Below are 249,590 nucleotides of genomic sequence, written 5' to 3'. Positions count from 1 at the left end.
CAAAGCTGGAGGGATTATGCTCCCTGACTTCAAGCTCTACTATAAAGCCATAGTAATCAAAATAATTTGGTACTGGCACAAGAACAGATCTATAGATCAATGAACAGAACAGAGAGCCAAGATATAAAAACATGCACATGTGGTCAATTAATAGATGATAAAGGAACCATGAATATACAGTGGGAAAAAGATGGCTGTTCAACAACTGTTGTTGGCAGAAACTGGACAGCTGCATGCAAGACAATGAAACTGGATTATTGTCTAACTCCATACACAAAAGTAAACTCAAAATGGGACTAAGGGGCACAATAATTCTCAATCACAATATAGGTTGGTCACGGGCATGGTAATACAGCACAGAGAATACAGCTAGTGATTCTGTAACATCTTACTACGTTTCTGGACAGTGACCACACTGGAGGGAGTGAGGACTTGATAGTATGAGTAAATACTGAATCACTGTGTTGTGTATTTGAAATCAATGTAAGATTTTATATCAGTGATACTTTAATTAAAATATACATATATATATATGATACTGCATGTTACCCAACTCAACTGTTTTCTTTGAAGAATAGGATAATGTATCATTGATCCAAATTGAAGGCAAAAATCACACACACACACACACACACACACACACACACACACACACACACACAGAGGTAATGCACCATGCAACGTCATCCAAGGATGCACAAACACAACTTGCTTCAGTGATATAGTTGCTCAATAAAGTTTTAGAAAATAGTGTGAGTGTTTGGAAATTCCGCAGCTCCTAAGATGTGAGAAGAACAGGCTGCAATTGGTCATGCTCTAATCATCAGTTTTTCCTACGTCATTAATAGTAGCAGCTCTCTAACTATTTTCCTAGAAGACTTGAGAATTGCAACCTTTCTTACTTTTCGCATAAATTGTGTGTCAGTGCCTTGCCTTGGCTTTATGCTGTTTTGCAAATTAGCACGATCATTACTGAGTACATTACTGAGTACATTTTATTCCATGCAGCAAGCACGCACCAGGGAATGCCATACACACGCATGTGCACGCACAGGGTCCCCCTCATGATCTCCATCCCATTTTTCCCTTCCAGGGCTGGAGCATTTGCTTGGAGCTTCCCTCTTGCTATTAATCTTATTGTTCCTCTGGCAGAACTACGCAGACTTCCACCCACAGAGCGTGGCACTAGGCAGACAAAACATCCCCTGTATTTTATTTCATGTTTGGTGTTCAGTCAGGAAGAAGGAGCCATGAGCCACTCTGAAATGTCAGCTTGAACACGTTTTACACTCCCAGAGACACAGTGCACCGGGGAGAAATCACAGCCCCGTGGTGCTGACGTGTGGTCGTAGACTCTAACACTCACATATTTCTTTTTCTCAAAATGAAATTGTGCATTTTGGAGTGAATTTCTGGTGGCTTGTTATTTGTTCACTATCACATGATTGTGAGGAAGTTTCAGGTCATTGGCTCCGGGCTCATCGGCTCTGACAGCAAATGGGAAACAGAGCCCGGCTTGTCCTAGCTCCCAGTGCTGTTATTCCTTCAACTGTATTACAACCACAGAAGGCTTACAGGAATCACTCCAAAATAGGAAAACATGGACTCTAGCTCTGATATGGGAGGTTACGGCCATGTGGGTGGCCCATGCGCACTCCCGCCTCGGTCTGCATGCCCGCCTACCAGTGTGAGCAAGATGAGGCCTTACAGCCCTGCAGGGCTTCCCCTGGTCCCTTTGCCACAGGGGAATTTCGTGCTTGCCATGTTTACGCAAAGGATTTCATTCTCTGGTTTCAGTTCACGACTGAGCCAGTCTATCTCTGCCACCACAGAACACACACTAACCCAGTTGCAGGACCTGAAATGCCACCTGCTTCAGTGGGAACCCACCACCACCTGCCCTCCCTGAATTCCTGCAGGCCCCTCAGCTCTGCTGGTCCAGAGCCTGTCCTCTGCATCCCGCACCCTCCTGGTCTCTCCCTCAGCTCCCAGGAGCATCAGGGAGTTGGGCTTCTGATGAATTTACCTGAGGGAGGCTGCCTCCGCCTCTCAGCCACAGTCATGTCATCCTTCACCATCTTCCCCCTGGGCCTTCTCCATAGCTCACGTTTATACACACACACAATTTAAATCCATTGCAATTTTATGATTATCTTAAGAGTAGAAGCCAATAATATTCAGAGCATTACCTTACGACATGCCAACTGCTGAGTACCCTAAGCTTATAAATGAGAAAACATTCCATTGAAGCTGAACATGAGAAATCTGAGGGCACAGAGAGCTGGTAACTGTCTTGAAATATATAAAGGTGGAGAATTGTTCTGGGGCCTCAGGTGGAGGCAGATTTCAGCTGAGTGAGGTGAACTTCTTGCCAAGCAGCCCTGAGAGAGCCTCTGGGTGCCTATGATCTGGAGCAGGCTGGACAAGCTCCTGGCGAGGACTGAGTCGCCCTACGAGGCTGCACAGGGTGCTCTGCAGGACCTCTTCCAGCCCTGGGGAGCACTAACTCTACAAGTTACACAAAATGAGATGTTTCGTTATGTAAAATAGAAAAAAAATCCATTACCATAACTTGAATTGCTTAAAGTGAAAAGCCAAGTTCTTTTATAATGATCTGCATTCATTCAATAAATATGCATTGTGCATATATCATGATTCATGCTTTGTTGAGATATAAATATGAATAAAACAGGTAAAAATGTGTGCCTTCGTGGAGCTTATAGATACCTGGCAGAGTTTTCAAAATGTCTTTGCCTGTATTCTCTTACTTGACCTCATGAAGACTGGATGAGGTGAATGGAGCAAGGATTCTCCCTGCTTTTGCACAAGAAAGCTAAGGATGTGCCCCACTGCACACATGGACTGATGTGGGAAAGAATGGCCCAGCACTCTAAGCGCTGCCAGGTCGCGCCTGCTTGTGGAGAGGAGCCAGGGTCCTAGAGTCCCACCTTACACTTCGAGAGTCAGCAACATGTACTGAAGTCCCTAAAAATTACAGCATTTTAAATGTAGCAAAGGGATTAAACCTCAGAAGCAGTGCTCATTACAACCTAATATATTTTAATTTCTGAGCTATGAGTTCTCAGAGAACAATGTTATACTTTATTCATTTTTTAAAACTCCATGCCTGGCACATAGCGTGTGCATTATCAGTGTCTGTTAATGGACATCTGTACCTCATAAGTATCAAATGCTATTCTTATATTCTGTTTCTTAAAGTGCGCTGTTTTTGTGAATTTATGGTACCTCAGAAATGGAAAGTAGGACATTTCATATGACTTGGGAGAAACTAGAAGGGTAAGATAAGGATCTGTGCCTATAAAATATGTGGGACGGATGCCTTGGAAAAACAGGGGTGACTTAATCTCTATTTTAAAGCATTGGTTATTTTGAGAGTTGCATGATTTTCAATGCATTTCAGTATGTTCTGCTTAATTAAATTCTGGCCTTTAGTTTTCCAGTATTTTAAGTGCATTCTTCATTACAATCATTAGATTGCATTTACCCAGAAATAGACTCTTGCAACATCACAGGCATTCTCTGCTGCTGGAAATTGGGAAAAGTAAATACATCTTTCCATGGCAGGTTTCTAGCAGGTCTTTGTTTGGAGGGAGAAGTGGATGAGAAGTTAGCAGCATGCTCCCATTTCAAGTTCCCATTAATTGAGAACAAAGCCATATTCCATCTAAAGTAGAAGAGGCTATGTACATATAGATATGTACACACACATACATAACATACATATATTACAATTATTTATGAATATATATGCAGTCATACTTGGATATATGCATGTGGTTTTAGGCTGCAATAAAACGAGTCAATTGAAATTTTTACTCCCAGTACTATAAAAGTTATCTTAACACTGTACTGTAGTCTATTAAATGTACAATTATGTATATTTATAAATTAATACACATTTACACATTAAAAATGTAGATTATATCTAAAAATAAGTACATACCCAAAAAATACCAAAATACTTCAGTGCTAAAAACTGCTAACCACCATCTGAGCTTTCAGCAAGTCATAATCTTTTTGCTGGTGGAGGGTGTTGCCTCAGTCTTGATGGCTGCTGACTGATAAGTTGGTGGGTGCTGAGGGTGGGGGGGGGGTAATTTCTTAAGATCAGACAACAATGAAACTTGCTGCATCGATTAATAATTTCTCTGTAGCCTGTGATGATGTTCAATAGCGTTTCACCGACAGCAGACTTCTTTCAAAACTGGAGACAATCCTCTCAAAGCCTGACCTTATCAGCTTAGTTCATGTACTATTCTAGTATTGGTCTATGTAATATTAGCTTAGTCCATGTAATATTTACTTAGTCTATGTAATATTCTAAATCCTGCTGTCATTTCAATAATCTTCACAGCATCTTTGTTAGAAGTAGATTCCATCTCAAGAAACCACTCTCTGCTTATCCATACTAAGCAACGTCTCATCAGTTCAAGTTTTATCATGAGTTTGAAGCAATTCAGTCTCATCTTCAGACTCCACTTCTAATTCTAGTTTTCTTGCTCTTTACAGCACATCGGCAATGATATCCTCTACTGAAGCTTGAACCCCTCAAAAATCATCCATGAGGGTTGGACTCAACTTCCTCCAGACTCCTGTGAATATTGATACTCCTCCCATGAATCATGAATGTTATTAATGGCATCTGTAGTTATGAATCCTTTCCAGAGGTTTTCAATTGACTTTGCTCAGATCCATCAGAGGAATCACTATCTTTGGCACCTGCAGCCCCTGGAAATATGTTTCTTAAATAATAAGGCTTTAAACTCAAAATGATTCCTTGATCCATTGCTCTATTAGCAGGCATGAAAACAATATTAGTCACATTGTACACCTTCAGCAGAGCTTTTGGGTGGCTGGGTGCATTGTGAATGAGCAGTCATATTCTGAAAGGAATCTTTTTTTTATTTCTGAGCAGGTCTCAACAATGGGCTTTATAAACAGATGTGCTGTCATCCAGCCTTTGCTGTTTAATTTATAGAGCTAGGAAAACTAGATTTAGCATAAGTTTCAAGGGCCCTAGGATTTTCAGAATGGTAAACAGCATTGATTTCAACTTAAATTGACCAGTTGCTTTAGCCCCTAACAAGAGAGTCAGCCTGTCCTTTGAGGCTTTGAAGCCAGGCATTGACTTCTCCTCTCCAGCTATGAAAGTGCTGGGTGGCATCTTCTTCCACTAGAAGGCTGTTTCATTCACATTGAAAAGCTCCTGTTTAGCTTCATGAAGCATCTTAGCCAGATCTTCTGGACAGCTTGCTGCTTCACCTTGCACTCAATGTTTTAGTTTCTTTCCTTACACCTCATGAACCAACCTCTGCTAGCTTCAAACTTTTCTTCTGCAGCTTCCTCACCTCTCTCAGCTTTTGTAGAATTGCAGTTAGGGCCGTGATCTGGGTGAGGCTTTTGTCTAAGGGAATACTGTGACTGGTTTGATCTTCTGTCCGGACTCCATAAGAGTAATAAGGCTGTTTCACTTCCTTATTTGTGTGTTCACTGGAGAAGTACTTTTCATTTCCTTCAAGAAATTGTCCTTTACATTCACAGCTTGGCTAACACTTGGCACAAGAGGTCCAGCTTTCTGCTTATCTCAGCTTTCAACATGCCTTCCTCGCTATGCTTAAGTATTTCAAGCTTTGATTTAAAGTGAGAGACATGGGACTCTTCCGTTCACGTGAACACCTAGAGGGCGCTATAGGTTTGTTAATTGGCCTAATTTCAGTATTGTGTCTTAAGCAAAAGGGAGTCTGAGGTGAGGGAGAGAGTCAGGGAGACAGACAGCCGGTGGAATGGCCAGAGAGCACGCATTCACCAGGCAGGTCTGCCTTCTCATGTGGGTGTAGGCTGTGGCACCCCAAGGCTATTACAGCAGTAGCATCAAAGATAACTGATCAAAGATCACCTTAACAAATGTAACAATAAAAGATTAGAAAAGATTTGAAATATTTCAAGGATTACCAAATTTGACACAGAGACACTGTGTGAGCAAATGTTGTTGGATAAATGGTGCTGATACACTTGCTCAACACAGGGTAGCCACAAACCTTCAGTTTGTAAACAATGCAATATCTGTGAAGTGCAATAAAGAGAAGTGCAGTAAACGAGGTGTGCCTGCAATACATTTATATATTACATGTAACATAGAGGGACTATTGAGTGGAAGGGAAAGGGAATCCTGTGGAGATAATTTAAAACTCACATCTATTTATATAGATGGAAAACCTGCAGTTCAATCCTGAAGAGAGCTTTAAAGTCATGCATCTGCCCTGGCAAAGCAATTGTTTACCCTGTTCATTTGTAAAAAAAAAAAAAAAATTAAATCAATTAATGGAATGAAATTGCTCTGTGAGATGCAAGCAGGGAAGGAGACGCGTTGGAAGGGAGTGGGAGTGCAGAGTGAGCGTTGCAGAGACCCAGGTTTCCGTCTGCTCTGCCACTAGCTGGTTCCCTGCCTCAGGCTCCCCAGGTGGGAGTAGGGTAAACGCTGTCTCCAGGGTTGTCACAACTAGAATGAGATCACCAACAGGAAGTGCTCAGGATGGGGGCTGTTACACAGTAAATATTCACAGCAGAGCAGCCCCTGGAGCTCTTGGTTATGCATGATAAGATAAATCACATGGCCACAGTCTTCCCTTGGGGAGAAAGACAAGATTTGGAGTCTAGACTTTTGTGTTTGAATGTAAAAGTCAATAGTTTTCTACTCTGGGCAAGGTAGTGAATTTGTTTACGCTCCTTTCATGACAAAGCATCAGTCATCCAAACCTCACAGGTAACAACTAATTTTGCTTCAACTGCTGAGTCACATATAAAGGGGAATCAAGGATGGTCTGCTTCAAACCAGCATCAGTGCAAGATTGGAGTAGGTCTGGCCTCAGTGAGGCTTTCCATGCAACCAGACCTCCTCCCAGGAGGCAGAGTGCCTGCTCCCTGGGGCTCACGCTGGGGGTCTTCTCTGTGGCTGATGGCATTTTCTAGAGCGTGGCTGCTTCCTTCTCACAGGCAGTGCTACCGGCTTAGGAATTCAAACTTAGGAGCGCCAGCAAAACGATGAGGGAAAGAAACCTCTGGCAAGTGCTCCCACTCAAACAGCACCATGCTTCACTCTGTACTGTTCTGGTAGATGTTATAACAAGGCTCTTCCCTTTGATGAGAAGAGTGAATTGCTTTCCAGGTAGATTCCCTAGAGTGGGACTCCGCTGGGCTTTTCAAGTGAACAGCCACATTATCTCTGGGAGGACAAGATAAGCAGCAAGTCTGCAATCCAGTGTCTGCAGGGGCACCCCCAGGAAATAAAGGAAACAAAGAAGGTGGCTCTGTCTCCTCTTGAAAGGATGCTAATGACAGGTGTCTGCCTAGCAAGTGATGGAATTGCTAGTGGGAGAGTCCTCCTCCAAGGAAAGGGGGAGCTGTGTGGGCCAGGCACCTGGGGTTGCTTGTTTCTGCTAAAGGAACCTGGGGTCTGTTCTGGGTCAGGGCTTCCTGAAAAGTCATGTAGGCTGTGTAATGAGTTCAATATAAAATGGAGAGGTTTCTGGACTAAAATGGTCCTCTTCTGTGTAAGTGGTTTGACCAGCACAACAGCTTACAGGCATTCACATATTTACTCAGGCCAGAATCAATCCAGTACGTTCTTTGAGAAAGGACCTGGGGACCTGTGCTGACAGTCCTTGATGGGCCCCTGCTTACCCTATGTCTCTAGATCACTGGCTTCTTGAAATTATTAGTAAAGCTTGCTCTGGATAAGAGCTCTGATTTGTGTGAGTCTGGTTAGACAGCCCCATCCTTACGATCACTCAGAGGTCTGGTAAAGGGAGACAGAGGGCTGCACTCAGGTTCCAAGCAGCAGGCACCAGGCTGCTGGGTGAACTTCCTGCCTTCTTGGGAAGGTCCATAAACTGAAGACAGGTGCCCATTTTGAATTCCCTGTGGGATATGCAGTATGCTTAGGACCTGGGATTTGGTTCTCAAAGAAGAGATAATCTAGATGAGTATAACAGGATAAAGGGATAGAATTTAGAAATCCAACCAGAGATGTCATTCCCATCCAACAGATTTCTCTCAAATTCAAAATGAGGGGCTTCCATTATCAACTGTTCTTTGCTGAATTCAGCTAAGCCCAGACCATCAGAATGGTGATGACAATACCAAACGTTCGCCAGATTGATGGAATGTTTGAGTAAAAGTGGTCAATCAAGCAAGACAACCATGCCAAGCAGGAAAACAGATATTTTCCAGGAAGCATGTGGGTCAGTGGCTCCCTGGGCACACATCCTTCCGTCCTTCACTGCCTCTCGCCAACCCACCTCTTGAGTTTATGTAGTCTGCCTTTGTCCCTGGACTTCCCCGTCATTTTAATTTCCCACCCACCCCCTCTTCCTTTCACTGCATCCCTCTGGGCTTAGCCTTGGTAAGATACCCACCTCACAAGAAAATAGAAAGTTCACAAGCACTTCTTCGTCTTGATGCAGGGAGAATTAATTTCCTTTGGTCCTCCTGAGAGCATCCTTTTGTACAACCCAAACGAATCACTAAGCAGGTATGTCTTTAGATGGCAATTAAATTGTTTGAAAACTATTTCTTCACTCCAGCTTTTGAGGAAAACTCTGGGCTTCCAGTCCTGATCAGGAAGCAGAATTTCTGCCAAATGCTAATGATGTTCTCCCAGATTTTGGAAGAGAGCTGAATCAATAACTCATGATCCTTGACTCTCACGTGGAGACCACAGGTCTCGGCACACTCTGGAGAGGACCTGGAATTGGAACCCCTGCAACTGCGTAAGAGACTCCAGAGGCTGACAGGCGTGGTGGCGTCCTCAGCTTCCTTCTCCCAAAGACAACTGTTTATCACAGACATTTGCATATGATTTACTGTGGTAAGTACTTATAAGATTTATAAAGATTAGCTCATTGCATCCCCATAACAATGACACAAAGTAGGATAAGCATTACTGTTGTCTTCATTCCAGATGAGGAAACTGAGGCACAGACAGATCCAATAGATTGCCCAAAGGCACACAACTTGACTCATTAAAATCTAGAGTCTGCTCCTGAATCCCTGCTCTTATCCACTCTGCCATGCTGTCTTATCAAATATTTTAACCACAACATTTAAAAACATCCAATTTATTCTCTGTCTTAACTATTCCTTCTTCACCTAAAAAGATACTTGCCTAGAAACCTTGGCATGTGGGTTGGGGGGCCTCCAGCAGAAAGTGGGCAGGGATCACTCACATGATAGTAGACAAAGCTGACAGTGGCTGCTTTGACTCAGCCATCCAGCCAGGGTCTGGCAAGTTCCCTCTTGTCCCAGTTCTGCCTTCATCAGCTGGGTCTGAAGTGGGGGATCCCATGTGGTTCTCTACGCCCAGGCTCCCGAATCGCTGCTACCCATTAGATGCCAGATGACTGTCCTGAGATCACTACTCATCCATTCATTCTATAAACTCCTTCCATGTGCCAAGCCTGTACTTGGCATGAAGAACAATTGAGAGCATCTTATAGATAAGTTAACATATAGAATGCAACCAGAAACATAATGACAGTAGGACAGGAACCCTGTGAGGCTAATGCATGTTAATCCAGAATATATCAGACTGACTGAAGGACAGAGGTGCATCCCACTTCTACTGAGCACCAGGGCCAGACGCAGTGATATACAGGCCTTGGAGAGGCAGCCAATAAAATGGTAATCCCAAGGACAAGTTATAAAAATTACAGATTGTGTTTCTGGTTTTGACGTTGTCAAATGCTGACATCAACTGTGTGACATCTGTCAGAGACATTCTCAGGACTCCTTATCCAGTCTGACAATTCCTCATTTTAGAACTTTTAGAAAATACTTGGTCTTGCACACTAAGCAATGGAATTCTAATTTCTGGAGTTGGTGTATCTGGGTGGGAACAGAGATTTGATAGTTACACAGGCAGGAGCGTGGTGGGGAGGTGGGATGGGGGGTGCAGTGAGAGTTCCCAGTGGGGAGGGGTTCTTCCTGCCAAAGGTTTTAAGAGAAACATAAAATGATAAGGGAGTGGAGCAATCTCCCCCTTAGGAGTCAGCTGACAAAGATGCAGTGCTTAAGCTCTGTAATGGGAGATTTAAAATAAAAATTTCAAAACACAAAGACTTAGTAAAAAGTACCCTGAACAAAAGGCAGAAATTGACTCAGCACCAATGGTGAGGATGACAGCCAGGGCGACACGTGTGAACCCAGACTGTCCTGCGATCCAGAGCACTTCCTGTAAATGATTCCCTTAAGAATGAGAGGGGTGCTGGTTCAAGGACCCACCTTGCAGTCTTTGCTGATCATGTTACTTAAGAGTGATGAACCTACATATTCTTCTTAGAGAGAACAGATTGTCATTTCTTTCTTTAATCTCCATGAATTTCTATTTATGTTCCTAGAGGAGGGGGCCATTGCAAACCTGAATGAAACAAACTGGGTGAGCAGAGCCCCTAAGAGATAGGTACACGTTCTTTGTCAGGGCCGTGTTCTCTGTTCTTGGCTTCACCCAGCAGCAGGCGGCAAGTGTTTTGGAGAGAGACTGTCTCATCAGAGAAGCATCTTCCTCTTCACTCTAAGCTCCGTCGTTTCCTCTCTGAGGGGCACCTTGGCTCCAAGCAAAATGGTTAATATGACAGCCATAAGCCTTGCGTATGGTTAGCATTGCATTTTCTAATATCTCTTAGAAGACTTCTTTCATTTAGTAGATAGTTACTGAAATGTGTATAGATCTGTACAGTCAGTGATGGATGACTGTGCCAACCAGTGTGACGGGGCACATCTCACTAAAGGATCTCTGCTACGGAGGATCTCTGTGCTCTGCACAGTGTGGAAAGAAGCCTGTGGCACAGCTACGACTGATGGCGGTGGTGTCAGTCTGTTTAAGAACAAGCTCCAGGGACTGTGTGCTCAGGGGCCCTGGCAGGCTTTCAGAGCTGCTTAAACAAGTCCCAGGGCAGGGAGAGCCATTATATCTGCCTCTCAGGGGCCATAGCAGGAGTTGGGTAAGGGGGGCAGGAAGGGAGAGCTGAGCACCCACAGAGCCTGTGCCAGAGCCGCGGGCCAAGAACAAAGTTCTGAGTCCCTCCTCGGGCTGTGCAGTAAGGCTGGTCAGACCCAGCTCTGCAGGACAGTGAAGGGTATAGAGCGAGCCCCAGGCTTCCTGCTGATGGAGCCGGCAGATTTACTTCCTAAATAAGCCAGCTTTCCCCCACCCTAGGCAAAAATCAGTTATCCATAGTGAGATCCGGTTAAATTATTATTCTTGCATGACCTGTCTGGGAATGCAGAACTACACATAGGCAAAATGTGTTCGTAAATGGGATGTGTTAAGAAACCACACAGGACCTTGAAAGAAAAGGCAATTATGGGTTCAGAAATTGCTTTTATATAATTTCCATTTGAGAAGGGAAACCTTAGGAAGAGACAGTAGGGAAAAATCTCCATTCCAATGGACACATGAGGACCTTAATTCATAGTATGTAAGAAAGAAATATGTGTGAGGAACAGATGTTCAATCAATACTTCCTTTCCAACCCTGGTGGATATACATCTAAGTTCTGGGAAGCAGAACCTACAACCATGCAGTCAGTTACAGAACCTTCAAGTAGGTTAGACTCCGGGATTCAGAAGACCACTCAGTTTACCTGCCTCCAGCTACAGAGCCTCCGAGGGTCCCCAGTGTCCCCTAATGTAGTGGTTCCACCAGGCTTCTCTGCAGCTGTTAACACCAGCACTTCCATATCCCAGCAGAGAAGTAAATTTTGAACTCACACTTGTTTTTACCCCTAACAATTCCTAAGCAGCCAGCTCAGTACCCTAGGGCTCCAAGCATCTTTTTAGACCTGAATCTGAGGCCTCTCAAGCAAAGAGAAAGTGAAAATTCAATCATGGTTTTTGATGCTATGATTCAAAGTGCTGCTGTCCTCTGGGACGGCTACAGGAAAAGAAGAAGGGCAGCCAAGGAGAGCTGTCTCCCAGCGATTGTGAAAGCTTGAGGAAACATTACCTTAAAGCTCTTTGTCAGGTCCTGTCCAGCTTTTATTACTGCTCAGGATGACTTTGCTCATCCTGGGCCCCACCCTGGGCAATACTGGGGCTATACAAATGATTTCCTGCTGGCCAGTGAGTGACTGTGTTTAACTTGATTAACAGAAAATGACCCTCAAGTCTGGGAAGGTTTAAAGTCACTACCTCATTTATTGATGCCTAGAACTACATGTTCTCTGAACAAATAAAGGAAAAGGAAAACTGCAATAGAAGTTTTCCTCTTTACTTTGATCCATTTGCCAATTTTAAGTATTTTACAATGAAAATTACAAGTAAAGGAAAATATGCCCACAATTCTAAATGATTAAAAACTCAATCTCACTTTTTATTTATAAAGAGAAAAGTGATATTAAAGCTTTATGTGTATTTGTGTTCCCTTTATAAGTCCAAGAATGGGAAAATATGAGTTTAGTTAGTAAATTCAGGGCAAAGGTAGGGAAAAAAATCTATTTCAAATATAAGTCTGAATCAGACTTGTATTTTGTTTGGCTTTTTAGACAATTATTTTCCCCATCAGAACTTCTTTTGGAGAAAGACTCTTAGCAGGAAGAGTACAAATTTTACAAATGGGTTATAAGCCTCCTGTGAGCAAAACCAAAATCTGACCCAGGATGCCTTGCTGGAGTCCCCACCTAAATGTGATCTGCACATTAGTTCCTGCTTCTACTGGTGAATATTCAGCTGTATTTTTATTATACAGTCCTAAATTAAGTTGAAATCACCCTCAGTGGCATGGTGTGGCTTTAAGAAATAAAGAAAGTCATGGTGAGATTGTAGAAAACAAGAAAGGTTATTTATGGTCATATTGACCTTTGAAGTTATGTCTATAGGACTCCTTACTTTGGCCATTGTATTTCCCGGGGCTGCTGTAACAAAGTCCTACAAACCTGGTGGCTTAAACAATAGAAATTTGTTCTCTCACAGCTCTGGAAATTAGAAATCTGAAATCAAGATCCTGGCAAGGTTGGTTCCTTCTGGAGGCTCTGAGGACGAGTCTGTTCTGCGCCTCTCTCCTGGCCTCTGGTGGCTGCCAGTGATCTTGGTGCTCGTCGGCTTAGAGATGCGTTTATTCTGATCCCTGCCTCCATCATCCCATGGTGTTGCTCCCTGCATATCTGTGTCTGTTTCTCTTCTTATAAGGATCTAGTCATATTGAAGAAGGGGCCCCCACCCGACTGCAGTATGGCTTCATCTGAACTTGTATGTTAATTACATCTGCAAAGACTCTTTTTGTAAAAAAGGCCACAGTCACAGGTACCTGGGTTAGGCCTTGATCATATGTTTTTGTGGGTTACAGCTCAACTCACAACAGTCACAAATTTTGTCTTTTACGATTTTGACAAAATGACAAAAGGGTAAGAAGCCATTTTGTGTAAATGATTTTGTGGTCCCATTCACCCTTAAAAATGTAAAGCTTAAAAAAAATTTAGCTTAGCCTGTGAGATTCAGATGTCAGCAAGTTATATGCTATACATACAGCCACACCTGAACAAGTGGCTTTTAAAAGACACCCATCAGGTCAGTGTCCTTTGACCTCCTAAAAATAATCCATGTGAGTTGCTGCACTGGGCAGTCTCTAGAAATATCCTGTTTGAAGTTGATTTCCAGTATCCAAATTTATCATGTATGACAAAAAATCAAAATTTAGGTATTGGAATTTCTGCAATTCACATTTTGGATGCCCAAGTAGGGGACTCAATGCTGGGTACCCACTTGGGAAGTTCCTTACATGACCCACCAAACTTGGACTGCTCCCAGTGGAATTCCAGGACAACACTGCTTGGAAAGTAGTTTTTCTGATTTCAAAATAGTAATAGGACAATGGCCTTAGCAGCAGTTCCACTGAAATTGGTTCCATTAGGTCTGTTCCCGCCATCTTGAAGCAGTCTTGGCCAGGAGTACCTTACCTGGGACATTCATTTTAGGACAACCCAACCTCGCAACTTAGCAAACCAATCAGGTTTGAGAAAAAAGTGAGTAGAGAGAAATCATCAAGCCGTTGTGACTGTTTTTACCTGTTGGAATTAAATGCCATGAAATCAACAACTACATCATAGTTACATTCACTTCCATAGCTTTTCCCAATGTTTTCAATTAAAATTTTCAAGCATACAGCAAAAATGAAAGAATTTTACAGTGCACATCACCTAGATTCTATCATTAACATTTCACTACACTCACTTTCTTACGCATCTGTCACTGGCTCCACCCTCTACTCACCTATCAAACATTCTCATTTTTATGCATTTCAGAGTAAATGATGGACATTAGTGCTTATCCCACTAAATGTTTCAGGTTGCATGCTATTAAGTAGGGATTGCCATAGCTTCCTAAGGTGTGAAATAGACCACATAAACCATGATATATTCAGAGAGGGACACAAAACACCTCCATAAGGATATTTCATTTCATGTTGAGTGTCCAGGTAGCATATTCCTCTTCCCGAGCATTTTCTGTGAATATCTAAAATATAAGACAAGCATAGCTATAAAGTTGATATAAAGATATTTCATTAATGAAATATAAAAAATACAGTGAGCTACCTTACACAAGTATTGGCACTACATCCATTCCTGGCCATATGTACAAGAACTTGGGTTTGGGTTGCTTCAGAATTCACTTCTCACGGTTCCCTGTCCTATAACTACACTGAATGCGCTGACTTAAGTTCTCTCCAAAGACCACAGTCATTATATCTCTCTAGGGCATCTGCTTTCCTTTACTACAATCCTCTTTCAAAGACAAGTTTAAGTTCTAGATCTTGCCAATAAAAAGTCCATAAAGCATGACTTTATATTTTATTAATATGTATCAAACACTATCTTCCCATTAAAAAGGAAGCACTCATGACCCATCTATTTTTGTGACTGCTGTACATTGCAGGGATTGCCTAACATAAGCTTTGTGTGACAGGAAAAAGTTCAAGGAAAGCATAGAATTTTATTGATAGAGTGGAGAGAAATAATAAGGATAGGAAGCCATTCATGAACTTAAACAAATGAATGAAGCAATTACCTCTCTGTAAGAAGACCAGAAACAAAGTAAGAACTCAGGGAAGAGTTGGCAAAGCAATGGGAAGAGGTGAAACATGAGATGGTGGAAACCAGCAGAGAATTGGAAGGGAAAAATCACAGAAATAGGGCAAAATTGAAGGGAGCACAAATCAAATCAAATAGATACCATAATCAAATCAAGAAAGAAATTAATTTCTTTAAAATTTGAAAAGAATTAGGGAGAAAATGATATAAAAAAACAGGTAAAGGAAATCCAACAGAATGCTGGACTTACCAAATAAGGAAAGAAAAAAAGACAAAAAATATGGGGATTAGAGGGACAGAAACAAAATTGTAAACACTACACAATCCCTGAAATGAATTATAAATATATGTCAAGCCATATAAAAGTGATTTAACTATCACAGATTGAAGTGGGAAGATGGGGAAAGGTGGGAGAGAGTAAGTACAATGGTCTGTAATATAACTGAGTGAAAGGTATTATTTAAACCTGTAAAATTAAGTAATGTAAATATGAGCATATATAAATGGTACAAATAAAAACTTTTAAATATACTGTTGACCAAAATGGGGGGCAAGGAAGGGAGAGTTGAGGGAAAGATGCAAAAAATAAGTTTATTTTGTCATTTGCACATAGTAGGGAAAAATAGATACTATCACTAAAGAATTAAAGGGCTTAAGGTATTTACATACCTATGATTACAAAGTAACCGCAAAACACTAGGCTTTCTAAATATCAAGTGAATCATCCACAGCATGAAATAAAGAAAATAGATCACAGAGTGAAATACTTTTTAAAACTATAAAAACACTAAATATGAACAACAGAATAGAATTAAGAACACATGTATCTTTCAAAGTAATAAATATAAATGGACTTATCTGTTAAAAGAAAAAGAATTGTAGACTAGATAAAAAAATAAAACACAATTCCAAGCAAAAACAAGTGATTCAGAAAAATTGAAGATAAAGTGTGAGAAAAGCCATATCAGGTAAACCTAAGCCAAAAGAAAGCAGAGTTCTCAATAAAATAATGCCAACTCTGTTGGAGGCAAACTCAAGCATAACATCAACAATGTCCACAATGATGTCCTCAATGTCCAAAGTTCATAACAGTGTCCCAAGATATCTATAGATGAATAAAAAGAAAATAAGAGACCCTTTGTTTTAGGTGAAATTAAGGAAAGTTTGGGAGAAAGGTTGTAATGAGTGTTTGCAATCTGATTCTAGGTATTTAATTCTCTGATGAACTACTCTGAGAGTGCAGTAATGCTGGTTCTGAACAGGACTAGAAATACACAATAATCCTCAATCCCTCCCCCTTCTAATTCCTCTTCACACTCAAATGTTTCATCAATTAAGATTAATTTAATTAGCAAGATCATCTTTCAACATGAAAAATACCACTGTGGGCTGGGAAAAGAGTAAGTAAAACAATCATTTAAATGCTATGTCAAACACTAAATTAAAATTAGAACCACGCCTTGCTGATTGAGTCTGGAGGCAATCTTACATCCAGAGAAGGGAAAATATCTGAGCCTAAGAGGTTCAGACTCACTTCACTCTGTGCTTTTGGTGTAGAGCATTATAACCAGATTGTGTCATTGTAGGACTCTGGAGATATGCTCTATTTTGAAAGCCAAGAAACCTGGTTTTCAAACCAAACACATGCAGAAACCTAAAAGAAATCATTTTAACATAAACAAGTAAACAAGAAAAAAAGTTTTTTTTTAAATTTATAAGTATGCTCTGTGGTCTAAGGAGGAAGGATTCTGGTAAATGAAGGATTTTGTTGGGGAGCACAAAACACCAAGGGGATGATCTCTGGCTTCCTTAAAAAATAGTTTTCAGAGATGGGTGTGAGGAGGCCCAGCAGGAGGAGTGTGCACTGGGCCCTGTTGGTCTGCCAGAGAGCGGAGCTGTAGGGGCAGCTGCAGAGGCCCAGAGGGGGGAAGGGGCAGGGAGGCGAGAGGGAGAGGGAAGGGGAGGCCCTGCAGCGGGCCGCAGCAAGAGGTGCGGGAGAACTGTGTGGTGAGCGGAGGTGCGAGGCTCCAGGCTCCATGAGGCCGACTAGCTTCCACCAAGCCTTCACTGAGATGCCCATTTCTCACCCGAGCTTGAGGGAGAGGCTTTTACTTGGCAAGTGAGGAGGCCCCCTGGGTTCTGTGGCAAGACTGTCATGGGGTGGGGACAGAAGCTGTCCACAGGGCCCAGCCACATCTGTCTCAAACAATTATTTTAGTCTTTTGGTTTGTTTAATTTCCAAAGGGATTAACTAATTTCATCATTGATAAAGCTAAAAGAAAAAGATAAACTAGCTCCAGCCAACATGCACTATAATCTGTGGGTAAAACTGCAGTATGTCCAGAACCTTCATCTGACCTTAGTTGCATCTCCATATCAATAGATGATTACAAGGGGTGGGTGGAGAGTGAGGGTGCACCTGGACCACAATGGTTTGGGGGGGGCCTTTTTCAGCTGGGTCACAAGAGACACGGGAGAGCAGGAGCAGATGACTGCTTATAAGCAATAAATGCGTTTCTCCCACTTTATTTCTCCCTTTAACTGATTTCACCTTCAAAGGTTTATTTGCCCCGGGCTGGGAAAATGTTTTCCCGCTGAAGTTACAACATCCTATAGGAGTTGCTCTTGGTAACTGGTCAAAAAAAGTGATATTACTTGGAATCAATATGGATAAACTCTTTAGAAATTATTAAAGTCGAGTTTAATGGGATACGCAGTCATTCAGCTGGAGCAGCTACACCAACAGAGCTGCAAATATTTCCCTTTGAAATCACAACAGTCCAATGCAGGGCGTCCCTGTAGTAAAATCTTCCCTCCTGGCTGATGAAATTGGTTGTCATGGTAACAGAGTTAAAGCAGCAAGTGGTGGAAAATCATTTTTTATCTCCAAAATGAGTCCTCCCCTTTCACAAAAATAACATCAACACTCAGGTAAAATAAAAAAGAAAAGTCGTAATTGTGGCCATTGTAGAATTCACAGATGGAATCTCTTGCTCCACTAACCATCTCCTCATACCACCTGATCCCTAGCAAAAACATTGTTTTATTTGTAGGGAAAATGAAAGTTCCTATGGCCAGGATCCTCACCAGACCCTAAACTATTTGATGATGTAATTGGCCTACTGCATAGGCACAGGCTTACACACCCACCGGCAATGGCCATTATTGTCCATGTTACTACATAAAGAGCTCTGCCTAGTGCTCTGCCTGGGGGCAGAGATAGAGATGGACTGGGAATGCTCCGGAGGAGGACTTGATTCTAGCACTCAGCCTGCCACCATGAGAATAAAGCTTGGTATAAACCCTTTTACCTTTAACCTTCCGTTGTTATTTGGTCTCACCGAATCCAGAGTGAACTCGCCTGGGGGCAATGCCCCTCAGGCAAGACATACTCATCCCACCCCTTACTACAAATCTCCTTTCTCTTTGGACTGATTTCATAGTGACCTTGTCATTCCACAGTTCTTCACAAATGCTCACAGGCAGCCAGGAGCCAGGACAGACCCGGTGACATTCCCATTGCCCCATTCGTCCACACTTGGAGTACATTTACAATTTCCGCAGGATCCTCACCTGCGCAGGGAAATGCATCACCTTCACCTCCAACCTGCCCTCCCTTCCCATGTTCATTTCATCTCAAGATGAGGCCTCTTTCCTAGTCCCAGCGTCTTAATTATGGTGTTATTTTCATTTCTCTACCTCTTCTGTTCTTCAGGTCCCGCGAGCTGCTAACTTTATTCAGATACTTCTTTGTCTTGCTGCACGTCGTCTGCCCTCCCGAGCAACGTCTCAAATGCAGGAACTTCATGACAGACACTTCATGTTGACGTGCTCACATCTCTCCTGGCTTCACATTCTTTCCACTCTCATTTTCCCTCTGACCTATTTCCTCACCCCCTCATTTTAATGTAGAAGTTCAAAAAACATTTTTCATTTCTCAGCCCTGAAAAACAGAGAAATCCCTGTAGGGCAAGACCTGCCCTCGTTAAGGCAGCAGTGTGAATCAGAATGAGCTGCTTCGGGGCAGCAGCTCAGCCTGAGGGGCCTGCGAGTGGGCGGAAGTGTGTGTGAGGCGTGGGGAGGAATTTGTTGCTTCGGAAGAGAAAGGACCTGGGGCCAGTAAGATGGCAGAAAGCTTTGCACCCTGGTCCCCAAAACTCAACGAAGTGACCAAAGTCACAAAATGCCTCATGAGAGTAAATTTTAGTTTGGGTTTCATTTACGTTGTGGGGTTTGTGTGTGTGTGTGATGACTGTTGGAAGGGCTGTGCTCCTCGTCCAGACTGACAGGGCAGGACGCAAGCCGCCAGTTGCCTCTATTAGACAGACACACAGCTGCACAAAAATTATGAATAAGCAAGTAATCAGAAATTCTCAAACCTTAAAATGGCTCTGGTTTCTCATTTGTCATGTGTTTGAGTGTTGGATGTATGTTTGTGTAAATGTCTGGAGAATAGAAGGCCTTAGCTGATGTCTAGCTTTCATGTTTCTAGATGTATATAATTTTATAACCTGTTTTTAATCCTTTCTGGCCCAAGGGAGAGCAAATAAATAACTAAATAAATAAATTCAAAGAATGTGGAAAAAAGATACCAAGTTTATACATACTGATTATATGCTTCTAAAAATTATTCATAGGAAATAATTAAGGAAATATACCAAAATATCAATCAGCTATGTTTCATAGTGGGATCATTGGTAACTTTCTCTTTTCTCTTTGTGGACAAAGTAAAGGTTCTTATGGTCACGATTCTCACCTGGACCTGGTCGGCTTGCTCACTACACATGTGTGGGTAATGTATTGTTATGGACTCTATATAAAGAGCTCTGCCCAGTGCTCTGGGCTGCAGGGCTGCAGGAGCGCAGAGGCTGGAGGGGTGGCAGCATCAAGGACAGAGGCTGAGATGGCTGCAGGGGCGAAGAGGCCCGGGGGCAGAGACGGGCTTGCTGCGTGCTGACCCGCTCTGAGTGGATGGGATTCCAGTGATTGACCTGCCACCGTGGGAATAAAGTTGGGTATAAACTGTTTCACCCCAAGAATGTTCCATTGTCATTTTTTGGTCTCAATCCATCGTGAACTTGTCCAGGGCTGAAACCCACTGACAAGACAGGTTTTAAAATATTCTGTATTATTGTTATATTACTTTTATAATTTAAATAGGTGATTATGAAGGCTATGTAATAATGTAGGGACTGTACATGATAGAATGTTAAGTTTAAAGATTAGAATGAAAGTAGTACTTTGGTATGTCTGAAATAATGTAAAATAAAAATACAATAAATAGGTAGACAAGAGGGGGTAGGGATATTCAAAACTGGCACAGTTTGATTTTTCTAGGAAGCTGGCTCTGAAACTGAGCTGAGTTCCAGGTGTTTATCCCAGAGCCCTTAGGATCAGCCTGTGCGAAGGAGGGAGCAGAGGCAGGACGGGCAGAGGGTGTGGTCTAGCCTAGCCAGGCCATTAGAACTGCCCCGCACTGAGCCCCAGTGCCTGTCCTGCACACTCCCAGCCCCCCAGGTCACTGGCAACGGGGCCACTCCAGGGAGGGGTGACCTGGGAGAAGCAGTTCTCTGCCTGAAGGGCCTCCAGCCGTTTCTTGGTGTATACTGGTGTGGCCATTCGAAAACAAACAAAAAGCCCTTCACTTGGTACATTGAGATCCCTAGAACTTTTGTAAGAGGACCAACATTCTGACAACATCCAATATTACCTATGATTCTAAATGCAAACTATTTTTCCTACTTATTATTCAGCAGGTACGATCCCTGTGGAGCTGTGGCAAGACCCTTTAATCTCACTCTCAGGAGAGCTCTTAGTTTTTTCAATGTATTGATGCCTGCCCAAATCTTCAATCATTGGTTCTTATACGAAAAGCATCACAGGCTTATTATCCTCTCATCATGCCATTTTCCTGCTGGAAAACATTCACAGGGTCTCCACTGCCCTTAAAGTCATGTAGAAACTCCTTATTCTGACACATAAGACCTTCCGTGACTTGGCCACAGACTTCACCTGCCATCACTCACCTGCCCACATGCGGCCAAACTGCACAGCTGACCCTTATAAGCTCTTGTATTTGCTGCCAAGTCTGCCCCTGGGCCCTGCCCATCAAACCCTATGCTTGACAAAGGCCAGCTCCCATGCTAAATCCATCAAAAAATACTCTTTGATATTCATAATCTAAAATATCTCCTTCTGTGTTTTTTAAAACATAGGTTTATTAAACTTTGTTTTTAACATTCTACCTTATTCAGAAACCTTTATAGTCATTGTCTCCCTTCTCGATAGCACCTTGAGGACAAGGGCCATTTCTACGTCCTCACAGAACACAACTAGGGAAGTAGAAAAGCTGGAGTTAGAGAAATAGGGAAGTGGAACAATTTTCTCAAGGTCATTGAGCAGTGTCTTGCAAGGGGTTTCAGCCCCGGCTGGACAAGTTCACTATGGATTCAGTGAGACCGGAGTGACAGTGGAACCGTCTTGGGGTGAAAGAGTTTATATCCAACTTTATTCCCACGGGGGCGGATCAACTAGAATCTCATCCACTCAGAGCGAGTCTGCACACAGGGAGCCCGTCTCAGCCTCCAGGCCTCTCTGCCCCTCTGCCCCGCAGCCGTCTCAGCCTCTGTCCTCCGTGCTGCCGCCCCTCCAGCCTCGGCTCTCCTACAGCCCAGAGCACCGGGTGGAGCTTTTTATAGGGAGTCCATAACAGCGTATTGCCCACATGTACGTAGTGAGCAAGTGGATGAGGGCCAGGTGAGAATCCTGACCATGGGCACCTTCCACAGGAACCCTTTATCCATGGCATGGAAACTTTTCTCCATTAGTTCCCTCCCATATACTTGCTTCCCCAAAGTTTTCTGCCCTTTGGAAACCTAAAATTTCTTTCCTTTGTCCTGTTATTTCTGTACAAATGTATTGTTTTTTGTTGTTGTTGTTGATGATGCTAGATAAGCTGGACTCCTAAGCCGCCATTTCGAGTTACTTTCCATTTCGGTTTCTCCGGTGTACGATGTGCTCTTCATGCATTAAGCAGCTGTTTTTCTCTTGTTAATCTGTCTCTTTGTTAAAGAGTCCCAGCTGAAAACCCAAGACGGGTAGAGGTGAAGTCTTGCCTCCCTCTGGGGAAGTTGGGGTTCCTATGGCCAGGATCCTCACGGAAGCTAAACCACCTGATGATGTACCTGGCCTGTTGCCAGGCTGCCGCTTCCACACCTTTAGGCAATAAGCTATTACTGCAGTCTACAGAGAGCTCGGCCGGTGCTGGGCAGAGGCGGAGACGCTGGTCCTCGACCTGCAGCAGGAGAACAAACCGGGTAATAAACCCTTTCACCGCAAAGAACGTTTTGCTGTGAATTTCTTTGGTCACATCGAATCCATAGCGAACTTGCCCGGAGCTGAGACCCATTGGCAAGACGCTCCCTAATACCGGAAGCTTGGTGCTGTCAAAAACCAGACTCCACTCTTAGTGAAACAAAGCAGAAAGATGAATTTATTGCAAGGGTTTCAGTTTGCAAGCGGGAAATTCAAGGCTATGGGAGCAGTAAGTTCTGAGGTGCTCCTGGAGGAGGCAGTTTTACCAGGTAAACGCAGAAGTGACCTAGCTTTCTCAGCTTTTGGTCCCTCCTGCCCCTCCCCATCCGGATCAGGGCGGCTGAGTCACGGAGCAAAGGCGCCCAGCGGGGGCGTCGAGAGATTTGGCATGTGGTGATCGGAGGGCATTTGCTGCCGACTTCTGGGAAAGGCTGTAAATTCCAGCAACTTCTGTGAGGTACGGCGAAGTTTTGTTTTCTTCAGTGTGCCTTCATTGGCCAACTCCATTTTGTTTCTGGTATGTGACTTCGTTTTAAGTTTGGTTCTACAGTGTGAATAAACTTTCAGAGTTAAAAACTCCAGGGGAAACCAGTCATGGGGTGGGATTGGAGGCACACTTTTGTGAATTCTACCTCTAAGAGCTTGACCAGATTCCCACAGAAAGTATAGGAGAAAAATCCCCTCTGTTCTGGCAGGGAGTGGGGTAGAAGGAACCATTCTGAAATACAGGTTTCCTCCTCAGTCCAATCACAGAGCTTTCTTATGAAAACTTTTGCAAGCTGAAATGGCATAAAACAAGGAAGGAATTACTGTTAATTTATATGAAAAAATTTTTCAGCATTCCCAGTTCCCAGAAAAACCTCTTTTATGCTTTTCTGATACCTTAGGACATAGCTTGCTAACAGATGCACAAAATAAATCAGAATAAAGCACAGATGCTCAGACACAGTTCAAAGATATGGTAGCTTAATGCTGAGATGTTGAGTGTAGTTTCCAGAGAAAGAGTTCGGAAGGGCCACGCTCACTGCTTGGGGTGCATGCTGCCTCTATAATGGCTTCCTGCAAAACAAACGCTGAATTCCATTTTTGCTTTCTGCCTCTTTTTTTAAAAAGCCAAAATCCTCTTGGTATTTCTTGGTATTTCTTAAAAACTGCCTCCTCTAGGAGCACCTCAGAACTCAGTGCTCCCACAGCCTTGAATTTCCCGCTTGCAAACTGAAACCCTTGCAATAAATTCATCTTCCTGCTTTGTTTCACTTTGAGTGAGGTTTGGTTTTTGACGGCACCAAGCTTCCGGTATTAGGGAGCGTCTTGCCAATGGGTTTCAGCTCCGGGCAAGTTCGCTATGGATTCCATGTGACCAAAGAAATTCACAGCAAAACGTTCTTTGCGGTGAAAGGGTTTATTAACTGGCTTGTTCTCTGGCGGCTGGTCGAGCACTTGGTTAGTGAATATAGGTACTAATGTAGGTCTTTCATAAAAGCAAAGTGACGTGGCTTAGCACAGACTTGAAAAGTGGGGGATGCCTGCATCCAGAGCACTCAGTTGTTAACAAGGCCTGGCCTCAGGGGAAACCAGTTAAATAGAGCTTAGCTGACCTGGGAGATGGAAAACCCAACTCCAGCCCCTCTAACATCATGTCCTCCCAAGATGAGAGAAACAGAAACACTTCTAAAGTTCACAGACCAGAGGCACAGGTTTACACACAGAAGCCTGAAGCGATATACACCAAATTTTAACTATGGTTTCCTCTGGGGAGGAAAGTATAAGGAATGGAGATGTGTTTCTTGAAGGACCATGTATTTGTTTCATGTTTATGTAATTTTCAAAAGTCATTTAGTAAATTATAAACTCTTAATTATCAAAATTCTGAGACAGGGACTGTGGGTGTAGTCAGAGTAGGGTGAGGGCCTCTGGAAAAAGACCCCTACCAAAACTCCATACTAAACAATTAAGCAAAGACAGAGTCACATTAATTCTCTAAAGTAAAATATCAAACTAGGAATATAAGCATTCTTCAGTGAAGATTAGTTAAAACTAAAAAGCCAGGAGTAATTTAGCCTGGAATGTTTGAACATCTCCCAGATAAGAAAATACCTCAGCATAGCCCATGTTTTGTTTGTGTCAATTAAGTGAGGGTATTGTAAAATTTACTTTAGCCTGCTAAATCTTTAACTTAACCCAGATGCTGCTTTTCCTCCTCCAGCCCCTAATCAAGTAATATATAACCTGGGCAATTAATATAACAGGAAGGTCCAGCCATAACCAACATAGTGAAGGGCAGGAAGGATTCCATCTTAAAGATAAGACTGCATTTTTACACCCAAGAGGTTGAGAAGATTCTTAACTTACTATTTAACAAACAGACAATAACTCAGCTCACCTTGAAAACAAGACAAGCAGCCTTGATTGATATGCTCCCAAATGAAGAAATTGCTATGCTGAGAAAGAATCAAAGCAGTAAATTTCTTATGTTAACTCTGCAAAATAGTCTGGAAAACTGATAAGAAACTTAGTGTCTCTTTAAAATTAAACATTTAGAGACCATTTGGTGGATCTGCCTCCCTAGTTCTTTGTCTCTCAACTGCCTATAAATCCCCTAGACAACGCACCGCCTACGGACTCCCTTGTCCTACCAGGAGCTCTATTCTCTTAGTGTATCTCTGAAAAGGCCTCTTCCTGGCTCTCCTACCTTGACTCTTTGCCAAGTTCATTTTTCCACTCCGCAAACAAGCCCGCCATCCTTACTATCTCATTATGAAGGCATCATTATGAGAAGCTTACCTTGCAGAGTATGGTGTTAAGATACTTGTAGATTTTCAAACCAGTTTCCAAACAATGTGAAGGAAAATTGCAGTCCATTTATTACACTTAAATGATGACCTGGACATTGTTCAGAGAAAGACAAACTTGTGGGTAAAAGAGATACACTGTGAGTTTACATTCTGGGGAACTTTTCCTCCTTAGCTATTCTGAAAAAGCTCTTCTTTGTGAAAGGAGCGCTTGACAATCATTTGAAGATATACCCTTCCAAATATCCTAAAAAGCTCCATGAGAGGCTGTGAAAAAAATACCACCTCTGTTTATAGTCAGTATGTGTGGCAATGTGAGGCAATTCTATAGTAGTAGCCAACAAGGATTAAGCCTTTTCAAAACTCCACTTTTTCACACATTAATAGAGAGAAAGAAAAGATTTGGGGGAAAGAAACAATGCCAGGCCCCAGATTGAATGTCAGTCAAGGACTTAACCTTTCATGAGGGAACATTACATAGTTTGTTGGCAATTAGGGGAAGATCAGATTTTGTTTTCTGCACCCTAACTCTGGTGTTTTTATCTTTCCTATGATCACAGTAGGTTTTAGTTTTTAAATAGGAAGACAGGTAACTGATTTTAATTATTGTAAAATATTCAAAACACTTTTGTCTTGCAAATAGATTTCAGCCCCAGACATGTTCACTATGAATTCAGTGAGACAGAATGTGGGTAAAATTGCAATATTTCCATGATCTCTCACCTGGCCTTAGGGCATCTCCATATCAATAGGTGTTTCCCAGGGGTGAAGAGAAGTAGTTCATCTCCATATCAATAGGGGACCTCACAGGCTGGAGAGCAAGGGCTTCTCTGGACCTGGAGAGGCTGGGTGGGGTCTCTTCTTTGCAGCCAGGTCAGGAGAGACATGGGAGAGTGGAAGTGGACTGTTTGTAAGAAATGGACTGGTTTCTCCCACTTTATTTCTCCCTTTGACTGATTTTGGTTTCAAAGGTATTTGCCCCGGGATACTCCCCCAAGAGTTACATAGGAAAAAATGACAGTGGGAACTTCTTCGGGTGAAAGGGCTTATACTCGACTTTATTCTCACAGTGGCGGGTCAATCACTAGAATCCCATCCACTCAGAGCGAGTCTGCACGCAGCAAGCGGGTCTCTGCCTCCAGGCCTCTCTGCCCCGCAACCATCTCAGCCTCTGTCCTTGGCGCTGCTGCCCCTCCAGCCTCTACTCTCCTGCAGCCCTGCAGCCCTGCAGCTGTGCAGCAGCCCAGAGCACTGGGCAGGGCTCTTTGATACAGAGTCAGTAACAAATGTATTGTCCACACGTGTGTAGTCAGCAAGCAGGCCGGGGCCAGGTGAGAATCCTGGCCATAGGAACCTTCACTTTTTCCACAACTTGGTTATTTAATAATTCGATTACCAGGCATTGCCTAATAGCATCTCTACTGGAATGAGCTATAAAATTATCAGAAATATATTTTATCAGTGTTTATAATTTATAGATTTTTATAATTTAGATACAGCTATTAGCTATGTATTGGTTTCATGGTGAAAGAGATTTATAAATTTAATAAATTATCTCAAAGCTTAGATCCAAAAATATAAGAGATGAAACTCATGGTAAAAGTTGCCCACTAAAGTGACATCTATCCAATAGAACACGATAATGTCAAAGCACTTTTCTCCCGTTTAATGACATCATAGTACCTGAACTTTTCCTTCATAAGATTTATTAGGACTAAAATACATTATGTGATGGTTTCATTAACATTTTCTCCAAACTATAAGGTCTTTGAGGCTGAACTATGTTCTCCATGCATTTGATTTAGTAGATTATTAATAAGTATTTGTGAGACAAGTAAATGAATGGCTCTGGGAGTATATATAGCAATAAAAATCAGAAGTCTATTGTATTTATAGGATAGATAAGAATAACAATTATAATAAGAAACAGTATCAAAAAGAACAAAATAGTGATGCTGGGGTTCTTGTTTGTGGAGTCAAAGAATGAACTTAGCAAACACACAAGGTAGGAGAGCCAGGGAGAGGCTTTTATTGAGAGATACAGTGAGACGACAGAGCTCCTGGCTTGTGCCAGGAGGGGACAAGAGAGCTCAGAGTGGTGTTGTCCAGGGGATTTACAGGCAGTTGAGGATTTGGGGGAACTGATAAAGGGCTTAGGGGTGTGGACTTGTTTAAAGTGGTTTTAGGATGTTTGTCCTCAATGAAACATTAAGTCCATTTAGCATGCTAAAGTGAATCTTACACATGATTACAAATGATTAGTATAATAAAAACATGGGCTACTTTCCTTTATCTGGGGAATATCAACTGATCTCACTGAAGAAAGACTCTAGAGCTTAATGTTTAACACGGAGTTTTGGTGGGGGTTTCCTGGCATGTAGTTACACTGCTCTGACTGTAATTATCCTGCCTTGCTTTTTCCGGACGCCCTCACTCTGACTACATCCATGGTCCCTGTCTCAATAGGATATGTGGGATGTTTGTTTTTAAGATTAATTACCAAAAATGCCATGGTAGGAAGACCACATCTTAACTTGGTCAGAGCACAATGGCCCTATTCATTCAACAAATAATTATTGAGCACCTACTGGTGCTGCATGTTCAAAAGTGAATGAGCAAGCATCATGGACTTCACATTGACAGAAATCATGTTTATCCCTGTTTTCATCTGCTTTTTATTACAAAGTCACAAGGCAAGGACATATTAAAAATAGGCAGAGCAAAGGTTCAAGTAAGGATGAGCCAGCTGCAACATCTTTGTGTACAAAGAACATTTCCCTCTGCAAAAGATGCTGAGACTTTAGTGTCACTATTATTTCTAGAGCGTCCTCAGAGGATTCTAACAAGACAAGGCAACCAGAGGGGTACCGATCTAAATAGAAAGCAGTTCTATTATAAAATTTTCATTTCAAGAGGTGCTAAATATGAAAATGTGTGTGCTTAAATTCCAGGCTTCTATTATACAATCTGAAGCACTGCCCTTGATTGGCTTCCCAGCCTCACCTAAAGCTGCTCAGTCGGCCGCTGGCAGGGCTCTGACTCTGGCGTGTGCGGAGCTGTAGTTATGAAGACTCCGAACTGTTTCTGCATCACAATGGAGGGAGGAGAGCAGGGCTCCGATGGTTCTTCCTGTGTCTTCGACAGAGGGAGGGGAGTCAGATGAGAAGCAGGGTGGAACCAGAAAATGGTTGTTGTTTTTTTATGAGAATGAATGGTTAAGGTAGTAATTGATACAGTCAAAGCTATTTTTTGAGGAATTTTGTTTCCTCTTCAAAGAAAAATTTAAGCTCTGTGAACTTCATTTCTAACACTGAAAAAGTTGGTTATACTGGAAAAAAATTATTTCTAGTTTGCATTAAATTAATTTCAGGAGAGAGACATGTACATTACTTATCTTTTCTTAGTACCGCTTAGTGAAAAATATTTAAATGGCTTCCAAACATCTCTCAGACTATTAGATTGGCAAAAGGGAGTATGTGAATATTTACATTTATTTTCATTAATAAAAACTGAGACAAACTTTCTTTAAATGAAAATTCTGCTTGCTCTATAATAGAATGGTAATACTTTTTCATGGGAGTGTATTCTTTTTTTTTGCTGGCACTAAGGAGTTAAGTGTAAGAACAATGAACAGTTCAGGCTAAAACTGCAAGAACATGAAGGTGGAAAGTGTGAACTTTGCTGTCTCCTGAGTTCCTATTACCAAGTTTCTTTCTCTCTCACTTTATCACCTTTAGGGTTTCACTTTGAGGACTGTAGAAAGATAAAAGAGAAAATTTTGAACATACACTGATACTACATTTTTGATAATCAAAATAGTTCCATACACCCTATGTTGCCCAACAGTAGGAAATATGAATAAAAGTATGAAAAGAATTTTAGATGATATTCCATTTAAAGTATAAAGAAACCCTACAAAAAGCATCCTATTTATGATACTATTTCAGTAATTATAGTCATATATATATATATATATATATATACTTATTCACTTACTCAATTCTTAATAAGAATTTCTGGTAAGAAAAATGGAATAAAAAATCAACCTATAAGATCTAGGTGCTATGCCACAAAAGATATCAATAAAAATGTGCTAAAAATATATACATTTAAAGTATGTTAGTCAATATTTAAAAAATAATATAAAATCATTTTATATTTAATTTTCTTCCAATAGGTAGAATGAACTTCAGTTCTCTGCCTAATAGATACAGCTTCTTTTATAATCTATGGTAGCCAATTTTAACTTGATCTTTCCTGTATAGTTAGGCAAGAGGTCACATGCATATCGCAAGTGATAGAGCCTATAGGCCGGTCAACATTACAGAGAAAGGGTGGGCAGGAAAGGTACTGAAAGACGTGGACCTGTAGGACAAAGCCAGTGCACCTGCATTTCTCTGGTCTTTTTCTTGGTAAAGTTAGAAACAAGACAATTTATTGAATAAGGATGGACATGCTTGGATTAAGGACGCTTGCACATTGAACACTTTTGGCCCTTGGAGTAAAGGCACACACTGTACCTGACTGGAAGTCACGTCAGATTGGTGGCTGCCACGACCTGCCCCTGGAGGTACGGGAGGTCTCTGTGGGGCTGATGGATAAGGTGATTGTGAGAGAATGACAGGCAGGTATCTGGGCCAGGATGTTGGCAGCCGCGCTCAGAAAATAGCGCCCAATGCAGGGCAGCCGGAAGGCCCCGAACTTCCTAATGACAAATCATCCCACACCACTAAACTACATGCTAATTGCGCCTTGGCATAAGGACCAATGAGACCCACCAAATGGTTATGCTAATAAGGCATATGGAGCCGCACCAACCAGGTCAGAGCATGAGAACTATATAAGCAAGCCTCTCCTTCCCCTCTGGGTCCTGCCCAACTCATTTGTTTCACAAAGAGCTGAAGAATAAAGCTTTCTGCAGAAGAATCCTGCTGTTGTTGCATGCTGTTCTTGCCGGCGAGGACAGGGCACGCGACAAGTGGTGCCGAAACCCGGGAACCAGAACATCACCGGCACAGGGAGGACCCTTCAGACATCTGGAGAGGATTCAGAACTGCAGGTCAGAAGAAAGCCCGGAGGGGTAAGTTCCGAGAGGCCCCTGCTTTTTAGGATGATGGTTGATGGTTCTCTGTAAATAAGGAGGCACCATGGGGAATGCACCGTCATTAGTCACGGCGCTGCAGACAGCTCTCAAAGAGCGAAACTTGAAGGTCTCCAGCAAAGTCTTAGGATCTTTTGTGAAGGAGATAGACCGTGTGGCCCCCTGGTTCATTTGTTCAGGGTCCCTCTCAATCCCGAGCTGGGACAAACTGGGGAAAGATCTTGATAGAGAGGAGGAAGAGGGTAGCCTGAGGGGAGGCACCAGGCCCCTCTGGAAACTGATTAGAGCTTGTCTGCAAGATGAGAGATGTGAAAAGGTAATAAAAGAAGGTCAGAGAGCATTGACAGATATCCAAGAGAGCATGTCAGAAACGGAACGGGAAACAGAGAGCGCGCGCGGCCGAAAAAAGGCCACAAAAACGAAGGTAAAGAAACCTCAGAGTGAGGGAGAAAGCCCGCCTAGGGCAAAAGCGAAAGAGCCCCGAGAAGCGAGTGACGATCGCCTCGGAGAAAATAGTAAATACCCCTGGAAAGAGTTGAGGGACCTCCAACTCTCCAATAGGGAATCTGAGGAGGAATTAACGTCCGCAGAGGAAGGGGAAGAAAATAAAACCGCAGAGTGTAGAAGTAAGGGAACCAGCAAAGTTGAAAAGCGGACCAAGGAAAAAATGAAAGCAGGGTGTCCCCCGACGCCCATTGCCCCGCCACCTTACGTGAGTGGCGCACTCTCCTTTTGCCACCCAGATACTCTTCAGGCAATTAGACAAATGTTTCCTGTATTTGAGGATAACGGTGTACGCTCTCACCAGCCCCTGAGCCATAAACAAGTTAAAGACTTAGCGGAATCCGTCCGAGCGTATGGGGTCAGTGCCAACTATACCATAGCACAAGTTGAGAGATTAACAGAGACAGCCATGACACCCGCAGACTGGCAATATGTAACTAAGGCATGCCTTTCTAGTATGGGGCAATACATAGAATGGAAGGCATTGTGGCATGATATCAGCATGACCCAGGCACGCGCAAACGCGGCCGAAGGACAGCCTGCGTGGTCATATGATATGCTGACGGGCCAAGGACAGTGGGTAGCCAACCAGACCGCCTTCCCCTTACAGGTATACGCACAAATAAACACGTGCGCCGCCAAGGCATGGAAAGCCCTCACCAACAAAGGAGAAGTATCAGGCAATTTGACAAAAATTATTCAGGGGCTGAGCGAGCCATTTTCTGACTTTGTCGCTCGTATGATGGAGGCCGCAGGCAGAATATTTGGAGATCAGGAACAAGCAATGCCCCTAGTGGAGCAATTAGTATTTGAACAATGTACCAAGGAATGCAGACAGGCGATAACACCCTAGAAACAAAAAGGGATACATGCCTGGTTGAAAGCCTGTAGAGAAATAGGAGGGCCACTCACCAATGCGGGCCTAGCCGCGGCCATATTACAGAGCCACAAACAAGCCAGGATCACTAACAGAAGTATCAAATGCTTTCAATGCGGGAAATTAGGACATATAAAGAGAGAGTGTAGGAGCCCAGCTTCAGAACAAACAACCCAAAAGACCCCTGGGTTGTGCCCTAAGTGTAAGAAAGGCAGGCATTGGGCCAATGAGTGCCGGTCTATTAAAGATATAGAAGGGAAACCCTTAGAACTGCCAAAAAACGCCCAGAGGGGCCCCTGTCACCAGGGCCCGCAAATATATGGGGCAACCAGCACGCAAGTGTCATTCGGGAACAACCAGGCCCCCCAAGGAGAGCCACTTCAGGTTCCGCGGGATTGGACATCCGTGCCACCACCAGAATAGTGTTGACTCCACAGATGGGAGTTCAGCCTATCCCTTCAGACTTTAAAGGCCCCCTACCACCAAATACCATTGGGTTACTCCTAGGGCGCTCTTCTGCTGCATTGAAAGGCCTGGTAGTTCATCCCGGAGTCATAGATCAAGATTATGAAGAACAGGTAAAAATCATGTGTTCGGCTCCTAGAGGAATCTACCCTATATCTCCGGGAGACCGCATAGCCCAGCTCTTAGTTTTACCTAGTCTCCACGCCAATTATCCTGCTACCAACACGGAGAGGGGAGAAAGGGGCTTCGGCTCCTCTGACTGGGATTCAGCCTTCATAGTATTAGATTTAGCAGACAGACCAAAATTAACTCTTCAAATAGAGGGAAAGAGCTTTGAGGGAATCCTAGACACTGGAGCAGATAAAAGTATTATCTCTGCAACCTGGTGGCCCTCCAAGTGGCCTGTGACCCAATCCTCACATTCATTACAAGGTTTAGGATATGAGTCAAGCCCTTCAATTAGTGCCAAACCATTGAAATGGCGAGCCCCTGAAGGACAAGAGGGTACAGTCACCCCTTATGTACTCTCTCTACCGGTCAATTTATGGGGGAGGGATGTCATGAGAGACTTAGGCCTCAAACTCATTAATGAATACTCCACCCCCGCCCAAGGCATGATGATGGACATGGGATACATCCCTGGCAAGGGGCTGGGGAAACACCAACAGGGACACATAGAGCCCATCCTGCCCAAAGTAAAGAATGACCGTCACGGCCTGGGTTTTTCATAGGGGCCATTGAAGATGCCATGCCCATACCTTGGCTCACAGAGGAGGCCGTATGGGTTCCTCAGTGGCCCCTATCCTCTGAAAAATTAGAAGCAGCTCATTGTTTAGTGCAAGAGCAGCTCCAAGTGGGACACCTAGAACCCTCTGTGTCCCCATGGAACACACCCATATTTGTAATCAGGAAAAAGTCAAGATCATGGAGGTTGCTTCATGATCTGAGAGCAGTAAATGCTCAAATGAGAATGCTTAGACCCGTACAACGGGGACTGCCACTCCTCTCTGCCTTACCCAAAGAATGGAAAGTGCTCATAATAGATATTAAAGATTGTTTCTTTTCTATACCTCTAAGCTCCAAGGACAGGGAAAGATTTGCTTTTACTTTGCCAGCTATTAACCATAAACAACCCGATGCCAGATTTCAGTGGAAGGTCCTCCCTCAAGGAATAGCAAATAGCCCCACCATATGTCAACTGTACGTTCAGCGAGCGCTAGACCCAATTCGTAAGACCTATCCCACGCTAAAGATCATCCATTACATGGATGACATCCTTCTTTGCTCCCCACAACCAGCGGAAATAGAAGAAGCATATATAGATCTCACTAGATCCCTAGAAAATTGGAGACTGAATATAGCAAGCGAGAAGGTCCAAAAATCTAGTGTTAGCAAATTCCTAGGAGCAACCATTTACACAGATGTAATTTGCCCCCAAAAGCTTGAGATAAGACATAATCAATTGCGAAATTTGAATGACTTCCAAAAACTCCTAGGGGATATTAATTGGTTGCGCCCATACTTAAAGATACCCACCACTGAATTGACTCCACTATTTAAAACCCTAGAAGGAGACCCACAACTAACGTCACCGCGCTCCCTCACACCTGAAGCATTACAAGCCATTCGCAAAGTAGAACAGGCTTTGATGACAGCACAATTAAATAGAGTGCAATCGAATGAACCCTTTGAGTTGTGTGTGCTTCCCACCCCGGAGCTGCCAACAGCAGTTTTATGGCAGCACGGCCCACTGATCTGGATCCATCCCCAAGCCTCTCAGGCTAGGACAATAGAGTACTATCCGGCAGCCGTGGCCAAACTTGCTTTGAGAGGAGTAAAAACCTCCATGACACATTTCGGAGAGGCTCCAGCTAAAATTATAACCCCTTACAGCGTAGAACAGATACAAGTATTATGTGCTATGAACGATGATTGGGCCATACTTGCTTACAGTTTCTCAGGAACCTTTGATAATCATTTCCCTAAACATCCCCTCATCAACTTCGCCAAAAATCATCTCCTAGTATTTCCTCGGGTCACTAGCCTAACCCCGCTGCCTCATGGAAAAACAGTTTACACGGACGAGTCTAAGACAGGCACAGGTGCCTATGTCCATGATGGCAAAGTTGTGACAAAAGGCTACACGCCTGACACTCCACAAATAGTGGAATGTCGCATAGTCTTAGAGGTCCTACAAATCTTTCCTGAACCTTTAAATATTGTGTCTGACTCCTGTTATGTAGTTAATGCAGTCAAATCTCTAGAAGTGGCCGGGCTAATCAAAGCGTCCAGCCCAGTAGCCACTTTGTTCAAACAGATACAATCAGCACTACTTCATAGGCAATCTCCTTTGTATATAACTCATATCAGAGCACATTCAGGCCTTCCCGGGCCTATGACCCAAGGAAACCACCTGGCAGACCTCGCAACCAGAAATATAGCTTTTCCCCTGCTAGACCCTATCACCACAGCTTCAAAATTCCATACACAATTTCATGTCACTGCCGAAACACTGCGCAAGCGGTTTAGCATAACCAAGGCCGAAGCTAGGAACATTGTCCTTAGCTGCCAACATTGCTGCAGCTTCCTTCCCACACCTCATGTTGGGATCAACCCCAAAGGTATTAGGCCTTTACAAGTTTGGCAAATAGATGTGACGCATATTTTGTCTTTTGGGAAACTGAAATATGTACATGTATCCGTAGATACTTGTTCAGGAGTCATCTTTGCCTCCCCATTGTCAGGAGAGAAAGCTTCCCATGTCATCCAGCACTGCCTTGAGGCTTGGAGCGCATGGGGGTTACCACAGATTCTGAAAACAGACAATGGCCCAGCCTATACCTCTACAAAATTTGCTCAATTTTGTCATCACATGGGGATAAAACATATCACTGGCCTTCCCTACAACCCACAAGGTCAAAGGATTGTGGAACGCGCGAACCGCACGCTCAAATCCTATTTACTTAAACAAAAAGGGGGAATTGAAGATATACCCCCCACACCAAAAACTGCCATAGCCCTAGCACTTTTCACTATAAATTTTTTGAATCTGGATGCTCAAGGCCATACAGCAGCGGATCGCCATAATCAGTGGCCAAAAGACCCACAAGAACTAGTAAAATGGAAGGACGTGTTATCTAACCAATGGAAGGGCCCGGATCCAATCATAATCAGATCCGGGGGAGCTGTGTGTGTTTTCCCCCAGGGTGAAGAAAATCCCTTCTGGATCCCGGAGCGCCTAACGAGGAAAGTCCTAAACAAAGGAGATGACTTCGCTATACCTCCTGACCCTGCTCCTGACACTGGAGACCCCGACTCAGGGAGTATTGAGATGGGGAATCCTGTCTGCCTTTCCTAAGCCTATGCCTGTCCGTTTCAATGCAGCCGTTTTTCCGCGCTTTTTCACTACCAATGCTAGTATGAACTTGCCCTACTTAGTTAAAGACACCCTAGTAGCTCCCCTGGGAGAAAACTGATCCTTCGTAACTAATGGGTCATTATGCTTCACCACTCAGAATCTAGCTGGCTGTATCTCCCTGAAACGGAGGAAATACGGATGGTTCAGTGACATAATTCTAGAGGCCAGTAGCCTCCCCGTTGTGTCAGCTAAATTTGAAGGGCCTAATAAGGAAGGGAGCCCGCCCTATAAGAACATGACTATCCACCAGATGGTTCTCTGGATCAATGGCACATTTGTACACTCTCCCAGGAACAATTCCACCGACAGGCCTCGTCAACCCAAATATGCCTCCCATTGTGTGGGCGACTATGAGAGAGAGCTGTGGCCCTGGACTGACTGTCAGTCAACTGTAGTAACGTGAGCAACTGAGAGGCAGGAGTTTACCATCTCCCCAGATATGGAGGGACGGCCAGCCAATGAGGCTTGGTGGCCAGTAAAGGTGCTCGAAGGCGAGTTTCGTCAGCAGCTGAGCATGAACCCCTTCCATAAATGGATGCTGTGTGGAGTCAATGGCTCGTGTACCGACCTCTCCCCCTTTTCCGCCCTCCAGGGTGGGGGAATCGGTGTAAAAAATATCACCTTTTGGTGCGAGAATAACCACATGCGCGCACACTGGAACATGATCATGACCCATAACAACGAGAACTACACGTGTTCAGCAAAATCAGGTCCAGAGTCACCTAATTCCCTTTTTCCACCTTCTCCAGTATGCGTATACCCCCCATTTCTGTTTATCTTATCCAATAGTAGCTTTGACTCCTGCTCCAATGAAACCTGCTTTCTGTCTCAGTGTTGGGATGCGCGTAACTTTACCAATGCTTTGGTAGTCCGCATCCCCCGTTGGGTCCCTGTTCCCGTAGACGCCCCTAACACCATGACTCTGTTTCGAGAAAGGCGCGATTTCGGTGTTACAGCCGCCATAGTGCTCCTGATCTCCGCGACCGCGGTCGCAGCCACCGCCGCTGGTATAGCTTTAGACACCTCCATCAAATCGGCTACAGAGCTCAATAACCTTGCAGCCTCAGTAGCTTCTGCCCTGGACCAACAGTCCACACTTGATGGCAAACTGAAAGGAGGAATAATGATCCTCAATCAACGCATAGATCTCGTGGAGGAACAAATAGAGGTGCTCTGGCAAATGGCCCAATTGGGATGTGAGCGGAAATATCGTGCCCTCTGCATCACTAGCATTCAATATAAAAATTTTACACGGGCAGCTAATCTGTCACGAGACCTGTCCCAGTATCTTTCAGGAAACTGGTCCCAAGACTTCGATGGGACACTAGAAGAGCTGCGGCGAGAAATTATCCACATCAACTCCACCCGTCTAGATATCTCCGTAGCGGAAGGACTCTCTTCCTGGTTCCTCAGAGCTCTCTCCCACGTCAAGGAGTGGGCGGGCATGGCTGGGATGGGCGTGTTCCTGCTTGGAGGTCTCATGCTCTTACTCTGGTTGTTATGCAGACTCCGCAACCAACATAAGCAGGACAAGGTGATCCTTGCTCAAGCCCTAATGGCGATAGACGTTGGCGCCTCTCCCCAAGTGTGGCTCAACATGCTTAAGAAGGAAGCTCGGCTTTAGCTTGAGGTAGCTCTTGCACCCTGAGCCCATGTGGCACTGCACCAGGCCCGAGTACCTCAATGCTTAATCACAGCTTTCTTTAAGAAGCTCATGGTGCAAGAGGGTTGAGAAAAAGGGTCCAAACCCTTTGTACCAAGCGGTCCCAACGCCAGCCAGAGGATGCGAGGCAAAGCACTGCAAGAGGTCTTGGACCCCTCTGAGAGGCATGCCTGACTGCATAGGGGTAGATGCCCAGAACCCCTCTCCAAAAAGGGGGCATCAGGAAGTATGATGGAGGTCAGGCCTCTGTCTCCGCCTCTGCTGGCAAGTTCCGCCTTGAGCTTCTGTTAGACAAAAAAGGGGGAGATGTTGGCAGCCGCGCTCAGAAAATAGCGCCCAATGCAGGGCAGCCGGAAGGCCCCGAACTTCCTAATGACAAATCATCCCACACCACTAAACTACATGCTATTTGCGCCTTGGCATAAGGACCAATGAGACCCACCAAATGGTTATGCTAATAAGGCATATGGAGCCGCACCAACCAGGTCAGAGCATGAGAACTATATAAGCAAGCCTCTCCTTCCCCTCTGGGTCCTGCCCAACTCATTTGTTTCACAAAGAGCTGAAGAATAAAGCTTTCTGCAGAAGAATCCTGCTGTTGTTGCATGCTGTTCTTGCCGGCGAGGACAGGGCACGCGACACCAGGTGAGATACAAGGGGTTAGAAATGAGAGCGGGGAAAGTTGGAAAACCTGGGAACGCCACAGGAGTCTCTTACAGATGAGAAGCATTGCCAAGTGTTGGTGGAGACAAGGTTAGATGGCATTACTTTGTACTCAGCACAGTTTCCTGTTCGTCTCCAACCGTGTTTAGTGGTGAAAATGGGAGTTAAAAATTTGTGAATTATGAAGTCCCTTAGAATTTGATCTTGTTAGTAGAGGAATAATTGGGTTAGAGACCCAGAGGAACTGTAGCTTCTAAATTCTCCCTGTGTTTCCAGCCCCACTGACTGCAGTCTCTCGGAGTAACCCTGCTTCTCTGGGCCTGTGTGTGCGATCAGCGGTGGCTTACACGGAGTCCTCTGGACCGTGGGCACCCAGGGAGCCAACACCGTTTGTGAAGTGCCCCATAAGGCAGAGACCAGCTCAGAATCTAAGACAGAATGGGAATGATTGTGAGAGATTGTTCTGGGCCTAGCTGGGGGCCGAGGAGGGTATTCATCAGAAATGCAGCTGACAGAGAACTTTAGCCTTATAAGTATGTCATTGGGCATTCTAAAAATGCTGAAGGTAATGTCAGGATATATTTGGAGAAAGAAATTATAAATTGGCCGCCATTAAGGCAGTGGGAGAATATCCTTTTTAAGTTAATTGGAGGTAGAATGGGGACTCAGTGTCATAGGTCTTTGTACTTGAAAAAGGAAAGGTGATAAACAGTGACCTGTAAGTACATAATGTAAACTGTGTAGTACGTCTGTGGTTTCTTTGAAAGCCTTTGCAAACTGGGAAATGCAAAAGCTTCAACATAAGGGATTTGTAAGATGATGGATGTGATCAGTAGAATAGGATTGAGAAAGATAGGAATGTAATTTTAGGGGAAACGGAGGTCAAGGCCTGGTGTGTAGCAGGGCTGGCCCTACGGATATAAGGACCAGTACAGTCATTACAGGGCCTCCTGGTCTGAAGGGTCCTGCACTTGTCACATAATGCTCTTTGGTTAACATCTTGAAGTTCTTAATAATTTGGTTTTTGAACCTGTGTCTCATCAGTGAAGTCCATGGGACAATAGAACATGTGTCAAAGCTTGGAGTCTCAACTCATATGCATTCCTACCTCCAATTTACCCCCGTTCCCCACCTTCCACCTTTCCAGGAAAGATTCAGTGCTGCCTGTGCCTGCCCCAGCAATGGCAAGCAGCTGGGCCCTTCCTGGCCTCTTTCTCCCCACTGGTCCCCCAGTGACAGCTACCACCTCCTGCCCCTGGTGACCAGGGACCTGCGTGCCTCCCTCAACCTGTACCCATCCAGCCATAGTTGCTGACTCTCATCCGTGGTAGGGGGCTGGACATACATTTGAAGAGAGCCACAGTTGGATGTGCATGTCTCAAGGTACCTCACAGTGGGGCACGGCTGTGCCCATCCCTGCCCAGGGCTTGCAGCACCACAGCAAGTCTGGTGGGTAACTTGGTAGGAGTAAGCCTTAGCTATCGCTGATGCAGGTGCTCAGTGTGTCCTGTACAGAGGCTGTAATTCCTTGGGACTTGCCTGTCCACTATTGGTTGGAGCAGCCAGCCCATGGGAAATGGAGCTTGACTTCTTGGCCCTTGGCTGGAGTGAGCCATGTATCAGCATATCAGTGGCTGGTGGGAAGGGGCATCCAGCAGCCTGTGGGCTCTGAGCTAACCTATAGAGTGGCAGGGTGAGGCTGTCTAGCACCACTGAGCGTCTGTATTCTACAATATTCAATTGCAAATAAAAAACACCCTGACAGGTTGAGAGAGATGGTGGAAGAAATAAAAATGTTTTATATTTTAGTACCTTTAAGGACACTTTTTCTCTGTGTTTGCATTTTGCACTGGGGCCCAAAAATTATGTAGCCAATCCTGTTGCTCAGGGTGATAATGTGAATACTAGAGATAAAAGAAACTACAGAGTCATAATTATAGGAGTATATACTGGTAATGAGAGGACATAGTTTATTTGCGATGTGATTCCAAGAAACGTAAAACAGAGAGTTGGAAAGAGAAACAAAAAAGTTATAACTGCTTTCCTGTCCACCAAAAAAAAAAAGGTGCGATTATTGAATAGGAAAGCACTGTGGGAAACTGTGGTTAGACTTCTTATGGAACTTTGCAGAGTACACGGTGCCTCAGAGTTGTCCCAACCCCTGTGAAAGAGGTGAGGAAGCTGAGGGAACTTGAGTTCAACTTCCATTCATCACTGGACTGCTTATGGGGGCATTGACCCCTCAGCATTTCTGGGCGAGCCTATGTGTAAGCTGAGAATCAGTCTTGAGTCCTAGAGTCCCAGGGGCTGACAGGAGACACTAGGGGGCTATTCGGGGTAGGAATGCTGAGAGGATCAGGCCGGGGCACCAGACGGATCTGTGATGCTTCTTTAAACCATTGGATTTCCAGTGAGTTGACTGTAAGGGCGATGCTACCAAACTAGGCCACCGTGAACTAGGAGCACACTACATGGGTGCTACTTCCCAGTGTTTATTTGGATGAGAAACTAATAATAGCCAACTCCAGAGGCCTCAGAACTGTACTTGCCATTTAAAGTAATAAGAATTCACAGAAGCACAAATATGTGCAATGTGTTCTATGTAAAGTACCTGATTTCTTAATTTCCTCAATATGCTTCTCTGTGAACAGCAGTCTCTCAGCTCAGAATGTTCTAAATACAATTAGCTTTCTGGATTCAACTAAGTGCACTAGTTTTGCATAAAGCAAAGTTTTCATTTCTATAGTTTATAATCTACACACGTATAAACATATAGTATCTTGCTTTTCATATATATATTTACTATTAATTTTCTGTTAGTAATTGTTAATATTTGGAAAACATAATGGTACCTCATCTTACATTTATTAAGTATCAAAAGTTAGCCTTTAGGAAGTACTAACATCAGGGTCTGTTAGGGGAATACTGTACCTGGAAATTAGAGGGGAGGCACATCACCTGTGGAGATAAACAGGGGTTAAGGATACAGAATGCCTGAGTTTGAATCCTGTCTCTGTCACTAGCTGTATGACCTTTGGAAGTGTGGTTAAAATTGCAATATTTCCAGAATCTCTGGCCTGGCCTTAGTGCACCTCCATATCAATAGGTGATTCTAAGGCAGAGTAGGGCATACCTGGACCAGAGAAGTTGAGTGGGGTCCCTTTTTGCAGTCGGGTTGTGAGAGACATGGGCGGGCGAGCAGAAGTAGACAACTGCTTGTAAGTCACAAATGGGTTTCTCCCTCTTCATTTCTCTCTTTGAATGATTTCAGCTTCAAAGGTAATTTGCACCAGGCAGGGAACATATTCCTGCCATCCCCCCCACCTCCCTGTGGAGTTACAGGAAATTACTTCACCTATCTGTGTCTCAGTTTCTTTATCTAGCTTCACAAATTTTCTTCATATTTAAATGAAATAATATTTATCAAGTATTTAACATATGCCTGGTACATCAAATAAGTGAACACATTAAAATGGATTTATTATGTATTGTTTGAGTAAACATTCAGAAATGGTTTAGGTTGTTACTAGTGACTTGAAACTGGTATCAGAGATTAGCTCCAAATCAGTCAGGAGAAACCAGAAATGTATAAAATCTCACCTTAAAAATGGCAAAGGGAGTTTCACTGGGAAACCAACAGAATAACCCCTCTGGTTTGCTGGTAACATTAAGAGCAGGTTCCCTGGTTAGAAGGTGAGTGCTGATGAGTTTTAGGCTATAGGATTCATACATATATTTCATCCGTTATCTATATTACAGGCAAAATACCACCAATGTTAATTAAACATATAAACTCAGTCTTATACAAACTCATTCAGAGAATAAAAGTCTCCTAATCACTTTTATGTGAATAGTAAAAGCTGGGTACCAAAACTATGCATAAATACAAGAAGAATGGAAAACAGCAGGCCAATATCACATGTAAATATGGATGCAAAAATTACAAACAAAATATTAAAAAACTAAATGCAGAAATGTGTCTGTACACATTTATGTGCATGTAAGTACATATAAATGGAGACTTATACATATGTAAAGTTGTAATCAAGCTAAATCACACATACAGCAATTTAGAAAAGAGAAAATATATGATCATCCCGATAAGTGGAAGAGATATCAACAAATACAACAATAACTTTGAATTTTTAAAAATCCTCCTACCAACTAATAATAGATGGGATTACTTTCACTGGATAAAATTGATCTACTGTATCATTTTCAAAGAAGGATGAAGAACAGTTCCTTTAAAAATCAAGAATGAGGCAGGATGGCTAGCAGTACCATTTCTCTTTCATACTGTTTGCAATTCTAAATGACGCACTGAGAAAAAAAAAGGTATGCAACATTTGGAAAGGGAGAAAAGAAATTGCCATTATTGCATATAAAATGATAGCCCATGTAGTCCCACAGAACCACAAAGTACTAGAACCAATAGAAGAGATTAATAAGGTTTCATGATACAAAACTAATAATCAGTTGTAAAGTTTTATCTACAAATCAGCATGTAAGCATTAGAAATTTTAACTATAAATAGGTATCATATACTGGCCAACAGATACATGAAAAGATGCTTCACATCACTAATCATCGGGGAAATGCAAATTAAGACCACAATGAGGTATCACATCATGCCAGTAAAGATGGCCAGCATCAAAAAGTCTAAGAACAACAAATGCTGGCAAGGATGTGGAGAAAGAGGTACCCTCCTACACTGCTGGTGGGAATGTAAGCTAGTTCAACCATTGTGGAAAGCAATATGGAGGTTCCTCAAAAAACTACAAATAGAAATACCATAGGACCCAGGATTCCCACTCCTTGGAATTTAGCCAAAGAATACAACTTCTCATATTCAAAAAGACATATGCACCCCTATGTTTATCACAGCACTTTTTACAATAGCCTAGATATGGAAGCAACCTAAGTGTCCATCAGTAGATGACTATATAAAGAAGAGGTGGTGCATATACACAATGGTATACTATTCAGCCAAAGGAAAGAAACAAATCCTACCATTTGCAACAACATGAATGGAGCTGGAGGACATGATGGTCAGTGAAATAAGCCAGGCAGAGAAAGACAAGTGCCAAATGATTTCCATCATTTGTGGAGTTTAACAATGAAGCACAACTGAAGGAACAAAACAGCAGCAGACTCAGAGACTCCAAGAAGGAACTAGTGGTTACCAAAGGGGAGGGGTGTGGGAGGGTGGGTGAGGAGAGAGGGAGAAGGGAATTGAGGGGTATTATGTTTAGTACACATGGTGTGGGGGGTCACGGGGTAAACAGTGTAGCACAGAGAAGGGAAATAATGAATCTGCGGCATCTTACTACACTGCTGGACAGTGACTGCATTGGGGTAAGGGTGGGGACTTGATAACATGGGTAAATGTAATAACCACATTGTTTTATCATGTGAAACCTTCATAAGAGTGTATATCAATAATACCTTAATAAAAAAATTTTTAATAGATATCATATACAATAGCAACAGAGTGTTTTAAATTCTTAATAAAAATCTAATGTGTGTGTTTGTGAGCAAAAAACCGAGAATATCTTAAAGAATTCTGAAGAATGAGATGCAGATTTACTCTACCAAATATCAGAAATTGTCCTAATTGCTTTGATAATTAAGACAGTGTGGTCTAGAGAAATAGGCCAGTGGAAGAGCAACCATAGCCAAAAATCAGGCCTATGAACATACAGAATCCACGTACAAGACAGAGGCAGGATTGCAATTCATTGAGAAAAGACTGTACTTTAAATATTCAGTCAGTGGGGCTTGGACAGTTTTTATCTGCATGGGAAAAAAAACTTCTCATGTTTTCTTTTACCCTTAGTTGCACTACAGTTGAATTAAAGACTGAAAAATGTGAACTAAAATAAAAATCCTAAAGGAAAACCTAGAAGAATCTATTTATAACTACTCATGAATACAGGATTTTAAAACTATATACTAAAAGGACATATTACTTAAAGGAAAAGGATGATATATATGTGCATTAAGAATGCATTAAAATTAAATATTTTTATACTTAAAAAATCAAGTGAAAGGGTGAAAAGGTAAAAAAAGTTTAAAAATGGTGTATTCATGTACTTGCACACATGAAATGATATATGCACACAGTTATTCATTGTAGCATAGTTTCTAATAGCAGAGCCTAGGAAATCTCATTTTTCACCATTAGATGAACTCTGTTCTGTGTATACACCTACCAAAAGAAAGAAAAGGAATATTGTGGCCTGATACAGTGTCTTCCAACAGGACTGTAATAATGCCAACAGTGGTTGAGGCATTTTTCCTTGACATTTTCATGTTATTTAACACTTGGTGCCACCACCTCTGGGAACAATCATCTGTGTTCCCTCAATTCCATGGGGGGAAAAAATCAAAGTGTGCCAAAGACTCAGAGAAAATAGATGCGACTCACATGAATAGCTCGCAGTTAATATCTACAATGCATTTTTTTTTAATGCTGCAAGACAATAAGAACAAGATGATACATCCAATGGCAAAATGTGAAGGCCTTTCAAAGAGGAGAAAACATATAATGGCTTACATACAGTATAGTGAATACTTTTTCATACCCATTAGAATGTCAGAACACTAAGAAAAATTTAATATCAACATTAGTAAATAATGGAATAACATGTACGCGTATATACTTTTGAGTTTGGGTAAATATATTCAATAATTTTTATGAGTTATTTATCAAAATATGAGAGAATTTAGGAGGAATATATTCTGTGGATCGGCAACTTACTACCACATACACATCTTAGAGGAACTCTTACATTTTGTACAAGAATATACATGCAAGAATGTTTATTTCATAGATTATAATAATAAAATATTGGAAATAACCTGAATTATTAATATAAAAAATGAGAGTAGAGTAGAATAATCTAAAGGGGATAAAGTGAATGACCTATAGTAACAGGTATAATTAATACATGTCAAAACAAATGTTGAGCAAAAACAACAGCATAATATGTGCAGTAGTATGCCACCTATACTCGCCTTTAAAAACAGAAAATAATCATATGTAACTTATGCCCATTGGGGTGCATAGTAAATTAATAAAAATATGCAGAGGGAAGATATTTGCCAAATTAAGACAGGAGAAAGAAATTTGCAAGGGGTAAGCATGGAATTTATCTTTATTTGATTTTTAAAAAGAAAGCTAAGACTGAGGAAGCCAGGCAGTAACTATGTAGGCAGAGTTTTACATTATTCCTTATATATTTTTTCATGCTGAAAATTATTTTATAATAAAGGACTACTAATAGCAAAAGATAGGAGCCAGGTCTAGGCTGCGTGTGGGGGAGAAGACTGACCGCAAGGGGGTCTGAGGGAACGTGCTGCTTTGGTGGAAGTGTTCTACATCTTGAGAGTGGTGGTGGTCACATGATTCAGTATATTGTCAGCCATCGTAGAATTATACACATAATACTGCTGGCTTTTAGTATATGTAAATTATGTCTCTACAAAGTAAATAAAAATCAAAATCTTCTCAGGCCTTCCAACCTTAAAATAATGGCAGGTAGACACTCATTACTTTAAGTATCCCCAAAGGTGTCCCTCTCTGCCTCTCTTACTCAGTTTCTCTCCCAGATTTTCTTTCTCTTCACTGTTCTTTGTCTGTGCTTACACCCCTTTGTCTTTTTCTGTTTTTGCTGATTTCTCACAGTACCTGCCTGTCCTATTTTCTATCTGTCTGTCTTCCACTGTCTCTACTGCCAGATCACACTTCCTTCTCTGATGAAAGGAGGCTCTGCTTAAGCACAGCCACGGGAAACTTCAAATCATTTCCCAGACCCTTCCCCCCTTGTCTTCCCAATGCTCACACACACACACACTCTACCAGACCACAACCTGGAAACTGTGGGGAGAGGAGGAACCAGCTGGTACCTTCTTTAAGAGAGACAGATGCAATGGGAAGGGAGAGGATACTATTCTGGGTTATGGGACCAACTATAAAGCCTAACTTGACTAGGACATTTCACTGGGGCTGTATGGTGAGGAAAATGTAAAGAAACCATAACCTCATTACTAATTATATACAGCACAGACAGAGGTAGAATCAGAAGCTCTTCACTGAAACATCCCATGACTGCTTAGTCACAGCAATGCTGCTGTTTGAATTTCAAGATAAGAATTCTCTTCATTCATATTTTGCCCCAGTGCCAGTTCCTTCATACCATTCCAGCTTCTTAGTTTTATTAGCCCCACTTCAAACTTCTACAGTGTGGTCTGCTTGCTTGTTCAAGGTTTGCTCTACTACTTAACCTCCCAAGTAACAGTTTGAAGTCAGTGTATCAAACGGCCCCTGGTGCATTGTGGGTACTATGATAGAAGCTAGAAGGCTCAAGGGGATTGAGATACAGTTGATCTCATAGTTTAGAGAAGAAATACACTTTATCTCCTCAGCATGGCTTTGATATATTTAGCCCAGCAGTACAGTGTTTGCAATCTCTGTATTGACCTCAGTAGTATCTCTCAAGAAATATTCCCCAGTAAACTCAGCTTGGCATTCTCAGGAGACATTCCAGTTATGAAGAGTGAAATGTTGAAGAAAAATGACTGTGACACCACTGCTTTTATTTGTCTTGGATTTCTGAATAGCATAATTAAGGCAGCAATTGGTAAATTTGATGGGGGCTTAAGGATGGGCCTTAGATACGACAAGCACAAAGAAATGATGTCTAGATCACCTTTTTCTTCCAAAGCATATCATCACCATTTATTCCCTTATTGCTTCCTCCACTTCCTGTAATTCCTTTGATAACACCCTAAACATGTTAGCTGGAAAACAAAGATGAAAAACTTACTGGATTTTGGCACGACTTTCTCCACTACAGCTGAAAAGCAATTCACAAATATTTTTATATTCTTTAAAAATATCAAACTGATCATTGTTTCCTTTTAGAGAATACTTTTGTATATGCACTGTAATTTTGGATATGATTTTTAGTAAAAAGCAAAATGCTAATAATAAGCAAAGCAAAATCAAGTACATGAAAGTATACCTTGTCTTTATTTATAATGACCAGAAAGGCAGAAAGAACAAACACATTACTATGATGTAGTAGCAGTATTAGCTTATTTTCTCCAGTTTCAAACCCATCATCTTTTAGCTACTTGCATTCATTTTTGTTAACTTAAATTTTCCTTAAAAGTCACTAACATGAAAGTAAGTCTCCCATGATTATTATTAACTAACAACGATTATAGCTGAAAAGCCACAGAAATTTGTGGGGAGGAAAAAGAATGGTAAATTCTAGGTAATTTTCATTTTTATATCTTCCAAAATGTAACATGACTTGGAGACTTTGGTTAATGTTTATTGTAAGCTTATCTTCCAGAAAAACCCACAAACCTTGTTTCTTATGGATAAACGCTAACCATTAAATGCTGCCTAACATTATCTGCTACATTTTTATATTAAAATCCTAATTTTTCAGGAGCCTTTACTTGGGTTTAGTTTTGTACTAGCTGACATCAATTATTAACTATGGGAATAATAGTAAAGACAAATTATTATGAATTTCTAAAGAAAAAAAACCTTATATTATTCTTAAAAAACAATAGCATTATTGGAACTTGGTATTCCCCAATTTTATAAAAGCTAATTGGAAATGGCACATTATATCTCACTATAAAGAAACATTTATTAGTTGCCAAGCTTGAGTTTGAATAGATTGTGGAAATATTAGAATCTATGAATTTTAAAATAGTTCAAATCCTGGGCAAGAGTTCATAAAAATAACAAAATCTAAGGCAAGTGTTTCTATAAAATTATTTTACTTATTTAGACAATTTCTATCTCACAGCTATATTTGATTCAGTAGTTAAGCTGATAGTTCAATATTCTAGGTAAGTCTACCCTTGGCTTTTATGACATATACATGTAAAGCATTTTATTGGAAATCACATAACAGTTGTTTGTCCAGTTTGGTGTATGGCTACAGTTCTTAGTATTAATAAAATTAAATATTTATTATAGATCAGTTCCTAAGAGACCCATGGCCTATATTGAGGAGCCACAAAGTCTGATAAAATGCAAGGAAGTACATAGCATGACCAAAGGCTCTCAGGTGGCTACAAATCCAGCTCATTTTCTTTACAGCTTAGCTCTTAACTCCTGTAATATGTCCCCTATTTGAACACAGCACTGAAACAAGAGAAGTGTACCTGAAAACTCAACTACAAATCGATTCAATTTACCGTATGTCTTTAATCACTAAACTGCAGGATAAACCTCCCATTTATATAAAACACATACACATGAATCAGCAGTGTGCTTTTACTTTGACTTCAAATCAAATTATATGGGTGTTTAACTGAATATTCATTCCATTTTAGTAAGTTTTAAATTCAAGATACTTTTGATGAAAATAGATTGCTCTTATTGACATTTATTATTTGCAATTCTGAGTCATGTTAATATCATCCACCATGAGAAATTTCATTCCTATACATCTTTAATCGGCATAACACTGGTTGAAAAATGTATTTTTATAAAACTATATGTTCTATGCATATTTTTAAAGAGACAATGTTCTTACCTTTGAGTCAAGCATGGTTACTTTAGAAGAATATAATGTTCATTTAAGATTAGTCGGTTCTTTAATATTCAAACATATTATCATGGCAGTTAATGCCCAGGAAAATGCTCTGGATGAGGGGCGGCAATTTTCAGATTTCAGGAACTGCAAGAGGTAGAGGTAAAGCAGCCAGGATGAATAGATTTTTGATGAAATGCATCAGTCAGTGAGTTAGCAATGCTTCCTCAAACCACCTTACAATAGTTGGGAATATTGTACTTGCACAAGGATGTTTCCCAGGGTGCCTGAGATGATGTCTACAGTAGCTCCCTTTGAGGTACAGAATCTAAGCTCTGAAAATTGGGAACAAATACATGATATGAAAGAGTGGGCCAGCAAAGGGAGGAAATTTCAGAGAGGGCAATATGTTGCTCTCATAAATGTTGGGCTGCAAATACGATAGAATTATATTTTAAAAAATTTGTCCAAAGGATGTGGCGCTGAAAAAAATCAGACTCCAAATTATCTAGTCACTCAGTAAATGTATGTATTAGCTTTAACATTTCATATTTTAATTTAAATACAAAATAACTGGAAAGAGGACATACTCAAAATACCCATAATTGGTCAAATCATTCTACCTCTCTAAGATTCATTTTCCTCAAGACTAGGATATAAATAAAACCTACCTTACAGGGCCAGTGCAAAGATCAGCAACAATGTAGATAAAATCTCTTACTCAATAAATGCTAAAAAGTTTGTTTATGCGGAAATCCTCAAACGAATGAAATGAAAAGGTAATGAAAATGAAATGAAAAGGAAATGAAAAGGTAAAAGAGTATGAACACCTCTACCGTTGTGTATTTACTGGGCAATATTGCTTGTTCCATGATTGCTCTTTTTCTAGTTTATGTCACCAGAAATGTAGAAATATCAGTTCTTTCATAATCTCACCAATACTGAATGCTAAAATTATTTTAATTCATTCATTTAATGAGTACTTAACAATGCCAACTATGTGCCAGGTCTTGTACTAAGCAAACGAGTTACAAAGATGAGACTTCTATTCTTGTCACTGTAGTTTACCTGCTTACTCTGTGCAGCTAGGCATATAATGCAGTGATCATTGATGATACAGAATATCTAAACAACATTATCAGCCAGTTTGACCTATTTGACATTCACAGAATATTCCACCCAACAACAGGAGAATACACATTCAACCTAAAAGCCATAGGATAAGGTAGCCCAAAATTTGGGCCATAAATTGAGTGTCAGTACATTTAAAAAGATTCAACCCATACACAGTGTGTTCTCTGAATTAGGAATAAATAGCAAAAAGATCTCTAAAGATTTCTCCAAACATTTTAGGAACCAAAAACACAATTCTAACTAACCTATAGGTCAAAAGAAGAAGTCAACAGGAAATTGGGAAGTATTTTGTACTGAATGACAATGAAAATATAACCTAGCTCTCAGAGGGAAATTTAGAGCACTAAGTGCCTAGTCCTAGAAAGGGAGCAAGGTCACAAATTAATGACTTCAGCTTCCACTCTAATAACAGAAAAATAAAAGCAGATTCATCCCAAAGTAAACAATATAAAGAAAATTATAAAGGTCAGACAGAAAAAACAAATGAACAGAAAACAGAAAAGCAATAATGATAATGAATAAAACTAGAAGCTGTTTCTCTGAAATTAATAAAATTGATAAAAACTTAGCCAGACTGTTCAGGAAAAAAAAAGACAAAAATTATCAACATAAAAGGTTGATAAGGGAATAATATTATGAACCAATTTTATAATAATATGTTTATTAACTCAAAGTAGACAAATTGCTTAAAAGATACTAAATGCCAAAACTCACTCAGAAACAAATAGGTAAACTGAAATAGGCCAATATCCATTAAATAACTGAGTGGAAAATCTTCCCGTAAGGAAAATTCAAGGCCCACATGATTCAACGATTAATTCTACTAAACAAAAGGAAATAATACCAATTCTTCACAAACCCTTCCAGAAAATTCAAGAGTCAAAGTACCTCCCAGCTCACCTTAGGAGATCGTCATCACATCATCACTCTGACATCAAACCATATAAAGTATGACAAGAAAAACACAAACAATCAGGGTAAATTTTTTAAGAATAATAAAATTTTATTTGTATTAGTCATTATTATCTATATCAAGAAAAGCTTCTAGAATAAGTGAGTTTAGAAGTTTCGGGATAGGACATCAAATATATAAAAAGAAGTTCTGTTACATATTTGTTGTAGCAATGAACAGATTCATTTTATTCACAATAGAATAAAAATATGATTACTGTGGGATAAATCTAACAAAATACGTGTTAGGACTTACACATTTAAAACCATAAAATATTGCTGACATAATGTAAAGAAGACCCAAGTAAACACTGAGATTTTACTGTGTTGCTGATTCAGAGCACTCATTCCTTATGGTATAAAATTTTCCTGTCTATAGATTCAACACAACCTTAATAAAAATCCTAGGAGGATTTGTTTGTAGAATTTACACTTTTGTTTTAAATGCTTTTGTTTAAATGCTAAGAATCTTGAATAGCTAAAATAACTTTGGGAAAAAATCAAGGCTAGAATAAAAAATAGAAAAGGTATGGTTTGTGGCATATAGTCAAATAGATTAAAGAACAGAATAGAGTATCTACAATCGATGCACAGATATACGAACAACTAATTTTTGAAAATGTTGTAAAGGGAATTGAGGAGGAAAAAGGTAACTGTTCTCAACAAATGGTACTGGAACAATTGAAAATCTGTATGCATAAAAGAACAATTTGTGCTTTGCCCTATATGCAAAAGTTAACTCTAAATGTATCATTTATGTAAATGTCAAGTCTAAAACAATAACAATTTTAAAATAAAACAGGAGAATTTTTTACCTTGGTTTATGCTCAAGTTCCTTAAAAAAACAGCATCAAAAGATTAATTCATTATAGAAAATCTTTGGTGAAATTGACTTTCTAAAAATACAATTTTATGCTTTTAAAAGGGAAATAAAAAAATAAGCCAAAGGTTGAGGGAAAATAATAAGCATATTTCTTGTGTCCAGAATGTATGCAAAATCTCAAAATACAGTAAGAAGACAGTTGAATTTTTTTAATGGGCAGAGAATTTTGAAAGATAGTCAACAGTGAAGATTAAGGATAGCAAAACGCACATGAAAAATGCCCAGCACCGTTAGTCATTAGAAAAATGCAAATTAAAACTTCAATGAGATACTTCACAACTACAAGGATGGGTAAAATTTAAAACACTGATTGTATTGGCAGTGATTTGGAGCAACTGAAAGTCTCATATCCTTCTGGTGAGAATGTAAAATACTACAACCACTTTGGAAAACAGTTTGAAAGTTAGAAACTCTTTGAAAGTTAGACCTACACAAGCCATATGATTTGGCCATTCCATTCTTGGGCATTGACCTATGATGAAAGAAAGCATATGTCCATATCAACAATTTTACTATACATTAATTTTCATCATAGCATTTTTTGTGATAATGATAGCTAATCTGTAAAACAACACAAATACCCATCAATGCACAAATGGATAAACAAATAGTTCAGTCCTCATTATTGACTAATTCTGTACTAAAGATTTCTTCATTTATGAATTCTGCTACCAGCTGAGATTTGTTTGTAACCCCCAAATCAAAACGTGCAGCACTTTCATGGGCCCTGGGAGGGCATGAGAGAGCACAGAACAGTGTAAATTTTGAATCACTCAACACACATATTTTCCAGGCTGAGAAAGAACAAGGTGATATTCTGAGGTCTTGTTTCAGCTCTCAAACTAGTAAAGAAGTCTCCTTTTTTTTTACTGTACATTAAATGTCATGTTTTTGCATTTTTGTGATTTTTGTTGGTGACTTTTGTTTAAAATGACCCCAAACATACTGCTGAAGCATTTTCTGGTGCTTGCCTTATAGAGAAAATATGTGCCAGATAAGCTGCTTTGGGACATAAGTTATAGTGCTATTGACTGTAAATTCAATGTTAATGAATTAAAATGTATATTAAAGTGCCTTTAAGCAGAAACACACAAAAAACAGGGTTATGAATGGATTGATTGATGAAAATGTAACCGGAGACTGGCAGGAGCCTAATCCTGTACTTTCTTAGGGGCAATGACTCGGTATCTGCTAATTTAGTCTTTGCTCGGATTTATAGAGCATAACGACCTCAAATACTAAGAATTCAGTGTATATCCATACAATGGGATAGTACTAGCAATAAACCAGACTGATCTATTGGTACACAAAACAAGATAAATCTCATAGTGATTATATTGAGTGAAGAAAGTCAGGAAAAAATAAGCACATATTTTATGATTCTATTCATATAAAACTCTAGAAAATGCAAACTAACCTACAGTGACAAAGAAGGAAAGTAAGAGGGCTACTGGGGAAGGAGGTGAGGGTCGGGCAGGAGAGAACTGCAAGGAAGGTGTTGAACATGCTACTCTCTTGCTTTTGGTGGTCATTTCATGGATGTATAAACACATACAACATCAAAACATGCACTTAAAATATGTCAAATTTTGTGTATGTCAATTACATTTCAGTCTGTTTAAAAATAATTGGTGTAATTTTTTTGACAGTGGTCTAATGCATAAAGAAGAATCTGAATTATGTAAAGCCTCTAAGATACAAAGTTGGAGATATTTATATAAAATTTGAATTTAATATATTAAGAATATTCCTCCAGCTCCTGCTGGAATGTTACTTATTGCTTAAATTTTACCAGTTTTAAAATTTTGTTGCTCTCCTGTATTGTATCGGGTAATATTATCTATGCTTCTTTGTTTCTTAGATGTCCCCAGTGAAGGATAGCAAATTATTAAGCTTAAAATAATCTTCTTTGTAATAATTAGTCATCATGATATTCAGGCTAATTTGTTAATTTTCATGAAAACCACTGTAATGTAAGTTACTGTCTGTTAATTACATATAGAGGTAAAATTCCAATTTTAGTCAAATATTTACATGATATAGGCTTCTTTCCTGTATATTTCTGATTATAGTATATAGACATAATGACTTTGATTTTCTTAAAAACAGCACAAAGATTATATTTTACTTCAATGTATGTTTCCCTCCCTTAAATTTCATTCACTTGATAGCTAAATATCACATGATGTTTCCAAGTGAACAAAAAAATTATTAGATAATTTGCCAGTTTACATAAACCATTTTCCACAATAATCTTGTAATAAAAATAGATTTAGAGATTAACATGTCTATTGTTGTTACTATTATAGCTTTATTTTTATTATTATGTGGCTTATGTTTATTTAACTATATTTTTTATATGGAGGGGAAAAACCAAGTGAGAAAAGAGGATTAAAATATATTCAGTTTACAAATATCAGATGATAACTTCTCCTTTTCTAGATACTAAATAAACTACAATTACCGCCAACATGACTTTTACATTGTCATAAATACAACTTTTTTTTCTTGTTGAATAAATAAATTAGAAAAATGAAATGAGTGCTCAAAATATGCAATGCTGGTTTCTGGAAGAACAGATCAAATTGCCATTAACATCAATATGATTGATACTATTGAAGATTAAATTAAAACTATTTTATTATTGAATGTGTCAGAAACTGATGATTCAGATTTGGCTTTTATATGCATCACCATTTTAATTTCAGTTACTGAAGAAATGTTTCTAATTTGAATGCTTAACCTTTTTTCTGATATTCTACTTTTTTTAACTTTTGCTTCCCAAAATACAGTTCTATAATTTTATATAGTTGTATATAGTCTGGTGGAAAAAGTTGTGAAATTTTTCTAAGAGTAACAGAAATATGTTATTTCTGAGAAATGTGTGAATAACGGGGAGATAAATTCACAATTTTATATATCAAAATATGATCAATTTGTCAATATATTCATTCTAGCAAAGTCATATATAAAACTTCTTGACTTAATCTATTACATATAAATTAGTGAACAGATTGATTAACTTTGTTACAACAGTAATGATTTTTCTGATCTCTATTGGTCCATTTAATTCTTAGCTTAATAAACTACTTTCATTTTCATCTAATTTTTAAAAAATGTTTTTAATGTACCAAAGTACAATATAATTTTGATATAGTAAACATCAAGGATGACAACCATTTTTCAAAAAGCTCAGTTTAGCAAAAGGTGAAAAAGTATTATCAATATTATTTTTATTTCTATAAATACAAATAATACTATTGTGCTGATACTGTTTATTGGCTAACCAGACACAGATCCACGTTTCTTTTCTGCCACCTCTACTCTCTGGACTGGAAAGGTTACCTAGTCATTTTTTGCACCTCTGTTGCAGTGAGGTATGGCCATGGGCACAGATCTGATTTATGAACTGCAAGTAGAAGGTACTGAAAACTTTGAAGAAGGGTTTTGCATTTCCTAAAATAGGAACAGATGCAGCGGTGCCATTCATGTCTGTTCTCTTAAACTCATACATGAGGCTTAGAGCTGCTGCATAGTTCATGCCACCATGACAAAAAGGTAGAGAAACTCCAAGATTCCAAGACCAATATCATTGAGTTCCTTTTTTCTTCAGATATAGTTGATATATAACATTATATTAGTTTCAGGTGTACAACATAATGACTCAGATACTGTGATATTGAGTCTTGAGATATTGTGAAATGATCGCTGCAATAAGCCTAGGTAACGTCCATTACCACCCATAGATATACATTTGTGCTCAAACTAATGTCACAAGCTACCTATTTCCTTATTTCTTCATCTGTGAGAAATATTGACTCCTATTTGTTTAGGACACTGTAGGTCAAGTTGATTCTTATTGATATTATGTTGTTCTAGACAGCTAAATGTACTTTTAACCTCTACAATACTTTTTCTTTATTTTGTTTCAGGTTGGCTATTTCAATGAGCAAATTTTATTTTGTATAATGGTTATGGTTAGATTTACACTGTTCATGAAAGCAGGAAAAGTGGTGATTTGCTGGGGAAATTCATAACATCAAAACAGCAATCAGTTAATACAGGTCAGTAGAATAAGGGTTACCAAGACAATTCAACATTCTGTCAGAAATTTCTGAGCTAATTGATAAACTTCCATTTTACTTTGCTAGCACAGTTTTGGCTGTGTCTCATACATACAGAGAGAATACTTGGGCATGCTGCAAAATGTGTCGTTAAAACAGAAAGACAAGTATTTCATTGGTTTACGGTTAATATTTTGTAGGTTAATATATATCCTGTTTCCTATTCACATTATAATGACTGTAATAATATTAAGCCTAAATCTCTACATTAAACACTCCATTTCACAGAATTTTTATAAAACTAGGTTTGTTAAAGAGATGAAAACAAATACACAGAATAATAATCATAATTATAATAATGATAGCTGAAATTTATTGAGTACTTATTATGTTCTGGATGCTGGTATTAGTAATTTATACACACATCAATTACAGACTTATGAATCTGGTACTATTGCCAGTTTTATGTATGAGGAAACTAAGGTACAAAGTGATAAAGTAACTTGCTCAAGGTCACACAGTAGTAAATCCTAGAGTAAGTTTAAATGGATGCAGTTCTTCAGCTCAGCAGAGCTTATTTGCATGTCATATACAAAGTGTCTCATTTCTGTTTTGGCAAAGGTGGGATATTTGTGGGCAGAACAAGTATTCTAATTCATAGTCCTGGCTCAGTCTTGAAGGAAGGATTGTCTGGGATATTTTGAAAATGGAATCACAGTTTGGGATTCACAAGAACTTTCTTCTATGCTGGACCACTGGAATTGGTAACTGACCTTCTCTGTTACTGTACGAAAAGACTTGAAGCAGTTGCAAAAAATGAACAAATTGGTTTGTTAGTATTTATTTCTCCTAATGTAAGAAAGTTTAGTTTAGTTTCTCAGTGACTTCCTAAAGCCACAGTATTCCTTTGGAAATTAATCCTTTTCTCCCTTCCTTCCCTTTCTCTCTCCCTCCCTTTCTACCTTCCTTCCATTAAATAAGATTCTGGAAATTTGAAAATGAATTTTAATACATAGTACATGATTTTATTATTTTTAAAAAGAAGAGATTCAAATTGTTCTAAAAATATTAGATCTACTAAGATTTCACATACATTGGAAGAAAAATATTATTCTTTGCATTCTGATTCTATAGGAAAATTTTAAAACTTTATCACTTAAATTTTAGTTGAGAAAGCCTGAGGTGCTTGCTGGAAGAAGAAAAAATTAAGAAATCTTTGGGAGTGACAAAAGTAAGTAGTCTCAAAAGGTCAGATGGTAAAACTGAGAACCCATACAGAACCTCCCCTGGGCACTAATATTGAATGTTAGTGTTTGAGTGTAGGCTGGATCTACAAAGAAGAGAAATGCCATGCACAGCTGGGTGTAATAAAGAAATAATTTTACAGGTTTTGTCACCTACAGCACTGCCTTCTTTAAAGATGTCTAACACAAAAAAAAATCTCTCAAGTGTATTTATTGACTAAAACCAGTTCCACAGAACCAATTAGTATCTTACACAGGCTGCCCTGCAAGGCTTATGAGGCCATCCATCACCTGTCCATTTAACTAGTTAGTATTTGTTCCAGCAATTTGTCACCATGTCAGAATGCTAGCATTTCAGAATGGGAGTTTTTGATTGAAAGAAATCTAACTCAGAAACTGCAGATATTTCTCCTTTAATAAGACTTACATATTTATGTTTCTATTCTACTTAACCTCAAGTATATTGTCTGGAAGGTGAGGTTAATTCTTTGTACTTCAAAGATTTCAAATTTAAGTCAATTGGTTTACCTGAATTTTCAATATCATGCAAAATGAAATTATTTTATATTTTAGTAACAGTTCAGAGTACTAACATTGTTAAGTACCTTACCTCAACAGCTTCAGTAATTAGATTTTTATTACTTTTCCAATTCAGTCATTTGCTTTTATATTCATTTCTTGTCCCTTTTTAAATTTCACACTATTGAATGAATTACATTTTACTTATCACTGAATGAAGGAGAAAAATATCTTCATTGCTCATTACACTGTACAGCTCAGACTTGGAATTCTAGAAATATTTAATGGAGGAAGGACTACTGCAACAACTCAATTAAATTACAATTTGAAATAAAATGTGTACCCATTTCAAGCTCTGAGTATTAAATATAATTAAATATAAAGCTTGCTATTGATTACCAGTCAACAGCTTAATTTTTGTCTCTAAAATGCCACACAAATACTACAATAGTATAATTTGAAACATGTTGGCCACTTAATGTAGACTAAATTGAGCAGAATCCCAGAGCAGAGGACTGTAGCAAAATACATGATTTATAAAATGGGTCAATTTGTAAACTGTTCTACATCGTAGAACGATTGTAGTAAAATGTAAGTTCTACATGTTGTTTCAAAGAACCAGCCACTTTATTACCTTAGGCATGCCAATCAAATGAAAATTATTCCAGTGTCTAACGTTTAGATATGATTCAAAACTAAGATGCATCTTTTACTGGTGAAAACAGGTATGTAGACGGTCTCTTTTCTGACTACCCTATGAGTTCACCTGATTAAGATTTCTAATGCAAAAGAGGCAGGCCAGATGCTGGGGACTCAAATGCCATCTCCTCATCTGAGTGCTGTTAAGCAGTTCCCATGGCATTTCTCACAGACTTTCAATGTGTACTTGTCACTAAACTCAATCTCAGAGATAAAACAGAAAATGTAAACTCCTGAGGGAGAAGCATTGAGTAAAAAGCTTTCCTGAAGTCCTCAGAGTGCTGTGCTTTTATTGCCAAGGCGTCAGTCAGTAATCTCATTCCCCTCATTTTACACAACCAAGGGTTTGACATGGATGGATATTAGGCTGAAGTAAGGAATGCACAATAAAAATAGGACGTAGGTGTACACACATGCATACATATGAGTGTTCACAACTAACTCCATGTTTAAGACATTGCAAATTCTATCTTCCATATTCATTCCTAAAAATGTGTGTTGTTATTTAGAAAATATGCTTAGCAGGTAAAGCTGTGTTTGTAGGGTAGAGAAAAAGAGAAAAATATTTTTAAGGGTTATTGGTTCAATATTATATATATTTTTATTATACTGCATATAATATATATACATGCATAATACACACACATATTACAATTTCCGTGCTTTTACAATTCTTATTTTCAAAATAAAGCGGGAAAAGAAATAATTTTACAGATATATTCTTCTATTGTTATCTAAAATAATAGAACATCAAGATATTTTCTTAAGAATTTGTCAAGTAAATAAAAGATACCTGGCAAAATTATTTAGCTTAAGTCTTAATTAAAGAAGACTATCAAAAGCTGTAACTTATCAGAGGCTATAAAATAACTAGTTAGAGATGGGCAGACTGAAATATAACTCTTAGGGAAGAAAGAAGGCTCAAAAAAATCTTGAGAAATTGGCTCCTTAGGAGAGAGGAGAGAGAAAGAAGGGCAAGAGAGAACTGAGCTAATTATACACTGAAGCAGAGTAAGTTGGAATGTCCTGGGCACACATATGGGAATTCCAGAGGGTGCTGATGACTCCAAGAAGTGATGACTGTTTTTTCTGGTTTGGTTATGAAGTCATTTTTCTACCAGGAAAATTATTCCCCATGCATAATTACAAGATGGTTTGGTACTTTCATGAGCTTCCCAAGTTATAAGTACCAGAATTGAATAAAGGGAATTGATCAGGTTCAAATGTTGATTGATTTCTTAAACTTCTTTAGCTCAGGGATTGAAGAAATACTCTTTCCTTACATGTATCTCACCAAATTTGCAGACAGAGTAGCTACACATGGGTTAGCCCTGCGTGAGAGGGTTCCTTCTATTCCTTAAATATAATTGTAATAATAATACAGTAGTAAGAAAAGCTACTAACTATACTTCAGCCAGTGTTCTTTATATAGCATAACTCATTCAATCCTTTCACCATCTCTAAGAGTAAAGTGATGTGTAAATTAGGACACCAAAGTATCATAGTGGTGAGGATATGATTCGAGCCCTGAAAGGGCTCTGTTTCCATCCCCCTACACACTAGAATAAGTTCCTCTAAACTGCTTGCACTGTTTATAGAAGGAAGAGAGAAACTACCATTTATTGAGCTCTTTCATTTTGATGTTGTAGTAACTGTATATATGCTCTCTCAGTTAAATACCTCCCCACATTCTGTAAGGTGATTATTACTGCCCCAGATTACTTAAAACAAAGTAATTTGTCAGAAGTTATAGTACTAGTCATTGACAGGATATATTCAAACTTATATCTGTCTCACACCAGAGCGCATATCTGATTGCCTTTTCAGCCAGTGAGCGGAATACTATCGTCAGTCCAAAGCCTCTGTCCAAGTTTAATTTCATCTGTAGTCTTCCTAGTACCTTTAAGCTTTATGAAGGAGCTTAAGTTGAAATGATGATACCCAAATTTTCCTTATAGTGATAGGAAATCTTTGGGTTATATGGGCACACATCTTTCTAAATGAAAATGTGATTTATACTGTGTCTTCAAGTATTATTTTGGAAATTTGTATTAACCCTTGGAAAAGAGTAGACAATGTAAACATAGATTTTCTTTCTTTTCATGAATGAAAAGACCACCTTAAATTTTCTTTAAAACTCTTCAAGGAAGAAGAGAGAAATTTTCTTCATGAGCCAAATGCAACGCAAGGCTTAATTAAACAATGAATATACAGGCATGAATACAAAGCTGTTGTTCTAGATATCCCAGTGGCATTATTTTAGGGAAAGCTGAATGAGAGTTTCATGATGTCTCGGGTCCCCTCCTGTTGCGCGTGTTTCCAGGGCCAGTAATAGCACCCGGCGTAGGCATGCCCTCGGACTCACCTGTGCTGAAAGAAGGGGCTCAGCATGGTTGTGGCTGAAGCACGTGAGAGCAGCGGAACAACATTTATTAAGTATACCGATTAAAAGAATTGTGGAAGCTCCATTTGTCCGTGGGACCTTTTTAAAGTTTACTGGCTGGGGCAGAGGAGTGGTACAGACTTGTGAGAATTAAAACAATCAAGTCTACTGTCTAATCTCAGTAGCAATCATTAAACTCAATTCTAGAAATCCATAGTTTGGTCACACGACCAAAACTGTGGCACTTCACCACTACCTAGATGGTAGGATCTATATAGAATAACTTGCAAGGAATACCCTCAAAATATTATTTGAAGAGGAGGCAGGGAAGAAGGAACTGAATATGATCTAAACAGAAATAGAGAAAATGTGTGTGTGTGTGTGTGGTATATATAGGTGAGGATGCTTTAAATATCAATGGTTTTTCCTTCCCCTATAAATAGCATTTGACTTAAGCCAGAGCTAATATTGTCAAATGAGCAAATACGCACGCATAAACACCTAACATCTGGCAAAGTTTTGGAGTTAGCTGACATTTACTTCTTGCAAAGGAGCAGGGATTAAGTCAAACAGAATCTCATAGGATCTAATATTGGCATATATTTCTCTCAATTTTTTCATTGTTTTTGAAGAAAACCCGGGTAATTCATTTTATCAACTAAGAGATTAAAAGGAGAAATCATACATGATTTATCCTTTTTAATGCATATTTCTTTTTTTGTCAATAGATACATGCAAAAAAATGCAAAGCAAAGACATGAATTGTAGATGATTTAGAAAATGCAGAAACATGTAGATAAGAAAGAAAAATAGCTCATAACTCCTTAATTCAGGGAGAAATACTCTTAAATTTTTTATGTTTCTCCACTATGTTTTCTTTATAGGTACAAATAGGCAGATGATAGAGATGATGAAAGAAAGAAAAATACACCTAGTTAGAAGATAGATTGCAAGATACATTACTTGTGTGTTTTATAAACACTTTTTGAAGAACTAAAATCAAATTATAGAAACTCTTTGTGACATGCATTTGATTGCAAATATATGCTGAATATTTTCCAATATCATACAATTCAACTTCTTTGCTGGTAATAGGTCTATTCAGATTTTCTGTTTCTTCCACAGTCCGCATTGGAAGGTTGTATTTTTCTAGAAAGTTGTCTGTTTCTTGTAGGTTATGCAGGCTGTTAGCACATAATTTTTCATAGTATTCTCTCATAATTCTTTGTATTTCTGTGGTGTCCATAGTGATTTTTCCTTTCTCATTTCTGATTCTGTTTATGTGTGTGCACTCTCTTTTTTCCTTGTTACGTCTGCCTAGGGGTTTATCTATTTTGTTTATTTTCTCGAAGAACTAGCTCCTGCTTTCATTGATTCTTTCTGTTGTTTTATTCTTCTCAATTTTATTTATTTATCCTGTAATCTTTATTATGTCCCTCCTTCTACTGACATTGGGCCTCATTTGTTTCTCCTTTTCTAGTTTCATTAATTGTGAGTTAAGACTGTCATTTGGGATTGTTCTTCTTTCCTGAGGTAGGCCTATATTATAATATATTTCCCTCTTAGCACGGCCTTCACTGCATCCCACAGATTTTGTGGTATTGAATTCTGGTTGTCATTTGTCTCCATATATTGCTCCATATGTTTTTTTTTGGATCTCTGTTTTTATTTGGTCATTGATCCATTGATTATTTAGTAGCATGTTATTAAGCCTCCATGTGTTTGTGGGCTTTTTTGTTTTCTTTGTGTAATTTATTTCTAGTTTCACACCTTTGTGATCTGAGAAGCTGGTTGGTACAATTTCAGTCTTTCTGAATTTACTGAGGTACTTTTTGTGGCCTAGTATATGATCTATTCTTGAAAATGTTCCAAGTGCACTTGAGAAGAATGTGTATCCTGCTGCTTTTGGACAGAGTGTTCTGTAGATGTCCATTAAGTCTGTCTGTTCTAATATGTTGTTCAGCACTTCTGTCTCTACTTATTTTCTGTCTGGTTGATCTGTCCTTTGGAGTGAGTGATGTGTTAACATCTCCTAAAATGAATGCATTGCATTCTCTTTCCTCCTTTAATTCTGTTAGTATTTGTTTCACATATGTCGGTGCTCCGTGTTGGGTGCATAGATATTTATAATGGTTATATCCTCTTGTTGGACTGCCCCCATTATCATTATGTAATGTCCTTTGTGTCCTGTTAGTTTCTTTGTTTTGAAGTCTATTTTGTCTGATAAAGGTACTGCAACTCCTGCCTTTTTCTCCCCATTAGTTGCATTAAATATCTTTTTCCATCCCTTTACTTTCAGTCTGTGTAAGTATTTGGGTATGAAGTGAGTCTCTTGTAGGCAGCCTATAGATGGGTCTTGTTTTTCTATCCTTTCAGTGACTCTATATCTTTTGATTGGATATTTTAAAGGGACTGCTCTAGAAGGAAGCACTCCTAAGGCTTAATAGATGTCACCAGAGAAAATAAAATCACAGTAAAAAAAAAAGCACACCAACCAAATACTAACTAAAGGCAAAAAATAAAATCAACTATCCACAAACACAGACAAAAGAAACACAAATGAGTACATATTAAAATACCTAACATATAAAGAATGGAGCAGGAAGAATAAGAAGGGAGAGAAATAAAGAATAATTCAGACTGTGTTTATAATAGTGTACTAGGAGAGTTAAGTTAGACGATTAGATAGTAAAGAAGCTACCCTTGAACTTTTGGTAACCACGAATCCAAAGCCTGCAATGGTAATAATTATCTATCAATAATCATCCTAAATGTAAATGAACTAAATGCACCAATCAAAAGACACAGAGTAATAGAATGGATAAAAATGCAGGACCCATCTGTATGCTGCTTACAAGAGACTCACCTCAAACCCAAAGACATACACAGACTAAAAGTGAAGGGATGGAAAAAGATATTTCATGCAAACAATAGGGAGAAAAAAGCAGGTTTGCAGTACTTGTATCAGACAAAATAGACTTCAAAACAAAGAAGTAACAGGTCTCAAAGAAGGACATTACATAATGATAATGTGGGCAGTCCAACAAGAGGATATAACCATTATAAATATCTATGCACCCAACACAGGAGCAACGACATATGTGAAACAAATACTAACAGAATTAAAGGAGGAAAGAGAATGCAAGGCATTCATTTTAGGAGACTTCAACACACCACTCTCTCTAAAGGACATATCAACCAGACAGAAAATAAGGACAGAGAGGCACTGAACAACACACTAGAACAGATGAACCAACAGACATCTAAAGAACTCTACACCCAAAAGCAGCAGGTTACACATCATTCTCAAGAGCACATGGAACATTCTCCAGAATAGACCACATACTAGGCCACAAAAAGAGGCTCAGTAAATTCAGAAAGATTGAAATTCTACCAACCAACTTCTTAGATGACAAAGGTATAAAACTAGAAATAAATTTTACAAAGAAAACAAAAAGTCTTACAAACAGAGGCTTAACAACATGCTCCTAAATAATCAATGGATCAACAACCAAATAAAAACAGAGATCAAGCAATATAGGGGACAAATGACAACAACAGCACAATGCTGCAACTTCTGTGGGATGCAGCGAAGGCAATTCTAAGAGGAAAGTAATCAGCAATCCAGGCATATTTAAAGAAAGAAGAACAATCCCAAATGAATAAAGTCAAAATTATTGAAACTGGAAAAAGAAGAACAAATGAGACCTAAAGTCAGCAGAAGGAGGACATAATAAAGATCAGAGAAGACATAAATAAAATTGAGAAGAATAAAACAATAGGAAAAAAATCAATGAAATCAAGAGCTGGATCTTTGAGAAAACAAACAAAATAGATTAACCCCTAGCCAGACTTATTAAGAGAAAAAGAGAATCTACACACATAAACAGAATCAGAAATGAGAAAGGAAAAATCACAATGGAACCCACAGAAATACAAAGAATTATTAGAGAATACTATGAAAACATATATGCTAACAGCCTGGATAAACTAGAAGAAATGGACAACTTCCTAGAAAAATACAACCTTCCAAGACTGACCAAGGAAGAAACAGAAAATCTAAAAAGACCAATTACCAGCAACAAAATTGAATTGGTAATCAAAAAACTACCCAAGAACAAAACTCCCAGGCCAGAGGGATTCAACTCTGAATTTTATCAGACACATAGAGAAGACATAATACCCATTCTCCTTAAAGTTTTCCAAAAAATAGAAGAGGTGGGAATACTTTCAAACTCATTCTATGAAGCCAGCATAACTCTAATACTGAAACCAGGCAGAAACACCACAAAAAAAGAAAATTACAGACCAATATCCCTGATGAACATAGATGCAAAAATACTCAACAAAATAGTAGCAAACCGAATTCAAAAATATATCAAGAGGATCATACACAATGATCAAGTGGGATTCATCCCAGGGATGCAAGGATGGTACAACATTTGAAAATCCATCTACATCATCCACCACAGAAACAAAAAGAAGGACAAAAAAAAACATGTTCATCTCCATAAACACTGAAAAAGCATTAGACAAAACTCAACATCCATTCATGATAAAAACTCTCAACAAACGGGTAAAGAGGGCAAGTACCTCAACATCATAAATGCCATATATGACAAACCCACAGCCAACATCATACTTAACAGAGAGAAGCTGAAAGCTTTTCACCTAAGATTGGGAACAAGATAGGGATGCCCACTCTCCCCACTGTTATTCAATATAGTACTGGAGGTCCTAGTCGTAGCAATAAGACAAAACAAAGAAATACAAGAAACCAAGATTGGTAAAGAAGAAGTCAAACTGTCACTATATGCAGATATCATGATATTGTACATAAAAAGTGCTAAAGAATCCACTCCAAAACTACTAGAACTAATATCTGAATTCAGCAAAGTTGAAGGATACAAAATTAATACAGAGAAATCTGTTGCTTTTTTCTACACTAACAATGAACTAGCAGAAAGAGAAATCAGGAAAACAATTCCATTCACAATTGCATCAGAAAGAATAAAGTGCCTAAGAATAAACCTAACCAAGAAAGTGAAAGACTTATACTCTGAAAACTACAAGACATTCTTAAGAGAAATTAAAGAGGACACTAAGAAATGGAAACTAATCCCATGCTCTTGGATAGAAAGAATTAATATTGTCAAAATGGCCATCCTACCTAGCGCAATCTACAGATACAATGCAATCCCTATCAAAATACCAACAGCATTCTTCAGCGAACTGGAACAAATAGTTCTAAAATTCATATGGAACCAAAAAAACTCCAAATAGCCAAAGCAATCCTGAGAAGGAAGAGTTAAGCAGAGGGTATCTGGCTTCCCAATGTCAAGCTCTACTACAAAGCCACAGTAATCAAGACAATTTGGTACTGGCACAAGAACAGACCCACTAACCAGTGGAACAGAATAGAGAGTCCAGATATTACCCCAAACATATATGGTCAATTAATATATGATACAGGAGTTATGGATATACAATGTGGAAATGACAGCCTCTTCAACAGTTGGTGTTAGCAAAACCAGACTGCTACATGTAAGAGAATGAAACCGGATTATTGTCAAACCCCATAAACAAAAGTAAATTAAAAATGGATCAAAGACCTACATGTAAGTCATGAAACCATAAAACTCTTGGAAAAAAACATAGGCAAAAATCTGTTGGACATAAACATGAGCAACTTCTTCATGAACATATCTCCCCAGGCAAGGGAAACAAAAGCAAAAATGAACAAGTGGGACTATATCAAGCTGAAAAGCATCTGTACAGCAAAGGACACCATCAGTAGAACAGAAAGACATCCTACAGTATGGGAGAATATATTCATAAATGGCATATCGGATAAAGGGTGGACATCCAAAATATATAAATAACTCACACACCTCAACAAACAAAAAGCAAATAATCCTGTTAAAAAACGGGCAGAGGAGCTGAACAGACACTTCTCCAAAGAAGAAATTCAGATGGCCAACAGCCACATGAAAAGATGCTCCACATTGCTAATCATCAGAGAATGCAAATTAAAACCACCCTGAGATATCACCTCACACCAGTCAGGACGGCCACCATCCAGAAGACAAACAAGAACAAATGTTGGTGAGGATGTGGAGAAAGGGGAACCCTCTGACACTGCTGGTGGGAATGTGAAATAGTTCAACCATTGTGGAAAGCATTATGGAGGTTCCTCAAAAAACTCAAAATAGAAATACCATTTGACCCAGGAATTCCACTCCTTGGAACTCACCCTAAGAATGCACTAGACCAGTTTGAAAAAGACATATGCACCCTTTGTTTATAGCAGCACTATTTACAATAGCCAAGAAATGGAGGCAACCTAAGTGTCCATCAGTAGATGAATGGATAAAGAAGATGTGGTACATGCACACAATGGAATATTATTCAGCCATAAGAAGAAAACAAATCCTACCACTTGCAACAGCATGGAAGGAGCTAGAGGGTATTATGCTCAGTGAAATTAGCCAGGTGGAGATAGACAAGTACCAAATGATTTCACTCATATGTGGAGTATAAGAACAAAGCAAAAACTGAAGGAACAAAACAGGAGCAGAATCACAGAACCCAAGAATGGACTAACAGTTACCAAAGGGAAAGGGACTGTGGAGGATGGGTGGAAAGGGAGGGATAAGGGAGGGGAAGAAATGGGGCATTATGATTATCATGTATAATGTGGTGGTGGGGGCACTGGGAGGGCTGTGCAACACCAAGAAGACAAGTAGTGGTTCTACATCATCTTACTATGCTGATGGACAGTGACCCTAATGGGGTTTGTGGGGGGATTTGGTGATGGGGGGTATCGAGTAAACATAATGTTCCTCATGTAATTGTAGATTAATAACACCAAAATAAAATAAAAAAACAAACAACAAGAAAAAAAGAAAACAAATCCTACCATTTGCAACAATATGGATGGAGCTAGAGTGTATTATGCTCAGTGAAATAAGCAGGATGGAGAAAGACAAGCATCAAATAATTTCACTCATCTGTGGAGTGTAGGAACAAAGCAAAAACTGAAGGAACAAAACAGCAGCAGACTCACAGAACCCAAGAGTGGGTTCACAGTTACCAAAGGGAAAGGGAATGGGGAGGATGGGAGGAAAGGGAAGGATACGTGGGAAAAAGGGGCATTACGATTCACACACAAATTGTAGGGGGTGTGGCAGCAGGGGTGGCAGTGCACTGGGAAAGCAGTATAACACAGAGAAGACAAGTAGGGATTCTGTAGCATCTTACTATGCTGATGGATAGTGGCTGTAAATGGGGTATGGGGTGGGTACTCGATTATGGGAGGGGGAGTCTAGTAACCATAATGTTGCTCATGTAATTGTAGATTAATGATACCAAAATTAAAAAAATGATTTTTCAGATAAGACAAAAAAGTATGAACCATGAAATAAAATATTGATAAGCCAGAAAAAAACAAAACAGAACAGAGGGGCATTCCCTACTGATGGAAGTTTATAAATTAATGTTTGAAGAGATAGTTCAGGCTAAATAGGCATAGTTACCCAGGATGTATGTAGACGTGTAGTAAGCAGAGAGACATATACAGATTAATAACACAATTTAAGGACAGTTTACCATCATTCTCTCTGCATGTAAGATAGGCTTCTTGGAAAGCCTTTATCAAGTTCATTTGTTTTTCTCAGCATGAAGTATCATATATAGAAGAAAAACAAGTTTAATGAAATCTTTTATCTACTTAGGTTTGTTGAAAAATCAGAGGGAAAAAAATACCACTGCATTTTGCTTCATTTCAACTCCTCATTTGTACCCTGCAATCTGAACATTATAAAGGTAAGGTAAAGAGGATGTGATAACCTGGAACTACGGATACACTGGATAGGGACAGAGAACCTAGGCAAAACCTGTCACTCGTCACCTACTGTTCCGAACAGAACGGGCAATGGTGAGGGAGTCCTTCTATCACCCCCAAGTTGGAACCAACCCATTTCCATGCTTAATCTAGGTTTTATTACAAGTGGCCTAGCTTACTTTGTGCCTTAATCACATTCAGTACAAGCAATGCAAGGAATCCATAAGATGACACAAAATGAATCCCACATTGAGTCTTCCCTGCACTATGTTCTATTCTACCTGTATTTATATTTATAATGCCCAAATGAAGATGTGAATTAATAAAATGTGTAGGAGCCGCTGAACAGGGCATCAGACACTGAGCACATAATAGGTTGGGGCATAAAATTACTCACACAGATAAATCCTGGAAACAGCTGCTTATAATATTCTTTATATTGGAAAGGTCATTACTCAGGATTTTATAGGCCATTTCTAGGCTGAGGCCCAGATGGCTTATGGCTTTACAGAAAGGCGATGTTTAATTCTATGATTGACAGGTGGCTTTTATCACATCTTCGCATTTTCATTTGTGGGAACGGGACTGGCAGTCTCCTGTAGACGTGAGCACCTGAGTGGTGCATGCAGTCAGAGCCTGTACATCTGGTCTTGAGTGGGGCTCCCCATATGGTGGCCACAGAGGATCTGGGCTGCTTTGGTGACACCAGAAGTCCAGGAAGAAGCCCAGGGACAGAGCCGATCCAGTGCCTTCTGAGCAGGTCTCGCTGCATGAGGTGAGGAGCAGGGATGGGATGAGTCAAGGCCCAGCCCAGAAGCTCCAGTCTGCCCTCACCTGCTGTGGTGATGCTGGGTCCTAGCCTGAGGGGGGCACAGGCTGGGGGTGGGGGTCTTGGTGCCCAGGGCACTCTAAGGACTGGCTTCTTCCCTCAGGAGAGCCACTACCAGTGCTGCGGTGAAAGGAGGCTGTCCGGGGGGAGCAGCAGTCTATCTGGGCCAGGAAGAGCCCGTCAGCACTGGGGCCACCTTGGATTTCTCCAGGGCCCCACGGGTCCCACGTCACACTGACGCCCCAGCCCAGAGCCTCCCAAGCCAGCCTCCCCACCCCATGGCCAGGTGGTGTCTCTCACTCTGAGCAGAGTGTGCTCCAGGTCGCTGGGGTCCCTGCTCCCCACTGTTGCCGTGTCTTCACTGCCTCAGCAGAGCCAGGGAGGACTACCCCAAGCACATACACAGGCTGCAGGGACACTGAGTCCTTGCTAGCCCCAGACCTCAGGGGGCCCCATGGAGATGGCCCCAGGCTGCCTTTGACTTCCCCTGGAACATGCCCCTCCTTCTGTGGTCTGTTCCTGAGTCCCTGCCCTCACTTCTCTCTTCTTAGCTTGGCCCCTCAGGTGAGAACACGGGTGTGAAGATTTGGATATTTTCAGAGGTTTCAGCAATTTGGACTATAAATATGTCATAATGAGAAGTGGAGAAGCAGGAGTCAAAGGATGGAAATACACTGGGTGCCCACAGTGATGCCAAAGCAAGGGTAACTTTCTAGAACATTCCACTTTGGCTTCTAGGCCCTCCTCCTCCAGGGCTGCATTCCCGGCCCTGCCCATGTTCCTCTGTGTTCCAGGATGGCCCATGTCGCCCGTGGTGGGCATGGCCTGCCCAGACAGCTGCCCCTGGGCTCCAGAGTTGTCCTTGCTGTGGGCTCAGGGCCCACACAGGGCCAACACGACAGGGCACAGAGGCCAGGGCTGTTCTGGGGTGCGCAGATTCCCAAACTCCCGGGCAGGTCCTCTGGGTCCTGGAGCTTTCAAACCCAGGTACCCAAGGGGCGTTTGGACTCTAATGTTGCCCCTGACCATGGAGGCCCCAGAGGGGGCCAGGCAGGACAGCAGACCAGGGCCCAGGGAACAGCCCACTGGTGAGCCCAGTGCACGGGCGTTCTGGTGTTGCTGGACAGAGAACAAAGGGAGTGTGGGGTCATGGCTGATTTCAAACACCAGAGGCAGGGCGGTCTGAATAGCCAGTGTTCACTTCTCAGTTGGGAGGCTGGGCATCTGATATATGGCAGATCTGGTGTCTGGTTGGGGCCTGGGGCCTGGTCACTAGAGGGCTGTCTGCTCACCGTGTCCTCATATGGCCCAAGGGACAAAAGAGCTCTCTGGGCTCTCATGCAAGGGCACCGATTCCACTCACAGAGGCTCCACCCTCCTGACTCAGGCACTTATCAATGGCCCCCCCCGTCAGGCTTTAGGATCTGCTTTGGGGGACACGAGTCCTCAGTCTGTTGTAGAAGTGGTGCAGGAAATGTTCTGGGGTCAAATCTCATCCCAGGGCCCAAATCCACCATAAATTAGAAGGGGACTGGCCCTGCCTGACTGGCCGCATCCTGATCACCCACTATGTAAACAGGGTAAGGGACGGAAGCACCCAGACCTAGGACAGCAGGACAGGGTAACAGGGAGGCTGCAAGTCAGGGGGAGAACCCAGAGGGCACCCCAGAGGAGTCTCCTGCAGGATGAGAGCACTGCGGGCCACACCCCCACCCTGCCGCCCCATACCTCTGCCGATGCCCCACCCAGGAAAGGGACAGTCGCCCACCCTGCACCATCTGCAAGCCTCTGGCCACTCTTGCTGTGGTGAGGAGACCACCCTGGAACCCCCAGAGACCACCAAGGCCAAGGAGGGGGCCACCAGTGAAGCATGAGGCCCCTTGGGCCCAGGGTGCTGCATGTGTCAGCAGCAGTGGTTTTCCAGGTCAAACCCTGCTCACTCTGGGTCTCGTATCAAGAGCTGTGCCAGCTCCTCAGAAACCTAGGGCCTCGGCTGCTCAAGGGCGCCCACATGCAGGCATTGGAGCTGGGGCCTTCCCAGTGCTGCTGACTCAGGGCTCTGCGGGGTCTTGGCAGAGTAAAGAGGGACAGTGTGCTCAGGGGAGCTCTTTGGGCCATTTGGGTTTGTCCCTGACCTGGGGGTCTGTCCTACTTCTCTCCCTGACCCTTCCCTCCCTGGGGTGGGCTGGGGGTGGCATTTCCCATGTGGCTGGGCCCTCTCAGCACCACAGCCAGAATCTCCCTGTCCACACAGACAGGCCTGCTCTTTGGAGGACACTGATCTGGGACATGGGCTTTAAAGCACCATATTTCTGAAAGCCTAACAACCCTGTAGCTCTGGCCACTAGAAGTAGAAAAATCATAAAGGGTGAATTTGCTGAACTACTGGTGCAAGAGCTTCGGGAAAGCATCCTGGTAGGATGCCAAAGCAGACCCAGTCCTCTTGGGGACACACTGGCCCTCTTCCTGTGAACTCCTACACGTGCCTCAAGACCTCTCTAGTGTCCCTGCTCCTGGGACCCCTCCCTGCAGGGCCTGATTCTCCCTGCTCCTCCAGCTCCTGCCTCCCCACTTTCTCTGACTGTTCGGGTGGCCCACCATCTTCACTTGGGCGTGGTTTGGCCTGGCCTCTTCACAAGGGAGCTGAGACCAGCAGTGCTGGAGGAGGGCTCAAGCCTGGGAAAGGTGCTGGCAGAGGGACTGTGGGGGCCAGGGTCATGGAGGCCGGGGACTTGGGGACCCAGAAGTTAGTGCCACCGAGCACATGCTGAGTGTTGGTGCCAGTTCATCACCACGACACCCACAGGTGGGCCCCATCCCCAGCAGGAGGTGTGGAAGCAGAGACACCACAAGGTGGGTCCAGGCGATGAGGAGGGTGAGTGGCAGACCCTTCTTCATTGGCTGACCTTTGCGGAGGGGAAGAGCATTGGCCCCCCATCCTCAGAATCTTCACAGTTACAGTGAGGAGCAATGTGGGGGTTTCATCCCAACAAATCTGCCCGTTTCTAAAATCTGGGCATGATGCTGCTGCTGGGATTCACACCCAGGCGTGTGCCCATGTGCCCACTGCCCCTCTTCCAGGACTCTCCTCACATCCCTCTGCTGCCACCTCTGTGCCACCCTGTACTGGCCTGGTGCTGCAGGTTCCGCCATGGATGGATGGAGGGAACAGGTGCGTGGCCTGTGGGACAGCCAATCTTGGCGTTTCTCTGAGGCTACCTGGCGTCCTGGGCAGTAAGGTGACCCCAGACCCTACAGCCCAGCTCTGTGGCACAAAGCTTCAGTTTCCTCTTTAGGGCACAGGAGGAAATGACAAGCTAAGCAGGCCTGGAGAGCGGGTGTGTGAAGTGTGGCATGCCCAAAAGTGCTCAGAACAGGGTTCCTGCCCATGGGAGGCATGGCCACGTTAGAGGAACCCGTGAAGTGTGGCTGTGCTGTGCTCTGGAAGTGGAGAGGTTTTGAAAGTGAGGAAACCAGTGAAGGCAGCATAGCAGGGGTGTCTAGTAGCCGTAGGGCCTCAGGTGGGGCCTCCCTGTCCTGAGGAGGAAAGGCAGGAGCTAACGTGGTGACAGTGTCAGGCCCTGGACACTCCCGGGAGTACCCAGCCCATGCTGCTGGAGTCCACTCAGGTCCACCCTCCCCTGGACCACGTCTGCCTGTGAGCCCTCAGGGAGCGGCCCTCCCAGAGAGCCCAGTGGAGACAGAGCACTGGGCACTGCCCATGAGGCTGGCTGGGCCCAGGCGTGTGTGGTCGTGTGTGCTCTCGATGTGCTGTTCTGGCGTGGTGGTTGTGGAGTCAGACAGGAGGGTTGGCCGGGCACAAAGCACAGAGCAGTTTTCACTGGGGTCACGTCACAGACTCTCAGCCCCACAAGGACTGCAGGCTTTTGTCTTCCTCTGAACCCACCTGGCACCACCTTCCTGTCCATCTTGAGCGGCTGATGCTGGTTTCAAAGCAAGACCCCTGGGCCCTCTAACCTCCCCTTATCCCTCGAGCCCACTGGCAGCCAGGTCACCCACCCTCGGGCTCTGGGGGTGCATGCCATACCCTACCTGGGAAGCCGCTGAGCCTATGGCTGTGCATCATTTCCTGGAACATGGAGGAATTCACTGGCACAGGGTGTGTTTCCCTGGGCCTCTATCGGAGTCACAAGTTCTCTGAAAGCTGGCCAGTTAAATTGTGCTGTGAGGGCAGGCTTCCTGGGAGCAGCTGTATTGCTGAGTTGCTGTGTGACTTTGGGCTAGCCCTTTAATCTTCTGCGCTACTATTTTTACATTATTTTGAATGACATGAAAGATTATGCAAACGTTAGGCATCACTGTTGTATGAGGTTGTCTCGATGCTGTCATCTTCCTGGTGGACCAGAAGAAACCCTGGGAATCCCCAGTAGGCAGTTCAGCTCCTACTCATCTAGTATAAGAGCTACTCTGTCATAGCAGCAGGACGAGCCAGCCAAGGACGGGCTCACCAGGACTTACCAGCCAGCTGTCAACTGCAAGGCCCCAGGGAATTAGGGCAGAGTGTTACTGAGTGGCTGGGCAGATATACACACACACCTGCACATGCCTTTCCATACCTAGCATGTGCCTATGTGCACACACAGGAGATAGGTAGGTGCACACACGCATGTATGTCACACACGTGTGCATGTATGTTCACATATATGTGCATGCACTTGTTTGTGTACTCACATATATGTACAGCTCCACACCCACTCTTTGCACCAGCAGGAACTACACTGAGAACTGTGAATGGACACAAATGCAAGGCAGGTATGACAGCAGGCTGACATCCATGTCCATGTCCCAGCAGACACAGCAGATGGGCAGAAGCAACTGTTTAGGTAGCTCCTGTCATGGACCCCAAACCTCCCTTGGAAGTAAACTATAAAGGACAAAAGGCTAACCTGCCCCCTCTCCAAACACACTGGGGTGCTAACACGGGCCAGGCACCCCTGTGGACCAGGGACATACCTCTTGCTGCCCAGCTGTGCATGCATTCCCTGTAACTTCCAGGAGAGTCTTAGTCTGTCTCCTCCTGAGTCTCTCCTGGGTTAGCACTCTGAAGGCAGAAGGCACCATTGTTAGTGCTACCTGGAATTTAAAAATTGAAGCTGATATCAGTGCAGACCATGAGCCCAAGGCCAGGGGAGGCAGTGTTGCCCTCACTTCTGGGTGCCTTGGAGGTGGGTGCCAGCCTCTCTGATGACCTCCTCCACACTCTGAGGGTCCTGGGCGCTTGGGGTTCCTCTTGATCAGAAGAGCGACAGCACAGCACAGGGAGTGGCAGTGTGTGTGTGGGGAGTTAAAAGAGACACCAACACCTGAATCCTCCTGGATTCAGGAGGAGCCACCTGGGGCAGATGGTAAGGGCCTTTTAGGTGCGGAATTCTGCATCTTCAAGAGACACTGTACACACAGTAGCCAGAGGATGGGGGCCTGGAACACCATGTACCCTGCCCTGGCAGCTCCTCTGACACAGTCTCCCCGAGGGTGCTGAAAGCCCTGCCTCCTGGGCCCCTTTGCAGGGTGCCAGACACAACTGAAGGAGCAGGGGCATCACCCCAGCACATCCAGGTCTGCCAGACCATGCTGGCTTCTGGCAATGCCCCAGAGCAGAGGGAACAGGCTCCTCATGGCATTCCAGCAAAGAACACACAGAATAGAGCAGGTGAAGCTGTTAGGCTTTGAGAAACTTCCAGCTTTCTAAAAAAAAAAAAAATGCAGAAACTTCTCTCTGGGCCAAGGATAAATTAGCTAAGGGCAGACACAGTGCGATGATCATTTATCATCAGGAGCCAGAGAGGATACTGGGATCCTGTCCTTGCCTCATGACTCAAGGTCAGAAGTGGCTGTTTTCCCTCATTATTTCTATTTTTAACAACTGTGTTCAGGCCTCTTGCAAAAATAGCAGGATGTGAGAACACTTCAAGTGCTACATGCCCCCCACTGTCAGAAAACTGCAGGATGCAGGGAGAATTGGCCAGGACTGGGGCAATGCGGCATTAAGTCTTCCACCAGCAAGGCTACAGTAGCCCCTGGCGATGCTCTGATTCACCTGCTCACTGCACCAGTGGGTAAACTAAGGCAAGCCAGGGCAGGCACATACCAAGGTCACACATGGAGAGAGGCCTCAGAACAGTGGGCACTGGTCCTTCTGAAATGCAGGCCCAGAAGGGAGACCTGGCTGCAGAGAGTCTGATGGCAGGGGGAAGGAACAGGACTGCCCCGACGGGTGCCCCAGCTCCTTAAGGTGCCTTCTGGAGCATATTCCGAGAGCTCAGAACTTAGACATGACCCCTGCACAAAGAAGCTAGGATGAGCCCTGTGGGGGGAGAGCTGAGAGATGAGGGACACACCTGGGAGTCTCTTCTGTGCATATGTGTGTGTGTGTACGTGTGAACTCATATATGTATGTACATGCCATGTCCCCAGGCCCGGAGGAACAGGACTTCTCTGGATGGGTCTGGAGGCCCCAGCCAGAACCCGGCTCCTCCCACCGCATGAGGCTGGGCGTCAGCCCCCACCTGGAGCCGCTGCACGGAGATGAATAACGGAGAGGACAGAACTGCAGGGCTCTGCCTGCCTGGCTCAGAACCACCTGGGCGGGCCCCAGGTCACTGGAGTACGGCTCAGGAAAGGGCTGTCTCCACCAAGCACCTCTTCTCTTCCCCCTACTAGGTCTCAAAGCTATCGTTTGGCTCCAGGCAGAGCCAAGTTTCTGGACCCTTGGAAAGCAGATGGGAGGGGGACCGCAGCAGGATGTCCAGTGACCCACTGGGGGCAAGCCTGCCTGCAGATCCCAGACCCACCAGCTCCTGGTGGCCCATGGCAGCACTGTGGGCCCCTGAGAGTAATCCTCTGGGGCTCACGGTGGCCTTGCATCTGGTTCCCTGACCCTGAGCCCACTAAGCAGCCATCCTGGAAGGCCTTTGAGGAGCCTGGCCTGCCCTGAGTCTGGGACACAGAGAACTAGGAAGTCATGGGCCATGAGGAACAGGGATGTGCATCAGGCCCCAGATGGTAGATTCTCAGTGGGCTGCATGGTCAGAGGACTGAGGCAGGGAGGCTAGTGGCCGGTGCCAGCACTCTGAGACTCGCTGTCTGTCACACAGCCTGACAAAGGAGCTGCAGTGCCCCTGGAGCAGCAGAGGGTGGGAGAGAGACATGGAATGCCCCAGGAAGAGCCGTTGTCCTGTCACCCGCCTATTAGAACTCAGTCCCTAGGGGCTGGCCACGCACAAGGGAGGGAACCCTATCCGACACAGAGCCCTGCAAGTCACCTGTTGTGAGCCTGTCACCTGGCTCTGTCCAGCTCTGTCCTTGGGAAACCCACCCAGGTGCCACAGGTGTCACGGCAGATCTGCATGGCCTCCTTGGGAATCAAGACCCACAAAGCTATTCATCCCCATGGACCCCACGAGGAAATCAACTGTAGAAACAAAGGAAAGCTTAGTAACAACAACAAGAGGTAGGCTTGCGTTCCTGGAGACCCTGGTGGCTTTACCTGTGAGTGCTCACATGGGGGGAGAAGAACCATGTCTGCACCTCCGGGATGGAAGATGAATGATGGCTCCAAGGGTGCTGGGATATGATGCAGTTCATACAGTGGTCGTTTTCAGAGACCTAGATCTTGAGAAAATAGTGCCGAGTAGATGTAAAAACAATTTGATAAGTGCACTAGGGAGAGACCACGTAAAACGTCCACATTAGTAATGAAAATGGTAGTGGATGTGAGCACGAATTTGTACAGTAAAAGAATTATGGGTGTGTTTTCTTCTCAAATTTCTCTTTCACAAAAAGTCAGCATTTGCTAAAGTATAAGACATGAAAGGAGTTCAGGTCAGGGGATCCCTGCTGAGCTGGAACGGCCTTGGGGACTGGGGACCGCAGAGGGAAGCCCGACACAGGTGAGGCAGGCAGGAGCGGTCTGAGTAGAGGAGCGGAGGTGGGGAGGAGCCAGCCCCTAGGATCCTCGTATCAGGGCTTACCATAATTAAAGGATCAAAGATCAATGTTGTTAACATTCTCCCAAAATGATGATGGAGAAGTAATTACTGAGCTTTTTTTAAGGTAATGGAAAACAGTATGTGCATGTCAATATTTTTGCCTTTTAATCAGTTGTGCTTAGAAGAGCCAACGCTTTGAGCTACTGTCTGGTGCATCTTGCCCTTCTTCCAGTTCCTGGCCATTACTTCGCTGGGGGCTGGATGGGAAGAAACACATGGTCCCACTGGCTCATTTTACAACTCACTAAACAAGCATGGCAGACGCTCATTACTACTTTTTGTTATTAGGGAGATTTTGAGATGTATGTACGGCTAACGATGGAATCAGCGCAGGTCAGAGCAGATGTTAATGGGGTTCATACCACATGGTAGGTAGAAGGGCCTGTCTTCCTGCCTGGTAATGTGTGGTGTTATTTAGAGCAAGGCTGGAACCGCACAAGGAAATCGCAGCCCCTGAGTGCCTGATTCACAGGGCTCCCCAGGTCTCGGTGGGTCCCGGAAGGTAGGGAATAGACACACCCGTCTTCCAGCGCCGCGGCGTCTCGCGCTCATTGGTAGCAAGGGCCGTCAGTCGCGGGCGGGCAGTCATTGGGCGCAGGCGCGTAAGTCCTGCGGCTGCGTAGTAGCTGTAGGCTCCGCTACCGCTATATTCAAGTCAGTAGCGTCTGGAGCGCAGCGGGCGAGGCATCTTTGGCTGCTCTCTCCGTGCTTCGGTCTGCTGGCCCGGGCAGGTGCGGCCCGTGCCGTCCTGTCCGCGCAACGGGCCCTGCGAAGACCAGATATTGATGGACCCGCGCCGTGTTCGGCTGCGCCATCCTCCCGGCGCGCATGCGGGAGCGGCACTGACCTCGTGCCCCGGCCTCGGATCGCCGCCTCGCGCCCGCTGGGCTCCCGGTGCCGCACTCGCCTTTCTCGGGTCTCCCGCGGCGGGCGGAGGGCTGCGATCGACCCGGACTTGGAGCCGCTGCTCCGGACGGACTTCAGAGAGCTCGGCCGAGAAGCGGCTCCCTCTGTCGCAGATCTGCAGTGGAGGGTCCAGAGCGGGCCCTACTTCAGGGGTGAAGGCGACGGCGACAGCCCTGCGGGGTGGAAGGTACGTGGCCGCGGGGCGCGGCGGAACCCGGATGGGGCGCGGGGACCCCTGCCTCCACCTGAGGGCTTGGTGGAGCCGGACGAGGGGGCGGCCGTGCAGGTGGCTCGGCGGGCAGCGCGTGGCCCGCGGGGCCGGGAAGGGGCCGACGTGGGTGGTGGGCTCGTGGGGCCCGGCCGGGGCCGGGAGTTGATGCGCTCCGCCGGAGGGGCCGCCCGTGGAGGGAGGGTGCGGAGCAGGTGCGCCCAGGGCGGGCGTCCGAAGTTCGCCGTGGCAGGGGGGAGGGGCCCGCCGGAGCCGCCGCTCCTCCGTCCCGGCCCGGGTTGTGAGGGTGGCTGCTCCGCCCCGCGGCGCGCGTCCGCTCGGCCTGGGGTCGCGCCGCCGACCTGCTCCCGCCGCCCGGGCCGGGGCCGCGCAGACGGGGAGGCCGGCGGGCGTTTTGCCGTGTGTGGGTTTTTTCGGCGAGGGCCGGGCCGGCTGAAGTTCAAGTGTGACCCGCGGCGGGGGAGAGGCCGCCCGGAAGCAGCGCCTTTAAAATTAAAATCTTTTTCATTAGGTATCTCTCGTAATTTTTATTTGGTAATGAAGTTTCTTTACTTTGATCTGGGAACTGACAGTGCATTTTCTTGTATTTAGAAATTAGTATCTTTCTGTCATTTCGGTTTGAAATCTGCAGCTGAGTAACTAACTTATAACTAGCCACAGGGATTCTGAGACAGGGACCATGGGTGTAGTCAGAGTAGGGTGGGGGCCTCTGGAAAAAGACCCTTACCAAAACTCCGTATTAAACAATTCAGCAGAGTCAGAGTCACATTAATTCTCTAAAGTAAAATATCAAACTGGTCGTATAAGCATTCTTCCGTGAAGATGAGTTAAAACTAAAATGCCAGGAGTAACCTGGCCTGGAATGTTTGAACATCCCCCAGATAAGAAAATACCTCTGCCTAGCCCATGTCTGCATTGTGTCAATTAAATGAGCTTATTGTAAAATTTACTTTAGCCTGCTAAAAGTCCCAGTTTATCTTTAACTTTGCCTAGATGCTGCTTTTCCTCCTCCAGCCCCTAATCAAGTAATATATAACCTGGGCAATTAATATAGCAAGTAAGCCCAGCCACAAACAATATATAGTAAAAGGCAGAATGGATCCCATCTTAAAGATAAGATTGCATTTTAACACCCAGGAAGTTAAGAAGTAAGATTCTTAACTTACTGTTCAGCAAACAGACGTTTAAGACCTCAACCCACCTTGGGAGAACTGTCTGGAGAGGTGGAGGTGGAGGGGAGAGGTGGCAGTGGGGTGGGGCTGAGCAGCGTTCAGAGGGGTCGCGTGATCAGGGTTTGGAAGGCCGGATGCTGTGTTTACAGGTGCCTCCTGCTAGGGCAGCCCGCGTGTGTGTCAGTCCCTCAGTCCCGGGACTGAGTCGCCTCCTGTGTGCAAAACCAGTTTTCATACTAGAGTCTTCATTTTGTAAAAGAATTCCCTACAGGATCCCTGAGAATGGCGAGCTCCTCCCACCCCATTCCCCTCAGGAAGGGTAAAATAAGGTTGACAGGTTACACTCCCAAACACCCCGACTTAGGAAGCACCCACTGTGCGCCGGTGAGAAGCCCCAGGAGGGCGAAGTTTGCAGCTTATGTAAGGCATTGGGAGAATGGGGGCAGTGTACGTTGTGCGTGTCTACCTTCTGGTGTCTGAGCCCTGCTGGGTTCCTGACTGGCTGTGGGGCCTTAGCTCAGTCACTTTTCTTCTTTGTGCTAGTGAGTAAGTTTGATTAGATAGTCTCTGCAGCCCCTTCCTGCCCCTACTCTTTCAGAAATGTGTTTGATAGAAGTTTCACAGAAGTGGTGAGGGCTTGCAGAAATTGGAATTGACATGAGGAAAGAATTCATTCTTCCTCTGGGACCGTGGTCTAGAAAAGACCTAGACATCTCAAAGGGCATGTGTCTGTAAAGAAATGGGAGGCAGAATCTAAGGCTGGGGATCAGCGCCCACCTCTGAGAGCCAGACAGAAAGCAGGTGTGAATGTACTTGTAAGTTGTAGAGTGCTGTGCCAACATACTGAAGCATTGTTGCCAAATGTTGTGAAAGTCCCTCCCCCTCCCTACATTAATTTTACACCTTTCTTCCATCTGCCTCTCTGCTGTGCTGAGGCCCCCAGGAAGGAAACACGCACTGACCGGGGATGTGGAAGCTACAGGAGGGCTGGTGACAGGGATGAGCACATGAGCAGGATTTGGCATAAGCTTCCCTGCACTCCTAGTACAGGCAAAGCCAGGCGGCAGGAGTTCTGTAGGGAACCCCTGGCTTCCAGTCCAATATGTTGGCGACAACGTCCCCCCCTCCCCCCCCCCCCAATCCCAACAAAATACTGCAAACACCTCCTTCTTTCAGGGCCTGAAAGGGCAGGCAGGAAATGGATGGGGCTTCTTCTGTTTGGCTGTTCGGGTACTAAGACTGTGATCTGTCAAGCAGTTCTCATGTGTTAAGTGACTCCTGGACAAGTCTGCAAAGTGCATACACGCTCACTAGGGAAGAAAAACAGGAAGAGAAAGGAGGCACCTCTAATGTCCCTCAAACCTACTTTCCCACCTCCAACATCATACCGTACATCTAAGGCAAAGAGCACTGTCCCCAAGTCCATCACCTCCCTGAAAGTTGTCAAATACCACCCTGTCTGGTCCCCAGTATAAAAATTCATACCTAGCCTTCCCAGACTTGTGGAAACAATATCCTCCTTAGACAAATCAAGGGTGACAATAACTGAGCTTTAAAAGTGTAATAATTGACACCTCACTTCAGGAGGCTGCCTCCAGAGCATTCTCCTTAGGAATCTGGACTTCCCAGGAATCTGTTCATACTCAGAATGTTATAGGGCTCTTACCATCTCCCTTGCTGCTGCAGGCTTTCCTAGCATTCTTCCTTCACAGCTTTTGTCATGATGTGCCATAACTCTTAACAGTTAGTTATTGGACTGTGTGTTTGGTGTCCACCTGCCTGCCTGACTGTAAGCTAATGGAAGGCTGGGAATGGATCTGTGTGGTTGCTCTGCTGGCACATAGTAGAAGCTCACTAACAGTGGTTGGTTCAGTTAGTTAATTAGTAATATGAAACACACCTTATGGTTCCCCCCAAATTAATTAATTGCAATGTTGATTTTTCAAAAATGATAACTAAATCCTCACATCAGGACAGTTCTTTGTGACTTGCAAAGGCCTTCTTAAAATTTGAATGAAGTGGTCATGTGGGTGAGGTGTACAAGACCAAGTTATCTATCTAGATCATAAGTTGTCTACCTGATAAATAACGGCAAACATCTTACGAATTAAAGCAGACATGACTATATATGAATTAGAGTGCAAGATGCATATGTGTTTTTAAGATAAAACATGAGACCAAAAATCATTCCAGTAGACCTTTCTTGTCACGCCCCTGTCCCCAGGTGGGTGTGTGCACTGTCTCCTGTTGGACTGTTGTCAGGGAAGGAAGACTTAAGAAACACATCTCATTGCATCCCCATAACTACTGTGCGGGAAGTAGGACTGTCATGTCCAGGATACTGGAGAAGGAACTGTATTTCAGTATTAATAACATAACTGAAAATCATCAAGCTCTTACTGTGTACAAGGCACTACCTTCAGCTTTTTACATGGCCTTTCTTAGACCACAGGTGCAGACAGGGGCTATGAGTATGTATTATCATTAATCCCCACCTGGTAGGAAAGCAGACTTGGCAGGTGTGTTAATCATCTAGAGCTGCCATAACAAAATACCAGAGACTGGACAGTTCAAACAACAGATTTATCTTCTCACTGTTCAGGAGGCTGGAAGGCCAAGATCAAGGTGCCATTCAAGTTGATTATCAGTGAGGCCTGCCTCTCTTCTGGGCTTGTAGGTGGCTGCCTTCTCGCTGTGTCTTCACATGGCCTCTTCTCTGTGCATGTATGGAGAGAGAGATCTCTAATTTATCTTCCTCTTAGAAAGACATCAGTTATATTGGATGAGGCTCCACGCTTATGACCTCATTTAACCTTAAGGACCTCCCTGTAGGCCCAAACTCCAATTATAGTCACACTGGGGGTTAAGGCTTCAACATATGAATTGGGGGGATACACTCCAGCCCATAGCAGTGGGGTTGTGTTGCTGACATTAACTTGCACAGTCATTCACCATCTGTGAGACAGAACTGACCATGAACCAAAGTCCTGACCTAAGCTTGCTGCTGACTGTCTCCATGGTGGCAGGTGACCTGTCCAAGTTCTAGGGCAGGCCCTGTATGCCAAGTCTTCCTCCTCCAGGACCACTGTGCCTCAGCTGCACTGTTCAGATCCCCAGGAACAATTACAGCATAGAAGCTGAGCATCAAAGTCAACTGACTCAAGAGTGAGAACAAATCTGGAAAGCAGAATTTCTCTTCTAACAGGATATGTGTCTCACCATGAGTAAAGCAGGATCCATATGATGCAGTAACAGACACAGAAACCACCATAATGAAATCCCTTCCAGTAGGATTCCTGAATATCATTCAAAGAGAATCAGCCTTTGGTGAAGGTAACACTTTCACTTACAGTAATGACTGTAAACCACCTTCTACAGGACAAGTTAATCAACTCTTTATCGTCATATGAGGATAAAATATGGATATTAATAACACCTCGTTCTTGGGGTTATTGTAAATATTAAATGCATGGAAAATAGTTCAAACAATGCCTAGCATGTGGGATCCACTTAATAAATGATGGCTGTTGTAATACTGACAATATCTTTTTATCAGATTCAGCACAATAAAATCGATTTATAGAATTTCACTTGGTTCTTCCCCAAGCTGATCTGAACACTTTTTGTGTCCTTACTCTGTTTTAAGTACTGAGAGAGACACTTGTGTATACAACTCAGAGCTAGGAATCATGTCATAATCTTGCCTGTGTTCCAGAGCTCCCTCATGGTGCCTGTCCCTTGGAAATCCATCTCTGATCTTCAATAACTTGACCACTATACAACTGCCATTTCCGAGTGACTGAAAAACTACTAATACATATGCCAGCATGTCCATTTTCTCCTTATTCTACTTATTTCTGCCTATTGATTGTGGTTGTGTCTTCACAACTTTGCTTTTGTGAACTTTTTGGTCTCAAGCTATCCTCTCTTTACAGTCTCTGGCCTAAATCTTCTCTGCTTTTTAATATGCCTTCTTAACGTCCAGGTTTATGTATGATCTGCCTGGCTCATATGAAGTAACTCATTTCCCCAAAGTTCCTTTCCTTCCACTTCACAACTAGTTCTTTTTTAAGTAGCTGAATTCAGGTCAAGATGGGATTTTCTTTTGCTGCCGTCTGTATTCTTTGGGAGATCGAATTGTCTACTGAGAAACTCAAGAAATAATCTGAAGCTCTGCTTTATAGTATAGTACATGAGGTTTTTACTGCTCAGAAGATGGTAGAAGAAACTATTCTGTCTTGCCTCTATTAGACCAGCTTTGAGATCCATGTTAGGAAAGCCACATCTTCCCTATCCACAGTGTTCAAGGGCCAAGAACCTGTAACCTGTAGCTTCTCCTATGATGAGTTCCTGTCCAGTGACTCACCACCCAACCTCTGTCCCCAAGGGTATGAATCCCCACTCAGATATACCTCTTCCCAGACATCCCAAGTTCATTCTTTACTGCCTCTGTTGGTTACTGTCTTTCAGAAAGGAATTCTTATTGATATTCATCTTTTCCATCCAGATATGTTCCCTGAGGTCATCTCTGCCAGCCTGAAGACTCAGTAGGGCTGATGGTTCAGGAAATGGACAAACTTGGGTTTGAGTTTCGACTGCAACTTTCTGGTTATGCAAACTTGTATGAATTGAGTAAATTAACTTAATTTCCCTGAAACTTCAGTTTCATTTCATTTGAATGCCATGCAGAAAGGTAATACATGTAAGCTTGCACTTAGGAAACACTCAATAGTAATAGATGTTGTATTTATCAAATACAATTATTTGAATTTTGGCTATTCTCTGTGATAGCCATATTACAGAGTAATATGGAGCCATGAGATTTAATCCTATTCTTTCCTGTACAGGCTTCCAGGCTGCTACCCTGGCGGTGCTTCCATTTCCTTATCTACTCAGTCTCCACAGCATTTGGCTCCTCTTTTTCAGTCAAGGTTTTTCCTGCCTCTCCCTCAAATACCGGTTTCAAACCCGCCTTTCTCACTTGGGTGAGTGCCCTGCCAAGTAAGTTCCTCCCTCCTCACCCTCTGCCAGGAGCCTGTGATTATTCCATTCTGATCTTTGGTCAGGAAAACAATCCTGTTTTTGGATACTATCAATTTCTCATACCCTTCTTACTCTTCCAAAAAAACTTATAACTGAACAAAAAAGTAAAGCCCCCACACAAACCCACTACCCCTAAGCATTTTCCTCCTTCCTTTCCTGGCCACTCTTCTCAAACACATGATCGGTGCTTACAGCCTCTTGTTCCTTCCCACATATCCCCCACCTGGTCTCATTCCCATTCACATGGTCTGCAGAGAGCCCACCTTCAGGGTCACAGTGGCTCCATTCTGCCTGACTTTTTGCCTCTTCCAGGCCCCATCTCTTGGACTTCTTGTAGGTCTGCAGTTCTGCTGACCTCTTACTCCTTTCTAGATGTATTCTAATTTGTGGGGCTAGAGAAAGCATGGATTTGGGAATCAGGTAAGTCTAGGGTAGATAACCTCTGCTCCATCCCTCCAGGAAGCCTTTCTGCCTCTCCTTGGGCCCCACAGCCCCACTGTTACAGATATTCATAGCCTCTGGGCTTCTCTTGCCCTAAGACAAGTTACCAAGCGACCTAGGGAGCCTAGTCTTGTTCCCTCTGTCTGTAAAGCAGGAAGAATGGCACCCAGAAATGGGAGACAGGAATGTGGTAGTGGTCTCAGTAAGGCCTCTGGAGCCTTCCCAGAGAGGGAAGAGTTAATGGTGGACTGGGGGGCTGCCCACTGGCCTGAAGGGCCTCTTTGGAAACAGCCTGAGAGTCTGCAGGGCCGAGGCGAGAAGGCGGCACTGTTGTTTAGAATGGCTTGTGGACATTCCTGGGCTGCTACAGACTCCTGGGAGTCATACTGCCCCTAGACAGTGGGAAGGACACCAGTGGGACCTTGGTGACCCTCCATTCTGGCCTGCCCAGGGCCGCCGTCCTGCTCTTACTCTGTCCTGTTGTCCTCTGAAGGATGTGTCTTTGTGGCAGATCATATGCTTTGATTTTTGGAATCACAAGAGTCACTTATTTGACAATAACATATTGATGGCTGTGAACTAAGCTTTGAGGCTCTTGGTTGCTATAGTGAGGACAGGACTGTGAATTTGTGGTTGCACACAGTGGGGCCGGGACTGCCCAACTTGTCCCCTGGCCTCCTGTTAGGAGGAATTTCAGGCTCCGAGGGGGTAGGGAAGAGGATTCCTGACACTCATCTGGCTGATCAGCCAACCTTTCCAGCATGTACGTCCTCCTGTCACCTTGGCCCAGGAACCCCCTTGGCTGTCCTGGCCTCCCGGAACCTCTCACATACCTTACTTACGGTCTTCCGACCTGCATGCATACTGCTTGGCTCTGGAGTCCTCTCTGCAGGTCAGAAGCCTATCTGTCCGTCAGGGTCTGGTTCAAGTTCTTTCCAGGTATCCTTCTTTCATGGGAAAGGCTGTTTGCCTTGAGAAGACAACCATATAATGTTAGAACCAGATGGCCCTAGAAGAAGATCACTGCATAGCAGTTTTCAAACTGTGCTATTGAGGAACCCTGCTGCGAACATGCTCACTGGAGCAGTGACACTTTTCCTTAAGGTGGAAGGAAGGGCCAATCGGCTTTAAACCACATTTGAAACCCGCTGATCTAGTCCAAGCTCCCCATTTTATGGATGAGAAGACAGATGAGGTCTACGGGGTGGGGTGGGGTGGGGGGGGGGTGTCTTCCTTAAAATCACCAGTGGGTGGGTGATGGAAGCACAGTGGGTCATAGCTCTGGCCTGTGAGTTCAGTTGCTTAGTTCCAAGTGCGGTTCTGCTTTTTCCTAAGAGAGTTACTTTATCTTGTGTAGAGTAGTAATACACACCCCCAGTCCCTGTTCTGAAACCCTTGGGGCCAGATGTGTTTCTGAATGCAGAACTTTTCAGAATGTGGAACATATACTGGATTATATGGCGCTGCTGGTGGGGTTTAGGGGCAACACTGCGTAAAACATGTCACTATTTCTGATTCAAAACGTATGAGCAGTCATTGCAGAAGGGGTAGATAGGTCATAGTCTTGTGTTGGTTCAGTTGAAGCTCTGCTGCCCAATCAATTAACAACAAAATCAGCTTTTGGTTTTTAGAGAGTTCTGGATTTAAAAAATTATGGATAAGGGATCATGAACCTGTAATAATAGTGCCAAACTTCTAGGGTGATTGTAAAGGCCAGATGAGTGGGAAGGAAAAACCCCAACCAGCACCCCTGCCTGTAAGTGCCAGTCAGATGCCTGTGCGGGGTGAGCCTTCAGCCACTGTCTCTGGTGGATGTTGTCGTCCCCTCTCCTGTCTCCCAGTTCAGGGCTGTTTCTCCCCGACACTGGCTATCTCAGTGCGCGCCTTGTCTCCTCACGCAGGTGGTCGGTGTCGAGAGGACAGAGGGCTGTTCGTGTGGTCATGAGCTGTCAGGCTCACACTTGGTGTGCCATGCTGAACTGGCCCACAGGACTTTCTCTAGAGGCCTCAGCAGTCGGAACAGGCTTAGAGAAGTGAGGCCAAGGGCCTTCTGGAATGGAAGTGAGGGCCAAAGTACAGGTAGTGGCTGTCCCTGAGAAGTGGTGTCCTGCGAGGACTGGTATTTACTTCCGGGGCTGCTGTTGTCAGGTGGCCTGGGGACATCCAGAGGCCCCCTGGTTGTCAGTCCAACATTTTCCACTGCACTCACTGTTTTCCAGACTGAGCCCAGGTTTGCTCAGTTCTCAGCCTCTCCAGTTGCCTGCCTTCTGCTTCACTGTTGGTGGCTGTGGATAAAATGAGAGTTCCTGTGGCCAGGATTCTCACCTGGCCCTTGTTGACTAAGCTCACTGCACACCTGTGGGCAATACATGGCTGTTGACTCTATATAAAGAGCTCCGCCTAGTGCTCTGCGTGCGACACGGTGGCAGGGCTGCAGGGCTGCAGGAGAGCAGAGCAGAGGCTGGAGTGGTGGCAGTGCCGAGGACAGAGGCCCAGAGAACAGCTGTGTGGGACGACTGTGCAGAGAGGCTTGGGGGACGACTGTGCAGAGAGGCCCGGAGGATGGCTGTGCGGGATGGCTGTGTGGACAGAGGGGCCCTGAGGACGGCTGTGCAGGATGGCTGTGCGGACAGAGGGGCCCTGAGGATGGCTGTGAGGACAGAGGGGCCCAGTGGACAGCTGTGTGGACAGAGGGGCCCAGAGGCAGAGACCAGCTTGCTGCATGCAGACTCGCTCTGAGTGAACAGGATTTTAGTGACTGACTTGCCACCTGGAAATAAAGTTGGGTATAACCTTTTCACCCCAAGAACGTTTTGCTGTCATTTTCTTTGGTCACGCTGAATCCATAGCGAACTTGCCCGGGGTTGAAACCTATTGTCGAGACAGTGGCCCTGGGCTCTGGCTTCGTGGGTCCGCTCCCTTGCCTGGGATTGGCTGAGGTATGAGCATGTTGAGTGACTTAGTTCCTGCCAGTGAGACATTAGAGGCATTGGTGGTAGAAGTGGGCACCGTACATGCCTAAGAGGGAAGAAGGATGGTCTTTTTCCTCTGAGAATGTTGTTCACTTTTGAGGCCTGGAGCTGCAGCCATCTTGTGGCCATGAGGGCACCTGGCCTAGGAGTGATGCTGGCCAGTGGAGGGTGGTCTTCTGCTTTGGGAGGTCTTTGTGCGGCTGGAGTTCAGGAAGCAGGATTGTTAACTAGCTTCCAGGTGGTTGTGGCTCCGGGAGTTCCAGGACTAGACTGTGAACATGACTGTCCAAGTGGTCGGACAGAATGTCTCCTTGAGGAGAGCAATGACAGCATCGTTTCCAGGACTGCAGGGTGCAGCTGGGTTCCTGGGGGGCCTAAGGTTCTCTTGTTGAGACTTCTCTCCCTGTAGATCATACTTTCCGAGGGCAGGGACTGAACTGGGGCTTGAGGTCTCCAAGAGATGCTTGTTGATATGTGTGGGTGTCTGTGTGCCTTGTCTGAGTGGAGCTGGCTTCCTGAGAGAGCCATGTTTTGGGCATCAGTGTTGTCTGAAGCAGCCTGACTGATGGAAAGGTCCAGATACTCAGTCCTGTACAGGGGGAGGAAGCCGGCAGGGCAGCAGTGGCCGCAGGGGGGGTGGGGGTGGGGAGTGTGGATGCGGATGGGGCTTCTGGTGCACTGCATGCTGCTTACCGCCTGTGTCTGATGACAGTTGGTGTTAGCTGGGCTCAGAACTAGTCAGTGCAGAGCCAGGGCTTCAACCCAGTTCTGAGACACCCCACCTCCCACAGTCCATTCATTCTGCTTCAGTGAGCCTGGCATAGAGGGTGGGGATGCTCTGACATGTGATGTGATGTGGACACAAAGGTGAATGTGGCCACTGGGCTGTCAGCCCCAGGAGGGCAGGGCTCTTGTGCTCTTTTGCTCATGGTTATGTAGCAAGCACCAATAACATGTCCGGCACACAGTGGGTTCTCAATTAATTGTTAAAGGAACAACTCAGCCTCAGCCTTTAAGGAGTTAACTTGGGTTCATTTACTCATCAGATACCTGCTGAGCCCCCACTGTGTGTCAGCCCCTGTCCTGAGGACCTGGAATGCAGTGATCACGAAGACCATCCTTATGCTCAAGTCTAGGACACCGAGGCTGGGCATACATGTATGTGGTCAGGGCTTGCAGTGGTAGAGGACAAGGGCTGTGGGGTCACCCGAGATGCTAGGACTCTTGGTGTCATCCCTAGGGGGACTGTGTGGGGCCCTGCCCTCCTGGGGTTGAGTGGCTGATGGATTGCTATTTGGGCTGACTGAATGCCTGTGACCTTCTCTCCCCATGTCTTTTGTGCACTGTGGGGTGCACCCTTGCTGAGCAGCCTTTCTCAGGGGTGTTCTGGGCCTCCTATGTTCTGCTGACCATTCCTGCCCTGCTCTCCTCACATATGGGTGGCTCAGCCGCTTTGCTGTGAGGCCTTCTCCCTGAGACCTGCCCTCTCTGACCCTTGTCGGATCCAGCCTAACAAGGAAGCAGTGTTTTCTATCAAGGCAGCTGGGTGTAGGGGGGAGCGTCCAACTCAGTGAGGTGACTGCTGGTGGTGCCAAGCCAGGGGTGTGCAGTAAATACCACTCCCTTCCTGTTGTCCACTGGGCCAAGGGAGTCCGCTCTTGGGCTTGGAGGCCTCTGAAAGTGGGTCCCTCAGTCCCTTCACAGCTGCCCACGTCCTGTGGTAGCCTCTGCCCCTGCCCTACCACACACACACCACTTGTGTCCAGGCTCCCTTCTGCCTGGAGTCTCACTTGGAGAAATTCCTCAAGCCCGGCTCAGACCTCACTTCCTTCTGACACCCTTCTGAGTTTCCTGGTGGCCTGTCCACACCCCAGGTCAGGACTTGTTGAGACTTCTCCCTGTAGATCATACTTTCCGAGGGCAGGGACTGAACTGGGGCTTGAAGTCTCCGAGGGATGCTTGTTGACATGTGTGGGCGTCCGTGTGCCTTGTCTGAGTGGAGCTGGCTTCCTGAGAGAGCCATTCCCAAGCCTTCTGGGCTGGCCTGATAACATCCCCCTGCCCTATTAGAGCCATGTCCTGCCTTGCTGAGCTGTGGGGACGGGCCAAACCAACCCCAAGCTAATGGCCTTTAAGTTACCTTTCCTTTTTGTTGACTAGGTTTCTCTAGGGGAAGTGTGTGTGTGTGTGTGTGTGTGTGTGTGTCCGTCCGTCCGTCCGTCCCCAGTATACTTGTGTGTGTGTGTGTGTGTGTGTGTCCGTCCGTCCGTCCGTCCCCAGTATACTTGTCTATTCCGTCAGCTCAGTGCAAGTACTGTCTCCGGTTCCCATATTTTACCCTCCCACCCTGTCCTTCCAGCTTCTCCATATATATAGACATGGTGAGGAGGCTTTGGCATGAAGCTTGGACTCCGGCTACTAAGATTTTCCCAGAATATTGTTTCTGCTAACTTATTTTGAGCTCCTGAATTTTTGTTGTATGCCATCTTTGTTTTTTTAATTTCGGTGTCATTAATCTACAATGTACATGAGGAACATTGCTTACTAGACTCCCCCTATCACCAAGACCCCCCGCATACTCCATTACAGTCACTGTCCATCAGCGTAGTAAGATGCTATAGAATCACTCCTTGTCTTCTCTGTGTTGTACAACCCTCCCCGTGCCCCTTTCTACATTATGTCTGCTAATAGTAATGCCTCCTTTTCCCCCTTATCCCTCCCTTCCCACCCATCCTCCCCAGTCCCTTTCCCTTTGGCAACTGTAGTCCATTCTTGGGTTCTGTGAGTACCATCTTTTATTTTACATGGATGCTGCACAGAAAGGGGAGTGTGGGATTGATGTGCGTGCTCTGTCGTTGGGGTTTGGGGGCAGCGCCTGAGCGGGGCGGGGTCTGCCCGCAACCAAGGCTACGCACACAAGTCCCACCGACTAGCACCGCCCACTCCCAGTGCCTGCTGCTCACGCCTCTCCCGCCGGCCAGCGCCACCTACTTCCGGTGCCCGGCACGTGTCCTTCCAGCTGCGCCATCACCTGCTGCAGAGAAGGAAGCTTCCTGCCTGATCGCGCCTGCCGCTCGCCAGTGCTCCCCGCTCATACCGTCCCTGCCGGCCAAGGCCTCCTCCCGCTGATGTCACCGTCGCTCGCCAAAGCCCTGCACCGCCGGCCGGAGCCCTCCAACAGCGGCTGCCTACCGCCGGCTCCAGGGCCCCACCTTGCCAGGGTCCCTGCGCCCTTCTTACGCAGGCCTGGCCTCGCAGCGGCAGCTCACCGTAAGCAGCCATCCCCAGGGTCAGGCGGCTTCGGGTTGGGGAAGGATGGGGCGGGGAAGGAGTCCGCTGCGGCTAGCTGCAGGCTGTTGCTTCTCGGTGGCGGGGTCTGCGGCCGGGGGCGGAGTCCAGCCCACCGTCTGCAGGTGCGCCATGAGAGGTGGCAGAGGCGGTGGCGGGGAGCAGGGTCTCCAGTGGGCGGCAGCGTGGACAGGCTGCGCTCCATGGTGGGCCGTGGCGTCCGCTGCGCGGGTGTCTGTGCCCGAGGCGGACTTCCGAGACTGCCGTCGGCAGGTGCGCAGCCAGAGACGAGAGCAAGGCGACGGGGGCGTTGGCAGTGGGAGGGCAGCGTCCATGGCTGGCGATGGTGTCGGTTCTGGGGGCGGAGTCGGCCGCAGCCAACGCCCAGCATGCCCCCCCCCCCGCCCCCCACCGCGCCAGGCAAAGCCACTGGCCTCCATCGCCGCTTCTCTCCACCAAAGCGCAGCTACCCGTCCTGGAGCCCGCCTCTCTCCTGCCCTGCCTGCCGGCGCCTCCCGCTGACACCCGCCCTAGATGCCTGCCGCTACCACCGCCCTCCAATACCTTCTTCCGCTGATGCCGACGTTGCTGCCTTCGCCAGCGCTCATGGCCCTCCACTGCGAGATCCCTCAGACTCGTACCACCGCCAGCAGGGGCCCCCCTGCCAGGGACCCGGCTCCCTGGTTCCCATGCAGGCCTCACCGCCTTGCAGCAACCTCAGTTCATAGTAAGTAGCCACCCCCATGTTGGCTTTTCTATCAGGGAGTTTGGGGATGTTGCATGGTCCTTGGGAGGAAAGTGGAAAGCTGTGGGTGGGCATTGGAAAGCAATGGGCAGCGCATGCACCTACCCAGCCAGGAAGGTGACTGGGTCTCAGCCAGGAGCTCCCCAGGCCCGCCAGCTTCTCTGACTTCGGGTAATGGTTCGGATGTCTGGTCCGTGGATACGCGGGCATGGCTGCTGCGAGGGTGCATCCGCGGGGTTCGGGGGGGTCTCCTGTGCTCCCAAACGGGTCAGCGCGGGAGTAGGCCAGTAGTCCAGGGAGTGTGTCAAGGTACCTGCGGCTGCGTGGTGGCAGCTTGGCCCACTGGTGAGTGTGTCGCTCTGGTGTCTGTGCGCGCGCACGCATGTGTGTGTGTGTGTGCGCGCGCGGTAGCTCTTGCACGTGTGGTGTTGTGTGAGAGCACTGTGCGGCCTGGGACAGTGTTTGTGTCTCTGGGTGCCTGTGCACTAGGAGAGCTTGAGGAAGGCAGCTGGTTTTCCATAACTGCCTAGCAGAGAAGTCAGGTGGGGAGACGGGGGCGGGCTGCTGGGGAGATTGGCCTCAGCAGGGAGGCCCCTGGAGCATGCATAGTCATAGGCGAGAGCATCCTTCCCCACCCCCTTCCACCTGGCAGGTTGCCTGCAAATCAGGGCTTCCCCTGTGACCCACTGCCCCTGCCTCCGAAAAAGCCATCTGGTAGTGGACTGTCCCTTTTTAGTGGGGAAGCCCAGTGGGTGAGGTTCACCCTCTTAGTGACATTTTTGTTTTCCCTATAAGGTCTCCACAGGGAACAACTTCGTCTGTCTGAGGTCAACTCATGAAAGTTCTACTTGATCCATTTCTGCAAACATCTGCTGTTCCCTACCTTCAGGGTTACACGAGGCAGGTAGGTAAGTCCTTTTAGCATCCTTAGCAAGCCACCATTCAGTGTCCTTCCTCATCCCATAGCATTACAGAGAGCACAGCTGTTCTCTGAGAAACTTCCCTCCTGCTTTCTGTGGTGGCTGCATCAACTTGCAGCCGTTGTCCCACCAGCATTCCGTTGTCTCCACATCCTTGCCAACACCTGTAATTTTTTGTCTCTTGGATTTTGGATGGTCTGACTAATGCGACGTGGCATCTCATAGGATTTAATCTTGCATTTCCCTGATGATGAGTGATATTGAGCATCTTTTTATGTCTGTTGGCCATCTGTATGCCTCCATGGCAAAAATGTCTTTGAAGTAGGTGAGGGGTGAGAAAATGAGAACATTTGATAACTTGATCTAGGCGATGGTGATGTGTGTACATACATCAGACTTCATCGAGCTTTGTGATTTGTGCATTTTATTGTATGTATTTCGGTGTAAAGTTTTTTTAAGAACAAAAATTATGGTCCTTTGACAAGGGTCAGTGTTGGAGAGACACACCGTGTATTGTGGCACTCTGTGGAGGTGAACTTGGGCTGCTCTAATATACATGCATCCGTGGGTGTAGGAGTGGGTAGTTTCTGTCGTGCAGCTGTCTAGGCAGGCTACTTACTGAAGTGGTCATTCCTGCTTGCTGATGCAACCCAATCTGGTGCATGCTATTAGAAAATTAATAAATAATGAAGTACAGTATAGGAGTTAAAATTTTGTCCCATGGTGCTATCAAAAGAGAGGGTAGCTTTTGGACAGAGGAGGTGAGGAGGCCTGAAGCACACATAAACTCCTGGTCCCCCTCTCCTTGGCGTTACTTACAGACCCTGATGAGCACCGGGAAGCCCAGCCAGAGGGTCAGTTTCCTGGGGTAAATGTCAGGTAGCATCGAGTTCGTTCTCCCTCTAGGCTTGTGGCTCCCAAGGCCTTAGCCTGAGTTGAAAGGGGCATGCTATGGAAGTATGAAGGACTTAGACCTATAATTTAACATTGAAAAAGTTATGTAAATTTTACTAATACTTCAGTAGTTGAGAAAGAGGTTATGATATTGGCTTGAAAGCATTTTTTGGTGGTTTGATTCCTTGTTTGCTTAAGTTGACAAAGGCAGGCTCCTCAAATGTATGGTAAGGTGGGGAGCAGCTGTGTAATCATTCAAGATTGGTATTAGTTAGTTCTACTATGTGCACTTCTCAATTTAGAAGCTAAAGCTTCTCAGATTATAAAAACTTTAACGGCAGTTAGTGAAATAAAGGATCCTCTGGGCGACACAGTATTTCATGTTGTGTAAGCATCTGGGTAATCAGAATAATGTGGTATTCCTGAAAGTCTGAGAAAATGTTGAGGGGGGAAAAATTATATTAACACCTACAAATATAATTGCAAAGTGAATCTTTGCTCATGTAGGGTTGAAGGTATATCCTGAAAACAGAGGAAATCAATGTACAAATCCCCTCATAATAGCAAAAACCGCACCTATGGAGAGCACATAAATAAAATGTAGTACATAGTAAGTATCATAAAGAATAATATCTAATGGTGAATTAAGTAGTACAATACCAGTTAAGCCCCCTACTGTAAGCAAGAAAATAAAGCTCAGGGCCCATAATATGGCCGGGGATCACTTTACATTTCCACCATGCAGAGTTGCTAATCAACTGAATACTTTCACACCTGTTGGAATTGCAATAATTATAGTGGCGGATGTAAAACAGGCTTGTGTATCAACATCTATGCCTACTGTAAATGTATATGCTCATATAATGAAGCCTAGAAAACCAATGGACATATTGCCCAGACTATGCCCATATACGCAAAAGGTTATTTTTTCCCAGAATAGTAGGTTACAATATGAGAGATGATTCCAAAGCCAGGAAGGATTAAAATATATACTTCGGGGTGACCAAAAATCAGAATAAGTGTTGATATAAAATTGGATCCCCTCCCCCAGCAGGATCAAAAATGTGTTTAGGTTGAGATCTGTTAAAGCATAGTAATGCTGGTAGCTAGAACATGGTAGAGACAGTAGTAGGAGTACGGCTGTAACTAGAACTGATCACACAAGTAGTTGAGTTTGATATTGGCTTATAGTGGGAGGTTTTGTGTTAATAATAGTTGTGATGCAGTTACTAAAGCCCCTAGAATTGACACCTGGTAAGTGAAGAGAAAAGAAGGTTAAATCCACTGAGGCCCTTGGATGTGCTAAATTACCTGCGAAGGGGGGCATATGCGGTTCACCGGGTTCCAGCTCCTGTTTCGACTGTAGAGGATGCTAGGAGAAGAAGAAAGGAGGGAGGGAGGAGTCAAAAGCTTATGTTATTATTTATATGGGGAAATGCTATGTCTGGGACACTAATTATTCAAGGCACTAGTCAGTTTCCAAAGCCCCCTATTATAATAGGTATCACCATAAAGAAAATTATTAAAAAGGTGTGCACGGTTATGCTTACGTTATAGATGTGGTCACTACCTAAGAGGGTCCCAGGCTGGCCTAGTTCAGCATCTTAAGGAGGCTTAGAGAGGGTCCCACTATTCCAGGTCAAGTGCCAAAAAGAAGGTATAATGTGCCGACGTATTTGTGATTAGTTGAAAATAATCAACGATTGATGAACATGGGTAAGGTGGCTGAATAAGTATTAGACTGTAAATCTAAAGATAGAGGTAAAGTCCTCTTCTTGCCAAGTCCTGAGGTGTTTTACATACTGAATTGAAAATTGAGAGAAGCAGCTTCAATTCTGCCGGGACTTCTCTCGCCACCTTTTTTTTTTTTTTATGGCGGGAGAAGTAGATTGAAGCCAGCTGATTAGGGTTTTTAGCTGTTAACTAAAGTTCCATTGGTTTGTATCCCATCACTCTAGTGAGGATTTAGGATTTAGCTTAATCAAAGTGTTTGCTTTGCATTCAAGTGATGTAGGATAGAGTCTTACAGTCCTTAGGATCAGAAATTAAGTGCTTTATACTTGCTTAGAGCTTTGAAGGGTCTTGGTCTGTGTAATCTAAATTTCTAGTTTAGAATTGATATGGTTGGAATTGGTGGAAGTATTTATTGTGGATAGAATAATTAGGGGTGGGGCTAATTTTATGTGTTTCATAGTTTCAAATTGTCACTTTTATGCTGTTGGTTATTGGGAATATTGTTAGTGTTGTGGAGTAAGTCAGTGCATATAAAAATATAAGTTTAGTAGAGCTATTGCTGCTATTAGTGGCAATATCATGTTGTTGTTTCTGCTAAGTTCTTGAATGATCATGCACTTCAGTAAAAATCTGGATAATGGTGGAGGGCCTCCAAGTGATAGTTAGGATTGTGAGCATAATCGTTGTAGTTAGCAGTGTCTTACTTGATAAGTGAGACAAAGATAAGGTTGTTGTCGATGAGTTGTGTACTAGCATTACAAATATTGATAGGGTCATTATAATATACATTAGGAGATTTAGAATAGTAATAGTTGGGTTAATGTTGTTATTATTATTATTCAACCTGTGTGGGCAATTGAGGAGTAAGCTATAATTTTTTGTAATTGTGTTTCGTTTAGACCCACTCAGGCTCCAATTAAAATTGAGAGTGTTAAGTTTATGTTAACTGTGGGTGAAATTTGACACAGAACTGAGATGGGTGTGATTTTTTGTCGGGTTAATAGTAGTATGCCCTATGACAGCAGGGTTCCTTGTGCTTCTTCTGGAACTCAGATGTGGAATGGGGCTATTCCCAGTTTTATGGCTATGGCTGTGGTAATGATGATAGATACCATGGTATCATACATTTTTGTAATAGCCCATTGTCCATAGAATATGAAATTGGTAGTGATGGCTAGCATTAGTAATATAGATGCGGGCGGTAGCTCGTACTAGGAAATATTTCGTTGTTGCCTCTATAGATCGTGGATTGAATTTTTTCATTAAAATAGGAATTATAGCAAGTATTTTTATTTGGAGTCCTTGGGGGAGACCTGGAGAGAGCCAGATGGACTGCAGTGCTATAGAAGGTGCGGCAGTGGCAGACACTGTCCAGGGACGGACGGGAAAGGGGAATTGGAGAGAATTCAGGAGCCCAAGGCCCTGGGTTAGGAGTGGAAGCGTGGCCTCACCTGCTTTTCCAGGAACGTGGCTGTGGGTGTGGACTCAGCCCATGTGGGTCCCTCTCTTATACAGCAGCAGCTGAATGCTGGTGTTGCTGGGCAGGTCTCTCCCTGGGTACTAGGTGAAACCTCACCCCGAATCAGGGACAGTTCTTGACTCTGATAGGGCAAGAATTCTAGACCAGGTCAAATGTGCGCCGGGAAGAAAGGAATTCATTAAAGCAAGAGTAGAAAGCGAATGTCAGCAGCTGTGCAGGCTGTAGAGAGCAAGGCAGAGCAGAGGGAGAAAAAAAAGTTCACTGAATTGCTGCTTGGCACAGGGCATATTCCTTGGCAACTCCTGGCATCCCGGTGTCCACTTGATCTGCATGGCGTGAGAATTATATCCCTACAGTCCCAGAATTTGGGGAGCCATGGAGCACTGGATGGAGTGAGATTATGTCCTAAGAACTACTGCTTCCCCATTGGCCTTAAATAAAACAGGGAGAGAGAAAAGGATTATAAAACTAGAAAGCTGGATAAAGTAGCAAAGTGACAGAGACATTTACCTCTGGACGTGGAGGTCAGAGGGTTTTTGTCTTAGGGTAAATAGTTCAGAGACAAGTCCAGTTGGCTTGTGCAACAAGAAGGTTCATTTCTGTCAGACAATGTACACACCCAGATGGGAATGGAGGTGACCTGAGAGAGGAGGCGCAGTTAAGGGCCTTTTGGGTAGCTCTGGGCGTAAGGCATGCTGCATACAGCTGATTCCTAATTCCTTTGAAGTTTTGTCTTAAGAGTAGAGTTATTCAGGGGACTGTGTTGATCCATTTCTCAGCATTTTTTATCCCCCTAGGTTCATTTGCCGTTCTCAGGTCTCTCCCATCGTGGTTACAATGTTCCTTAATTGATAGAGGGGCTGGAAGAAGCAGAACAGCATGTAGATGAAGTTAAAGTATAAAGTGGGCTTTTTTTTGGCTGAGTGTATTTTACAGTGGCACGACCCTCATCCCATTTCCCTGCTCTGTGTCACTGCGAATGCAGAGAGTGGATTGAGAAGGTGTCTCAAAAACTTCTGCACTTTCTTTGACAGTCAAAACTTCCCAGTAACATCCAGTTAGTTCTCATCTTGGTCACCCGAGGCAGCTGCGAACGGGTGACGTGGGTGCTGTCACTCAGAAGTGGGACCTGCTGCTTAGATATTCTTTGTGCTCCATTGTAGTCAGAGCAGCATAAAGTCTGCTCATACTCAGGAAATTAAAATTCTAGGTTTGGGAAATTCCCCCCCTAACTACACCCTATCGTGCTGCCTTGCAAGTGCTCAGACAGCCAGGAAGCATCTCCAGCGGAAGTGGAACTTGCGCTGCCCCATTTGACATGGCGACGGGGAGTCGCTGGGCCACCTCCTCTTCCCTGTCGGGTTTTTCCAATCTTAACCCTGAGAGGAGCGGAGCCCCTTGCACTGCAAAGCTGAGCACACACGGCAGCTGTTCAGCTGCTCTGACTCCAAGATTTTGTTCTTCATAGGGTCCTGTGTGTAAGGCTGGGTCACGGTGAGGTGACAGGTGAGGCTGGGGGAGGGGAGAGCAGCTGACAGGAAAACAGACTCCTGAAGCCATTTCTCCCATCTCTCTGCTCATGTCCCTGGGGAGAAGGGCCTTGGCCTTGGCATATGCCGGAAGCCTTGACTTTATTTTCCTGAAAGGGATCGTCTTTGGTGCAGATCAATGACACAAGAAGGAAGGAAATAATAGTGGAAGTGGGGAGCTCTGTGCCTCCTCTCGGGGAGAGGGAGGTTCCTGCAGGCATTACCGGTATGTGGAGACACCTGTTGTGATGTAATGATTGATAAGAAGTAAATATTTGGTAATTCAGATGACCAAAATACATTTCCTAGGTATTTTTGCTCCTCATCCACAGTTCGTGAAAATCCTGCTGAGCCATAACTGTCCAATGGGTGTCTTGTTAGGTTAATGCAGAGGCTTTGGGGCCCTAGCCCAGGGTAGAGGCTGGTTGCCAGGGGCACCAGGCTTGTGGTTAGAGGGTGGGAACTTTCAGCCTCCAGCCCCCAGGGAAGAATAGGAAAGGGATGAGGGCTGGAGGCTGAATCAGCAATGGCCAGCGATTTAGTCAGTCATGACTGTGCAGTGAAGCCCTCAGAAAAACCCATGAGAAAAGCACATCTCTCTCTCAACTTTTGCTTCTCTATCAGAGCTTCCATGCTTGGGAAACCAGGTCGCCTGCACAGGCCACCATGCCAGGCCCCAAGCACCTGGAGGATAGAAGCTGCTTTATTTGGGACCTTGCCCTATGTGTGTGTTCATCTGGCTGTTGTGTGCCTATGGTATGTACTCTTTGTTGAACTGGTAAACGTGTTCCCTGAGCTTCTGAGGCACCCTAGCAACTTGGGCAGACCTAAGGGGGAGGTCGTTGGAACCTCCAGTCATAGTGTGTAGGTGGGAAGCACAGGCTAATTGCATGGGCCAGGCAACTGGGCTCTGGAGTTGGGGTGGAGGGCAATCTTGAGGATAGAAACCTTACCCTGGGGAATCTGGTGCTGCGTCCAGGCAGATTTCCTCAGAGTTGAGTTCTCAGACACCCTGCTGGTGTTCGAGAATTGCTTGGTGTTGTATGCATTCGAAACAGGTCCAGTATCCTGAAAGGAGTTCCAGTGCTGTGTATGAAAAAGAACGCTGGGTCATATGATACTGTTATGAATATTTTTAGGCACCTCCACACTGTATTCCACAGTAGCTGCACCAATTTACATGGTCACCAACAAAGCACGAGGGTTCCCTTTTCTCCACATCCTCATCAACGTTTGTTATTTCTTGTTTGTTGGTACAAGCCATTCCGACTGGTGTGAGGTGATAGTTTGTTGTGAATTTTTTTTTTTTGTTATCATTAATGTACAATTACATGAGCAACATTATGGTGACTAGACTCCCCCCCATTTCAAGTCGCCACCGCATACCCCATTACAGTCACTGTCCATGCGTACTCAGATGCTATAGAATCACAACTTGTCTTCTCTGTGTTGTAATGCCTTCCCTGTGTGCCAACACTCCCCCGCCCCCCCAACATTATGTGTGGTAATTGGAATGCCCCCTTTTCCCCCTTATTCCTCCCTTCCCACCTATCCTCCCCAGTGCTTTTCCAGTTGGTAACTGTCAGTCCACTCTTGGGTTCTGTGAGTCTGCTGCGGTTTTGTTCCTTCAGTTTTTCCTTTGTTCTTATACTCCACGTATGAGTGAAATCACTTTGTACTTGTCTTTCTCCGCCTGGCTTATTTCACTGAGCGTAATAATAATACTCTATAGCTCCATCCGTGTGGTTGCAAATGGTAGGATTTGTTTTCTTTTTATGGCTGAATAATATTCCATTGTGTATAATATGTACCTCATCTTCTTTATCCATTCATCTGCTGATAGACACTTAGGTTGCTTCCATTTCTTGGCTATTTTAAATAGTGCTGTGATAAACATAGGGGTGCATCTGTCTTTTTCAAACTGGGCTGCCTCATTCTTAGGGTAAATTCCTGGAAGGTGGAATTCCTGGGTCAAGTGGTATTTCTATTTTGAGCTTTCTGAGGAACCTCCATACTGCTTTCCACAATGGTTGAACTAATTTACATTCCCACCAGCAGTGTAGGAGGGTTCCCCTTTATCCGCAACCCCACCAACATTTGTTGTTGTTTGTCTTTTGGATGGTGGCGATACTTACTGGTGTGAGGTGATATCTCATTGTGGTTTTAATTTTCATTTCTCTGATGACTAGCAATGTGGAGCATCTTTTCATGTGTCTGTTGGCCATCTGAATTTCTTCTTTGGAGAACTGTTCCGCTCCTCTGCCCATTTTTTAATTGGATTATTTGCTTTTCTTGTTTGTTGAAGTGTGTGAGCTCTTTATGTATTTTGGATGTCAACCCTTTATCGGATTTGCCATTTATGTGAATATATTCCCGCATATACTGTAAGGTACCTTTTTGTTCTATTGATGGTGTCCTTTGCTGTAGAGAAACTTTTCAGCTTGATATAGTCCCACTTGTTCATTTTTGCTCTTGTTTCCCTTGCCCGGGGAGGTATGTTCCTGAAGAAGTCGGTCATATTTATGTCCAGGACATTTGTGCCTATGTTTTTTTCTGAGAGTTTTATGGTTTCATGACTTACATTCAGGTCTTGGATCCATTTTGAATTTACTTTATGGGGTTGGACAGTGATCCAGTTTCATTTCCTTATGTGTAGCTGTCCAGTTTTGCCAGCACCGTCTGTTGAAGAGACTGTCGTTTCCCCATTGTATGTCCACAGCTCCCTTATCATAAATTAATTGAGCATATATGTTTGGGTTAATGTCTGGAGTCTCTATTCTGTTCCACTGGTCTGTGCCAGTAGCAAACTGTCTTGATGAGTGTGGCTTTGTAGTAGAGCTTGATGTTGGGGAGCGAGATACCTCACCCACCCACACACACACAGACACACTTTTTTCTTCCTTCTCAGGATTGCTTTGGCTATTCGGGATCTTTGGTCTTTCCATATGAATTTTTGAACTATTTGCTCCAGTTCGTGGGAGAATGCTGTTGGTAATTTGATAGGGATTGCATCCAATCTGTAGATTGCTTTGGACAGGATGGCCATTTTGAGGATATTAATTCTTCCTAGCCAAGAGCGTGGGATGAGTTTCCATTTGTTAATGTCCTCTTTAATTTCATCTTAAGAATGTCTTACAGTTTTCAGGGTACAGGTCTTTCACTTCCTTGGTTAGGTTTATTCCTAGGTATTTTATTCTTTTTATGCAATTGTGAATGGAATTGTTTTCCTGATTTCCCTTTCTATTAGTTCATTGTTAGTGTATAGGAAAGCCACAGATTTCTGTGTTGATTTTGTTTCCTGCCACTTTGCTGTATTCCAATATGAGTTCTAGTAGTTTTAGAGTGGAGTCTTTAGAGTTTTATTATGTACGGTATCATGTAATCTGCAAATTGTGACCGTTTAACTTCTTCTTTACCAATTTGGATTCCTTGTATTTCTTTGTTTGGTCTAATTGCCGTGGCTATGACCTCCAGTACTATGTTGAATAACAGTGGGGAGAGTGAGCAGCCCTGTCTTGTTCCCGATCTCAGAGGAAAAGCTTTTAGCTTCTCACTGTTCAGTATGATGCTGGCTGTAGGTTTGTCATATACGGCCTTTATTATGTTGAGTTACTTGCCCTCTGTTCCCATTTTGTTGAGAGAGTTTTTATCATGAATGGATGTTGAATTTTGTTGAATGCTTTTTCTAGCATCTGTGGAGATGAATGTGTGGTTTTTGTCCTTCTGTTTGTTGATGTGGTGGATGATGATGATGGATTTTTGAACGTTGTACCATTCTTGCATCCCTGAGATGATTCCCAGTTGATCATGGTGTTTGATCCTCTTGATGTATTTTTTTTTTTGTTTTTTTGAGAGGGCATCTCTCATATTTATTGATCAAATGGTTGTTAACAACAATAAAATTCAGTATAGGGGGGGTCAATGCTCAATGTACAATCATGAATCCATCTCAAGCCTAACTGTCGTCAGTCTCCAATCTTTTGAAGCATAACGAACAAGTTCTTACATCGTGAACAAATTCTTACATAGTGAATAAATTCTTACATGGTGAACAGTACAAGGGCATTCATCACAGAAGCTTTCAGTTTTGATCACGCATTATGAACTATAAACAATCAGGTCAAATATGAATATTCGTTTGATTTTTATACTTGATTTATATGTTGATCCCACATTTCTCCCTTTATTATTATTATTATTTTTATTTTTAATAAAATGCTGAAGTGGTAGGTAGATGCAAGATAAAGGTAGAAAACATAGTTTAGTGTTGTAAGAGAGCAATTGTAGATGATCAGGTGTGTGCCTGTAGACTATGTGTTAATCCAAGCTAGACAAGGGCAATAAACCATCCACGGATGCAGAAGATTTCTCTCAAAGCAGGGGGGATGAGGTTCTGAGCCTCACCTCTGTTGATCCCCAATTTCTCACCTGATGGCCCCCCTGCGACTGTGCCTGTCTTAGGTTGTTCCTCCCTTGAGGAATCTTACCTGTCTCTGGCTAACCAGTCATCTTCCGGGGCCATACAGGGAAATGTAAAGTTGGTAAGTGAGAGAGAAGCCATATTGTTTGAACAGGTTAGCTTTTTACTTCTTTGCAGATTTATGCCCTGTGGCTTCTATGCCCAGCACTTGTCTCGAGGTATCTTTACCACCTGGAGGAATTATGATACTCGGTAACTTCGATATGAGGCACGAATTCTATTTAAGGGTTGTAATTAGGAAGGAAGAAGAAAAGCTATAGAGGTAGCATATGGAAGAAAACATGGGAGGATTGATTATTTCTTTGACATATCTTCTTGTAGAGTACCTTAAGTATGTATAGGTTTTAAACTACTAACTAATTTGCACACACATATTAACATAATAGGAATACGGTGACATAAACAAAGCGAATCTATAATTACCATCCATCTCCAGTGAAGCCAGGAAAACCATTTAGGCACCCTAGGCATTTGTGAAAATTTGTCTATGATATGATGGATATTGTCCAACTGTACTTGAACAGTCTGAGAAAAATCAGACAAATTAAAGGAGCCCATTTCTGGGATCTGTTCACCTCCCATATGTTCTTTTAACCGTAGATAATCTATAGTCCTAAGATTTTGGAGTGCTACAACTTGCACCCCTCCCAACTCCTGGTTGAGTTCCAACAGTACAGATCCGGTCAAATTCGTTGTCTCACTGTATGCACATGCCAGCCTAGACATCTCCTTCCTCATTCCAATGGCAAGTCCAGGAAACGGTGGGGTGGACGCAGCCACAACCGCAGCATCGCCCGGATCCCTGTGGAGGCTTTTTGATGATCATCCCCCGGCACAAGTCCTCCAGAGAGTGCTGATGCCGGGAGCTCCTCCTCATATTGTATCTTAGTTCATTTTCTGGGTATCCAAGCTAGGCCTTGATCTTCTGCATAGAAACAAACAGACCCTTTGCCCACACTTTGACATGCCCTGTATACCACTGTGCAGAACTCATTGGAGGTCAGCACACAGGGACTGCTTCTTTTTTTTTTTTTTCTTAAGAGAAAGGAATATTATCAGAAAAGAGTACCTCCATAGCTGATCATCTGACACCCTTTAAGTGATCAACATTAAGGATATTTAAAGCATGCGTTGATCTTTGATTTACCAATAGTTTTATCCTATCAAGGAGTAATCCCCCTTTTCTTTCTTTCTTTTTTTTTTAAATCTTTAATCTACACTTACATGAAGAGTACTATGTTTACTATGCTCTCCCTATATCAGGTCCCCCCTAACAACCACATTATGGTTACTGTCCATCAGCTTAGCAAAATGTTGTAGAATCCCTACTTGTCCTCTCTGTGTTGTGCAGCCCACCCTCCCCTTTCTCCCTCCCCCCCATGCATGCTAGTCTTAATACCCCCCTTCTTCTTCCCCCCCTTATCCCTCCCTGCCCACCCATCCTGCCCAGTTCCTTTCCCTTTGGTAACTGTTAGTCCATTCTTGGGTTCTGTAATTCCACTGCTGTTTTATTCCTTCAGTTTCTCCTTTGTTCTTATACTCCTCAGATGAGTGAAATCATTTGGTATTTCTTTTTCTCTGCTTGGCTTATTTCACTGAGCATAATATTCTCCAGCTCCATCCATGTTGCTGCAAATGGTTGGATTTTTCCACTTCTTACGGCTGAGTAGTATTCCATTGTGTATATGTACCACATCTTCTTTATCCATTCATCTACTGATGGACATTTAGGTTGCTTCCAATTCTTGGCTATTGTAAATAGTGCTGCGATAAACAGGGGTGCATCTGTCTTTCTCAAACTTGATTGCTGTGTTCTTAGGGTAAATTCCTAGGAGTGGAATTCCTGGGTCGAATGGTAGGTCTGTTTTGAGCATTTTGATGAACCTCCAAACTGCTTTCCACAATGGTTGAACTAATTTACATTCCCACCAGCAGTGTAGGAGGGTTCCCCTTTCTCCACAGCCTCGCCAACATTTGTTGTTTGTCTTTTGGATGGCAGCTATCCTTACTGGTGTGAGGTGATACCTCATTGTAGTTTTAATTTGCATTTCTCTGATAATTAGCGATGTGGAGCATCTTTTCATGTGTCTCTTGGCCATCTGTATTTCTTTTATAGAGAACTGTCTGTTCAGTTCCTCTGCCCATTTTTTAATTGGGTTATTTGTTTTTTGTTTGTTGAGGCGTGTGAGCTCTTTATATATTCTGGATGTCAAGCCTTTATCGGATCTGTCATTTTCAAATATATTCTCCCATACTGTAGGGTTCCTTTTTGTTCTATTGATGGTGTCTTTCGCTGTACAGAAGCTTTTCAGCTTAATGTAGTCCCACTTGCTCATTTTTGCTGTTGTTTTCCTTGCCCCGGGAGATATGTTCAAGAAGAGTCACTCATGTTTATGTCTAAGAGGTTTTTGCCTATGTTTTTTTCCAAGGATTTAACAGTTTCATGACTTACATTCAGGTCTTTGATCCATTTTGAGTTTACCTTTGTATATGGGGTTAGACAATGGTCCAGTTTCATTCTCCTACATGTAGCTGTCCAGTTTTGCCAACACCATCTGTTGAAGAGACTGTCATTTTGCCATTGTATGTCCATGGCTTCTTTATCAAATATTAATTGACCATATTTGTTTGGGTTAATGTCTAGAGTCTCTAATCTGTTCCACTGGTCTCTGGCTCTGTTCTTGTGCCAGTACCAAATTGTCTTGATTACTGTGGCTTTGTAGTAGAGCTTGAAGTTGGGGAGTGAGATCCCCCCTGCTTTATTCTTCTTTTTCAGGATTGCTTTGGCTATTCGGGGTCTTTGGTGTTTCCATATGAATTTTTGAATTATTTGTTCCAATTCATTGAAGAATGTTGCTGGTAATTTGAGAGGGATTGCATCAAATCTGTATATTGCTTTGGGCAGGATGGCCATTTTGACGATATTAATTCTTCCTAGCCATGAGCATGGGATGAGTTTCCATTTATTAGTGTCCCCTTTAATTTCTCTTAAGAGTGACTTGTAGTTTTCAGAGTGTAAGTCTTTCACTTCTTTGGTTAGGTTTATTCCTAGGTATTTTATTCTTTTTGATGCAATGGTGAATGGAATTGTTTTCCTGATTTCTCTTTCTATTGATTCATTGTTAGTGTATAGGAAAGCTACAGATTTCTGTGTGTTAATTTTGTATCCTGCAACTTTGCTGTATACCGATATCAGCTCTAGTAGTTTTGGAGTGGAGTCTTTAGGGTTTTTTATGTACAGTATCATATCATCTGCAAATAGTGACAGTTTAACTTCTTCTTTACCAATCTGGATTCCTTGTATTTCTTTGTTTTGTCTGATTGCCGTGGCTAGGACCTCCAGTACTATGTTAAATAACAGTGGGGAGAGTGGGCATCCCTGTCTGGTTCCCGATCTCAGAGGAAATGCTTTCAGCTTCTCGCTGTTCAGTATAATGCTGGCTGTGGGTTTATCATATATGGCCTTTATTATGTTGAGGTACTTGCCCTCTATTCCCATTTTGCTGAGAGTTTTTATCATGAATGGGTGTTGAATTTTGTCAAATGCTTTTTCAGCATCTGTGGAGATGATTATGTGGTTTTTGTCTTTTTGTTGATGTGGTGGATGATGTTGATGGATTTTCGAATGTTGTACCATCCTTGCATCCCTGGGATGAATCCCACTTGGTCATGGTGTATGATCCTTTTGATATACTGTTGAATTCTGTTTGCTAATATTGTATTGAGTATTTTTGCATCTACATTCATCAGGTATATTGGTCTGTAATTTTCTTTTTTGGTGGGGTCTTTGCCTGGTTTTGGTATTAGGGTGATGTTGACTTCATAGAATGAGTTTGGGAGTATTCCCTCTTCTTCTATTTTTTGGAACACTTTAAGGAGAATGGGTATTATGTCTTCTCTGTGTGTCTGATAAAAATCCGAGGTAAATCCGTCCGGCCCCGGAGTTTTGTGCTTGGGTAGTTTTTTGATTCCCGTTTCAATTTCTTTGCTTGTAATTGGTTTGTTTAACTTTTGTGTTTCTTCCTTGGTCAGTCTTGGGATGTTGTATTTTTCTAGGAAGTTGTCCATTTCTTCTGGATTTTCCAGCTTGTTGGCATATAGGTTTTCATAGTAGTCTTTAATAATTCTTTGTATTTCTGTGGAGTCTCTCGTGATTTTTCCATTCTCATTTCTGATTATGTTGATTTGTGTTGATTCTCTTTTTCTCTTAATAAGTTTGGCTAGAGGCTTATCTATGTTATTTTCTCAAAGAACCAGCTCTTGGTTTCATTGATTTTTGCTATTGTTTTATTCTTCTCAATTTTGTTTATTTCTTCTCTGATCTTTATTATGTCCCTCCTTCTGCTGACTTTAGGCCTCATTTGTTCTTCTTTTTCCAGTTTCGATAATTGTGATGTTAGACTATTCATTTGGGATTGTTCTTCCTTCTTCAAGTGTTGCTGGATTGCTATATACTTTCCTCTTAAGACTGCTTTTGCTGCGTCCCACAGAAGTTGGGGCTTAGTGTTGTTGTTGTCATTTGTTTCTATATATTCCTTGATCTCTATTTTGATTTGTTCATTGATCCATTGATTATTTAGTAGCATGTTGTTAAGCCTGCATGTGTTTGTGAGCCTTTTTGTTTTCTTTGTAGAATTTATTTCTACTTTTATACCTTTGTGGTCTGAAAAATTGGTTGGTAGAATTTCAATATTTTGGAGTTTACTGAGGCTCTTTTTGTGGGCTAGTATATGGTCTATTCTGGAGAATGTTCCATGTGCACTTGAGAAGAATGTGTATCCTGTTGCTTTTGGATGTAGAGTTCTATAGATGTCTATTAGGTCCATCTGTTCTAGGGTGTTGTTCAGTGCCTCTGTGTCCTTACTTATTTTCTGTCCGGTGGATCTATCCTTTGGGGTGAGTGGTGTGTTGAAGTCTCCTAAAATGAATGCATTGCAGTCTGTTTCCCTCTGTAGTTCTGTTAGTATTTGCTTCACATATGCTGGTGCTCCTGTATTGGGTGCATATATATTTAGAATGGTTATGTCCTCTTGTTGGACTGAGCTCTTTATCATTATGTAGTATCCTTCTTTATCTCTTGTTACTTTCTTTGTTTTGAAGTCTAGCTTGTGTGATACTAGTGCTGCAACACCTTCTTTTTCCTCATTGTTTGCCTGAAATATCTTTTTCCATCCCTTGACTTTTAGTCTCTGCATGTCTTTGGATTTGAGGTGAGTCTCTTGTAAGCAGCATATGGATGGGTCTTGCTTTTGTATCCATTCTATTACTCTGTGTCTTTTGATTGGTGCATTCAGTCCATTTACATTTAGGGTGATTATTGAAAGGTATGTACTAATTGCCATTGCAGGCTTTAGATTCGTGGTTACCAAAGGTTCAAGGTTAGCTTCTTTAGTATCTTACTGCCTAACTTAGCTGGCTTATTGAGCTGTTATATACACTGTCTGGATATTCTTTTCTTCTCTCCCTTATTCCTCCTCCTCCATTCTTCATATGTTGTGTGTTTTTTTCTGTGCTCTTTTTCGGAGTGCTCCCATCTAGAGCAGTCCCTGTAGGATGCCCTGTAGAGGTGGTTTGTGGGAAGCAAAATCCCTCAGCTTTTGCTTGTCTGGGAATTGTTTTATCCCGCCATCATATTTAAATGATAGTCATGCTGGATACAGTATCCTTGGTTCAAGGCCCTTCTGTTTCGTTGCATTAAGTATATCATGCCATTCTCTTCTGGCCTGTAGGGTTTCTGTCGAGAAGTCTGATGTTAGCCTGATGGGTTTTCCTTTATAGGTGACCTTTTTCTCTCTAGCTGCCTTTAAAACTCTTTCCTTGCCCTTGATCCTTGCCATTTTCATTACTATGTGTCTTGGTGTTGTCCTCCTTGGATCCTTTCTGTTGGGGGTTCTGTGTAATTCCATGGTCTGTTCGATTATTTCCTCCCCCAGTTTGGGGAAGTTTTCAGCAATTATTTCTTCAAAGAGACTTTCTATCCCTTTTCCTCTTTCTTCTTCTTCTGGTACCCCTCTAATACGAATATTATTCCTTTTGGCTTGGTCACATATTTCTCTTAGTGTTGTTTCATTCCTGGAGATCCTTTTATCTCTCTCTATGTCAGCTTCTATACGTTCCTGTTCTCTGGCTTCTATTCCTTCAATGGCCTCTTGCATCTTATCCATTCTGCTTATAAATCCTTCCAGGGATTGTTTCACTTCTGTGATCTCCTTCCTGACATCTGTGATCTCCCTCCGGACTTCATCCCATTGCTCTTGCATTTTTCTCTGCATCTCATCCCATTGCTCTTGCATTTTTCTCTGCATCTCTGTCAGCATGTTTATGATTTTTATTTTGAATTCTTTTTCAGGAAGACTGGTTAGGTCTGTCTCCTTCTCTGGTGTTGTCTCTGTGATCTTTGTCTGCCTGTAGTTTTGACTTTTTATGGTGACAGATAGTTTGGAGACCTGGTACGAGTGACCGCTGGAAGAGCTTCCCTTCTTGTTGGTTTGTGGCCTTCCTCTCCTGGGAGAATAGCGACCTCTAGTGGCTTATGCTTGTCAGCTGTGCGCAGAGAGGGCTTCTGCTACCTGCACATTTGCTATGGAGTTTATCTCTGCTGTTGCCGTGGGCGTGGCCTGGCTGGGGCTGCTCCTCCAAAGTGGTGGAGCCCCGTTGGAGGGGGAGCGGCTGGGAGGCTATTTATCTCCGTAAGGGGCGTCTGTGCTCCCTGTTGCCCAGGGGTTTAGAGTGCCCAGAGATCCCCAGATTCCCTGCCTCTTGTCTAAGTGTCCTGTCCTGCCCCTTTAAGACTTCCAAAAAGCACTCTCCAAACCAAAACAAGAACAGCAACAATGAGAGAGGGAACAGAAAAAAAAAAAAAAAAAAGGGGGAAAAAACACGTGATTTTTTTTTTTTTCCCCCTCAGGCACCGGTCCTAGGCACCTGCTCACTGGTCCTGCTGCCCTGCCTCCCTAGCACCGGGGTCCCTGTCCCTTCAAGGCTTCCAAAAAGCACCCGCCCACCGGTCCCGCAGGGAAAAACGCGCGATATTCTTTGTCTTCAGGTGCCAGTCCCAGGCACCCTCTCCCTGGTCCTGCTGCTCTGCCTCCCTATCACTGGGTTCCCTGTCCCTTTAAGGCTTCCAAAAAGCACTCGCCAAAAAGACAAAAAGAAAAAAGGAGAAAGACGCGCGATTTCCTCCGTCCTCACGCGCCAGTCTCAGGCACCCACCCACCGGTCCCGCAGGGAAAAACGCACAATATTGTTTGCCCTCAGGCGCCGGTCCCAGGTACCCGCTCACTGGTGCTGCTGCTCTGCCTCCCTTGCACCAGGGTCCCTGTCCCTTTAAGGCTTCCAAAAAGAACTCGCCAAAAAGAGGAAAAAGAAGGGGAAAATGCGTGATTTCCTCCGTCCTCAGGCGCCGGTCTCAGGCACCCGCCCACCGGGCCCCGTATGGAAAAACGCGTGATAATCTTTCTCCCCAGGCGCCGGTCCCAGGCACCCGCTCACCGGTCCCGCCGCCCTGCCTCCCTAGCAATGGGGTCCCTGTCCCTTTAAGTCTTCCAAAAAGCACTCACCAAAAAAAAAAAACCCGCTCCGGTTTCTTTCCACCCACCGGGAGCCGGGGGGAGGGGCGCTCGGGTCCTGCCGGGCCGGGGCTTATATTTTACCCCCTTGGCAAGGTGCTGGGTTCTTGAAGGTGTGGATGTGGTCTGGATGTTGTCCTGTGTCCTCTGGTCTCTATTTTAGGAAGACTTTTCTTTTGTTATATTTTCATAGCTCTATGTGTTTTTGGGAGGAGATTTCCACTGCTCTACTCACGCGGCCATCCTCCTCTTGATGTATTTTTGAATTTGGTTTGCTAATATTTTGTTGAGTATTCTGGCATTAACATTCATCAGGGATAGTCGTGTATAATTTCCTTTTTTTGTTGGTGTCTTAACCTGGTTTTGGTATTAGGGTGATGCTGGCTTCATAGAATGAGTTTGGGAGTATTCCCTCCTCTTCTGTTTTTTGGTAAACTTTAAGAAGAATGGGTATTATATCTTCTCTGTATGTCTGATAAAATTCCGAGGTAAATCCATGTGGTCCAGCGGTTTTGTTCTTGGGTAGTTTTTGGATTACTGATTCAATTTCTTTGCTGGTAATTGATTTGTTTAGATTTTCTGTTTCTTACATGGTCAGTCTTGGAAGGTTTTATTTTTCTAGGAAGTTGTCCATTTCTTCTAGGTTTTCCAGCTTGTTACTGTATTGGTATTCATGGTATTCTCTCATCTTTGTATTTCTGTGGGGTCTGTTGTGATTTTTCCTTTCTTGTTTCTGATTCTGTTGATGTGTTGATTCTCTTTTTCTTTTAATAAGTGGCTAGAATCCTATCTATTCTGTTTATTTTCCCAAAGAACCAGCTCTTGGCTTCATTAATTTTTTTCTATTGTTTTATTTTTCTCAATTTTATTTCTTCTCTGATCTTTATTATGTCCCTCCTTCTGCTGAGTTTAGGCCTCATTTATCCTTCTTTTTCCAATTTTGATACTTGTGACGTTATACTATGCATTTGTGATTGTTCTTCCTTCTTTAAATAGGCTTGGATTGCTGTATATTTTCCTCTTAAGACTGCTTTCGTTCCATCCCATGAAGTTGCGGCTTTGTGTTGTTGTTGTCATTTGTTTCCATATATTGCTTGATCTCTATTTTAATTTGGTCATTGACCGTTGATTATTTAGGAGCATGTTGTTAAGCCTTCATGTGGTTGTGAGCCTTTTTGCTTTCGTTGTACAGTTTATTTCTAGTTTTATACCTTTGTGGTCCAAGAAGTTGGTTGGTAGAATTTCAGTCTTTTTAAATTTACTAAGGCTCTTTTTGTGGCCCAGTATGTGATCTATTCTGGAGAATGTTCCATGTGCACTTGAGGGTGTATATCCTGTTGCTTTTGTATGTAGAGTTCTATAGATGTCTATTAGGTCCATTTGTTCTAGTGTGTTTGTTGTTCAGTGCCTCTGTGTCCTTACTTTCTGTCTGGTGGATCTATGCTTTGGCATGAGGGGTGTGGTTGAAGTCTCCTAAAATGAGGGCATTGCATTCTATTTCCTACTTTAGTTTTGTAAGTATTTGTTTCACATATGCTGGTGCTCCTGTGTTAGGTGCATTTATAATGGTTATATCCTCTTGTTGGACTGAGCCCTTTGTCGTTATGTAATGTCCTTTGTCTCTTGTTACTTTTCTTTGTTTTGATACGAGTTTTGATACTTCTTTGTTTTGATACTTTTCTTTGTCTGATACGAGTGCTGCAACACCTTCTTTTTCCTCATTGTTTGCCTGAAATATCTTTTTCCATCCCTTGACTTTTAGTCTGTGCATGTCTTTGGATTTGAGGTGAGTCTCTTTTAAGCAGCATATGGATGGGTCTTGCTTTTTTATTCATTCTATTACTCTGTGTCTTTTGATTGGTGCATTCAGTCCATTTACATTTAGGGTGATTATTGAAAGGTATGTACTTTTTGCCATTGCTGGCTTTAGATTCGTGGTTACCAAAGGTTCAAGGTTAGCTTCTTTAATATCTTCCTGTCTAACTTAACTTGCTTATTGACCTATTATAAACACTGTCTGATTATTCTTTATTTGTTTCCCTTCTTATTCCTCCTCCTCCATTCTTTATATGTTGGGTGTTTTATTCTGTGCTGTTTTGTGTTTTTCTTTTGACTGCCTTTGTGGGTAGTTGATTTTATTTTTTTGCCTTTAGTTAGTAGTTGGTTGGTCTGCTTTCTCTGCTGTGTTTTTATTTTCTCTCTGGTGACATCTATTTCGCCTTAGGAGTGCTTCCATCTGGAGCAGTCCCTCTAACATACCCTGTAGAGGTGGTTTGTGGGAGGCAAATTCCCTCAACTTTTGCTTGTCTGGGAATTGTTTAATCCCTCCTTCGTATTTAAATGATAATTGTGCTGAATACAGAGTTCTTGGTTTAAGGCCCTTCTGTATCATTGCATTAAATATATCATGCCATTCTCTTCTGGCCCATAAGGTTTCTGTTGGGAAGTCTGATGATAGCCTGATGGGTTTTCTTTGTAGGTGACCTTTTTCCTCTCTCTAGCTGCCTTTAAAATTCTGTCTTTGTCCTTGATCTTTGCCATTTTAATTATTATGTGTCTTGGTGTTGTCCTCTTTGTGTCCCTTCTGTTGGGGGTTCTGTGTATTTCTGTGGTCTGAGCGACTATTTCCTCCCCCAGTTTCAGGAAGTTTTCAGCAATTATTTCTTCAAATACACTTTGTATCCCTTTTTCTGTCTCTTCTTCTGGCACCCCTATAAAGCAGATATTGCTCCTTTTGATTTGGTCACACAGTTCTCTTAATGTTGTTCCAATTCTGAAGATCCTTTTATCTCTGTCTTCGTCAACTTCTATGCATTCCTGTTCTCTGGTTTCTAATCCATCAATGGCCTCTTGCATCTCATCCATTCTGCTTTTAAATCCATCCAAAGATTGTTTTATTTCTGTATTCTCCCTCCTTAGCTCTTGCGTATTTCTCTGCAAGTCTATCAGCATGGTTATGACCTTACTTTTAAATTCTTTTTCAGGAAGATTGGTTAGGTCTATCTCCCCAGATACCTTTTCAAGGGAGACTGTCGGGGTTAATCTGGTCTGTATCAAATTCTTCTGCCTTTTCATGGCGATAGAGATAGTCATGGGTTGTTGGCACGTGTCAGTGGGGAGAATGTCCCTTCTTGCTAGTTTGTGGCCTTCCTCTTCTGGGAGAACAGCCACCTCTAGCGGCTTGTCCTGGGCAGCTGTGCGCAAATGGGGTCTCTGATTCCTGCCCGGCCACTGTGCAGGAAGCTCTGCTTGTTCTTGCTGTGGTCTCTGCTATGGCGAGGTCGTGCCGGAGCGGGAACAGGTGGGAGGCTGTTTATCACCGTGAGGGGCCTCGGAGCTGTGCTGCCACCCAGGGGTTTAGGGTACCTGGAGTTCCTTGGGTTCCCAGCTGCTGAGCTGATTGTGCCAGGATGCCTCCGTCCTCCGTCCTGTAAGACTTTCAAAGGGCACTCTTTCTTCTTTGTCCCAGGGGCACTAGCTGCGGGGACCCGCTTGCAGATTTTGCTGCCCCCTTCCCATAATATCCAGCACCCCATGCACTGTGTGTCTGCGCTCTGGTGCAGATGGCTAGGGCTGGGTGTTTAATAGGCCTGGGCTCCCTTTCCCTCCCCGCTCCGACTCCTCTCCTCCGGCCAGGAGCTGGGGTAAGGGGGCGCTCAGGTCCCGCCAGGCTGCAGCTTGTATCTTACCCCCTTTGCGAGGTGCTGGGTTCTCGCAGGTGTAGATGTAGTCTGGCTCTTGTCCTGTATCTTCTGGTCTGTCTTTTTGGAATTTAGTTGTATTTGTTGTATCTTCAAATATATATATGTTTTTGGGAGGAGATTTCTGCTGCTCTACTCTTGCTGTCATCTTGGCTCCACCCCTATCCTCATAAAGAAATTTTAAGTGGGTATAATTTCGCGAGTAGCTGCACTATCTTGTAGCAGTGAGTCTTGTTTTGGCCTAGGAGTTTGTTCTTTTTACCCTTAAATGAGCTTCTAAGGCTTTAATCTCCAGTGGGGAAGACCCTTTTCTGAAAGTACAGCTGAGACATTCTACATCTACAATGCAATTCAGCAGGTAAATAAATAAATAAATAGTATAACATAGACACACTAGTCTTAGTGGGATACAAATCCTATTGCCCTCAAAATATTCTTTATTATTTTGTGAATAAACGTCTTAACAGTAGTGAGGCTTGCCTATCCATGAATACACTGCTACATAATTATAATTCATCTAGATTTCTCTTACGTTTCTAGTCAATTTTGTAATATTTACAATGGAAAAACTTCTTACTACTTTTAAAAATGTATTTCTATGTAGTTTATCATTTGTATTATTTCCATTATATTATATATTTACTATGTCATAAAATTTTTTGTTATAAAGAGTTTGCATATTTCAAGTCTACTGAATTTTTTTTTTTCTAATTTCGGTTACTTCACTTGGACATTCAGGGTACACCATTATATAATCATACTCATAAATTTTGAGATACTCATTTACTGCCCACAAAGCCATTTTTAGGCAAAAGCTTTTATGTAACCATAAATTAATAACCAGAGATGCATTTTCCTACGTGGGTCTTTCAAAGTTGGAAGACTCCTTGGACAGCTGACAAGGATGTTAAGACGATATTCCCAGGTATATATTAGGATTAGATCTTAATATGTCATGATGAGATGAGTTTTGACTTCTTATTATGTTCCTAGATTTCAGAGCTGCTATCATAACATATTATTTGAAATTAGTCCTTTAAATACAAATATGTTACAGTGTGATTTCCAGAAACAGTCTTTGGGAAGTTTGGAAATCTTTTTTAAGACCCAGAGAAACTAGCATTTTAAATATGCTATTGAAGTACTCCTTCTAAAGTATAATATAATGATATTTTATTTTCTTTTTCAGCAGATTCCAATCTTGTGACATTGGTAAACATTTTATATGAGATTGTAAAGGTGCTAAAGCTATCACATAAAACCATTTTGATTTCTCTTTAATATACTGATGAATTACATATGTCTGTTTCCTGATTTCTGTAATGCAGTGTACTTTGAATAGTTGAAAAAGTCCATAGTAATGCCAAAATTAACTTTGGCTGTTACTTTTCTTTTCAAAAGTAATTGCTGTTTATAAGTTATGCCCCGTCTATTAAAACTCAAAATGTGACTATAGTCCTACCCCTATAAGATTTTTTTCCCCTGTGTTATCTGAGTGTTATGATAGTATATATGGAAAAGTGTTTGTGTCTGCAGCCAGTGTCTTATGCCTACTTTACTTTAGAGTCTTCTCATTACTCTGCTTAATCTGAAACTCTTCTGTGTCTTTAGAAAACAATCTGTCAGTAAATTATAGTTTGGTGGCCCTGGTTGACTCACAAGACTAGTAATTACAAATAGAATTATGGTTTGTTTAAAACTGTAGTGAGTTAAAATGATTTTTTAAATGATTTTTAAAATTCCAAAAGTAAGTATTTATTAAAAATAATTAATGGAAGAGTTTTATGAATTTAAAAAAGATTTTTGGTCTTAGTTCGAAAATTAGCGACAGGGGAATACAAATTGTTCTAGTCATTTCTGTCCTTGAATAAAAAATTGCCATGATGACACTATTTTATTAACTCTTTTAAAGATGTGTGAGGAATAGTGAAGAAGCTGTTTGAGTCTAATGATTTAATACTTACCTTAATTTTTAGCTGAATTTATATGCACACTTTATGCTAGATTAGCAATTCTGAATCTATAAATATATCTTAGTCTCTGAAACCCCAATTTAAATTTCTATCTACCAACAATCTGTTAAAGATAGTAAAAATAATTATTCTGCATTTTAGCTACTAGATATCAAGAATTTACTAGTATAAAAAATTATTCAAGATACTCAATAGCACACAAATTTTCCTGTTCAGAAGTAATGTCAAAACTATCAGCAGCAAGCACTGATTGCATGGTATCAGAATTCTTTCACAGATGACAAGGAGGGTGAGAAAGAGGCAGTGGATCCAGATTGCTTTACAAGTGCCCAGATCCTTTCTAAACAGCTGCCCTTAATAGGAGGTGAATTTACTGAAGGACTGCGATGGGTGGGGATAAATAGGAAGAATTAGGCATAAAATTATGATGTGTACTGTAACAGATGTTGGGCACAGTCAAATATCCTGAGGTCTTGGCCCACCTCTGTCACTAGCAATGAATTTTAGACCAAAATGTAACCTACATCTCTCTCTTTTTAATATGCTTTAATATGCAAAATGAGAATATAATGTACCAAAAAAATGAAAATGCTTTGTAAATTATAAGGTACTATATAAATGCATAATTCTTTATTATAAGGTACTATATAAAGGCATAATAAATACATAACAAACCTCTTTACCCTGGGCAGTAACTGAACGGGGGCAAGAATCCAAAGCCAGTATCACTGTCTGGTTCAACATCCTGCTCTGTCTCTGCTGTCCAGGCTCTCACGTAATTTTTTTTTTTTTTTTCTTAGGGGGAGGCTGATTGGTTGGGGAGCCTAGGGGATGAGCTCCTGCAGGGAAGCTTAGGGATGCTTGAAGCTAGGGTGTATCTCACATACTTTTTTGAATGCTTATTTTACCTCTTGACCAATTCCCTTATAATTTAATTATCATTGGATTGATTTTCCTCCTTTTTATCATTTTGTAGCCAGTTCATTGAGGAGCCAAGCTTCCCACTCTTTCTTCTTCTCATCATGATTATGAACTTAATTATTATTTATATGTGTGCAGTATTCTGTGAATAATAGAATTGGTTTGTATTATTGTGGTCCTCTTTTCTCCTCATTCTTTAAAGTCTGTGTTGAAGACTATGGACCTTTCAGCCAATGTGTCATATCGCAGAGAGGACAGCTTGACACGGACGGTCATACTTGTGCCCTGGCCTTCGGTCTGCTGACTTCAGATGCATACAGTTGTGATGTTCTCAGTCAGTCTCACTGAAAGAAAACTACAGAATGAGGTAAGAATGGAACAACCAGAGAGGGAAGCAGCATCTACTGCAGAAAAAAAAAAGCAAAATCACGCGGAAACTATGGAGACAATCAATGGGAGAGACACCAAATGCTAATGCTTGCCTTTGCTTATGTGTTGTCCCCATAACATCTGACAGTGGCATTGTCTTAATCGTCTAGTATTTGCTAATCCACTATTACCTTAGCAATTACAAGTTTTGAAAAGCTAAATGCAATAGTTTTAAGTAGAATTCTGTCAAAATGCCAACTCTTCACTGAAAAAGAGAGTAAGCTGTGATATATATTAATTCGATCAATAGCCAGATAAAGGGATCTTTACCACTAAGAACAAAAGAGGCAGTGATAAATTGGAAGTTGTTTTAATCTATTAAAAAGTGTTATAAATTTGAATACATTGTATTGTTTATAATATATATGAACATAAAATGACATAAACTGCAATAGAAATAGTTTGAAAGAAGTATTATTTTTTTAATTCACTCTAAAATGAATTAAAAATGCTTATAATGACTTCTGGTTTCTGATTCTATATATAAGGAGCATGAAAGTTGCCACTATGTCCTAACAGCAAGTAGAAAGCTGAACAGATTGAAAAATAAAAACTCTACTTGGTACATAAAAGAGGAGGACACCAGTCAAACCACTGGCCCAAAGACTGGAGAGACAAGGCGCGGGGGCTCCCAGGGCAGAGACTCCAAAGCCGAAGCCCTGTGGGAACCACGAGGCAGATCCTCCAAAAGTGGCATGCTGTGCACTTTTAAGTAGTTCCTTGGTGGTCAGTTACTGCATATCCTCACATAGTACAAATAGACATTTGAAGATGCCAGAGGCAAGAGGAAACGATGCCTCTTTCTCTGCAAAAGTGTCAGTCTAGCACCTAGTCAGCAAAGCTTCCGAACTCTGAAAAAGAACAGGACAAAGGATGGCTCAGTCAGAGATTAATATTGGACTAAAGATTGAAGTTTGGGAAAACTAAAGATTCTGATCACTCTGGCATCTTTGCTTACTGCCAATACGCACCTCAAATTTTCCTTCATTCTAGTTCCCTACAGAGAATCAAACTCATGGAAGGAGTAATTACTGAGTCTTGGTTGATGCAGAGAAATAACACTGTCACAGTCTGTGAGGAGACTATATGCTAAAGATTAGTTCTTTCGCCCACAGCTCAAAAATAATTTTATTTTTAGGAATTGAAAAGTAGAAAAGGAAATGAAAAATATTCTGAGATAAGGAAACCTCATGATCAAACTTAAATGAAGGGGAATACTTACAGTCTCTCTTCAAGTATGCTGTAGGTTAGCATAGTTACTAGAAAAGTGTAGTGGTTGTAATAACACTGATCTGACTTAGGATGTGGTCTAGAAAGAGCACTGACAGAGCTCCCTGAGTCTAGAAATAGCTGAATCTTGGTCAATTTTGACTCTGAAGGAAGACCAGAAAATGATGAGAGATACAATGTTCTAGATTGCTATGCTGTATTGTGAAGAAAGAGAAATAAGGGTGGGAACAGATGAATAAGGCCATATGTTAACCAACTGCACTATATTGCGCAGATAAGCTCTATTGTATTGGCAGAAGGCTTATATTGTATAATCAACATGGCCAATCTTTAACTGGTGATTCCTTTTTCTTAAAGTGGTATCTACAGTATAAAAAGCAAGGTGAATGGGCTGGTAAGCACTTACTAAATATCTATCAGTAAGTGAAACCACTACTCACATTTGTTGCATTTCTTATTTGCAGAAAAAACTGACTACTGTTGCCACAAAAGGGGAAAGATTTAAGATACTAAATTTACTCATGTTTCTATACATGCATTCTCTACAGTATACTTGGGTCAGTCATTTGCAAGGCCTTTGTGGTACAGTTGATCTTAGGGAAAGTTTCCAAATGTATTTAAGTTCAATTTCCTTCATCTTTTTAATAAAGGGCTACATATGATCATATATAAGACTCTTCCTGCTCTAACATTCTATAATTCTTCTCAAATGTTAGCAAATAGTTTAGGTCCTGGCTCTGCTTGACTACAGCTTCTTTTAGCAAATTGATCGATAAGACCTCACTGACCTTTGCCATGTCACCTGTGTGTTACAGGAATTGGTCTCTATTGATTGAAGTCACAGATGGATATCTGCTTGCTGCTACTCCGTTCACTTGAAATTGTTAAAAAAAAAATTAAAAAGAACTCTTGATATTGGGGACAGTGTAACAGCCTGCCCTTTAATCTTGATTAGGGCTGTCAAATGTGTTTGCACAGTATTTGCCCTACACAGAAGTGCTTGGCCTAGGGAAAATAAGGGAACAGAATGCCAGCCACCTTGTTTGACTAATTTGTGAAGGTGACATTGATTTGACTTACTCATACTTACACAACTGACATGGCTTGACCAATAAACTATATTTTCTACATTAGGTAGAATTTTGGGGTCATATGCTCCAACTGCACCTCTATTAAGGACACCCTCATCTGGTAGTTGATCTGTCCCTAAGAGAAGTCTTAAGGAGACACCATCAGAAAAATAAATGTTTCTTTGACATTGTTCCCTTAACTACAGATGTCTTCCATAAACAGATAAAATTTTGTATGGCTCTTATATAATTTTCTGTGTTTATGCTTGATTTCATGTGGGTTTTCAGTATGTGTATATACGTATGCATTTCAAAGTATAGTAAGGGTTTCTCCAATGCTAGTTGACAGGATGGGTGAGAGCATAGTGCTGAGAGAAATATTCAAATTTCATCAGTTCAACCACATGATTTCATCATTGAATAAGTGAAGATCATCCAGATTCTTGTGCACTCCTATCTACTCATCCTTCTGGTTTCAAGAAAATAAACATGAAGTGCTTAACCGTTTGCTTGCAAGATAGTCTGCAAGGTCTGTATAGCATGACCTGCTCAAAAGAAACTTCAAACCAGCCACAATAAACAGAATCATCTACAAGTAAAAGAATAGCTGTTCAAGTCATCAATAGTGCTTCAGTCCAACATCACACTTTATAGGAAATGAACTCGACTGAGAGCAAGCACTTTGGTCTGAGATCACACTGATGTCAGTGGCAGAGAAAATGCATTTTACCTGCACTGGACTTCCTCCCAAGACTTGTCCTAAGTCAGTTTGGTGGATAGGATCATGAATTCTGATTCCAAATGCTTAGGTCTGACTCTTGGCTTCCCCACTGCCTGTGCTACAGTGAGCAATTAGATTCTCTGTGCCTCTGTCTTATCATCTGTAGACTAGGGGAAATAATAACAGTTCCTTTTGTATGGATTCAGGGAGTTAAAATTTCTGAAGTGCTTAGGCCAAGGCCTATAAGAAAATAATAATAGGAAACAAGCACATTTTTTGGTAATGGTGGTGGTGATACCTTCTGTTGATGGCTTTGAAACAATGAGGTATTCCCTTCCAGGGTGTCTGAATATGCCAAATATTCTCACACACACGGTAGTTGGTTGCCTCAAAATAAACAAATCAATAGGAACCGAAAATGGTTCTGAACTATGATGAATGCCAAAGTCAATAAATGAGTTAAAAATACTGTCCTTTTTGTAAATGAATTTCAAAACCATTGAAAGAATATTTCTAATGGTATCTACCATTAGATTCATCTATCAGATGAATTATTTGAACTAAAACCAGTCCTTGAGGTTTGTGGAAACCATTAAAGGACCTTTCCACAGATAGCAGGGGAGAATATTATCAGAGAAATGAGTATTTATAAAGAACTGTTCCTGATTTTTTCTTTAGAGTTTGATTTTAGTTAAAAGAATATAAAATATTGTGGAATTATAATAATGGAGAGCAAAAATAAAGTGTAGTCTATTGATATTTAAAATAACATCTTTTCTAACATTCTTCTAACTTTTGTTACAGTTTGTAGATTTGTAGTGGTACTGATGGTTTAAACCATGAAGGAAAAGAAAGCAATTTATAAAAAAGAATTTCATTAGCAGATTTGATAAAATTATTCTGAACTCATATTCTGCTGAAGTTGATTACAATAAATTAAACACATTTCACTGACCATGGTGCTTTGCTCAGTAAACGAACAAGAAATAATTATATCACTTTAATTGATAATCACATAAAATAAGTGTAAAAATGTGAGGAATATCATAGAAAAGTCAGTGAACATGCTATGGCAAAGGTAAGTAGCAATCTTATTTTATTTAGCAAGCTGCGTTACTTTTCATGTTTACTTTTACAGATTTATGTTCTTGCCACAATTTTGGAGATGTTTGAACATCCATGCCTACTTCTTGTCATATCAGTAACGATACGGAGCAAGCGTTTTTCTGTGCTTTCGTGAGTTGTCGCGTTTCTTTGTAAGCTTGGATTGGCTTCCATCCTTGTATTTGGTACTTATGGTGTATAAAATCTCTCTCAAGAGTTCACTTGATAGGAAGTTTCTTGCCAATATTACTTCCTCTGGGATGTCTTCATCTTTTTCACTATGTTCTTCTTTCTTTTGGTAAGTTTTGTTTTGAGTTCCCCCAGCTGCTTAGGTAGAGGCTCTCAAACGGTACTGTCAGCATTCTCCTTGGCTACTCCTGTAACTCCATTCATGCTTGAGTATAACTTCACCTCCAGCATGATCACTTTTTGATCCTTTGCTGCACTTTCCCTCTTTTGGGCACTCCGTCTTTTGATTATTTTTGTAAAATGTCATGTGGATTTGTCACGGGGAGACGAGATAAAACAACTATACATTTTGCTGAGTGTGAACTAAATAACAGATGCACAGGGACCAATCATGAACAGAGTTCGAAAGATGACATCATTGGTCGCTGATCATGCTGCAGATCTGTATTTACACAGTAATTTGTGAACTAAAGAAGTAGCAGTGAAGTTTATACTTTATGCAATTAGTCACTGTTGATATACTGTGGCAAATGAATCTGACAGTGTTTGGGGGTACTGGCATTATTAAACCAAGTCATGATACTTGAAATCTGTGCATAGTGAAGCCAAGCTAATTGACTGCCTGCTGGAGTAATTTTCAGCATCCAGATCCTTCACACTTGTTAGGTGTATAACAAAGTACAACATGTTTATTATTTTCTTTTTTTTAGCTATTAAAAATGACACTTGTTTTTAAATTTTTTGATTATTATTAGTGTTTAAAAATAGAATTTATTTTTATTCCTTGTATCCTGAAACCTTGCTATACTCACTTACTTGTTCTAGTCACTTTGTTTTGTTCTTTTCTATTGTAAATTTTTTTGGGTTATTCTACTTAGGGAATCATGTGGTCTGCAATAATAAATAAAAATAGAGGCATTTGTATCCATTATTTTCCTATCTTTATTTTTTAATTCCTTTTTATCACCTTATTGCATTGGCTGGGATCCCCGGTATAAGGCTGAATAAACATCCTTGCCTCGTTTCCAGTCTTAGAGGAAAGCACTATTAAGGACGACACTGGTTTTAAATACTACAGTAGGTGTAGGTTTTTTTGTAGATGTTCAGTGTCATGTTTAATAATTCCTTTCTAGTCAGTTTTCTCATAAGTGGGTATTAAATTATGTGACATGCTTTTTCTGCATCAACTAACATGATCATATGCTTTTTCTTCTTAGTCTTTCGATGTAATAAATTACATCGGTTAATTTTGTAATGTTGAATCAAACCGGCCTAGCTTCTTAAGGATAAGCAGCATTTTGCCACCATATTTTTATCCTTTTTTGTATATTACTGATTAGATTTGCTAATACTTTAAGGCATTCTGCATCTCTTCATGATGGCAATTGGTTTTTGGTTTTCAGTTTTTGTAATATTTTTGTCAAGTTTTGGAACCACAAGAAAAGAGCCTCATAAAATGAGTTGGAATGTGTTTCTGATTCTTCCCTTTTCTGGAAGAATTTATATAGAATTGTTATTTCCCCCTGAAGTGTTTGGCAGTGTATGCCAGTAACATAGCTGAGGCTAAGATTTGTTTTCTTGTTGTTACTGTTGCAAGGGTTTTAACTCTAAATTCAATTTTTTAAATTGAGTTAGAAATAATGAGGTTTTCTTTAAATAGCGAGCTTTGAGAGTTTGTGTCATTCAAGGTATTAGTCTAGCTCTTCTAAGTTGTCAAGTTTAAAGGCAAAAAGTTGTTTGTCATATCCCTTATTTTCCTTCTTGTGGCTTTAGAGTCTGTAGTTATATCCTCTCTCATTCCTGTATTTGTATTTATGGTCTTTCTTTTTTTTAATTGAGCAGTTTGACTAAAGTTTTATCGATGTTATTGATCTTTTTCAAAGGGTTTAGTTGTTTTTCTCTTTTGTTTTTCCATTTCAACTTTATTGGTACCTTATCACTTTTTATCCTTCCTCTGCTTCTTTTGATTTGCTTTTCTTTTTACAACTTGTTAGGCTGAACATCGAGATGATTTATATACATGTGCATTCTACTGTAGTTGGATAGAATGTTCTATAAATGTCAATTGCGTCAAGCTTATTAAGGTTTGTTCGGTTTTTCTCTTGTATTGCTGATTTTTTTTCTACTTGTTCTATTTATTGCTGAGAGAAGAAGAGAAAAGTTCCCAGTTATGATTGCAATCGTGTCTGTTTTCCCCTTTCAGTTCTATTAGCTTTTGCTTTGAAGATCTGCTCTTAGTTGTATACACATTTAGTGTGTTACGAGTATTTGGTAAATTGAATCTTTTGTTATCATGATGATTTGCCTCTAGAAATATTCCTTGTTCTGCAGTGTATATTGTCTGTTATCAGTATAGCCACTCCAACTTTTTTCTGATTTTGTTTGCAACTGATCATCATTTAATCTGTTTATTTATATTTGTGACAAGTTTCTTGTAGAGGGCATAACTGAGTATTGTGTTTTTTATGTAATGTGTCAACACCTGTGTTTTCTTTGTTATGCTTAGACTTAGGATAGTAACTACAGCCTGTGGGTCAAATCCAGCTTACTGCAGACCAACCTGATCACATCCATGCACTTCCATATTGTTTATGACTGCTGTGAACTTTAGTGGCAAAGTTGATCAGTTGCAACAGAGGCCACATGACCCACAAAGCTAAACATATATATTATACTACTGCTAACAGAAAATGTGTAGTTTACATTAAATGTATAATTAATATGTTGAATTGATACAGTTTTCAGACTTATTTTTTAAAACTGAAGAAAGAAGAATTAATTTTTTTATACACACTCAGATTTGTATACTTTCTACTGATCTTTATGCATTCCTGGAGTTCCAAGTTTCCCTTTGTTATAATTTCTTTTCATTCTCCAGTTATTGCCTTAGCATTTCTTTACCAGCAAGCGTGCTGGTGAGTAATTTCATTAGTTTTCCATCCTCTGCAAATGTATTTTGTAGCCTTAATTCTTGAATGTATTTTCATTAGACATAAAATTATGGGTAGATATTTTTTTTGATTGTTGCATGTATTTTATTCCAGAACATCAAAACTGTTGTTTTACAGTCTTCAGGTGCCATATTGGATTTTTAAAAAGTGTTCAGTCATTCAAATCACTGTATTCCTTTATATAAAGTGACATTTTCCTCTAGGAGCTCTCAAGATACATTCATGTACACAGATGTACATTTAGAATGATATAAAGAAATACATATTACATATAAATATTTTTTATCTAATCTAGATCTGTATGTCTGTCTATATATTTTACCTTTAGCTCTCAGGTCTTTGATTATGCTGTATCTAAACATGATTTTGAGTTTATTTTGTTTGACATTTGCTGGCTTTCTCGGTTTTATAAGTGGATCTTCCACCAAATTTGGGAAGTTTGCAGCCACTTTCCCTAATATTTATTCTGCAGCAATCTCTACTCTTCTTCTTCTTTTGGGACTCAAAATGACACAGGTGTTAGACCTTTTGTTACTTTCCCGTTTCTCTCTGATCTTCAGAATGAATCCTTTCAACTGGTTATTTGTTCAAGTTCACTGTCTCCTCTGTCATCTCCATTCTGCTAATGAGCCTAGCCAATAAGTTTTTTAATTCAGATATTGTATTTTTCAGTTCTAAAATTCCCATCTGATTATTTGCTATGGTTTTTATTTGGCTGCTGAGAAGTTTCCTCAATTTATTACTAATTTTTAAAATTTTAAACTCATGGAGCATAGTTGGTCCACTTATGGTGTTATAATTGCTCATTTCCTGATTTGATTTGTTTTGTTTTCAGACAATCAAAACACTAGCTTTTCAGACCATGAGTTCTCTCTCTCCCTTTTCGGAGTGGTGGTTTTAACCTTTCTCAAGTGCTGGCAGTGGCTCTGCTGCTTCGGTCTGTCACGCACACATGACATTCACAGAGAGGCTGAAATCTCCCAGTGCCTTTGTTGTGATACTTTGGGTCTCTCCCACATGCTCAGCTCAGGGCTGATCCCCAGACTCGTGAAGGTCCACATAAAAGATTACTGGCACTCTTTAGAGCTTTTTCCTCTCTGAAATTTTACTATCATTCTCAAGCCCGTGATGGTCATTTTTTGGTAGCTACTCTGGCCTGACAGTTGTAGTTTCTTTTAGAGTTTAGATGGGCATACCATTGCCATGAGGACCTCTGTTACTGGTGGCCCAGTAAAGGTGCAGAAGGAAAGGTGGAAAAACAACAAGATTCTGCCCTCAACATAAAAAGAGTTTTTTGCACAAAAAGAGGTCCTGCTCCCTGTTCTTTGGATAGAAAGAGAAAGTTTCTGTGGGTTTTTATTCTCTGGTACCACCACTGCTACTTAACTCCAAGATTAGGCCCACCCATGAGGGGAATGTTGCAAGAAAATGAGAGAAAAACATGGAACCCCCTCCCACCCCACATAAATTGCTCCTTCACCTTTTTCTGCTCCAAAATTCTGTGGTAGTTTTTCTGACCCAGACATTTGTAAATATAGACATCATTACTTAAAATGGCAAGTTTTAGAAACTGAAGAGAAAATGAAACACAAGATAAGGACTATGAGTTTGGCTCTGCTAATGAGCAACGTATTATTGTATAATCATTTGCAACTTGCTGATATTCCCAAATACTTTTCCTACTAGGAATTTTTAGTAAATGGAAATATCTATTCAGAAATCTAATACATTTAGAAATTTCATCAAAATGAGTAGTCCAGGCAAAAACAGATTCTTCTTGTCACTGTAAGATAAGCCACTAGATAAAGGAAATTTCTGAAGTGTGATTTCATTCTCATTGTACTCAAAATAAATAAAAAACTGAGGGTAGAGATAGGAAATAAATATAAATCTATTTGTATTAAGCAGGTTGAATTACATTACAATTGGAAATTAAAAACACAGTGATATCACTGAGAGTATCTAACAGACACACTAAACTAATGACCAGGGAAAAGAATAAAAAAAGGAAAGGAAGGAAACATTCTAGCTAAATTCACAATCAGAGATCAATCTGAGTTAAGCTTGAGCTGCAAGGGAATTGCATCCTGCCCTTTACAAGGATCTAGAAAGGCCGAGGGATCTGGAAGCCAGAGGGGCCTCCCGTGTCAGATCCTTCATAAGGCTCGCCTAGGCTTGCCCTTGGCCATTTTAAGTAATGATGCCTGTATTGATAAGCAAATATTTGATAAGTAAAACCACCGCACTCAAATAAATATAGGTATCTTTTTCAACAACAGGGTGATGATGAGGCCATAGGAAGTCTACCAGCATGAATCCCATACCATTTTTTTGTCTGAATGGCAGGCTGAAGATGATACCATCCCAAACCAGAGAATCTGGAGCCATGAGAGAAGTCCTCGGCAGAAGATCCAAGTGATGGGACAGGGTCAGAAACACGGGCTTGGCAGAGAGGAGGGGCTGAGGTTCTTACATCCCCACAATACCCTGCCAGTGAGGAGAGGTGGGGGCAAGGGAAGGATAACCAGAACATCAGTCAAATGGGAAGGAGCCAGAGATGAAGAATGAAGGAGTAAGTAAATTCCACTTAATCTTCCGGTACACATAACATGCTAAATGTATATCTGGTATATACATATACATACCAGATATTTTGTATATTTGTAGAGTCGATATGCATATTGAAGAAGCTTTAGAAAGGGAATTTGAGGATACTGAGGTTTGAGACTCAAGATGTTATACTTTTTCTCCATGTTTATTGATTGTTTTAAAGAAAAATAATGTAATTCTGTTAAAGTTATTCACGACACTTGTTAAAGACAGTAAGGTAATTTATTCAGGGGGACTGCTGGGATAGATTTAGGAACCACTGCAATGGGGCTTTGCAGGGGAGAGAGATTGGGCTTGGCACTGAATACAAGGAAAAGTAGGAATTTATATTTAAGGAGATTAGTAGTTGGAAATTACTAAGAGGAAACATCAGTGTTAAGGCAGGTGGGGTAAGCTTCTGACTGAGAGGATTTTTGCTGACGGCTATAAAAATATAGGTAACAATAGGAGGTACCTTATAGGCTTGCTAGGAGAATCCAATGAGTTTTTAAGTGTTTGTAACAGTGCCTGGCACATGGTGAGCGATGTGATAGCCACTGCTACGATTATTATTCTTATCATCATCACTATCACCATCTTCATCATCTCCAGCGTTGGGCAGATTGTGAACAGCGCACTCACAGTGAGTTACTGCTGGATTGAATTGAGTAAATGTGAGGGTGCTTATTTTGGCCCTCCACCAACCTCTTATGCTTGCTTTGTAATTCCTGGCAATGTCCCAGGTAGGTGAGATCACGGAAAGTTACCTGGGTGGGGCGTTGTGAACAGCATATCCTCTGAATGATTATCTTGGATAAGAAATGAGGTAACAGCAGCTGTAAAGGAGAGGAGAACATCCTTGCTCAGATTACCTGAGGGCGGAAGTTGCAGTAGAGTATGTTCTCTGTGGAAGGCCCACCATAGCCTGAAATGTCCAAGGGATCCCAATGTACAGATTTTTCCTTTTCCCAGTCCACTTCAGGCTTTGGTTTAACTCTCATATAAAGTTGCTGAAACATGCACGTCTATACTACAAATAAGGTGACCTAAGAGATACAGTAGGAACAAGTTACGTTCAGCATAACAGTATTTCCTGGTGCTTCTTACAGTAAATGATAGGCTCATTCATGAAATTTGTGTCTCTGTGGAAAAGAGTGATGTGAAGTCATTATGTGTAGCCCCCATTTTTCCTATTCAGGAACTGTATCTTCTGTTTTGTTGACACAAAAATCCTTCTTATGATTATGGATTTGATAACTAGTAGGGCTCTTAGAGGCCAACACCAAGGACAGTTTCCCTCTCCCTGACCCAGGCCATCAGGAGGCCATGTGGTGTAGAGGCAGGAATGGGGAGTGACCTGCAGCTTTACACGTAGTAGCTGGGGAGCCTCGTCCATATGCTGCCCAGCCTCTTAAGTAAGCACAGTAAGGCAGGCCTGTTTCCCAAACTTGCCAGAAAAGTTTAAGTCTGTAACATGTATAATAGTAAATGCTTAACAGTCTCTTAATTGGTTTTAGAGACGCCTTCCAATCCGTTTTCCAAATCGGTTTTATTAGCAGACTAACAAATTATCTTGTTTGTTAGTATTTCAGATCTTATGATTCAGAACTCTTATTTTTCAAGTGTGTCAGGGAAATCACCTACCTTTCCCCCTTTTTCTTAGTGAGAAGACAAATTGTGGAGTTGACTTAGCCCTTGCCTCAATTAGGCAAGGCCTACTTACCCGCACGCCTTTTCCTGTCACACCTGTGTGTCTGGCATGTGACTGCCTCTTGAACAATGCAGAAAACCCCTTAGTAAGTGATCCGAGGCTTTGCTTACGTTTCCCTCTTAGGCAGCATACCCCCTGACTATTTTATGGGAAAAAAAGCATCCTGCAGTATCTGCACAAGGATTTTATCTTGACTGTTTTCATTAGCCTGGTGGTCTTCTCACTCCTCCCTCAGTTATCTGTTTTATGCGGGTGGTAAGGACCTCTGTGCTTACTGAATAGAAAATGAAACAAAGCTATTTCAGAAGAGGCTTGTAGGTGCTATAATCAAAAATCAACTAATTAATTGTAAGCCATTTTCCCAGGAGGGTACCTAGGAATATGTTGATTTATCTGTACTGGGAGCTCCTCAAATAGCAGCCATGGTGCAGAGTTAGAATCTACTTGCTGACTAGCCTTGTTATGTGGGAACAAGTCACTTTAATTCCTTAGGCTTCAGTTTTTTTCATCTGTAAAGTGAGGAGGATAGATTAGGTAAGCCTGTGAGCCCTGCTGGCATGAAAATTCTGTGACTGGTGAATCTCATGAAGTTGTACCTTAGGTTCTATGATTCATGATTGTTTGGGTAATGCAAGACGAATGCTTGTTCCTCTTTTTTTAACAAAATAAAATGTGTCAGGCAAATTGTAGAAATAAGGTGTGGGGGACTGTTTATTAAGACTCATTAGTGGCTTTTAATACTTATTAGTACCAGGGTGTAAGAAATCTGCTAATTACAACAGTCTTTTTTTTGCTAATTTAGAACCACATGCTCTTACCTATTTGTTTTGGTTATTTGAAAGTAAATAATGCTTCTTTAATACAAAACTCTCCAGTTTACATTTTCACCAATTTAGCAGAGTTTTTCTACAAAAATTATCTGAACATATATATATAGTTTATGATTATGCTGTTATTGAGACTAACAGGCTCTAATATTAAGCAACAATAATAACAAAATCTACTTCTTTGTGAATAGTCTCAGAAACATTTAAATAGTCATTATGTTGGAATTTGTTATGTCTCCTAGGAATAAATTCATGTCAGATCTGAATTACATCAGTTGCCAGACTTTGAAGCAAGGCTTTCGATTTTCACTCCATCGGAGAAGTTTCCTGAGGTCTCTGGACAGGCCTCCCCATTCTGCGTACACCAGCTGAGCTAGGAATCAGCCCAGAAGCTCGTGAGGGCATTGAAACTCTAGAAGGAAATGAGCAGAATAGACTTTCTGGAAACATAGGACATGTCAGAATATATCCACTTGACAGACCAGCTGTAGTCTCTGGAAGTAACTATTCCCCTGAATATAATCTTCTTTGTGAAAGAGAACAAAGAAGTGAAAAAGAATAAGGATTGTTGGCAACACTGTACAGACTTTTGGAATAAAATCACTATACTTTATGGGTCTAACGATACTATGTACACAATGTTAATAAAATGCAAAGCCAAGTTCATAGGATTTGTAGCTCACCAATTGGATAATATCAGCTCAATTTATCTGAATTCCAGCAGCCATATTTTGAGCTTTAGATATTTGATATCCTTAAAATTCTTAATGTCCGGAAGGTTATTATCCAATCTATAAGAACTTCATGTTATTACCACTGTTTTCAATAATTGATTTTAAAGTTAAGGGGCATTTCATTTTCTTGTCTCTACCTTTAAGTTTTAAATAAGCATAATTAATAGCATTGATTAGAAGTACATTTTACATTATTTTTCTCAAAAGCTTATACTTCATGCATTAAAAATAACTAGCAAATTTCAATTTATTATAAACATATATTGCTGTTTGTCATAGAATCCTAAGCTGAAAGAAAATTCAAGAAATCATTTGACTCTTTTTTTATGAGCTTTTTACCTAAACACTACCTTGAAAAAAATGTTTTCTGTTTTGAAAGTTCTCTTGGGAAGTAGATTATATCAAAGTTTTAGCGTTTTCAGTACTTACTTTCAGTAGACCTGTGATTAAAATAATCTTCTGTTCTTAAAGATTTTATGTTTTTTCAAATCATCAGAAACAATTCTTTCTGCTATAAAGACACTTTGATCTTTGCAGTGGTTTGTGAATTAGGCACTTTCTTGCTCCTGATGTCTTATGTCGATAGTTATGGGATATGTTAAAACTTTTATACACTGTGATACAGGCTCAAGTTAAGTTTGAAATAACGCATTTTGTGCGAACGTGCGTCAAGTCTCCCAGATCTCTGTAAATTTTGATGCACTTTCATATCTCTGATCATGTATGAGATTTTGTCATTACTGTCTTTTGCACTGTATTGAGAATCTGTTGGCACTACATGCAAAATGTCACAAGACATAATCTTAGTAATGGAGAAGATCTAGGATCCTTTTTAGGCCTACCTCCCACTCTAAACAGGCACTTTTCTTTTCCTTCTTCCTCTTCTTTGTAAAAATTCAAATGTGACCTATAACTTCCTGCTTAAAATTCTGTAACACATCCCACCCACCTGTAGAACCACATGCCTGCCCCTTAGGTTGGCACATGTAGTACCCCACACTGTTTGCCAGCACCCAGGCTTCTTTACTGGCATTCTGCGTTGCCAGGGGAGGGAATATGTTCCAAATGAGAGTTTATAGTTTTGGAGCCAGAAACACCTGGGTTAAGATCCTGCCTTCACTCATCCCCTCTGGCTCTGTGAACTTGTGTAGATCATTTCACATTTCTGAGCCTACCTTTCTTCCTCTGTAACAGGGGAATGGAAACTCTTACCTCACACAGCTGTAGGGAGCATACATGGAATTGGGTGTGTGTGGTGCCCACCAGAGGTCTGCTTGAGCAACCAAAGGTACGGGTGTGTGACACAAGCACAGGTCGCATGTCTCGCCAGCTTGCCGGTCGGACAGCATCGGGAATTCCTCTTGGTAGGAGTCCTGTCTCACTTCCAGCCATGAGAGCTCACATGTTCGTCTGCAGACTCTTGTCTCCCTGTGTACACGGTTCCAGGTACACGGCTCCAGATCCGCATCAAGCTGGTGCAAGAGCTATGCTGAGAAGCAGTCCCGTGCCCTGACCAGCCAGTATCCTTGTGGTGATTCTTTGGCATAGTTCCTAGGGTTCTCCACATAGGCCTGCATGCAGGGAAGTCCCAAACATGGATCCTTATCAGGTATTTACAGCTTATTCATACTTCCTCCCGGTCCAGATGCAATTTACCTGTCAGGATCATTTTTACCATAAGCAATGTTGCCTAGCAATATAATTGACACCTGCCATCTACCTGGTTTCCAGGGTAACAGAGCTAGGTGGTTAAACCAGAGGTCACATTCTAAAGCAGCGGTGGAAAAGGCTTGCTAACTCTTTCATGTCAGTATGCAACAGACCCGACTAGGGGCCTTGTGTGTTACAGTTGTCAGAACATGCTTGTTCAGTCCTTTAACAAATATTTAAGAGCTTACATTATGAGTCCAGCTCTGTGCCAGACACAAGGAGTACAGTGGCAGCTTAGACAGATATGGTGCCCACTTCATATGGTTTCCTCCACCCAGGAGCCCTTTAGTTCGTTTCATTGCCTAGAGAGCTCCTCCAGAGGTCAGCTGAGATGTTACTGCCTCTCTGAAGTCCGTGAACACTTTACCCCCCAGCAATGTTTATATTGCTTCGAATTCATGGATTGGTATTGCTGATCCATGAATTCCTTTAAGTACTATGCAGAGTTTATGTGGGAATGCATGTTTGAAGAAAAGGGTTAAAGCTTTCATCAAATTTTCAAAGGGGTCTGAGCTGCCCACCCTGCTCCCTGAGAATTTATAACCACTACTCTGTCATGAGCATTTGTAATACGGTTCTTTTTATTTGTTTGTAGGTCTGTGTCTCCTACTGGAATGTGAGTATTTGAGAGAAGGAACTATATTAATATTTTGTGCCAGTGCAATGCCTGATTCATAGCAGACTTTTAGAAAATGTATGTTGAAAGAATCAGTTCTTAATATCCTTAACAGGCTCAGCACCTCAAATGATGCTAATCATACAGCATTTCTTTATTAGAAAGGGAAAGTCCTATCTTGTATTAAATAAAGTTGTTCTTGCTCCTAGCTTTAACCCCTGGAGTTATAAACTACTCTCTTCCATATTGTATTTGCCCTTTTATGAAACTCACAGTTGAGTTAGGGAATCAAAGAAAACAGGATATCATGGGGGGAATCATTAACAAGTGATATATTTGCATCTTAAATATTTTAATTTAAAGCATGAAGATGTACACTATGTTACTGGTATTTGAGTACGAAACCAACATCTTTTTTTTTAATTAAGGTATCATTGATACTGCAATCTTAATGAAGGTTTCACATGAGCAATATTGTGATTTCAGTATTCATCCATATTGTCAACTCCCCCGCAGATCCCATTGCATTCACTGTCCATCAACATAGTAAGATGCTATAGAGTCATTATTTGTCTTTGCCATGCTATATTGCCTTCCCTATGACCTAGGTATATTGTGTGTGCTGATGATAATGCCCTTTAATCCCCTTCTCCTTCCCTCCCCACCTACCCTTTCAACCCCCTTCCCTTTGTTAACTGCTAGTCCCTTCTTGGAGTCTGTGAGTCTGCTGCTGTTTTGTTCCTTCAGTTTTGCTTTGTTGTTATATTCCACAAATGAATGAAACCATTTGGTACTTTTTTTTTCCTCCTGGCTTATTTCATTGAGCATAATACCCCAAAGCTCCGTCCATGTTCTTACATATGGTAGGATTTTTCTTCTTATGGCTGAATAATATTCCATTGTATGTATGTATCACATTTTTATCCATTTATCTATTGATGAACACTTAGGTTGCTTCCATTTCTTGGCTATTGTAAATAGTGCTGTGATAACCATAGGGGTGCATATGTCTTTTTGAATCTGAGACGTTGTCTTCTTGGGTAAATTCCTAGGAGTGGAATTCCCAGGTCAAATGGTATTTCTATTTTGAGTTTTTTGAGGAACCTCCATATTGCTTTCCACAATGGTTGAACTAATTTACATTCCCACCAGCAGTGTAGGAGGGTTCCCCTTTTTCCACATCTTTGCCAGCATGTGTTGTTCTAGTCTTCTGGATGTTGGCTATCCTAACTGGTGTGAGGTGATATCCCATTGTGGTTTTAATTTACATTTCACTGATAATTAGCGATTTGAAGCATCTTTTCATGTGCCTTTTGGCCATTTGAACTTCTTCCTCGGAGAAGTGCCTGTTAAGATTCTCTGCTCATTTTTTTAATCGGGTTATTTGGTTTTTGGGTGTTGAGGATTGTGAGCTCTTTATATACTTTGGATGTTAAACCTGTATTGGATAAGCTGTTTACAAATATATTCTCCCATACTGTAGGAGGTCTTTTTGTTTTAATGATGGTGTCCTTTGCTGTACAGAAGCTTTTTAGTTTAATGTAGTTCCATTTGTTCATTTTTCCTTTTGTTTCCCTTGCCTGAGGAGATGTGTTCAGGAAAAGGTTGCTCGTGTTTATGTCTAAGAGATTTTTGCCTATGTTTTCATCTATGAGGTTTATGGTTTCAAGACTTTTCTTCAGGTCTTTGATACATTTCAAGTTTACTTTTGTGTGTGGAGTTAGCCAATAAATCAGTTTCATTCTCTTTCATGTATCTGTCCAGTTTTGCCAACACCAGCTGTTGAAGAGGCTGTCATTTCCCCATTGCATATCCATGGCTCCTTTATTGTATATTAATTGGCTATGTATGTGTGAGTTTGTATCTTGGCTATCTGTTCTCTTCCACTGATCTATGGGTCTTTTCTTGTGCCCGTACCAATTGTTTTGAATTCTGTGGCTTTGTAGTAGAGCTTAAAGTTAGGGAGCATAATCTCCCCAGCTTTGTTCTTCCTTCTGAGGATTGCTCTTTTGTCTTTCCATATGAATTTTAGAACTATTTGTTCTAGTTTGTTGCAGAATGCTGTTTGTATTTTGATAGGGCTTGCATTGAATCTATAGACTGCTTTAGGCAGTATGGCCATTTTGACAACATTAATTCCTCCTATTCATGAGCATGGGATGTATTTCTATTTATTAATGGTGTGTTGAATTTTTGTCATGAGTTTCTTATAATTTTCAGGGTATAGGTCTTTCTCCTTGATTAGGTTTATTCCTAGGTATTTTATTCTTTTGGTTGCAATTGTAAATGGAATTGTTTTCCTGATTTCTCTTTTTGCTAATTCATTAATAGTATATAGGAATGCAACAGATTTCTGTGTATTAATTTTGTATCATACAACTTTGCTTCGTTATTAGTTTTAGTAGTTTTGGGGTAGATTCTTTAATTTAGGGTTTTTTATGTATAATATCATGTCACCTGCAAGCAGTGACAGTTTAACTTCTTCCTTACCAATTTAGATGTCTTTTATTTCTTTGTGTCTTCTGATTGCCATGGCTAGGACCTCCAGTACTATGTTGAATAAAAGTTGGGAGAGTGGACATCCTTGTCTTGTTCCTGATACTGAAGGAAAAGCTTTCAACTTTTCACTGTTAAGTATGACGTTGGCCGTGGGTTTGTTGTAAATGGCCTCTATTGTGTTGAGGTACTTGCCCTGTATACCCATTTTGTTGAGAGTTTTTATCATGAATGAATGAATGTTAAATATTGTCAAATGCTTTTCCAGCATCTATAGAGATCATCATGTGATTTTCTTCCTCCTTTAATTTGATGCGATGTATGATGTTGATGGATATTGGAATTTTTACCATCCTTGCCTCCCAGGAGTAAATCCCACTTGGTCAGGATGAATGATCTTTTTTATGTATTTTTTAGTTCAGTTTGCTAATATTTCGTTGAGTATTTTTTCATCTCTGTTCATCAGGGATATTGGTCTGTAATTTTCTTTTTTTTTTCTGGTGTCTTTGCCTGGTTTGGGTATTAGAGTGAAGTTTGGAATTATTCCCTCCTCTTCTACTTTTTGGAAAACTTTAAGGAGCATTAGGTCTTCTCCGAATGTTTGATAAAATACAGCAGTAAAGCCATCTGGTCCATGAGTTTTGTTCTTAGGTAGTTTTTTGATTACCATTTCAATTTCATTGCTGGTAATTTATCTGTTGAGATTCTCCTGTTTCTTCCTGGGTCAGCCTTGGAAGGTTGTATATTTCTAGAAAGTTGTCCTTTTCTTCTAGGTTATCCAGTTTGTTAGCATATAATTTTTCATAGTATTGTCTAATAATTCTTGGTGTTTCTGTGGTGTCCATAGTGATTTTTCCTTTCTCATTTCTGATTCTGTTTATGTGTGTAGACTCTTTTTTTCTTGATAAGTCTACCTAGGGTTTTATCTATTTTGTTTATTTTCTCAAAGAACTAGCTCTTGGTTTCATTGATTTTTCTTCTCTTGTTTTATTCTTCTCAATTTTATTTATTTCTGTTCTGATGTTTATTATGTCCCCTCATCTACTTTGGGCCTCATTTGTTCTTTTTCTAGTTTCATTAACTGTGAGTTTAGACTGTTCTTTTGGGATTTTTTTTCTTTCTTGAGGGAAGCCTGTATTTGCAATATACTTTCCTTTTTGAAGTGCCTTCACTGCATCCCACAGGTTTGGGGCTGTGGAGTTGTTTTTATTTGTCCCCATATATTGCTTGATCTTGTTTTAATTTGGTCTCTGATCCACTGATTGTTTAGGAGCATGTTGTTAAGCCTCCCTGTGTTTGTGCTGTTTTTTCTTTCCTTTGTAGAATTCATTTCTAGTTTGATACCTTTGTGGTCTAGGAAGCTGGTTGGCACAATTTCAGTGTTTCTGAATTTACTGAGACTCATTTTGTGGACTAGTATATGATGTATTCTGGAGAACATTTAATGTACACTTGAGAATAATTTGTGTTCTGCAGCTTTTCGGTGGAGTGTTCCGTAGCTGTCTGTTAACAGCAATGAACAACACAGTAGAACCGATGGATCTGTCTCCTTACTTATTTTCTGTCCAGTTGATCTGTCTTTTGGCGTGAGTGGTGTGTTGAACTCTCCTAGAATGAATGTGTTGCATTCTATTTCCCCCTTGAATTCTGTTAGTATTTGTTGTACGTATTTGGGTGCACCTATATTGGGTGAATAGATACTTATAATGGTTGTATCCTCTTGTTGGACTGACCCCTTTATCATTATGTGTTGTCGTTCTTTGTCTCTTGCAGCTTTCTTTGTTTTGAAATCAATTTTGTCAGATACAAGTACTGCAACTCCTGTTTTTTCCCTCCGTTATTTGCATGAAATATGTGTTCCATCCCTTCACTTTTAGTTTGTGTCTATCTTTGGGGTTGAAGTGAGTCTCTTGTAGGCAGCATATAGAAAGGTCTTGTTTTTTTAATCCATTCTGTATGTCTTTTGGTTGGTGCATTCGGTCCATTTACATCTAGGGTGATTATTGATAGGTATGTACTTAGTGCCATTGCAGGCTTTAGATTCGTGGTTACCAAAGGTTCAAGGTCGGCTTCTTTACTGTCTAACAGTCGGACTTAACTCGTTTATTATGCTATTACAAACAGAATCTAATGGTCATTTTTTTTTTGGTCCCTTCTTTTTCTTCCTCTTCCACTCTTTATATATTAGATATCATTCTATACTCTTTGTGTATCCATTGAGTGAGTTTTTCGGTAGCTGATTTAATTTTGTATTTGCTTAGTAATTAATTGGTCTACCTCTTTTACTGTGGTTTCAGTTTCCCTCGTGACAGCTGCTTAGCCTTAGGAGCACTTCCATCTGCAGCAGTCTCTTTAAAATACTTTGTAGAGTTGGTTTCTAAGAGGTAAGTTCTCTCAACTTTTGCTTATTTGGAAATTGTTTAATCCCTGCTTCAAATTCAATGATGATCTTGCATTTTAATTATTACATGTCTTGGTGTTGTCTTCCTAGGGTTCCTTGTGTTGGGAGATTTGTGCACTTTCATGACGTGAGACACTATTTTCTTTCCCAGACTGGGGGATTTTTCAGCAATTATTTCCTCAAAGAGACTTTCTATCCCTTATTCTCTCTCTTCTTCTACTGGTAACCCTATAATGCGAATATTATTCTGCTTGGGTTGGCCATACAGTTCTCTCAGTATTCTTTGATTCCTAGAAATCCTTTCCTCTCTGTGCCTCAGCTTCTTTGTGTTCCTTTTCTCTTATTTCTATTTCATTTACCATGTCCTCTACCTTACCTAATCTACTTTTAAATCCCTCCATTGTATGTTTCATTTCATATACTGTATATTTCAAAGTTTCTATCTCTTTCCTGATGTCCTCCGTGAGATCGTGAATATATTTTTTGTATCTCCATGAGCATGTTTTTGATTTTTATTTTGAAATCTTTATCAAAAGATTGGAGATTTCAGTTTCATTTAGCCCTCTTTCTGGCTTCTTCTGATTCTTTCTTTGTACAAAATTATTTTGCCATTTCATTTTTCTAGTGCCCAGAAGCTCTACTCTCTGGAGCTGCCCTGCACCTACAGTGAGGGTGGGGGTCACAGGCACGTGGTACCGGTGCCTGCCGGGAGGAAAGAGCTCTTTCCTGCCTCCTGGCTGCTGTGCCTGCCTCCACTACCAGGGCCACTGGGCCAAGCGTGCTGGTAGGAACTTCTGTGTTACGCACCTGTATCTGCTGTAGGTGGGGCCACCCTCTGGGCGGCCTGGCGTGTTAGATGGGGTAGCAGCTGTGCGAATTGGTGTCTGCCTGGAGGAAGGAGCGGCTGGCTGCGTACCGCAGTTCGGGGGCCCTGGGACTGCATTGCCAGCCAGGGGGATGGAGCATCTGAGGCTCCTGAAAGTTTCCAACATGCTGGGCGGAGTGTGCCGGGATGATTTTGTCCCACCTGTCCTTTTCAGCAAATTCTGTGTATCCTTTGCCCCTTTAGCACCCCTCTCACTGTTGGGAAGTCATTCAAAATTCCCGCTCTTCTTTTGTCCTGGAGCTGCCGTTTGTGCACACCTGTTCTTCACAAGGGGCCGGAATCTCAGTCTCTCTGAGAACTCTGCCTGTATTTGCTTTCCAAATATTTATTGAAGATGGTAGACAAAGGACTAGTAATGTAGAATATTTCAGAATAATAAGAAAATACTAATGTCACCTCATTGGAAAATAGTTATTGATCATGATTCACAGAAGAAGCCCAGTGATTAATAAAAATATGAAAATCAGTTCAATCTCACCAGTAATTAAAAAATTACTTACAGAAAGTAGTATTGAGACAATTGTCCCCCATTTCATGGAAAAGTGATATTCAGTTCTGAAGAAGGTAAATGGAAGAATTATAGATTGGTTTAACCCTTCCAGAAAGCCGGTTGCCAATACGGGTGTTGGGTTTAAAAATATGGATATCATTTGTGCTTGTAATCTCACACAAAATTTTTTTCCCAAGGAAATAGATATGTTCGCAAGTTTTCTAGTAGGAGCGTTCATGTCTGGGTTCCTAATAATGAAAGACTCAAAACCCAAATAAATACCTAACCAGTGAGGGAGTGATCTGAAAAGTTTTGGCCTACTTACAGAATAGAATGGAGTTGTTGAATGAAATGATGAGAGCAAGAGGCAATTCGTGTATATCCTCTGATCCAGACTTATGAGCATGTGTACAACTGTGTCTCTTGAAAGGATGCCCAGGAAATACATTTGCAAAGTAGTTACTTGTCCCTTGGTAGTAAGGAAAGAAGGATTTCCGTTTTCTTCATATCGCTCTTCATTTTCAATCTGTGTGTACTAAGTGTATATTACTTTAGTAATCTGGGGGAAAACTTATATGCAAGTAATGCAGTTGAACAGTTTCTTTCATTTCTTCATTCTGATTTAATTTAAAAAATGCTACTTTTCCATTTTTTTCTGTAAGTAAACAGTAGATGTTCCTGTGTCCACTAGGAAGCTCCTCCGGGTGCTCCCGTTGCCGAGTGAGAACTGGGGAGCTCTAGTTGGAGAATGGTGTTGTCATCCTGACCCCTTTGCTAATAAGCCACTTCATCCGCAAGAGAATGACTGTTTTCTTGTTGACACTTTCTTCTTGGTGAATTTAAGAAGTGACTTGTGGCATCCAAGACCTGAACTAGCCCCAGCGGAGATGCACTGTCTTTCTTCTGAGAACCGTTTTAAATTGGTAAACTATGTTTTCAAAATAAATGCTAATTTAGAGGTTGGGTTAGAAACTGCCAAACTCCATTATTTTCAACTGCCTCTATTCCCCAGCTCTGCCCTACTGATAGAGGGAAAGCATGTGGCCTTTAAACCAGAACAGCTCACAGATGCTGAGGGAAGAGGAGGAAGAGGATTTCTTCATGCATAGAATAGGGAATATTACCATTTTACAAGTCAAAATGCCCTACTTGTTTTTAGGACAATATTCCATGATCCATGTATACTTTATCCTCATAGTCTTATTGAACTTAAAAGTGTTCTCTTGCTCCAGGATATCTACAATACAGTTAGGCCACGTTGTTTTCCTGTGTCTGGCTGTAGTCTAGACTTACGCTGTTGTCATAAAAGCAGATGCCATCAAGGAAAAAGAAGAAACGTAGGAGGCCAAGCGTGGAAATAAAGGTCATGCTGCCAGCCCTAAGTTGGTGGTTAGCAACAGGAGGTCATGTCGCTGTTACTGTCAAAGTTGCTTTAGGGAGAAGGCAATTTCCTCTCACTGCAGAGAACAAGCGGTTTACCTTACTTGAAAAGAAAATCAGTGGCACTGATTTGGCTCTTGTAAGAAACCATTCTCCTGATGGCAAGTCAGTAGAGATGTGATTTTTAAAAGTAAAGAAAATCGTTGCCAGAGAATTTTCATGTTAACATCTGATTATTGGTAGTAACAAAAGTATTGCTTGTTAAATTTCATTTAAAACTCATTTAATTTTTGTAATGAGAGCTAAGCTACTTCAGGAAATCCACGGCAGTTGGGTAGCTGTTTGGTTGTAAGTTAGTTTATATTATTATTTTCTGTTTTGAGGAAGATTAAGGAAGTTCATCAAATATTGACATTAAAGTTGTTATCAGAATTATTTAAGTGCCTTCTTTCTCACCATAAACACAAATCCCTTTATCTAAGTATGGTTCATTTAAAATAATATTTATATTTTTAAAGGATAAGTGGTAAAAAGTTAACATATTATATTTAATATAGTTATATAGGAAAATCATACTTTAATCTAAATATATATATACTAATACTTTACTGTTTTGTGTGTTTTAACTTTCATTCTTACCAGTAAGTTATACATTTTAAAAATATTTAGAAGGTATAAGTGGAAGAAGAGGGGAGAAAAATTAAAAAAGAACACGTATTTCCTTTTTTAGACAAACTTTGCACTCTGGAAATACATTCTTCATATTTCTGTCTTTATCAGTGATGTGATGCCATTTACAAGAAGTTTTCTTAATTGTGAACAATAGTCCAATGTGTTAAAGGAAGGCCCTTCATATTAAGACATTATGGTTTTTAATATCAAAGACACTATGGGAAATTACTGTTATGACGAGATGCTGTTGACAAGATTGTTTTCAGGTTAGCCTAGACGGAAGCTTCACTTTAATTGCATATTGCAGCAGGTGGGAAGAGTATGCCTGTGACCAAAATAGTAACATAAATTTGGAGGGACTGCTTAAACGGTGTTCTCAAGGCTCCTGTGGGAACAAGACTGCTCTGTGCTGTTTATTGAAAACCTGTTTCTCCTGTCACCCAGTCCAGCCACCTAGCAGGGTTTGAAATGTCACATGGTGACGCAGCATCCCAACGGTATCGCTTGGGAAACATTATTTTGTTGAGACAATATGAAGGGTCCACAGAAATTGAAACAACACAAAGGAAAATAAAAACAAGGACAGGAGGCTAATCTACCTCTCTGAGCAGCAGTGCCGTCTCTCAGATACATTGATTCAATTAGTCCACAGCAATGTCTTTCTTTGATAATTGCTCCACAGAGTTCCCACATTAAGCTGCTTCACTGCACTGCTTGCTCAGTTATTTCTTTCAGAGGTCAAGAGAAATGCATTACAAAGCAGTTTCTCTTTAAACAAAATCAGAAGTGTTATATATTAATTTTTAAAATACCTGATCTTAGGAACAGTGTACACAAGCAGAAAGCCCGACTCTCACTTCTTTCCTTCAGTCCCCTAGAGTGTACGGTATGTTCTTTGTGCCTTTGTTAGGGTGGCAGTATATACCTTTTGCTTTTGAAAGATATCTACTGAAGATTTCCCTGTTGCATTTGCCAGTTATCTCTTGTGCTATTTTTTTGTGCCTACCAACATTATAAAAATTGTTAATCTTATGATAGGATGACAATGGCACCTCAATCTTTTATAAGATTGATAATATTGTTCTAGACTTAGAAATGTAGCCATACTATGACTTCATCCTATTTTTTTAAGAACAAATGAAATTGAACTTTGATTATATTATACCTGGCAAGTATGACTATGTTTTTTTTCTTTCCTAGGGTACTTAGCAATAATTTTTATCTTAGTAATTTGTTTTGTTAAATTCTTAAGTATATCTTTTTTATTTTCTCAGAATAACGTGTTGAACTTTATAAATATTAACAAATATAAAAAGAATAGAGTTATGAACTTCAGTATGCCAACCATATTGATTCATAACGTATGCTTTATCTGTCCCTTTTACTCTTACTTTTTTGCTGAAGTGCTTTAAAGCAAATCCCAGATACTATGTCAGTTCATCCCTATGTAGATTTTTCTTTTTTAAATAACCACAGTGTCATTTTTATACCTGGGAAGTTTAACAATTTCTTGATGATAAAATACCAGGCCATATGCAGATTTTTGCCAGTTGTATTAGAAGTGCCTTCTACTGCCAGCTTGTTTGAATCAAAATTGACACATTTGGTTGTTGGAAGTAATTTGCTTTTATTGATCAGATTTCAAAGTCCTTATTACCCATGTCTTGAGAGGGTAGAATCTTACTTCAAAACCGAACCGACAAAAACCACTTTTCCTGCTTCATTGAAAGACAAAGCAAAATGTGCTGTAAGACCTATTAAAAATGAAATACATAACAGAGCACCTGATGAAAAACTTTCTGCTTCAAATAGAAAAATTCCTTCTCAAGCATTGCTACTCCAATACCCTATATTAGTTTTTGGTAAGATTTAATGAAGATGGTCTTATGTAACTTGTATAAAATGGGATCCTTTAAAAAGCGTCTTTAATACCAATTTAGAGCCATACAGATAGTTTTTATTGTAAGAAAGCATGAAGTGGCTAAAATGTCAAACATTGTAGTTGAACATCCCTGGTTTCTGAGCTGTCTTCCTAACCTTGCCTGGACCTAAAAAAATTGATACCTGTCGTGGTTTCTCTGTCTGTGGCTTTTGATATTTTTTTTCATCTCTAATTAAAGTAAGAAATATATTTTTTAATGAGGATCTGATAATACACACAAAAACACACCTCAACTGAAAGTTTCCTGAAGCTGTTTACCCTGTAAATAGCACTGTGATATTTTCTATTCTATTGTATTTATTTATTCTTTTTTAAGTATAGGCTAGTACTCACTGAGCTAATTTTATGAATTGTTTGGAAAACATGGACATAGTGGTTAGAAGCACATTTTCAGCATCTAAGGGACCTGGATTCAGATACCACGTCTGCCAGTTACTAGCAGCATCTCCATGGATCTCAGTTTAAATATGCTTCTCATGTAGGTTTCTGGAAATGTTATTTGTGCTAAGGGAAGTAGGATTATCCTCAAATTTATACCAGTATAATTAGTATAACTAATGAGTCACTCCTTAAATTGATACATACATCACCCCACGTCAGTGTTTTTCCTCTCTTAGACTAGCACTGCTCTGCCGTTGCTAGGAGAGGTTACCTGAGCTGTCCAGAGATGCAGAACTTCTCCGTGTCCACTATTTTTTTTTTTGTTATCATTAATCTACAATTACATGAGGAACATTATGTTTACTAGACTCCCCCCATCACCAAGTCCCCCCCACATACCCCTTCACAGCCACTGTCCATCAGCATAGTAAGATACTGTAGAATCACTACTTGTTTTCTCTGTGTGGCACAGCCTTCCCCTAACCCCCCCCCCCAACATTATACATGCTGATCGTAATGCCCCCTTTCCGTGTCCACTTTTATATGACTTCTGCCATGTTGCAGTGTATCTGGGTGAGAGGAATGTTGTGTGGCTTTAGCAATAGTGTTACTGTGGAACTAAAAAGAGCATTTTTAAATTTTTGGTAAATTCTAAGTATTCAGTGATTATCCATTAAAAGGCGAAAAATTGGTCTCTGTGAGAAGGTGTGAGTTTTCTGCCCATTTCTTGAATGATATGTGCCAAGTATGTATTTTATTTAATATCCACCTAGCAGTTACCATGCACCTGGGACAGTGCTTTATAATACTCCTTTTTAAGTCCTAATGAATAATTCTCTGGGTTAAACACTGCTTTTAACTCTATTTTACAGATGAGGAGACCAAAACAGGTTAATTAACTTGCCTAAGGTCACATGTCTGGTAAATAACAGAGCTGGGATTTGAGCTTAGGAAACCTGGCCCCAGACTCTGTGTTCTTAACCACTGTGCAATTGTTTTATAACCTACTTCTTATAACAAACTACAGATCAGTAAGATATTTAAAAATAGAGGTGTAATTGACATGTAACATTATATTAATTTCAAATTTACAACATAGTGATTGGATATTTGCATATATTGCAAAATGATCACAATAAGTCTAATTAACACCTGTCACTATACATAGTTACAAAAAATTTTTTCTTATAATGAGAACATTTCAGATATACTCTTTTGGCAGCTTTCAGATATGCAATACAGTATCATTAACTGTTGTCACCATGCTGCGGATCACGTCCTCATGGCTTCCTTACTCTATAACCGGAAGTCTGCACCTTTTGGCCACCTTCCTCACTTCGGCATCCCCATCCCGACCCCGCCTCTAATGACCATGATCTGTTTGCTGTATGTGAAATGATGTTCATTTGCTTTATGATTAAGTGAGTGCTATTTTAATCTATTTCAATGATGAATTTGGATTTTCAAAGTTTAGACTGTTTCAGCAATTTGTCCCAGAACACTGTCCATCTTTCCACTTACAATGCATATCTTAAATGGAAAAACAGAATTATGTGAATGTGTTAGATATATTTACTTCTAATGGGTAGTTATGTATTACAGATTGCTTTTACATAAGTTACACTGGACTAGGAGTCAGAATAATATGAATTCAAGTACTGATTCTTCTGTTTTCTACACGTATGAATTAGGTCAAGTCACCTACCCTTCTGCCTTTGTTGCCCACTGAATCTGCCGCTTCTAAATAATAGAGGGGTGAGGTGCTGTTTAGAAATGTAAAGTGCTTCTAGTTCAGATTATTTAGCGACACTTAGATTATCAAGAAGCAGCTAGGTTTGGAAAAATAAGTCTGTTGATTATTCTGTCTTTAGACCTGAAAAATGATCTCTGTGCATATGAATTATGCATAGAAGCTAAATGTATTCCCTGTATTTAGTAGAGGGCAAAATAAAATGTAAAGTTCAATGTATACTCTAGAGACTGTGTTAAAATTATGTATTCCTTTTAAGAAAGGCTGAGTGACATTTAAATGACATTTTTCTGTTCTACAGAAACCAAAGGCAAATACCAAAGTAATTTGTAAGCGTGGAGAGACCATGTCATCAGGTAAGCATTTCATAATAAAAAAGCCAAAATGATTGCCTTCTTGTTAAGAAACCAGCAGAAGGAGACTTTATGGGAAATACATATGAAAGACTGATGACAATATATTTATAGAATTGGTGCTTTTTAAAGTAAAAATCAGCTAACACATCATCCAATATGCCAAAAGTTTGTGTATTTTGACCTTTATAAGTACATAGTATTGAGTTTTAAGCATTAAGAAGTTGGCTCATTTTCAGTATTTCATTTCCTCTTTGTAAATATAAAGCAATAGTATAAAGTTTGCTTGGTCTGTCTTAAGGAAAATTGGAGACCTTTTCATAATACAAATCTTCATCAGAAGAGGTGATTGCCAGAGATGATGGAGCAGGCGCCTTTCCTGGCTGCCATCTGCCTCCAGGCAGTATTTTGGAGCTAGGGGTAAGACAAAACCTGTTGAAGTGGAAGAAAACACATTCTGAGTTTTGTACTCTGATCTTTGTTCTTTTTCCCTGTAGTTTAATTATATTTTATGCAAAGTCTATGTTATACACCACTTTAAAATATAATAATGAAAATCCTGATAATTAAAATACATCACTATTTAAAGATATGGCTTAAATATGTCTAGGGAGCTATAACATGCTGTGTTAACTTTGTGGGTAATGAATAAGTGTTTTTAATATAATTAACTAGAAGATGTGATTTAGTGAAGCTGTTGTACTTAAGGGAAGGCACGTGATGGAATGTTCTGTTTTTAAGAGTCATCAGTTACTTGCCCAGAGTGAACAGAAAAGGAAGAAGGCATAGTGCTGAAGGATGCCACACTCAGTGCCATTTTTGGAGAATGAAAATAAGCCCCATAAGCCACAAATTAGAACATTTTAAGGCTTCCATTTAAATAAGGTGAACTGATTTTTCAAAAATTCTTTTCTGTTCTTCCTGAAGCCCAGTTAAAGTGTCATTTAAGGGATAAAAGAAGGTATGCATCCACAGAGACAGTCAGGTAGAGAGAGGTGACAGTGATGTAAATAAGAGGTGTAAGCAAACTTATTCTTGGAAACTGTAAACCTGAGAGAGGCGTGGGAACACACTTAGCAGTGTGGAGGAGGCTTCAATCTCAGTGTCTACAGAACATCATTTGGATGAGGAATGATCTAATACTCAGAACCCCAGAACGGGTCAGAATTTGGAGGCAGCAGGTAACAGGTAAGGAAGTCTGAGATAAGGGGCTGGAAACAAGATTAATTCAGAGTTTACATATGGAGCTACAAGACTCTTCCTTCACTTGCAACTTGCTTATATTCTCAAGGTAGGAGATTGAAGGACCCTTCCTTGGAATAATGGAAGAAGAGTGCCAACCAGAAAAAAGGTTTAAAGACCTGATTGGTAGGGGTCATTCCATAACAACAACAACATGAGCTACATTCAGCCATCCTACAGTCAGTTAGCCTTGTACCTACACCCAAGTGCTTCCTCTCAGCATCTTATTACCTTACACTTAAATATGAATGGATTACTGAGAATCAATGAATATTAGAGGAAATTCAAACTACCAAAGTGACCAAAGTAAATAGTCAAGTAGAAAGAGTAAAGTTACTGAGAAGAAAGAAATAATGTACACAACATAAAATCTTTTCGTAAAAAAATATAATAAATGTCCTTCAAGAAATGAAAGAAAAGAAAATTAGAAAGGAAATTATATATATATATCCCCATGCAAGTTTCCTCAGGATAGGGATATTGTCTCTCTCACTTCTCACTATACTTCGCACTAAAACAGTGTCTGGTATATAATGGTACCCTGTAAATATTTGTTGAACGAATGAATAAATTGAGCCTTTTAAGACACCCAACATCGAGCTAACAGAAATTATGGAATAGAGACAACAGGATGCAGGAAATTATCAAACAAAATATCAAAGAAAAATACCAAAATACATTATAAAGCTATTTTCTAGGGCTTGAATTTCTCAAGTGAAGGGGCCTACCAAGTATCTAATATAATTAATGGAAGGATGGCTGGGAAGCTACTCAAAGCCACATCATTAAGTGATTTCAGAACACCAAGCATGAAGTATCTGGAGAGAAAAAAGCAGGTAATATATGAAGGACTAGGAATTAGGATGACATTGAACTTCTTAACAGCAGTGTGGAGAGCTAGAACACAGTGAAGCAATGCCTTTATAATTTTGAAAGAAACAGAATTTTAACTCAGAATTCTGTATGGTCAAACCATTAGTCAAATGTGAAGATAATACATTTTTAGAAATACAAGGTCTCAAAACAAACCTCAAAGATTTATTTCCTTAGAACTCTGACATAGGATATACTCACCAAAAGTAGGGATTTAACCTCAAAAGAAGGCATGTATTTGGGTAACAGATTATCAAACAGAGAAGAGCAAGATTAGGAAGTCCCAGGGTTGGGGATGTATAGCAGGCCCGGAGAAAACAACTGGATTGAAGTGAGGGGAGAGAAGATTGCAATACTTTGAGTTGTAAAGTGAAACTAAAAAATTATTTGATTTGTTTAACACATGTAACAAATAATCTTGAGGGAAGCCATTTCATCATATGGGAAGAATTAGCTAAAGTTGCTTGGGAAACTAAATAAATGACAAAGAAAGCAATTATGCACTACAGGAAAACAGAAGGCTGAACAAAAAAGGAAACATTTTTGTGGGATTATTATGGTCATAGTGATGTAAACACTGAATATTACTTTAACCAAGAATCTTTTGATGTAAAATGTAAGTAAATTAAGAGATCAGTATGTGTACGTGTGGAGAACTGTATCCACATCTACTCTAAAATAAATCAGTAGGTCTCAATTCCAAAAACCTTGGTATTAATAAAATGGGCAATTCCATTCTGTAGAAAACAAGTATAAAACTATACACGTCCAAAAAATTACTAAGAACAACTACTGGAAAATGACCAAACTGAAGCAGTGTTTTGAGAAGTGTTTAGTTATGAAAAACAGCTACTGCCTTAAGTTAGAATGACAAATTTTGACCGTTTTTGCTTGGGGGTATTGCCGTTCCCTTGCCCTCCCAACTTGGATAGAAAATCCTCCACACCTTTATCGTCTAGAGGAGTAGATTTGGTTCAGGATCGGCAAAGGAGAAACTAGAAATTCAGTAGGGAGATTTTAGAAGCAAGGCGCTATGGAAGGACTGAAGTGAGTTCTTCGTGCAACTCTGTCCAACTGCTAACCTATAATGCACAAATAGATGCCAGGGAGTCCAAAGAGAACTGAAAATTTAGAGAAACATGCAACCGTGTCTTTAAGTACATTGCTCGGTCCGCACCCAGCCAGGCAGCAGAAGGTGGAAGCCTTAATGGCTTGAGGTGTCTGGACAAGACCTCTCCTCAAATTTGCTGACAACACATGTCGGTATATTGAATACTGTCTAGGGAGCCGGGCTAAACAGAATGAGACTGAGCAGAGACAGTAGTGGCTATAGGTGTGGTCACTACACCAGTAAACCAGCAACCTGTAAGAACAAAACAAGATCCATCATGGCTACAGTGTACTGCAAACAGTGTTCTCCTTCCCTCCAAAGCTTGCTAGATATGCAACAAAAAAGAAAAGAGTGATTCATGCTCACGGTAAAAATAGGACTCAATAAACAGATGCTGAGTAAGCACAAATATTAGATTTAGCAGACAAAAATGTTGTAGCTGTTATAAATATGGCAAAGAATGAAAAGAGAAAAACCTTTTGAGTGAACACAGCAAATCACAAATTGGAAATGTCAAAAAAGAACTGTTCATATTTACAGAGCTGAAAGGTATAGTAACTAAAGAAAAATTTACTTTGTTCACTAAGCCACATATTTGAGAGAACTGAAGGGAAAAAAATCATTAAACTTGGAAATACATTAATAGAAACTAACCAACCCAAAGAACAGAGAGAAAAAAGTCTGAAACAAAATGAAAAGAACCTCAGAGATTTTTGGAACAACATTAAGTGTTCCGGTATATGTGTAAGTGTAGTCTCAGAAGGTGAGGAGAAAAAGAAAGGGTCAGGGAAAATAAATGTAGAAAAAAATGGCTGAAATCTTGGCAAATCTGATGAAAATGTGAACTTTCAGATTCAAGAATTACAATGAATCTCAAGTAACCTGAACACAATATTTCATTCAGGTACAGTGTGGTCAACCTGATAAAGCCAGAGATGAAGAGAGAATCTTGAAAGCTGCAGGAGGAAAAACAAAACATTATATACATGGATTTCATGACACAAGGCACACTTGTTAGAGAAACAGTGGCAGCCAGAAGACATTAAAATGAGATGATCGAAATGATGGGGGTAGGAGTCAGTGGCAGGCACCAGAAACACCTGTCAGCTAGGAGCTCTATGGCCCACAAAACTATCCTTCAAAAATGAAGGCAAAAACAAGGATATTTTCAGATAAGTAGGTGGATATAGTGCATTCCTAGAAGAACTTTTCTACAAAAAATGCTCAAGAGAATTCTTCAGGCTGAAAGAAAGGTACCAGATGGTAATTGGAATCCACAGGAAGGAATCAAGAGCAAAGTAAACGCAAAGTGTATGTAAATTACCACAAAAGGAAACCCAAATACAAAATTGAAGCCCCGTTTCCCTGCAGTTTGCTAATTCTCTAAAACTACAATTTTTATTTTCATTGCTTTAAGAAGTAAGGCCAGAAAGACTGTACAAAATGAGAACCTAAAGGGCCATACCTTTACAGTGAAGGTGAATCAGAAGCGAACAGACCTGTGGAATTACAGACAAGTATCAGCCCTTTGAGGCGTCAGGGAATTTCAAATCTTGAACTTGGTTATTAGCTTGTCTTGGATGAGACATAGCACCATTTCCTTGCACAATCAAATTCAAATCACTGTTTGAAGAAAATATCTTCATTGTAAAACTCATTCCCACAAATTAATTTGTCAACTACAGTGTTCACGATAAACCCAAAGATAAATAAGCACATAAATAAACTAGACCTCCATCAATAAGAACTAACAAAAACAGCAAACGATAGAAGCAGAGTTCTGTTATTGGGATTATCAAATTTTAACAGTAAAACAACCAAGTTTACTATACTTAACAATATAAAAGACTGGTTTGAAGATATCAAAAGGAAACTGTAATAGTAAGCATATTTGGACTAGATACACTATAGAAGTCACAAAAAATAAAATTGAAATTTAAAAATCGGGTAGTATTTTAAACAGCAGATTAGGTACAATTTGTAGGAAGAATTAATGAACAGAAGATAGAAGAAAAGGAAAATTATAATCCAGCACAGACAGACCAGAGGCAAAAAGTCTAGAAGAGAGAGTAAGAAACATAAAATATACACCGAGAAAATCTAACGTACTTTTAATCAGACTAGTGGAAGGCAAAGGGAGGGAGAATGGAGCATAGGCAATATCTGGATAGATAATCGCTGAGAATTTTACACAAGTGAAGAACAACACTCTACAGATTGAGGAGGTGCAATGAATTCCAATTAAAGGATATCCAAGTTGGATAAATTAAAAAAAATCTGTAACTATACACATCAGAATGATACTGCAGAAGAATAAAAACAGCAAATCTTAAAAGTGACGAAAGAAAAATTACGCATTACCTTCAAAGCAGTTTGAGGACAGAATGATAGTATAGATGTACTCAAAAGTTAAACATTGCTAACCTAGGATTTTATATCAGTTGAAAACGTGCAGATACGAAAGAAGACAGATAAATATATTTTTTGAAAAACAAAACTAAGATAATCCACCTCTAATGGTTTGATTTCTTATTAAAAGAAATTCTGAACTATTTGATATAGTGATAAAATTAATATTCAGTAAAACTTTCCTAAAAATGACTTACTTTAAGAAGAGAAAGCATTGATGATTGCAGGGAGACAGTCCTGAGACTTCAGAGAGTTTGGTGTCTATTCAGAAGAGTACACCCCAGGTGAATCTGCTGCAAGCCTCTGCTCACATATGAAAGGTTGCAAAAACTAGGCACATCGCAGCCATGGCCCACTTACCAAGAAACTAGCCATTTGTTTTCCTCATTTTTATAAAGAAGCCACAATCTAGGAGCCACTGAGAAAGGCTTTTTAATCATAGTATCCCAAAGTCTATGCACAGATGCCGTGCACTTCACATTAACATTTACCCAGATCCTCATGGAATCTATTATTGTACAATTCCCAACAAATCCAGTTATCTGGTTATTTAGTTTATAGAAGAATTTAAACAGTAAACTAAATGTCTACAGAAATGAGTATAAATACAAGCATTCTGGGTTTTTAAAAGATTCTGTGAAAAATGTTTACTCTCACTACTTTGGAATGTCATAAGTTGGGACCAACATGCCCACAATAAAAATATTAGTATATTGGGGAGATTTGTAATTTTCCTCTTCTTTTTTTTTGTTTCTAGAAACCACCAAGTTTTATATGACAGAGATAATTATTCAGCCATCTGAGAGAAATTTTCCTGTCATACCAAGGTACAAATAGCAAATTAAGTTTATTTTGTAATTTCACATGTAGGGAAACATCTGTACAGTTGATAATTTGGGAATTCACTTTATTTATACCTTTCTTTATTTGGGAAAGGAAAAATAAAAACCTTTGAGAAAGGTTTTTAGCTAGTTGAACCAAACCACACATAAAAGTCTTGAGGTTTTATTTATTGTTTGCTTACATAATGGTGTAGATAAACAGGCTCATATAAATCTTCTGATTCTGAAAGTTTTTTGTGTTTCTTTCTATGTGCCAAGTAGCCAAAGTCTTATAAGCTAATCATTAATAAGTTTTAAAATAATTATTTCTGGTTTAATTTGACTTATTTAACATTTGAAACATGGGTCTGTTTTCTACTGACTCCTGTTTGTTTTTCTAATGTTACTTGGCCACTGAATCCATTAGTGTTTTTTTTTTTTTCTCTGAATCTTTTTAGTTTGCTATCAGAAGTTAACTATAGCATGTCTTTTAGTTTATTCATTGATGTCTACAAATTATGGCAATCTGAATATAACCTTGAACTTTATCCCCCTGTAAATACTTTGATTCTGTACCTTGGATCCACCCCTTTGGGGGGATCCAAATGGAAAACATACTAATATTTGGAAGGAAACTTCTCAAGTTTTTTTTTTTTTTTAACTAAGTTTTTCACTGTTTAATGTATTACAGCATGGAATATTTTCTTGTCTAACAGTATTTTTATATTCAGCAGCGGGGAATAGTTAGGTCTGGGGTAGAAAATGTATTGAAGACTGGAGGATAGTTATACGGAGGCTGAAGCAAACAGAAGTGCTTTAAAATATAATAAAATTCACCTTAGCACAGGCTGGGGGAGAAGGGCAGCCAAGCCCCGCTTCCCAGGCTGCTTCCTCTGAGGTTCCCTCAGGTGCTTTTCCTCATCCGGCCGGTCAGTCAGTCATCATGGGACACATCGTGAACACCGACCTCTGTCCACACAGGTCTCGGTTTGTGCAGAGTGTCGTCGCCCAGTGTCTGGTGGAACTCTCCTCTGCCAGAAGCACTTTCAGATTCACCATTCAAGGTCATGACGGCAAAGTGTACATCTTGGTAAGAGGTTATTTCACCCAGTCTTTTGTAGTTTAGTAATCCAGAGTCATTTTGTCATTCTTTTTTCTTAATGCTCAGGTCTAGCAAGTAAATGATCCCAAAATTGAATTTTTTAATATCAGTTTGATTCACAGATCTAGATCCCTTAATTTAATAACAAATGGTCAAGTGCCTCTATGTGCTAGGTATTAGAGATACAATGAGAAATAAAGCCTGATTCCTGCTCACCACAAAATAAAGTTTTTCACTCTCAGTTTTTAGTGGTATTTCTTTGTCAGTATAACAAAATTCTATCTCTTAACTTCTTTACCCCCATTTGATACTCTTATGTTTAAATACATTCTATTGCTCCTGCTTTTGCTTGCTTTCTCTATCTTTTCTTCCTTTTTTCCCCTTCTTTCCTTCTCTTTCTTTCTTTCCTTTTTCTCTTTTTTTTGTGTAAGACACTTAATGTGGCATCTCCCCTCTTCACAACTTTTTCAGTGCACAGTCCAGTATTGTTAGTTACAAGCACGATGTTGTACAGCAGATCTCCAGATCTTCTAGGTCTCTTATTCATCTTGCATAACTGAAATTTTATATCCTTTGATTAGCAACGCCCCATTTCTCCCTCCCCCAGTCCCTGGCAACCTCCTTTCTAATCCCTGCTTCTAGGAATTAGGCTATTTTAGAGTCTTCATTTAAGCAGAATCATGTGGTGGTTATCCTTCTGTGTTGTCCTTGTTACACTTAGATGTCCTCAAGGATCATCTGTGTTGTCACATATCACATGATTTCCTCCTTTTTAAAGGCTGAATACTGTTCCATTTTATGTGTGTACCACATTTTCTTTATCCCTTTATCCACTGATGGACATTTAGATTGTTTGTACATCTTGGCTATTGTAAATAGTGCTGCAGTGAACATGGGGGTGTATATATCTCTTTGAGATACTGATTTCAACACTGATATTTGAGAAGATGTGGCAAGTTTTTGAAGAAGCTCTGAAGTTAGAACCATCCCCTATGTGTACCGCTGGCATCTATCTGTTTTTTTTAAAAATAATGCTTGGCAAAAAAGAACTGGGCACATTTATGTATGTAAAAATCCAAAAATCAGGGCCCAAGTCTCTTCTCTGCCTCCACATCTGTTTTATTCAACCAGTAAACATATATTGAGCATTTTTTATTTGAAAGACACTGTTTCGGTGCTCAAAGTAGTATAAAAATGCCTTCAAAAAACTCACAAGCTAATAGGGAAACCTGGTAGCTAAAAGGACCAAAGGGATTGAAGTTGTTTTAGGTGTGGCTTTTCTAGTTGGCCCCCCATTACAGGGGCTCCTGCTTCTCAAATCACAGATAAATCTATCCTAAGCTGAAATATTTTCTGAGGTTGATACTACGTACTCTTTCATAGTCATACCTGAAATCAGTTCTAATTTTCTTCTATTGCAAGGTTTTTAAGTTAAAAATTGGGAGTAGGAGTTTAAAATCTAATATGTATTTAAATTAAAACTTTTTTCTTTTTTATAAAAGTAGTACATTCTTGAAATACTGAATGTATTTCCATATGAATAACATAATGGAAGTGGTGGGTCCCCCATCCTGTCCCCTGCTGCCCTGCTCTGTTGTACTAAGTGCCGGTAAACATTATTAACAGTCTGATAAGCATAAATCAACATTTTTTTTCTATCTATGAACATCCACATGTATATACATCTACATTCTATTTCTCTGTAAAAAGCAGAATCATGTGACTAGCATTTTTTCCAACATTCTCTACTTCACACAGAAGTATTTCATGAGGGTTGTTTCTTGTTATTATAAATACAGATCAGGCTCCTTAATGACTACAATTCCATTGTCTAAGACAGGGTTGCAGTGACAGTAATCCTCACATGTGTGTTCTAGCACTTGAGAAACATTCTGCTGATCTGTTGCAGGATTAGAATTTGTGTATTTCAAACTATGATAATTATCACTCCAAAAAACTCTACTATTTATCCCCTTATAGTGAGACCCCCTTGGTGCCCCATCCAGATCCCCATTCCTCAGCCAGGGCACCCATTTCCCAGCTGCGGAGGGTGTGGGCTGCTCACGGCTCACAGTGTCTTGCTCATACCTGACATATGCCACCTTGCCCGGGAAGTTACTTGTTCCCCAACCCTGCCCTGTCAGCCCACTGCCGGTAATTTGATCCTGGGCTACGAAAAGCTGGGGCCTCCTGCCTCGAGGTGTCACAGACCGTAGGTGCAGTCCATGCCCCAGAGCCCCCGGGGGACCAGACCAAAGCCCGAGTCCAACCGAGGCCCTTGGTGAGTCCCGTGCATCCGGACCCAGGACGCGCGTTCCCGTTGCGGCCCCTCCTCTGAACTGGATGGTCTGCCAAGTGAAGAAGGTGGCACACAGACAGCACCTTTCCTTGTCAATAGTTCTGTCACCACTTTTAATATGCTTATTTTTCATTTACTGTGTTAATTCTGTTCATATTCTTTGCCTGTATTTTTGTCGGGCCGGCTTTTTCTCCCACTTTTTGGTTTCTAGGAACTCCATGTATTATAGGTAATAGCTTTATTATATATGTATTAAATATTTTCTCCTACTTGTCCTTTTTAAAAAATTTTTATGATGTCAGTGGCTCAATTAAATGTTATACTTCGAAAGCTTCCTTGCTTAAAAATTATATACATTATTCTGCTATTTTTTTTCTAGCATGTTTATGGTTTGGGTTTGGTTTTTTTAAGTGGTGGCATGAGATATGAGTCGGATGGCGATATCCTTATATCCTACGCTTTTTTCTCCATGTCTTTAGCTATGGCTTTTAAACTCAGACAGTTTGGTGATTGAATCTTTGGAAAATCCCAGATATCTCAAGAAATTCCCCCTGTTAGAAGACATATGGAATGTAGATTCCAGTTCTGCCTGGAATGCCGTCAAGGTCCTCTACCAGCCATGCATCAAAAGCAGGAACAAAAAGTAAGTTATGCTTTTGTTTTCTCATTCTTCATTGTTTTAGTTTCTGTTACCATGTTGTTGTTAAGAAATTAATGAATTAAATAGTTCTATACCACTTCCCTACTTGAAGCTTCTAAAAGTCATAATGCTAAATATTGTACTTCCAAAGTGGATTGAATTACTATGATGATTCATGCTAATGTGCAACAAGCTTGCTTTTACTGAAATAATTGATCTTTTTTTCTTGTCCTCTCAGCTGTCTGTACATATGGCTGCAGTACTAAATCAGGCTTCAAAAAACATGAATATTTACTGATAAGCACTTTCCAGGAATTCAGGCTGTAATAGTGAACAAAAACAGTCCCTGGCTCCGGTTTGTCATTCCTATAGGGGAAGACAAGTCATAAATGAAACAGACAAAAAAAAATCAAAAGACTAATACGGCTCTTCTGTGTGTCAGGCACTCATCTAAGGGCTTCTGACTCATTTCAGCCTAACAAAAACCCTGTGCGGTAGTTACTGTTATCACCCCCATTTTAGAGATAATGACACTAAGATATGGATGCTAAATTACTCTAATGAAATATAAAGCGAGGTAGGGTAGTTGGGGAGTAGGAGGGGGGAAGGAGGTTATCATTTTATATTGAAAAGTCAAGGGAGGTTCCTCAGGTAAGATGATGTTTAAGTGGAAAAGTTGAAGGAAGTGAGGGAGTGAGCCATATCTGAAAACATTCCTGGCAGGGGAGGCAGCAGGTATTCTTATTTGACCAGATTGGAGGTTTATACTTATCCTGTACTCTACAATGGGTTTGATCAAATTTGTCCTGAAAACAGAAAGATCCCAGTCATTTTCTGGGAAGTAAATAAGTTTTTACAAATTGCTTGTCTTTGCTTTTTTGATTTATACAAACATCACATCGTAAAATATTCAAACAGTAGAAGCATACAGAAAGTAAAATGTGAAAGTTCTCCATTGTGTCCCTTTCCAATAGTAAAAAGTGTGTTGTGTACACTTCAACTCCTTTCTCTATTATTTATTTTTTATCTTAACATAATTTAAATGATATGTGTGTATTTTTTACATTAAAAAAAACCCCCACAACATTGTCTTGGAGGTTCTTTCCATGTCAGTGCTTGGCATTTTATGAAGTGGATCTACTGTACATAATTTAAGTTTTTCTGTTATGTTGTGGTGTATCTATCTAGGTGGCCATTTCATTTACCCCATGCTTCTCACATCACCAATAACTCCATCTGTTGATAGATATCTATCTGTTGATAACTTTCTGTTAATAGATATTTGGGCTATTACTTTTTTGCTGCTGTAATTACTATTGCACTGTGCATTATTATACACTGGTTTTGTGAGTATGTGTACTTTTTCTTATAAAAGCAATTTCTGGAAGTAGAATTACTGAGTCAAGGCGTATGACATTTAAAATTTTGATATGTAATAGCAAATTATTTTGCAAAAAGGCCCTGCAAATTTATACTCCCACCTGAAGTTTCTGTAATGCCCATTTCCCTGCACCCTTAGTCAAAGTGCCATTTATATTTTTGCCCATCTGATGCCAGTCTAAATAAAACAGGTTCAGTTGACTATCCTTGAGCTTTATTAAGGCATGATGAGAGAACATGGCTTATGCATTTGATGCTTTGGAGGGGTGTGTGTGTGGCCTAACATACTCAGCTTTTAAGCTGTTCACTGTTTATATTTATTGATGTGTGGGGGCATGTGCCTTTATATATTGAGATTTATATAGTAAAGTTAATACTTTTTATATTTATTTGGAATGTGGAATTTTGAGAAGGGTTATGTTACGTCTCACACTGATTATGGAAAAGTCGTTTTCTTCTGGTTTTGATATCAGATTTTTGCATTATATATTTTAAAGCTATGTTATTAGGTACATACAAGTTTGTGCCATGACAACTTGACTAATAGCATGTTTTATCACCTAAGAGATGGTGCCTTCTTTCCATTTGATGCTATTTTCCTCTAATTCTAATTTGCCCATTGTTAATGTGGCTATATTTATTTCTCTTTTTTAAAAATTGTTGGTTTGAGTTTTTCCATTCCTTTATTTTCAGCCGTCATGTATTATTTTATCTTAGTTGTATGTCTTGTTAACATAATCTTGTGAACTGCATGTAGCTGGATATTTTAAAATTCCAATGTGATGCTATATTTTAATAATCAATTTAATTCACGTTTATTTAAAATGAAACTTTGCTGTCTTCTACACTGGTTGCCTTCTCTGTGTCCTTTCTTCCTCTGATGATTTAGAAGAAAAAATACCAATTTCTAAATGATTTTTAGTAGTTAATCTTAAATTTTTAACATACATAAACTTTTTTTACTGTGATATATCTAAATTTAACTAGTATCCATACACTTCACCACAATAAAGTACTTTTAATACATTGGGTTTCATATTTCTGCCTCCCTCGCATACTCTCTCTCCTATGTTGCAATTATTTGTAATTCTGATGAGGTGGTTGTTTCTTCTTAAGAAGTATCAATCCAAAGTTCCACCCCATTAGGTCATCTCTTTTTTGCATTATGACCATAAATGTTTTTGTATTTTTATTTTGTAAGTCTATTTCTGTAAATATACGTAGGATTGCTTGAGTTTTAAAAGTATTTACAAGTAGGAACTATATATCGTATGTAGCTCTCTGCAGTTTGTTTTTTCACCCGGTGTTATTTCATTGTTTGATTTGATGAAGTATGCTCTTTGACAGTTCTTTGAAACTTCGACTGTAGTCTGGCCTTGAATACCTTGAATTCTTGAATTCAATACCTATTTTCTGTCTTCTGAAAATCTTTAGCATTTTCTCTTTATCTTTGGTTTTCTAAGGTTTCATACAGATGTATCTAAATGTGGTTTATTCAAAATTTTCTCATCATTATCTTACAAAATTATTAACAAAAAAAGTCTCTTATGTTACAAGTGAAATTCTTTGAGTATCTGTGAGAATAATAATTATACGTAAAGTTATTCTGTTTCTCTATTAAGTATTTTTCCTTGGGTATTTAACTCATCTCCATCTGATAAGAGGTGTTCGGTCCTCTCTTTCACGGTGTTGCTTTTCACGCCCGTTTGACGATTTCAGCAGAACCCCTGCACTGAGGTGTGAACTCCCCGCGAACCTCCACCTTGTCTGTCCTGCTCATTCCTGTGTCTAGAGGAGTTCTTGCAGAAATGTGCAAAATACACACTTTACGCTTGCATTTGACAAAGATTTGTTAAATACATGGTACATAGTTTTCTGCTCATCTTTGCATTTGATAATAAGTGCTCATCTATTAATGACTGTGGGTTCTTGTTACCATTGTCTTGTCTTTTTGGGTTAGTGAACGAGAACTCGAAGGATATCCCAGTCTGGACGTGTCAGTTTGTCATTCAGTGACTTTTGGGTATGTGGAAAACAGAAGTGGGAGTAGATTCAGTTATGGTGGTGAACCTTAATTCATTATTACGAAGAATCTTTACCCTGTCCTTCTTGAGGAGTATTACAAGGATTCAGTGCACCTGTCTCATTATTTAATTCATTCCTAACACATCCCTGAGACACTGGAAATATAATGACTGTAGTCATTTGTGTACTGCTGTGTTTGATAGTGGGCTCTTTTTTTTTTTTTTTTTTTTAATTCCATATGTCTTGGGGATGAGCTGACATCTAATTGATGTCCTATAAGTCAGTTTGATTACTTGAGTTGCCTGTCATATATATTAACTCCTTCTGCTACTGTTTTACTCTGTATTCCCCAAAGGTAGGAAGGGGAACTTTCCAAGTTGGGAAGCATCCTGTGAGTTATTTACTTTTGTCTTTTAAGGACGTGAGTTTCTTTCTTTATGGGCATGACTGAGCAAACCATAGACTCCCCAGCATGTTTTTGGCACAAGGGGTGGTACATTAACTATTTTAGTCCAATTGGCTATGGAGTTTTTTTTTTTCTAGTGGAAGTGTGGATTGCCAGATGGCAGTCTAAAAGAGTAAAATAGCAAATGTAAGTATGGTTTTATTTCCTTGAGCACACATTAAAAAGTGGCAGGTAGTATTTTTAGAATGTTCTTTCTAGCAATAGACACACATGTCTCTTAACATTTTTAAATCTATTGTTTGTTTTATCCCCCTTCCCTCCACCCACAGTTGTCCTACAACTAATATTCTTCAGAATGCATATCAGAGTTTAGATCCTAAATGTTAACTTTTTAGCTAAGTTAACTTCAGTTTAATTCTGCAAATTCATCAGTTTTTCCTGTGGCATCATATTCTCTAGACTGAGTGATAATTTTACCCCTTACAAGATGTTGGGCAACAACTGGAGACATTTTTAGTTGTTACAGCCATCTAGTAGTGTGAGCCTGGGATGCTCGTGAACATCCTGCAATACACTGGAGGGCCCCTACAACAAAGAATTATCTGCCCCAGATACTAACAGTGCCAAAGTTGAGAAACCCTGTCGTAGATTATCTCCTGAAATCAAGCTGTGTCTATGGGACCTTTTCCCTCTGGGTGTCAGAGCCCACAATTTTCTTGAAATTGTGTTTAGGCCAACAAATAAGAATGAGCAAATATCTCTATAATCCCATGCATCAACTTGGTTAGAATAACCAGGTAAGTGGTAAAATACAAATGTTTGTTACACTTCTCTCTTTTTCTTTTTGAGAAATATGAAGAGTAGATTATTTTTATTAAGTGATGATGAAGAATTTTATAGGAATCAAGTCATTTTTTCTCATATTTTTAAGAGAAAAGAACTTAGGGGAATGTAATCATTAAGTGTAAATATTAAGTGTCTCATTTTTTTTAAGCTAAATTGAAGACTCTTTACTATGTAAGTTACATGAGTTCTAGTATTGGTAGTGAATCTTCCCACATTTTTGAAAGAGAAAATTTTCGATATAAGAATCTGGAGAATTTAAATAGAGAAGAAACTGGTCTGTATTCTATTACTAGCATCATTTTCTTGCAAAATATATTGAAGGAAGAAACAGCGATATGTGTATTCACCCCTAGTTTTAGAGGAATTGAGAGATTAAATTTTATAAACTAACTAGGTTTCTGTTTGTTGGCTATCATTGGTAAATACTGCCTTCTATAATAGAAGTGTTGTTGTTTCTTAAGATAGTCATCATTATTACTTTTTCTAATGAAATAAGAACATCCACATTCAAATATTTTCATATGCATAAAATAGTATTATTAGTACTCCTTTATTTCAGCAGGAAAATTGAAACTCTGTTTAATTTTTTATGTGGTAAAAATCACAAAGCATAAGATTGACCACCTTAACCATTTTTAAGTGTACAGCTCAGTAATGTTAAGTATATTTACATTGCTGTGACACATATCTCCAGAACTTTTGCATTTTGCAAATCTGGAACTCTATACCCATTAAACAATTCTCCTTTCCCTTCTTCTCCCCGCCCCCGGTTACCACCCTTTTATTTTCTGTTTTTTTGTCCTTGTCTGTGTTACTCATGTAAGGCTGCCATAACAAAATACCACAGACTGGGTGTCCTACACATCAGAACTTTGTTTTCTCACAGTTCTGGAGGCTGGACGTCCAAGAGCCAGGTGCCATCAGGACGGGTTTCTGGCGAGGCCTCTTCCTGGCTTGCGGACAGCAGCCCTCCCACTGTCCTCACGTGATCCCTTCTCTGTATGCACAGAGAGAAAATGCAGGGTATCTTAGTGTCTCTTCCTTTTCTGATAAGCACAGCAGTTCTATCTGAATAGAGCCCAGCCCATTCTTATAACCTTATCAACCCAGTTACTTCCTTTTAAAGGTCGTATCGCCAAATAGTCACACTGGGTGTTAGATCCTTAACTCGAATCATATTCACCATAGAATTTTGGAAAGAGTTATTTCAGTTAACAGCATTGACTACTTCAGATACTTCATTTAAGAAAAATCACACACTATTTGTCTTTTTGTGACTGGCTTCTTTCAGTTAGCGTACTGTCCTTCAGGCTCATCAGTGTTGCAGCATGTGACAAGACTGCCTTCCTGTTTAAGGCTGAGTGCTATCCCATTGCTTGAATATACCACATTTTGTTTATCCATGACCATGAATAAAATGGACATTTGGATTTCTTCCACCTCTTGTGGATTATGAATAGGGCTACTTTGAATGTGGGTACACAAATATCTCTTTGAGACGTTACTTTCAATTCTTTTGGATATATACATAGAAATGAAATAACTGGATCAAATGGTAGTTCTATTTTTAATTTTTTGAGGAACCTCCATACTGTTTTTCGTGGTAGTTGGCAACATATTACATTTCCACCAACAGTGCAACGGTTCTAATTTCTCAACATACTCACCAATGCTTGTTATTTTCTGTTCTTGATAGTAGCCATCTGTCTTGCCAGTGGGGTCTCAGCCCGGGCAAATTTGCTGTGGATTCAGTGAGACCCAGGAATGACAATGGAATGTTTTTGGGGGTAATACGGATTATTACTGGCTTGTTCTGGCCATAGGTCAGGCACTAGAATTACATCTGCATCCAACAGTATGCAGGTCTGTAATCCTGCTTTATCTCTGCCTCCTCCGAGAGCACTGGGCAGAGCTCTTCATGTAGTGACTCAGTCAGTAATAGCTTATTGCCTAGGGTGTGGAAGCAGTAGTCTAGCAGCAGGCCAGTTACATGATCAGGTAGTTTAGGTTCAGGTGAGGATCCTGGCTATAGGAAATTCAGTCCCCGCCCCCCCTCCCCCCCCCCCACGCCCCCCCCGCCCCCCCCCCCGCATCATCTTAATGAATGTCAGGTGGTATCTTTTTTTTAATTATTAAAATATCATTGATACACAGTCTTACGAAGGTTTCACATGAGCAGTGTTATGGTCACTAAATTCACTCACCTACATACCTCATTACAGTCACTGTCCATCAGTGTAGTAAGATGTTTATAGAGTCACTACTTGTCTTCTCTGTGCTATACTGCCTTCTGCGTGCCCTTCCTACATTACATGTGCCCATCAGAATACTCCTTTATCCCTTTCTCACTCCGTTCCCACTGACCCTCCCCATCCCCTTTCCCTTTGGAAACTGCTAGTCCCTTCTTGGAGTCTGTGAGTCTGCTGCTGTTTTGTTCTTTCAGTTTTTGCTTTGTTATTATACTCCACAAATGAGAGAAATCATTTGGTACTTGTCTTTCTCCTCCTGGCATATTTCACTGAGCATAATGCCCTCTAACTCCATCCATGTTGTTGCAAATGATATGTCTGCTTTTCTTCTAATGGTTGAATAATTCCATTCTGTGTGTGTACCACATCTTTTTTTATTATTATTATTAAGATACCATTGATATACAATCTTATGCTCAGTTTTCACATGAGCAACATTGTGGTTACTACATTCCCCCTATTATCAAGTTCCCACAACATACCCCATTATCGTCACTGTCCATCAGCATAGTAAGATGCTGTAGAGTCACTATGTGTCTTCTCTGTGCTATACTGCCTTCCCTGTGCCCCTGCATATTATGTGCACTAATCATAGTACCCCTTAATTCCTTTATCCCTTCCTTCCCACCCAACCTCCCCAATCACTTTGCCTTTGGCTAGTCCATTCTTGGGTTCAGTGAGTCTGCTGCTGTTTTGTTCCTTCAGTTTTTGCTTTGTTGTTATACTCCATAGATGAGTGAAATCATTTGGTACTTCTCTTTCTCTGCCAGGCTTATTTCAGTGAGCATAATGCCCTCTGGCTCCATCCATGTTGCAAATGGTAAGATTTATTTTCTTCTTTTGGATGAGTAATATGCCATTGTGTATATGTACCACAACTTCTTCATCCGTACATCTACTGATGGACGCTTAGGTTGTTTCCATTTCTTGGCTGTTGTAAATAGTGCTGTAATAAACAGGGGTGGAGATGTCTTTTTGAATCTGTGATCCTGTTTTCTTAGGGTAATTTCCTAGTAGTGGAATCCCTGGATCAAATGGTACTTTTATTTTTAGTTTTTTAAGGAACCCCATATATTTTAAGGAACCTCAATTGTTGAACTTAACTACATTCCCACCAGAAGTGTAGGAGGGTTCCCTTTTCTGTACATGCTTACCACCATTTGTTGTTGTTTGTCTTTTGGATGGTGGCCATCCTAACTGTTGTGAGGTGATATCTCATTGTGGTTTTAATTGGCATTTCCCTGATGATTAGTGATGGAGCATCTTTTCATGTGCCTGTTGGCTACCTGAATTTCTTCTTTGGAGAAGTGTCTGTTTATATCCACTGCCCATTTTTTAATCAGGTTATTTGCTTTTTGGGTGTTGAAGTGTGTGAGTTCTTTATATATTTTGGATGTTAACCCCTTGCTGGATACGTCATTTACAAATGCCTTTTGTTCTGCTGATGGTGTCCTTTGCTGTACAGAAGATTTTTAGTTTGATGTAGTTCCATTTGTTCATTTTTGCTTTTGTTTCCCTTGCCTGAGGAGATGTGCTCAGGAAAAAGTTGCTCATGTTTATATTCAAGAGATTTTTGCCTATGTTTTCTTCTAAGAGTTTTATGGTTTCATGACTTACATTCAGGTCTTTGATCCATTTCAAGTTTACGTTTGTATATGGAGTTAGACAGTAATCCGCTTTCATTCTCTTACATGTACCTGTCCAGATTTGCCAACACCAGTTGTTGAAGAGGCTGTTGTTTTCCACATTGTATATCCATGGCTCCTTTATCATATATCAATTGACCATGTATGCTTGTGTTCATATCTGGGCTCTCTGTTCTGTTCCATTGATCTATGGGTCTGTTCTTGTGCCAGTACCAAATTGTCTTGATTACTGTGGCTTTGTAGTAGAACTTGAAGTTGGGAAGCGAGATCCCCCCGACTTTATTCTTCCTTCTCAGGATTGCTTTGGCTATTCGGGGTCTTTTGTGGTTCCATATGAATTTTAGAACTATTTGTTCTAGTTCGTTGAAGAATGCTGTTGGTATTTTGATAGGGATTTGTATTGAATCTGTTTATTGCTTTGGGCAGGATGGCCATTTTGACAATATTAGTTCTTCCTACCCAGGAGCATGGGATGAATTTCCATTTGTTAGTGTCCTCTTTAATTTCTCTTAAGAGTGTCTTATAGTTTTCAGGGTATAGGTCTTTCACTTCCTTGGTTAGGTTTATTCCTAGGTATTTTGCTCTTTTAGATGCAATTGTAAATGGAATTGTTTTCCTGATTTCTCTTTCTGCTAGTTCATAGTTAGCATATAGGAATACAACAGATTTCTTTGTATTTTGTATCCTGCAACTTTGCTGAACTCAGATATTAGTTCTAGTAGTTTTGGGGTGGATTTTTTAGGGTTTTTTATGCACAATATCATGTCATCTGCAAACAGGGACAGTTAAACTTCTTCCTTACCAATCTGGATGCCTCATTTCTTTGTGTTGTCTGATTGCTGTGGCTAGGACCTCCAGAACTATGTTGAATAAAAGTGGGTAGAGTGGGCATCCTTGTCTTGTTCCCAATCTTAGGGGAAGAGCTTTCAGCTTCTTACTGTTAAGTATGAAGTTGGCTGTGGGTTTTTCACATATGGCCTTTATTATGTTGAGGTTCTTGCCCTCTATACCCATTTTTTGAGAGTTTTTACATGAACAGATGTTGAATTGTGTCGAATGCCTTTTCAGCATCTATGGAGATGATCAGGTGGTTTTTGTCCTTTTTGTTGATGTGGTGGGTGATGTTGATGGATTTTTGAATGTTGTACCATCCTTGCATCCCTGAAATAAATCCTACTTGAATCATGGTGGATGATGTTTTTGATGTATTTTTTAATTTGATTTGCTATTATTTTTTGATGAATATGTTTACATCTATGTTCATCAGGGATAGTGGTCTGTAATTTTCTTTTTTTATGGTATCTTTGCCTGGTTTTGGCATTAGAGTGATGCTGACCTCATAGAATGAGTTTGGAAATATTCCCTCCTCTACTTTGGAAAACTTTAAGGAGGATGGGTATTAGTTCTTCACTAAATGTTTGACAAAATTCAGTGGTGAAGCCATCTGGTGCAGGGATTTTGTTCTTAGGTAGTTTTTGATTGCCAATTTAAATTGGTTGCTAGTGATTTGTTCAGATTTTCTGTTTCTTCTTGGGTCAGTGTTGGAAGGTTGTGTATTTCTAGAAAGTTGTCCATTTCTTCTAGGTTATCCAGTTAGCATATACATTTTCATAATATTCTCTAATAATTCTTTGTGTTTCTGTGGTATGCAAAATGATTTTCCTTTCTCATTTCTGGTTCTGTTTATGTATTTAGACTTTCTTTTTTTCTCGGTAAGTCTGGCTAGGGGTTTATCTGTTTTGTTTTATTTTCTCAGAGAACCAGCTCCTGCTTTCCTTGATTCTTTCAATTGTTTTATTCTTCTCGATTTTATTTATTTCTGCTCTAATCTTTAATTATGTCCCTCCTTCTACTGACTTTGGGCCTCATTTGTTCTTCTTTTTCTAGTTTTGTTAATTGTGAGTTTAGATTGTTCATATGGGATTGTTCTTCTTTCCTGAGGTACGCCTGTATTGCAATATATTTCCCTCTTAGCACGGCCTTCACTGCATCCCACAGATTTTTTTGCATTGTTGAACTATTGTTTTCATTTGTCTCCATATATTGCTTGATCTCTGTTTTTATTTGGTCATTGATCCATTGGTTATTTAGGAGCATGTTGTTAAGCCTCCATGTGTTTGTGCACTTTTTCATTTTCTTTGCGTAATTTATTTCTAGTTTCATGCCTTGGTGGTCTGAAAAGCTTGTTGGTACAATTTCAATCTTTTTGAATTTACTGAGGCTCTTTGTGGCCTACTATATAATCTATTCTTGAAAATGTTTCATGGGTATTTGAGAACAATATGTATCCTGCTGCTTTTGGGTGGAGTGTTCTATAGATGTCTGTTAGGTGCATCTATTCTAATCTGTTGTTCAATGCCTGTGTCTCTGTACTTATTTTCTGTCTGATTGTTGTGTCCTTTGGAGTGAGTGATATGTTGAAGTCTCCTAAAATGAATGCATTGCTTTCTATTTCCCCCATTAATTCTGTTAATATTTGTTTCACGTATGTAGGTGCTCCTGTGTTGGGTGAGTAGATATTTATAATGATTATGTCCTCTTGGACTGACCCCTTTTTCCTTATGTAATGTCCTTCTTTGTCTCCTGTGACTTTTTTTGTTTTGAAGTCTATTTTGTCTGATACAAATACTGCAGCTCTTGCTTTTTTCTCCCTATTAGTTGAATGAAATATCTTTTTCCATCCCTTCACTTTTAGCCTGTGTATGTCTTTGGGTTTGAAGTGAGTTTCTTGTAGGCAGCAGGTAGATGGGTCTTGTTTTTTTTATCCATTCAGTGACTCTGTGTCTTTTGATTGGTACATTCAGTCCATTTACATTTAGGGTGATTATCAGTAGGTATGTACTTATTGCCATTGCAGGCTTTAGATTTGTGGTTACCAAAGGTTCAGGGACAACTTCCTTACTATCTAACAGTCTAATTTAACTCACTTAGTATGCTATCACAAACACAGTCTAAAGGTTTTTTTTTTCTCCTTTTTCTTCCACCTCCATTCTTTACATATTAGGTATCATATTTTGTACTCTTTTATCTATCCCTTGACTGACTTTGGGGGTAGTTGATTTGATTTTGCATCTGCTTAGTAATTAATTGTTCTACTTTCTTTACTGTGTTTTTATTTCCTCTTGTGACAGCTATTTAGCCTTAGGAGCATTTCCATATATAGCAGTCCCTCCGAAATACACTGTAGCGACTGTTTGTGGGAGGTAAATTCTCTCAGCTTTTGCTTATCTGGAAATTGTTTAATCCCTCCTTCGAATTTAAATGATAATCTTGCCAGGTAGAATATTCTTGGTTCAAGGCCCTTCTGTTTCATTGCATTAAATATATCATGGCATTCTCTTCTGGCCTGTAAAGTTTTGCTGAGAAGTCTGATGATAGCCTGATGGGTTTTCCTTTGTATGTGATCTTTTTTCTCTCTCTTGTTGCTTTTAAGACTCTCTCCTTGTCCTTGATCTTTGCCATTTTAATTATTATATGTTTTGGTACTGTCTTCCTTGGGTCCCTTGTGTTGGGAGATCTGTGCCACCTCCCTGGCCGGATAGACTGTCTCCTTCCCCAGACTGGGAATGTTTTCAGCAGTTAGCTCCTCAAAGAGACTTTCTATCCCTTTTCTCTCTCTTCTTCTTCTGGTACCCCTATAATGAGAATATTGTTCTGTTTGGATTGGTCACACAGTTCTGTCAATATTCTTTCATTCCTAGAGATCCTTTTTTCTCTCTGTGCCTCAGCTTCTTTGTATTCTACTTCTCTAATTTCTACCTCATTTACCATCTCTTTTATCTAATCTGCTTTTAAATCCCTCCATTGTATGTTTCATTTCAGATACTGTATTCTTTATTAATAGAATCTTCCTCCCAGAGTTCTTGAATATTTCTCTGTACCTCCTTAAGCATGTTTATGATTTCTATTTTGAAATCTCTTTCTTGATGAGTTCATTTTCACTCGGCCCTCCTTCTGGTGTTTGTGGGATTTTCCATTTGAACCAGGTTCCTTTGATGTTTCATTTTTGTGTGTGGTTCCCTCTAGTGCCCAGAAGCTCTCCTCTGTGGAGCTGCTCAGCTCCTGGAGGTATGGGGGTAGCAGGCAAGGGGCTGCTGCCCTGTTCCGTGAGGTATTTTCTTTTCGTCAGGTGAATGCCGTCTGGCGCAGACTTCTTTCCTGTTGCTCTTTTCAGGATTAGCTGTATTAACTATATTTTCATATTAAATGTGGTTTTGGGAGGAGGTTTCTGTCTCACGTCTCACGCCACCATCTTTAATTGGGACTCATGTGTATTTTATACCTTGGGTTATTATTCATCTCTGTGTTATTAGTTTTGTTATTTACAATTTGTTACTCATTTTCTTGCTCAAATTGTTCCTGCTTTTGGCCATTTGACATGCCCCCATACTTTTAATTTTTGATCACCTTCTTATTTCCTGATACTCCAAAGTTCTCCAGACACATTTTCCCTGCCCAAGCCCTAGAATCAGCCATAAAAGGAGCCCTGGTTCTTTTTCCTAGATAATGGGAATGGTCCTTACTGCTGATATTTTTGTATTTGAATAGATATTGTCCATTTGCTCTCCTAGGGGTTAGTCTAGTTGGCACTTTTACTATTTCCAGCACTTCATGATGTGAGGTTTACTAATTTTGACCAACCTAATAAAACTATGTGTTTTTTAAAAGTTTTTTCCTTAGTGTGGTTGAACATCTTTATTTATCTTTACAAGTCATTTGAGCTTCCTCTTCTGGGATTAGCTTGCTCATATCCCTTTGCCTACCTAAGCTTGTGGCTGAGTGTGTGTGTGCACAAGTGTGTGTTTTGGCTTTAAGAGTTCTTTCAAATTGTGAATAGTAATACTTAATCTGTTTGATATTTTTCCACCCTGTAGCTTATTTTAAAACTTGGTTTATGGTGCTTTATGGAATATAGACGTTTACAGTTTGATCCAATCAAAATTAAAATTGGAATTGGAAGGCTTTTGCTTCATGTATCATGTTTAAAGAGATCTTCCAGCATGTCGACTTACACTTTCACTCCAACCATTTAATGAAACTGCTGACCCATGATTTCAGGTGGTCCCCTGGTGAGCAAATCATTTGCATTTTCTCAGTCCATAGCACCCACTGTTCACCGTTTCTTTCTGAAAGTGTTGGCCTTGGCATTCTCCCGGTTTCCTCCTGGCCTCTCTGACCTCTTCCCTTTCTTCCTCGCCATTTACACTTTTTCTCTTGCCTGCTAACACAGTGTTCTCCCTGACTTCTTTTTCCCCTTTGCTTAGCTCCTCTGCTCTCATGGTAGAAACTCTATAATTTCTGTTGAGTAAAAAACTTCAAAGTCTACATTTCTAGATCTACCTTTCATTTAAGTTCTTTGCTTACATCTCCATCTTGTCTCTAAGTTGTCTCTGCCAGATATCCCACTGACTTCTCAAAGTCAGTGTGTTCAGAGTAGAAGAAACTCATTAACATTCCTGGTGGAAATGCCCTGCTTACTATTTGTACCTCTATCAGTGGTGTCATGGTTCAGCCAGTCACCCACCGTCAAATCTTAAAGTTGGCCTCTAATTGTTTCCCACTTATCGCACGTCCAACCAGTTAAAAGATTATGTCCAGTCTACCTTCAAAGTCTCCTTTATATCTATTCTTTCTGTTCTTTTTAGTACATCAGCCTAGGTCAGGTGTTCATCATTTTTCAGGAGGAGTTTATGTGCCTCTCTTCAGCTTGTTGAAACTCTCTAATCCATCCTACATCCAGCAGCCAGCCTGGTCATCCGAGTCCTCTCACTCCCTTGCTTTCTTTCACTTATCCAAAATCTTTGTCTCCTTGGATTAGTACATGAGGTTGTCTACAACCTGGCTCTGATTTACCCACCATAGCCCTGCCTTGTCCCATGCCTGTTATATCCTCTGTCATACGCAATCAGAATGGGATTCGGCAACTTCTCAAATATTCATCTGTGCAGATCATGTATAGTTCAGTGTGTTTATGAGTATATAATTACCTGTTATATACTCTAAGCTTTCTATTTCAACCAATATCTGTATTATTTTTGTAATATTTCTATAAGAAAGGGATTGATATGGAAATTGATATCTTTGTTTATAAGTAGTCTTGTGTTGGTAAGAATATTAGCACACCAATAAAATTTTTCTTCTGCTGTCCATAGTTGATGAACTATTCCTTACCTCTTGGGGAATTGTGTAAAAATAAATATATAGAAACTAATTTAAGGCCCAATGAGTTGTTAGGTTTTTGAACATGTACTTTCTTAGTGTCTCTTATCTCTATCATTTTATCCTTTTAGCAACATAAAACGTGATACCTTTACTGATGAAACGACTTAACATTACTAATTTTATCGCAGTTTGTTTCTGAATCAATAAGGCCGAAGGGTGGAAATTGAGAGGCACAGCTGACGTTTTATATGCTAGTTGTTCAAGTTAACTCTGAAAATTTATTCAGGCATAGTTGAGTTTTCTGAATAGAACTGTCTCTGGATTCAAATAGGTTTATGTAGATGCTATAGACTGCCATTCCCACTTTTTCTTAGGGGTCAGGTTTTTTTGTTTGTGCATCTGTGTATTCTTTTTTGTAAGCTTGGTATACTCACCCCCCCTTTAAAGTCTTCAAGGATAAATATTGTGGTTTTAATGATCTAATAATATTAACTATAATTGATTGAGCTTTTATTGTGCACCAGACTTGTGCTCAGCTTTTTAATACATTACATCATTGAATCCTTATAACACCTCTGTAGGGAGTGCTATGGTTACCATCATTTATAGAAATTAAGGTTCCTTGCCCAGTGAGGCACAGCAACAGTACAGTAAACTCAGGATTCAAAAACAGGTCTGTCTTGAAAACCTTTGGTTATGTCTGCTGTGTGTCCTACTTTTGCCAGTATTTAGAGACTAGCATCAAAACCCACTACCTATGAAGCAAAAACAGTGGCGGATATGGATTTATTTACTAAGTGTCACTTTTGGGCTCTTCAGATTTGTATCAAGTTTCCTATAAGCCCCCATGTAGGAGTAACTAATCCACTGTTTACTAATTAGTGAAGCCTAAATTTGCCTACTGCTTCTCCACCTAATTTCAATATCTATTCTTATTTCCCTGCTTGCAAACACCAGTCTTAATTGTCTGCCCCTAAGCTCATCTTAGTTTATTTCCATATTACCATGCACTCACAAAAAGCTTCAAACCATCTTGATGCTTTTTGGGCCAAAGCCCTTTGCTCTCTTCTCCACATTTGCCTCACATGCTGGGCTCCTTTGCAAATAATTTTATTTTTTCAGTGTTCTTCATATTGAGCTCTCACTTTAGTTGTCTACTCGATTTGCTTTCCCTGTGTTTCTTTGGACCTAATTCCAATAGCTGCTTATGTATTCACTCCACCCTTTTCCCAGTGGGGATAGCTGATTAAGTCATTGTAAAACCTCCAGATCCGTTTGGCTGGCCAGCCGCTTTTTACCTCTTTGATAAAACCATTTGGTTGGTGTTTAAAAATAACTACAAAAAAAAAAAAATACAGAACTTTAGGGTGGAAGATTGCTTAGAAATGCCTTGTTCTTAGCTAAATTCTTACCTAAACAGTTCTTCAAATGCTTATAAATATGTTCAGAGTATTACTTTGCTTAGCATATAACTCAGTAAATGTGTTCTGGGAGTGAACCTAGAACAAGACTGCAGGGGCCATGCCATCTTCTAATTGAAAAAGTTGTTCCGGGGGTTCATGTTGCAATTGTAGCAATGTATTTCTTAAATTTAATACTATCTGGCATGGGATTTCAGCACTCTGAGGTAATACAGTCATAGGAATGATTCCCCCATCTATAGTTGGATGTTAGGACATTTGATACTGAGGTGACCTGAAACATTTGGAGAATTTAGAAGTTGTAGGAGGATGTTTGACATTTTACAGTGGGAAGAGTATGGGATCGGGATTAGATGTGGATTCTAGTCCCAGCTTTTCCATTAACTGGTTACACTGCCAAGCCAAGGAACAGCCTTCTTTCTGGGCCTTAATCTCCTTATCTTTTGGGATAGGTATACTTAACATTCTGCAATTCCATGACTTTGAGATACTTAACAAGCATTTTAAAGAGTGTGATCTCAAGGTCTTTATTGTGTTTAGTTTGTCTTATAAACTGAAAGCTTCGTTTTCTCTTGCCTTCAAGTATTTAATGAGTACAATGCTTACCCCCAGATTGAGTTTAACAGACATTCATCTAGGCTTCCCATTTGTAATACTTTGTTTGGAGACCTAGAAGATAAAAATATAATAAAAAAGACATAATTTACTCCCAGTCTCAATGTTTACATGAAAAGTTTAGAAGGTACACATGCTATGTCCTATGATAAAGACAAACAGGAGGCTTTCTGATTAATTCTAGTTAAGGAGAATTTTGTGGAAAAGGTAGTATTTGATCTGAGAATTAAGGGATAGAAAGATAATGAGAGCAATAAATTGAAGAGGTGACAGCTTGAGCAAAGGTGGGAAATTACAGGATGTACTTCCCAAAATGTATTCCAAAAGATATTAATAAGTTTTTTTGTGGCAGAAAAAAGTTGCCATAGTCAAATAACACTAAATGAAATTATTACTGTGCAGTAATTGTTGCTTACTATTATCATTTTTGTTACTAAACAAATGTATGAACCAGTGGGCTCAGTGAAATTATACACAGGTATTTTTACTGCTATACTGCTCCGCATCTTAATATTCTGAAGTTCAATGTGAATTGCTAAGAGGAACATATAGTACTTAGTGTATGAATCTTACATGATCACAGAACCCTTTTCACAGGAACCCTAGTTGCAAAGAATGTATTGTTGAGAAATTGCACAAGAAGATCCTGTATATCAATGGAGTGGGTAGAATGTAGTAAGAGAGATTTACTGATATTTATTTCCAATAGATATATTATAGAGTTTATTAGACGAGTTTAAGGAAAAGAAAGAGTTTAATAAAGAGGATGTGTGTATATATATATATATATATATATATATATATATATATATATATATACATACACACACAGAAGCCATTTTCTATGTCTGCCAGTAGGTGTCAGTGCATGACAAGCATAGCTTGGTTACATCCAGGAAGAGGAATAGATTGCAGGGAGTCACATGTGGATAATTTCCAAGAGGACCTATACACCAAAGGAAGGGACTTTATAAAAGAACTTACATTTATTTACAATTCTGAGGTTAATATATTTTAAACTACTTAAATAATGAATTGTACTTTGCTAACACACACACATACACACTCATTCATTCCTGGGCTTAGTGCCAGGTATTTAATAAGCATGATGCTAGGAACAACCAGGTATTCTAGACAGATTAAATATATTCTCACATTCTTGGCATCATTGGGTTACTTGGATGATGGTTGACAAACAGGTGAGATGGAAAGTTTATTTGTTCATGCATTCAACTAGTAGATGGTGTGTCAGGTTGATGGTACACATTTGTGAATAAAAACTACAAAATTCCTACTGTTGTAGAACATACAGTCTAAGAATGGCACTGATCTAAATTGAGCATTATGTATTTTGAAGAGCCCATCACCTTTACCTTGTGACTTCATGGAAAATACCCAAAAGGCAAAGTTCGTTCTTAGTAAAGGACTAAACTAGAAATAACCTTTGATGGTTTATAATACAAAGTATGTCCAATGTCATTACTCTGCACACCAGCCTCTCATATTGGACTCTGCCCAGTGTGCTGGGTTCCCAGGATTGTACCTAGAAGTAAGATGGCCTGTGAGGAATTACAACTACTGGATCTGTTATGCAAGTATGCACATAGAGCCAAGTGTTACTCACCACAGTGCCATAGCTCATAAGGAGGAAGAAACTGGAGAGAGAACCAGCCATCCCAAAGCTGTCATCCTGCTTCCAGCTCATACTTCTACTGGGAAATTCAGTTTCTCCTACTGTGTTTTTCCCTTCCCTAAAGAATGCAGATATTTTTACAGACAGACTAATTACAGATCACAGCCCCCCCTTTTTTTTTTTACCTTAGAGACATGACCTATAAATGTTGGAGGGCTTATTTGATATCTTAGAATATTTATATAAACCTTGTGCATATTTGCAATGAAATCTGTTGAAACAAAAGAAAATTTAATAAAAAATTCTCAAAAGCTGTTTTTGTACCTGAAGATCTTAATTTTTTATTGATGCCCATGAGACTTTTACAGGTGACACTAATTAATGCTAGTGTGGCATACTTCTAATTCTCTGTGACTGAATTGATTACACCTGGCAGCTCTGCCGCCAGAGGCTTGGCACCTTTATAGGTAATCAGAGCCTTGGTGAGAAACAAAAACTATCTTCCCTTGAGCATTTCCTGAATTCCCAACTTTGGAATTTTCTCCTGAAGATAGTTTTTGTTCAGCCAGTTTACAAGATGAATCTTAATTGGTTAGGGATTGCTATGCTTTGTTCTTTTTTTATTTTCAAAATCATAAATCTTTCTTATCAAAATAAATTATCCTTTTTAACTTAAGATCTTCCTTAACCAAAATTTTGAGGAAAGATTTACTTGTAAGCTGTGGGCAGCTCAGGAATCATCATCCCTTCTTCATCTTATAATAAAGTTTAATTCATTTGTGAAGATTAAATAGTCTATGTAGATAATCCTAAAAATTTTTTTTTTACCAAAATCACAGGATTATTATGAAAAACTATCTTATCCCTGCCTACCTCTGTATTAATGAATCAGTTCCAGGTATTTACTTAATAAGCATGGTGCCAGAAACAAGGTATTCCAGGCAGATTAAATATAATCGTACTTTCTTGGTATCTCATTGGATTACTTGAAGATGTGTGATGGTTTTAAAATAAGTCCATAAATTCTTTATTCCTCCATTAGAGGTGGAACTTAATTTCCCCTGTCTTTTTTTGTGTGGGGGTGCTAGATTTAGTGACCCACTTGTAATGAATAATGAGGGTGTGACGGTGTGAATTCTAAAAGTAGGTCCTAAAAGTCTGAGTGTGTTCCTCTTGCCCTGTGTCTGGGGTCACTTGTTCTGTGGGCAGGGCAGGAATCCAGCTGCCAACGTGAGGACGCTGGGGCCCCAGCCTTCAGATGCCTGTAGCCCCTGCTGACATCTTGACTACAACCTCTTAAGAAACCCTGAAACAGAGCCACCCCGCTGTTGCTTCCAGATTTCCATCCTACAGAAACTATATGTTTGTTATTTTACACTGCCAAGTTTTGGGATAGTTGTGATGCAGCAGTAGATAACTAACTGAAGACAGAGACAGAAATCTGGAGTTGTTGGATGTGGTGCCCTCACCTCCAGCAAATTTCAGGGTGTCTTTGAAATTGGACTACATATAATGTGCATCTTTCTTGGCAATTATCAGTTTTCATCAGTTTCTAAGAGGAATCCTTAATCTCTGAAAGGCTACAAATCTGTTTTCATTATGAGAAAATAGAGCAGTGGGCCCCAGAGATATAGAAAGTTTTCATTTTGGGAAGCATCTCTCATATATAAGTAATCGATGTGTATTTGCTGATACAGACTAGAATTGAATTGGGCTTTAAAAAGTGAAACTACCTTACAATCATATGAGATAGTTCTCTTTCAAGGTGTGCTTGGTTGTTTAGATCAGGGATGGGCAAACTATGGCCAGCAGGACAAGCCCAGGACCCTTCATTCACTCCCTTGCTTTTGCAAGTATGATTTTATTGAAACAAAGCCATGCCCATTTGTATAACATTGTCTATGGCTGTTTCTGCCACAATAGCAGAGCTGAATAGGTGACAGATGTCCCATGAGCGTAAGACATTGATTATTTGATCATTTATCAAAAAATGTGCTGACCTTTACTTTTTAATACTGAGATGCAGTTGGCATTCTTGTGGCGTAAAAGTGGTGGCTAAAATGCATCTCTGTAACCGATGAGTGATCGTACTCCTGTCACATAGCAGATTGTTTTACAGGTAAGTAACGCATCAACATTCACCCTCCGAGCCGCACAGGAGTGATTGCCGTCCTGATCCAGGAGCGGCTCTTGTAACAGGCTCGTGGGGAAATGAAATTCATAGAGCGGAGGGCAGGGGTCATGATGCTGGGTCAGAGGGGAGCACAACGGGGACTTGACTGCCACCAGTGTCTCTTCAGTCGTGAGGGGCATTAAGTAGGAGAGGCCTGCTGTGCTCTTTTATGACGCAGGAGCTCTATCTTCCTCTGTCTTTGTCTCAAGAGCGTGGCATTTTTCATTTTTACCCAAAGAATCTCATAAACCTGATCTATAAATGACACATCCATTATTTTGAAATAAGATGCTTGAGGGCTGGATTCTAATCCATTTCCTTTCTAATTCCATTTTGTGTAGTGTTGTGAACTCTCTTGTCACTGAGAGTTACTGACTGATTCCTCCAGATAAAAGAGATACTTACTTTAATATTGGTTTCAGTTCTGGAACTTCAGGACTGATTCCATTTTATTGCACTTAATCTCTTGGCAGCAGCTGGCTTTGCGTTGTGCTTTTGGTTGCAATGTGCAAAATGTTTATCTTTTAATATCTAAGACATTCTCAAGCTTTAATAAACCTAGTTGAGGAAAAGTCTAGAAGGGAAATGGCATGTAGTCAATCAGGTCAGTGTTTTTGCAGGCCTGCTGGCTTTTTTCTGCTAACTGTGATGCCCAGTGCCCTCCTCTAGCTTGCGCCCAGGGTGCACTCGTCCAGGCCTCAGGTGATCACTGGCTGACAGCCTCAGGAGCGAAGAGCAGTTACCAAACCCAGGAGTCGGTATTCAGAGCTCACTGTTTGAAAGTTCTGCTGGGATGTTAGGGGAAAAGTATTTCTTCTCTCACATCTTATATTTCAGTGAGGGGGCCAGTCTCAGGGCACTAGAGCTAATTTCCTAAGAGTTTTGGTCAGGCTTATACACTAATTAATTGCCTTTTGTTATGAACTGTTTTGAATAAAAAGAAAGGCTGGTAATGAAATGAACGTCCACATTCTTCCCAGTAATTTATTTATTAATTTTTATAATTAATCTGCAGTTATATGAAGAACATTATGTTTTCTAGACTCCCCGCTTCACCAAGTGCCCCCCACAAGCCCCGTGACAGTCACTGTCCATCGGTGTAGTAAGATGCTGTAGAATCACTACTTGTCTTCTCTGTGTTGCACAGTCCTCCCTGTGCTCACCCCCCCACCCCCCGCACGACATTATACATGCTAATAATCGTAAGACCCCCTTTCTTTTTCCTCACCTTTATCCCTCCCTTGCCACCCATCCTCCCCACTCCCTTTCCCTTTGGTAACTGTTAGTCCATTCTTGGGTTCTGTGATTCTGCTGCTGTTTCCTTCCTTCAGTTTCTCTTTGTTCCTATACTCCACATATTAGTGAAATCACTTGGCAGTTGTCTTTCTGCGCCTGGCTAATTTCACTGAGCATAGTAATAATACCCTCTAGCTCCACCTGTGTTTTTGCCAACGGTAGGATTTCTTTTCTTCTTATGGCTGAATGATATTCCATTGTTTATAATATGTACCACGTCTTCTTTATCCATTCATCTGCTGATGGACACTTAGGCTGCTTCCATTTCTTGGCTATTGTAAATAGTGCTGCGACAAACATAGGGGTGCATCTGTCTTTTTCAAACTGGGCTGCTGCATTCTTAGGGTAAATTCCTGGGAGTGGAATTCCCGGGTCAAGTGGTATTTCCATTTTGAGCTTTTTGAGGAACCTCCATACTGCTCTCCACAGTGGTTGAACTGAGATTTACATTCCCACCAGCAGTGTTGGAGGATTCCCCTTTCTCCGCATCCTCGCCAACGTCTGCTGTTGTGTGTCTTCCCGATGGTTGCCATCCTGACTGGTGTGAGGTGATGTCTCATGGTGGTTTTAATTTGCGTGTCTCTGATGATTAGCAATGTGGAGCATCTTTACATGTGCCTGTTGGCCACCTGAATTTCTTCTTTGGAGAAGTGTCTGTTCAGATCCTCTGCCGATTTTTTGATCGGATTATTTGCTTTTCTTGTGTGTGGAGGTGCGTGAGCTCCTTATATATTTTGGATGTCGACCCTTTATTGGATCTGTCATTTATGAATGTATTCTCGCATATACTGTAGGGTACCTTTTTGTTCTATTGATGGTTTCCTTTGCTGTACAGAAGCTTTTCAGCTTGATGTAGTCCCACCAGTTCATGTTTGCTTTTGTTTTCCCTAGCTCGGGGAGGTATGGTCTTTAAGAGGTCGCTCATGCTTATGTCCAGGAGATTTGTGCCTATGTTTTTCTCTGAGAGTTTTATGGTTTCATGAGTCACATTCAGGTCTTGGATCCATTTCGAATTTACTTTTCTGTGTGGGGTTAGACAGTGATCCAGTTTCATTCTCTTACGTGTAGCTGTCCAGTTTTTCCAGCACAGCACCATCTGTTGAAGAGAGTGTCATTTCCCCATTGTATGTCCCTGTCTGCCTTACATTATAGCAATTGACCACATATGTTTGGGTTAATGTCTGGAGTCTCTATTCTGTTCCGGCGGTCTGTGGCTCTGTTCTAGTGCCAGTAGCAAACTGTCTTGATGACTGTGGCTTTGTAGTAGAGCTTGATGTTGGGGAGCGAGACACCGCGCCCACCCAACACACACACAGACACACTTTCTTCTTCCTTCTCAGGGTTGCTTTGGCTATTCGGGATCTGTGGTGTTTCCATATGAATTTTGGAACTGTTTGTTCCAGTTTGCGGAAGAATGCTGTTGGTAATTTGACAGGGACTGCACCCAATCTGTAGATTGCTTTGGGCAGGATGGCCATTTTGACGATCTTAATTCTTCCTAGCTAAGAGCGTGGGATGAGTTTCCATTCGTTAGTGTCCTCTTGAATTTCTCTCAAAGAGTGTCTTACAGTGTTCAGGGTATAGGTCTTTCGCTTCCCTGGTTAGGTTTATTCGCAGGTATTTCATTCTTTTTGATGCAATTGGGAATGGAACTGTTTTCCTGATTTCCCTTTCTATTGGTTCATTGTTAGTGTGTAGGTAAGCCACAGATTTCTGCGTGTTGATTTTGTATCCTGCAACTCTGCTGTATTCCGATATCAGTTCTAGCAGTTTTGGAGTGGAGTCTTTAGGGTTTTTTTATGTACAGTATCATGTCATCTGCAGATAGTGACCGCTTAGCTTCTTCTTTACCAGTTTGGATTCCTTGTATTTCTTTGTTTCGTCTAACTGCCGTGGCTAGGACCTCCAGTACTATGTTGAATAACAGTGGGGAGAGTGGGCATCCCTGTCTTGTTCCCCATCTCAGAGGAACAGCTTCCAGCCTCTCGCTGTTCAGTATGATGTTGGCTGTGGGTTTATCATGTGTGGCCTTTGTTACGTTGAGGTACTTGCCCTGTATACCCATTTTGTTGAGGGTTTTTATCGTGAATGGATGTTGAATTTTGTCGAATGCTTCTTCAGCATCTGTGGAGATGATCATGTGGTTTTGGTCTCTCTTTGTGTTTATGCGGTGGATGGTGTGGATGGGTTTTCGAATGTTGTTACCATCCTTGCATCCCTGGGATGAATCCCACTTGATCATGGTATTTGATCCTCTTGACGTATTTTTGAATTTGGTTTGCTAATATTTTGTTCATTTCCTAGGTATTTTTGCTCCTCATCCGCATTTCCGGAGAATCCTTCTGAGCCGTAACTGTCCAATGGGTGTCTTGTTAGGTTAACACAGAGGCTTTGGGGCCCTAGCCCAGGGTAGAGGCTGGTTGCCAGGGGCACCAGGCTTGTGGTTAGAGGTGGGGGGGACTTTCAGCCCCCAGCCCCCAGGAAAGGAAGAGGAAAGGGATGAGGTCTGCAGGTTGAATCAGCAATGGCCAGCGATTTAGTCAGTCATGGCCCTGCAGTGAAGCCCACACAAAAACCCTATGAGAAGAGAGCACATCTCTCTCTCTCATCTCCTGCTTCTCCGTCAGAGCTTCCATGCTTGGGGAACCAGGTTGTCTGCACATGCCACCATGCCAGGCCCCAAGTCCCGGGAGGATAGAAGCTCCTTTACTTGGGACCTTGCCGTGTGTGTGTGTGTGTGTGTGTGCGTGCGCACGCGCTGTTCTGTCCTTTATGATACTCTTTGTTAAACTGGTAAACGTGTTTTTCCTGAGCTGCTGAGGCACCCTAGCAACTTGGGCAGACCTAAGGGGGAGGTCGTTGGAACTTCCAATCCTAGCCTGTATGTAGGTGGCAAGCACGAGCTAATTGCATGGGCCTGGCAACCGGGCTCTGGAGTTGGGGTGGAGGGCAGTCTTGAGGATAGAAACCTTACCCTGGGGAATCTGGTGCTGCACCCAGGCAGATATCCTCAGAGTTGAGTTCTCAGAAACCCTGCTGCTGTTGGAGAATTGCTTGGTGTTGTATGCATTGGAAACAGGTCCGGTATCCTGAAGGGACTTCCAGTGCTGTGTATGAAAAAGAACGCTGGGTCACATGATACCGCTATGGATGTTTTTAGGAACCTGCACACTGTTTCCCGTAGTAGCTGCACCAATTTACATGGTCACCAGCAGTGCACGAGGGTTCCCTTTGTCCACTTCCTCATCAACGCTTGTTATTTCTTTTTGTCTTTTTTTTTCCTTTTGGTACTAGCCATTCCGACTGGTGTGAGGTGATATCTCGTTGTGATTTCTGTGTGTCTGTGACCGTGAATGTGCAATTACATGAGCAGCATGGTTACTAGACTCCCCCTCCCATTTATCTTATCAAGCCCCCCCACCCTATACCCCATGACAGTCACTGTCCATCGGCGTCGTAAGACGCTGTAGAATCCCTGCTTGTCTTCTCTGTGTTACACCGCCTTCCCCGGGCCCCGGCACCCCCGCCGCCCCACCCCCTACATTATGTGTGCGAGCCGTAATGCCCCTTTTTCCTACTTATCCCTCCCTCCCCTCCCATCCTCCCCAGTCCCTTTCCCTTTGGTAACTGTTAGTGCACTCTTGGGCTCTGTGAGTCTGCTGCTGTTTTGTTCCTTCAGTTTCTGCTTTGTTCTTTTACTCCACAGATGAGTGAAATCATCTGATGCTTGTCTTTCTCCATCCTGCTCATTTCACTGAGCATAATCCCCTCTAGCCCCATCCGTGTTGTTGCACACGGTAGGATTAGTTTTCTTCTTACGGCTGAATGATAATCCATTGTGCATATGTACCACCTCTTCTTTATCCATTCGTCTACTGACGGACACTCAGGTTGCTTCCATTCCTTGGCTATTGTACATAGCGCTGCGATAGACATAGGGGTGCATATGTCTTTTTCAACCTAGGCTCCTGCATTCTTAGGGTAAATTGCTGGGAGTGGAATTCCTGGGTCAAATGGTACTTGTACTTTTTTGTTTTTTGAGGAACCTCCATACTGCTTTCCACAATGGTTGAACTGAGATTTACATTCCCACCAGCAGTGCCGGAGGGTTCCCCTTTCTCCACATCCTCGCCACCGTCTGTTGTTGTGTGTCTTCCCGATGGTGGCCATCCTGACTGGTGTGAGGTGATATCTCATGGTGGTTTTAATTTGCATGTCTCTGATGATTAGCGATGTGGAGCATCTTCTCATGTGCTTGTTGGCCACGTGAATTTGTGCTTTGGAGAAGTGTCTGTTCAGATCCTCTGCCCATTTTTTGATCGGGTTATTTGCTTTTTTGTGTGTGGAGGTGCGTGGGCACTTAATATGTATTTTAGATGTCATCCCCCTCTCGGATATGCCATCTATGAATCTATCCTCCCATACTGTCGGATGTCTTTGTTTTACTGATGGTGTTTAAACAGAATCTTATACCCCCTGCCATTTCATTCCAGTTCTGAGTCAATTTTTTTTTTTTTTTTTCCTCAGAACACCAACCTGCCAAGAAAACTGGAATGAAGAGAAGAAGATGTGATACAGGAACCTCGAGCCTGAACTGAGAGGTGAGATGGTGGAGACTGGTAGTATCTTTCCATGTGCTGCTTTCAAGGTTCTACAGGGAAAAAAGGTTGCCACGGAGGTAAGGCCCGGGATGTGGACATCACCTGGTGGTTATCGGTGGAGTCACCTAGCCACTAGCCACTAATGGGAAGGCTGGCGTGCGGCACTGTTATTTCCTGCGGAGTTACATGTGCGGCGTGCCCCCGTTGCAGTTCGGTCAGACCCCGTGTGGGGCTGCCCTGGCACTAGCCGGGGTGCATCTGAGAGCTCTGCCCGTTCCTGCTGGGCTGTCCCAGCGTCCCTCTCAGAACAAGGCCTCCAAAGTGCTCCTGGTAGAGAGACAGACAGAGGGACATAGAGAGAGAGAGAGAGAGAGAGAGAGAGACAGACAGACAGAGAGAGAGAGAGAATTATCCCCATGAGGCAGGGGCAACTTTTTGCTGGAGCTCTGTGAGCATGTTTCTGATTTTTATGTTGAGATCCCTTTCACAAAGATTAATCGAGTGCAGTTACTAGGTTCCTTTGACTTTTGACGTTTCGTATTTGTAGGTGGCGCCCTGTAGCGCCCAGAAGCTTTTCTCTCTGGAGCCGCTCAGCCCTTATGGTGATGGCAGGCAGGGGTCACGGGAGCGGCACTAGTGCCCACGGGAGGAAAGAGGTCATTCGTGCTTCCCGGCCACAGTGCCCATCTCCAGCGCCAGGGCCAGTTTGCGGAGCACGCAGGGAGAAGCCTCTGTGCTTTGCACCCGTAGCTGCCATAGGTGGGGCCGTCCTGTCGCTGGCCTGGCGCGATGGAGGGGGCAGCCGGTTTGCGAGCCGGTGCTGGCGGGGGAGGAAGGTGCAGCAGGCCATGCTGTGTATCAGTCACATCACAGTGGGGGTCCTTGGAGCTGCGTAGGCAGCCAGGGGGGTGGAGCGCCCGGAGCTCCTAAAAGTTCCCCCACCTGCTGGGCAGACTGCACCCGGACAGTTTTGCGCACCTGTGCTTTCTCCTGAGCGGCAAGCTCTCTGTGCAATCCTTGCCCCTTTAGCAGCTCTCCCGCCGTTAGGAGGTCTCTCAGACTGCCCGCCTCTCTTTCATCCCACAGCAGCCGGATGTGGATCCCTGTGTTCCGCAAGTGGCAGGAATCTCAAGTCTCTCCACGTACTCCGCCTGTCTTTGCTTTCCAACCCCACCGATCCTCCAGAGCATCATGTAAGGTAGGTTCATGCTCCCAGAGCAGATCTCCAGGGCTGGGTGTTCAGCAGTCCTAGGCCTCCACCCGCCTCCCCGTTTCCATTTCTCTTCCTCCCTCCGGTGAGCTCGGGTGCGGGAAGGGCCTGCCGGGTCCCTCTGGATCACGGCTTTGGTACGTCACCCTTCACCTTGAGGTGACGGCTTGCCGCGGCAGCCTTCTCTCCTGCTTCTCTTCCAGGATCTGGTGTAGTTGTTAATATTTCCACATTGTATGTATGTATGTGGTCTTCGGAGGAGGTTTCTGCCTCCCCTCTCACACTGCCGTCTTTAATCCCACCAAGCCATCTTTAATTTTTTTTTTTCTTTTTCAGTTTCACTTGTGTAGGCTATCTTTTCCCACCCCTTCAACTTGTAGTTTGTCTGTGTGCTTGGATCTGGATCTTCAGTGAGCCTCCTGTAAGGGAGCACGTAGGCGGTCGTGAGTTTTCATCCATTCAGTCAACCCTGTGTCTTTTGTTTGGAGCATTTAAAGTCTTTCCCTTTACTGTGATAATTGATAGCTGTGTCCTTATTGCACTTCTTCAACTTGATCTCTCTTCTTTTTGCTCATAGTTCTTCTCTGTGCTTTTTCATCCTTGCTCTCCTGGTTATGAGCGATAGCTTTGTTTAGTATTCTGCTTTCCTGTCTGTCTGTCTGTCTGTCTGTCTGTCTATCTATCTATCTAACTTATCTGTCTGATCTCTCCACTCTCATCTATCTACTGTCATCTATGTGTCTATCTATCCAAACTAATCTATCACCTATCTGTCTGTTATCTGTCATCTATATGTATCTATATCAATGTGTCTATCTAATCTATATGTATCTATATCGTCTATCTAGTCTATCATCTTATCAATCTATCTACCTGTCATCTATCTATGTGTATCTATAGGTGTCTGTCTAATCTGTCCACCTGATCTATCATGTATCATCTATCTAATCTGTCTGCCTATTCTAATCTCTCTATATGTATCTATGTGATCTATGTAATCGCTATCTTATCTATCAGTCTATCAATCTAATCTAATCTATCCATCTATCTAATGTATCTGCCTATCTATCTATCTATCTATCTATCATCTATCTATCTATCTATCTATCTATCTATCTATTTTGTCCATTTTTGTGAACTTACCGTCACTAGGCGCACAGTCATTCCTCTGTCTCCTTCTCATTCTTGATTCCTTGTGTTTGTTTCTGTGAGTTAGCCATGTCTTTGGGTCTTGAGAGGAGTGGCCATGGGTTGGAACACCTGGGTAGGTGGCCCGAGTCCTCTGGGTGTAGATGGCCGGCTGGACTCTGACCAGTGCGGGCTGGGGCCGTCCGGGTGCTCTGCCCTGGGGCTGGCCCTGCCGGGGCGGCTGCATGAGCTGCGGGGCAGATCTGAGGCCCCACACAGGGAGCACCCCGGCTGGCCTGCTGGGGCCGAGGCAGGTGCCCGCCCAGTAGTAGGTCTTTGTGCCTGCGCGCCGATGTCACCTCGGTGGCCCTGCTTGGCTGCCTGCCCATCTCCAGAGAGCATGTGTAGTCACAGGTTCAGTGAGCCGCCTTTTTGGGGACACGCGGGGCTGGTGTGAGCTAGTGGCCCGTGGGCTTGCTGAGGTGGCAGGCCAGCTAGCTCGCGGGGAAACTGCTCCCCTCTGTTGTCAAGGTGGAGGTGGAGTTTCAGTGCATTTAGGCATTTAGATGTGAGTGAGGTCTATCTGAAATGGAATAGTAGCATTTAGAGCTATGTTTTCTGTTCGTATGGGAAGGGTGCTGAGCATAAAGAGTTGGGTGGCGGTGGCAGGAATTGTAGGAATGTTTATGTCCTTGCATTTATTTGTTTTCCGTTCAGGGAAGTGATTCTGAAGTAACTTTTTGCTCCTGTATGAAGGTGGTGCGTAAGGTCACCCCACGTCAGTCATGGTGAGATGAAGTGAGGTAGTAGAATTAAAGCCTGTACCCCTTGGCCTTATACGTAGGAGACGCACCGTGGGTGCTGTTTGCTGCTCGCCTAGTTAAGGCTGATTGCCTTAACTAACGTGATGGTTCAGAGTGGTCCCAGCGACATTCCCAGCAAAATCTTTCTACAATTGCATAGAAACCCTTGGGATATCTATATCCCCAGAGGCTAGTGGAAAAGCTTACTCCTTCTGGTCACTGCGAGTTGTTCGCTCTATCGTGCATTTCTTTGTTACTTTTAGACCGACAGGGGCAGCGGTACACACACACACACACACAGACACATAGAATTAAACATGTTTAAAAACCAAAATGAAGAGAGTGGTTTTCTGTGTCACAGCAGGGATTCCCTAGCCTGCGGCGAGCTCAGAGCAGCGTCAGAGAAGAGGGAAGGGGCCTCGTTAGCCAACCCGGTCTCCCTCCTCTGGACTTGCCTCCCCCTTGGCTGTTATCCCTTAAACGCGCAGCACGCAGAACTCGCGTTGAGCACGCACAGTCATAAAACGCGGCTACTTCCACATCCCAGTCACTGGGGCATGGGGCATGTTACATTGTTAGGTGTGGCTCAAAACATTATCACTCGTGTATGTGAGTTCTTCCTCTGTAGCAGAGTGAAAGAGTAAAGACAGCCAGAGGCATATTAGCAAGAACAGGGAAAGACTTTCTTTAATGGATAGCAGGGAGGATAGGAAGCCCCGACAAAAGGACATGGGCCTCGTACGGGGCTGGGGGAGACCGGCAGACTGCCGCAAGGGTGGCGGCATGTGCAGCGCGTCACCGTCGTCGGGGGTAGGGCTGAGTCCGGCGGTTGTGCCACGTGTGGCATCGAGCCCGTGGGGACCGGAAGACGGCCCGCAAGGGCGCCGTGGTGTCCATAGGCTCACCGTCCAGGTCAGAGTCCGGTCCCAGGCTGGCGGCCCACGGGGGCGGCGTGGTGTCCATAGGCTCGCCCTCCGTGTCCGGGTCCGAGCCCAGGGCGGCGGCCCACAGCGGCGGCGTGGTGTCCATAGGCTCACCCTCCGTATCAGAGCCCGGAAGCGGAACCGCCGCCCACGGGGGCGGCATGGTGTCCATAGGCTCGCCCTCCGTATCAGAGTCCGGTAGCGGAACCGCGGACCACGGGGGCGGCATGGTGTCCATATGCTCGCCCTCCGTATCAGAGTCCGGCAGCGGAACCGCGGCCCACGGGGGCGGCGTGGTGTCCATAGGCTCGCCCTCCGTATCAGAGTCCGGCAGCGGAACCGCGGCCCACGGGGGCGGCATGGTGTCCATAGGCTCACCGTCCGTGTCAGAGTCCGGCCCCGGGACTGCGGCCCACAGTGGTGGCATGGTGTCTATAGGCTCACCGTCCATGTCAGAGTCCAGCCCCGGGACTGCGGCCCACAGTGGTGGCATGGTGTCTATAGGCTCGCCCTCCGTGTCAGAGTCTGGCCCCTGGACTGCGGCCCACGGGGGCGGCGTGGTGTCCATAGGCTGGCCGTCCGTGTCAGGGTCCGGCCCCGGGACAGCGGCCCACGGGGGCGGCGTGGTGTCCATAAGCACACCCTCCTTGTCAGAGTCCGGCCCTGGGACTGCGGCCCACGGGGGTGGCGTGGTGTCCATAGGCTCACCCTCCTTGTCAGATTGTGGCCCCAGGCCGTTGGCCCATGGGGTCGGCGTGGTATCTATAGGCTCGCCCTCCGTGTCAGAGTCCGGTCCCAGGCCGGCGGCCCACGGGGGCAGCGTGGTGTTCATAGGCTCGCCCTCCGCGTCAGAGTCCCGCCCCAGCGGCATGGTGTCCATAGGTCCTTCGTTTGAGGCAGGCATGAGCATAGGGTACGAAGCTAGGGAGAGCTTCCAACTCCTTCTCAGGCCGGGCGCACCCTGAGCTGCACAGCTAGGGCAGCCTCTGATAGGTCAACCAGGGGACGCATCACAGAGCCGTCGCCCGGGCAACCGTGATGTCATTCAGGGGGGGATGCGTCACGGAGCCCCCACTGCCGTGAGCACACCAGCCCCACCCAGAGGAGACCGTGGCCCAGTGTCACAGGGTGTGGCCCCAACGCCAACCGCAGTAGAGTCCCTAGCCCCCGGGACTGCCCGCCGAGGGCCGTGCAGGTGTTTGGGCCAGCGAGACCGCCATGCAGACCGTTCAGGGCCGCAGTGCCCGCGTCTGTCAGAGCTAGGCCCGCCCGCGTGTGGGCTCTGCACGCGCTCAGCACCCGGGGTGCGGCGGCCAATGCTGCGTCCCCGCGGTCCCTGAGGCCGGGGCGCCGCCCGCCTTCGCCCCGGGCCTTCCCGTCTTCTCTGGGAGGCCTGGAGCCAGACATGCTTTCTCCGCCATGGCCAGCCAGGCGGGTGACAGATTCCGAGGGAGGGGACCGTCCGCGTGACTTCCCTTTCTAGCTAGTAGGCAGGTTCTTTCTTCGCTTCCCAGGAAGCGTAGGTCAGGGACCACCAGGTTTCAGCATAGCTACATGCCACGTTCTGACTGAGCCTGGCAGCCCAGATTTTCTCTTTGGTCTCATGTTGGGGCCTGTGTCTGGTATACGAGTCACACAACACAGTAAACTGGGAAACACTTTTTATTTTCTTACTTTTATTTTTTTATGTTTATTCATTTTGTTACCATTAATCTACAGTTATATGAAGAGCATTATGTTTTCTAGACTCCCCCCTTCACCAAGTCCCCCCCACAAACCCCGTGACAGTCACTGTCCATCGGTGTAGTAAGATGCTGTAGAATCACTACTTGTCTTCTCTGTGTTGCACAGTCCTCCCTCTCCCTATGCGCACCCCCCCCCGCCCCACATTATACATGCTAATAATCGTAAGGCCCCCTTTCTTTTTCCCCACCCTTATCCCTCCCTTCCCACCCATCCTCCCCAGTCCCTTTCCCTTTGGTAACTGTTTGTCCATTCTTGGCTTCTGTGATTCTGCTGCTGTTTTCTTCCTTCAGTTTCTCTTTGTTCTTACACTCCACATATGAGTGAAGTCACTTGGCACTTGTCTTTCTCCGCCTGGCTTATTTCACTGAGCATGGTAATAATACCGTCTAGCTCCATCCGTGTTGTTGCCAACGGTAGGATTTGTTTTCTTCCTAAGGCTGAATGATATTCCATTGTTTATAATATGTACCACGTCTTCTTTATCCATTCATCTGCTGATGGACACTTAGGTTGCTTCCATTTCTTGGCTATTGTTAATAGCGCTGCGACAAACACAGGGGTGCATCTGTCTTTTTCAAACTGGGCTCCTGCATTCTTAGGGTAAATTGCTGGGAGTTGAATTCCTGGGTCAAATGGTATTTCTCTTTTGAGCTTTTTGGGGAACCTCCATACTGCTTTCCACAATGGTTGAACTGAGATTTACATTCCCACCAGCAGTGTCGGAGGGTTCCCCTTTCTCCACATCCTCGCCAACATCTGTTGTTGTGTGTCTTCCCGATGGTGGACGTCCTGACTGGTGTGAGGTGATATCTCATGGTGGTTTTAATTTGCATGTCTCTGATGATTAGCGATGTGGAGCATCTTTTCATGTGCCTGTTGGCCACCTGAATTTCTTCTTTGGAGAAGTGTCTGTTCAGATCCTCTGCCCATTTTTTGATCGGATTATTTGTTTTTATCGTGTGTGGAGGTGCGTGAGCTCCTTATATATTTTGGATGTCGACCCTTTATCGGATCTGTCATTTATGAATATATTCTCGCATATACTGTAGGGTACCTTTTTGTTCTATTGATGGTGTCCTTTGCTGTACGGAAGCTTTTCGACTTGATGTAGTCCCACCAGTTCTTTTTTGCTTTTGTTTTCCTTGCCCGGGGAGGTATGTTCTTGAAGAGGTCGCTCATGCTTATGTCCAGGAGATTTGTGCCTATGTTTTTCTCTGAGAGTTTTATGGTTTCATGACTCAGATTCAGGTCTTGGATCCATTTTGAATTTACCTTTCTGTGTGGGGTTAGACAGTGATCCAGTTTCATTCTCTTATGTGTAGCTGTCCAGTTTTGCCAGCACCATCTGTTGAAGAGAGTGTCATTTCCCCATTGTATGTCCCTGTCTGCCGTACATTATAGCAATTGACCACATATGTTTGGGTTAATGTCTGGAGTCTCTATTCTGTTCCGGCGGTCTGTGGCTCTGTTCTAGTGCCAGTAGCAAACTGTCTTGATGACTGTGGCTTTGTAGTAGAGCTTGATGTTGGGGAGCGAGACACCGCGCCCACCCAACACACACACAGACACACTTTCTTCTTCCTTCTCAGGGTTGCTTTGGCTATTCGGGATCTGTGGTGTTTCCATATGAATTTTGGAACTGTTTGTTCCAGTTTGCGGAAGAATGCTGTTGGTAATTTGACAGGGACTGCACCCAATCTGTAGATTGCTTTGGGCAGGATGGCCATTTTGACGATCTTAATTCTTCCTAGCTAAGAGCGTGGGATGAGTTTCCATTCGTTAGTGTCCTCTTGAATTTCTCTCAAAGAGTGTCTTACAGTGTTCAGGGTATAGGTCTTTCGCTTCCCTGGTTAGGTTTATTCGCAGGTATTTCATTCTTTTTGATGCAATTGGGAATGGAACTGTTTTCCTGATTTCCCTTTCTATTGGTTCATTGTTAGTGTGTAGGTAAGCCACAGATTTCTGCGTGTTGATTTTGTATCCTGCAACTCTGCTGTATTCCGATATCAGTTCTAGCAGTTTTGGAGTGGAGTCTTTAGGGTTTTTTTATGTACAGTATCATGTCATCTGCAGATAGTGACCGCTTAGCTTCTTCTTTACCAGTTTGGATTCCTTGTATTTCTTTGTTTCGTCTAACTGCCGTGGCTAGGACCTCCAGTACTATGTTGAATAACAGTGGGGAGAGTGGGCATCCCTGTCTTGTTCCCCATCTCAGAGGAACAGCTTCCAGCCTCTCGCTGTTCAGTATGATGTTGGCTGTGGGTTTATCATGTGTGGCCTTTGTTACGTTGAGGTACTTGCCCTGTATACCCATTTTGTTGAGGGTTTTTATCGTGAATGGATGTTGAATTTTGTCGAATGCTTCTTCAGCATCTGTGGAGATGATCATGTGGTTTTGGTCTCTCTTTGTGTTTATGCGGTGGATGGTGTGGATGGGTTTTCGAATGTTGTTACCATCCTTGCATCCCTGGGATGAATCCCACTTGATCATGGTATTTGATCCTCTTGACGTATTTTTGAATTTGGTTTGCTAATATTTTGTTCATTTCCTAGGTATTTTTGCTCCTCATCCGCATTTCCGGAGAATCCTTCTGAGCCGTAACTGTCCAATGGGTGTCTTGTTAGGTTAACACAGAGGCTTTGGGGCCCTAGCCCAGGGTAGAGGCTGGTTGCCAGGGGCACCAGGGTTGTGGTTAGGGGGGGGGGGACTTTCAGCCCCCAGCCCCCAGGAAAGGAAGAGGAAAGGGATGAGGTCTGCAGGTTGAATCAGCAATGGCCAGCGATTTAGTCAGTCATGGCCCTGCAGTGAAGCCCACGCAAAAACCCTATGAGAAGAGAGCACATCTCTCTCTCTCATCTCCTGCTTCTCCGTCAGAGCTTCCATGCTTGGGGAACCAGGTTGTCTGCACATGCCACCATGCCAGGCCCCAAGTTCCGGGAGGATAGAAGCTCCTTTTCTTGGGACCTTGCCGTGTGTGTGTGTGTGTGTGTGTGTGTGTGTGTGTGTGCGCACGCGCTGTTCTGTCCTTTATGATACTCTTTGTTAAACTGGTAAACGTGTTTTTCCTGAGCTGCTGAGGCACCCTAGCAACTTGGGCAGACCTAAGGGGGAGGTCGTTGGAACTTCCAATCCTAGCCTGTATGTAGGTGGCAAGCACGAGCTAATTGCATGGGCCTGGCAACCGGGCTCTGGAGTTGGGGTGGAGGGCAGTCTTGAGGATAGAAACCTTACCCTGGGGAATCTGGTGCTGCACCCAGGCAGATATCCTCAGAGTTGAGTTCTCAGAAACCCTGCTGCTGTTGGAGAATTGCTTGGTGTTGTATGCATTGGAAACAGGTCCGGTATCCTGAAGGGACTTCCAGTGCTGTGTATGAAAAAGAACGCTGGGTCAGATGATACCGCTATGGATGTATTTAGGAACCTCCACACTGTTTCCCGTAGTGGCTGCACCAATTTACATGGTCACCAACAGTGCACGAGGGTTCCCTTTGTCCACTTCCTCATCAACGCTTGTTATTTCTTTTTGTCTTTTTTTTCCTTTTGGTACTAGCCATTCCGACTGGTGTGAGGTGATATCTCGTTGTGATTTCTGTGTGTCTGTGACCGTGAATGTGCAATTACATGAGCAGCATGGTTACTAGACTCCCCCTCCCATTTATCTTATCAAGCCCCCCCACCCTATACCCCATGACAGTCACTGTCCATCGGCGTCGTAAGACGCTGTAGAATCCCTGCTTGTCTTCTCTGTGTTACACCGCCTTCCCCGGGCCCCGGCACCCCCGCCGCCCCACCCCCTACATTATGTGTGCGAGCCGTAATGCCCCTTTTTCCTACTTATCCCTCCCTCCCCTCCCATCCTCCCCAGTCCCTTTCCCTTTGGTAACTATTAGTGCACTCTTGGGCTCTGTGAGTCTGCTGCTGTTTTGTTCCTTCAGTTTCTGCTTTGTTCTTTTACTCCACAGATGAGTGAAATCATCTGATGCTTGTCTTTCTCCATCCTGCTCATTTCACTGAGCATAATCCCCTCTAGCCCCATCCGTGTTGTTGCACACGGTAGGATTAGTTTTCTTCTTACGGCTGAATGATAATCCATTGTGCATATGTACCACCTCTTCTTTATCCATTCGTCTACTGACGGACACTCAGGTTGCTTCCATTCCTTGGCTATTGTACATAGCGCTGCGATAGACATAGGGGTGCATATGTCTTTTTCAACCTAGGCTCCTGCATTCTTAGGGTAAATTGCTGGGAGTGGAATTCCTGGGTCAAATGGTACTTGTACTTTTTTGTTTTTTGAGGAACCTCCATACTGCTTTCCACAATGGTTGAACTGAGATTTACATTCCCACCAGCAGTGCCGGAGGGTTCCCCTTTCTCCACATCCTCGCCACCGTCTGTTGTGTGTCTTCCCGATGGTGGCCATCCTGACTGGTGTGAGGTGATATCTCATGGTGGTTTTAATTTGCATGTCTCTGATGATTAGCGATGTGGAGCATCTTCTCATGTGCTTGTTGGCCACGTGAATTTGTGCTTTGGAGAAGTGTCTGTTCAGATCCTCTGCCCATTTTTTGATCGGGTTATTTGCTTTTTTGTGTGTGGAGGTGCGTGGGCACTTAATACGTATTTTAGATGTCATCCCCCTCTCGGATATGCCATCTATGAATCTATCCTCCCATACTGTCGGATGTCTTTGTTTTACTGATGGTGTTTAAACAGAATCTTATACCCCCTGCCATTTCATTCCAGTTCTGAGTCAATTTTTTTTTTTTTTTTTCCTCAGAACACCAACCTGCCAAGAAAACTGGAACGAAGAGAAGAAGATGTGATACAGGAACCTCGAGCCTGAACTGAGAAGTGAGATGGTGGAGACTGGTAGTATCTTTCCATGTGCTGCTTTCAAGGTTCACAGGGAAAAAAGGTTGCCACGGAGGTAAGGCCCGGGATGTGGACATCACCTGGTGGTTATCGGTGGAGCCACCTAGCCACTAGCCACTAATGGGAAGGCTGGCGTGCGGCACTGTTATTTCCTGCGGAGTTACATGTGCAGCGTGCCCCCGTTGCAGTTCGGTCAGACCCCGTGTGGGGCTGCCCTGGCACTAGCCGGGGTGCATCTGAGAGCTCTGCCTGTTCCTGCTGGGCTGTCCCAGCGTCCCTCTCAGAACAAGGCCTCCAAAGTGCTCCTGGTATAGAGACAGACAGAGGGACATAGAGAGAGAGAGAGAGAGAGAGACAGACAGACAGACAGAGAGAGAGAGAGAATTATCCCCATGAGGCAGGGGCAACATTTTGCTGGAGCTCTGTGAGCATGTTTCTGATTTTTATGTTGAGATCCCTTTCACAAAGATTAATCGAGTGCAGTTACCAGGTTCCTTTGACTTTTGACGTTTCGTATTTGTAGGTGGCGCCCTGTAGCGCCCAGAAGCTTTTCTCTCTGGAGCCGCTCAGCCCTTATGGTGATGGCAGGCAGGGGTCACGGGAGCGGCACTAGTGCCCACGGGAGTAAAGAGGTCATTCCTGCTTCCTGGCCACAGTGCCCATCTCCAGCGCCAGGGCCAGTTTGCGGAGCACGCAGGGAGAAGCATCTGTGCTTTGCACCCGTAGCTGCGGCCGTCCTGTCGCTGGCCTGGCGCGATGGAGGGGGCAGCCGGTTTGCGAGCCGGTGCTGGCGGGGGAGGAAGGTGCAGCAGGCCATGCTGTGTATCAGTCACATCACAGTGGGGGTCCTTGGAGCTGCGTAGGCAGCCAGGGGGGTGGAGCGCCCGGAGCTCCTAAAAGTTCCCCCACCTGCTGGGCAGACTGCACCCGGACAGTTTTGCGCACCTGTGCTTTCTCCTGAGCGGCAAGCTCTCTGTGCAATCCTTGCCCCTTTAGCAGCTCTCCCGCCGTTAGGAGGTCTCTCAGACTGCCCGCCTCTCTTTCATCCCACAGCAGCCGGATGTGGATCCCTGTGTTCCGCAAGTGGCAGGAATCTCAAGTCTCTCCACGTACTCCGCCTGTCTTTGCTTTCCAACCCCACCGATCCTCCAGAGCATCATGTAAGGTAGGTTCGTGCTCCCAGAGCAGATCTCCAGGGCTGGGTGTTCAGCAGTCCTAGGCCTCCACCCGCCTCCCGTTTCCATTTCTCTTCCTCCCTCCGGTGAGCTCGGGTGCGGGAAGGGCCTGCCGGGTCCCTCTGGATCACGGCTTTGGTACGTCACCCTTCACCTTGAGGTGACGGCTTGCTGCGGCAGCCTTCTCTCCTGCTTCTCTTCCAGGATCTGGTGTAGTTGTTAATATTTCCACATTGTATGTATGTATGTGGTCTTCGGAGGAGGTTTCTGCCTCCCCTCTCACACTGCCGTCTTTAATCCCACCAAGCCATCTTTAATTTTTTTTTTTCTTTTTCAGTTTCACTTGTGTAGGCTATCTTTTCCCACCCCTTCAACTTGTAGTTTGTCTGTGTGCTTGGATCTGGATCTTCAGTGAGCCTCCTGTAAGGGAGCACGTAGGCGGTCGTGAGTTTTCATCCATTCAGTCAACCCTGTGTCTTTTGTTTGGAGCATTTAAAGTCTTTCCCTTTACTGTGATAATTGATAGCTGTGTCCTTATTGCACTTCTTCAACTTGATCTCTCTTCTTTTTGCTCATAGTTCTTCTCTGTGCTTTTTCATCCTTGCTCTCCTGGTTATGAGCGATAGCTTTGTTTAGTATTCTGCTTTCCTGTCTGTCTGTCTGTCTGTCTGTCTGTCTATCTATCTAACTTATCTGTCTGATCTCTCCACTCTCATCTATCTACTGTCATCTATGTGTCTATCTATCCAAACTAATCTATCACCTATCTGTCTGTTATCTGTCATCTATATGTATCTATATCAATGTGTCTATCTAATCTATATGTATCTATATCGTCTATCTAGTCTATCATCTTATCAATCTATCTACCTGTCATCTATCTATGTGTATCTATAGGTGTCTGTCTAATCTGTCCACCTGATCTATCATGTATCATCTATCTAATCTGTCTGCCTATTCTATCTAATCTCTCTCTATATATCTATATGATCTATGTAATCTATCTTATCTATCAGTCTATCAATCTAATCTAATCTATCCATCTATCTAATGTATCTGCGTATCTATCTATCTATCTATCTATCTATCTATCTATCTATCTATCTATCTATTTTGTCCATTTTTGTGAACGTACCGTCACTAGGCGCACAGTCATTCCTCTGTCTCCTTCTCATTCTTGATTCCTTGTGTTTGTTTCTGTGAGTTAGCCGTGTCTTTGGGTCTTGAGAGGAGTGGCCATGGGTTGGAACACCTGGGTAGGTGGCCCGAGTCCTCTGGGTGTAGATGGCCGGCTGGACTCTGACCAGTGCGGGCTGGGGCCGTCCGGGTGCTCTGCCCTGGGGCTGGCCCTGCCGGGGCGGCTGCATGAGCTGCGGGGCAGATCTGAGGCCCCACACAGGGAGCACCCCGGCTGGCCTGCTGGGGCCGAGGCAGGTGCCCGCCCAGTAGTAGGTCTTTGTGCCTGCGCGCCGATGTCACCTCGGTGGCCCTGCTTGGCTCCCTGCCCATCTCCAGAGAGCATGTGTATTCACAGGTTCAGTGAGCCGCCTTTTTGGGGACACGCGGGGCTGGTGTGGGCTAGTGGCCCGTGGACTTGCTGAGGTGGCAGGCCAGCTAGCTCGCGGGGAAACTGCTCCCCTCTGTTGTCAAGGTGGAGGTGGAGTTTCAGTGCATTTAAGCATTTAGATGTGAGTGAGGTCTATCTGAAATGGAATAGTAGCATTTAGAGCTATGTTTTCTGTTCGTATGGGAAGGGTGCTGAGCATAAAGAGTTGGGTGGCGGTGGCAGGAATTGTAGGAATGTTTATGTTCTTGCATTTATTTGTTTTCCGTTAAGGGAAGTGATTCTGAAGTAACTTTTTGCTCCTGTATGAAGGTGGTGCATAAGGTCACCCCACGTCAGTCATGGTGAGATGAAGTGAGGTAGTAGAATTAAAGCCTGTACCCCTTGGCCTTATACGTAGGAGACGCACCATGGGTGCTCTTTGCTGCTCGCCTGTCCTGGCTGATTGCCTTAACTAACGTGATGGTTCAGAGTGATCCCAGCGACATTCCCAGCAAAATCTTTCTACAATTGCATAGAAACCCTTGGGATATCTATATCCCCAGAGGCTAGTGGAAAAGCTTACTCCTTCTGGTCACTGCGAGTTGTTCGCTCTATCGTGCATTTCTTTGTTACTTTTAGACCGACAGGGGCAGCGGTACACACACACACACACACACACACATAGAATTAAACATGTTTAAAAACCAAAATGAAGAGAGTGGTTTTCTGTGTCACAGCAGGGATTCCCTAGCCTGCGGCGAGCTCAGAGCAGCGTCAGAGAAGAGGGAAGGGGCCTCGTTAGCCAACCCGGTCTCCCTCCTCTGGACTTGCCTCCCCCTTGGCTGTTATCCCTTAAACGCGCAGCACGCAGACCTCGCGTTGAGCACGCACAGTCATAAAACGCGGCTACTTCCACATCCCAGTCACTGGGGCATGGGGCATGTTACATTGTTAGGTGTGGCTCAAAACATTATCACTCGTGTATGTGAGTTCTTCCTCTGTAGCAGAGTGAAAGAGTAAAGACAGCCAGAGGCATATTAGCAAGAACAGGGAAAGACTTTCTTTAATGGATAGCAGGGAGGATAGGAAGCCCCGACAAAAGGACATGGGCCTCGTACGGGGCTGGAGGAGACCGGTAGACGGCCGCAAGGGTGGCGGCATGTGTAGCGCGTCACCATCGTCGGGGGTAGGGCTGAGTCCGGCGGTTGTGCCACGTTTGGCATCGAGCCCGTGGGGACCGGAAGACGGCCCGCAAGGGCGCCGTGGTGTCCATAGGCTCACTGTCCATGTCAGAGTCCTGTCCCAGGCTGGCAGCCCACGCGGCGGCGTGGTGTCCATAGGCTGGCCCTCCGTGTCAGAGTCTGGCCCCGGGAGTGCGGCCCACGGTGGCGTCGTGGTGTCCATAGGCTCGCCCTCCGTGTCAGAGTCCGGCAGCGGAACCGCAGCCCACGGGGGCGGCGTGGTGTCCATAGGCTCGCCCTCCGTGTCAGAGTCCGGCCCGTGGACTGCAGGCCACGGGGGCGGCGTGGTGTCTATAGGCTCGCCCTCCGTGTCAGAGTCCGGCGGCGGAACCGCGGCCCACGGGGGCGGCGTGGTGGTCATAGGCTCGCCCTCCGTGTCAGATTCCGGCAGCGGAACCGCAGCCCACGGGGGCGGCGTGGTGTCCATAGGCTCTCCCTCCGTGTCAGAGTCCGGCCCCTGGACTGCGGCCTACGGGGGCGGCATGGTGTCAATAGGCTCACCCTCCGTGTCAGAGTCTGGCAGTGGAATCGCGGCCCACGGGGGTGACGTGGTGTCCACAGGCTCGCCCTCGGTGTCAGAGTCCGGCCCCTGGACTGCGGCCCACGGAGGCCGCGTGGTGACCTTAGGCTCGCCTTCCGTATCAGAGTCCGACAGCGGAATCGCGACCCACGGGGGCGGCGTGGTGTCCATAGGCTCGCCCTCCGTATCAGGGTCCGGCAGCGGAACCGCGGCCCACGGGGGCTGCGTGGTGTCCATCGGCTCGCCCTCCGTGTCAGAGTCCGGCTGCGGAACCACGGCCCACGGGGGCGGTGTGGTGTCCATAGGCTCGCCCTCCGTGTCAGAGTCCGGCAGCGGAACCGCGGCCCACGGGGGCGGCGTGGTGTCTATATGCTTGCCCTCCGTGTCAGAGTCCGGCGGCGGAACCGCGGCCCACGGGTGCGGCGTGGTGTCCATAGGCTCGCCCTCCGTATCAGAGTCTGGCCGCAGAACCGCGGCCCACAGGGGCGGCCTGGTGTCCATAGGCTCGCCTTCCGTGTCAGAGTTCGGCAGCGGAACAGCGGCCCCCGTGGGCGGCCTGGTGTCCATAGGCTTGTCCTCCGTTTCAGAGTCCGGCCCCTGGACTGCGGCCCACGGGGGCGGCGTGGTGTCCATAGGCTCGCCCTCCATATCAGAGTCCGGCAGTGGAACTGCGGCCCACCGGGGCGGCATGGTGTCCATAGGCTCACCGTCCGTGTCAGAGTCTGGCCCCGGGACTGCGTCCCACAGTGGTGGCATGGTTTCTATAGGCTCAACCTCCGTGTCAGATTCTGGCCCCAGGCCGTTGGCCCATGGGGGCGGCGTGGTGTCTATAGGCTCGCCCTCCGTGTCAGAGTCTGGCCCCTGGACTGCGGCCCACGGGGGCGGCGTGGTGTCCATAGGCTGGCCGTCCGTGTCAGGGTCCGGCCCCGGGACAGCGGCCCACGGGGGCGGCGTGGTGTCCATAAGCACACCCTCCTTGTCAGAGTCCGGCCCTGGACTGCGGCCCACGGGGTTGGCGTGGTGTCCATAGGCTCACTCTCCGTGTCAGAGTCCTGTCCCTTGCCGGCGGCCCACTGGGGCAGCGTGGTGTTCATAGGCTCGTCCTCCACGTCAGAGTCCCGCCCCAGCGGCATGGTGTCCATAGGTCCTTCGTTTGAGGCAGGCATGAGAATAGGGTACGAAGCTAGGGAGAGCTTCCAACTCCTTCTCAGGCACCCTGAGCTGCCCAGCTAGGGCAGCCTCTAATAGGTCAACCAGGGGACGCATCACAGAGCAGTCGCCCGGGCAACCGTGATGTCATCCAGGGGGGGATGCGTCACGGAGCCCCCACTGCCCTGAGCACACCAACCCCACCCAGAGGAGACCGTGGCCCAGTGTCACAGGGCGTGGCCCCAACGCCCACCGCAGTAGAGTCCCTAGCCCCCGGGACTACCCGCCGAGGGTCGTGCAGGTGTTTGGGCCAGCGAGACCGCCATGCAGACCGTTCAGGGCCGCAGTGCCCGCGTCTGTCAGAGCTAGGCCCGCCCGCGTGTGGGCTCTGCACGCGCTCAGCACCCGGGGTGCGGCGGCCAATGCTGCGCCCCCGCGGTCCCTGAGGCCGGGGTGCTGCCCGCCTTCGCCCCGGGCCTTCCTGTCTTCTCTGGGAGGCCTGGAGCCAGACATGCTTTCTCCGCCATGGCCAGCCAGGCGGGTGACAGATTCCGAGGAGGGGACCGTCCGCGTGACTTCCCTTTCTAGCTAGTAGGCAGGTTCTTTCTTCGCTTCCCAGGAAGCGTAGGTCAGGGACCACCAGGTTTCAGCATAGCTACATGCCACGTTCTGACTGACCCTGGCAGCCCAGATTTTCTCTTTGGTCTCATGTTGGGGCCTGTGTCTGGTATACGAGTCACACAACACAGTAAACTGGGAAACACTTTATTTTCTTACTTTTATTTTTTTATGTTTATTCATTTTGTTACCATTAATCTACAGTTATATGAAGAACATTATGTTTTCTAGACTCCCCCCTTCACCAAGTCCCCCCCACAAACCCCGTGACAGTCACTGTCCATCGGTGTAGTAAGATGCTGTAGAATCACTACTTGTCTTCTCTGTGTTGCACAGTCCTCCCTCTCCCTATGCGCACCCCCCCGCCCCACATTATACATGCTAATAATCGTAAGGCCCCCTTTCTTTTTCCCCACCCTTATCCCTCCCTTCCCACCCATCCTCCCCAGTCCCTTTCCCTTTGGTAACTGTTTGTCCATTCTTGGGTTCTGTGATTCTGCTGCTGTTTTCTTCCTTCAGTTTCTCTTTGTTCTTACACTCCACATATGAGTGAAGTCACTTGGCACTTGTCTTTCTCCGCCTGGCTTATTTCACTGAGCATGGTAATAATACCGTCTAGCTCCATCCATGTTGTTGCCAACGGTAGGATTTGTTTTCTTCCTAAGGCTGAAAGATATTCCATTGTTTATAATATGTACCACGTCTTCTTTATCCATTCATCTGCTGATGGACACTTAGGTTGCTTCCATTTCTTGGCTATTGTTAATAGCGCTGCGACAAACACAGGGGTGCATCTGTCTTTTTCAAACTGGGCTCCTGCATTCTTAGGGTAAATTGCTGGGAGTTGAATTCCTGGGTCAAATGGTATTTCTCTTTTGAGCTTTTTGGGGAACCTCCATACTGCTTTCCACAATGGTTGAACTGAGATTTACATTCCCACCAGCAGTGTCGGAGGGTTCCCCTTTCTCCACATCCTCGCCAACATCTGTTGTTGTGTGTCTTCCCGATGGTGGACGTCCTGACTGGTGTGAGGTGATATCTCATGGTGGTTTTAATTTGCATGTCTCTGGTGATTAGCGATGTGGAGCATCTTTTCATGTGCCTGTTGGCCACCTGAATTTCTTCTTTGGAGAAGTGTCTGTTCAGATCCTCTGCCGATTTTTTGATCGGATTATTTGCTTTTCTCGTGTGTGGAGGTGCGTGAGCTCCTTATGTATTTTGGGTGTCGACCCTTTATCGGTTCCTTTATTTATGAATGTATTCTCGCATATACTGTAGGGTACGTTTTTGTTCTATTGATGGTGTCCTTTGCTGTACAGAAGCTTTTCAGGTTGATGTAGTCCCACCAGTTCATGTTTGCTTTTGTTTCCCTAGCTTGGGGAGGAATGGTCTTGAAGAGGTCGCTCATGCTTATGTCCAGGAGATTTGTGCCTATGTTTTTCTCTGAGAGTTTTATGGTTTCATGAGTCACATTCAGGTCTTGGATCCATTTCGAATTTACTTTTCTGTGTGGGGTTAGACAGTGATCCAGTTTCAATCTCTTACGTGTAGCTGTCCAGTTTTTCAGCACAGCACCATCTGTTGAAGAAAGTGTCATTTCCCAATTGTATGTGCCTGCCTCCCTTACCATATATCAATTGACCACATATGTTTGGGTTAATGTCTGGAGTCTCTGTTCTGTTCCGGCGGTCTGTGGCTCTGTTCTAGTGCCAGTAGCAAACTGTCTTGATGACGGTGGCTTTGTAGTAGAGCTTGGTGTTGCGTAGTGAGATACTGCACACACCCAACACACACACAGACACACTTTCTTCTCCCTTCTCAGGATTGCTTTGGCTATGCGGGATCTTTGGTGTTTCTACATGAATTTTTGAACTGTTTGTTCCAGTTCGTGGAGAAATGCTGTTGCTAATTTTATAGGGACTGCTCCCAATTTGCTTTGGGTAGAATCGCCATTTTGACAATATTAATTCTTCCTAGCCAAGAACGTGGGATGAGTTTCCATTTTGTTAGTGTCCTGTTTAATTTCTGTTTAAGAGTGTCTTATAGTTTTCAGGATATTGGTCTTTCGCTTCCTTGGTTAGGTTTATTCCTAGGTATTTTATTCTCTTTGATGCAGTTGTGAATGGAATTGTTGTCCTGATTTCCCTTTGTATTGGTTCATTGTTAGTGTATAGGAAAGCCACAGATTTCTGTGTGTTGATTTTGTATCGTGCAACTCTGGTGTATTCCGATATCAGTTCTAGTAGTTTTAGAGTGGAGTCTTTAGGGTTTTTTATGTACAGTATCATGTCATCTGCAAATAGTGACCGCTTAACTTCTTCTTTACCATTTTGGATTCCTTGCATTTCTTTGTTTTGTCTCATTGCCGTGGCTAGGACCTCCAGTACTATGTTGAATAACAGTGGGGAGAGTGGGCATCCCTGTCTTGTTCCCCATCTCAGAGGAACAGCTTTCAGCCTCTCACCGTTCAGTATGATGTTGGCTGTGGGTTTATTATATGTTGTCTTTATTATGTTGAGGTACTTGTCGTGTATACCCATTTTGTTGAGATTTTTTATTGTGAATCGATGTTGAATTTTGTCGAATGCTATTTCAGCATCTGTGGAGAAAATCATGTGGTTTTGGTTTTTCTTTCTGTTTGGATGGTGGTGGATCTTGTGGATGGATTTTCGAATGTTGTTACCATCTCCTTGCATCCCTGGGATGAATTCCACTTAATCATGGTGTTTGATCCTCTTGATGTATTTTTGAATTTGGTTTGCTAATATTTCGTTGAGTATTTCGGCATCAGCACTTATCAGGGATATTGGCCAAAATTTTCTTTTTTGTTTGTGTTTTAACCTGATTTTGGTTTTAGGGTGATGTTGTCTTCATAGAATGAGTTTCGTAGTAATACCTCCTCTTCTGTTTTTTGGAAAACTTTTAGAAGAATGGGTATTATATCTTCTCTGTTTGTATGATAAAATTCCCACGTAAATCCATCTCGTCTAGGGGGTTTGTTCTTTGGTAATTTTTGGATTACCGATTCAATTTCTTTGCTTTTAATTGATTGGTTTAGATTTTCTGTTTCTTCCTTGGTCAGTCTTGGAAGGTTTTATTTTTCTAGGAATTTGTCCATTTCTTCTAGGTTTTCCATCTTGTTACCATATGGGTATGCATGGTATTCTCTAAACTTTGTATTTCTTTACGGTCTCTTGTGATTTTTTCCTTTCTTGTTTCTGATTCTGTTGATGTGTTCTCTTATTTCTTTTAATAAGTGGCTAGAATCTTATCTATTCTGTTTATTTTCCCAGAGAACGAGCTCTTGGCTTCATTGATTTTTTTTTCTATTGTTTCATTTTTCTCCATTTTATTTCTTCTCTGATCTTTATTATGTCCCTCCTGCTGAGTTTAGGCCTCATTTGTCCTTGTTTTTCCAATTTTGATAGTTGTGATGTTATACTATACATTTGGGATTGTTCTACCTTCTTTAAATAGGCTTGGATTGGTATATATTTTCCTCTTAAGACTGCTTTCGTTCCATCCCACTAAAGTTGCGGCTTTGTGTTGTTGTTGTCATTTGTTTCCATATGTTGCTTGATCTCTATTTTAATTTGGTCATTGATCTGTTGATTATTTAGGAGCATGTTGTAAGCCTTCATGTGGTTGTGAGCCTTTTTGCTTTTTTTGTAGATTTTATTTCTAGTTTTATACCTTTGTGGTCCAAGAAGTTGGTTCGTAAAATTTCAGTTTTTTTAAATTTACTGAGGCTCTTTTTGTGGCCCAGTATATGATCTATTCTGGAGAATGTTCCGTGTGCACTTGAGAATGTATATCCTGTTGCTTTTTTATGTAGAGTTCTATAGATGTCTATTAGGTCCATCTGCTCTAGTGTGTTGTTCAGTGTCTGTGTGTCCTTACTTTCTGTCTGGTGGATCTATTCTTTGGCATGAGGGGTGTGTTGAAGTCTCCTAAAATGAGTGCATTGCATTCTATTTCCTCCTTTAGTTTTGTTAGTATTTGTTTCACATATGCTGGTGCTCCTGTGTTAGGTGCATATATATTTATAATGGTTATATCCTCTTGTTGGACTGAGCCCTTTATCGTTATGTAATATCCTTCTTTATCTCTTGTTACTTTCTTTGTTTTGAAGTCTAGCTTGTCTGATACTGGTACTGTAACACCTTCTTTTTCCTCTGTGTTTGAATGAAATATCTTTTTCCATCCCGTGACTTTTAGTCTGTGCATGTCTTTGGGTTTGAGGTGAGTCTCTTGTAAGCAGCATATGGATGGGTCTTGCTTTTTTATCCATTCTATTACTCTGTGTCTTTTGATTCAGTCCATTTACATTTAGGGTTATTATTGAAAGGTTTGTACTTATTGCCATTGTAGGCTTTAGATTCATGGTTAGCAAAGGTTCAAGGTTAGCTTCTTTAAGATCTTCCTGTCTAACTTAACTTGTTTATTGACCTATTATAAACACTGTGACTATTCTTTATTTGTTCCCCTCCTCTGTCCTCCTCCTCCATTCTTTATATGTTGGGTGTTATATTCTGTGCTGTTGTGTTTTCTCTGACTGCTTTTCTGGGTAGTTAATTTTATTTTTTGCCTTTAGTTAGTATTTGGTTGGTCTTCTTTCTCTGCTGTATTTTTATTTTCTCTGGTAACATCTATTTCGCCTTAGGAGTGCTTCCATCTAGAGCAGTCCCTCTAACATACCCTGTAGAGGTGATTTGTGGGAGGCAAATTCCCTCAGCTTTTGCTTGTCTGGGATTGTTTAATCCCACCTTCGTATTTAAATGATAATCGTGCTGAACACAGTGTTCTTGGTTTAAGGCCCTTCTGTTTCATTGCATTAAATGTATCATGCCATTCTCTTCTGGCCCATAAGGTTTCTGTTGAGAAGTCTGATGAAAGATAGCCTGATGGGTTTTCTTTTGTATTCGACCTTTTTCCTCTCTCTAGCTGCCTTTAAAATTCTGTCCTTGTCCTTGATCTTTGCCATTTTAATTATTATGTGTCTTATTGTTGTCCTCTTTGTGTCCCTTCTGTTGGTGGTTCTGTGTATTTCTGTAGTCTGAGCAACTATTTCCTCCCCCAGTTTCAGGAAGTTTTCAGCAATTATTTCTTCAAATACACTTTCTATCCCTTTTTCTCTCTCTTCTTCTTCTGGTACCCCTATAATGCGGATATTCTTCCTTTTGATTTGGTCACACACTCCTCTTAATGTTGTTCCAATTCAACTTCTATGCGTTACTGTTCTCTGGTTTCTAATCCATCAATGGCATCTTGCATCTCATCCATTCTGCTTTTAAATCCATCCAGAGATTGTTTTATTTCTATATTCTCCCTCCTTAGCTCTTGCGTATTTCTCTGCAAGTCGATCAGCATGGTTATGACCTTACTTTTAAAGTGTTGTCAGGAAGATAAGTTAGGCCGATCTCCCCAGATTCCTTTTCAAGGAGACTGTGTGGGTTAATCTGATCTGTATCAAATTCTTTTGCTTTTTCATGGCGATAGAGATAGTCTTGTGTAGTTGGCACGTGTCAGTGGGGAGAACGTCCCTTCTTGCTAATTTGTGGCCTTCCTCTCCTGGGAGAAGAGCGACCTCTAGCGGCTTGTGCTGGGCAGCTGGGTGCAAATGTGGTCTCTGATTCTTGCCCGGCCGTTGTGAAGGAAGCTCCGCTTGTGCTTGCTGCGGTTTCTGCTATGGCAAAGTCACGCCGGAGCGGGAATGGGTGGGAAGCTGTTTATCGCCATGAGCTGTGCTTTCGCGTAGGGGTTTACGGCACCTGGAGTTCCACGGGTTCCCAGCTGGTGAGCTGATTATGCCGGGATGCCTCTGTCCTCCTGTGGAGTCCCTGTCCCTTTAAGACTTTCAAAGGGCACTCTTTCTTCTTTGTCCCAGGGGTGCCAGCTGCGGGGACCTGTTTGCAGATTTTACTTCCCCGTTCCTGTAATATCCAGCACCCCACGCAGTGTGTGTCTGTGCTCTGGTGCAGATGGCTAGGGCTGGGTGTGTAGCAGGCCTGGGCTCCTTTTCCGTCCCTGCTCCGACTTCTCTCCTCTGGCCAGAAGCTGGAGGTAAGGGGCACTCGGGTCCCACCGGGCTGCAGCTTGTATCTTACGCCCTTTGTGAGGTGCTGGGTTCTCACAGGTGTAGATGTAGTCTGGCTCTTGTCCTGTATCTTCTGGTCTGTCTTTTAGGAATTTAGTTGTATTTGTTGTATCTTCAATATATATATATGTTTTTGGGAGGAGATTTCTGCTGCTCTACTCTCGCTGCCATCTTGGCTCCACCCCTATCCTCATAAAGAAATTTTAAGTTGGTATAATTTTGCCAGTAGCTACACTATCTTGTAGCAGTGAGTCTTGTTTTGGCCTAGGAGGTTGTTGTTTTTACCCTTAAATGAGCTTCTAAGGCTTTAATCTCCAGTGGGGAAGACCGTTTTCTGAAAGTACAGCTGAGACATTCTACAGCTACAATACAATTCAGGACATAAATAAATAAATAGTATAACATAGACACACTAGTCTTAGTGGGATACAAATCCTATTGTCCTCAAAATATTCTTTATTATTTTGTGAATAAACTTCTGAACAGTAGTGAGGCTTGCCTATCCATAAATACACTGCTACATAATTATAATTCATCTAGATTTCTCTTACATTTCTAGTCAAATTTTGTAACATTTCCAATGGAAAAACTTCATACTACTTTAAAAATGTATTTCTATGTACTGTTTATCATCCGTATTATTTCCATTATATTATATATTTACTATGTCATAAAATTTTTATAAAGAGTTTGCATATTTCATGTCTACTGAATTTTTTTTTTAATTTCAATTACTTCACTTGGACATTCAGGGTACACCATTATATAATCATACTCATAAATTTCAAGACACTCATTTAGTTCCCAAAAAGCTGTCTTTAGGCAAAAGCTTTTATATAACCATAAATTAATAACCAGCGATGCATTTTCCTAGGTGGGTCTTTCAAAGTTGGAAGACTCCTTGGACAGCTGACAGGGATGTTAAAGGGATATTCCCAGGTATATATTAAGATTAGATCTTAATATGTCATGGTGAGATGAGTTTTGCCTTCTTATTATGTTCCTAGATCTCAGAGCTGCTATTATAACATATTATTTGAAATTAGTCCTTTAAACACAAATATGTTACAGTGTGATTTCCAGAAACAGTCTTTGGGAAGTTTGGAAATCTTTTTTAAGACCCAGAGAAACTAGCATTTTAAATATGCTTCTAAAATTGAGGTACTCCTTCTAAAATATAATAATGATATTTTATTTTCTATTTCAGCAGATTCCAATCTTGTGACATTGGTAAACATTTTATATGAGATTATAAAGGTACTAAAGCTATCATGTAAAACCACTTTCATTTCTCTTTTATATACTGATGAATTACATATGACTGTTTCCTGATTTCCGTAATGCAGTATACTTTGAATAGTTGAAAAAGTCCATAGTAATGTCAAAATTAAAGCTGTTTCTTTTCAAAAGTGATTGCTGTTTATAAGTTATACCCCATCTATTAAAACTCAAAATGTGACTATAGTCCTACCCCTATAAGATTTTTTTCCCCTGTGTTATCTCAGTGTTATTATAGTATATATGGAAAAGTGTTTGTGTCTGCAGCCAGTGTATTATGCCTACTTTAGAGTCTTCTCAATACTCTGCTTAATCTGAAACTCTTTTGTGTCTTTAGAAAACAATCTGCCAGTAAATTATAGTTTGGTGGCCCTGGTTGACTCACGAGACTAGTAATTACAAATGAAATTATGGTTTGTTTAAAACTGTAGTGAGTTAAAATGATTATTATCAGAGAAATGAGTATTTATAAAGAACTGTTTCTGATTTTTTCGTTAGAGTTTGATTTTAGTTAAAAGAAGATAAAATATTGTGGAATTATAATAATGGAGAGCAAAAATAAAGTGTAGTCTATTAATATTTAAAATTACATCTTTTGTAACATTCTTCTAACTTTTGTTACAGTTTGTAGATTTGTAGTGGTACTGATGATTTAAACCATGAAGGAAAAGAAAGCAATTTATAAAAAAGAATTTCATTAGCAGATTTGATAAAATTATTCTGAACTCATATTCTGCTGAAGTTTATTACAATAAATTAAAACACATTTCACTGACCGTGGTGCTTTGCTCGGTAAACAAACAAGAAATAATTAATTATGTCACTTTCATTGGTAATCACATAAAATAAGTGTAAAAATGTGAGAAATATCAGAAAAGTCAGTGAACATGGTATGGCAAAGGTAAGTAGCAATCTTATTTTATTTAGCAAGCTGCGTTACTTTTCATGTTTACTTTTACAGATTTATGTTCTTGCCACAATTTTGGAGATGTTTGAACATCCATGCCTACTTCTTCTTGTCATATCAGTAACGATATGGAGCAAGCATCTTTTCTGTGCTTTTGTGAGTTGTCGCGTTTCTTTGTAAGCTTGGATTGGCTTCCATCGTTGTATTTGGTACTTACGGTGTATAAAATCTCTCTCAAGAGTTCCCTTGATAGGAAGTTTCTTGTCAACATTACTTCCTCTGGGATGTCTTCATCTTTTTCACTATGTTCTTCTTTCTTTTATGTTGGTAAGTTTTGTTTTGAGTTCCCCCAGCTGCTTAGGTAGAGGCTCTCAAACGGTACTGTCAGCATTCTCCTTGGCTACTCCTGTAACTCCATTCATGCTTGAGTATAACCTCACCTCCAGCATGATCACTTTTTGATCCTTTGCTGCACTTTCCCACTTTTTGGGCACTCCGTCTTTTGATTATTTATTTTTGTAAAATGTCATGTGGGTTTATCACGGGGAGACAAGGAGATAAAACAACTAACTATACATTTCGCTGAGTGTGAACTAAATAACAGATGCACAGGGACCAATCATGAACAGAGTTTGAAAGATGACATCATCGGTCGCTGATCATGCTGCAGATCTGTATTTACACAGTAATTTGTGGACTAAAGAAGTAGCAGTAAAGTTTATACTTTATGCAATTAGTCACAGTTGATATACTGTGGCAAATGAATCTGACAGTGTTTGGGGGTACTGGCATTATTAAACCAAGTCATGATACTTGAAATCTATGCATAGTGAAGCCAAGCTAATTGACTGCCTGCTGGAGTAATTTTCAGCATCCAGATCCTTCACACTTGTTAGGTGTGTAACAAAGTACAACACGTTTATTATTTTCTTTTTTTTAGCTATTAAAAATGACACTTGTTTTTAAATTTTTTGATTATTATTAGTGTTTAGAAATACAATTTATTTTTATTCCTTGTATCCTAAAACCTTGCTATACTCACTTATTTGTTCTAGTCACTTTGTTTTGTTCTTTTCTTTTGTAAATTTTTTTGGGTTATTCTACTTAGGGAATCATGTGGTCTGCAATAATAAATAAAAATAGAGGCATTTTATTTATCATTTTCCTATCTTTATTTTTTAATTCCTTTTTATCACCTTATTGCATTGGCTGGGATCCCCAGTATAAGGCTGAATAAACATCCTTGCCTCGTTTCCAGTCTTAGAGGAAAAGCACTATTAAGGACGACACTGGTTTTAAATACTATAGTAGGTGTAGGTTTTTTTGTAGATGTTCAATGTCATGTTTAATAATTCCTTTCTAGTCAGAGTTTTCTCATAAGTGGGTATTAAATTGTGTGACATGCTTTTTCTGCATCAACTAACATGATCATATGCTTTTTCTTCTTAGTCTTTCGATGTAATAAATTACATCGGTTAATTTTGTAATGTTGAATCAAACCGGCCTAGCTTCTTAAGGATAAGCAGCATTTTGCCACCATATTTTTATCCTTTTTTGTATATTACTGATTAGATTTGCTAATAGTTTAAGGCATTCTGCATCTCTTCATGATGGCAATTGGTTTTTAGTTTTCAGTTTTTGTAGTATTTTTGTCAAGTTTTGGAACCACAAGAACAGAGCCTCATAAAATGAGTTGGAATGTGTTTCTGATTCTTCCCTTTTCTGGAAGAACTTATGTAGAATTGTTATTTCCCCCTGAAGTGTTTGGCAGTGTATGCCAGTAACATAGCTGAGGCTAAGATTTGTTTTCTTGTTGTTACTGTTGCAAGGGTTTTAACTCTAAATTCAATTTTTAAAATTGAGCTAGAAATAATGAGGTTTTCTTTAAATAGCGAGCTTTGAGAGTTTGTGTCATTCAAGGTATTAGTCTAGCTCTTCTAAGTCGTCAAGTTTAAAGGCAAAAAGTTGTTTATCATAGCCCTTATTTTCCTTCTTGTGGCTTTAGAGTCTAGTTATATCCTCTCTCATTCCTGTATTTGTATTTATGGTCTTTCCTTTTTTTAATTGAGCAGTCTGACTAAAGTTTTATCGATGTTATTGATCTTTTTCAAAGGGTTTAGTTGTTTTTCTCTTTTGTTTTTCCATTTCAACTTTATTGGTACCTTATCACTTTTTATCCTTCCTCTGCTTCTTTTGATTTGCTTTTCTTTTTACAACTTGTTAGGCTGAACATCGAGATGATTTATATACATGTGCATTCTGCTGTAGTTGGATAGAATGTTCTATAAATGTCAATTACGTCAAGCTTACTAAGGTTTGTTCGGTTTTTCTCTTGTATTGCTGATTTTCTTTCTACTTGTTCTATTTATTGCTGAGAGAAGAAGACAAAAGTTCCCAATTATGATTGCAGTCGTATCTGTTTTCCCCTTTCAGTTCTATTAGCTTTGGTTTGAAGATCTGCTCTTAGTTGTATACACATTTAGTATGTTATGACTATTTGGTAAATTGAATCTTTTGTTCTGATGATGATTTGCTTCTAGAAATATTCCTTGTTCTGCAGTGTACATTGTCTGTTATCAGTATAGCCACTCCAGCTTTCTTCTGATTTTGTTTGCAACTGATCATCATTTAATCTATTTATTTGTATTCATGACAAACTTCTTGTAGAGAGTATAACTGAGTATTGTGTTTTTTATGTAATGTGTCAACCCCTGTGTTTTCTTTGTTATGCTTAGACCTAGGATAGTAACTACAGCCTGTGGGTCAAATCCAGCTTACAGCAGACCAACCTGATCACATCCATGCACTTCCATATTGTTTATGACTGCTGTGAACTTTAGTGGCAGAGTTGATCAGTTGCAACAGAAGCCACACAACCCACAAAGCTAAACATGTATTACACTATTGCTAACAGAAAATGTGTGGTTTACATTTAATGTGTAATTAATATGTTGAATTGATATAGTTTTCAGACTTATGTTTTAAAACTGAAGAAGGAAGAATTAATTTTTTATACACACTCAGATTTGTATACTTTCTACTGATCTTTCTGCATTCCTGGAGTTCCAAGTTTCCCTTTGTTATAATCTCTTTTCATTCTCAAGATATTGCATTAGCATTTCTTTAACAGCAAGTGTGCTGGTGAGTAATTTCATTAGTTTTCCATCCTCTGCAAATGTATTTTGTAGCCTTAATTCTTGAATGTATTTTCATCAGACATAAAATTATGGGTAGATATTTTTTTGTTGATTGTTGCATGTATTTTATTCCAGAACATCAAAAATGATGTTCTACAGTCTCCAGCTGCCATATTGGATTTTTAAAAAGTGTTCAGTCATTCAAATCACTGTATTCCTTTATATAAAGTGACATTTTCCTCTAGCAGCTCTCAAGATACATTTATGTACACAGATGTGCATTTAGACTGATATAAAGATACACATATTACATATAAATATTATTTATCTAATCTAGATCTGTATGTCTATATATTTTACCTTTAACTTTCAGGTGTTTGATTATGCTGTATCTAAACATGATTTTGAGTTTATTTTGTTTGACATTTGCTGACTTTCTCGGTTCTATACGTGGATCTTCCACCAAATTTGGGAAGTTTGCAGCCACTTTCCCTAATATTTATTCTGCAGCAATCTCTTTCTACTCGTCTTTTGGGACTCAAAATGACACAGGTGTTAGACCTTTTGTTACTTTCCTGTTTCTCTCTGATCTTCAGAATGAATCATTTCAACTGGTTATTTGTCCAAGTTCACTGACTCCTCTGTCATCTCCATTCTGATAATGAGCCTAGCCAATAAGTTTTTTAATTCAAATATTGTATTTTTCAATTCTAAAATTTCCATCTGATTATTTGCTATGGTTTTTATTTGGCTGCTGAGAATATTCCTCAATTTATTACTAATTTTTAAAGTTTTAAACTCATGGAGCATAATTGGTCCACTTACGGAGTTTTGATTGCTCATTTCCTGATTTGATTTTGTTTTGTTTTCAGGCAATCAAAACACTAGCTTTTCAGACCATGAGTTCTCTCACTCCCTTTTCAGAATGGTGGTTTTAACCTTTCTCAAGTGCTGGCAGTGGCTCTGCTGCTTCGGTCTGTCACGCACACATGACATTCACAGAGAGGCTGAAATCTCCCAGTGCCTTTGTTGTGATACTTTGGGTCTCTCCCACATGCTCAGCTCAGGGCTGAATCCCAGACTCGTGAAGGGCCACATAAAAGATTACTGGCACTCTTTAGAGCTTTTCCCTCTCTGGAATTTTACTATCATTCTCAAGCCCGTGATGGTCATTTTTTGCTAGGTACTCTGGCCTGACAGTTGTAGTTTCTTTTAGAGTTTAGATGGGCATACCATTGCCATGAGGACCTCTGTTTCTGGTGGCCCCGTAAAGGTGCAGAAGGAAAGGTGGAAAAACAACAGGATTCTGCCCTCAACACAAACAGTTATTTGCACAAAAAGAGACCCTGCTGCCTATTCTTTGGATAGAAAGAGAAAGTTTCTGTGGGTTTTTATTCTCTGGTACCACCACTGCTACTTAACTCCAAGATTAGGCGCAGCCATGAGGGGAAAGTTGCAAGAAAATGAGAGAAAAGCATGGAACCCCCTCCCACCCCACATAAATTGCTCCTTCACCTTTTTCCCCTCCAAAATTCTGTGGTAGTTTTTCTGACCCAGACATTTGTAAATATAGACATCATTACTTAAAATGGCAAGTTTTAGGAACTGAAGAGAAAATGAAACACAAGATAAGGACTGTGAGTTTGGCTCTGCTAATGAGCAACCTATTATTATATAATTATTTGCAACTTGCTGATATTCCCAAATACTTTTCCAGTAGGAATTTATAGTGAATGGAAATATCTATTCAGAAATCTAATACATTTTCAAATTTCATCAAAATGAGTAGTCCAGGCAAAAAACAGATTCTTCTTGTCACTGTAAGATAAGCCATTAGATAAACAAGATAAAGGAAATTTCTGAAGTGTGATTACATTCTCATTGTACTCAAAATAAATAAAAAACTGAGGGTAGAGATAGGAAATAAGTATAAATGTATTTGTATTAGGCAGGTGGAATTACATTACAATTACTTGGAAATTAAAAACACAGTGACATCACTGAGAGTATCTAACAGATGCCACTAAACTAATGACCAGGGAAAAGAATAAAGAAAAGGAAAAGAAGGAAATATTCTAGCTAAATTCACCATCAGAGATCAATCTGAGTTAAGCTTGAGCTGCAAGGGAATTGCATCCTGCCCTTTACAAGGATCTAGAAAGGCCGAGGGATCTGGAAGCCAGAGGGGCCTCCCGTGTCAGATCCTTCCTAAGGCTCGCCTAGGCTTGCCCTTGGCCATTTTAAGTAATGATGCCTGTATTGATAAGCAAATATTTGATAAGTAAAACCACCACACTCAAATAAATATAGTTATCTTTTTCAACAACAGGGTGACGATGATGCCATAGGAAGTATACCAGCATGAATCCCATACCATTTTTTGTCTGAATGGCAGGCTGAAGATACCATCCCAAACCAGAGAATCTAGAGCCATGAGAGAAGTCCTCGGCAGAAGATCCAAGTGATGGGACAGGGTCAGAAACACGGGCTTGGCAGAGAGGAGGGGCTGGGGTTCTTACATCCCCACAATACCCTGCCAGTGAGGAGAGGTGGGGGCAAGGGAAGGATAACCAGAACATCAGTCAAATGGGAAGGAGCCAGAGATGAAGAATGAAGGAATAAGTAAATTCCACTTAATCTTCCGGTACACATAACATGCTAAATGTATATCTGGTATATACATATACATACCAGATATTTTGTGTATTTGTAAAGTCAATATGCATATTGAAGAAATATTAGAAAGGGAATTTGAGGATACTGAGGTTTGAGACTCAAAGATGTTATACTTTTTCTCCATGTTTATTGATGGTTTTAAAGAAAAATAATGTAATTCTGTTGAAGTTATTCAGAACACTTGTTAAAGATAGTAAGGTAAACTTTATTCAGGGGGACTGCTGGGATAGATTTAGGAACCACTGCAATGGGGCTTTGCAGGAGAGAGAGATTGGGCTTGGCACTGAATACAAGAAAAAGTAGGAATTTATATTTAAGGAGATCAGTAGTTGGAAATTACTAAGAGGAAACATCAGTGTTAAGGCAGGTGGGGTAAGCTTCTGACTGACAGGATTTTTGCTGACGGCTACAAAAATATAGGTAACAATAGGAGGTACCTTATAGGCTTGCTAGGAGAATCCAGTGAGTTTTTAAGTGTTTGTAACAGTGCCTGGCACATGGTGAGCGATGTGATAGCCACTGCTACGATTATTATTCTTATCATCATCACTATCACCATCTTCATCGTCTCCAGCGTTGGGCAGATTGTGAACAGCGCACTCACAGTGAGTTACTGCTGGATTGAATTGAGTAAATGTGAGGGTGCTTATTTTGGCCCTCCACCAACCTCTTATGCCTGCTTTGTAATTCCTGGCAATGTCCCATGTAGGTGAGATCACGGAAAGTTACCCCGGTGGGGCGTTGTGAACAGCATGTCCTCTGAATGGTTATCTTGGATAAGAAATGAGGTAACAGCAGCTGTAAAGGAGAGGAGAACATCCTTTCTCAGATTACCTGAGGGCGGAAGTTGCAGTAGAGTATGTTCTCTGTGGAAGGCCCACCATAGCCTGAAATGTCCAAGGGATCCTAATGTACAGATTTTTCCTTTTCCCAGTCCACTTCAGGCTTTGGTTCAACTCTCATATAAAGTTTCTGAAACATGCACGTCTATACTACAAATAAGGTGACCTAAGAGATACAGTAGGAACAAGTTACATTCTGCATAACAGTATTTCCTGGTGCTTCTTACAGCAAATAATATGCTCATTCATGAAATTTGTGTCTCTTTGGAAAAGGGTGATGTGGAGTCATGCGTAGCCCCCATTTTTCCTATTCAGGAAAAATCCTTGTGATTATGGATTTGATAACTAGTAGGGCTCTTAGAGGTCAACACCAAGGACAGTTTCCCTCTCCCTGACCCAGGCCATCAGGAGGCCATGTGGTGTAGAGGCAAGAATGGGGAGTGACCTTCAGCTTTATACTTAGTAGCCGGGGAGCCTCTTCCATACTGCTCAGCTTCTTATGTAAGCACAGTAAGTAAGGCGTGTTTTCTAAACTTGCCAGAAAAGTTTAAGTCTGTAACATGTGTAATAGTAAATGCTTAACAGTCTCTTAATTGGTTTTAGAGACGCCTTCCAATCCCTTTTCCAAATTGGTTTTATTAGCAGACTAACAAATTATCTTGTTTGTTAGTATTTCAAATCTTATGATTCAGAACTCTATTTTTCAAGCGTGTCAGGGAAATGACCTACCTTTCCCCCTTTTTCTTACTGAGAAGACAAACTGTGGAGTTGACTTAGCCCTTGCCTCAAGTAGGCAAGGCTTACCCGCACGCCTTTTCCTGTCACACCTGTGTGTCTGGCATGTGACTGCCTCTTGAACAATGCAGAAAAACCCTTAGTAAGTGATCCGAGGCTTTGCTTACGTTTCCCTCTTAGGCAGCATACCTCGTGACTATTTTATGGGAAAAAAAGCATCCTGCAGTATCTGCACAAGGATTTTATCTTGACTGTTTTCATTAGCCTGGTGGTCTTCTCACTCCTCCCTCAGTTATCTGTTTTATGCAGGTGGTAAGGACCTCTGTGCTTACTGAATAGAAAATAAAACAAAGCTATTTCAGAAGAGGGTTGTAGGTGCTATAATCAAAATCAACTAATTGTAAGCCATTTTCCCAGGAGGGTACCTAGGAATATGTTGATTTATCTGTACTGGGAGCTCCTCAAATAGCAGCCATGGAGCAGAGTTAGAATCTACTTGCTGACTAGCCTTGTTATGTGGGAATTAATTCCTTAGGCTTCAGTTTTTTTCATCTGTAAAGTGAGGAGGATAGATTAGGTGAGCCTGTGAGCCCTGCTGGCATGAAAATTCTGTGACTGGTGAATCTCATGAAGTTGTACCTTAGGTTCTGTGATTCATGATTGTTTGGGTAATGCAAGATGAATGCTTGTTCTTCTTTTTTTAACAAAGTATAATTTGTCAGGCAAATTATAGAAATAAGATGTGGGGAACTGTTTATTAAGACTCATTAGTGGCTTTTAATACTTATTAGTACCAGGGTATAAGAAATCTGCTAATTACAACAGTGTTTTTTTGCTAATTTAGGACCACATGCTGTTACCTATTTGTTTTGGTTATTTGAAAATAAATAATGCTTCTTTAATACAAAACTCTCCAGTTTACATTTTTACCAGTTTAGCAGAGTTTTTCTACAAAAATTATCTGAACATATATAGTTTATGATTATGCTCTTATTGAGACTAACAGGTCCTCATATTAAGCAATAATAATAACAAAATCTACTTCTTTTTGAATAGTCTCAGAAACATTTAAATAGTCATTGTGTTGGAATTTGTTATGTCTCCTAGGAATAAATTCATCTCAGATTCGAATTACATCAGTTGCCAGACTTTGAAGCAAGGCTTTTGATTTTCACTCCATCTGAGGAGTTTACTGAGGTCTCTGGACAGGCCTCCCCATTCTGCGTACACCAGCTGAGCTAGGAATCAGCCCAGAAGCTCGTGAGGGCATTGAAATTCTAGAAGGAAATGAGCAGAATGGACTTTCTGGAAACATAGCACATGTCAGAATGTGTCCACTTGACAGACCAGCTGTAATTATAGTCTCTGGAAGTAACTATTCCCCTGAATATAATCTTTTCTGTGAAAGAGAACAAAGAGGTGAAAAAGAATAAGGATTGTTGGCAAAACTGTACAAACTTTTGGAATAAAATCATTATACTTTTATGGGTCTAACGATGCTATGTACACAATGTTAATAAAATGCAAAGCCAAGTTCATAGGATTTGTAGCTCACCAGTTGGATAATGTCAGCTCAATTTATCTAAATTCCAGCAGCCATATCTTGAGCTTTAGATATTTGATATCCTTAAAATTCTTTATGTCCAGCAGGTTATTATCCAATCTATAAGAACTTCATGTTATTACCACTGTTTTCAATAATTGATTTTAAAGTAAAGGGGCATTTCATTTTCTTGACTCTACCTTTAAGTTTTAAATAAGCATAATTAATAGCATTGATTAAAAGTACATTTTACAATTCGTTCAACCATTGTGGAAAGCAGTTTGGAGGTTCATCAAAATGCTCAAAACAGACCTACCATTTGACCCAGGAATTCCACTCCTAGGAATTTACCCTAAGAACGCAGCAATCAAGTTTGAGAAAGACAGATGCACCCCTATGTTTATCGCAGCAGTATTTACAATAGCCAAGAATTGGAAGCAACCTAAATGTCCATCGGTAGATGAATGGATAAAGAAGAGGTGGTACGTATACACAATGGAATACTACTCAGCCATAAGAAGTGGAAAAATCCAACCATTTGCAGCAACATGGATGGAGCTGGAGAGTATTATGCTCAGTGAAATAAGCCAAGCGGAGAAAGAGAAATACCAAATGATTTCACTCATCTGAGGAGTATAGGAACAAAGGAAAAACTGAAGGAACAAAACAGCAGCGGAATTACAGAACCCAAAAATGGACTAACAGGTACCAAAGGGAAAGGAACTGGGGAGGATGGGTGGGCAGGGAGGGATAAGGGAGTGGAAGAAGAAGGGGGGTATTAAGATTAGCATGCATGGGGGGGAGGGAGAAAGGGGAGGGTGGGCTGCACAACACAGAGAGGACAAGTAGGGATTCTACAACATTTTGCTAAGCTGATGGACAGTAAGGGTAATGTTGTTAGGGGGGATCTGATATAGGGGAGAGCACAGTAAACATAGTACTCAGAAAGAGAGAGAGAGAGAGAGAGAAAGAAAGAAAGAAAGAGAAAGAAAAGGGATTACTCCTTGATAGGATAAAACTATTGGTAAATCAAAGATCAATGCATGCTTTAAATATCCTTAATGTTGATCACTTAAAGGGTGTCAGATGATCAGCTATGGAGGTACTCTTTTCTGATAATATTCCTTTCTCTTAATAAAAAAAAAAAGCAGTCCCTGTGTGCTGACCTCCAATGAGTTCTGCACAGTGGTATAGAGGGCATGTCAAAGTGTGGGCAAAGGGTCTGTTTGTTTCTATGCAGAAGATCAAGGCCTAGCTTGGATACCCAGAAAATGAACTAAGATACGATATGAGGAGGAGCTTCCCGCATCAGCACTCTCTGGAGGACTCGTGCCGGGGGATGATCATCAAAAAGCCTCCACAGGGATCTGGGCGATGCTGCGGTCGTGGCTGCGTCCACCCCACTGTTTCCTGGACTTGCCATAGGAATGAGGAGGGAGATGTCTAGGCTGGCATGTGCATACAGTGAGACAACGAATTTGACCGGATCTGTACTGTTGGAACTCAACCAGGAGTTGGGAGGGGTGCAAGGTGTAGCACTCCAAAATCTTATGACTATAGACTATCTACGGTTAAAAGGACATATGGGAGGTGAACAGATCCCAGAAATGGGCTGCTTTTATTTGTCTGATGGTTCAAGTACAGTTGGACAATATCCATCATATCATAGATAAATTTTCACAAATGCCTAGGGTGCCTAAATGGTTTTCTTGGCTTCAATGGAGATGAATGGTAATTATAGATTTGCTTTGTTTATGTCACCGTATTCCTATTATGTTAATATGTGTGTACAAATTAGTTAGTAGTTTAAAACCTATACATGCTTAATTAAGGTACTCTACAAGAAGATATGTCAAAGAAATAATCAATCCTCCCATGTTTTCTTCCATATGCTACCTCTGTAGCTTTTCTTCTTCCATCCTAACTACAACCCTTAAATAGAATTCGTGCCTCATATCGAAGTTACCGAGTATCATAATTCCTCCAGGTGGTAAAGATACCTCGAGACAAGTGCTGGGCATAGAAGCCACAGGGCATAAATCTGCAAAGAAGTAAAAAGCTAACCTGTTCAAGCAATATGGCTTCTCTCTCACTTACCAACTTTACATTTCCCTGTATGGCCCCGGAAGATGACTGGTTAGCCAGAGACGGGTAAGATTCCTCAAGGGAGGAACAACCTAAGACAGGCACAGTCGCAGGGGGGCCATCAGGTGAGAAATTGGGGATCAACAGAGGTGAGGCTCAGAACCTCATCCCCCCTGCTTTGAGAGAAATCTTCTGCATCCGTGGATGGTTTATTGCCCTTGTCTAGCTTGGATTAACACATAGTCTACAGGCACACACCTGATTCTACAATTGCTCTCCTACAACACTAAACTATGTTTTCTACCTTTATCTTGCATCTACCTACCACTTCAGCATTTTATTAAAAATAAAAGAAATAATAATAATAATAAAGGGAGAAATGTCGGATCAATATATAAAACAAGTATAAAAATCAAATGAATATTCATATTTGACGTGATTATTTATAGTTCATAATGCATGATCAAAACCGAAAGTTTCTGTGATGAATGCCCTTGTACTGTTCACCATGTAAGAATTTATTCACTATATAAGAATTCGTTCACCATGTAAGAACTTGTTCGTTATGCTTCAGAAGATTGGAGACTGACGAGAATTAGGCTTGAGATGGATTAATGATTGTACATTGAGCATTGACCCCCCTATACTGAATTTTATTGTTAACAACCATTTGATCAATAAATATGACAGATACCCTCTAAAAAAAAGTACATTTTACATTATTTTTCTCAAAAGCTTATGCTTAACATGCATTAAAAATAACTAGCAAATTTCAGTTTATTATAGACATATGTTGCTGTTTATCATAGAATCCTAAGCTGAAAGAAAATTCAATAAATCATTTAACTCTTTTTTATGAGCTTTTTCCCTTAACACTACCTCGAAAAAAATGTTTTCTATTTTGAAAGTTCTCTTGGGAAGTAGATTATATCAAAGTTTTAGCGCTTTCAGTAGTTACTTTCAGTAGACCTGTGATTAAAATAATCTTCTGTTCTGAAAGATTTTGTGTTTTTTCAAATCATCAGAAACAATTCTTTCTGCTATAAAGACACTTTGATCTTTGCAGTGATTTGTGAATTAGGCACTTTCTTGCTCCTGATGTCTTATGTCGATAGTTATGGGATATGTTAAAACTTTTATTCACTGTGATACAGGCTCAAGTTAAGTTTGAAATAACACATTTTGTGCTAATGTGCGTCAAGTCTCCCAGATCTCTGTAAATTTTGATGCACTTTCATATCTCTGATCATGTATGAGATTTTGGCATTACTGTCTTTTGCACTGTATTGAGAATCTATTGGCACTACATGCAAAATGTCGCAAGACAGAATCTTAGTAATGGAGAAGATCTAGGAGCCTTTTTAGGCCTGCCTCCCACTCTAAATAGGCACTTTTCTTTTCCTTCTTCCTCTTCTTTGTAAAAATTCAAATGTGACCCATAACTTCCTGCTTACAATTCTGTAACGCTTCCCACCCACCTGTAGAACCACATGCCCACCCCTTAGGTTGGCACATGCAATACCCCACACAGTTTGCCACCACCCAGGTCTCTTTACTGGCATTCTGCGTTGCCAGGGAAGGGAATATATTCCAAGTGAGAGTTTATAGTTTTGGAGCCAGAAACACCTGGGGTTAAGATCCTGCCTTCACTCATCCCCTCTGGCTCTGTGAACTTGTGTAGATCATTTCACATTTCTGAGCCTACCTTTCTTCCTCTGTAACAGGGGAATGGAAACTCTTACCTCACACAGCTGTAGTAAGCATACATGGATGGAATCAGGTGTGTGTGGTGCCCACCAAAGGTCTGCTTGAGCAACCAAAGGTACGGGTGTGTGACAATAACACAGGTCGCATGTCTTGCCAGCTTGCCTGTTGGACAGCATGGGGAATTCCTCTAGGTAGGAGTCCTGTCGCACTTCCAGCCATGACAGCTCACATACTCGTCTGCGGACTCCTGTCTCCCTGTGTGATATGGTTCTAGGTAGAAAGTTCCAGATCCTAGTGCATCAGGCTGGTGCAAGAGCTACGCTGAGAAGCAGTCCCGTGCCCTGACCAGCCAGTATCCTTGTGGTGGTTCTTTGGCATAGTTCCTAGGGTTCTCCACACAGGCCTGCATGCAGGGAAGTCCCAAACGTGGATCCTTATCAAGTATTTACAGCTTATTCATACTTCCTCCCAGTCCAGATGCAATTTACCTGTCAGGATCATTTTTACCATAAGCAATGTTGCCTAGCAATATAATTGACACCTGCCATCTACCTGGTTTCCAGGGTAACAGAGCTAGGTGGTTAAACCAAAGGTCACATTCTAAGGCAGCAGTGGAAAAGGCTTGCTAATTCTTTCATGTCAGTATGCAACAGACCCGTCTAGGGGCCTTGTGTGTTACAGTTATCAGACTATGCTTGTTCAGTCCTTTAACAAATATTTAAGAGCTTACATTATGAGTCCAGCTCTGTGCCAGACACAAGGAGTACAGTGGCAGCTTAGACAGATATGGTACTCACTTCATATGGTTTCCTCCACCCAGGAGCCCTTTAGTTCATTTCATTGCCTAGAGAGCTCCTCCAGAGGTCAGCTGAGATGTTACTGCCTCTCTGAAGTCCGTGAACACTTTACCCCCCAGCAATGTTTATATTGCTTCGAATTCATGGATCGGTATTGCTGATCCATGAATTCCTTTAAGTACTATGCAAAGTTTATGTGGGAATGCATGTTTGAAGAAAAGGGTTAAAGCTTTCATCAAATTTTCAAAGGGGTCTGAGCTGCCCACCCTGCTCCCTGAGAATTTATAACCACTACTCTTGTTATATGAGCATTTGTAATATTATGGTTTTGTTATTTGTTTGTACGTCTGTGTCTCCTACTGGAATGTGAGTATTTGAGAGAAGGAACTATATTAATATTTTGTGCCAGTGCAATGCCTGATTCATAGCAGACTTTTAGAAAATGTATGTTGAATCAGTTCTTAATATCCTTAAGAGGCTTAGCAGCTCAAATGATGCTAATCGTGCAGCATTTCTTTATTAGAAAGGTAAAGTCCTTTCTTGTATTAAACTAAAATCATTCTTGCTCCTAGCTTTAACCCCTGGAGTTATAAACTACTCTCTTCCTTATTGTATTTGCCCTTTAATGAAACTTACAGTTGAGTTAAGGAATAAAAGAAAACAGGATATCATGGGGGGAATCATTAACAAGTGATATATTTGCATCTTAAATATTTTAATTTAAAGCATGAAGATGTACGTTATGTTACTGGTATTTGAGTATGAAACCAACATCTTTTTTTTTAATTAAGGTATTGTTGATACTGCAATCTTATGAAGGTTTCACATGAGCAATATTGTGGTTTCAGTATTCATCCATATTGTCAACTCCCCCGCAGATCCCATTGCATTCACTGTCCATCAACATAGTAAGATGCTATAGAGTCATTATTTGTCTTTGCCATGCTATATTGCCTTCCCTATGACCTAGGTATATTGTGTGTGCTGATGATAATGCCCTTTAATCCCCTTCTCCTTCCCTCCCCACCTACCCTTTCAACCCCCTTCCCTTTGTTAACTGCTAGTCCCTTCTTGGAGTCTGTGAGTCTGCTGCTGTTTTGTTCCTTCAGTTTTGCTTTGTTGTTACACTCCAGAAATGAATGAAACCATTTGGTACTTGTTTTTCTCCTCCTGGCTTATTTCATTGAGCATAATACCCTATAGCTCCATCCATGTTCTTGCATATGGTAGGATTTTTCTTTTTTATGGGTGAAGAATATTCCATTGTATGTATGTATCACATCTTTATCCATTTATCTATTGATGAACACTTAGGTTGCTTCCATTTCTTGGCTATTGTAAATAGCGCTGCGATAACCATAGGGGTTCATATGTCTTTTTGGATCTGAGTTGTTTTCTTGGGTAAATTCCTAGGAGTGGAATTCCCAGGTCAAATGGTATTTCTATTTTGAGTTTTTTGAGGAACCTCCATATTGCTTTCCACAATGGTTGAACTAATTTACATTCCCACCAGCAGTGTAGGAGGGTTCCCCTTTTTGCACATCTTTGCCAGCGTATGTTGTTCTAGTCTTTTGGATGTTGGCCATCCTAACTGGTGCGAGGTGATACCTCATTGTGGTTTTAATTTACATTTCACTGATAATTAGTGATTTGAAGCATCTTTTCATGTGCCTTTTGGCCATTTGAATTTCCTCCTCAGAGTAGTGCCTGTTAAGATCCTCTGCCCATTTTTTAATCGGGTTATTTGTTTTTTGGGTGTTGAGGATTGTGAGCTCTTTATATACTTTGGATGTTAACCCTGTATTGGATAAGCTGTTTACAAATATATTCTCCCATACTGTAGGAGGTCTTTTTGTTTTAATGATGGTGTCCTTTGCTGTACAGAAGCTTTTTAGTTTAATGTAGTCCCATTTGTTCATTTTTGCTTTTGTTTCCCTTGCCTGAGGAGATGTGTTCAGGAAAAGGTTGCTCGTGTTTATGTCTAAGAGATTTTTGCCTATGTTTTCATCTACGAGTTTTATGGTTTCAAGACTTTTCTTCAGGTCTTTGATACATTTCAAGTTTACTTTTGTGTATGGAGTTAGCCAATAAATCAGTTTCATTCTCTCAAATGTACCTGTCCAGTTTTGCCAACACCAGCTGTTGAAGAGGCTGTCATTTCCCCATTGTATATCCATGGCTCCTTTATTGTATATTAATTGGCTATGTATGTGTGAGTTTGTATCTTGGCTATCTGTTCACTTCCATTGATCTATGGGTCTTTTCTTGTGCCCGTACCAATTGTTTTGAATTCTGTGGCTTTGTAGTAGAGCTTAAAGTTAGGAAGCATAATCCCCCAGCTTTGTTCTTCCTTCTGAGGATTGCTTTGGCTGTTAGGGGTCTTTTGTCTTTCCATATGAATTTTAGAACTATTTGTTCTAGTTTGTTGCAGAATGCTGTTTGTATTTTGATAGGGCTTGCATTGAATCTATAGACTGCTTTAGGCAGTATGGCCATTTTGACAGTATTAATTCTTCCTATTCATGAGCATGGGATGTATTTCCATTCATTGGTGTGTTGAATTTCTCTCATGAGTTTCTTCGAATTTTCAGGGTATAGGTCTTTCTCCTTGATTAGGTTTATTCCTAGGTATTTTATTCTTTTGGTTGCAATTGTAAATGGAATTGTTTTCCTGATTTCTCTTTTTGCTGGTTCATTAATAGTATATAGGAATGCAGCAGATTTCTGTGTATTAATTTTGTATCCTACAACTTTCCTTAATTATTAGTTTTAGTAGTTTTGAGGTAGATTCTTTAATTTAGGGTTTTTTATGTATAATATCATGTCATCTGCAAACAGTGACAGTTTAACTTCTTCCTTACCAATTTAGATGCCTTTTATTTCTTTGTGTCGTCTGCTTGCCATGGCTGGGACCTCCAGTACTATGTTGAATAAAAGTTGGGAGAGTGGACATGCTTGTCTTGTTCCTGATACTAAAGGAAAAGCTTTCAACTTTTCACTGTTAAGTATGATATTGGCCGTGGGTTTGTTGTAAATGGCCTCTATTGTGTGGAGGTACTTGCCCTCTATACCCATTTTGTTGAGAGTTTTTATCATGAATGAATGTTAAATATTGTCAAATGCTTTTTCAGCATCTATAGAGACTATCGTGATTTTCGTCCTTCTTTAATTTGATGCGATGTATGATGTTGATGGATCTTTGAATTTTTACCATCCTTGCCTCCCAGGAGTAAATCCCACTTGGTCACGATGGATGATCTTTTTTATGTATTTTTGAGTTCAGTTTGCTAATATTTCGTTGAGTATTTTTTTCATCTCTGTTCATCAGGGATATTGGTCTGTAATTTTCTTTTTTTTTCTGGTGTCTTTGCCTGGTTTTGGTATTAGAGTGAAGTTTAGAAGTATTCCCTCTTCTACTTTTTGGAAAACTTTAAGGAGTATTATGTCTTCTCTGAATGTTTGATAAAATACAGCAGTAAAGCCATCCGGTCCACGAGTTTTGTTCTTAGGTAGTTTTTTTGATTACCATTTCAATTTCATTGCTGGGAATTTATCTGTTGAGATTCTCCTGTTTCTTACTGGGTCAGCCTTGGAAGGTTGTATTTTTCTAGAAAGTTGTCCACTTCTTCTAGGTCATCCAGTTTGTTAGCATATAATTTTTCATAGTATTGTCTAATAATTCTTTATGTTTCTGTGGTGTCCGTAGTGATTTTTCCTTTCTCATTTCTGATTCTGTTTATCTGTGTAGACTCTTTTTTTTCTTGATAAGTCTACCTAGGGTTTTATCTATTTTGTTTATTTTTTCAAAGAACCAGCTCTTGGTTTCATTGATTTTTTTCTTTTGTTTTATTCTTCTCAATTGTATTTATTTCTGCACTGATGTTTATTATGTCCCTTCTACTTTGGGCCTCATTTGTTCTTTTTCTAGTTTTGTTAATTGTGACTGTCTAATTGTTAATTAGACTGTTCTTTTGGGATTTTTTTTCTTTCTTGAGGTAATCCTGTATTGCAATATACTTTCCTTTTTGATCTGCGTTCACTGCATCCCACAGGTTTGGGGCTGTTGAGTTGTTTTTATTTGTCCCCATATATTGCTTGATCTTGCTTTAATTTGGTCTCTGATCCACTGATTGTTTAGGAGCATTTTGTTAAGCCTCCCTGTGTTTGTGCTGTTTTTTGTTTTCTTTGTAGAATTCATTTCTAGTTTGATAACTTTGTGGTCTAAGAAGCTGGTTGGCACAATTTCAGTGTTTCTGGATTTACTGAGGCTCTTTTTGTGGCCTAGTATGTGATCTATTCTGGAAAACATTTAATGTACACTTGAGAATAATTTGTGTTCCGCAGCTTTTGGGTGGAGTGTTCTGTAGATGTCTGTTAACAGCACTGAACAACACAATAGAACAGATGGATCTGTCTCCTTACTTATTTTCTGTCCGGTTGATCTGTCTTTTGGAGTGAGTGGTGTGTTGAACTCTCCTAGAATGAATGTGTTGCATTCTATTTCCCCCTTTAATTCTGTTAGTATTTGTTGTATGAATTTGGGTGCACCTATATTGGGTGAATAGATACTTATAATGGTTGTATCCTCTTGTTGGACTGACCCCTTTATCATTACATATTGTCGTTCTTTGTCTCTTGTTACTTTCTTTGTTTTGAAATAAATTTTGTCTGATACAAGTACTGCAACTCCTTTTTTTTTCTCCGTTATTTGCATGAAATATCTTTTCCATCCCTTCACTTTTAGTTTGTGTCTATCTTTGGGATTGAAGTGAGTCTCTTGTAGGCAGCATATAGGTAGGTCTTGTTTTTTTATCCATTCTGTATGTCTTTTGATTGGTGCATTCGGTCCATTTACATCCAGGGTGATTATTGATAGGTATGTACTTATTGCTGTTGCAGGCTTTAGATTCATGGTTACGAAAGGTTCAAGGTCAGCTTCTTTACTGTCTAACAGTCTAATTTAACTCATTTATTATGCTATTACAAACAGAATCTAAAGGTCATTTTTTTTTGGTCCCTTCTTTTTCTTCCTCTTTCACTCTTTATATATTAGATAGCATTCTATATTTGTTGTGTATCCATTGACTGAGTTTTTGGGTAGCTGATTTAATTTTGTATTTGCTTAGTAATTAATTGGTCTACTTCTTTTACTGTGGTTTCAGTTTCTCTTATGACAGCTATTTAGCCTTAGGAGCACTTCCATCTGTAGCAGTCTCTTTAAAATACTTTGTAGAGTTGCTTTCTAAGAGGTAAGTTCTCTCAACTTTTGCTTATTTGGAAATTGTTTAATCCCTGCTTCAAATTAAATCATGATCTTGCATTTTAATATATGTCTTGGTGTTGTCTCCCTAGGGTTCCTTGTGTTGGGAGATTTGTGCACTTCCATGACATGAGACACTATTTTCTTTCCCAGACTGGGGGATTTTTCAGCAATTATTTCCTCAAAGAGACTTTCTATCCCTTATTCTCTCTCTTCTTCTTCTGGTATCCCTATAATGCGAATATTATTCTGCTTGGGTTGGCCATACAGTTCTCTCAGTATTCTTTCATTCCTAGAAATCCTTTACTCTCTGTCCCTCAGCTTCTTTGTGTTCCTTTTCTCTAATTTCTATTTCATTTACCATCTCCTCTACCTCATCTAATCTACTTTTAAATCCCTCCATTGTATGTTTCATTTCATATACTGTATATTTCAAAGTTTCTGTCTCTTTCTTGATGTCTTCCCTGAGATCTTGAATATTTTTTTTGTATCTCTATGAGCATGCTTTTTATTTTTATTTTGAAATCTTTATCAAAATATTGGAGATTTCAGTTTCATTTAGCCCTCTTTCTGGCTTCTTCTGATTCTTTCTTTGTACAAAATTTTTTTGCCATTTCATTTTTCTAGTGATTCCTGTGGAATAATAACTATGTGTAGGTGGTGCCTTCTAGTGCCCAGAAGCTCTACTCTCTGGAGCTGCCCTGCACCTACAGTGAAGGTGAGAGTCACAGGCAAGTGGTACCTGTGCCTGCCGGGAGGGAAGAGCACTTTTCTGCTTCCTGGCTGCAGTGCCTGCCCCCACTACCAGGGCCACTGGACCAAGCATGCTGGTAGGAGCTTCTGTGTTACGCACCTGTATCTGCTATAGGTAGAGCTACCTTCTGGGTGGCCTGGCCTGTTAGATGGGGTAGCAGCTGTGCGAATTGGTGTCTGCCTGGAGGAAGGAGCGGCTGGCTGCATACCGCAGTTCGGGGGCCTTGGGACTGCATTGCCAGCCAGGGGGATGGAGCATCTGAAGCTCCTGAAAGTTTCCAACATGCTGGGCGGAGTGTGCCGGGATGATTTTGTCCCACCTGTCCTTTTCAGCAAGTTCTGTGTATCCTTTGCCCCTTTAGCACCCCTCTCACTGTTGGGAAGTCATTCAAAATTCCCGCTCTTCTTTTGTCCTGGAGCTGCCGTTTGTGCACACCTGTTCTTCACAAGGGGCCGGAATCTCAGTCTCTCTGAGAACTCTGCCTGTATTTGCTTTCCAACCCCCCTAATCTCCAGAGCACCATGTAGCGGGTTCATGCTCCCAGAGCAGATCTCCATGGCTGGGTGTTTAGCAGTCATGGGCTTCTACTCCCTCCCTGCTCCGTTTTCTTCCTCCTGCCTGTGAGCTGGGATGGGGAAAGGGCTTGGGTCCCTCTGGATCACGACTTTGGTACTTTACCCTTTTCTGTGAGATTTTCTCTTTTCCCCAGATGTAAGCAGTCTGTTCTGCCATCTTCATGTCACTCTGTCAGGATTAGTTGTTTTTGCTGTATTTTCATCTTAAATGTCATTTTGAGGGTAGGTTACTGCCTCATTTTTCTCACTGCCATCTTTGAACCATTTCAAAGCCAATATCTTTTTTTTTAATTTTTTATATTTTGATATCAGTAATCTACAATTACATGAGGAACATTATGTTTACTAGACTCCCCCTATCACCAAGTTCCCCCCACATACCCCATTACAGGCATAGTAAGATGTTGTGGAATGACTACTTGTCTTCTCTGTGTTGCACAGCACTCCCCATGCCCCGCCACCCCTGGCATTATACATGCTAAACATAATGCCCCCTTTCTGCCCCCCCACTTATCCCTCCCTTCCCACCCATCCTCCCCAGTCCCTTTCCCTTTGGTAACTGTTAGTCCATTCTTGGGTTCTGTGAGTCTGCTGCTGTTTCGCTCCTTCAGCTTTTTCTTTGTTCTTATACTCCACCGATGAGTGAAATAATTTGATACTTGTCTTTCTCCGCCTGGGTTATTTCACTAAGAATAATACCCTCTGGCTCCATCCATGTTCTTGCAAATGGTAGGATTTGTTTTCTTCTTATGGCTGAATAATATTCCATTGTGTATATGTACCACATCTTCTTTATCCATTTATCTACTGATGGACACTTAGGTTGCTTCCATTTCTTGGCTATTGTACATAGAGCTGCGATAAACAGGGGTGCATATGTCTTTTTCAAACTGTGCTGCTGCATTCTTAGGGTAAATTCCTAGGAGTGGAATTCCTGGCTCAAATGATATTTCTATTTTGTGTTTTTTGAGGAACCTCCATACTGCTTTCCACAATGGTTGAACTAATTTACATTTTCACCAGCAGTGTAGGAGGGGTTCCCCTTTCTCCACATCCTCGCCAACATTTGTTGTTTGTCTTTTGGATGGTGGCAATCCTTACTGGTGTGAGGTGATATCTCATTGTGGTTTTAATTTGCGTTTCTCTAATGACTAGCGATGTGGAGCATCTTTTCATGTGTCTGTTGGCCATTTGAATTTCTTCTTTGGAGAACTGTCTGTTCAGCTCCTCTACCCATTTTTTGATTGGATTATTTGCAAAGCCAATATCATTTTGTTGAATATTAGTCCCCTGTTTTGCAGTTTTTTTCACTTAAGCCATACTAAATTTAATACCTACTTTTTTTCCAATTTGTGTTTCTTTTTAGTGGCATGCAAAGTTAGACACTGTTGGAGCAATCTTGAGTGTAGGATTCTTTTATGTTTTTACTTTCCTCACTCTCCCCAGTTTTCTGTAGTTATTTCTACCTCCCACTAGTGATTTATTGTTTTAAACAACTGGCTTTCATCTAATGTGTCAAGTTTACTTTTAGTAACAAAGTGTTACTAAATAGTAACTCATATTTCCTTGGGTTACATACTGTTTAATTAAGGTATATAGCTAAAATAACATGTTTAAGTAGCATAAACAGATCTGTGATTGAATTGAGCTTATGCTTAGTAAAGACGTGGTTCAGCTGAGAGCACACGTGTGGATGTACTCAGTGCTTTAGGTACTCCCAGTGCTTTAGGGCATTTGGAAGACCATAAGCATGTTTCCTGAATATGCATGAACATGTTTCTATTCTGTTTTCCTCAGGATAAATTATTTTGAAATTTCTTTATCATCCTACCCACATTTCTTCTCCCCTTAGACCAGTGATCTTCCTAATTTAGAATGGGATAGGAGTAAACCATGTTTGGCTGTCTTCCTGGTAAAGTTCAGGTGTCTATTCTTGTCCAAAGAAAAAAATGAAATAATTGGGGGAAAAAATAGGTAGCAAATATAAGTGGTCACTTAATTATAAGAATGTTCTAAGCATAAAATAATGGCAGAGTGTAGCAATTTCTTTCTCCTTGAGTGTGATCTGGACTTAAGGACTCAATTCCAATGGATCGAGTATGCTAAGAGGGATATAATAGTTTTGTTAGTGGAGAAACTTAGCAGATACCACCTACCAATTGGTCAAGGTTTCTATCACCCGTGTTAGTAGAGTTAATCACATTCATAGCGTATCCCCTCAGTTATGATGTGATGAGGAGAGCCCTTCACTTCTTAGGGTCTTCTTCTCCCAATCCCATAACCACAGTGTAATCTTCAGAAAATATCAGGCAAACTTAAGTTGAGGGATATTCTGACCAGTGCTCTTCAAAAATCTCAAGGTCATGAAAAATAAGGAAAGACTGAGAAACTGACAGAGACCAGAGGACACTAGGGAAGCACGACTCAGTGCAGTGTGTTATCATGAATTGGGTCTTGGAATAGAAAAAGAGGCATGAGTGAAAAACTAGGGAAATCCAGATAAAGTCTCTCGTTTTGACAAATCTTCCACAGTTGTGTAAGATGTTAGCATTAGGGAAACTGGGTGAAGTGTATGTGAGAGCTAGGTAGTATTTTTGTAACTTTTCTGTAAATCTAAAATTACTTCCAAATAAAATGTTTATTAAAAATAGTAATGTGAGAAATCACTGAAGAAAGGATTAGGTGATTTGAAATTCAAGACATGTAAACCAAATTAAAAGGCAGTAACACTGAGAAAATATTTATTGAAGATGGTAGACAAGGACAAATGATGTAGAATATACTTTTACAGAATAATAAGAAAATACTAATATGTCACCTCATTGGAAAATAGTCATTGATCATGATTCACAAAAGAAGCACAGTGATTCATAAATATGAAAACCAGTTCAATCTCACCAGTAATTAAAAAATTGTTTATTAAAGTAGTAGTGAGAAAATTGTCACCCATTACATGGAAAAGTGATATTCAATTCTGAAGAAGGTAAATGGAAGAATTATAGATTGGTTTAACCCTTCCAGAAAGCAGGTTGCCAATACGGGTGTTGGGTTTAAAAATACACATATCATTTGTGCTTGTAATTTCACACAAAATTTTTTTCCCAAGGAAATAGATATGTTCACAAGTTTTCTAGTAGGAGCATTCATCTCTGGGTTCCTAATAATGAAAGACTCAAAACCCAAATACCTAACCAGTGAGGGAGTGATCTGAAAAGTTTTGGCCTACTTACAGAATAGAATGGAGTTGTTGAATGAAATGTTGAGAGCAAGAGGCAGTTCGTGTATATCCTCTGATCCAGACTTCTGAGCATGTGTACAACTGTGTTTCTTGAAAGGATAGGATACTGAGGAAATACATTTGCAAAGTAGTTACTGTCCTAGTAAGGAAAGAAGGATTTTTGTTTTCTTTATATCTCTCTTCATTTTCAGAACTGTGTGTACTAAGTGTATATTACTTTAGTAATCTGGGGGAAAACTAATATGCAAGTAATGCAGTTGAACAGTTTCATTTCTTCATTCTGATTTAATTTTTTAAATGCTACATACCCATTTTTTTCTGTAAACAGTTGATGTTCCTGTTTCCACTAGGAAGCTCCTCCGGGTGCTCCCATTGCCGAGTGAGAACTGGGGAGCTCTAGTTGGAGAATGGTGTTGTCATCCTGACCCCTTTGCTAATAAGCCACTTCATCTGCAGGAGAATGACTTTTCTTGGAGACACTTTCTTCTTGGTGAGTTTAAGAAGTGACTTGTGGCATCCAAGACCTGAACTAGCCCCAGCAGAGATGCACTGTCTTTCTTCTGAGAACCATTTTAAAAACCGTTGCCAGAGAATTTTCATGTTAACATCTGATTTTGGGTAGTAACAAAAGTATTGTTTGTTAAATTTCATTTAAAACTCATTTAATGTTTGTAATGAGAGCTAAGCTACTTCAGGAAATCCACAGCAGTTGGGTAACTGTTTGGTTGTAAGTTAGTTTATATTATTATTTTCTATTTTGAGGAAGATTAATTAAGTTCATCAAATATTAACGTTATTATCAGAATTATTTAAGTGCCTTATTTCTCACCATAAACACAAATCCCTTTATCTAAGTATGGTTCATTTAAAGTAATATTACTTTAGCCTTATATATTTTTAAAGGATAAGTGGTAAAAAGTTAACATATTTAATATAGTTATATAGTAAAATCATATTTTAATCTATATATACTAATACTTTACTGTTTTGCGTGTTTTAACTTTCATTCTTACTAGAGAGTTATACATTTTAAAAATAGAAGGTATAAGTGGAAGAAGAGGGGAGAAAAATTAAAAAAGAACACTTATTTCCCTTTTTAGGCAAACTTTGCACTCTGGAAATACATTCTTCATATTTCTGTCTTTATCAGTTATGTGATGCCATTTACAAGAAGTTTTAATTGTGAACAATCGTCCAATGTGTTAAAGGAAGGCCCTTCATAATAAGACATTATGGTTTTTAATATCAAGGACAATATGGAAAATTACTGTTATGACAAGATGTTGTTGACAAGATTGTTTTCAAGTTAGCCTAGATGGAAGCTTCACTTTAATTGCATATTGCAGCAGGTGGAAAGAGTATGCCTGTGACCAAAATAGTAACATAAATTTGGAGGGACTGCTTAAACGGTGTTCTCAAGGCTCCTATGGGAACAAGACTGCTCTGTGCTGTTGAAAACCTATTTCTCCTGTCACCCAGTCCAGCCACCTAGCAGGGTTTGAATGTTACAAGGTGACACAGCATCCCAACGGTATCTCTTGGGAAACATTTTTTTGTCGAGACAATATCAAGGGTCCATAGAAATGCAAACAACACAAAGGAAAATAAAACCGAGGCCAGGAGGCTAATCCACCTCTCTGAGCAGCAGTGCCGTCTCTCAGATACATTGATTCAATAGACCACAGCAGTGTCTTTCTTTGATATTTGCTCCACAGAGTTCCCACATCAAGCTGCCTCACTGCACAGCTTGCTTTATTATTTCGTTCAAAGGTCAAGAGAAATGCATTAGAAAGCAGTTCCTCTTTAAACAAAATCAGAAGTGTTATATATTAATTTTTAAAATACCTGATCTTAGGAACAGTGTATACAAGCAGAAAGCCCGACTCTTACTTCTTTCCTTCAGTCCCCTAGAGTGTACCGTATGTTCTTTGTGCCTCTGTTAGGGTGCCAGTACATACCTGTTGCTTTTGAAAGATATCTACTGAAGATTTCCCTGTTGCATTTGCCAGTTATCTCTTGTGCTGTTTTTTTGTGCCTACCAACATTATAAAAATTGTTAATCTTATAATAGGATGATGATGGCACCTCAATCTTTTATAAGATTGATAATATTGTTCTAGACTTAGAAATATAGCCATACCATGACTTCATCCTATTTTTTAAAGAACAAATGAAATTGAACTTTGATTATATTATACCTGGCAAGTATGACTATGTTTTTTTTCTTTCCTGGGGTACTTAGCAATAATTTTTATCTTAGTAATTTGTTTTGTTAAATTCTTAAGTATATCTTTTTTATTTTCTCAAAATAATGTGTTGAACTTTATAAATATTCACAAATATAAAAAATAGAATTATGAACTTCAGTATACCAACTATATTGATTCATAAAGTATGCTTTATCTGTCCCTTTTACTTTTATTTTTTTGCTGAAGTGCTTTAAAGCAAATCCCAGATACTATGTCAGTTCATCCCTATGTAGATTTTTCTTTTTTAAATAACCAGTGTCATTTTTATGCCTGGCAAATTTAACAATTTCTTGATGATAAAATATCAGGCCATTTACAGATTTTGCCAGTTGTTTTAGAAGTGGCTTCTACTGCCAGCTTGTTTGAATCAAAATTGACACATTTGGTTGTTGGAAGTAATTTGCTTTTATTGATCAGATTTTAAAATCCTTATTGCCCATGTCTTGAGAAGGTAGAATCTTACTTGAAAACCGAACCAACAAAAGCCACTTTTCCTGCTTCATTGAAAGACAAAGCAAAATGTACTGTAATACCTATTATAAATGAAATACATAACAGAGCACCTGATGAAAAACTTTCAGCTTCAAATAGAAAAATTCCTTCTCAAGCATTGCTACTCCAATACCCTATATTAGTTTTTGGTAAGATTTAATGAAGATGGTCTGATGTAACTTGTATAAAATAGGAACCTTTAAAAAGTGTCTTTAATACCAATTTAGAGCCATACAGATAGTTTTTATTGTAAGAAAGCATGAAGTGGCTAAAATGTCAAACATTATAGTTGAACATCCCTGGTTTCTGAGCTGTCTTCCTAACCTTGCCTGGACCTAAAAAAATTGATACTTGTCATGGTTTCTCTGTGGTTTTTGATATTTTTTTTTTCTCTAATTAAAGTTAGAAATCTATTTTTTAATCAAGATCTGATAATACACACACAAACACACTTCAACTAAAAGTTTCTTGAAGCCGTACCCTGTAAATAGCATGGTGATATTTTCTATTCTATCGTATTTATTTATTCTTTTTTAAGTGTAGGCTATAACTCACTGAGTTGATTTTATGATTTGGTTGGAAAACATGGACATAGTGGTTAGAAGCACATTTTTAGCATCTAAGGGACCTGGATTCAAATACCACATCTGTCAGTTACTAGCAGCACCTCCATGGATCTCAGTTTAAATATGCTTCTCATGCAGGTTTTCTGGAAATAAGTTATTTGTGCTAAGGGAAGTAGGATTATCCTCAAACTTATACCAGTATAATTAATGTAACTAATGAGTCACTCCTTAGATTGATACATACATCACCCCACGTCAATGTTTTTCCTCTCTTAGACTAGCACTGCTCTGCCGTTGCTAGGAGAGGTTACCTGAGCTGTCCAGAGATGCAGAACTTCTCCGTGTCCACTATTTTTTTTTTTGGTATCATTAATCTAGTCTTTATCCAGTAATACTGACAATAATGGCTCATTGCCAAAGGGTGTGTAAGCTTCAGCCTTGGCAGTAGGCCAATTACATCATCAGGTGGTTTAGGGTCAGGTGAGGATCCTGGCTGTAGCAACTTCCATTTTCCCTACAGGCACCCACCTGGGCAGTGTGCCAGGAGGGTTTGAGGGACAGCAGGAAGGCCGGTGTGAAGCCAGCAAAGGGGAGGATAATAGAAAATGTCAGGATAATGGAAGCAGGGACATGGTCTGTTGTTAAAAACAAGACAACAGGCCCCAAATGGATCTGCTTATCCAAAACGGAGCCACGTATCACTGAATCAAGACTTAATCACAGTTTGGCTCTCAGAGCTGGAATCCTAGAGCTGTCACTCAGAAAACACCAGCTCTAGCTCAGGGACCTGCCTGACAGAAGCTGGCCACCCCCCTACAGGAAAGTGACCGTGCAGTAACCAGTCCTTTTTTTGTTTTTCAGTGTGACTTCCTGGTTCCTGAGCCCTTCAGTTTATGAAAACCTTTCACTCTGTGCAGCTCTTTAAAGCTCCATTCCACCTGCTAGATGCGATGATGCCCAATTTGTGAATCATTGAAAACAGCCAGTAAGATCTTTAAAATTTACTCTATTGAAATTTTCTTTTTGAACACTATGGAGGGCTTTCTGGCTCTTACTCTAAGATAGAAATGGAACACTTACTTATGTTCCAGGCATTGCATGGGTGCTTTCTTATGAAAATGTTTTCTACTGCTACCAAACAGGTAAAAGGTAGCTCCTTTTCAGAAGAAGCAAGTGGAGCTGAGAATTAAATGTTAGCCCCAAATCGTACTGCTACAAAACGGAAGAACCAAGAATGCAGGCCCGAGTCCATGAAGGGCAGAGCTTGAATGCGTGCATCCTGGAGGACAGGTAAGAATCAGGAGCCTTGGGTAGAGTGTAACCCACTGAGTCACAGGGCTGCCGAAAAGCCATCCTGTTGTGAAACACTGTCATAAAGTGTTGCCATGCAATATTTACATTTCTCTTAGACCCGAAGTTTCACGTGCTCTGAAGCACTTTAAATTATTCATAGGTTGCAAAACAGGTATGTATGTGAATCACTTGGGGAATTCTTTTGAAAATTCTGATTTCAGAGCCCTACCACAGATTAACTGAATCAGGAAATGATAGTCCCCCAAACTTTCTGATGATGGAACTAGCTAGTTTTTCTTGGAACCCTTCATAGATAAAAGCATAAGGGAGAAGCCATTTTGGAAATGTAAGCACAATACAAATCTTGTGATATACAGACTTAGATGCCAACCAATTAAAGGAAATAAAATAAAAGCCTTTACTTTGTCCTGGTTTGTTGTTGACTTAATGGATTTATTTCTTTATCCAGGTATGTTTACATTTCTGGATCATAGCTATGCAGTGTTCAGTGTGCTTGTCTAACACGTTTTTGAAATAACCTGTGATCAATGTGACATTTTAACCTATTAAAAACAAATACATGAAGCCAAGAAATACAATGGGTTTAAACTACTAGAAAGCTTTCACTACTTTGCCTGTAATTTCACCATAGTTATAAACAGAGAAGTAAATTCTGCTTTCTCAATAATTAATAGAATAATTTCCCAAGGACAACCAGGATCAGCAATTATTCTAAAAATCCCGACTGATGTACCTCTTTATGTTTCTTAACCAAAAATGTTTTGTCTTTTATGCTGATATGAGATGGCTTTGCCTTCTGGATTACTGAAATAGTGTCTGCTTCCAGTGGAATTATTTGCTTATGCCATAGGTGACCTGCCATTATTGTTCAAACAGTGGGAGGTGGAAGCCAGAGCTTTGACGGTTCACACTGTGGAGGAACCTGGAGATGTATGTGCCCTGGAATTGTCATGACCCTCATGCCTCTCCCAGCCCCATCCGCTGCTCAGTGGCCCTTCAGCAAATGAGCAACAGTCTCTAAGACAGTCCCCACCAGTCCACTATGGGAGAATAAAGAGCAGTTTTGGGGGGTTTTATTTAGTTTCTGTCTTAAATATTTGTTGCTGTAAGATCACATTGTGTTGCTTGACACAGAGCAAACATTCACAATCCCTGCTGATTAAAGATCAATGAATATTGTTTTCAAAATCAATTCCAGATAACATCTCCCACTTAAAAATTAAAAAACAATAATGTGTCTTAATCAGGAATGATTAAAATCAAAGTGACACTTTTCTACTAAGCTGAAGGAATTTTAGCTTATAAAAACTATTTCAGTAAAATAGTCATAGAAGTCACAGTTCAGAGTCTGAAAATAAACAGCAGTCTACCAAGAGTCTTAAGTGTGCTGTGCCTGATACAGATTTGTAATACTCACAATGTACAGTTCTCCTTCTTTGCAGTTAGGCAGGGCCTGTGCCACATTCTGGTGGAGACTGGTGGATGGAGAGCGGACACATTTAACTGTTCAGGAAAGTCCTCCCGCATTCTCCCCTGGTGCAGCAGTCAGAGCAGGTAGAGGTGATGGAGTCCTGAGATTGAAGTAGATGAGTTCTTGGGTGACCGTATGGAGGACAATTGTACAATAGCCCTGAAAAAGCAATCAGACTTTCAACAGATTTTGCACAAATGAAAAATAACACTTTTGTTAATTAAGCCACTGAGATTTAGCTGCTATTTGTTTTTATACCATAACCTAGCCTAGCTTGACTAATACAGTATGGACTGAAGGAATATGCTTAATATGCCAGCAGTCTAACATCACAATAACCTCCTTACAGAGGATTCACCAACAAACCCTCTATCCACTTAGGCCCTACTCACCGCCACCCCTCTTTTTTTCTGATAACTTTTTCTTTTTTGTATCTGTGTATGTGGCCTAACATTTACAGTATGCTTTTTTCATTATCATCTCTAAACAGGTTCAACCTACATGTATTAGGGTTATAAAAATGTTCAATCTTTCTGGTCCCTTACTCCTTGATCCACTATATCATTACCAATCTCACAAAACCAGTCATTGATAAAACTGCGAGAGGAGCCGCATCTCTCAGGGGCCATGCTCACTGCTCCGGGTGTAGACCAGGCTGTCTTTCCTCACAGTTACATCAGGTACAAAAGAACATTTTTCTGGACACATGTTTTTAAAAAGCATTCAAAGGCAATAACTAAAAATCATAAAAATCTACCTATCATAACTAGACAGTAGTTTAAAATATGTTTATATTACAATATGAAAAAATGTTTAAGTTATACCAAAAACAAGTTCACATAATCAAGTCAACTTTACTGACATTTCTTCTCCCTTTAATGCCTTAGCTCTTCAATCAAGTCTCCTATCAGCAAAGTTTGTATCTTTTTGTTCATAAACTGGTTGGTAAGCTTTAAACAATTTGGAGAAATTAATTAAATCAACAGAACAGAAATTTTTCTCTTTAGGTGTTACTTATTAAATATCTTTAAAAAATTTTCTAGTCAAAGTCTTTAGCTAGAAACATGAAACAGTTGCAAAGAAATAACCACTTTATTTGCATTCTTGCCTCCTGCAGATGTTATATTTTGTTTTTCTAGGTTTCTTTTGAGGAATTTCCCATCATCCAAAAAACCCATTTAATAATGAATATAAGCTTCAGAGACTTCACCCAGTTGATCACCAGAAACTAATTTATAAGAAAAAGTAACCATCTAAGGGAAGGATGTTACTTTGAATTTTGAATGTGTTGGTTTTAAATTACCCCGCCTTCAGCTTGTGCACTCTTAAAAAATGTAGCTGATTTTAGTGAATTATTCCTGAAATGGTAAGCACCTCCATGTATGTATTAAAACTACCAATAAAGAGCTGCTAATTGGGATATGAGGTAATTTTTTTAATGGCCACTCCCGGCAATTTTTTATGACTCCCAAGTGAATTTTAGTCTGAAAGGGTTTGGAAATCAAGGTGATACACAATATGTTTAATTGTTGAGGTGCAGTTTTACACACCCTTAAATTTTTGGATTCATATAATTAAAATCTTGATTTTGAATAAACACATAACTGACCCAGGGCAATGCGGATGCCAGTGACATCCCAGTTAGAAGAAAGGCCTGGTACCTGGGTAGCTGGAGCGGCACCTCTAGAGTTTCTCCACTTCTCGTGGGGACCTGCTCCATTCCTTGAACCAAAGAAATACAGAATGTACCTTGGGTAACAAAGCTTGACTTTGCTTCTTGCCATAAGTGCTACGTACACTTCAGCTTTGGAAATAGGAGCTTTCTGGAACAAAAACCATCTTCCTTTTAAATTTATGATCTCCTTTAAAGGGCTTGATTGTCAAACGAAAGGTTAGTTCATGTCTTGGCTTCAATAAAACTTGATTAAACTGAAAGATACAATATTTACAAAATCATAAATAGAAAATTGGCATTAATTTTTAGGCTAAATCTCAGCAAATATCTGGACAGTAGGATTTCCCAGAAACAAACAAATGGTATTTATTCCCTACACAATATATTTAAACTGTTTTATAATTCCCCTGCTCCAGCAGAAAAATTATTTTTAAGTTAAAAAAGGCAAAAGATATATGTTCATTGTTGATTAAAAGAAAACTCAGTGGATTGTGTTTTGTAGAAAATATCTGTTAAATCATTTTGGACTTCCACTTAAAAATGTATTACGAATTCCCACACTTTACAAATGAATGCTATATTATCTTAGAAGTTAAAACCCCAAATTTAATGGGAACTGAAAGAAGCTGAGATTTTTTTTCTTTTTTTTAATGAATGTACTTAAAGTTTAGAAAAATGCGTCAAATTAAAAATAACCCTCAATTTAGGCTGCAACGCAAAACACCTACAGACCTCAGGAAATCACCAGCCTCATTCACCTTGACCTTTGACCTCTCACACATTCTAACATTTAGCCTTCTTCCTTCTGTCCATCTGCTTGAACCATTAGTAAAGTTCTTTTGCGATGGCTAGCACAAGTAAGCCAGCTGTCATCGGAGCATATTTAAACTCTGCCTCTTGGTTTGCCCTGAATCATGTGTTTGCCCACAGGTCTCATTAAGGAAGGGGGCAGTAGTGCAGTTTCACGAAGCTCTGGGGAAACAGACCATCTATATAGAAGGGTGGTCCAAAGGCCCTTAGACTAATTTGCTTGCTTGCTTTCATTTCTTTTTCCATCTACTGAGGAGATTTCTATGGAGAAATAAGACAAATGAGAAATACATGCTAGGTGACCTATAGCAAAAAAGGATGATAACTACATTAGGAAAGAATAAATCATTCCTTTAAAAATCAACTTCAGCCCCAACTATTGTGGGACACAGCAAAAGCAGTAAAGAGGAAAGTATATAGCAATCCAGGCATATTTAAAAAAGGAAGAACAATCCCAAATAAACAGTCTAATGTCACAATTATCGAAATTGGAAAAAGAAGAACAAATGAGGCCTAAGGTCAGCAGAAGGAGGGACATAATAAAGATCAGAGATGAAATAAATGGAATTGAGAAGAATAAAACAATAGCAAAAATCAACGAAACCAAGAGCTGGTTCTTTGAGAAAATAAACAAAATAGACAAGCCTCTAGCCAAACTTATTAACAGAAAAAGAGAATCAACACAAATCAACATAATCAGAAATGAGAATGGAAAAATCACGACAGACTCCACAGAAATACAAAGAATTATTAAACACTACTATGAAAACCTATATGCCAACAAGCTGGAAAACCTAGAAGAAATGAACAACTTCCTAGAAAAATACAACCTCCCAAGACTGACCAAGGAAGAAACACAAAAGTTAAACAAACCAATTATAAGCAAAGAAATTGAAACGGTAATCAAAAAACTACCCAAGAACAAAACCCCGGGGCCGGACGGATTTACCTCGGAATTTTATCAGACACACAGAGAAGACATAATACCCATTCTCCTTAAAGTGTTCCAGAAAATAGAAGAAGAGGGAATACTCCCAAACTCATTCTATGAAGCCAACATCACCCTAATACCAAAACCAGGCAAGAACCCCACCAAAAAAGAAAATTACAGACGAATATCCCTGATGAATGTAGATGCAAAAATACTCAATAAAATATTAGCAAACAGAATTCAACAGTATATCAAAAGGATGATATACCATGACCAAGTGGGATTCATCCCAGGGATGCAAGGATGGTACAACATTCGAAAATCCATCAACATCATCCACCACATCAACAAAAAGAAAGACAAAAACCACATGATCATCTCCATAGATGCTGAAAAAGCATTTGACAAAGTTCAACATCCATTCATGATAAAAACTCTCAGCAAAATGGGAATACAGGGTAAGTACCTCAACATAATAAAGGCCATATATGATAAACCCACAGCCAGCATTATACTGAACAGTGAGAAGCTGAAAGCATTTCCTCTGAGATTGGGAACCAGACAGGGATGCCCACTCTCCCCACTGTTATTTAACATAGTACTGGAGGTCCTAGCCAAAGCAATCAGACAAAACAAAGAAATACAAGGAATCCAGATAGGTAAAGAAGAAGTTAAACTGTCACTATTAGGAGATGATATGATACTGTACATAAAAAACCCTAAAGACTCCACTCCAAAACTACTAGAACTGATATCGGAATACAGTAAAGTTGCAGGATACAAAATTAACACACAGAAGTCTGTAGCTTTCCTATACACTAACAATGAATCAATAGAAAGAGAAATCAGGAAAACAATTCCATTCACCATTGCATCAAAAAGAATAAAATACCTAGGAATAAACCTAACCAAAGAAGTGAAAGACTTATACTCTGAAAACTACAAGTCACTCTTAAGAGAAATTAAAGGGGACACTAATAAATGGAAACTCATCCCATGCTCATGGCTAGGAAGAATTAATATCGTCAAAATGGCATTCCTGCCCAAAGCAATATACAGATTTGATGCAATCCCTCTCAAATAACCAGCAACATTCTTCAATGAATTGGAACAAATAATTCAAAAATTCATATGGAAACACCAAAGACCACGAATAGCTAAAGCAATCCTGAAAAAGAAGAATAAAGTAGGGGGTATCTCACTCCCCAACTTCAAGCTTTACTACAAAGCCATAGTAATCAAGACAATTTGGTACTGGCACAAGAACAGAGCCACAGACCAGTGGAACAGATTAGAGACTCCAGAAATTAACCCAAACATATATGGTCAATTAATATTTGATAAAGGAGCCATGGACATACAATAGCAAAATGACAGTCTCTTCAACAGATGGTGCTGGCAAAACTGGACAGCTACATGTAGGAGAATGAAACTGGACCGTTGTCTAACCCCGTATACAAAAGTAAACTCAAAATGGATCAAAGACCTGAATGTAAGTCATGAAACCATTAAACTCTTGGAAAAAAACATAGGCAAAAACCTCTTAGACATAAACATGAGTGACCTCTTCTTGAACATATCTCCCCGGGCAAGGAAAACAACAGCAAAAATGAGCAAGTGGGACTACATTAAGCTGAAAAGCTTCTGTACAGCGAAAGACACCATCAATAGAACAAAAAGGAACCCTACAGTATGGGAGAATATATTTGAAAATGACAGATCTGATAAAGGCTTGACGTCCAGAATATATAAAGAGCTCACACACCTCAACAAACAAAAAACAAATAATCCAATTAAAAAATGGGCAGAGGAACTGAATAGACAGTTCTCTAAAAAAGAAATACAGACGGCCAACAGACACATGAAAAGATGCTCCACATTGCTAATTATCAGAGAAATGCAAATTAAAACTACAATGAGGTATCACCTCACACCAGTAAGGATAGCTGCCATCCAAAAGACAAACAATAACAAATGTTGGCGAGGCTGTGGAGAAAGGGGAACCCTCCTACACTGCTGGTGGGAATGTAAATTAGTCCAACCATTGTGGAAAGCAGTATGGAGGTTCATCAAAATGCTCAAAACAGACCTACCATTTGACCCAGGAATTCCACTCCTAGGAATTTACCCTAAGAACGCAGCAATCAAGTTTGAAAAAGACAGATGCACCCCTATGTTTATCGCAGCACTATTTACAATAGCCAAGAATTGGAAGCAACCTTAATGTCCATCGGTAGATGAATGGATAAAGAAGAGGTGGTACATATACACAATGGAATACTACTCAGCCATAAGAAGTGGAAAAATCCAACCATTTGCAGCAACATGGATGGAGCTGGAGAGTATTATGCTCAGTGAAATAAGCCAAGCGGAGAAAGAGAAATACCAAATGATTTCACTCATCTGAGGAGTATAGGAACAAAGGAAAAACGAAGGAACAAAACAGCAGCGGAATTACAGAACCCAAAAATGGACTAACAGGTACCAAAGGGAAAGGAACTGGGGAGGATGGGTGGGCAGGGAGGGATAAGGGCGGGGGGAGAAGAAGGGGGTATTAAGATTAGCATGCATGGGGGGAGGGAGAAAGGGGAGGGTGGGCTGCACAACACAGAGAGGACAAGTAGTGACTCTACAACATTTTGCTAAGCTGATGGACAGTAACCGTAATGTGGTTGTTAGGGGGTACCTGATATAGGGGAGAGCATAGTAAACATAGTATTCTTCATCTAAGTGTAGATTAAAAATTAAAAAAAAAAAGAAGAAAGAAAGAAAGAAAAGGGGGATTACTCCTTGATAGGATAAACCTATTGGTAAATTAAAGATCAACGCATGCTTTAAATATCCTTAATGTTGATCACTTAAAGGGTGTCAGATGATCAGCTATGGATGTATTCTTTTCTGATAATATTCCTTTCTCTTAATTAAAAAGAAAAAAAAGCAGTTACTGTGTGCTGACCTCCAATGAGTTCTGCACAGTACTATAGAGGGCATGTCAATGTGTGGGCAAAGGGTCTGTTTGTTTCTACGCAGAAGATCAAGGCCTAGCTTGGATACCCAGAAAATGAACTAAGATACGATATGAGGAGGAGCTTCCAGCATCAGCACTCTCTGGAGGACTTGTGCCGGGGGATGATCATCAAAAAGCCTCCACAGGGATCCGGACGATGCTGCGGTTGTGGCTGCATCCAGCCCACCGTCTCCTGGACTTGCCATAGGAATGAGGAGGGAGATGTCTAGGCTGGCATGTGCATACAGTGAGACAACGAATTTGACCGGATCTGTACTGTTGGAACTCAACCAGGAGTTGGGAGGGGTGCAAGTTGTAGCACTCCAAAATCTCATGACTATAGACTATCTATGGTTAAAAGAACATATGGGATGTGAACAGATCCCAGAAATGGGCTGCTTTAATTTGTCTGATTTTTCTCAGACTTTTCAAATACAGTTGGACAATATCCATCATATCATAGATAAATTTTCACAAATGCCTAGGGTGCCTAAATGGTTTTCTTGGCTTCACTGGAGATGGATGGTAATTATAGATTTGCTTTGTTTATGTCACCGTATTCCTATTATGTTAATATGTGTGTGCAAATTAGTAGTTTAAAACCTATACATACTTAAGGTACTCTACAAGAAGATATGTCAAAGAAATAATCCTCCCATGTTTCCTTCCATATGCTACATCTATAGCTTTTCCTCTTACTTCCTAATTACAACCCTTAAATAGAATTTGTGCCTCATATTGAATTTACCGAGTATCATAATTCCTCCAGGTGGTAAAGATACCTCGAGACAAGTGCTGGGCATAGAAGCCACAGGGCATAAATCTGCAAAGAAGTAAAAAGCTAACCTGTTCAAACAATATGGCTTCTCTCTCACTTACCAACTTTACATTTCCCTGTATGGCCCCTGAAGATGACTGGTTAGCCAGAGACGGGTAAGATTCCTCAAGGGAGGAACAACCGAAGACAGGCACAGTCGCAGGGGGGCCATCAGGAGAGAATTTGGGGATCAACAGAGGTGAGGCTCAGAACCTCACCCCACCTGCTTTGAGAGAAATCTTCAGCATCCTTGGATGTTTTATTGCCCTTGTCTAGCTTGGATTAACACATAGTCTACAGGCACACATCTGATCATCTACATTTGCTCTCTTACAACACTAAACTATGTTTTCTACCTTTATCTTGCATCTACCTACCACTTCAGTATTTTATTAAAAATAAAAATAATAATAATAATAAAGGGAGAAATGTGGGATCCACATATAAATCAAGTATAAAAATCAAACATATTCATATTTGACCTGATTGTTTATAGTTCATGGAGAAAACAGTGTAGCACAGAGAAGGCAAATAGGGATTCTGTGGCATCTTACTACACTGAGGGACAGTGACTGCAATGGGGTATGGGTGGGGACTTGATAATATGGGTAAATGTAGTAACCACGTTGTTTTTTCATGTGAAACCTTCACAAGAGTGTATATCAATGATACCTTAATAAAAAATTAAAAACTAAACAACCTAAAACAGGCATAGTCTTAGGGGGGCTATCAGATGAGAAATCGGAGATCAACAGAGCTGAGGCTTAGAACCTCAACCCCACTGTTTTGAGAGAAATCTGCATCCGTGGATGTATTGCTGCCCTTGTCTAGCCTGGATTAATACTTAGTCCATAGGCACACACCTGATCATCTACATTTGCCCTCTTACAGCACTAAACTATGTTTTCTACCTTTATCTTGCATCTACCTACCACTTCAGCATTTTATTAAAAATAAAAATAATAATAATAATAAAGGGAGAAATGTGGGATCAACATATAAATCAAGTACAAAAATCAAACGAATATTCATATTTGACCTGATTGTTTATAGGTCATAATGCGTGATCAAAACCGAAAGTTTCTGTGATGAATTCCCTTGTACTGTTCACCATGTAAGAATTTATTCACTATGTAAGAATTCGTTCACCATGTAAGAACTTGTTCGTTATGCTTCAGAAGATTGGAGACTGACGAGAATTAAGCTTGAGATGGACTAATGATTGTACATTGAGCATTGACCCCCCCATACTGAATTTTATTGTTGTTAACAACCATTTGATCAATAAATATGAGAGATGCCCTCGCAAAAAAAAAGTTTCCTCAAATTTTATTTTGTCATCATTTTATTAAAAATAATAATAGAGAAATGTATCCACATATAAATCAAGCATAAAAATCAAATGAATATTCATATTTGAACTGACTATTTATAGTTCATAATGCATGATCAAAACCAAAAGTTTCTGTGATGACTGCCCTTATACTATTCACCATGTAACTTATTCACTATGTAAGAATTTGTTCTCCATGTAAGTACTTGTTCGTTATCCTTCAGAAGATTGGAGACTGACGAAAATTAGGCTTGGGGTGGATTAATGATTATACATTGAGCATTGAGTCCCCCATACAGAATTTTATTGTTGTTAACACCATTTGATCAAAAAAAATAGGAGAGATGCCCTCAAAAAAAAAAAAAGTACACACTTCCGATTGTAAAATAAATAAGTAAACAGGATGTAATGTATAGCATAAGGAATATAGTCAAAATATTGTAACATCTTGGTATGGTGATAGCTGGTACCTAGAATTACCATGTATATACATGTTCAATCACTGTGTTGTACACCTGAAACTAATGTAATACTGTGTGTCAACTACCCTTCAATAAAAAAAAATTATCTAATAAACAATATATCAACTTCAAAAAATAGTAACTCTTGCACAAATTCCCATTGCCTGATTTGATTTAGGAAATAAGTGAATTGTTCGTGCTAATTTCCTATTCTTGCCACCAAGAGTCCAGTAGAGGAGAAAATATAAGAAAATGGTTAGATGCCAAGTGAGAATTGTCAAACAGTGCTCAAAGGTTAACTGAACTGTCTTTAGTAAAGCCCAAAAATAAAAATGCATCCACTTCCATACCTTGGAAAGGGCCAAAATGCCAGGCTTCCACGTGAACAGGATATGAAATTTCAAGATCCATTCTATGGAGTAAGACCAGGAAGCAATTAACACCAGGTAAACCAGGAAAATTGGAGTGGATATCAGGGTATTTGGGGTTCCATTTTTCATAGGTGCAGTATCGGTATTTTGGCTGGTTTCCTAAATACCTTTCCTTTTCACTGGCATCAGTCCACTGAGACTAGGGTCAGACTGTAAACTCAATCATGATGAATATTAACCAGGACATACTCTGCTAAAGCCAGCCCATCAACAGAATGATCAGAAACACAAATCAAGTAGGAAGGCTAAGAGATTTGTGTGTGCGATACTGGAATGGCCAATACAGTCTATTTCAAAGGTAGAGTTAGCAGTGGTATTCCCCAGGTCCCTGTAGCTCATACACAGCTCCAGTGGAGTAAGTTACCTCTCTTGGGCTCTCTCCGCTTTTGTCTCTCCCTCCCTCTTTGCCAGGCTCACTCCTGTATTAACACATCCCCAATGACAAGGTACTGCAAAATAATGTCATTTATGTTTTCATAGGGAAATTTGTTTCACTTAGAAATTTTCTCTGTGCTAGACACACATTTTAATTTGAACTCTAGTTTTTTTTTTTTTGTTAATTTTGTTTTTTTTTTTTGTTTGTACACATTGTTTTTCTTGATAACTTTTGGGACAAATCCTCAATGGGAATTTTCAAGATTTTTCAAGACTGGTTGGCAAGGGGGACCTACTTATGCTCCTTTCCTCACATTTAAGCTTCTGCCCTTGAAAGCTGCACCTACTATGGGAGTGAGAGATAGCCATAGAGAAGGGAGATTTCCTCCCCTGTTTCTGGCCTTTCCCTACTTCAGAGAGACTGAATATACAACAGACAAGGCACAGACCATATATAAAAATAGAATTCTGACCCACAACCCACAGCAACCTTCCCAGGAAACCAATCTCTTCATCTGTAATAACCAGCCAGAAAGCCATCCTGCTATAAGTTAGACTCGTGGGAACTCAGGCTGTTAGCGCTACTACAATCCAGGAAACCAAACAATAACCCCTATAGCAATTGGCCTATCACGGCCAGGACTCGATTAATAACACAGCTTTCCTAATTTTTGTCTCTCTTTCCAACTTAGACCCAACCAAAGAAAGCCAAATATGCAACCCTAACCAATCAAATATATTTCACATCTGTTTAGCCCGCCTCCAGTCTACCCATGCCAACAGCCTTCAGTCTATCTAGCTGGTGTCCTGACCAAAGAGCATTTTCCTAGTCTTTTCAGAAAAAACTGAATTCTTACAAAAAAATAGATCTATGTTCATTTCTCTTTTTTTTCTGCATGTTACCTCCATCTGCTGAAACCCTAGAAAGGAGGAAAAGGTTATTCATACTTCCTTTCCATAGATACCAGAGGTACCTCGCATCTGAATGGGACACCATTCATTCACACATTCAGAAAATATTTACTGAATACATGCAACATGCTAGGTAGTTTTCTAAATTCTGGAGATAAAATGTTGAGCAATAACAGGTTTTTGAATGACAGACTTTGTAACTCTTGAGGAAAAAATCCCAGGGCAAAATACGTCTAAAAACTAAATCAGTCAAAGGGAGAAATAAAGTTAAGAAACTCGTTTATTTCTTACAGTCATGCCATCTCTTTAGACCAGGCTGCAGTGGAAGAGTGTTTCAGCCAACCTCTATGGTCCAGATAAATGCCCTTGTGATTACCTACTGATATATAAATGGGCTACTTCTCTCCATCCCTTGGAAACACCTATTGATATGGAGATGCATGAAAGCCAGGTGAGAGATTCTGGAAATACTGCAATTTTACAGACAGTCCACTCCTCCAGAAATCTTGCTTTGAAATCTACACATTCCCCATTTTCCACAATGGCCCCTGGGTGATAAAACTGGAGCATTATAACTACACTAATAACATAATAGGAACAGCAATAAAATCATGATAATCATCAACCCAGAGGTTTCAGCTACATTCAAATTCCAAGGCAGATTAAGCCCCATAGCTCACCCAGTCCACAGGCAGTCAGTAGCTGAACAGGTAAAGAGTTCACAGCAACCATCATGTGGCAGCTGCCGCCAGGGGATTGGCCCAGGCCACAAGGAATGTAAAAGAAAATAACCTTAAGGGCAGTAAGATACATGCTTTAATGACACCAGCACAGGCAAATCTTGTGCATCAGGTAGGATACATGCCCTGTGATAGGGCAGTGGCAGGAATGGGATCTCATCCTGGTCTAGTTTACTAGACGATCACGCCCCTCCCTGTAGGAGTTACAGATGGGTCAATATATAGGGCTACAGGAGGTACATGCATTGGCCAGATAGATAAAATGTCCCTGCAAGATGCTCTTACCTCCTGGACTTTTCAGGTACACTACCATGACCTTTGGGGGCCACTCTGCTGTTACTCCAGGAATATACACATGACCAGCTTCCAGGCCTTTCCCCCAAGGTGCCAGAAGGGCCAGCCATTGCTTATCTGTGTGTCAAAATGCCCAGGGCCATGTCCATTCAACAGTGTCTCCAGAGATAAATGCAGTAGGGGCTGGCAGCAGGATGTTGCTCTGCTGGCCATATCCTAGTTTCAATAACTCCACTTTGGTTTGCACTGTTGTATAGAAGAGGCAGCAAGGTGTGTTAGCATTTCCACAGGGCTCAAGGCTCCTTTTCAGGGCTTGTCATTCAAATGCCATAGCACTGTCCCTAAGTGAACTGACCAGCATCATAGACTATTGGTATCTGACTTCAGGACAGATTTCAACAAACCACTGTATCTCTCTATTATTCCTGCCCCAGCAGGGTTATATGGTCCATGAAACTTCCACTTTATCTCTAATTGCTACACCCATTCTTGTTATGCATGTCCAGTAAAGTACATGCCTTGATCACTCTCAACCACCTGAGGCGGGCCA

General features: G+C 41.4%; 1 protein-coding gene across 1 annotated transcript; it reads left to right on the top strand.

Annotated features, from left to right (window-relative positions):
• The first annotated feature begins 76,419 nt into the window (after positions 1-76,419).
• LOC108403727 (uncharacterized) lies at positions 76,420-236,176 on the top strand. The gene is made up of 15 exons (XM_073219458.1): positions 76,420-76,480; positions 77,477-78,111; positions 145,595-145,649; positions 152,039-152,108; positions 153,084-153,192; positions 155,983-156,146; positions 163,820-163,869; positions 182,523-182,596; positions 183,683-183,794; positions 193,188-193,337; positions 194,336-194,447; positions 217,090-217,451; positions 231,513-231,652; positions 235,331-235,454; positions 235,612-236,176. The coding sequence occupies exons 1-8, from the start codon at positions 76,420-76,422 to the stop codon at positions 182,591-182,593; spliced, it is 1,215 nt and encodes a 404-aa protein (XP_073075559.1). The 3' UTR covers positions 182,594-182,596; positions 183,683-183,794; positions 193,188-193,337; positions 194,336-194,447; positions 217,090-217,451; positions 231,513-231,652; positions 235,331-235,454; positions 235,612-236,176.
• Positions 236,177-249,590: the final 13,414 nt, after the last annotated feature.

The sequence above is a fragment of the Manis javanica genome, chromosome 13 (assembly GCF_040802235.1).
Source record: "Manis javanica isolate MJ-LG chromosome 13, MJ_LKY, whole genome shotgun sequence".
In the NCBI taxonomy this organism is placed as follows: Eukaryota; Metazoa; Chordata; class Mammalia; order Pholidota; family Manidae; genus Manis; species Manis javanica.
This window is presented reverse-complemented; position numbering and strand designations above follow the sequence as displayed.

What these genes read in the sequence shown, in the direction of transcription:
- LOC108403727 (XM_073219458.1), top strand. Translation starts at nt 76,420, where the DNA reads ATGGACCCCACGAGGAAATCAACTGTAGAAACAAAGGAAAGCTTAGTA. An exon ending in ACGGCAAAGTGTACATCTTG is followed by an intron (nt 153,193 to 155,982) that starts GTAAGAGGTTAT and finishes CCATGTCTTTAG; the next exon opens with CTATGGCTTTTAAACTCAGA. An exon ending in CTCCATCCATGTTGCAAATG is followed by an intron (nt 163,870 to 182,522) that starts GTAAGATTTATT and finishes TTTTTTCCTCAG; the next exon opens with AACACCAACCTGCCAAGAAA.